This window comes from Pseudopodoces humilis, chromosome 2, assembly GCF_049639895.1.
Source record: "Pseudopodoces humilis isolate 2021_Gansu_Grassland_sample_001 chromosome 2, ASM4963989v1, whole genome shotgun sequence".
NCBI classification, from domain to species: Eukaryota; Metazoa; Chordata; class Aves; order Passeriformes; family Paridae; genus Pseudopodoces; species Pseudopodoces humilis.
In genome coordinates, this window is record NC_142201.1 from 73,242,666 (window position 1) to 73,526,280 (window position 283,615).

Sequence of the window (283,615 nt, forward strand, 5' to 3'; positions counted from 1 at the left end):
AATCCCCAAATATAATCACATTACAGACCAATTATTCTGCTTGCTGAGTCACTTTGTCAGTTTGACAGTATGCCTAGCAGAAAATTTCAATTCCTTTCAATTCTTTGATTAAAGAAATGAATTAATTCAGAGTTTTATTTTGTTTGGAGATATGGAAGTCTGACTCTCCCACTGGTTCATAGTCACCATTTGAAGCTGGAGAGTTCTCTTTTGTGTAAAAGTAGTGAGTAGTCATCGTTCTGGGCAAAATCTTTGTTTTTACCATGCTGTGGTGCAGATCCCTGTGTTTGAAGACCTACTCCCTGCTTTTTGCTTATATTGGCCAGAGGTTGACTGTATTCCACTCTAGCAGCCATGAATGGCCAGTGAGACAGGTATTCATGAAGAGAGAGTTGATCTGTACACAGGATGTCTTCCTGATGGATTATCATTTAAAACAAATGTACAAAGAATATAAAGATATGTAGAGAGAGTTTGGAGCTGGGAAAGAATCCTTTTGACTTGAACAAGGAGGTCTTGAAGTTGGAAGTTGGCAAATATTCATAGTGCTTGACATTAAGATTATTTAGTTGGCTTAGAAAAGTTGGGTATCTGCAGCCTGCAGTGAAGACTGAGAGCTGTTAACAAAATCATGCTATCATGGGATTCTGTTTGATTTATCTTTCTACTCATTATAATGGGAAAGGAATAGTATTAGTATTGGCATTTAAAAACTGTTTCTCAAATACCACAAACAGGTTATGATTTAGAATTTACAAATGTAGTATTGCTACCAGCATGCTGCAGACCAAACCAGCTGTTGTGCTGGCTGTTGCCCAGTCACATAATTAGGCCATAAGGCATTAACAAAAACCCCACCCAGCTCATACTTGTCATTCCCATTCTGCTAATGAGGAATGACCTATAGGAAGATTAGAGCTGGGGCAACGTTCCACTTAACAGTGTGCAGTCCCTGTTGTAGATGGGCTGCACAGGGCAATGTTTGATGGGAGGGATGATGATCCACTCAAAATTAGGGAAAGGAAAATTATTAGAGAGCTATGTAAGGGCATAACAGGAATGTGTAGGGATAAAATCAGAAGGACTAAAATATGAAGTGGATCTAGTGACTTTTAGGCTCATGAAAGACAAGGAGAGAAGTTTAACACCTACACTAAGAGGAAGGCAACGATACCATGGCATCATTGCTGAGTTAGGAAGACTCTCAAATAACTGATGGTGCAAAAGAGGTATGAAGTAATTTTGGCTCTTAACTTTATAAAAAAGAATAATTTTGACCAAACTATAAACACAAATAAGTTTTCAAAGGGGAAAATAGTTGTCAGCAGTAAGGAAAGAAGAGGCGGAACAAAACATTCAGTAACTTAAACGCATGTTAGTGTCTAAAAAATCAGCAAGAAACTCTTTGGATATTTGGGGGAGCTGTGAAAATACCACTAATAAATATTTACAGATACATTCAAATATGTTATGTGTAAAATCGCCTAGACCTATATCTCATAGCTTTGTTCCTGGTCTGAAGGACTTTCTTGGGGGAGCAAAAAAAAGGAGCAAGCAAACTTTCAAGGAGAACATATTTTTTTATGTTTTCTTCATGAGACTCTTCACACTTCCTTAAAAAGTTACCTTTCCATCTAAGCAAAGCTTTCAGTATTTCTACTTTGAGTTTTCTGTTATTATGCAGTCTAAATAAAATTCATCTTTGAAAAATTTCTTTCAGATAGAGCCCTACTGCCAAGAAAGAGAGTATAATTTTCACTTTTCTCTTGGGAACTTGTGCAGCAGAAAGGTTGTTTTGAAGTGCTCTTTGTGCTGGGTAATTTTGCACCCTCCAGTGGCCGTGAAGCTTCTTTTTTAGTCCCAAATTCCCTGAAGTAGATAGAACACATTGCTGCAGGAAGCAAAATGTTCAGATTCTGAAAGCCGTCTGTGTGCTTTCTTCCTATAATCAAATAATCCACAGCTGTTTCCAGAAGGATATATTTCAATGACTCTGTGCTTTTATGAAAATTTTCTTCTTTCCACTGTACTCTACCACTGCTGGGGAAAAGAAGGTAAATCTCATGTGTGGCATTCTGTTTATGTTTAATAACTGCCACAGGCAGGCAGGAGTCCTGCAGCATCTTCTTGTCACCTTTGACAAGTTTTGTAGTATCACAGAAAAATGGCCCTTGGGAATTAAAAATAATGAGCTGTGATTCCATGTCTGCATCTCTTCCTTCTGTTGGGACAAGCCTGCTTGAGAGCAAAAAGTGCTGACACCATTTGTGTATTCTTTCCGAGGCAGTCATCAGCAAGAGGTGGTGATGTTCTGAGTACCTCTGTGGTCGCCTGTGTTTGTTCCCAGCTAAATCACACACCTGCTTGATACTTTGTCCATGTGTGGAAAGAAATATCTTTCAAATGTCCATCAGTATCCTCTAGAAGAGAAGCTGATATGTGACTGTGAAACTGTCACAGGCAAGACTCCTTATCTCTCTTGAATTCAGTTTTTATATTGAACAATTTACCTTTTGTCCTCTGAGAAGCCACCAAAAGCAGTGTTACCCATGCTAGCAGGTAATCCTCAGCCTTTAATTCTTCTGTAATGCCTCAGAATTTGCTTGGAATTTACAGCTGCAGTTTCCCTAAGAAATGTTTCAAAAAGTGTAGGTTTTTTGCTACTCAGTGGTGAGATGCAGGGAGTAGAATACATCTCAGCTTAAGTTTGGGAGAGGTGTTGATTTACCACCAGTATAGGGAAGATGCCTAAACTCCTGTTACAGTCAGGATAGTGAGCAGAGTTGAGAGAGTGATTCAGTCTCCTCAGTGTGGGTGGTGTTCTTGGGATGAGTCAGTGAGTCCGAGCCGTGTCCTGTCCTGCCTGGCTCTCCATGGGCTACAAGGGGAACTTGGATGCCTGCCTTGCACAGAGACACCTACATTGGAGAAACTCAGATTCAAGAAGAGTGGATTGTAGCCTGTATTTTTATGTAGAAAATGACTGTCACTATTTTTTACTGCTATAGGAGTTATATCCTTTACAGTGTAATTTGTAGCAGCCATCAGAACACTGCTGAATTTTTTTGGCTCTAAGATATTATTGCGTCTTATTAAAGGTGGGAAAGTTTAATATGTTCCACAAATTGAATGTTAGATGTTTGGTGATATATTTTAATGTTTTAAGGAGAGATGGGGAATGCAGGGAGAACTGAGTGTTCCTCTTTCTAGAGCTACAGGATCTTAACTGAGGCCAGCCCCCAAAAAATGAGGGTAAGTTTTCATATAAACAAGTAGTTTTATTTCAGAAGTCAAAGGAATTGGGCAGTGTCTCAGAGGACTTGCAGAAGAAAAATGTTTTTCTAAAAACAGACTAAAGAATACCCAGGGACCTGCACTCTTCTAACCCATATCTTGGAACTGGGAAAAAGGCAAGTAAACATCTAATGGTTGATGTCTATGGGTAAAAAAAAAAAGAAACAAAAAGGATTTTGGAAATTCCTCAAGACTGTTTTTTGTTTGAATAGCCTACAGAGAAAGCAGTAGATACGATACATTTGGAATTTTTATGATTCTGTAACTCATGTGTGACACTTCCATAATCAACCTACGAGGATAGTGAAACCCTGGAAATGTTGATACGTTCCACTATTCAATTCACAACTTCAATCTCGTATAGCATTGCAATCCAGATGATCAGTATGATGCTGTTAAATGTCATGTGGTTGTTAGGTTTAGGAAGTATGGTTTTTATAGCTTTAGCACAATCCTGAAAATGTGAAGAACAGCAAGGAGATTATTTTGGCAGAATGGTAATTATTTTGAGTTTGTATTCAAATCCACAGTTAGGATGAAGGACCTCTTAGAAACATTTTGCTCAAGATGAGATGAAGTATTGTAGCAACAGGGATGCTTCTAAAGTATAGTTTTGCTGCCTTTCACACAAAAACAAGCTGTTAAAATAGAAGAGGTGATAGAAAATAATGAAGGATATAGATTGGACAGAAGCAGTTAGATGCCTCTTCTCCTTGTCTCCCTTGCCCTTAATGAAAGGCATGAAAAGAACATGATTTTTTTTCCTTTCCCCTATTAGGTCAAATTTAAACATGTCAGTTGTGTTCTGCTGGGTTCCAGTTCTCAAGTTTTTCTTGCACAAATGGTGGTACGTATTCCTCCAGGTCACATCAGCAGCCTCTCCCTCTGACTGGAGAAGCCCCTGCATTTAATTTTTGCTGACTTTTATAAACCACTTTATTTAATGACTTCAGGTGTTTGATATATATATTTTTTTTCTTTATTTTTTTTTCTTTCCCTGGTACAGGCCCTTGAACAGGTGAGATCTCCTGCTTCACACCATTGTGGGTAATATGGCACTTTCAGTCAAGTCATCAGAAATACCAGGGGCACGATAGCTATGGTCTCAATGCCCATCCTGAGCACAGCAAAGAAGAGCAGTTGCTGGTGTGGAGCTCTGGACTCTTGTGCTGACAGTGAACATTTCAAATAGGATATGTGTCTTTGGAGGATCTGGTGTTCCTTGTGGCTCATGTTTCTGGATGTATTGCAAGAGTATCAGGAAATAGAAAATTTAGTAAAAGTAATATACAGCTGTAAAGGTCAAGAGTTTGATGAGGGATTCATGACAGCTTACATTTGCAAAAAGGTCTCTCTTTTACTTAAACTATTGCTTGAGGGGCTGAGAAGAGTCCCTGACTCCAGACTAAACAGCCCACAATATGGCATCTGTCTTCCAAAGCTCCCCAAGCAAAGAGTAGCACAAATATTTCCCTAAGCTTGAGAAGATTATACGGTTGTTTTGAGAATCTTGACTGCCACTGCAATTGCAATTACAGAGAAGAGGTTTTTGATATCCTTGTGTTTTATTTTTGTTTTTTAATAACTTTATTCTGGTGGAATGGCTCAAGACTTTGGAAATGATGTGCAGTGGTATTTCTGACTCTGCTCATTCCTGGTAATATTGATTTCAGACCTCTAACTCAGTTTTCTGTTCGCATGATGAGTTTATTGTCTAATTTCTTTTTAGCTATTTCTTTGCTAAAGCAAAAGTATTTGAAGAACAGAGAAAGTAATACATTATTTTATTACTACTTGGGTCTCCAAGAAGATGAGACAAGAAATGTTGTGATTATACAGAACAAGAGCAGTTTCTGTCCCAAATATATCATAATTTATGGGAAAGGAAAGATTCTCAGTCTTTTATTTAGAGATGGGAAACTGAGGTACAAAAATATATTTTTTCCTGTTACGCTACAGCTGTGATTTTGGATACTTGTATTCAAGATGATTGTTGTGTATTTTCAAATCTTTCAGACTTGATCTTGAGACATGTTGACATGTACATAACAACTTTTAAGTACCTGTATCAAAAGCTTAATACCTAGAAATTATATTCCCTCCTTTGGTGAGACAGAGACAATTGGAACTCAAGCCAACACAAACCAGTTAATACAAAAAAACTTTACTTGCTGATAAATGGACCAGTAAAAATGCAACTCAGGCACAGCCTTGAAGGCATCAGCCTCAGCTTTGTCACTGATAGAGAGGGAAAACATGATTATTGCAAGTGTGTTCAGAATTTGAGGGGGATTTCGGGTCTGTGTGAAGATTATTATAGAACTTCAGAAGAGGTTTGTGCGATTATGTAAAATTTATAATGGGAAGTTTAGGGGAAGGGAAGGGATCAGGGTAAATGGGTAAGAAGCATGAAGCATTGAGAAAGAGGGATAGAAATGGCTCAGTGTACTGAACCCTGTGCCTGCCCAGCATTCCTGTCCTATCTTTGTATTAAATCCTTTCCCCAAACCATTCTTTCTTCATAATCTTCCTGTGCTGTTTGTGGGAGCTGTGACGTCCAAGTGTCAGCATCTGGAGAAGGACTGAGGAGATCCAGCTGTCAGCAGCACCTGTGTATGAGGCACCTAAATGCCAGTAACTGGAAAAATCTCTGTCCTGCTTCCTACAACTGCTAACAATGAAAGAAAAAAAAGTTGGGTAAAGGTCGTGTCTTATTTCCACGGGTTACGGAAAACATGCTTTCCTAAAACTCCTACAGCACCAAATGTAATGACTCATTGCCTCTGTTTATTCCTTAATTACAAAGTTCCTGTGTGGGGGTCTCAATTTTACAACAACACATCTCACTGGCATGACTTTCATAATGATTCTGCTCCATGGCATGTTTGAGCTCAAGCATGGAATTAGGCTGAAGGAAAAATGTTTCCAGTGGGGTTTCCGGTGATGGATGCCTCCACCATCCCCAGCTCCAGCACCTACTGACTCAGAGCTGAAGAGAAAATGACTAGAAAATTCAGAGGAAATTGCTGTGCCTGCCAAGAAAGTAAAGCAAGAAAACGGTAAGATTTAAGGGAGAAATCAGTGATTTATGTGGTGGTACAGGCAGAGCCACATAAAGAAAAGGACCACTTCCAGGTACATATGCCATCATCATGCACTTCCCACAGTGTTGCTGAACCCAGACTTAAAAATGATGCTGTTTTACTCTGTAATTTGAAAGCCAGAAGGAATTGTAGTTATCCAGTTGACTGATGTCCAGCTTTTATCTGAAATTTGCTAATAAAATAACCTTGTTTTCCTGACTGCCTCTATCTGCTAATGCCTGCTCCTACCTGTGGCAGAGCCTTGATTAATGGCGCTGGTGGTGATATTTCTTCTGTGCTAGGAGCTCCTGCCAGTGTGAAGAAAAGCTAATTCCAAAAGAGACAAGGCACAAAAGGGGAAGCTACTCTAGGCGTGCTGGCAAAATTCATCAGAGGGGACGAAGGAGGAACTCTCATGGCCCTGAAAATATGCTGGGTGAGGTTGCTGAGGGTACTTGGAGAAAGTACAAAAATGGTTTCCTAAAATAACAAGGAAAACAAAACTTTGGAATAGCAATTTAGAGAAGAAGCTGGGAGCAAATACTTTCTCTCTTATTTTCACCCCAATCAACATGAAGATGAGGAGAGACAAGAGTTTTCAAGAAGTCTGAGTCATCTCTTCTAATGTGGGGGAGAAATATTCCACAAAGTCCTCTCTCCTCTTCAGGATGTGCTTCTGGGAATCAATCTGCCTAACTGAGGTGGCTTTAGGCCTTGCAGAGAAAATTGGAATTGCATTAAGTCTACTTGCTGCCTTAGTACATTCAGAAAGAAATGTGTTTGGGGTAGTTGCTGAGCTTGCAAGCACCCACTTTTGATGATTTTGCTTTCAAAGGTGGCATGTATTACTACTGAATAATTAAAGTTTATCCTAATTAATCTAGACCTACAGATCACAGTGTCTCTGAAATACGTTTTCTCCATTAATTAGTGATTTTAACAGTGTGGTTAGGTACAACAAAGTCTGCCTTTCCCTGGCAGGGGATTTGCTCTAGCTTCTTTTAATGTGATTTTCTGAAAGAAAAGCAATTCTGATTTTCTTTTAAATAACCTTCATTTGGCCAATCATTCTTTGTGAAACTGTACTAAAAAAAGTTTTTTTTAGATGCTTAAGTTGAGGATACAGAAAGAAATGACTGGAACACGTTCAACCCGAGGAGCTGGAGATGACTTTTCCACCAGTCTTTTGACCAAACTGGTATGGGTTGCCCGACACAGGGACTGCAGCTCAGCAGTAAAGATTTCCTGGCAAGTCCAAGGACAGTACTGGTTCTTGACTTGCTTTTTCTGTGCTGTTCAGGACAACATCACCTAAGAAGGACTTGTGCTAATTTATTAATTACGTTTTTCTATTGAGGAACCTCAGCACAATTTGACGCCAACAAAATTTATTCCTCCTGTGCAGAGGAATGACTCAGGTTTTTGTAGCTGTTTGGCCTGACTAAAAGTGTATTACTCACTTTGTATGAAAATTAAAGCTGGAGACATATGGCTCTGCAGCCAATTTTGTGGTCTTTGTCTCTCTCTACCATTATAAATCTTGTATTTTCTGAGGGATTTCCAACTCACTTATTGAAATTTGCATCAACTTAGTGTTCAACCTTCAAGATGTCACCTAATTTTCTTAGAAAAATTATCCAGGAGTATAAAAAGATGCAGATTCCTTAGTCAAAGGCAAGTTCTCCTGACACACAACATTTCTTCCTCCTGGTATTATGAGTTTGCATGAAAAACCTTGGGGAAGGAAGCAAACCCTTTGTTGCAGGATCTAGATGTCCTCTTACAGTAGACACCCTATGTACATTACAAGATTAAACTTGGCCTAGGCAGCTTAAAGCCCAAAGAAAATGAGGCCCAAAGTGATGAAAGAAGTTGGGGAAAACTGACATTTATGGATAACAGGACAAATGCTCCCTGCCCAAATATAGATTTCAAGTTGGACAGGGTGCTGGGCCATCTTGTCTACACCATGATTTTGCCAAGAAAGGTTGAACCAGGTGATCCTCAAGGTCCCTTTCCAACCTGGTAGCCTGTGATTTTATGATTTTTCAGCCCAAGAAAATGACACTAACATTGGAATGTTTTTATGTTCTTTCTCCCCACTGCAGCTACTGGGATGTGGTATCTGAAACTGCTACAGTGAGCAGAAAGAAAGATCTGTAATAAAGGCATCAGTTTAGGTTTAAAATGGGTTCTGTACCTAAGCAGAAGACACAAGATGACACTAAGTACTTTTTAGGCCTATTACCTTATTACAGATGACAGAGGTGCATTTAGATAAAGCTGTATAAGTAGACAAGCAATATTTAGAGAAGAAGGGCAATTGGGTGCTTAGACAATAGTTGTTTTTTGACAGGCCATTGTGATGAAATGGCAAAAAATACCTGCATAATGAGACTTTGGTAGATGTAGTACAACTGCAACCATGACACAGATATTAGCAAGATGATGAAATTATTGCACCTCCTTGGTGTCTTGTTCTTGTAAAACCAGATGTGAGACTTGAAAGAGCCATGAGAACAGCAAATGGTGCTGTCTGCTTTCTTCATATAATAATTTTTCTGGGTTTTTTTTTAATATTGTTGAAAATAATTCCAGAGAGAAGAAGAATGAGAAGTGATTTTTTTTCCTACTATTAAGATGCTCCCCCCATAGTATCACCACTTCAGGCTGGTACTGGGAAGCTTTTGAAAGATATCCTTATCCCTTCAAACTCTAAGAAGAAACCTCACCTGAAAAATCAGCTACATAAACAACATAGCTTAGGCAAAAAAACTCCAACATCCTTTGCCAAAATGTTCTGGGTAAAGTGCATTGCTGGAATGGCTGTGAGAGGTCCAGGTGGCTGTAAAGGGCAGCAGTGCTGGAGCTGGTCCCCATGCACACCAGTGAGGGCACAGCCTCCCTGGGAATGTGCACTTCCCACTTCTTCACCTTCAGACCTTGGCAGGGGATCAGCCTCCTCATGGAAATCCAAGGGAACCTCTGTAGGTGTTGGCAAAGTGGCGTGGGTGGTGTGGTGTCCCCACTCCTCCTTCCTAGGCACAGCAGCCTTGGAAAGCCATGCAAGCAGGCTGGCGGTTCCTACGTCAGCTGCTGAATCCTGCACAAGGAAGAGGGTTGCTCTCCATGGAAAAATGTCTCTGCAAACACTGTGGTGAGGCTGAGCAGAAGAAGGAAATCTCCAATACAGCTATAAGTGTTAGAAATTGTGTATCTGAAGTCATGGCTGAAGCTGAATGTTATTTTTAAAAGAAAATCAAATAGAAGATATAAAATATCAAGGGATAGGAAAAAAAAAGGGGGGAATATTCATACCAAAAGAATGATGGCTGACACTGGTTTGCATCCATGGAGATTACAGCCCTTCTTTTACTAATTGACTTTCCAGAGGTAAAGAGTTACATCAATTCATCCTGAAATGACACTTGCCAAAAAGCAAAGTGTCCATTATAATCTCATTTAATAAACTGTTAGGCCACCTAAATATGCTTACTATCTGAATTATCCGCTGGAAATGTGCTTTAGCAATTCATTAACCTTCCTTCTAATAATGTGGGTAGAGGCAGCACTCTGCTATGGCCCTCAGGAACCACAGCACAAGAAATGTTGTTCTTTTGCTCAAAGTACATGTTTGTTACTGAAAAGGGGCACGGAAAGGTCAGAGGGATGTAGCTGTTTGTACCCTTCCTTGGATTTACTGGAATTGCTACTTGTTCAGAATTAGCCATTATTTCAGTACAGATTTTATTACAGGTCAAAGACACACTTGTGGAAGCAAACCCAAATCTCCTACTAAAATAAAAAATAAGAGATAAAATCAGCTACAGTATTTCAACTTCAAGAAAAATATAAATAAGTACTTCATTAAAGACGTTCTTTAAGAACATAAGAAAGGAAATAAGCTGGCTTGGAAGAGTTCTGAACTTTGGGGACATTTGCTCAATGTGGAGCCAAGCTCAAACTTTACAGTTTTTCTGAAGGGAATGTGGTGGTCTCAGAGGAGGAGAATGTGATAAGCAACAGAGATCTTCTAGGCTGCAACATTTCACAGTGCAGTTTAGAGTGGAGTCCAACCCTTGCTGCTTTTAGGGAGGAAACAAACTTCCCAGGAGACTTTAGGGGCTGACTTGTGTTACAGAGGTAGTTTGTTTGAAATGCTCAGTGCCTAGAAGTGAGCTCCTGATGTCTGACATGAACATTTTTCAAAGCTTTGGACTGTGCAATTGCCCAGGTTTAGTATTCATTATTTCTGCTGTGTCATGTGACAGTGATGTCCAAAGGCTGCTGATGCACCAGCATGTGAAGAGGATGCCTGCTAATGTGTACGCTTCAGTTGTGGCAAAGATTAGAGCGTGGACCTTCCTTCTGCTCCCTGGTTGAACAAATGCTACATTGGTCCATTACTGTGGTTTTTATGTATGAAGACTGCCACCAGAGCAGACAGCAAAAGTGAGACTGAGCCTCTCCAACAGAACAGGTGCTATCAGCTGTCTGCTTAAGGACAATGTGCCAGTGTCATCACAGGCATGCTCCTGTTGAGTGCATCTCTAAGCTGTGGAGAGACCCTCATGGTTTGTATTCCACTCACTGGAGGGTAAATTACATCACTGAATTGCCTTTACTACCTGCTCCCTGACCAAAGATTTTAGCTTGAAGATATCCCCTGATGTGCTTCTTTACTGTAGTGAAACTCAATTAGCACTTCTCTGGCTGAATCTGTCCATATTGGACAAGTAACTAGGACTTTCTGAGGAAGAAAGCTGTTATTTTGGGTAGAACAAGATCCCTCTCCATAACCAATAAAATGCATACAAGGTGAGCTCTGAGTGTTGTTTTATTGCTAGTCCCCACCCCCAGATGCTCAGACCCATCCATATGTGAATAACTGGTGTTACTTCATTTACAGCTGTTGCTGCACATCACCTGTGTCTTTTGTGGAAGTGTGGCTGTGAATATCTTTACAGACAATTTTGAGCACCCTGCATGTTCTGCCCAGTGCATGGGGGAAAAGTGAATGCTGCTGGCTATTTTTCACCACAGATGACTAAAGACAGAACAAGTACATAGTGAGGGATGTAAGATTAAACATCTCAACCAGCTCTTGCTGGTGCATCAGGGTGAGTAATTGCACAAGAAACAAGATGATTATTGAAGAGCCCGAGATTTCCATCTGGTATTCCATTCAGGTTTTCCTGAGAGAAGAGTGGTCACGTGCTGTGTGAGTGCACAGGCAGTGAGTGCTTGACATGAGCCTTGCCACTTTGTGGTGGACTGTGACAAACCCCGATGTCCACTGCTGTAGAATAGTGACATACACAATAGGAAAATCTGATATTAGTCAAATAATTAATTTGAAGGAGTAATGGACAGGGATATCTCTTCCAGCATTTCACTGTTAGATATCCTCTGCCTGGAAACTGGGATATTTATTATTCAAGAGGATCTGCCATGGCGTTTGGATCCTATCCAATCAATGTTTTCTTTATGATGGGGAGGGCTAAGACCTGAGTGGGAAGACCATGAAATGACTTTTAAGACTAGTTTTCTTGCAGGAATCTCCCTGTTGACAGAAACTCTTTCATGTTTAATGCCATGTAAAGTGCTGTGTATAGCAACTTGCTAAAGTGAATTAATAATAAGTAATATGAAAGTGATATAACGCAAAGATAACATAAAAGCCCTTGAGACATTCATGACGAGAATCCCATCTTTTTGTCTCAGTGTATTTAAAAATGCCCTAGGGGAATCTTTTTTCCAGAAGAAAAGCTGAGTTATGCATTTTCTTATTATATCTAAATGTAGAGAGAGATTACTGTAACAAAAATTGAGCTGCCTCCAGAGTGCCTTTATCACTTTAAACTGGAAATCATCCATGAGGATATGTGACCTTGTTGCCAGATCATGTGTTTCTCTTTTGATTTTACAGCTGGTACTCTCCTGAGATAATAGGTGGCTCTGTGGGGCTTACTGGTATAGATATGGAATAAGAAAAGCATGTGGGAACCAACTAAACTGGAATTAAAAATGTAACTGCTTGAATTTTCACACCTGTTTTCAAAAACTTGGCAGAAAGGGTTAAATATGCTCATAAAGGTACCTTTTGTAAGGCTTTTCCTGGCTGCATGCCAAGTGGCAAGCAGTCTCTTTGGGCGCACAAGGGTACACGATGGCACAGTTAATGCTTCAGAAACCTCTGGAACATCTGGGATCCCAGCATGGATTAGGCAAACAGCATTGTCTGTGAGCTCAGATGTGCACACAGAAAGACTCAACTCACCTGTGACACTAAGGACCATTCAGTCTTCCTAAGCAAGACTCACTCAGCAGAGAGAATACTGTGGCAAACATATTTCAACTACATGATTATGGGAAAAGTCTATAAACTTTACAGAGCTGAGGATATTCTCCTTCCCTCCTATGTCTTTCTCAGATTTCTACCTCCTCTTTGCACTCCTGGGACCGAGGAAAGGATTTGTTGAAATCTTTGCCGTTCTCTCTGGAACTCTACTCATCCTTGCTGTTTGTTCCTTTCCCCCTTGAGTTCTTCTGCACATGTACATCATAATGCTCTCCAACCAGCCTGTTCCTGCATAATGTCCTGTGAGATCTGGGTTTGTGGCTAACCCCTGCCCCATACTTGTTATGGCCGCAGTCCTCACACTCAAGGGATTGCCTACAGCCCCAGGAAGTGGCACAAAATATGAATTCCAGAGAAGAGCTGAGCAGGAGGTTTGGATGCTGAAGGAGATGGTGGTGGTTTCAGGAAAAATACCTATGCAGTGGTACATTTCTGACTGCAATACATGTGAATTACTGCAGTCTTTGAAACAAAAATCCTCAGGGTGCCTCATGGAGCACCTGGAAATGTTGAGATGCTGTGCTGAGAAGGCTGGGAGGAGAGGCATGGCGCTGGGACCACAAACTGCGTGGCATATTTGAACTTATTTGTGGATGGATGGATGGATGGATGTCTGATAGTGATTCCTCCCCATCCTGAGCATTTTAATGGAAATAGGATGAAGCTCCTCTCCTCTGAAAGCACGGTTTCTGCCAGGGCAGATGATCCCTCTTCTACTTCACTGTTCAGCCCTTTTAGTCCCACCTCCTGCCTTACCAACAGGTGTGGGAATCCTCTGTGCTCCCTCATGGGGATTTTGTAGGTTATAAATTTATTACAAAGCTTAATCATCATAAATACAAAGACCCCTCTTATTAAGTGCTGTAGCCATGGGATCTGGCTACTCTTGACAAAATAAGACATTAAAAAAAATGTACACTTCTCTTTGTGCAAGGACAGATTCAAGGTTTAATGCTGTGCAGCTGTGTAGATACTGGCATGGGTGGGAAGTCAGGCTTACTCACAGCAGAATACTCTCATGTCATTGAGAGCTGTGTCATCCCACTTTCCCTGTGGTTTCTCCACCTTTGGAGCCCACAGATGGCCCCAGAGGTGCAGTTGCTGCTCCATGGGCCAAAGTGTCCCCCTGAAAGTCCCCAGCCCTCCAGCTGTTTCCCATTGGAGCAGGCAAATCTCACACTATTTACTGCTGTGTTGTCACGCAGGTACTGCCACCTTTCTGCACGCAGCGAGAATGAAACCAGCCTGTTGCTGGAGCAGAGCTGGGCCTTGGTCCAGTTCCCCCACCTGCCAGAGGAAAAAACAACTTACCTAGGCTCGTCCAGCCTCTGCTGTACTGCAATCAACACCACAACTTGCCCAGGGTCCTGGCAGTCCTGGGGCAAGGGACATAAAAGGGGATGGCAGGTTTCTTCTGTTTCACTATTCTTCCCCATCATCCTCTGGATGCCCAGCCACCACCAGCTCCAGTCTGCCCTGTTCCTGCAGGGAATTCCTGCCCCCATTGGCAATTTCAGCTGCTTGCTAGGTCCCTGTTACCTAATGTACTTTCCAAAGTAAGCATTTGAGGAAAAGGAGAAAGTATAGCTTTAAGATCTGTAATTTCTGATCTTTCCTTCATTTTCCAAAGCACTTTTCCTTTCCCTGGGACCAGATCTTTACCCTGAAACCTTCGCACCTTGTGGCCAAGAGGAACTTTCCCACCTCCTCAAGTGGGGTGTGGAGAAACCATTGCACTGGTTTCCCTTCAGGCTCCCCAGCAGCTGCTGCCCTGAAGGAAGATGAGAAAGTGAAGGCTGCTCACCACCCCATGGAGGACTTGATGACTGTGCTGTCTATGCAGAGCAGGCGTCATCACCAAACAGCCAAAATCCCTGGAAGGGCTGGACCTTAGAAGAGGCAAAGTAAAAGGGAGAGGTCACCCATTTAAAAGATGTGATGAGGCAAGGCATGGTGATGAGGGATGGTAGGTGGCTTTGGGGACAGAGCAAGAATGTTAGTATGGCTGAACAGGGCTGTGAGACAGCTCCATGACGTTTCTCAGGAAACCTATTTTGCTGTTTCCCACCTCTGTTTTTCTCCAAGCGGTGGAGCAGGCGCTCTGGAAACAGGAATGCTTGGTGGCTGCTGTCCCAGGCCATTCCCACCCTCGGACCATGTGCTGATGCCCAGAGCTGGGGTTAGGGCAGCTGGGACTTGTTCCTGGGAACAGGCTCTGCTCTACCAACCCCAGGAATTTTTCTTACCCCCGAGACCCCTCTGCTAAGAAATGACTCACTGGCAAGGAGCCTGGGAGATTCTCTGTGCTAGAAATTTCTTGCTGAGAAGCCTGCATGATGCAGATACAATACAACCTGCTGTGGTGGGGCAGAGTGCTGCGGCCAGCCCTGCTACGATCAGAACAAAATAACATTGGTTTGTTCCCCACCCTGAAGAAGAAGCCAAAGCTTACCTTCAGTTCAAAGCCCTTTGCGCAGCCCCTGGGGCAGAACTGCTCGTGGTCCCAGGAGCCGCAGGGGCCTCCATTTGGCACGGCGAGGATGCCAACAAGGCCGCGGCCCGGTGCCCCGGGGGCGGCAGCAGCCCAGCAGGCAGAGGAAGGCCGGGGTGGGCAGCTGCATGGCAGGGAACCCGCCCGGTGCCTCGCCGCATGCTGGCACAGGGGAATTTATTGGCTGGGAGAGTGGGTGGGAGTCCGGGGAGTGTGGGCAGAGCTCCTGGGGAGCGCCCATTGTTGCGATGTGCTGCTGCTGCTGCTCCGGTGTGCACTGGGCTCTGGAAACCTGAGGATGCAGAGCAAGGAAAGAGGGGAAGAGCTGGGGACATTCCTCGAGGAGATGGTCGTTTGGAGGAGGGTCCTGGCAATGCTGCAACGAGGATGTGGAAGAGAGAGGGAGGTGGGAGGAGAAGTGATGGACTGGAAGGGGAAGAAGCCTCTCAGGGGCTGAGGCAAAACTTGACATGGAGCAGTCTCGCGTTCTTTCACCCTGTGGAAGTTCTCACTTGTTTCTTCCTTGCTTTCCTTTTCTCCTCACCATCTCACTGAGGCTGAGGAAAATGCCTGCACTGGAAGCTGTTGCATTTTGCTCTGGGACATGCATCAAGTGTGGGTGACAAAGCAAAAACTCGCAAAATGCTCCAGCTGCCACCCACCTTGTGTGGCCCTTGCTGAACTCACTTCAGTTTATTGGCATCTTGTACCAGGGATGGGGGAGTGGGAGCAAAACTTCATGTGGTTGCATAATCCCATGGAGCTGTGAGGCTCCCAGCTGCCCAGGTGTGTCTTTAGGAGGTGTGAGCATCCAGAGAGGGTGGGAGTGTCTAGCAGCAGCAGACCCTGCTTCTGCTGTGGTGCCTTTCTCAGATGGGACTCTCTGTTTCATACCTTGTTCCTCCAATGGGTCTAGCCAGAGAAGAAACCTCTGCTGACAGCAATATTCAAGGGTATCCTGTGAGTAATTTCAGAGTAGGATGAAGTGCTTCCTTTCCATTGAAGAGTCAGTGGTGATGTCACCAGGGAGAATTGCCCCATGAGGTCTATACTACCAATATATCAGCATATATTAGCAGTATAATATTTATGTGTATGCATCTCTATCTATGTATATATATCAGTATATACCAGCACTATAAGCACAGCCAAAATACGGAGAAAAAATTATTCCAGGCTTCAATTACTGAAGAATGGAATGGCCTGCTTCTGTAAGAGCCACTTAGAGCAGGAAGGGGGAAATGTTGCTTTCAGCTGAAACCCTCTGATGTTACCCCTTGGTAACAGAATTGTAAAGGTCCTCAGGTACTCACAGCACCCAACAGGAGCCAATGAAGACAAAGATGTCTTTCTGTATCTCATAGGCAGCACCAACACATCAGAAAGAAAACAACACAAATGAAGGGCTGTGTGATCAGGGTTCTGCTCAGAGAATGGATAGCTCATAGATATTTTATCACTGCTGGTGGCATAGAAATTTCAAAGCTTGAGGTATTGACTGGATTTCTTCATAAGAGTGGCTGCAACCACAAGCAAGAGCAGTGGGCTGTTACCAGGTTCTGTGTCCAGTGAAGAGCTGTGAATAAGTGATATTAACCATGCTAGCTGCATGAGAAGGCTTTCTGGATACGTGGAGAGTTAGGGGTGAGCAGTGTCAGAGATACCTACAACTGTACAGGAATCTTAAAGAAAGCAGTGAAGATGAACTAGGTGGAGGAAGAAACCCCAAGATAACTGATGTCAAAAAAATAGAGATGTTTCACAGTTTGTAGTTGTATTCACAGAGCTGAATCTTTCTTTGAGTCCCTCTCACTGATAGGGCCTGTTTTCTCTGTCTTCTGTCACACATCTTCTCTTTCCTCTCTGTCTAACAGTCTGAGCTCCAGTCCCAACAGTCCTGCCACTGCAGCTGGCAGAAGGGATATCCTGGTTGCAAAAACACCCAGCTAAGCTGATTTTTTATTGTTCCTTTTTATCTGTGTGGGGAGGAGGTGGCAGAGACAGTGACACTGGGTCGGTGATTCTAGGATATTGCAGCAGGAAGCAATGAAAACTATTCCCACAAGTAATTAACTGCCAGTGGGAGAAAGCGAACACTGGACACACTTCTATAACTTCACCGTGGGGAGCAAGAAAACAAACAAGAAACTAATCTCAGCTTTATATTTCCCTCTCCTGTCTCTCATTAATTTTTAACTCTTCCAGAGTGATGAATCTTCATGGGTCAAAGAACTTCCCCTCCCCTCCTCTCTCACCCCTTTCCTTACAGAAAACTTTCCCAGCTCTAGACGTAAGGAATGGACTGAAATGAAAATAATGGGATCAGTATCAGCAGCTGAATTTGTGCTGCTGGAGTGTGGGGCCAATGAGTATTTTTGGGTAGACCTGCTGATGCACTGAACTTCCCTGAGCATCCAGCGATGTCTCTAACATCCCTGCTAATTAACGTTTTATCATATGGGGAAGCTCTTGCTCTTCTTTTTCAGTTAACCTGCAGGTTTCTGAAAGGCAGGAAAAGTACCAGCTTCCAAGCCTAGGATGGGTGGATTTTTAATTACGTAACTTTGGAAAGCTGGAGTTTGAACTCAGTGAGTCTGGCAACTTCTCTGCTGGTAAGCTATGGCAGTTAGTGCTGGGGTCTTATGTGACATGTCCTTTCTTCTTTTAATCAAGGTATTGGAAGGCAGGATAGCATCAGACTCAGCAACTGAAGACATGATGACCAGTGCAGAGCAAAGATCAGTTCTGTAATTTTGCAAACATATAAACCAAAAGGAAATATCTTTTTTTTTTTTTGGACAACTTAAGTCCTCCACCCTATGACAAAAAAAAAAGAACAGAGTTACAAAAAAGACAAAACATTTGAGCACAGTGCAGGTGCTCAAAATAATCAGAAATCAGCAGAACAGCAAAAGGTAATCACACAGCCAAAACATCAAGATTAAAGAATGAAGTGCTCAGTAGCTGTATTGGCAATGCATGTACACATTTACATTGTAGATAAGTGCAGTTAGGTGAATCCCCCTTTCCCTCTTTCCCTAGGGCAGAAGGTATTTTGTCATTTACTGCCCATTTATAAGATGGTAGGGCTTTCCAGGAGCTGTGTTCTCAGCTGACCTTCTCTAGCAACATATTTTATGCTCAGATGGTGGTGAGAAACAGCCACTTGAAATTGTGTGTGGGCTGAAAACATTCTTAGAATGGCCTTTGTAATGTCATTGGAGATAAAACCAGTTAAATTGTTCCCACATCTATAAACTAAAGATAGTTCTTTGATAAAAGACCTAGTATCAAGAATTCTTTGGTGCTGCCAAGGGCCTCAGTCAGCCTTTGAAATGTTGTACTCCTGTCTCTGTCATGTCAGTTTAAAAACAGATGCAGTGGCTCAAAAGGTCTCTGCTCCCCTGTGGTCCTCCGTGGGCTGCAGGGGCACAGCTGCTTCACCATGGGATGCACCACAGGCTGCAGCTGGAATCTCAGCTCCCTCCTCTGCACTAACCTCAGTGTCAGCGGGGCTGTTTCTCTCACATATTCTTACTCTTCTCTCCAGCTGCTGTGCAGGATTTTTACCCTTTCTTACATATGTTTTAGAGAGGTGCCACCAACATCACTGATGGGCTCAGCTTTTGTGAATATGTCCTGGGGCCAGCACTGGCACTGTATGACATAGGTGCGGCTGCTGGCATTTTCTCACAGAAGCCATCCCTGCAGTTTCCCAGCAAAGACTTTGCCACAGTACATAGATGTACACAGCACAGACTGGCATACGCCACTATAGTATCTAAGCTACTCACATCACCTTTGGAGAAAATTTTTTAAAAAATTAAAAAAAAAATTTAAATTTACCTCGTGTTTGCTCCTGTTTAACTTTCCAGTAACTTTAAATGGCACATCCATCACTGCTATGATCTTAGATCTTCAAGTTTGGAGGCATCGACCACCTGAGTACTTATCAATCTTATTCATTGCTATTCAGTCTGTGACTTTTTTAATCTCTCTTCTCAAGTACTTTTGATTTCTACCTAATCTTTCTTAAGAACCCTAACCCCCAAGAAGGCTGCAGCCATTTGAAAGCAAAGTTTCTTCCACTATGAACACAGAGAAAATAAATAATATAAAAAATGGCCATATCTGCTGTGATCTTTTATAATATCAGCTGGCCCTACAGATTTTCTGACAGGGTCCTGAATCTTTGTGACAAAGCATTAATGGCATTTATACCCTTTGCCATTTTTTCCTCAAAGTGCTTTTTGTCTACCGTGTTTCCACATGCAATCTGCCACCAGATATGTTATTTCTGTTTTTTCCATCTGGCCTCAATATTAGTCCTCACTGTCTCCTGCAGCCTCCTTTACCTTATGGTATAACATTGAAACTTTTCTATCACCTTTCCCAAGTAAAAGTTAATTACTTTTTCCTGGACCTGTACTTCCGGCACCACAACCTTCAGGCTGCTCCTGCTGCCAGTCAGCCTACAAGCCCACGGGTTTCCTTTGAAAACTGCCTTGGGTGGGAAGAATGGAGAAGGACCCTGTGCAGGGTCTGTATGTGTGGTTTTCCAGGGAGCAAGAGGAATAGAGAGCCAGGAGCTACTGTGAGCACTCCTGAGGACTGACAAGGGAGACTTACAGCATTGTCTCAGCCCTGAGGTACAGAGAGACACGGGCATCCTGCAGCTCTGATGGTGCCCCAGAGCCAGCCTGGAGAGGTTACCAGGAGAGTTTTTCTGCCGATCTGAAGAGAGGATGGGGGGTGAGGGTGGGGGTGGGGGGGTGGTGTGCAAAAGTGAATTAAAATTAACTGAGAATTTATTTAAGAATTTGCATATGAAATCTGCCAAGAAATTCCTTCCTGGTGGTGAGCCCTGAGAACTTTATTACTGGCAAAGTTTTGTTGGTATTTCATTCCAAGCAAAGCCATAGCCATAGCTATCCTGGCATGATGTACTACTCTTGCTCACTTGGAAGAGTGAAAATAAACCAATTTGACAAAAGATTTTTTTGTGGGGAAAACAATCTTCAAAACTTCACTGGATATGACCTTCAGAATCTTTCTCTTTCTTTTAAGTTGTCCATCCTTTGAGCAGGGCACTCAGCTTTTGTAGAAAAGCCATGTCTGCTGAGATGTAGTCTGGGACTGAACTGGTGTAAAACTAGATGTATGGCAGTGTTACTGCCATAACTGTGACAGTGAAATTCTTCTCTGGACTTGTCTTCTGAGTTAATTCTGAACACATTTCTTGCCTGATTTATGCTCTTCCTCCCAGTTTACACAGTCACTTCTCTACTTTAATCAATTTCCAGACATTATCTCATCCCTTCTATTTCCTAAACCACACAGATTTATCCTTTTGAGCTCTTCCTTTGCACTTCCTTCTGGTATTTTCTGTGTTGTCTGGGAACTTTGGACATTTGAATAGTTAAATCCCCATTACTCTTCTATTCAAAGTTTCAAAATTCTTCTTTAATAACATGCCTCCAGGCTAAAACCTGAGTTTTAGATATTCTTGTAGCTGTTATACTCCAAAGGCCCATTTGCTGATTGCAAACAGAGGGGAAGAAAAAATACCCAGAACACTTCATAAGAAAAATACCTCAATCACAAATGAATTCTCCTTGTGAGACAGGTGGTTGAATGTACAAGGGGAGAAGGTAAATCATGGAAAAGGAGAGAGGTTCTTTGCTGTCATTGCAAATCCCTTGGTACAGCCAAGGAGAAAAAATCCCTTTGTTAGCCCAGGAGCCTCCATGGGCACAGCAGGGACAGGGCTGTGCTGCTGAGCTCCATTTTCCTGAGCACCCAGAACAGAGCCAGCAGAAGGCGGCTGCAGAGGGCTTGCATGTCAACAGTTCATCTTGAGCCTACGGAAAGAGCAGTCACTGGGTAACTCCTGGCTTTGGAAATGAGAGAATTTATACTTCAGCAACATAGGGTGATACAGCCTCTGTCATCACGGCTGCCATCTGCTCCTGTGTCATCTGAGAGCAGCTGTCGGGGTGGGGAGAGCCACTGCGCAGTGCAGCAGCGACACAGGAAAACTGGCCGTGATTGCTGAGGACCTGGGAGAGTTGGGCAACTCTTTTGAGTTGGTAGGAGAAACAGACAGACTGGTTGTAAATTACATCTGCAGCTGGCCAAGCAAAGGTGCAGCCAGAGAGTTTTTCTCTTTTTATGGTCCTGTTTATGGTCCCATGGCTTTTGCCTTTTGACCCCTGCCTTCAGCAGTGTCCTGCTTTGGCAGTTTCCCCAGGCTCGTTGATAATCTTTGCCCCAGCCACTGCATGCACCATCCTGTTCCATCTTTCAGCACCTCTCTGGGACACGCTGACACACAGGAGGTGGTCTGGAATTGGTGGCTGTGTGACACACCTGCAGTGTAGGGACACACGTTGGTGACTTGCTACTGGCTCTGATGGCTAAATGAAGCGGGTGACATGCATTATGTGTTACTTTTTTTCTCCTCAGATGGGAAATGAGTAATAATCTGAGTTTAGCTTTGTTTCCACATATCTCTTGCCTGACCAAATCAAATTTCCACAGAAAAGCTTCATGAAAATGAACAGGGTGGCCTCTGGGAAGAAATTCACTAGCAGGGAAATGCCAGACCAGGTCATTATTAATGGTGGTCTGTGGAATAAATAACAAGCTTATTAACTTTGCAGGCCACAGAAAGCTGGAATAGGCTGCAAGTACTTTGTAAGACACATCTTGAGCTTGACAAATGGTCTTGTCAAATTGGAGAAAGAGTTTGAGAAAAATAGGATGTGATTCCATTCCAGGGACAAGGGGGAGCTCCCAGCTTCTGCAGAAATAAGCAGCTGCATGAAGAAAAATACCTGCATTGACATCACTCTGCAGAGAAGGGTCTGGGAGTCAGAAAAGATCAAAGGCAATGCGTGAGTCAGCGGTGTCAGGTCATCTCCATGCTGAGAAATATGAACCAAATTACAGCCCATGAGACAAATGGAGTGAGTTTTCTTCTCAGCAAGTGTGAGCCCCCAGCGGGGTTGCTCTGCCCAACTGAGGGCACTGAACTTCCAGCAGGTATGGCCCGGTTGGATAGTCCAACAGAAAGCAACAGAAATGGTCAGTGGTCTGGAAAACCTGATCTGTGCATAACGAGCATGAGAGCTGGGACCATGTAACTGAGCTGTGGGAGGACAGGAGAGAAGGATTCTTGGGAATAGCAGTTTAGTCAGGGGGTCTGCAGCCTGTGCTGCCATGGGAGGATGTGGAAAGGACAACACAGGGAGCTCAGGGGAGAAAGTCTACCTCAGGTTTTTCTGTCTTCTTCCTCCCTGGGCTCCCTCCATGCCATGTAGAGCCAGGCTGGGTGGCAACTGTAAGGGGCCAAGGGGGAAGGCTGGTGGCTGTACAGGAACTCCTGCTCAAGGGGGAGATGTAAGAAGTAGGCTGGGTAGGTAGGCATTGCCCCAAGGACGCAGGAACCATGTCACAGTAGCAGTGAAGTCACCTGGGGTCTGCAGGGAGAGTAACAAGTCCCCATTGCAAACAGCTCACAGCTGCCACGGGAGAGGCACAGGGTAAGAGTCCAGAATACCCCTGTAAAGTGGAAGAGAATGGATTCTGTCTGTCTGAGACAAAGAATAATGGATGAGTACTGAAACAGGCTGAGATTGGCCAAGAAGTATCCTTAATAACAACAATTAAGCCTAGGGAGGTTGCAACATTGTCACTGGAGGACTTTTGGGAAAGTTTGAGCAGAAATGCATCAATGGTGGCTAGTGTGCAGTGATTGCTTTGGAGTAGGGATGCACCAGAAAACCTCCTGAACATGTTTCCAGACCTGTTTGCTCTAACCAAACGACTAATTCTGCAAGCCAAGAGCCCATCCTGACCTCCAGCTGCTGAGCTGTGGCAGGGTCCCCAGGAGCTGCTCTTCTCTGGAGACTCTCTGGTCACGTAGCTTCTGCTGGGGCTGATGGACACCCAAGTGGGGGCAGCCTGTGGGGAGCAGTGCAGCTCTCATGGCTCAGTGTGCACCATGGGGACTCAGCAGCCGCAGCTCTCGGCTGAGCTATTGGCTGCTGGAGGGGAGAGTCAATGGACAGGGCTGGGAGGGGGATGCCAGTTCTCCCCCTCAGCCTTGCAGGATCATGTCACACTTGCCTGTAGACTTGCTGGGAACAGCTTTCCCTGGGGCCTTGCTCAGCTGCTTGCCTTGGCCCCTGCACCACTGTGCTGCCAGGCACCCAAGCCTCGGTCGGTGCCTCAGAGAGGGAAGTGTGAAATGTCAAGTGACAGGACTCTATGGGAGCTTCACACCAGTAGGTGGGTGAAGGCTGCTGCCAAAAACATCATTACAAAATGTTCATTTTCTCTGTATTTTCAGGATAAAATTGGGAAAACATCAAGAATACTACGAAAAGCAGTTGAGCAGCTGGGATCTGTTACACAAACTGTTAAAGGAGAATGTAAGTAACCAGGGCCACATATACATTGCAGAATATGCTGTGTTTATTAGATTAAGTGTATGAAAATATTTATTAAATCACATATTATTGCATGTGTTATGTTTTACTGTGAATGTAAGTCCATCCTGAATTTCCCATCCCCTCTGCAACTGGCCAGCAGACTGGAAGTCCTAAATAATCTTCAACCTTTATTAATACAAGCTGGACTAGAGTTGCAGATAAGAAACTGTGGGACATCAAATTCCTGCTGCCTGGGGAGTCCTTTTCCTGACCAGCAATGTGAGCCTAGCAAAGGGTCAATATCCCCCAAGCAACACTGCAAAAAACAAAGAAAGAAATAAATCCTGCCTAGAACTGTCATGAAAGGAATATTATGGAGCCAATTTTCTGAGATACTTGGCACTTTCCTCTGGCTACAGCATTGTTCATGGAGCTGAGTGAGCCTAAGTGAGCCTGCCTGAGCACTGGCACAGATCTGGCTTGGGTTGTGGTTAGGAAACACCCTCTCAGACTGGCACCAGCTCTTTTTCAATGAAGGGGTGGGGAGGTGAAAGGACACTTGTGGGTCAAGCAGGGAAAAGGAGAGTAGAAACAGTGGTTTACTTGAGTAAACTCTCTCTCTTGAAAAACCCCAAACCTAAAAACCCAATCCCATTTAAGCTCCTCTGCTATTGCCAGGCATGGACTACATATTTAAGTGAATGATTTAGGCAGCAGGACTTCCACTGTGGACTTCGGAATATGTTCAGTTTTGCAACAGTTTTGTGGGACCAGAGAACTTCTCCAGTCCGAGTCCACCCGATGCAGCAGCAGTGAAAATCTGATGTGGTGGAGCAGGGACAGCAGATCTCCAGTGCACCAGTAGCAGCCAGCAATGGCAGCAGCTGAGACTCAACAACACTGCTCTCCTCTGCAGAGGTGGAGTGTATTCCACTCCAGACTTGTTGGGGTCTTGGAGCTGAACTTTCCTATGCTGCTAAGGAGATTTGAGCCATCCCTGAATTGTTTTGTCAAGGCATGTTCATTTTCTGACATATCTAAGAAGTAGTTTTCACTGGCTAGCATTTGGGTTCTGTGTTACCTCCAGGCAGCAGTCAAGTGGACATGCCATGGTTGCTGTGAGTTCAACACCAATCCACAAAGTTGACTGTTTTCTGAGTATGTTTTCCTCACCAAGGCGTTAAAGCTGAAGTCCTGGATCTTGTCTTCTGCCTTGCCCTTGTCTCCCCTCTCATTGGCTAGTTGTGCCCAGGCTAGAACAGTGTTCATTTCTTGCAGCAGCACAGAGAACATAACAGGTCCCAGCATCACGGGAGGAAGGAGCCCAGGCTTGATTTGCATTAATTTATGCACTAAGGCTTCCCTTTGTCTGAGGTACTTTTAGCTAATAGATCCCTCACTGGCCTGAGCCAAGGTCTAATTACATGATAAAATTGTGCAGATGTGGCCACAGAAGAGACTCATGCTGTTAGCAGAGTCTTTTTCCACAGAGACTTGCCCCACTTTGGAAAGAAAATTGTGGTGGTATTTTTTAAATTTTTTTTTTGTTTGTATTTCAATTTTTGTAACTGCATTTCACGTAAGGACACAGTTAAAATAAAAAAGACATCAGCCTCACCGGAGAAGCTACTGTGGCCAAGCTGGTTGAACCGTAATTCCAAGAAACTCATGGGCTTTGCCCTTCTATACCTGGCTGTGGGTGAAGAAGGGACAAAATGACCAAAGCTTTGGGGAAATTCCCCAAAGCAAGTGTTACTCAAGTGAAGTGTGCAGACACCATTTGTAGTGTTCAAAGCCTTTCAAAGACCAAGTGCCATCCTAATTGGAGGAATAGGTGAAGATGAGGAAAGCAGAGGCTGATCTCTAGGGCATTTGTATGGGAGGTTAACAGGGATGGTTTCATGGATTGCCCTATTTTTGTGAAAGATTTTCTTGAGAAATGTCCACAAATTTTCAAGAAAGGGAAGAAATCCATGTTCCAGCTGCATAAAATTACTGAAAAACTGGGCATTCTGAGAGAAATCTAGATATGAGATATTTTTGGCATGTAGCCTCAGAACTTTGAACTGCTGCAGTCACTGCAGGTGGTGGTACAGTAGAAAATCATGTTCTGGGATCAAGGAGGGTGTTCAGAGGGAGTTAATGACATGTGGGTACCTGGCATAAAACACTACTGGCAGCGAAGAAGGCTTTTTACCTGTAGTACAAATCCAGTGCCTCCACTAAAGTGATAGTGGAGATTTCCCCAGCTTCCCTCTGCTTACTCCACTGCCTGGCAGCCCTAACAGGGAGCCCTGCAGGGCTTCAGGCAGTTCTGAAGAGAGGGGTGGAACCTGGGGTAACCCCAAGTGAACGGAGGGTAAGTACTTGGTGAACAAAACCTTCTGCCAAGGAATGCTTCTGTGGTTGTGAAACCTGGAGTGTTGCACACAGGCAGCTCTTAGAGGCAAGGCAAGCACAGTTTCCCTGCAAGCAGTGTATAGCTGCACTTTCCTTCCCTGGAGGAAATGAGAAGTCACAGAGTTTTATCTGAGTGCAAAAGAAAAGGGACCATAGCATAGAAAATGAGAGAGGGAGATTTTTCATCAAGGCACTCACTTTTTTCCCCCTAAAATAAGAAACCAATCAAGAACCCCAGAGAGAAGCTGAAGGACCAGGTGTGTTTGCTCAGGCAGGGTGACACAGTAGAAGCTGGGGACACCCAGACCTGCTTGGACACCTGCTTGTTTGGGTGCAGCCCACACAGACCTGAAGTAGTGAAGGGAACCACTGAGAAAGGGCTTTGACATCCAGGCAATGCCATAAAAAGAATAAAAGGAAGCTGTTTGCTTTCTTGTTTCACTCTGCTGTTCCTGAGGTCCTTTCTCAAGGTGGCAGAGACCACCCTGCAAGAAGTCTGGAATTCCCTCAGCCCTTGTGCTCAACATGATGGTCTCTCTCCCCTGTTGAGTATGTTATGAGGGATGAACACTGGGGGAAGAGATGGACACAGCAGGGCCAGGGTTTCAAGGACATGCCAAAAACAGCATGACTGGCAAGTGTACAGGGAGCAGTGAGATAAGGAAGCAGAGCCCAGCACAGTCATGATGAGTCTTCCAAAAGAAGATCTCGTGGCTGTCTGAAAACCTGCCTGTGGCAGCAAAGAGAAAGAGTTAGGTGGGCTTCCTGTAGGAGAGAGACCTGCTTGTGGGCAAGGCCCTGTACAGATCAGCTGCAGTGGCAGGCCTTGCTGGGGACCAAACAATATCAAACTTGCTGAAGAATTTAAGCTTTCCTTAATACAAATATATATATTTACCAACATGTATAAAGATGATCTGCCATTGCATGTGCCTATCTTTGTGAGAATTCTCAGGGCAGGTGATTTTCATTGATACCACCACAGAAATTTCAAGTCTCTTCAGAGACTGTCAGCTCCCATGAGTGTGGGGCTTACCTCTGCTCTGAGGTGACTCTGGAGAGGAAGGGATCAGGAAGCCTGTGCTCGTGGGCTCAGCTAGGAGGAGAGTGATACAAACCAGCATGGGTTCAGTGCACGTTATAGTGGGTAGGGATGAGGGTAAGTGGCTTCTGAAAAAAAATAAATCGATTATATCTATATAAATCATATGAGTCTTTCAGAAGCTGTATAGGATTCAGAGGAAACTGTACAGGGGAGGAATAACAGCAGCCCTGACCATTGGTTCCTTTCCAATGATTTCCAGTGGGTTGTAGCTTTGCCACATTGGAAAGGCTTGTGGTGAAACATCCTGTGCTGTTTACATGTCTGTTCAATTTGGGTTCAGGCCTTTCTTAGAAGGAGACTTTTGCAGTGTTGTAAAACACCAAAATTTCAGCAACAGGTGTTTCTTTGAACAATGTGAAGTCTGACAATGTATCCGTCATATGAATTCACTCTCCACATTACTTTGTCATCAATAATTGGCATGAACATTAAATGAAACAAAAATAATCTTCACCTATGCAGATTGCCTCCTTCCTTCCTTCCTTCCTCCCTCCCTCCCTCCCTCCCCTTCCTTCCCTTCTTTCTTCTTCCATCACTCAACCATCAGTAGAGCTTAATCTGGCTTTTTGTCTTGATATTCTTGAGCCTTAGTTTCAAAGGGGTGGAACAGCCCTGTGGCTGTGGTTAAGGATAGATTTCCTCAGAAGTTTTCCCAGTGAATTTTCACAATAAGTTGCTAAAGTTTTCATATGTGAGGTGATCTTTAGTTGAAGATTTGCAATGGGTGTAAATTGGCATTTGGTCTCTGGCTGTCAGTAAATCTGCACTGCAGGAGGGTCCGCCTCTCCATTTTTTGCAGGGTTTTTTGTTAATTAGAGATTTGAATCAATAGTAAAAAATATTGAAAGTCTGATACGACTGTAAAAACACATATCAAGCCATGTGCCATGGGAGACAATTCTAGGTCTAAAATTACTCTATATTTGTATTTATTTTATTGCACAGTAGAATAGAGAGTTTGCTTATTAAATTTATAGATGTCATCAGCCTGGGAGATAAAGACACTAGAGGATTGGGGATAGAATTCAAAATAAGCACTGGTGCAAAGTGTTGCAATAACATGAAAATAGCCCCTTTCAGAGACTTGAGGGAGAGTGACTGGTGAGGCAGGAATTCTGCAGGAAGAGAGGTGCAAGTACTATCCTTACTAAAATGCTGGGTATTTTAACTAAAGTAACAGTTAGGAAATGTCCACCATTAAACTATCATGCTGCAGTGACAAGATCTCTGTTCAAATGCTGTTCAAAACATATTTGATCAACAGAGCACAATGCAGAAGAGATCAGCAAAAACGATGAGAGCTCTATAAAATAGTGTGTGCAGGATTAGACCTTCAGAAAGAGTCAGCTATCAGTACCAAATGAGACAATGCCTCTGTTTCTGTTCTTGCCCAGTGCTGTCCTGTATCTAGGGCAGAAATGGACTGAGTTTTCTGCACTGGCTTTATCTGCAGGTTCCAGGTGCTTTCTTCACAGCTTCCCTCCACCTCTTTCCAGCACACCTGGACTGCAGCCGGACTTTGTTCCTGGCTGCCATTGTACAATCCTGCCTGAGCAGATATTCCTAATTTTTTCAGCTACTATTTTCTGGTCCTTATTTGTGAATCTCCTTTCCTGCTAATTCTGGACCCTGACACAGCTATGAGAAAAAAAAGTGAACATCTCAGTGCAAGAGATGTAAAAAACCATGAGACATAAGAAAAGCAATTTCTTTGATATTAACCATGGTCTCTGCTTTCTTTCTGCTCAGCAGGTTTCTTAAGGATATTTGATTTGCTTGCTGGCCCTTGTATGCAAGTGGAAATCACAATGAGATTTCTATGACAAGTGGACCTTTTATGTGTTTTCTGTTCTTGTGTGGGCAGGTAGTTCTGAAATTAATTTAATAGAAAGAAAAAGAAAACAATAATAATAAAAAAGTAGTTTTGGCATGCTGGGTCCCAGACAGGAATTGGAAACTGAAAGAAATAAAGAGATTCCACATCAGGGCACTTAGGCTTCACAAGAATGTGTTGAAATGTTATTAATAATTCTAAACAAAAATTGAAATGAGCAAATAAAGAATAAGGCAATAGAAAGAAGACATACAGATTCATAGAAGAAGGAAATTAGTTCTATCAATTATACAGAAATAAAAATGTGAGAAACTGTAAAGATTGTAATTTCTGTGTTAAAAACAATAACGTATGCTCAGCCTCGTAGGTAAGATAACTGTCTAAATTTTCAAGGTGAAGTTTTATATGAAAGCTGGGTGTTGTGGGCAAGTGGGAAATCACCTGAAAATAACTTTACAACAAGGGGAGCACCACCTCTACATGTAGGTCATTTTTATATCCCATCTCTCATGCAATATTATCTCTTCTTACATCTGAGAAATGGCTATACTTACGTTATTTGCTTTAAAGCTTCTCTCTCTGCTCATGTATTTAGTAAATCCCAGCTCTTGTCTCTTTTTTGAGGTTTCTCACTTATATTTTTTCCTGCCATTCAATTTTCTATTAATCTGAGTCAATTCAGCAAATGAAAAAATGAGGACCAGATAGCACATAATTTGATTACTCATTTTCTCTTAAACATGTGCCCATATTACTGAAAACTAATTCTCATTCAGCACTACCGTTTTTAGCCTGAAAAATCCTGAACAGAGTCTGAGGTTATAAGACTAGTTCAGATGGGATCATGCCTCCCTGTAGTCAGCAGTGATGAATAGATGGTTTTAGGGAGAGGTTCATGTGAAGGTACCTGCTCCTCTCTATTGTCATCACGTTGTCTCTCTCAGCAGCTATGAAGGGAGCCCACTCCAATTATTTCAGATGGAGACATCTGCACTGTAGGTGTCTGTGTTCATTCAGAACCTCTCTCTTCTTCCTAAATAATGCAACCCTTTGCTTATTCATATTTTCATAGAATAGAATAGATTCTTTATTGCCTTTTCATGTTTTTTTTGGCACTAGGTGTGGTTTGTGGGCTTGCTAATGCACCATTTCCATGAGACAGTGTGTCTTCTGCAGGGTGCAGTGAGCTGAGTAGTGCCTTATCTACATCCCAAGCTGCAGCTGAGGAAGGTTTGGCAGAGTCAGGCTGTGTGATTTACAGTGGATTTGTACCTAGTTGTAATGGTCAGGTTTGGCATTGGAGCTGCTGAGGAACTTGGCTACTGAGAGCTGATGGGTGGCAACCAGTGCCTTGGTAACAGTGTGGGAGGAGTGTCAAATGGCCTAGAGCACGCAGAAGCGCACAGTCATTCAGTCATAACCATCACCCTATATTTATTGACTTCTCTTTTAGGGAATGCTGTTTACTTCCCCTCCAATCTGCAGTTCCTGGGCACTTGCTGCCTTCAACCGTTCCTACAGCTCACTCAGAAGAGTCCAACATCTCAAATGATCTCCATCCTTTGGGCAGCAGAAGGTTTACATGAATATGAGAAACTGAGAATATGAGAAAGACAACACAATGGTGCCAAACAGTGTTTGTTTTGCTAAGTGTGCAGTATTTTCAGCTGTAAAAATCAGAAATGAATGAATTTTCAAGAACAGCTAATACATATTTTTTACAACAACACAGATAATACATATTTTTTACAATAACATTATAAAATAAGCACATTTTGTATGGTGTATGTTTTTGTATGTCATAGATATTTTTTTCCATGTTCCCTATAGATTTTAAATATATCACATCACAATAATAATTTTATAAATATACTGATTAATATAATATTAATCTGTTTATGAAAAAATAGAAGTTTTTATAGAAAGCTGAAAAATAGTGGCAAAAATTTTATGCTCCTCTGCCTGCAAAAATAATTGTATTAAACTGGATGAATAATGAAAGGATGAAATACCATCATCCAATACCATGAAATATCATCATCATTTTACTTTAGTCATGTTTCATTAATCAAATCCATCATTTTCCCAATTTTCTTTAAAACTGTTCTGACATTTTCAAGGATATTAAAATACAGGACAGGGAGCAAGAAAGCAGGGTGGGTGTGTCAGTAAGAGGTCTGGATCTTACCATCGTAGATTTTTTGGTTTTGGTAGTCTGTATAAGCTGATCTTTGGAAACTTGTTGAGGCATCCAAGCAAAACTGGCACTGTTACGTGGTAGCAAAATCAGTGTCCACTCTGCAGGTATTAAGTTATTAAGTTAAGCTATCTAAGAAATGTACTTTGAAATCAAGTCCGAGGCATCTCCCATTTGGCAGCCCAGGTTACCAGCTGTTTGGTTATAAATGGGAAAATGACACTTCCCAGGCCCTGGACTAACAGTTCTCTAATAGTTTGCCTCTTGAATTTTCTTAATTCCTTGAATTTTCTCCTGGACCTGTGAAGCATCCACAGGAGTAATTTCTCATGGCCAAATCCCTGAAGGTGGCCTCACCTCCTGCCTCATCCCACCCCCTGCACACTGTGGGCTCACTGTGCCCTAGGATCCTCCTCTGGGGATGGGAAAAGGCAGGAATCTTATGATTTGAGCAGAGTCTGAGGGGGAAGATGGGTCCTGCCAGGCTGTGGACCTGCATCACTGCTGCTAGAGGTGATCAAGGGTGATGGTTTTGGGCCAGCAAAGTAGAAATGAATGGGGGAATCCTGCCCCTTTTGTAGCCTGAACCAGGTCCCAGCCATTTCTTTCTGACTCCTGCTGCTTTCCATCCACTTGCTGCCAAGGGCAGGTCTGATTGTCCTTGGCTATCACTCTGTGACCCTCCCTGAACAAACACACCTGCTTTGCCAGATGTGATTATACAGTCTTTGTGAAAGAAAACACATCTCCTCTGGATTTTGACATCCCTTTGGAGAAGTAAAACAAAAGGTCTGGTTTAAAAAGGAAAACAGGTTGTGCTTTCATCATGTGCTGTGCTCTTTTAGCATCGTTTCACTAAAAGGATCATCCAACTTCCCATCATCTTAATTTGCATATATTGCCACCTGTACAGACCACTGACAAGCATAAGGGGAATGCAGAGACAAGGGTGGGAAAAACAACATCACCTTTTAGTGGAACAGGGACAGATGGATTAGAACAGGAATTGGAAGAGAAACCTAGAAGAGGTAAATGCTGTCTTCCGTTCGTCCAAGAGTTGGCACCTCATCCCGCTTTAACACCCTGAGGATCAAGATACTTCTCTAAATTGTATTCTCTCTTCTTTGCCTATTGAAATTAGAGAAAGCTTCTGCCAGATGCTGCAAGACCAACCAAGGGCCCCCTGAAGCATTGGTTAACTCTATGTTAAGAGAATCTCAGCTGCAGGGTTTCAAATTCACTTCTCTCTCATGACATCCTCAAAGACTGTCCCCTCAGGCTCAGTATCACCTTTCTAGAAACCCTGCCTTTCAACTTGTTCCCAGTGGCACTTAACCCTCATAATCACTGTGGGCATCCCAGCATATCTGGGATGATGATGATTATTATTAACCAAGCTTTGGTTAAGCTTGCTGCAAAAGCAAAGCATATAATTTTTTATTGAGATTAAAAAAAAACTGTTGAAAAGAAGGATATTAAAACCATGAATCACCTAATTTTTTAAGATTACCAGGAATCTTATTCAACAGAAGGTATTGGGAGACACAGGTCTTGAGTTTACTTATCCTTTGTTCCAGACCAGGTCCCTTATGTTTCTTCATCTAGTTTGACCTTCCTTGCCAAATAGCAATAGGTAAAATGGTTATGGCAGCTGCTCTCAAAAGGCAAACTTTCCCATGGCCAAATATCTGCGTGACCAGAAGCAGAAATCGATATTAAGCTTCCACCATGAGCATGGCAAGAAGCATGTAGGTGTTCCCATAGCCCTTCAGTGATGGTGGATATACCTATGGCCACAGTATCTGCTGTGTGCCAGCTGCTTAATTCCCAGAGGATCTCTTCATGGGCACAGTGAGCAGGTCAGCAAGTGCTGTGTCACTGCCTGGGTGGAAACTATTGTTCCAATGGTGTTTGCCAATGGAATGGTAGGGAAAGGCAAGCAGCCTTGGAAGAGTATAAATTCCCCAGTCCATACACCAGCTCTTCTGCAGCAGATGCAGAGCACGAGAGATGAGGTTCCTTGTGCCAGCTACACTCATCCTGCTCCTCCTGTGCCCCCCAGGCACAGGGGTGCGTGAATACACCTCTGTCCTCACTGTGCCCAATGGAGGCCACTGGGGCAAGTGGGGCAGCCGGCAGTTTTGCCATCATGGCTATGCCAATGGATTTGCTCTGAAGGTAAAATTCTCTCCATTCCCTACTGTCTCCTGTCCCTAAGGATTTCCTGCAATTTTCCTCCTCTTGAGTATGATATTCTGTACATAAAACTATGAGTCTTCTGGCAAATGTTGCCACTGTAGCTACACCAGAAAAGTCTGCATGTGGCTGATGTTGCTGGGAGAAGTCATATGGGTGCAAAAAACTGGATTCGGGGAGAGAGGCATCCATCACCAGTGTCTCTCTTGAGACTCTGAGACTCTGCCTTACCTGTTGGATCAGAAATAGGTAGAAAACACAAATAACATGTTACAAGGGTTAGGTGGTTTCCCAGTGACAGCTGTCTTTTCTGATGTGTTTCCCAAGATATTTTCTCTTTCCTGTTACAGAAAGGAGGTGGGACTCTACGACAGGCATCTAAAGGACTTTTCCCGGGTCCTTTGCCCCTTGCCTTCACCTCTGTCTCTGTGTGACTTCCATTGCAGGTGGAGCCCGACCAGTTTGGAAGAGATGACACTGCTCTGAATGGCATTCGCCTACATTGTCAGGATGACTCCATAACCATTGAGTCCATGGTGGGGGAGTAAGTGACACTGTGGTTTCTCTCCTGTTTGTCCTGCACCAGCTCGCAAAACACACATGGGTGTCACCATTTGCAGGGGTCTCTTCTCTCTGACCTGCTGTATACTTAGTGCTGTAGTACAGTGAATTAAAACAAGTGGTTAGGGGTTGCTTTTCATTAATTTTGAGGGTTATTACACCCTGATACCTCACTCTACCACTTTTTCCTTGCCCTTGGATTTTCTGCAGAGCACTGTGAACACCTGAAGTGTGGTCCCAGGGTTACAATCTTTCTTTGGAAGGGTTTCTAACCATACATGTTGAAACTGGTGGGTCCAAACCCTGGCCATGCTGCAGGGAACAGCTCTGGCTGCTCTCCTGGCTGCCTGGAGTATACCTGTCACACATCAGAGATGCCTCACAAAACATGCTCAGGCTGCCCTCGGATTTCCACCAGAACAATAACTATCCAATCTCTTACTTCTGGTGGCTTTCTGATGAGAAAAGTACATATTTGGAAGGCAAGGAAAAACAAAAGGATAAAGTAAGGGGCTCCAGACTGCAGCAGCATGCTGTGTCAAAGAAGTGTTAAGCTTCAGAGTAGCATGACAAAGAGAAGGAGCATTTCCCAGCAGCTCACAGAGCCCAGACATTTTTTCCATTTACTTTTTGTCTAAGGTGGGGTTCCTGGACCAGCTTTCAAGTTTGCCCTGGAGGCTACCTGATCTCCTTTTCACTGAGAACGGAGAAGTCCCAAAGAGCAGGTGATGACACAGCAGCCAACAACATCCAGTTCAGATGCTCAGATGAAGCTGTGCTAGTAGGTGATGGACTATCATGGGGCAGCTTTGGCCCATGGACCAACAGCTGCAAGATATGTGGTCTCCAGACCAAGGTAGAGCCTCCACAGGGACTTCAGGATGACACAGCACTCAACAATGTGAAGTTCTTCTGCTGCAAATGAGCACTTGCTCCACCTTCATCACTGCCTGCACATCCCATATCCCACAGCAAGTGAAGTATCAGTAAAGCTTTGCTCTAGCTTTATCCTGGGATATGCCTGTGACGTTTTGACTGCTTGCATCTTGCTGTTCTGGCCAATGCCTTAGAGGATGATGTCCTTTACAGCTATTGCTACATTAGCATAGCCAAATCATTGCATCATGTACTGCCGATATGCTGCTGTGAAAATGCTCAGTCTCTAGCAATTGCTCAGAGCTGGCAGATTTCTCAGCTTTCTTCTTCTCTAACTGGCAAGTTTCTTTGAGGTTTGGTCTGCTCATTTTTTCCCTTATTTGAAATAATACTTGATCTGTTGATATGACAAACAGGGAAGAATGGGTATTTGAGTCTATTTGAAGTTTCTGACCAAAGCCAAAGTGAGTAATGAGACTCAAATGGGGTGAAACAGAAGTTTGGGTGGGCTCATAAGAAGCATCAAAGGTTTGCTGTCATTGCCCACTCCTAGCTTGAATTGCCTCAAGATTTGTACATGCTTTTTTCAAGCAATCTGTTCATTCCTGCCTGAGTTCCTGCCTTAGGAAAGGTGGCTAGAAAGTGTGTTTACACTGTGCATTCATCTGTGCAGCCCTGAACCACCTGGGTGGGTTGTAGCTCCCCAGGCCTCCCTTGCTGCTGCTTTGCAGTGTGCTCTGCTGGCTCACCTGGCTGCTAGTGCAAAACATTTTAATGGGACTTGAATTTTGTTTGTTGCCTCTGGGCCTCATGCTTTAAATAGAGTGGGGGAGAATCCAAACTAAAAATAAACGCTATGTCATTCATCCATTTTTTATGCTAGTTTGCTGGGTAAGATGGAAGTTATTACCTTGTCCTGATATGCTAGATGTAAAGAATGTACTCTCAGTTCAGGGAAAAATAATGTTTGGAGATCATTATCACACTCAACCAAGCCACCAAGCCTCTCTGGCAAGAGTCTGAGAAGACTTTCTGCCTCTCTGAGCATCTTTTAGGAAGTGTAGCTGTTGCTATTCCCTCTAAGTAATGTATTATGCATCTTTGTGTGCTTGAAAAAAGGTGGGGGCATAATCTTGGCATTCTCCAGGTGACTGCTGTGGTTGGGTTGTGAGGATGTTGTGTCCAGGACCACAGCCACGTGGAGCTGCACAGAGCTGGTGGTGGAGGTTCCTTCTGCCAGCTCACATCCTCTCCTTAGCACATACATAGTAGACATCATCACTCTGGCTCTTCAGGCATACAATTTTTTCCTACTGTCGTTTACCTCAAAAAGTACTTGAATAATAACTCTATTTTCTTCCACTGAAGCACTTCAGCAAAGCTTCCCCATTGCAAGAATCTCAGAAAAATTCCTGCATTTGAATGATTTTATATATATATAAAAAAATTAATATGAAATGTTCCAGTCAGACCTTCTGCTGTAAATTTTCATAGTTCTGATTTGTTTAATCTCAGAATTTGACTTATTTTTTAACATTTGGTGTTTCTAAATGATCCTTTAATTGCTTTCCGTCCTCCTCTTGATTGCAGATATTTTAAGTGTGCAAATGCTTTATTGAAGAAATGCTTATTTTGTAAAACTAGCCCAGTCATCATTTGGAATACTGATTATTAGCTTCAAGGAACCATTTTGTAGCTTCCATCTCAATTTGGGAGTTTCTGAAAAAATCCTTATTTATCATGTATTCAGCTCTCTGTAAACATATAAATCCCTCAGCTCTTGCAATTAGAAAAAAAATAAAAAGCAAAACAAACTCCTCCCCCTCAAATAGACCCAAAAAAACCCAAACAACCGTGCAGAATTGCAACCTTTTTTTTAATAAGGTGAACCAAACTAAACCAAAGCTAAATTCTGATGCTATCTCAGTTGACTAGAGTTAGCAGTATCCACACTGAATCTTAACTTCCAAAATGACTGTTTTCAAGCCCCACAAGAGAACATATTTTAGTTTGCATCTAGTGGCTTGGCTTTCATTTTCCTGTGAAACAGGAATAATTTCAGCTTGCAAACTGACATCCAGTATAATTAGTGAGGCAATATTTGAGGACATAAAAGTAAAAATAGCTGCACTGATCTAAGAGAAACAGGCTTAATTGGATGAAAGCGAGCGGGAATCATGGTGTCATGATTATCTGCATCATCTTCCAAAGCCTGGGGAATCCCCTTGCTGAGGCAGAGGCTGCTCCACACACTTCACAGAAGTCTTAGAGGGCCAACTACCAGTCACCTTCCACCAGAGCATGTTGGACAAGTGAAAACCATCAAGTATTAATACTATAACACTGTGTGATCAGTGTGACCAGCAAACCTTGCAACAGGACATTTCAAGGGCTTTAGTTTTAGCATGTGAGTAAGTTGTGGCTTTTTGAAAGATACACTAATGACCTAAGTTGTGTGTGCAGGCAATTATTTGTAGGGAAAAAGTTCAGGTAGTTCATCATCTCCATATAGAGAAGGTTTCTAAGAAAGTTAATTTTTGGAATGACCAATGCCACTGAACTGAAGTGCTTGAAAGAAGGAATGGCAATTCTTTTGAGTCACTTGTTCAAGAAGCAGTACCTGGATTCTTATACATGTGTATGCACATATAAACTTAAACGGTGGAAAACTTGAGCTTCATATTGTGCATTCCTTTTCCGGAGAGTAATTCAGGCTGAAAGACTCTGAACATCTGCTCTTTCTTTGCAAATGAATGATTCAGTTGAATTTTGAGGCTTTACTGTGGGAAGAATTATTCACAGTGCCAGCAAAACTGACCTTCTATGCTTTCCTGTTGTGCCAGGTGTAACACAGCTTCAGAATAGAGTGTGAATAGGCACTCCAAATGAGAGCTGTTCCAAGAAATGTTTGGAAAACAGAATACCATCTCCTCCTCACATACTTTCTCACGTACTTATCAGCGACTTAAAAATAGAATGGTTGTTTTTTTTATCATCTGAATATTGATGGACCAGCTGGGTCTCCTTTGATGGTCTACTTGCAAAACATGGGTCATCCATAAAGTAGAAAGTAGGTCTCAGGAATTTACTTCATTCAGAGTGGAGGAATCACTCTTACAAGAGAAATGAAGGTATCTAAGTGTGCTGGAGCTGGTGTGGCTCAAAACGTGCTTAGCTGGAATCTGTGAGTAGCTACATCTGCATGACTTAAAAAAGTGTCTTTGTGTCTCTGGTGCATCCACGCATCAGGAATGTGTTGCCAAAGAGCTAACACACAGTTCCTGTGGAATGTTGGTGGGACTAGTGGCAACACCAAGGACCATGCAAGAATTATCCCTGAATCTACTGATAATATGGCAATTTTGGATCTGCATAAGCTTGAGCTGGCTTAGGGAAGGCAAGGAGGAGTTTTCCACTGATCCATGCATACAAGGCACAGTTCCCACAGATGCATACATGGCACAGACTGGCAGAAGCAGCAGGCCTGGAGCTTTCCCAAAGTGATTTTTAAAAGCCAATTCTACTGACTAAGACTGAATCAGACCAATACTAGACCTCCTGTTAGCAGTGCCCTAGTGAGCCAAGCTTTGAGTCTGCCTCTGAGAAAGATGACCATGGAAATCCTAGCCTTTATGGCCATATTGTTCCTGTTGCACAAGGAAAATAGATATTCCATCCATCAAAAGTGCTCTGAAGCTTAAGCTGTTAGTTTTTGTGAGATGCAGAGGAAACACCTGAAAATGCTTTAGCTACATATTGCTGATAATACTATATGTGATGAGTGCACCAGGCAGCTCATGCTCAACCTGTCATAGTTAGCAAGTTTTCCAAGCCCATAAAACCAACCCTAACTAACTAGTGTGATTGCCAATGAAGAAACAACTTAAAACATCTGGTTTTAAATTTTCTGAGTATCATTACTTGGAAATGTTGTTACAGAATGTGAGGAGCAGAGAACATTAACCTATGGGTCATGAAAAAAAACCCCATCAGGACTCTGGAGAGGTGATTCATGAAGGATTGAATTCTGGCTTCCATGGTCCCCCACAACACTGAGCCTGTGGGCATACCTTTGTTCCACAGGACTAAATATCTATGGTATTGTGCTTGAACACTTACTTTTTTCTGAGGAGTTGTTGCCTGGTTTGTATCTGCCTGCTCTGTCTTCATCCCTGCAGAGAGGGAGCCTACCCAAGGCAGTCCAGGCTCCAGCAAGTAATGTTAGAAGCTGTTGTCCTGGCAGGAAGAAGGAGTAGCTGGCTCAGTGAAAGCTGGGGGAAATGAATGAGCTGTCTGCAATGCATAAACACAATTAGCAGCAAGGCAGCAACACCAGATATATAGAAAACATATTGCTCTTGAACAAATAATGTAGAAGAATCTTTCTTAGAGACTTTTGCATTTGGTGCATTTCCTGAGCTTTCCATGTTCTACTGGCACAAAACTTGGTAGACATCAGTCACCTCATAACCCTTTACAACACAGACTGACTCCACGCTGCTTGCTGAAGTTTGGTGGCTTTGTCAACAGGCCACCTAACTGGGTGACATTTGGCTCCACTAGCAGCTGGGCCTCTCCAACAGAGAGGCTTTTTTAAAATCTCCAATGGAGATCTCTTTTTGATCACTCAAAACCAGTTCAACAGTAGCAATGGGGTAGTGGTAGTTTGGTGACTTTCTTAATGAACATAAACCAGCAAAATGGACACCAGTGACCTCTTTAGTGCTGTGAAGAGAATTAAAAAAGTGACAGTGCTACAAGAACATGTGCAGGAGTTTATTAACTTGGTTTGTGAAAAAGAACGTTTTCAGAGGGAACAGGATAGTAGAAGTCAGGTTACTGTGTGAGTCATTTCAGGATCAGCCTCTGAATAGGCCTTAGGCCCTTTGTGTTTCTGCTTTCTCAGGGAAGCATTCTGCAGCTGACTGTGAATGACTTTGAAGTCCATGGACAAAACTACATAACTGGCTTTGTTAAAATACAAAGTATTTTACCTAAAAATAAAAGTATCCTTACCCTAAAGGAGTCTCTTCATCCATTCAAAAAATAATTTAACCAATTTCAGTTTTGCAAGTAGTAGAAATAGATTAAAAAATCAATTCCCCAATCTGATGTTGTGTCTAGAACGGCCTTCAATCCTTGTGCCAGCGAATTTTTTTATGTCACAGTGAACTTTTTATGGTGAGATAACCAGAAGTAATTTAGAAAGCAACTTTCTGTCTCAGCTTTTTCCGCTTATCAAATAAGACCACCTTTAGTAATTCTAGTTTGTTGCTAGAGAATCCACAACATGACTAGAAGTGCTGTCAATTGAAAACTTGAAATAGATTCTAAAAGTTGATTTGAACATGTTCTTTTCTGAGGAGAAAAGACAAAAATAAATTCTGTCTCCTGCTAGCTACAGTGTTTGTACTTCACTGTGACAGCAACTTCTGTGTGCTTGCTGAAGAGCAGTGTCAAGGGGACAAAGCTAATTTAAAGGAGACTTTTATCTCAGGAAAAGTAGTACCTAAATGAAGAAAATACCACTTCTATGCCTAGGTTTTTTTTCAAACAAGTATCTGGGAACACAGCAGTGTTTCATGGAAAAAACAACTGGGTTTCTCATCTGGGTAAGGCTGGAGGTAGTGAAGTTGCACATCTCTGAAGCAGAGGATAAGTAATAAAGACATAAACTTAGGAACCATTACTCTATAAACAACCTGATGAAAAATTTCCTTTCAAGTCCAACCAAATGACTGCAACTTTCCATGTGAGATTATAACACCCGTGCTACGGTGCTAAGTAGTTATCCAGCTGTACCTGCTGAGTCTCACTCCGATCAGAGGTGTAAGAAATCCACTGGTGTCCTCCTGGACTCTAAAACCCAGCTGGAAGTTTATCAATGAGTAATCTCAGAGGTGGCTCACCTTGAATGAGATACAGTGTCACACACCTGCTTGTTAAGGAGGCTTTTATATAAGTGTTATGGTTTCCATAGAAACATAACTAAACCTTTCCTCCAATATAATCCCCAAAAGCTTTCACAGACCTGGAAAATACACAGTGAACAGTCAAACAATTTTTTATGCTGACAAAAAGAATGCCACAGTTGTCACGCAGTGAAGTTTCTCACATGGAGCCAAATAAGTTTAAATCCCACACAGCAGAATTGCCGTGCAGCATTCAGATGTTTTATGGAATCCCAAATCCTGCAATTTCAGTTTTAAAAAGATCTACAGAAACCTTACAGAACTGTGTGAGCCATAGGTGGGAAAGACCTTAATTGTGTCCCCAAAGCACACTGGTGAGTGCAAAACCCACGAGAACAGAAATAATAATTATGCTGATGATCTCTTCCCCATGCCGACATTGCTTTCAGTTGTGCATTTTCAAGTGTTCTTCATGACAAGTTTTAAATGATCTCTTTAATAGCTGGGACTACCAGCACATAACAGGGATTCTCTGGACAGAGAGATATCCCCCCCACAGTCTCTTTCCTCTTATGCAGTTTCACCCCACTTCTCTTAGCAGTTTAGGACCCCATTCACTTTCCTAGGTCATGGCTGAAGACTTCCTTTAGCTTGGAGAAAAGGAGGCTCAGGAGGGACCTTATTGCTCTCTGAAAGGAGATTGTAGCCAAGTAGGGATCAGTCATTTCTCCCAGGCAGCCAGGGACAGGACAAGAGGAAAACGTCCTCAGGTTGTGCCAGGGGGTGTTCAGGTTGAACATCGGGAAGAACTTTTTCCAAAGGGTGGTCAGACACTGGAACAGGCCACCCAGGCAGGTGGTGGAGTCACCAACCCTGGAAGTGTTCAGGAAATGACTGGACATGGCACTGAATTTGAGGTCTTTCTCAATTGTAATGATTCTGCAAATTCACTAGGAGGATGACTTCTTTCAGATCTCTGTTTAACCCTGCCTATTCTTTTAGTGTCTTCAAGAGTGTGAGCAGAGCAAGTTGAAATAAAATCCAAAGAAAACTATAATGATTCATCTAATTAACACTGTATAAAGTTCTTTCTTTTTTTGAAGTTTAAATATACAGTTATAAAGCAATTCATTTAAGCAACTGAACATAAGTTTAATGCAGGTGCATGAATAGTTTTGTCACTTTCAACACTTAAAATTAAACAGAAGCAGGTGTTGGGCTGAATTTGCTCGCTAGAATTATTTACTATGAATGACAGATATATGAACTGCAGTGCCCCCAGGTGGAGCTTACCTGAGTCAATATGGACACCTGTAATTTATATTCCATCAGTGACAATGTCCTTGTCTTCTGCTTCTGGTATGGAAACAGGTGTGATGTTTAGCAATAAACCTAACCGTGTTTGTTCTCTGTTTAGAGGGTAAAATGCAGTTCTTTCAGCTTGGAGTTAGATTATTCATTCCAGGAAGAGAAAGAAAAACCTTCCAAGGATCTGATTCAGGGCTGCTGGCTGTGGGTGACCAATGGATATTAATGGCAACTGATGGCTGGGTCACAGTCCCCAGACACTGGGGGCTCTCTGTGCAGTCCCTTGTGCAAAGCAGATGGCCTTGTCCACAGCCAGGAGCCGGGTGGGTATCGAGAGCCAGACACAGAACTCCAGACTCTGCATAATCCCCACTTCATGTTGGAACATGGAACAGTTGTCAGCTCTCATTACATCCCTGAGTGTGAATTCAGTGTCTTCCCAGCTGGGCTGAAGCAGGACTGGCTGGTAGAGACCTGAGGAACTGCAGCTGCTCTGGGGACTCTCTGCTTCCATAGGGCAAAATTCCTCTCCAGTTCACTGGATGTCCTGCATGCTTTCCTTGGGGCAGAGCGGACAGGGAGGGAGAAGGGCTGTCCCTTTCATGCTTCTGGCATGGTGAGAGAAGGAGGGGGAGAAAGCTTCATCCTAGGGGTGACAAGCAGCTCATGAGGACTCTGCATAAGGGGAGTGAGCGGGGCTTGAGAGGGGACACAAACTGTCTTGAAGGTAAAACAGACTGAGAACAGCTGGGAGATGAGCTATTGTTTCATGTCACCATGCTTACCTCCAAGAATAAAAGTTAGCTCCTGAAACTTTGGGTTTTTTAAAAAATCAATTAATTTAAACTGTAGTTCAAGATAGCTTAATGTCAGAAAGCCCCAGGCAGGTTGGCAGTTGATACAGATTTGCTCTGGCAAGGCCAGGGTATCCTAGGAGGTGGCTGGGAACTCTACAGGGATGATCTACACATCTCTGCCAGGGTTATGTTCCAGTCAAACTGTTGAACCTCCAGGTGAAGGGACTGATGGAGGAGTTGAACCCACTACACAGCATCAGGTAGGGTGAAGGGAAACTGTCCCATGAGGCAAGACCCCAAGGCCGGTGTTGCATGGAAGGAAGGATGGCAAAGAACAATCCCTGAACAAGCAGAGGATGGGGACTCCTGTGCTGGGACCAACTGGATTCTTCTGAGTTATTGCAGCAGGAGAAAGGCTGCTTCACCACTTGTGCAGGACCTCAGTAGGTGAGACCAGAGGTTTTGGGGTAGGAGTCTAAGCTGGTTGAGCCTGATCTGTACTCTGGAGCCTCTGAAGTGGTGTTTGTCACTTCCAATGAGCTTCCTGCAGCTCTGGTTCTGCTCCTTTGCACTTTCCTAAGAAGCTAATCTGGGTGCATATTCCTGACCTGCAGGTATCAGAAGGTAGCTGTGGGTAGCACCGTTAGATGTGTAATGTGTGCTCGCTCCACTGTGAGAAACCATCCTGTTCTCAAACAGCCTAGAGTCAATCAACACAGGAAAAACATGGATAGGCAATGGTGGGTAATGAGACGTCTTTGATGATGTCCAAAAAATCAGTGGAAAAGTTATGGTATAAAAGCCAGGAAAACCAGGAATGAATAAGCAATTATAGTTTAAACTCCTCTTCCCAAAGAACTCCTCTTCCCTGTGGTCTTTTTGCACAGTTATTTATAGTATGCAGTCTGCATTATAATTGTCCTTTGAGGGACTAAGCTTCACGAGATGAATAAAGAGCAGTAAAACAATGATGTAATTTAATTAGAGTGTATTTCATATAACAACATGACAAGTGTCCTGTTTCCATTTGCCCTGGAAGCTGTGTCCTTGATTTCAGCACTGATAGTGATGCTCAGGAGCAGCATCAAACTGGTGGTGATATGGAGAGCCAGGCTCTCTGCTGTACTGGGATGGATGAACTGTCCAGGAATGGCACTGCCTGACAGCATCACCTCTGGATGCAGGCAAATGCAGACCACAGCCATGGACTTTGATGTCTTTGTGGTATGTCTGGTGAAAAGTGGGTCTCTGAGACATGTTCTTATGAATCTTTCTCCCAATTTCTGCTAGAGACCATTAAATAAGAGGAGCCACTGTCATGTAAGATACATACCCCAATTAAACAAGGAACAGAGAGCTCAGCACAAAGAATGCACTTCTCTAGCATTACTGCAAGTGCATGGCACCTCCTGGGATTGTAAGAGAAAGGAAAAAACGTCACAAAACTCCACAAGCAGAAGTTAAATCCTTGCTAAAGACCAGAGGCATTCAGACCAAGGTGCAAATGCTAATGTCTCCCTTTCAAGTTTTAGAGCTACCTATGAAGAAAAAGCTATTAATCAAGTAGGCTGCAAGTCAGATCTCATCCTTCAGCTGATCCAAATCTCCAAAGATGGAAGACACTTAATTTTGTCTGAGGTGAGGCCATGCCACCAGCTCTCCCAAGACATAGGACTACAGAGACATTCCAATCTGGTGAGGAGTCCTAGTCAGATACTTCAGATGTGAAAAGAGTGGAGCAACTAAGGAAAATCTTGATCCACCTTAGAAGGGAAGTTCACTGTCCCTATGACAAAACAAACCATGGCCTGCAGCACTTGTCAGCTTCCTAGATACACTGGGGCACACCTAACATATCAAGAATTTCCAGAGTGCTAAGAATGTATACTTTCCTTTTTTGTAGCAACATCAACCACAAGTAAGTCCAATTTCTGCTTACATTAAAGGACAAAAGCCCCTAGGAATCTTGGGGAAGAACTGTTTAGAGACACATAACAGCAGCTTAGATGACTATTTACTGTGATGTTGCTGTCTGAAGTGAATATTGCTTTTATGACCAAATTTTGATTTGGCACCAAGTGCCAAAATTGCTAAATGCTTGGGAGCCGAGAACCAGTTTGGGTTAGAGCTTGATTTGGGGATGCTTTAAAGCCTGATTACCTTTTCTGGACTCCTACGGAGGAGAAGTAGAGCTCTTTCCATGAGCTCTTTCTGTCAGTCACCATGAGCGTACCAAGTGCTTTCCTAGAGCATTTTTCTTTTGTGGACCCCAAGAATCACCTCCAGGTGATCTTTAAAAGAAGCACTGGTTGGTGTATTCCCAGCCCTTTTAAGCACTCACAGAAAAGGAATAATTTACCCATCACTGGAGTTTGAGATATGCCATCCAATATGAGATATGCTCACTCACCCTGCACCATCCTTACTCTGTCTCTCAGAGCCCTGAATCATGCAGTGATGGCTGTGTGCCATCACAGGCAGCAGTCCAGCCATTAGTCACTGTGTGGAGCGCTGAGGCCATAAGATTCATCCGAACTCACCAAGGTACAGCAAAAGCCTAATGTTTCCAAAGGCAGAAGTCTCCTTCTGCATGCAGTTGCAGGGAAGGAGGTGAATGCGTTTCTGGGAAGGGCAAGAAGCCTTCTGAAAGCCTGCCTTACCTGCAGGAGCATCTCTGTGACGTCTTGGCTCTGCCAGGTTGTTGCCTTCAGCCCCACGAAATGGCACTTTGAGGAGATGAGCACTGGATCCCCAATGGCAACAGCTGTCCCCTTGTGAACTGATTCATTTGTCAGCAGCAGCTCTGCTCAAACACTGACTGTCTAAATGGACAGAGGAAAAACAGCAAACATCTAGATTACCAGCCCAGAGGTGGATTCCTCTCTGTTGTGCTTCCAGCTGGGACTGGAGGATGAGGAAAGAGGATGTACAAACATGGTGTGCAAACAATGTTCTCCAAAATCCCTGACCTGTCTTGAAGTGGTTTGCTTTGTTTTAGCTGATAGCATGGGTCATGTGCAATCACAGACACTGACCGTGTACAAGGTGCATGACCCCTGTAAGTGCGTGATCCTGCTGGGCTCACCAGTTGGACAATAGTTAGGGAAGTGCTGCAGCAGTTTCACCTCAGCATTTTATATTATAGTATATACTAGCACACTATATGTATGTTCAGCAGGTGATTCCGATCAGGGATGGCGTGCTGCAGATTGCTATCGCTGTCTATCAATACAGAGCTCTTCTGCAGAGGGATGCTGGTGTGAAATAGGCCTGTAAGATGGGGCTGGAGTAAAAAGGTTGAATGAATTCAAATTGTATGGAAATGCATGATTTGGATGTGATGGGGCCTGACCTGATCCTGCCTGTCCAGGCAAGGACTATGCTCTAAGCCCAGCTCTGCAAAACGCACTGTCACTTACCTGTCCTTGTACACTGGGTGCTCTTTCCGTGCTTCACTTCTCACCCTTCTCCCTTTAATGAGGATCCATCTTCTCTTTTGGCCATTCCAGCCAAAAATGATAGCAAGGGAGGTCTGCATTAACACTTAGTATCTGCTGTTGGTCTCCAGCGAGTGTACAACCATGTCCCAGCCCCTCTCCTGCTCCTCCAGACAGCTCTGGCTGCTGAACCACACTGGCGCTCTGAGAGCCAGAGAGGCGGCTCCTCTCCTGTCCTACTGCAGGGCTGCTGCTCTGCACCTTTGCTCTTCACATTTTCTGTCATCTGCTCTGCCAGACTTCCCTGCACACCAAGGCCAGGAGGAAAATCCCTGCCACAGATCAGATATCAAGGCCTGGTGCCCACATCAGTGATGAAGATGTGGAGCAACCAAAACCTTTGGTAATACTCTGTCTGTGTTTCACAGCCCTATTCCTCAGTTTCTGGTGTTTTACCAGAAATTATCCCGTCCAGATATTGTAATAGTATGTAGGAATATGTGTCTTTTAACAACTCAAACTTTATTTTAGTAAACAACTATGATCATCTTGTTTTAAGTTAAATATTTGGCTCAAAGAACTTAACTGCACAAATACAGCAAAATCCTACAAGAAAGCAGGAAATGAACTTTCTACAAGGGCAAGTAGTGAGAAGACAATGAGCAATGGATTTAAAGTGAAAGAGGGTAGGTTTAGATTAGATGTTAGGAAGAAATTCTTCACTGTGAGGGTGGTAGTCATCTGAGCCAGGATCTTCTGCTGTCCTTTTAGTCTCTGAAGGTGCTTTTTGGGAAGGGCATGCTGCAGCCTAAAGCCTGGGCTTTATAAAGGATGAAAAAAGGCTGCTGAAAACACAGAAAGCACAAAAAGAAGAGGTAATATGTGGAGGAAATGCTGAAATGTGAGAGCTTCAAAGGTTTTGGGATGTTCAGACTGCTAGAAATAAAACTGAAACATTGTTTGATTATGACCTGGAAAACCTTGATAGGAAGAAAATATCAGTTAGTGAATGGCTCACTAAGCTCAGGGCAGAAGAAGGTATGATGAGTTATAGTAGGTGGATGCTCAAGGTGGAAAATTTGGGTAGGAAAAAAATAAGGTGCTGGTATAAACTTGACATGAATAGCTGTTAGAGCAGGCAGACAGGGAAAGAGCAGGGTCTCCACCTCTGGAGAACTCCCAACATCAGCAGGATACTTCTCTGGAAGACTCTGGCTGAACACAGATTGCCAGGCTTCAGGAGGAGAACAAGAATATCCAGTAGTAGCTGTGACATCTCTGGTGAGGTGAGGGAACCCACTGTTCCCAAAAGGACTTAAGCTCTCTGGATCAGTGAGCAAAAGGAGTGGGATCTCATTTCATCTTGCTGCAGTCATCAGTAGTTGTGGCAGAAGTCCCCAGTTTAGACACATGCATCAAGCAGAGGCACATGCAAAAAGGCTGGCTGGGTGTACTGCCTGTCTCTGCTCTGAGTTCAACACCTATGGGAGCTACAGAAATGCCAAATCTACTTACTAAATTAAATTATTACACTAAGGTGTCAGCAGATAGACTGGTCAGTTTTCCAGAAGGATGATTTGCTGCCAGAGGTGCCATTTCCCTTTAAATCAACCATTATGTGCAAGTAAGGCTTTTACAACAAATACCAAGGAGTGGTTTGAGTGGAAGATGCAGAAAATAGGGCAGCCTAATCAGAGACAGGCTGAAATCAATCTCCTGCTGTCCCTGACCCAGAGACTCTCTGTGCTGGGATCTCTGCTGCATAAAGACAAGGCATGTCCTTGCCTGTGCATTGAAAGGAAAGTCATCAGGGATTTACAGGAATGACACAGGAGAATCTGAGACCTTACATCTGCATTCTCAGATTCACCCCAGCATTAACCTGTACCCTAGTAAAATGAACTAGTTTCAGCTTTATGCCACAGGTTCCCCTGCAATACCAAATCCACATAAGGGGTTAAATTAACTGCGCAAAAACCACACATCTGTGCATTCAGACATTGATTTGGTGCTTGCCTTATGTTTCACACTAACAATAGAAATGCAATAATTGTAGTATAAGAAGAAAAAGTAAAATTTGCAGGACCATGATGAACAAACCCTTTTGAAGTGGTCAGACTTTCTCTCAAGAAAGGCTGTTTTGTTTGTTTTTTAAAGAAAGTAATTCAAAAAAGCAGCCAGCCAGTCCAGAAAATAAACTGCCATTGTTATGCTGAACTGGTCTATTAGGATGAATACCAAGAGGCACTCTGCTCTTCGTTTACATTTTGAAGGAATGGTTTCACATGCTAATGTCCTCTTTCCATCAGTGTCCTACAAATGGGATCATAACAGCATCTTGCAGTCTTGCCTGGATGCTTGCAATTGTGCAAGAATCTCAGGAGAAATCCACGCTGAGTCCTCACCCTTGCCTCCTGAGAAATGGACAGCTTTTTAAAATTGACCCCAAACCACCTCTGAGCACAGCAACCCCTGGAAGATGCATTATTTGTGTTCAATAATATTATTTTTGGTAGGGTTCATGTCAATTTGAAATAACATTTTAAAAAGGCACAACAGTTCCTTCCACAATTACAGCTACACCAGCTTAATTTACAAACTCCCCTAAATCTGTTGACACATGGTAATAGTGGTATTTAATCTTTGTTCTAATATCAGATTTATACTTGTTTGGTACATTCAGTGCCTTTCATTGCCAATTTCATCCCGAATGCCCTTCATTTTTCAAAGATGGGTAAAGGAAAAATTTCTCTAAGACTTGAGTGACTGGAAATGTACCATGGTGCAGGTTTTTATTCTCCTGGGAGAGTAAAATACTTGTGTCAGAAGCTGTGGGGAAGGGAAGGGAAGGGAAGGGAAGGGAAGGGAAGGGAAGGGAAGGGAAGGGAAGGGAAGGGAAGGGAAGGGAAGGGAAGGGAAGGGAAGGGAAGGGAAGGGAAGGGAAGGGAAGGGAAGGGAAGGGAAGGGAAGGGAAGGGAAGGGAAGGGAAGGGAAGGGAAGGGAAGGGAAGGGAAGGGAAGGGAAGGGAAGGGAAGGGAAGGGAAGGGAAGGGAAGGGAAGGGAAGGGAAGGGAAGGGAAGGGAAGGGAAGGGAAGGGAAGGGAAGGGAAGGGAAGGGAAGGGAAGGGAAGGTGACACTTAATTGACAACTGCTCAGAAACTTTGACTGGTCATAAATTGCTGAGTCTCAACTACACAAAAACACAGACTCCTTGTCCCCTGTGATCCAGAACAGTTAGTCATTCTTAGACACCCTTGAGAATGTGGGCCTGAAATTCTGATTTGAGAAACAAAAAACTGAAAATGTACTCTCTTTTGCATTACAGTTTGCCCATGGAGGAGCCAACAGACACAGTTTTGAGAGCAACAGAATGCAGACAGATTTCTTGGTACTAAGTGAGAGTCGTAAGTCAGCTACTTCTGCTCTTGATGCTGCAGTTATTCAATGCATTCTTCAAACTATCAGTTTTCCCAAAACAGATCATATTACAATCTCTCAAATTCAATCCCCAAATACACTAATTTGAAAAAAACCCTAACAACCATCACCACATAGCATTGCTTTCCCTCTTGCAAGCAACAATCCTTTTATCAAGAGGAGTAATAAGGTGAAGTATATGTGGCCCTTCTAACCAGGATGAAATTCTTAGTTAGCCCAGAGCACCCACAGAGCTCTGCTGGGGCCATGGGTGATGCTGGGTGGTGGATTCAGACTGCTGATCCTGATGTTCAGGTGCATTTGGCTCCCGAGGATGCAGAAAGTGCCAGGATCAATAGGAAGTCAGGAGCAGGGATGGGTGATTGGATGTGCAGCACAGCCCTGGGGTACTTCTTGCCCCCTGGACCCACTCCAGGACAAACCTGGCCCTGGTGCAGTGCTGAGGGAAGCCTGGGTGCAGCCATGTATTTGCATGGGTCTGGCACCCACTGGCAGCTGCAGAAGTCAGAGGTCTCCAGCCTTGGGCTGAAACAGGGTTAGTGAAACCTTGCTGAGAGTAGTAGGAACAATAAAGAAAAAAAAATCATACATCTAAGAAATTAAATACATGGTCTGAAATATTTTGAATATAATTAAATTTCACATGGAGTTTTCCCTCACATCAATCAAGCCAGCTATTAAATGTTTTTTACGTGAACCCTAGGAAGATTTGATACTATAAAACATTAAACCCAGGTATTATAATTTCCCCCATGGCCAGTATGAACATTGTATTAATCATGCAGCACCCACTGCAAGCTATTTCCACCATACTGCTTTTGTCCAGTCCCCATAACTATTACCATCCACCTACTACATAAATTTCCTGTAATGGATTGTAAGAAGTCCTCTCTGCAGCACGCTGACTGAGTGATCAGAAGAATTGGATTTTTGCCTTCCTTTTTAACATCTTCATGCATTGTCTTTAGTGACTCATATGCTTCAGTTTATTCCAGGTGTGCTTTAGGGAAAAATGAAAATATCCCACCTCCAGCATAGGCTCAGCCTCTTAAGAGAAAATGCAAGTTTTTTTTAGTACGTTAAACAAGATTTTCTGTTGCAGAAGATCCAGTTAGAGCCATTAATGTTCTCTGTATCCTCTGGGCAGGAAGTCTCTTCTCAGGCTATTAATTGCTCGCTATTTTTTTCCTATGGAAAAACAGTAAACAAAAAACCAAAGTATCCTCATTGGTAATGCTGTTCATATTACAGATTAAACTGCCAGAGGAAATATATAGTTTGACATATGAAAATTTTTCTATGAATCCATATGTAAACATATAGATTTTCATTCCTGTCAGCACAGCCGTTTGCAGATCTGCATTAAACAATGAATTTCAATGGCAGTGCTGTAAAAGCGTCACTCAGCAGCTCTGCTGCTTCTGGGCCTGATGGTAATAGATTGTCTAAGAAATCTGGACACGTCCATTTTGCCAAGGGATCGTGTGTTGCTGGAGGTAATGCACATCAGATGAGATGTCACACTCTCAGAAGAAGTGCAGAGGCGTTAAGACAAGCCAAATTCTCGGCTGTTTATATTCTTCTTTACCAATCAGGGTATCAGGATGCAGACTGAATTTATAAATACTAGAACAGGATTTGTTGCATGACAGAAGCTCTTGGAGAGAGAGATATAGGTTAGACTTTTTTCCTTATTATATCTCAAAGAAAAGTGATTACCTGTGTTCACAGCTTAAATTAAATAAATATGTTTGGCTGTGGAATGATAGATTTCAGAAGAGTGTTTCAGGCAGCACATGCTGAGGGTTGTCAGGGGGGAAGCAGAGAACAGCAGCCGGCTGTTTTGTGCTGCACAGGTTTCCAAATGCCTCAGAGCAGCCCTGAGAAATATTGCAAGTGTTTTAGAACAACTGTCTCCAATGATCACTAGTTCTTGGCTCCCATTTGAAAGCCGGTTTTGGGTCACTGGTAACTTTCCTGAAGACAGAGGAAAAAACCTCTGTTGGGAATTAAATGAGAGCCAGAGATGTGGCTGTAATTTCATTGCAGCTGTGGAGGCACTAGTGGAGCAGGGAGGGAGGATTGTGGTGGGATGTTATGTTGGGTTTAGCTGGAGACAGCAAGAGTAGTAGCAAGAAGACAGAGTCTAATGGCATGTCCTTAGCTTTTTGCCTTTCAATCTTTTTGCCTGTCATGGTTTGACTAATCCTTTAAATGTATTTTGCGTTCATTTCTCAAATAACCAGCAGACATATGGTGTTAATGAGAACTAGAGAGGGTTTGTTTTTTTAATGAGCAAGAGCAGCTGGTAAGCAGAACATAAAATTAAAAATGGAGGGAAAAAAAAAGCTCAAGGGGCTAGGTAAGGTTATTAATCACAGTGGAATTCCTCAGCTCTCTCCTCTGATTAGGAGCATCAGGTGGAGTGGGACACCGGTGACCTTGAGACAAGTATGTGACAGCCTTTTGCACTAGGTGAAAATAAGCGACACTGATACATTCAGCTGTGTCACAGCTCTCCATGGCAGCAGAGATGCTCTGCCCTGTCCCCTTGCAGGCAGCCTGGCTGAGAGACAGGTGAGGGACAGGTGAGCATGGACCAACAGTGATGCATCTGAAAGGGAAATAATTAGGAAGTGGAAAAAATTGCTCCAGTACATCCAGGGGTAAATTTGTCATTTCTGAGTGGTGCTGCATTGCTGGGAGGATTTGTGGCAGATGCTCACAGCTTTCTTTAAATGAAACCCACTTCATTTTCTGCTATTTAAACATGTCATCCTAAGCAATACAGAGCAATAAGGGAGCTTTCCCAGAGTGCACCTCTGTCTGACTGAGAGGCTCAAAGTAACACAAAAGCAGCAAAGCTGCCCAGCAGCCCAAGGTTTGTGCTGCACTACACTGCTGTTTTTTAAAATCAAGCCTATTTCATTTAATGACTTGAGGCAGACAGAGCCCAGCTCACAGCTACAGTGCTGACTTACATTCACCAGGAAACACATGCTTTTCAAGACTGCTGAATTAATCTGGCCTTTCCACTCAACAGAACTTCTCTGGGTTTTCTTGAAGCCTGTTCCTGCCAGAAGCCTCCTGCTCACATGGTTACTGCTGGCCTGCAGTCAGGCTGCCTCCTACCCCCTGCTAGACAACACCTGAGTCACAGGCATTATCCATCCCGTGATGTGGGGAGCCCCAGGCACTCACCTACCCTGAGCCCCTCCAACTGCACTGGTTCCATGGCTGAGGTTGTCCCTGTCTATCAGACCATGTTTCTTTTCCAGAGAAATGTGTGTTTTTTGTAGGTATGTCTGATTCTTAAAGTCAAGTTGTCCTCTGGTCCTTGCACATGCCTGGCCATGAAAGACAGAAATTATCTGGTCTAGTTCTAGATGTCTGTATGTGAGGCAGTCTGTTCCTGCAAGCCAGGGACAAAGAAAGAAGGTGGGATTTGTCTCTCCTAATAGAGACATGGCAGTTTGGACAGGTTAGTAACTTCAGAGATCTAGGCAAAGGCCTAGCTGTGGCCACGTCAAGGACAAAGGATAGTCCTATCCCTCCTTATGCTTACTGGAGTACACTTTGATCCCAGTAACTGAGGGACAGAAATACAGTTGTGGTCCCAATTCCTTGCTCGTCTCAGCAGGCTAAGGACATTTATGGACACCAGTGTTGCTTTCAGTGTAGGTCCTTTTGGTTCTGACAATGGTGGGGAGGGACAGCCATGGCCCTTTAGCCTTTCTTTATTTGAAAATATCCAGCTTGTGTCCCCGAGACACACTTTATGATGTGCAGAAAAAGGTGTTGCTGCAGTGTGCATTCTTGATCTGGACTGCAGCACTGGTGTGGATGTACCTTAAGAGCATTTAGCAGTCTGCAGTATGAACATTACCCATTGAGGGCTTCTGTGGCATTATTGATCACATAATTATTATGCTGAGGGATGGTGATGATGATGATTTACAAAATACGAAAGAAGCCTCTTTTCTGAAAAGAATCTTTGACAATTTATTAATACCTCAAATTTTGCCCAGAATATGGTCTTAATTTCCAGAATCAAATGCATGCTGCAGTGAAGTGACCACTCTGAGCAGGAGTCTGTGCCATGCCTCTTCCTCCTTGAGCAGCGTAGTCACCTTTTACTCCTCTAAGGTGTACCGAAGGTTGCTTTTACTTTTAAATGAGCAAAATTTAAGGTAGCAGACCAGCCATTGTAACAAAGGATTATGACTTCTTTACAAGGGGAAATCATAAGGATCTGGCTATAAGTGAGAAAGTTCTTGTTTGAACATGTAATTTGTACAAGTAGCAGAGAGAATCCTCAGCTGAATGACACTAAGTGGCTTTTTCTATTTAGTAAAAATTAAAAAAAAAAATCTGTCTAGATCAGTTGGATGAGTAATGGGAGAACTCAAACCCTTTAGGGGCATTTTTTCTGTCTTGCAGGATTGGATTCCTTTTGCATCTAGGATAAGAAGAATTGAAAAGGCAACAGTGGGAGATGATTGCTAGCAGCAGAGTGAATGAGTGCAGATGTATTAGGTTTTGTCTCCTACATGGTAACAACCTTTCTAGGAACAAAGGGGTGCTGTGTGCCATGGGATTTGATGGAAAAGATGGGTGTGAAACTTAGAGACATAGTTGAACATGCTGGGTTCACAGACAGGGGAAATCATTCCAAATCCATTTGCTTCTTATGTCAACCTGTAAAGCCTGTGGTGGACATAAGCATCAGGTATGCTGAGGCAGCCCAGCTCTGTGCCTGGAAAATGCTCTCCTCCTGTATGCTCAGTCCCAGCAATCTCTTCAGGAAAAGACTCCACGTGGCTCGCTCTCACCAGAACTGACAAGTGCTATTTGAGATGTTTGTGCTGTGAGATTCCCAGAAGCCCATTGTGGGGGATGCACATTTTCAAGATCTGGCTAAGGCAGCTCTCTCTTATTCACTCCCCCATGATAATTATGGTGATATTTTTTGCTACATAATGTGCTGAGAGGGAAGGGTCCCGTGGTGTGCCTGAATGTTGCACAGTGTAAAGCAACACAGTGCTCCCTCCTGCCTCTCCCAGACCCCCCCCAGTCTCTCAGAAGGGAGAAAAAGGCTCACGTAAGAGGGATGTTTATTCCGATGTTATTCAAATGAGCAATGAACAAATAAAATGGTATTTAGGCATTGCCTTTGCTTCTCAATACATTTCTTCAGGCAAAATTACCCACAGTGGTACTTAAACCTCCTTGGGGGTCTGTAGCTCTTGACAGTGTTTTCTTTCCTGCCTGCTACAATTTGAGGGGGAAAAATATTCTTTATTTTACTAGCACAGCCCACAAACTCGCTGAGGCTCAGATGTGAAACTCTTGTCTTAGAAAGAGCGAGGACGAAAAAGAAATCTGAAAATAGGGAAAAATGTCAAGGGAAACATTTGCAAGTATACAAAGTTCTTCCTTCTGATTTAAATATTTCTGTAACTTATGAAATTCAATGTTTGTAAGAATAAAAACTCTTTGTATGGAACAGTTGCTGGATAACATGTTTGTGCAGAACAGAAATATTTCAGGGTGAAAAAAATCAATACTCAGAGGGGACTGAATGGCTCAAACTATGGGTAAACATATGGAGGCTGCTATGATGAGTGTAGCACTTTGAAATTCACCCTGGTCAGTAGAAATGGAAACTAATTTCCAGCTAGCACCTTTTCTGAGGTCATTTGTTAGAACTTGTCAAATTGATATGACCTCTCTTTCCAATCTCCAGAGGGTAAACACTTCTATTTCCTATTTACAGGGTGTTTATCAACAGGGTAAAAAGCAGTATTAGCCATTTGACTGGAAGAAAAAAAACCCTAGCCAGAGAAATAGGTGCAGTTCCTGCAATTCAGGGCAAGAGCCTGTTGTAGGAAATTTGCACAGCCATGGATCATGCATTGGAGAACAGTTTTGACTGTAGTCAAACTTCCATGAGCTTTTGCACATGGTTTGGTTGACTTTGTGTGAAAGTCAAATCAGTAAATGAGAGGTGTCACAAAGTACACTCAGGAGAGGGATTTCCTATTTGACTTTTGAATCCATTTTGCTGTGAGGGACACAGGAAAGGCATTGAGCCTCACCACCTGAGCCAAGGACAGATTCATCAAGGGCAGGTGGCTGATTTGATTGATTGCAGGATAGAAAGGCAGGAGAATAATACTGACAAAAGTTTTAAGGAAATTAAATTATTCCAGGAGAGCTTTGCTTTTATTGATTAAGACCCGAAGGGGTGCTGAGCATAGACTTATCTCAGTTACATTAATTTCTGCAGCACAGTGGATTGGTTGAACTCTTCAAAGAAAAATATCACTACTAAAATCCAGAGCAGATTAAATGACAACTGCAATCTAGCAGCCATGATAATTTCAGCATATGTTGGAACCAGGAAATTTTAGCTAACTGTATCTGGGAACTATCTGAGTTGGTGAGGATGTCTGTCTTTGCCTGTGGAGAAAAGCTCCTTTCTATCCTGCTGCAGCATGATTAATATACGCCCCAAATAGTATCTTGCTCTCAGAAGATCAGTTCAAAAGTGTTGGCTGGGAACAAGTCCTGCAGGTCAGCTGTGCTCTTACTCATGCAAGTCAGAAGTGGCAGAGCAGGCAGAATTACAGCTGTGACTCATCTGGTGACATCCTTGAAGAAAGCCTGTTGTGAGAGGGCTTGGCACCTGTCAGGCTGGACACTGGCAGCTGCAGGACCACTGTGAGCTAGAAGTGTGAAACATCCCTCTCTGAGTTCACAGAGTCACAGAATCATAGAACATGCTGAGCTGGACAGGACCCATCTGGATTCCCTGAGCCAAACTTCTGGCCCTGCACAGGACCACCCATCTCACACCATGTGCCTGAGCACACTGTCCAAATGCTCCTTGAACTCTGCAAGGCTGGTGCTGTGACCACTTCCCTAGGGAACCTGTTCCAGTGCCCAAACACCCTCTGTGTGAAGAACCTTCTCCTAATACCCAACCTAAACCTCCCCTGACACAGCTTCAGGCCATTCCATCAGGTCACTGGTCATGAAAGTGAAGAAATCTGTACCTGCCCTCCTCTTCCCCTCACAAGGAAGCTGCAGACTGCAATGAGGTCTCCCCTCAGTCTCCTCCAGGCTGAACAGAAAAACTGACCTCAGCAGCTCCTCATAAGGCTTCCCCTCGAGGCCCTTCAAGACTTTGGTTGCCCTCCTTTGGACACTCTCCAATAGTTTGTCTTTTTTATACTGTGGCTCCCAGAACTGGCCCCAGCACTGAGGTGAGGCCGTCCCAGCTCAGAGCAGAGCAGGACAATCCCCTCCCTTGCCCGGCTGTGATGCTGTGCCTGATGCCCCCCAGGACAGGGTTGGCCCTCCTGGCTGCCCAGTTCCAGTGAGAAAATGTCCATGTGGCTGCATTCACAGGCAGTGTGTAAGGTCAGTGGCACGTCCCATCTTGACATCGGTGACCAAATTTTCAGTTGTTGTGAGACACATGTAATGCAGAGCACAGAAACCTGTTAGACTGTGCAAGACTTCACTAGAGTGGCTTCCTTCTCCTGTGGAGACTCAAGCTGGTAGTTTCAGATCCAGCAAGAGATTTCTACATGTTGGATCACTTGGATTCACTACAAATTGACAGGTATAAATGTATCAAACTCTCTTTGCATGCCCACTTGGGAGAATACCATAACTTGAATGTTCAAGGATCTATAAAGATTGAGACATAGTGGTTGCTATTCCTCTTTTTCCACTGAGAAGGTGCTTTTGATTCCACAGTGCTCTCATTGCCTTGAGCCTGATCCAACTGAGAGTATGGGCAGCCTGTATTGTAGCTGCTACTTGAGCCTTACCATAAGTCATTCTCATTTACTTGGTGACCTTACTTTCAGCTGTTTTTACCTGCAACGTGTGAGAAGTGGCCCGTACCTCTTCCCTGCCTGAGATGAAGCCCTGTGTGTGTGCTGAAGGGCAGTGGGCTGTGCTCCCCTAGATACTCCCAGCTGGCTGACAGCTTTCCATCCTCCCTCTGTGCTTCTGGTGATGCCTCAAGTTTTAGCTTTCATATTTTCCAGATTTTGTACTGCCTTAGTGTGTGACTCTGAACTTCATACAGAGTGTTAGCAAGTTCTCTTCACAGGGTAGACTTCTCAGTTCTCTTCTCAGTTCTCTTCACAGTTTGTTAGACTAAACAATCGTTTTCCAGCCCGAGAACCAAGGACATCATTGTAGCTTCAAGCCCAAAAAGTATAAATAACTGTGAATTGAGGAGAGCAATCTGAGAAGATGGGACTTCATAACCTGAAGCTGTAATTGGGCAAATAACCCCAATATGTAAATGGAACAAAACCTATAAAAGTGTGAAAACTTGGGACTGATTGTCCATCTTGCATTCATCTTGGGTCCACCTTGGGTGTAGCCGTGGCTGGGCTCTTGTGCTGCCCAAGGTGTATCCCTTGAAGGCCTTTTAATAAATACTTCCTGTATTTAACTCTGTCCAGCCTCTGTTCCAGGCATCACTGGTAGAAGGTGACACTGCAGACACCACAGCAAAGTCCCCTGGCAAGGCACAGCCTGCACAGGATGAGACTAATATCAGCTCATTGTGTTAGCTTCTCTCCTGAGCAAGGAGGAAAAAATACCTTCTTTCTTTGCAAACTGACTGTATGTGCTCTTTGTCTGTATTACCTGCATTAATCTAGTACAGTGTGGGATGAAAATGTGCCCCTGAGACTAAGCATGTATGTAACTTTAACTACCAGCTGCCAGCATGAATGCAAAGTTGTCTCTTCAAACTACGCATAAAACCCTGTGGATAGTGACATTAAGTAGCTCTCTTTTATGCAATGCAGGCATTACATTTTTTTTAGTGTGTTGACATGTCATTATATTTCTCAACAAGGCAAATTAGAGCAATGATATGAAGTTTTGTCTTGAGAGCCTGAGGATCTTTTATGGTTCTGGGAGCCTGCATTAAGACAGACTGTAAAATGGGGTGTAAATATTATTGCGATGAGTTATTTCTTCCTGCTTGCTAAGAAGCAGCAGAACTGCTGGTAGAAGCCAGCATATCCCATATGGATTAGTTCTATTATATTTTAACAACTGTTGCATGTACTAATTGCTTTTAGTTCATAGGGACCAAAGATAACGTTATGAATACTCAAAGGAGAACTTATATTTTGTACGACAGCCATGTCTAACCATCTCCTTAGCTGGCTCCTTTGTCCTGCTCTTGCTGTGAAGATACCCAGGTAGGATCTTCCTTTTCTGTTCATTTTTTCTGTCACCAGTTTTGATGTCACTGTGAAGATGTGCAGTAGTCTTGAAACACTTGTTCCAGGGTCTAGCTGCATGACAACTTGTCCCAGAGGTGCCTACAAGGATGGATTGTCCATGTCCTTCTGATTAGGGGCAGATGGGGTGTGTGGTGCCAGAGTCACTGTGGTACAACCTTCGGCCTGCACAGCCTTTTCTTCTCCTCAACCCCAAAAGCTATGGGCATCATTTTGTCTGTGACAGCACAGCCTTTATCAAGAAAGAGGACTGGGACTGGGGAGCAGTGCAGCCACCATGCCATGTTACCTGTTTTGGGCACCGCTTCTCCCTGCTAGCACCTGTTGTCAGCCCATCTACTCTGACTAGCCAAAAGGTATCAAAAGGTACCAAAAGGTATCACTTACTGTGACACTCCCCACAGAAAGCACATTTCCACATGAAAGCTGACCAAGAAAATGTAGAAATTAATATTCCATAAGACCCCCTCATTCCCTGTGTAGAAAGCTGCTTGGTCTCCCTTTTCTTGTTTCAAAGAGGTATAATTAAATATGAGAATAAACAGGGCTGGATCTCCTGAGATCCCCTCCTGCAAATTCACTGTGCCATGGACATTTGTAGTTTAAACTTGCATACAGCTGGGTGCTGGCATTTTCCTGGGCTGCACGCCATCTCCTTGTCAGGGGAAGGGCTGGGTGAGCACAACTGCACCCTGATTTTCCAATGGAGAAAGCCTGACCACAGCAGCAGGGCACAGTGCTGTGTGCTCTTAGCTCAGGAGGAAACTGGAGATAATCTCCTTTTAACAACATATATGCTTAGCAGGAGCTGCTGTTCAGTAAGTGCTACTGATATATCACCCAACCTTCTGCAAACCACAGGACTCACCATTCTGCTTTGCACCCAGCAGCTTGTGTTTGATCAAGTAGGACTTGTATTTTGCCACACATAGTGTTCAAAAAAGCCATATAGCCTTCATGTGACACTACAAAGGGGGAGACAACGTACCATTTTCCATGGTCATGTGTTCTGTTGGTTAACCATCTTTGTTCTTATAACTGCATGCCTTATTTCTAATTTAAATACATCTGACTTCAGTTTCTAGCTGCTGCAACCATTTTTTTTCTCTGCAAGATGAAGAAGGAATGTGGCACTGAACATCTCTGCAGTCAGGTCAGCCTCCAGCCTCCTCTTTGATACAGCAACCACAATGAGTGCTTTAAGCCTTGTGAGGTATTTTCCATAGTCCTCAAATAATTTTAATTTAATATTTTAAAATTCCCCATTTTTTTTGGTCAGATCTTTCAGTTAAGCAAATTATTCCAGCAACAATTTCTGTAAACGGCAATCATCTGATCTGCCAGCTGCTGCCTGCTTCTTTGAGCTGCTCCTGCCATCCCCACTGAGACCTCACAGCTCTCAAGCTTGTCCATTTTGACCCCTTGTCCCTGGTGTTTCAAAAACCATGGACACTGTATCTCTTGCTCTAGATACAGAGCTTGATGTTTGACTGCTCCCAACACTTCATTTTGAATTTCAGTTGCTGTAGTTTAAGTTAAAGCCGGATAAACCTCTGAAGAACCAGACCTTGAAATATGGGTTTCTCTCTGTGTTTTCTACTTTCATTAGTAGGCTACAAAGGCTCTTCTTTGTTAATTTGCTTTCTGATTCTTCAAATGTACCCTCATAAATGGGAGGACAGAGCCATCAAGAGGAGTGAAAAGTGATTTTGTGGGAGCCCGGGTGCTATCCCGGGGGTTTGGGTATTCCCTTGACAAGAAGATGATCAGTCCCAATTCATATGGCTTGAGGAGGACTGAAATTTGTGTCTCCCCCTCCCTAGGCAATTGCTCTGATCATCAGCCTCTTTCTACCACCTTCAGCATAAAAACAAGGAATGAGGTGGTGTTGTGTACCCAGCAGATAGGTAACAACTTGGGAGCAGAAGTCTGTTTCAGGAGATGCATCTCAGGCTCCCTTAGCTACAATGGTAGAAAGGCAATAAACTTAAGTTTGTTCCAGACCAGACCTTAACATTTGAATCTCAGGAGGCTAGTGCAGGTTTGTAATCCTCAGCTAGGTGGCCAGAGGTGCTATTTAAGCCCTTTCATACAGCTGGGATCAAGATTCCCTGTTTATCACACCCCAAAGAATATTGTATTGAAGGACCTGAGATGTCTAGACAGTGAGTGCCAATTATTCTTTCTTAAAGAAAATTTCCTTTTTAAATGGAGAACATTTCATCAACAATATTAAATTCAATCCTCCCAAATAGTAAGTATTTTAATACAACTATTAGTGATAGTAAATCCCTAATTAATAGTAAATAAACTTGCAAACCCAACACTAAATTCTTCTCTTGCGGGCATCATTGTCTCTCTGGGGAGAAGATAGTTCAGTGCTGCAAATGTACAAAATTTGGGACATAGTTATTTGACCTTGGGCTTGAAATGCCTTCTTTGATCTTTTTGTTGAGGGGCAGGCAACTGCTCCAAATGGGAAAATGGAAGGACATGTGATTGAATAAATAATGGCCAACAGCACACAGAATTCTAGCATTCATGCATTAAAGTATAGTACTGTGCACAGTGGCATGTCTCACAGACACCTTTGGATAGAATGCTAAGCCAGCTCACAGCAAACCCTGAAAGATGAACCATTTGTGTTGTGTGCCTTTTGCTAAAAATAGCTTGGTTTTATAATTTCATTGTGGAATGTAACAGAGCTCTGAAGCTTAGTAGGCTGAACTGTATTACAGGAAAAAAGGAAACAAAGAGAATGCAGACTAGATTCCTAGGTCACAGGATGTAAATACAGCAGGTATCAGCTGTGGGTGCAAAGTTTTTGCATTAAGAGAAGTTCAATAGGAAGGTCTTTCCTTTGGGTGCTGGGCAACTTTTGATTGCCTCCCCCTTATAGTTCTGTGATATTTTTTTAATCTAGGCAGTTAATGTCAAGACACAAAACACTGGTTCCCTGTCTCTCTTTCAGAAACATTTTCTAGTGTTGTACACATCTCTGACTCAGGCAAGATCTTCTCAATGAAAAGCTAAAATGAGTCCGCATTGAATTAATTAGTTCAAAGCACCCTGTAATGTTTATCTACAGCTGTGAATGGGCACTGGGGCTGGTTACCAAACCTGTGTGAGAACGTGTCTGTTGTAAATGGGATTGCTTATAGGGATTTGACTGACTTGAAGGAAAATCTGTTTCGTTTCTGCAAGTTTTATGCTATTTTCCTCTTTGTAAGATGTTCTTGAGCATTGCCTTTACTTTCCAAGCTGTACAACTGGACATTTAATGATCTGTAGAACATAATGCATGAAAAAAAAAAACCAGACATTGACACAGGACATTTATAAGAATACTTTTAAAGAAAATCATAAAAGAAAATTCTATGTTGTGTTTCACATGTCTTGTAATTCTGGAATATCCATCTCACCATTTATGGTCTGTCTGGCTCTTCACTCCTGCTAACTTCCTAAGTGCACCCAGGGACAGAGATAAATAAAAGTCAATATTATTCCAAGTAAAGAGATATTTGCCTGAAGCATTGCTTTTCTTTCTCCAAAATTTAGTTGGAGAAAGAAAAGTTAGCATTTAGTTAAAAATTCTCATTAAAACCAAAGACAAAATTTCTGTTATCACTTGTCATCCAGGAGAGAAATTCTTCATCTCCTACTGTAAGTCAGAAGAGTATATAAAGGCTATTGAATGCATATTGCTATTTCTGTCAAGTTAGTGGGACCAGAAGGACCTTTGATCTGGCCTAGAGTGGAAGTTCTTGTATTTTTATTTAATCTAAAGTTGCACTGAAATTGAGCAGATCGAGAATTGTGGGTGCTTTTACTGTATTTCTGAAGACAGAGAAATGTAGGTCCCAGCTGTTAGGTCTTTATAACGCTCCATGAAATACAAGAAATTTTTGTAGCATGGTTTAAAACAACATATGTGCATATGCCTGTTGTACATTATATGAAAGTAAGAAAATCTATTCTTGAAGATTACTTGCTTTTTTTGTATGCATAAATCACTATTCACTCTTCTCCTTCCCCTTGTGTCATGCAGAGCATGTTTGGCTTCACATGACCTACACAGTCCATCACACAATCCAAAAATCCATTGGCACACACCACAGATGATCAGCTGGCTAAAAGTGACTCAGAAGTAATGGATTCTATGGATTGCTTCACAAAACTTCTAAGATAAGGCCCAGATTCATTAGGACATTTGATTTTAAAATTTAATTTTACATTTAATTTAACATTTAATCTTTGATGATGAAAAAACGTTGTTCCTGGGGAAAGCTTCCTCAGCTGCTGCATTTGGGTTACAGCAGGCTGGATCCATATTCCCTTTAGTTATTCCTTATTTGAATGGACTGTGGTTTGTTTGGTCCTTTTGGCTTCTCTGCCCAGAACAGCGTCTTTGCCTCTCTCCTTCTCACGAGATGAAGGTTTGCAGCCCAGCAGCCCCAGACCACCTGCACTGAAGCTGTGTATTCAGATTGCCAAACATTTAAACACATTTTTTCCCAAGAAATTCTACAACTTAGTCTCCAGGGACAGATGCATAAAAGCAAACTGTGCCCAAGCTTTGTAGACTCTTTCAAAAAACCAGTCTTGCTTTTAACTCAGTGTTGCACAGATAGTGGCTCAGCTATAGAACACCTGCGCACAATTCAGTGCCTCACTGTCTTCCTCCTTCATGAGCCCTCTGGGGAATACAGTGCACTTCTTCAGATGGCTTCTTCCTCAACAGGTCTCCTGCAGCCCATCTCCTCCCTCCTTAGCTGTTTCCACAATGGAAATAGCCTAATTTCTGCAAAAGTGGATCCCTCAGCTCTTCTCTCCTGCTCTCCTTCTCAGTTACCATTTGTTGGATGTCTCTCATCAAGTGACTTGTTCCCTACCAGAACAGCCAGTTAGTGACTAGCTAGTGAAAATCCAACTTTTAGCAAATTAAATCTGAACCAAGACTCTATTCTCCCCCCACACCCCCAATAATGTAAGGTCTCTTAAATGGTCAGTCTCCAAAGGTCATTTGCTATTCTCTGCTGGTCATAGCCAGGTGCAAGCACTACTCCTGCCATCTTTTGGGGATTTTCTTCTCTGTGAGGCACCCCATTGAGAACACATAGCATCCCCTGAAAATACTACCATGTAAAATGCCAAGAATTCAGAAAACTCCTTGGTTTTGGTAACTTAAATAGTCTGTGTATAAAGCCCAGTGTGTTTTAAGCAGCTAGCTCAAATCACTGCAGTGGTTGAAGTGTTCCTTTCTTTAAAGTTTGTCTTTTTGAGGAGAAATGACAGCAGTTTTAAATTTTTAATCTTTGTGACAATTTTCAGTGAAATAAGTGTGACTATATTTCTGACTTTTCCTAAATCTACCTTCAATCCTCCTTTAGTTAACATATGTCAAAAACAGCTGGGGCTGTGTTTGGTAAAACATTTGTTTTTCTTTATTTACCTGTAACAAGACTGATTGCTGTAACATCCTTGATTTGCACATGACTGCTAACTTTCACTCTGCAAAAGGCAATATCTGGACAAATGATGCCCTTGTACCTTCCTGTTGGCAAGTTTGGTCACCAAATACCTGCTCGTTTTGTATATGCCAGGTAAATTTGCTGTACATATATAGCAAATTTGACTTTCCTTCAAAATCCCTTCAAAATACAAATTCCTTTTACTACACAGGCATATTTTTCTCATGCTTCAGTGCCATCCATTAACAAGCTGCTAAATAATAAATAAATTAATAATCAATTTAGAAAAAACACACAGAAAAGTAAGCAGCATAAGAAGGGGTGATGTTCCCCAGCAAGCTCAGCTTTTTCATACTGCACAGGGTTTCTTGCCTTTTTTTCCCAAGTCAACTGCCAGAACTATTTCAGACAGATGCCCCAGTAACTTCTGATGTTCCCTATAGATCTCTCCTTGACAGAGAGATTATAAAAGCAGTATTCTCAAAGAAATGGGAAACCTTTTATTCGGCAAAAGCTCAGATCTTGATCTTCTCAAGAAATATACTCTAAGTCTCTACTCCAGATATCGCGAAAAGACCAAGAAGGTGCCAGATAAATTTTCTGTACTACCTAATTTTATTTCTATATCTGTACATTAATAAATCCTCCTTTGTTATTATCTGCACAATGTAAAAAGTGAATGGAAGTGGTATGAGCTATGTTCTGTTCTTGTCAGATGTAGATCTGAGAAAAATGTGAGAGAGGTCATGGTCACCCAATAGAAGATGAACAAGAGGCTTGGATTCCCTTGGATATATGCCAGTGGGTATGGGCTGATGCTCTTTGGACAACTCACTTGTGTAAACAACTTTCTTCTTGCAGCAAGTGATTTGAGGCTGTTGACACCCCCAAAGTTGTCAGGATCACAACTACATATCTCTAGTGAGGGGTGGTTCCTTGCGTGGCACTGTAACCAACGCTGTGTGGAAGCATTGGTTCATAGTGCCACCTACAGAATCAACACTTCCACTTGATGATGATGAATTGGATTGCCTCTCTCTCCTTTCTCTGTTAAGACTTACAATTTCTTTTAACGTTATGGAGGAATTGTGAAACAGAAGCCTCAAACTTTAAGTGTTAAATTACCAAAGATTTTCAAGTGAGAAGTTACACAATGCAATAGGATATTTTTAACCATATCCCTTTAATCAATCTAGGCTGTGATGAGGATATTCCTAACCTGGAAAGCAGAATAAAATTGAACTCAATTTCAAGTGAAAAGAAGAAAGATCTGGAGCAAGAAAAAGATAACCCCTGAGAGAGATGTGTGGACATTGAATGACACAGGAAAACATGTAACTTATTAGGCCTGAAAATGTGGAATCTAGTTTTCATATTGAAGGATATTTTTGTTTTTAAAAATAGGAAATTGATTAATACACCTGTTTCCAAAAATGAAAATGCATCTTTTGTGATTTGAATCCTATGTGTGGGATAGGATTATGAGTAGCAATATGTGTAAAGAGATGATATGTGCACTTGGAGAGCTGCATTCTAGAGCTACAGTCTAAGGCATAGTAATGACAAAAGCTTCAGACACCAGGCTAGACCTTGAAGGAGTGAGACCTGTCATTAGTGTTGTAGTTGATAGCCTGAAATGTATCTTTTCCCATCTTTTAGTTGTGATTCCCCCCCAGCTTCTCTTTCTCCTGTTTACCTGGCGTCAAGTTACCATGGTTACTGAAGTTTCTCTCCTCAGCCCCACGGCGAGAGGCCGGGTAGAGTAAAGAGAGGACCCCGCTGGCATTTCCAGCTGCTTGAAGTTTCTTTAGCCCAGGAAAGCACGGGGTTGGGAGAAGAGAACTCTTCTTTCCTACACGGAAGTTTGTAACTTTTTCCTGTCCCCAAATGCCTCTAAACTATGGAAGCTGAGAGGGCATGCTTACCTTGCCTTCCCTTTCTTTCCCCCCTGTGTTGCCAGGAAACCAGGCCCCCCCTCTCTCCCCTCTGCCCCTCTGTATAGAATACTCCCACACCTTTGTGGGCATTTGAAGAAGTTAGTGTCTGTTATTTTTTATCTTGGCGTGTGTAACCTTGATTTGTAGAAAGTTTGCAAGATGTACTAACTGAGAAAAATAATTGGTTCTCTCTCTGATGTTCCCTCCCTCCGAGAAACCCTGTTAAAAGAGACCCCCCCAGACCCCAAATCCTTTGTCTCTCATCCTTTGGATTCCCCTTCACAGAAATAAACTGTGGAATGCAAACCAGAGAGAGAGTCCCCCCCTGATTTCTTTACTCGCTCTATAGACTTGGATTCTTGAAGAAAATCAGTGAACCCCACAAACATATGCTGGCTCGAAACTCGAGTGAAGAGAAACCTCATCACTGAGCTAGCCGGGCCACACTCGAGAAGAACGGGTCAGATGGCGCGCAACGTGGGGCTAGCCTGTCCCTCAACAAAGGGGACAGAAGAACCACGGAAGGTGAGATTCTGACCACCGCTGGGACGACATCTACCCCAGAGGCGTCTCTTCGCTGTTCTAAGTGGAAGACGTGTTGGGGAGAAAAGCAAGAACCCCTGTGCACCGAGGGGCTGCTTTTTGAGAGCGAGACAACGGCAGGAGCAATTCAGAAGACTGAATTCCCCAAAGGTTGGGAAGTGGTGAAGAGGGAGTGGGTGAGAGAAGAGTCCCCATCCCAGGTACGACTTCTGGATGCAGAGCAGTTTGGAGCCGTTGGTGAAATAGCTGCGACGGACAGGTGAGATCACAGAGATGGGTGCAAGACTGTCTGTAGCACAAAGGGGGATTTTTTAATCAAGTGATTGGCATTTTGCAAATTGGAGAGAAACCGTTTTCTAAGAAAAAAGTGAAAAAATTAGTGAATTGGGTTTTTTTTAAATTTTCCTCAAGTGTCTCCTGCAGATGTAACTTCTGTTTCCTTTTGGAACAGAGTGGGGACAAAATTGACTGAATCTGTGAATGCTGGAGATAGTTCAGCAGAGAAAGTAATCCATTTGTTTGTTTTGGTTAGACTAACCCTTATTGAAAAAGAAAAAAAAAGGTTATCCAATCCTAACCCTGATAACCCTGTTTCTTTACCTCAACCCTGTTACCCTAAGCTGGGGGAGTCCTCTCAGCACCCCTGTTCCAGGAGCTCTGGCCAAGCTGTTGGAAACCTTTCCCTAAAACCCATCCCAGCTCCCTCTCCTACCCCTCTTTACCCTCAATATCCCTCTCCTCTTGTTCCTGGTGGTCTTTTGGGTACACAAAATGGAGGAGACCACATGGTGAGCCTCCCCCCAAGTGTTACACAAAGGGCCCAGGAACTTCAAAATGGTGGCGAGCACATGGTCAACCCCCAGGTTGCTTCTTCTTCCCACAATCCCTTTGTTGCCCCTCCCCCCCTCAACCCTTTCCTCCCTCAAGACCTCCCCCCCCCCGGTCCTCCAGACCCTCCCCCCTCTGCCCCCGCCCCACCCGTCAGGGGTGTCTCCCTCCCAAGCACCCCGCCCCTGACCCCTCCTTCCCCCCCTGCAACCCCGCCTGCCCTCTCTCTGCTGCTGGCTCCCAGTCACTCCCTCCAGCTCACACAGTGTGAATGGAGGGGGTGAAGGGACAAACCAGGAACAGAGGCCTGCCTTCTTTGCAGCACCTGTAACTTATGGGAGGGGGGGAACATTACCAGAAAGGAAGGAATGTCATTTCGGTTGAAAATGGAATTATGCAAAGCAGCAAAAGAGTTTGGAAAGGAAAGCCAATTTTTTAAAAGTCTTTTAAAGGCAACCCTCTCCTCCAACCAATTGGTCCCCCATGATTTGAAGGATTTGTTTTCCTGCCTTCTATCCCCAGGAGAATATTTGCTCTGGGAAGGGGCTTGGAAAAGATTGTTGAAAACCCCTTTTGGGAGAATTACTGAGCAGTGATTTTGAAGCTTTAGATGAAACGGGTAAAATAATTACCATGAATCATTTATGTGGTGAAGGTGATTGGAGCGAACCTATTGACCAAGCCCAAAATTTTGCCAAAAAGGAGTTAGAGAGAAAATAAAGAAAGCTGCAGAGAAAGCATTTTTCAATATTCCTCTTTCTGAATCTGTTGTTCCCTATGCTCAAGTTAAACAATGTTCTGATGAAAGATTTGTAGATTTTGTGAATAGATTAAAGGTACAGATTGAAAGACAAGTGCAGAATACCACCCTGCACTCTGACTTGCTGTTAGAAATGGCTCGAGTGAATGCGAATGAAGCCTGTAAAGCACTGATTCGGGTGCTGCCGAAGGATCCACCACCGACCTTGACAACTTTGATCGAGATGTGTACGGATGTAATCAGCACTTCAATGCCAAGGACTGAGGATTCCCAGAGAACCCCAGGAAGGATTGCAGCCACAACTGTACCTACTCTGCCATCACCAGCAAAGCCGAAGGGAGCGTTCACCTGTCATCGGTGTGGACAGCCAGGACATTTTGCAAAGTTTTGCCAAGTGCCATATCCTAACAAGCAAGGGCAAAGAAACCTGGAAAAGGGAGGGGGTCCTCAGAACCAAAAAAACTAGATACGCAGCGCGAGTCTATTCCGCGCAGAGACACAAGTAGAATAGAAGTCGCAGGGGGAGGGAAAATTGAATGTGATAACACTCCTTAAATGTGACGTTTCTCACAGGTCCCTGACTTCTGCCACCGAAATAACACCAATGGTTGTGAGGTTTGGAAGCCAAAATTACCTCTCAAATTGTTTACTGTGAAAGATCAATTTTTTAGGTCTCTCGCCACTGGACGGTTGTTTCCGTTGACCCACTGAGGGAAAAACTGACCCCCGACTTGAATTGTAAGTTTCCTTGTTATTGGGGACACAAAAAACACACCCCCAGAGATTGAAATTTCTCCTGTCACTCTTTCAGCTGACTTGGATGCACTCATCCTTTTGGCACGGTGCATCAACCCCACCATTCTAACCTGGCACAAGGGCAGGTAATTGCTCAAGCTATTCCCATTCCATCAGGGATCCCAGTAGATGATGTAGCACCTCAGATCTACTGGGCTCAAGCAGTGGGAGAAAACAAACCCATCATCTCATGCCATTTGAAAAAAGGTAGTGAAGGCATGGTTATGACAGGCATGATAGTCACAGGAGCAGATGTGACTGTCATCCCTGAAGGGAGATGGCCACCACAATGGGAACTGCAACCGATGGTTAGCCACATCCAAGGTATAGGGGGAGCCCAATTGGCCAAGATATCAAAGGAACCCATTCAGATTAGAGGACCTGATGGGCAAATAGCATCTATTCGCCCCATTGTCACTGATTTCCAAGTTCCCCTGTGGGGGAAGAGATGTCGTCATGTCCCAATGGGGAGTCCGCATTGAAATTCCGAAACACACCTCGGGATTTTTGATTGCGGCCACTGAGAAGCGCCAGACCCAAAAACTAGAATGGACCACAGATTCCCCAATTTGGATACCCCAGTGGCCGCTGAGTAAAGAGAAATTAAAGGCGCTAAACGAGTTAGTACATGAGCAATTAGCCCAAGGCAATATTGAACCTACTTTTAGCCCTTGGAACTCCCCTGTGTTTGTCATTAAAAAGCCAGGGAAAGACAAGTGGAGATTAGTTCATGATCTGCGAGAAATTAACAAAGTCATTGTAGACATGGGACCTCTTCAACCAGGGATGCCGTCTCCTGCCATGCTTCCTCAAGATTGGGAATTGGCTGTGATTGACATCAAAGATTGCTTTTTCAAAATTCCTCTAGACCCTATCGATGCCCCCAGGTTTGCTTTTTTCTGTTGCCTTCCCTCAACAGAGAAGCCCCAATGAGAAGGTTTCATTGGAAATCCCTCCCCCAAGGGATGAAAAATTCACCTGTGATTTGCCAATGGTATGTTGCTGCCCTTGTTATCCCCCTGTGCGAGCTGAGGTGGGGGGAAGCCATTATCCTGCATTATATGGATGATGTGCTAGTGTGTGCCCCCCAGGAAAAATTGCTCCGGTCCACACTGGACCGGGTGACCGAAGTTTTAACAACTGCAGGACTCACCCTTCAGGAAGAAAAAGTACAAAAGATGCCTCCTTGGAAATACCTAGGTCTGGAAATCACTGCAAAAAACAATTGTTCCTCAAAAATTAGCTTTTAACAGCAATCCCAAAACCTTAGCCGACTTGCACTCTCTGTGTGGAACATTGAATTGGGTTAGGCCTTGGCTAGGCATTGCCACTGATGACCTAGCCCCTCTTTTCAATTTATTGAAAGGGGGAGATGAGCTGAGTGCTCCAAGGACTCTGACTCCAGAAGCCAGGGATGCTTTAGAGAAGGTAAGCAGCATGATGGAGAAAGAGACAGGCACATAGATGCCATCCAGAGCTGCCTTTCAAATTTATTGTAATGGGGAAATTGCCACACCTTCAGGGTTGATTTTTCAGTGGGACAAGGACCAGAAAGACCATTTGATAATCATTGAGTGGGTCTTTCTCAGTCATCATCGGTCCAAAAATATTACAAGGCCACAGGAATGATGGCCCAGCTGGTTGGAAAAGCCAGGCTGAGAATGAGAGAACTTGCTGGCTGTGATTTTTCATGTATACATTTGCCCCTAAGCCTCTCTGAGGAAGAAACCTCCTCAGTGAAGATGACCAGGGAAATGTTTGAGCACCTCTTGAGGAATCAAGAGACCCTGCAAATTGCTCTGGAGAATTTTACTGGGCAGATTTCAGTTCATGCCCCTGCACACAAATTGTTTAATTCAAAATTTAATTTGGTACCAAAAGATAAGAGGAGTCAGAAGCCCCTTGAAGCTTTGACTGTTTTTACTGATGCTTCTGGAGCATCCCGAAGGTCAGTAATGACCTGGAAGGATCCTCAGACGCAGCAGTGGGAAACAGATGTATGATTATGTAGAAGGATCCCCTCAAATTGCTGAGTTAGCAGCAGTGGTTAGAGCATTTTGAGAGGTTTTCAGAACCATTCAATTTGGTCACTGATTCAGCTTATGTAGCAGGAGTAGTTTCCAGAGCAGAAAATGCAGTCCTCAAGGAGATCTCAAACAGAACTTTGTTTGAATTACTCTCAAAATTAATTTATGCAGTTTCCCATCGAGAACATCCCTATTTTGTTATGCATACCCGGTCGCACATGGAATTACCTGGTTTCATAGCAGAAGGGAATGACAGAGCTGATTCCCTGGCTGCTGCCCCTGTTGGACTGGCCAGACTCCTGACCTGTTTCAACAGGCAAAATTAAGCCATGAAATGTTTCATCAGAATGTACCAGGTTTGATTCGACAGTTTAATCTGAAACGAGATCAAGCCAAAGCCATTGTGGCCACATGTCCCCACTGTCAGTGCACAGCTCTGCCATCCCTGGGTGCTGGAGTCAATCCAAGGGGACTGAAAAACTGGGAAATATGGGAAAACGATGTAAAAAACATCCCTGAATTTGGACAGGTAAAATATGGTCATGTATCCATTGATACCTTCTCGGAGCAATTTTTGCCTCAGCCCATGCAGGAGAAAAAGGTGTGCATGCCACAAAGCACCTGTTGCAAGCTTTTTCTGTACTAGGAATCCCTAAAGAAATTAAAACAGATAATGGACCAGCATATATTTCCAAAGTGTTTAAGGAATTTTTGCAGGAATGGGGAGTGAGACACAAGACAGGAATCCCCCACTCTCCAACAGGTCAAGCAATAGTAGAGAGAGCACACCAGTCACTCAAAAGAGTTTTGAAAAATCAATGGAAAAACAAAGTAAAGTTAACACCACAGGAAAGATTATGCAAAGCCCTGTTCACTCTCAGTTTTTTAAACTGTTCTATGGAAGATCAAAACCCCCCAGTGGTTAAGCATTTCTCCCCTCATGGCAAACACAAGCTCAAGGAACATCCACCAGTGCTGATGAGAGACCCTGAGAGTGGAAAAATTGAAGGTCCTTACAAATTAGTGACATGGGGAAGAGGATACGCTTGTGTATCAACACCCCTGGGTTTGCGGTGGGTCCCACAGAGGTGGGTAAAACCATACATTGAAAAACATCCCACAAGACCCCCCGATATTTCAGTAGCAGAAGTTCAAAAAACAAACAGGTATTTGGGTGGAGAAGGAAATCCAGATTCTCCATTCTACCCTGACTTTCCACTGTTGAATCTGTTTATTGATGAATTTAGCTAATGGTTTTTGTTCTGTATTTTAAGAAGAAACCATCCTCAGTATGACAGTTTTGTAGACATTTTTTCAGGATGGGGATTTTCGGGATAGCTGTCTTCTGTTTTCTGGACTGTTTTAGGGTTTTTTGCAATTGTTGTTGTTGTTTTGATTATGTTTTCTGTTTTGCAACGTTGGTGTGTTACCACCACCACCAAGTTAATTTCTCCTGCACCTCAGATAAATGCTGTGGAATTCCCAAATCCCAATACACCCCAAACCCCTTCCCCTTGGTTTGAAGAAGTAAAACCAAGTTCCCTTCCTTCTTTTGGAAAAAATTAGGGGGAGATGTTGTAGTTGATAGCCTGAAATGTATCTTTTCCCATCTTTTAGTTGTGATTCCCCCCCAGCTTCTCTTTCTCCTGTTTACCTGGCGTCAAGTTACCATGGTTACTGAAGTTTCTCTCCTCAGCCCCCACGGCGAGAGGCCGGGTAGAGTAAAGAGAGGACCCCGCTGGCATTTCCAGCTGCTTGAAGTTTCTTTAGCCCAGGGAAAGCACGGGGTTGGGAGAAGAGAACTCTTCTTTCCTACACGGAAGTTTGTAACTTTTTCCTGTCCCAGAATGCCTCTAAACTATGGAAGCTGAGAGGGCATGCTTACCTTGCCTTCCCTTTCTTTCCCCCCTGTGTTGCCAGGAAACCAGGCCCCCCCTCTCTCCCCTCTGCCCCTCTGTATAGAATACTCCCACACCTTTGTGGGCATTTGAAGAAGTTAGTGTCTGTTATTTTTTATCTTGGCGTGTGTAACCTTGATTTGTAGAAAGTTTGCAAGATGTACTAACTGAGAAAAATAATTGGTTCTCTCTCTGATGTTCCCTCCCTCCGAGAAACCCTGTTAAAAGAGACCCCCCAGACCCCAAATCCTTTGTCTCTCATCCTTTGGATTCCCCTTCACAGAAATAAACTGTGGAATGCAAACCAGAGAGAGAGTCCCCCCCTGATTTCTTTACTCGCTCTATAGACTTGGATTCTTGAAGAAAATCAGTGAACCCCACAAACATATGCTGGCTCGAAACTCGAGTGAAGAGAAACCTCATCACTGAGCTAGCCGGGCCACACTCGAGAAGATCGAGTCAATTAGCACATAAGACATGAAACTGTTGTAAAGAGAGCTATCCAAATGATATATTGGTATGAAGAAACCTCCTGGAATGGCTTCCTTTCTATAAGGTTAATACATATATATATATAAATTAAGACAAATAAACTGGACAGTATGACGAAATTTGGATTCTAGACCTGTCTGGATTCCTCTTGTGTTAATTTATGCTTGCAAAATTGAAGGTCATTGTGAGAAATATAAAGATTTATCAACTGAGTTTGAGACATCACAAACAGGACATTATTTTTGTATCAAGTGAGAAAGAGATGTGTCTGTTTGCCAAGATAGGACGATGCATGTTAGAGAATGATCTCAGTTTCAGACCTGTTCTCACAATGACTGCAGTGACAACTTACAGGAATTGCACAGCATCAAACACACTGTATGTACAATGAGGCAACACTGATTGCTTCTTGTTCCAGGTCAGGCCAGGTGCTGGAAAAGAGGTAAGCTCTGGTTAATCTTTATTTGCTCTCCCCTGGTGCACACCACATCTTGGAGTTAGTCCTCTTGTGTTGGAGTCCTGGGTACCTGTCCCAAGAACATCTGCCTGCCTCTGGTGTTGACTGCGCCTAAAGAGGAATAATTGAAAACAACAATATTTGAAGTCCTGGCATACAAGAGTTTGAGTGTTCCTGTTATACCAAGAGTTAGAGCTGGAAAATTTTTTAAAAGTGATTATGGAAGCTCTAGCAGTGAATTAATCAGTGTATGATTCCTTCCCCCATTGAGAGTAGTACTTGAGTGGGAAATTATTTAAAACAGGTGGAATAGAGTAGGTGTTATCAGTCTGACTGTCATTCTGTTCAGTTTGAGGAATCTTACTGGTCCCTAAGGAAAGAGAAATCACATTCCTTGACTCATGCTGTGCTGGTAAGGGATGATATGTTCAAATTACTGGGAACATGTGTTGTATTCAATAGATAGCAGAGAGAAGAAAGAGCTCCCTTAATTAGCATCCAACTTTCTGAAGTACATATTGGTACAAACTGGATTGAAAATTTATGAAATAGGAAAGAAAGAACAAATAACTGAGAGAGAACTTTTTCAGCCCCTCTGTGAGTAGCTGCAAGCTGCATTTCTACTGGATTATCAATGCTTGCCTTTTTTTTGCATGATCTTTGAAATAATAAAGGCCAAGATAAGTTCCTTGTGGTTGAACTACTTGATTTAATGTATGACAAGGTGTAAAATAAAAATACAGAAGGAAAAACTGAATTTAAAATACCCTTTTATTGCTATAGAGCAGATGGAAGTTGTATATCTTTTCTCATGTTTGCCCTTTAGCTTTTGATGCTCTTTAAATTTATGGTGAAGTGCCTAGTGAAAATGATAAATGGGACATAGATACTGGAAAATGGAAGTGTTGCTTCCCAGCCTGAATAATATGAGCAGCCATTCAGTCACTGGAATTTTTTTTTCATGCCTCTTTCAGAGATACTATCTTACCACGAGATATGTGCCCTTACTAGCAAACCAGAAGCTCAGTTGTAGAAATTACTTTCTATTGCTTCCCTGCAGATGTGTACTTCTCTGTAAGAAAGCACTGCAGCCTAATTGGAACAAAAGCTTGGAGCATGAAAGTGAGGATGGCCTTATTGCTAAATAGTCAGATCATTAATATGGAGAAGAGTCATAAACTATACTTTTTTTGAACTAAGTTGTGTTTGTACAATTTACCCAGTAATTGGGTACTTTTTACCCAGTATCTGGATAAATGTGTGATAATGCAATATAAACTGAGAGCTCCATGGTGCAAAGACCAGCATTCACATTCTCCCATTCCTAGATTAAGTCTCATGATGCTTTGGAGTCATGGAAATAAAATTTAGAAATTCAACTCAGTCATGTATCTTTTAAAAATGGAGTGCCCTAACATGACAAGGATAACCATAGCTTTGAGTGAGGAAGTCTGGGATCAAGTCTCCTTTCTGTTTGAGCAAGAACACAGTTGCAGTGAAGGTCAACCACATCTTTAAGACATGTCAGGACTGGGGGTGGATTTTTCTCATCTGTCTTGTTGAAACTCTTCCAATTTAAGTCAGAACTTAAATACTCGGGCCAGAGAACAAATGAGAATATACAACCCATTAAACTTCATACATAGGGCACTCAGATGAGGGAAAGGGAATGATAACTTCTATTCACCCCCTTTTTGGGGGATATGTTTATATACAAGACAAAACATCCCATAACATCTGTGGCCGAACATTCCATAATGTCTGTCTCCAGAAAGCTGATTCTCAGTGCAGCTGTTTCTCACAACTTATGAAGGAAGAGATCTGGTACTAATCTCAGACAGTAAAGAAGTTAGATCAGTTATGTGGCATTCAGATGATTATATCCCAAATTTCCTGTGTATTTTAGATACTAAAGGCCTCGAAATACGAGGGTGTTTGGGAAAGAAAAGGGATTATTAAAAGTTTTAGGTTTGGGGTTTTTTTTTTTCCTTCCTTAGCATTGAATCTCAACAAGTGCTCAGTTACTTCCACACTCCTGGACACATGAAATTTTTCATTTTAAAATGCCATCTACAAAATATGGATATTTCCAAAATATTTTCCTTCTCCTGGAGGAAAAGAGGGCATGGAGAGTGAGGGAAATGTGAAGAAATTCCACCATACCCACACCACACATCAGTTTGAATATAATTCATGGAATCATAGAATGATTTAGGTTGGAAGGGACTTTAAAGATCATCTAGGTCCGACTCCTCTTTCATGGGCGAGGACACTTGACCAGGTTGATCAGAGCCCCATCCAATATGACCTTGAGCATTCCCAGGGATAGGGCATTCACAAGTTTTCTGAGCAACTTGTTCCAGTGCCTCACCACCCTTAGTAGTGTAAAGATAGTAAAGATTTTTTTCCTAAAAATAAACATTGGTAAAACCAAAAAGCACAGTTTTGGTAAGTAACCTAGTAATAGCCTCTCCTTCTTTCTTCCCTTTCCCCAAAGTTAAGAATTCCACAAACTTATAGATAATGTTAGAAGACTATTGTCAGGAATGCCAAGCTAGACTTAAAAACAATGGCATGACTTGCAATTAGTGATTAATGGGCTCCTTTTATTGACCTTCAGTTTTTCTTTTGTGAGTTTCTTTAAAAGGAACTTCTCTTTGCTGAAAATGAGTTGACCAATGGCTCCTCAGATTCTATAAGAGAAACCCTAACACTTAAGCTAATGGAGAATTTTCATTATTTCTCTCAAAATACCACGGTGATGAACACTGGGGAAATAACTGTTAATCATTTATCAGCTTCAGCAGCAATATCATTTATTTTTATCAGGCATTTAACCATATGAGGAGAAGAACAGCAAAGGACAAATTTTACCAGACTGCTTAGTCTTTCACATAGTTTCTTACACAGTCTTGGTTTTTCACCGGTCTGACAGAGGGGAGTTTGCCTTGGCTTGGAATCACTGGTGGTGGCTGTGTCTGCATGCACGGTGGGTTATCAGTGAACAATGCCAATGCTGGAGTAAGGATAGTGCCTGGGAAATGTGAATCTTACAGACAGGAGGGTGGCAATGTCTCTTCTTTCCAAGGGTAGGCAGGAGGAGACCAGCTAGATGGCTAGAGATCATAAGGAATGAATTGTTTCAACACAATTGCCCTAAGGAGAGGACTGAATGTCTTTTAAAGAAAAGGGCGAAACAAGGCAATTTGCATATCAGAGGAATCCAGTAATGAAGACTGATCTTCATGTGTTAACTTAGTAAACGTGAGAAAGGTGAGTGTGGGGTTGTCCAATGGGAAGCAAAAATCTTAGAGAAATGACCAATTGTGTCCCATAACAGTTACCTCCATGACAATTTGGAGGGCTGACATGCCTATAGCTTTCCCCAGATCCCTGCCTGTATCCTTTCTCCCACTGCATGCACAGTCTTCTTCCTTGTTCTTGAGAATAACCAAGGCCTCCCCAAACTTACTACACCTACAAATACCCCTGAACTGGTGATATTTTCAGGATATTTTTCACTGTGGAGACACCAGAAACATTCATTAATTAGAAGTTTCTTGTGTGACTTGATTTTCATCAACCTTTGATCAAACCTTCATGGAGAAGTTTGAGTTAGAGGTGTGCTGAGGAGAATCACAGGCTCTATCCAGCCCACATAATTGGTAGGATCAGGGATTTCTGCAGCAGTAATTCACTGAAGTAGTTCAGAAGGCAGTATGCTCAAACTCTTTCCTAAGGTATTTTTTGGCTTCTTGGAGCATCAAACTGAAACATTTCTTGAAAGTGACCATTTTGTACAGAAGTCATTATTTGATACAGGCATGGTAGCAATTCTTTTTTTGTAGCAGCTCTTACTGTTGTTTCACAAGGATGGTATTCTGTTCATGTTCCCTTGAGGGCCTTCAGAGCTCTAAGCAATTGTGTGGGATATTTCTGCGTTGGATGCTGAATCACAGAATCACAGAATTAGCTAGGTTGGGAAAGACCTTTGAGATTATCAAGTCTGACCTATGACTTAATACTACCTTGTCAAGTAAACCATGGCACTGAGTACTACATCCAGACTTTTTTTAAACATCTCCAGGGATGGTGACTCCACCACCTACCTGGGCAGCCCATTCCAATGCCCCATCACTTTTTCTGTGAGATTTTTTTTCCTAATGTTCAGCCTAAAATTCCCCTGGTGCAGCTTAAGACTGTGTCCTCTCATCCTTTTGCTGGCTGCCTGGGAGAAGAGACCAACCCCCACCTGGCTGCACCCTCCTTTCAGGCAGTTGTAGAGGGTGATGAGGTCTCTCCTGAGCCTTCTTTTCTCCAGGCTAAACACCCCCAGCTCCATCAGCCATTTTTCACAGGGCTTGTGTTCCAGAACCTTCACTAGCCTTGTTGTCCTTCTCTGGATGCATTCAAGCATCTCAATGTTCTTCCTAAACTGGGGGCCCAGATCTGGACACACTACTCAAGGTGTGGTCTCACCACTGCTGAGTTGAAGGGAAGAATCACTTCCCTGGTCCTGCTGGCCACACCATTGCTGATCCAGGCCAGGATGCAATTTGCCTGCTTGGCCACGTGAGCACACAGTGGATCATGTCCAGTCAGCTGTAAAACAGAACCCCCAGGTCCCTTTCTGCCTGATCCTTGTCCAGCCACTCCGTCCCCAACCTGTGGTGCTGCAAGGGGTTGTTGCGACCAAAGCGTAAGGCCCAGTGCAATACCACTCACTTTTTCTGTGCAGCAGCAGCACTGTGACATATTCAGAAAAAAATACTGCTCTAAGGAGAGCTAAGAAGTCATCTTCTCCAGCCTCCTGCCCCAGTGAGTGTGTCTTGCTGTGCCTAAAACCTTGCCTGGCTTCCGGACTTTCAGCCTACTCTCAAAAATCTTCCCTGGTGGAGACCCTAGTATCTCCCTAGACAGCCTGTTTTGGTGTTTAAATACAGCTAGACATTTCTTGCCTTGCTGCAGCCATGGGGTCTACCCACACAGGTATGGTGGAACACAACATGGTGGTGGCACCCAGCCCTGGGTCTCCAGCCACTGCTCCCTGACCAGCCAGGGCTTGGTGATGCAAGAGTCTTTTGAAACTACACTTGAAAGAGTCCTAATCTTCCTCTCTGAACAAATGAGTAGGCCAAGTGAGTTGCTCAGCTGCCATGAGTTCTGTCACCTCATTCTAGCATGGATGACTCAGGAAGGAGTATAGCAAAAGTTAAAAATATTAGAACATATTTTTACCCTAATTTAGGCATGAGCACACTGTGATTTCCAGCCTGCAAGCAGCCACTCACATTGGGTCAAGGCACACTATTATTAATTGTGGTCCTTCCTTTCTGGGTTTGCATGGGAATGACCTGCAGGTTTTGTGGCAGATGCCCTGCCCTTTGTGGGCTGAGTCCACCTTGTTGTGCATCTGACTAACACAAGGCTGAATGGTGACTGCAAGGCATTATCTTTTTCCTTTCCCCAGCTGCTTTTTCTCCTTAAACTTGATCCTTACAGCAAACCATTCCCTCATCCCAAATTATCACTAAATCTGTTTAAAAGCAGGCAACAAAAATCACCTTTTAAACTATTCTATTAGTCAAAATATGATTAATTAGGGTTGAGTTCTTTTATTTCTGAATAGTTTAAATACTTATAAATTAAAATTTAAATAATTATAGCCTTCTCCGGATATTTTAAAGGAAGAGATATCAAGTTGAATTTTCAATGCCTCATTTAGCATGCCGCAGAAAAGGAAAAAAAGAATATTAAAATATTTTGTATCAGAGGTCTAGAACTGAAAAGAGAGACCTAGCATTCTGATTACTAATTAAGTTCACATTTAACACAAATAAAACATGCAGGTCTGTAAGAAAGTTTGACAAAATAAAAAAAGCCTACAAAGATCTGAACCTTTTTGTGCTATAATTATATTGGTATTTCTATATTATTATAGTCATTATCTTGCCAGTACCCAAGACAAAAAGCCACTATTAAATCCTCTGAAGTGGATAGTGGCTGCATATGTATGTCTGTATGTGTGTAAAAGTGTGAAGAGTTGTAAAAATATTGAATGGGGTGCTGAAAATAGTCCAAATTTATGTAACCGCTTAACTGCAGCTTGAGTTTCACTTTGTGTCTGTGAGAAATCCAACACAGACTGACTTGAGAAGCAGCTTGCTCAAGTCATGCATGGCTACCTACCCTTGAGGCTGCTGGAATTCCACTAAACCATGTGCCAAGAGCAGCCAGGTGAATTACTGGCTGCAAACCCAGAGCCTGATCTAGATATTGAATCCTACAGTTCTTTAAGGATGCTGGTTTGGCTCACAGCCCTTCACTCACTGACTGTGAGCAAGGTGTCTCCTGAGAGTTTCTTCAGCATAGCTCTTAGCTGCAGGAAATCAACAACAGAGCATGAGGCTGGCAGAGCAAAGTCTGGTAGTGCTCACTGTCCCTTGCTTGCAAAATGTGTGCAGGCACAGACAGGTGAAGCCTGTGGACTGCAGCCCAGTCACACCAGCCAACCCCACTGGTTCCAGCAGGGGTGTTCCAAGGTTGCTTTGCTTAGCTGAGGTGAGAAAGGAGTCCAGTATATCTTATGTGTTCCTCTTCAACAGTCTCCATCATTCTTGTTATGCTGATTTTTACTAGTGTAGAAATGTTTAATTTACTGAAGAAGATGGAAATAGTGAGGCATGCAACCATTTTTAAGAATGGAGTAAGAGTTATTCATAACAAATGCACTTGGATTTTTCTAGAAAAGCCATTTTTCTATTCACATTAAGATGCATTAAATTTCTTATGGAGAACATCATCATAAATTGCAATGACATGAATTAGGGATGAGGGCTTTTTTAAAACTGTAAAGTTGAATAGGATTGATCAATTATTTGAATGGAATTTAAATATTAATTTGAAAATGGTATATGTAGTCTATTTTCAGGTACCACTATGCATTCAAAGTGTGAAAAAACATAGGACAATCAAGAGGTAAAGCAGCAGCTTGGGAAGACAACTTTTTATGATATTAGCATTATGTTTTCAGAATGAGGTTGCATGCAAACCTCTCCAGCTTTAATTGGAGAATTAGTGCATTTTGGTCAAGCCAGATCTTATTTGCAGAAGATTCTCCACAGTAGCAGGCCTCCTTTACTGAAGTTGCAGGAGGGACTCCCCTTTTCAAACCCTCTCTGACCGTCTCTGATAAAGAAGTTAGTCAAGCTGTGCTGGTTATTTTGCACATCAGGAGAGCAGGGAAGGCCTATAGTGAGGAGGGGATCAGAGTTACTGATTGTCTAATATTGGCCATGGGGCTCAGGTGTCTTTTTCACACTCAGTTGGAAGTACTGCATGCAGAGGACATCTGCTTTTACCTGGCATTCTCTTTCTCAAAAGCATGACACCAGCCTAATGCATGGGTTTGAGCTGCATGGTGTCTCCCTCATTATTGATGTTTCCCTCAGTATTAGTACATTTGCCTTTCTTAGCTCATTGTCAGTATAGGTTGCTGATTTCTGTTGGTCACTGTTTGGATTTTTTTCAGTAGTTTTTGTGACAAAACCCAGATACTGGTGAAAGCTGCTGTGCAAAATGCAGCCAAGCACAAAGGGGCAAAAACCTGCATCCTCTCCTCAGTGGCAGGGAGCTTCATCGTGGTTCACTGTGCTGCTGCTGAGCTCACAGCTCTCTGCTGGTTTTTTAACTGCTGCAGGCAAAAGCCAGATCAATCTGTTTTAGGTGTTTGTTTCATTGCTGTTATTCTGCGCTGTCAGTCACAAAGGCAAGGGACACTCACCCAGAGACAAACAGATGATGGCAATTTTTGTTGTGCCAGATGGGGGTGCGCGATTCAACACTGAGAGGAACTGCCAAGCAGAAAGGCCATCATACATCACAGTATCCACATTTTCCATATGATTAGGGTCTGTCAGGTCTCTTCCAGGCACAAATATCCTCAAGCATGGTATCGTTTTAATTTTGGAGCACTTTTCTGCCCAAGGAGTTACCATTTTACACCTGAGTACTCCTTGGAGATTAAAACATGTTATCTGCCTGACTCAGGCATGGAGGAAAACCCCACAGGATTTTGGCACATGAGAACTGTACCTCCTTGTCTTCCAGGAAATCTCAGCTGATTAGGACAAATGAAAATTCTGCCATTGTTGCAGGAATTTATGAAGTAAAAAATTGACCTCTGTCTTTAAAATACTGACGAACATTGGCAGAATATTTTTTACTCCATAATCCTACAGTGTAAAAGTCAATCTGACTTCTTCTGACCCAGACAGAACGGCCTTGATTGTTCTCCATGCTGTCATTGTACAAGAGCAGTCTCACTCTTATAGAGAGTTTGCCTGCAGCTGACACTTAGGGGAAGGGTGAGATATCTGTGCCCTAGGGGTTGGAGTCAATGGGCTGCCATCATCTGAATCCTGTAAACGACAGATCCCTTTGGTATGGCTCACCACTAAAGATGTGACCTCCCTGGTATGGGCCAGTTCTCAAGTTCACCCACCATTATGACTTTCCCATGGCTCTGTGCCCGAGTCTTACTCCAGCAGCTCTACAGCACAGGAAGATGACAGTGGATATGACACAACCATGCAGCACATCTGGCCCTAAAATATATTTGAGTTGTAGGTAGGGTTTTTGTCAAATAGGAAATACCTCCAAATCTGTTAAGATCTCAAATCTTATCCTCTCTCAATATCAATCACAAAATTTCTGTGTGTGTTTGTAGTGCTTATATTAAACTCATCATGCGTGGAGGATCTGGTAGTTATATTTGTAATGTTATTTAATAGTTTTGGAGGCATTTTACTAACTTTTTCAGATTCTAATTTAGCATGTTACTGCAGAAAACATAATTTTGTATTACCTAATAAACATACTTATTAAAATCTATTTGGTGAAGGGTACCAAAATCCAGTCTGTGATGTGCAATAAAAGTTTACAGAGGAACTTACGCTGTCTTTATGAAAGATGTAAAGATGAAGTGAAACATCTTGTCTTTGCATTGTGGCTGGGGAGTAGGATCATCTTATACAATTACAGCTATCTCTGGTATGAGTGTAAATCACCCTAGGTTCCTTTTGGAGTCAATTGAGAGAAATAGGTATTTTCAAGAAGTGATTCACTTGACCTATTTGTAGCCATCTATTTTAGCATGAAATGATCATCCCCCCACCCCCCCCAAGTGCCTATTTCTTTGTATTGACTGTAAAGAGCATTGAAAGCACTAGCTGAAGGGCAAAACACTGCAGGTTTTTACTTTTGGCCAAATGAATTAGTGGATCTTTAGATTTTATCTTTACTTATTCTTGGCTCAGTCCCTAATGTTATAGTAATGGTTAGTTTTGGGACAATATAATCACGCCAAGGACTGCTCTTTTTCTGCTCATTTTATCTCTGCCTTTCCTGTCTTCATTTTCTGTTTCCCCTTTCTCTCTGTTGCCTTTCTATGTACCTCCCTTTTCCCTGCAGCAGTTTCAGGTCCTTTCTTTTTTCCTGAAATTGTGTTCAATGAAATAATTAATATGATTCCTTAAAATCTTATTAAGACTTTTAAGGCAGTAGCCAGTAGGAGTAATGGGAAGTGAGAGAGTTCCTAACTCTCAGAACTCCTGTGCTGGTCAGATTTCAAGGTTATCTGGTTATCTTCCCCGTAAGAGGGATGAAAATATGCATCATAAAATAAAAGCATGAGCCATTCAGAACCTGGACATTGCAGAACCAGAATATTACACCAAACACACTGCATTCAGAAGAATGTATTCCAGGGAAGAGCTGCTCAGTGTGTTTGTTCCATAATGTCAGTTCCTGAGGACCATATTTCACTCATGTTTTTACAGCTGCTATACTTTGGGTACATTTCTTCCTATCCCCTTTGTTGAGCTGTCAGGGGTAGGTGTGGTGGCTGGAAGGTGATGGATGCTGGGGCTGGCAGTGGTGGGCTTGCATCCCAGGAGCCCAATGAAAGCAGGGACAGCTCTACCTGTCCCACCATGTCGTTGCTCCAAACTGTATTCCCAGCCCTGGGCTGTAATGCCGATGTGAGTAGTGGTGCCCCCTTGATATTTTTGGAGTGGGATCTCCTTTCTCCACTAACTCTACCCACTTCTTCAAGATGGAAGATGACTATTTCTGCCTCTGATTTCTTTTTCTTGCAAGCATAGTGGCTTGTTGCTTTTCTCATTTCCAACAAAATTATGCAAAACCTAGCATAAAGAGATTTATCACCATCTTTACAAAATTCTGTTTCTTTCATGCCTATGGTTCAGTTGTTCCCAGTAGTACCTAATTTTCTTCCTGTTAGTCATCTTTGTTTTATTACCTGGAAAAAAAGCACTCAAACTTCATAAATTTCAGTCCTCTAAAATAATGAAACTGTATTATTTGTGTTGTCTTCAATGTAGAGTCGTGTGCACGCATTATGCATGTTGCTCTCTCATCAACAGTAAAAGAACCCAAAGTATTTCAGAAGAAGAAATTAAGAATACAAATATTGGAGCCCTTTATAACTTCTCCTTTAAGTCAAAGAGAATTAAGGAAGAGCTGAAAAATTGAAGTTAAGAGTGAATCCATTTCTGCAACAGAATTTGCAAGCAAAATTAATTTTATGTTGCTAAATTTTGTAGTGTGGAATTATTGTCACTCAGCTTCTTGTTAGGCTTGTAGAAGATAATGGTCTGTCTGCAGGAAATAGAGATTTCCTTGGAGTGGCTTCTTGTTTCATGGAAAGCCAGAACTGGTATCTTTGAATAAAATTCAAAAAGGAAAAGAGAAGTTGACTCAAGATTGACAAGTTTAAATTGGCAGAACCTTCCCTTTGATAAAGTATATATGAGTACTTTACCTATCCGTTTCTAATTTGTCCCTTGCAAAATCAAATCTGCCTCTCTGCCTGTCTCTCACACTTACATTTCTCTTCTACCGGAGATGAGACTTCGCTCAGTACAGACACTCCTCAGAAGACCTTTCACACTATTTAAAATTCAATTACCCTGAAAATCCTTCTCTTCTCAGCTATGTCTCAAGTGTTCAGGTTATGATGAAATTGCTCTGCTTGATTGTAACAGGTACATTTACCTTACTAATAGAAGAAGAGCTTTTGCTTGTGTTTTATATATCTGTACACTTATACAAGTCTGCTTGAACCAAAATGTTAGTTTTAATATTTAATTAGCTGTATTTTTTTTTATATAAGTAACAGTGCACAGTAACAGGACAGGAGAAGATGGGAAGCAGGAAGAGAACAAATAATTTTGGAACATAAAATATTTAAGGATTACTGACAGCTGTGGACAAGGAGGAAGCTAACACAGACAGTAGCACAGTGTTTCTGTTACTTATTCCTGGACTTCCTCCGAAAAGTTGTTTATTTAGGAACTTATTGGTTGTACTAATTTTCAGATTCTTGATTTTAATACCAGTGGGAATAAATTCAGTGTTTCTTTTTCATGTCTCTAAATTTTTTTAATGTGACTTCACATTTTTCTCTTTCATTTTCACATCTTGTCTGCATTAAGTCATTTTAATGCTTTTGTGGTAAGTAGAAATTAATTTTTGCTATATGATGAACTGAATGGGGATAACACTCTAATGCCATGCACTTCTTAGTTTTCACCTGCAAGGAGTTCAAGATGCTTCTTAAAATCCAGGGAAGTGTTTGGCGTTTGAGGTAGTATGGTTGTTTTAATGTTTACCTGCTTCTTTCTGCTGCAACATATTTGCTTTGTGTTGCCTTTTTGTCCAACCAACAAATTAATTGCGCTTTAATGTTTTTGACACGTTGTTCATGTTGAGTCCTGTTGTCAGGGGATAGAAAATATCACACTTGAAGACAAGACATGTACATGAGGGAAAAACCATGCCATCAATTTAAGATTCTAAAGCAGGAGTATGTTTTACTTTATGGTAAAAACAGTACAAGATACTTTGCAGAAACTTTGTATTGTGCACAGATTAGTACTAAAAATAGTTTCAACCAAATGTATTAGCACTTTCATCTCTCTGGAATTAAATTCTCATTGCTTTGCAAAAGCATCTGCTGTTTAGCTTTAGTTGAATCTTCCCCAAAGTGTGTGATTCCCTCACAGTAACCTACCTTTTTTGGAACTTTTTTTGCATAAAAATATGTCGGTATGAAAGGGAATTTGTGAATCCATTAAGTGTCTTCCATAGAGAAAAGGATTGGTCTTTCTTTCCTATATTTTCCACCTTTTGTTTATTCATCTCCTCCCACTCCCTCTCAACAGAACATTTTAGAAAAGTTCCAACTCAGATTCTGAAGCTGAAATTACACAATTACACATATAGATGTATATATTTGTTTCTAGTTATGTCACCATTACAAAATACATTTATTTAATAACTCTTAGTTCAGAGCTTCCCTATTAGTATTCACACCAATCTCTGCATAGAAACATTCCCCTGGGAACCAACTGTCTGTTTTGCAAAGAGCACAAGAAACTGTGGAATAGGAAATCGTGTTTTCCTGATGCTAAGTAACATCAGCAAGAGCGACAGTGCTGAGTAGCAGAAGCACTCATATTTGACAGTCGTGTTCCTTCACCAAAACAAAGTGACAGGAACTAATTTGACAGGAAAATAATTTACCTTTATATTTGCCTCTAGTCCTGTTTTAAGGAGCCAAGTGAAAGTGAAGAATGAGGTTAAACAATTAATTAAGTTTTCAAGGACTAATGGTACAAGAGAAGAATTGAAGGAATAGAAAAGTGGATTCTGATCGGGTGCTAAAACTTAAGTCCATATAATAAATAAACCAAATTTTGCAATGCTTTCAAATATTTCTCTAGAGCATTAGCAATGTTTTAACCCAAGTATCCACAAGCACCAGCAAGTTAGATAGCTGAACATCTGGAAAGGGTTCTGTACACTATTAAGTACATAAAACCACCGTGCACTACTAGGCAGAGACAGACTGAAGCTCATGCTGAAGATTCATGTGATGAAAGAGGCTGGGACAGTCATTGTAAGCAGCCACGTACATTACATTTTACTGCTCGAAGAAGTTGCTTTCACAACAAGATCATTTGCTGCCTCTTGGAGAAATAGAATAGATTTTATTACAGTAGATTGCATCTGGATGCTCAACAGGATCTTTCATTTGGACAGCATTTTGGCTGACTCTGTTTGTGAATAATATCCTGTGGGTAGATATGTTAGATAATTTTTCATTTGCTCAGGCACTATCTTAATGATTTCTTATAATCTACATCTACAGGTATAAGCATGTTCTTTCCCTCTCCTGTTGCTGAAACTACATAAAACTTCTTTATTTCTTTTTGGCCTTCACGGAAACAAATCTTTACAATAATCAAAAGAATTCAAAGAAGCTTCCAAGAGAAACTCTTCCCAGTCCTTGCATGATACAAAGTTTCACTTTTCAACAAGTCTGGGTAAAATATAGTGGGATTTCCTGTCATTAAGGTAAAATAGAAAAAGGTAATCTAATCAGACAAGATGTCAGTGTGAATTAATTTTAGACCAGTTGGTAAGGTGGTACTGCCACATTGGTGGCAGTAATTTACATTCTGGAACTTTTAAATTGGAAAATACCTGGTGGAAAGTGTCAGTTTGTAAAGTAACAAAAGTGTGCAGTGTTTGTGGAAAGGACCAGCTTGCTCAGACAAAACAAAAGAAGCTGCAGCACGACACTCTGTGCCATGTACACTGGCTTGGCCTCCTTTGGTAGAGCCCACTGTCCTGCTGCCAGCCAGGTCCTGGTGAGCTACTACAGAAAGCCATCCTTACACAAGCTCTACTGTAGGCTCGCCACCTCCCAGATGCTGTGCACCACTGCTTGCCTAGAAAACTGCTCCAACAGATCAGGTTCAAACCTAGCCAAACCTGGTCAGTACTTTGTAATTACCCTGATCTTCCAGGACTTGTCTGTTAACTCCTTGCTTTTGCTTCCAGAGCTGCTATGTGCTTTCCTGGTGCTTCTGGGAACCACAGGGCTGCCTAGAGTGTGCCATGGGAGAGACCACCGAGGGGAATTTCTAGAAGCAAGCCAGAGGACTGGGAGAGTCCTGAGGGACACCCTGCCTCATGGGCATCAACTCTGTCTCTCCTCTGGAAAAAAGGCAGTCCTAGCAGATAGCTCAGGAAATTTGAGAGTCCTGGTTTAGTTCAGCCTCTGTCTGGAGTATAAGAAGCTCTTAAAGCTCTTTCCATTTTGCATCCTCACGTTGTACAACGAGTGGAAGGAGTTTCTTCAGAAGTCTGGAAAACATGTCTATTTGAACTCCTACTATGATACAGAAGGTGCTTGAAAGCAAATTGGTTTAATTTCATAGGTAGGTATGTACCATTGTATTTTCTTTGGATTAGACTTGCTGATGACATTGATATCCTTATAAAAAACTGCTTATAGCAGGAAGTATGTCTGGGATAAATACGTTTCCAAAAGTGGAAACAAACTGGCTCTCTGTAGGGAGCTGTTGTATAAACAGTGCCTTGGCAAAGCTGTGAAGACTGCTGGGGTGAGGTAGCTCTAGACCATAAAAGATGCTCATCAGCATCTTCCTGTTTAAGTGTTTTAAATGAATTTGGATGGGGTTTATAGGTGACTCTGAGGCAGAACTTATGCTGCCCCTGCTACCTGGTGTCCTCAGGGTAAAATACTCAGGACACAGAAGAAATGCTGATCAAGAAAAGGTTCAGTCACCTCACTCAGTGCTAAATCTCCCTCTTTGTGCAAGTGGAATGAAAATAGGAGATTTTGAGTGCCGTGCTACAGTTTTTATTTTGCAGTTTATAATTTTTTAGGTCTGAATGTTTAGCCAGCTGAGTGTTCTTTCTAGACAATTAAAATTGTATGCCATCACTTTTCCCTTAGATTTGCAATCTCATTTTGACCTACTCATCTGAGTCAAAGCACTGTTATTTGGGCATTCTTATTTTTCTCACTCCATCAGTGATTTTCTTCACCTTTTTTAATTTTTTTTTTTTTTGGTGTATGAAATATTAATGATGTTAATATACCTTAGCTCTTTCCACTGCCCTGACATCAAGTTTTCATCCTATTTGGCAAGTCAGTAAAGTGAAATCCCCGAATTTACAAATGGATCTGATGTTGTCCATTCATGTTTCCAGCCAATTGATCCTGAATAAAGTTGTCATGAAGTTAGATTAGGCAACAAGGAACTCCTGATTCTGCTATTGATCTGCTAGGTGGTGTGAATCTTGTGGTATATCACCAGTGCTTTGTTTACTTTTCTCGTCCACGAGAAAGAAGTCCTAATACTGTGCTGAGGGTCGCAGATGAAAGATATTTTATGAGCATTAAGACACAGATTCTTCTGCTTTCATTACACAATATCTCATCTTGCAGTGTAAAACAGATTCATTACTGCTTCAGTAATATGCTGGACTCAAACATAACCTGATGACTAGAACAACAACTTAGACGGATGTGAATTTGCTGCACCTTGCACATAAACTGTATTTCTGAGTAGCTGAAATATAGAATTGATTTGTTTTTTAGGCCAGCTGTAATTCAACAGATCATTAATAACGAATGGCAGAATGCCCCAGCCATCCTTCCAGGCACTACTCCAGACGGAAGTCATTGGATAAAGAACAGGAAGGTTTGGCAGAAGGCGAAAAAAGAATAAATTCGCTACACATCATTCATTTTGCCTGACTGCAATAAAGTAATTTTAACACAATGTTGTCACAGGATAACGGTCTCCTGCTGCTTTAGAAATGCTTTGCAGAACAGATGTTTACTTTCTCTGTGGGGAGACATTGATCCCGTGACAACAATCTTTTCTATTAAAGCAAAATTAAGTACTTATAGGTTCAGCAGTACTATAAAAAAGATTATTATAAAAAGCCATATAATGTAATAGGTGAAATGATATGAACTATATATGTGATATATGTGATATGTGCAACTAATGCCTAAGAGGGATTAGTTCAAATACTTTCTTTTAGCAGCTTTGCAAGCAGCATTTTCTCAGCAAAGGCAGATAGGACAACACAATGCACTATGATGAAGTTGTTTTTGTTATTTTAATCTTCCAAGGCTGTGTGAGCTGCAGAAAAACAGCATTTGTGAATAAAAATAATATCAAAACTCCAGCATATAATGTCTGATGAGAAATGCATAGTTAACAGCAAATAAATAAAAATCATGAATAATTATCAATAAACACACTGTAAATAATAGAAATTAAAGACCATGTATTTTCTGCCAGGACTGAACTCAGTTTTGTGAATTTTGCTCATCAGCACTAAGACAAAAATATGAAAATAGATAAAAATGAGGAAACATTTGTGATTTTCATAATATTTTCCTTAGAATCATGGAGACGGAATCATTTAGGTTGGAAAAGTCCTCTAAGATCATCAAGTCCAACATTTGACTGATCATAATCTTGTCAACTAAACCATAGTGCTAATGCATCACCTCCCTGGGTTTGTCCAATACGATGCTTAACCAATCTTTCTGTGAATAAAAATTCTTCCTGATGTCCAGCCTGGATCTCTCCTGGCACAGCTTTAGGCTTGGTTTTCTTGTCCTGTCACTTGTTGCCTGGCAGAAGAGGCCGACCCCCACCCTCCTTTCAGGCAGTTCCAGAGAGTGATGAGGTCCCTCCTGAGGCTCCTTTTCTCCAGGCTAAACACCCCCAGCTCCCTCAGCTGCTCCTCACAGCACTTGTGCCCCAGAGCCTTCCCCAGCTCCGCTGCCCTTCTCTGGACACGCTCCAGCCCCTCAATGTCTTTCTTGCACTGAGGGGCCCAGAACTGAGCACAGCATTTGAGGTGTGGCCTCAGCAGTGCCGAGTCCAGGGGGACGGTCACTGCCCTGCTCCTGCTGGCCACACCACTGCTGATCCAGGCCAGGATGCCATCGGCCTTCTTGGCCTCCTGGGCACACCCTGGATCATGTTCAGCTGCTGTCTAATAAGAAGCGTAATTATGCATTAGAAATTGTAAAATAATTAAAAGTACTCTATTTTTTATCTGAAATGTCTGCAATATATGTGGGACACATACATTTCTCTCTGTTGTAGTAAGAGAAAAGTTGCATTGGCATTCTTTTAGTGAACCTTATTCATTTTACAGACGTTCTGCTACTCATCCAATAATGTGCCAACTACAAGCTGGGGCTGATGAAACATGTATAAAAGAAGATTTGTTCTCTTATGTACTGTAAATGTCTAAGTCTATGGGCTCTGAAAGGCATTTGACTGTCAGATGAAGCAACCCCTGTGGTATTTAGCTTTTGCCAAGATTGTGTCTGGATCAAGAGAAATAAAATGAGAATAATTAACTGGGGACTGAATTACTTGTTTGCTCACCAGACTCACCTCCAGAATCTGCATCATCTTGGATCTTCTGCTGTCCATTTCTATTTAGCTCGAGACAACTTATGATGGTGTTTGGTAGTTGTCCAGCTGGTTCCTCTGTTCAGTTCTGTGCACTTCATATCATGAATCCCAAACAGTTGCAGTATGCAGACTACTGATATCTTTAGTAACTGTACTGGGCAAGTATGAGGCTTACTTTCACAAACTTTAAAGGTTGTATCTAATCAGACTAGCCAACACTATATCCAGGTTTACTCTGCTTCATCTGAAGGAAAGAATACTTGAAGAACCTAATGGCATTTTTTGCTGAGTTGTAAACTTCAGTATCTAGATGTTGAAGGAAAATGTCTTTTCACACTATGAATGTGTGACATTTTCACACAAAATGTCTTTTCACAATTCAAGTACATTTGGTTATGATGTCCTGACCTCAGGAATAGTCACTGAGGCAGAGAATTTTCCTTTCCACTTCAGGATCACTGTATTATAGACATAAAAGGAATATGGCCATGAAGAGCATGAGGAAAGTAATTTTTAAAGCTGCAAGGGTAACTCAGAAGCACTGTCAAATGCTCCCAAGAAGTTGCATTGGGAAATACTACTTCAAGAAAAAGAGGAAACTGAAGACTTAGAAGGTGTCATTTTTGTCATGTTGAAACCCCTTTCCTTAGTGCTGAATAAAATGCAAAATGCCTCCAAGAAAGTTGCTTATCCTACAGCTGAAGTGCTGCACATGGAACCAGTTGACACTTTGGTATTTTAGCAGTTTAGAACTTATAAATATGTATTTACATTTTTCTGTGCTAAACTATGTGGCTCTTACCCAGTTTGTCACTGTCACTGCATCAGCCAGGAAACCAGTGGTAGTTTGCTTCACTGAGGACTGCATGAAATGGTCTATGAGAAGGAAGTAAATTTAATGGAAACTGGAGCATGTAAAGAATGTTTACATCTTAACACAGAGTACCCTGTGCTAGGGATGATGTTTAGCACCACAGGGCACCTTCCAGACCCCTTAGTTCCTGAGTCCCCTCAATGGTGGGAGCTTGGCCTGTGGGCCAGCATGGGCTTGTGCAGCAGGTCTTGTGGAATCTGTGAAAATTAGGATTTCTTTGGAGGGAAGAAGAAAAAAGCAGAGTGACTGTTTCACCTCCCTATTCTCAGATACTTGATAAGTACTGTTAATCACTCGACAAGGAAACACACAGGAGGACAACAGATGTGAAGGTTCATGTGTGAACTACCTGCATGTGAAGTCATGCCTTATTCATGTCTGTGCATCACCAGGACTGCAAAAAGAAAGTCTGTGCATCCCAAGTGGAATACTTCCTATGGCAACAGAAGGTAGTATGGAACACTCTGGTTTTACTACACATCCTTTCGAGCCACAACCTTCAATCATCAGACTCCATATCTATTTATATTTAAAAAAAAAAGACACTACACGAGTCAAGGGAAACAAGGATGACACACTGAAAGCAATGTCCTGGCAAAGGTTGTTGTGCCCCAGTTAAAAGCAGCATGCTCAGCCATAGACCTGTGCCCCCTCTGAGAGCAGACACTGGCTTGTGCTGCCTGGGGCCATGCTCAAATGCTCCTTCATACCTGTAAATCCCTAGTTTCTTCAGTGAGTCCTTGTTTAGGCTGCATTCAGACATTTAAAAGGATAAGGCTGTAAAACATGTCATAATACAGTGAAGAGGTAGAGAAAAAACTATCTAAAAATCATTGCCTTTTACAATAAGTTTTGTTTGAACAAAGGGAAAGTAATGACAAGCTGTCTTCAATGATGGTAGGACGAACCACTTCAGCTGAGATCACATTTCGTTGGAGCATTTTTGCTGAGGAGAAATACATGGGGTTATCACGATTGAAACTATAAAGGCGTCTTTAAACTGTCATGGGTAGGGAAAGTTGGGAAGGAGACACCTTGTGTATCATCCGGGATCGAAGCTCCTCTGCTCTGGGTCCTCTAGCCCAGTCCTTCCTCCCCTTGCCAGGGCTGTAGCATGGGAATGAATTTAGTTTCTTTGCTGTTTAGGACATGAACTACAGTGTTAACGTGAGCAGTGTTTGCACAAAACCGACAAGTTTTGCTTCTGAAACCTGATGGCCGGCATTCTGTCTCCCCAGTTCTTTAAATTAATTTATTTCTTAAGCTTCAGCTTCCCTAATGTAATTCCAAAAGTTCGCTGGCGGGGAGGGCTGGCAGGAAGCGCGTACCGGCTTCCCCGGCCTCCGGAGCTGCCAGGGAGCTGTCCAGCACCGCGGCGGGACTGGCGGCGGCGGCGCCGGGGCGGCAGCCACGGGAGGGCCCCGGGATCGTCCCCAGTCCCCGCGCTGGCACCGCCGCTCCCCGCGGAGCCGTGCGGGGCTACCGGGCCACCTCTGCTTCCCCTTACCCCAGCTCCAAAGCGCCGGGCTCAGAGCGGAGCGCCCTTGCCGCCCACCCGGCAGCGGCGGGAGCGCGGGCTGCGCGCCGGCCCTGCCCTGGGCCCGCCCCGCTGGGCGCTGAGGGCATCTCCTCGGAGCGGGGCGTGCGGCCGGCGGGGCCGCGGCGAGCGGGGCCGGGCGCGACAGGCGGCGAGTGGGGCGGGGGAGGCGGGAGGAGGAGGAGGAGGAGGGGGAAAGGGCTCCAAACAACACGTGATCCCCGCGGAGCAGCGAGGGAGCCGGGGGAGGGGAGAGCGGGGCGGGCGGCCGAGGCAGAGGAGGGCAGCAGGCACAGCGGCTGCCGCCCCCCCCGCTTTAAAGGCTCCTGGCGCGGCGAGGCGGGGCACCCGCGCTGCCGGGCCGGAGCGGAGAGCCGCGGAGCGGGGCAGCGCCGCGGCCTGCGCCGGCCCCGGCTCGGCGGCTCTGCCGCTGCCCCCGCCCGCCCAGGGGCACCCGCGGCCATGCGAGGCGGCCGCCCCCGCGCCCGCCCAGCTCGGCGCTGCCCGCCGCGGCTGCCCGCCGCCCCGCGCTGAGCCCGCCGCCGCCCCGCGCCCGGCCCGCGGCACCATGTCCCGCCGCAAGATCTCGTCAGAGTCCTTCAGCTCGCTGGGCTCGGACTGCCCGGAGACGAGCCCTGAGGAGGAGGGCGAGTGTCCCCTGTCCCGCCTCTGCTGGAACGGCAGCCGCAGCCCCCCCGGCCCCGCCGACACCCCCTTCGTCGCCGCCGCCGCCGCCGCGGCCAGCGACGGGGCGCGCCGCGCTCCGCGCCGCCGGCGGGTCAACCTGGACTCGCTGGGCGAGAGCATCCGCCGCCTGACGGCCCCCGCGGTGAGTGCCCCGCGCCCGGCCCCCGCCCCCGCGGCTGCTCCGGGGCGTCGGGTCCCTGTCAGGAAAGAGGCGGCCGTGCCGGCGCCCCGCTCCCGGGTGGTCCCGCGGGGTCGCTGGAGCCCGCTGCCTCTCCGTGCCCGCTCCGGCTGCCGGCTGCCAGCTCCGCAAACCTGCGGGAGTACGGCTCCCGGCAGCCCGGTGCTGGAAATCGGATCGGGAGTCAGGCTTAGGCGCAGCTGCCACTTTGACTGGGTTTATCATTTGTGCCGAGTCTCTTTCTGAATGAAAACAAAGTCATAAAGTGCTTATGACTGGCACTAGCAACGGTTTTTGGTGGGTTTTTTTCCAATATATAAAAAGTTACGTCTGTATGATGCATGGCGTGCACTTTGTTCCTGAATAGTGGGGGAATACGAACTTCTTACATTTGTAGGGCTTCTCTGTACTGAATAGGGTAAAACAAAGTTCTGGCTGTGCGTTTGGAAATATTTCAGCAACAGATTTCCCTGTGCCTCATGGATGTGCAGACATTCCTGACAGATCAGTTTCTTTAAAGTAGACTTTGAAATCCACGACTTAATGATTGGATAGCTGCACCTGTACTTGAGAGTCAGACCTATTGTCTGTGTACTGTTAACATCAGGAGTGAATTCAGGGAGAGCCCGCAACATATGCTGGTATAATTTTGTAAGACTGACATCAGTGTCAGGAGTTCTCGTAGAATAGCATAAAAAGGAAGGTTTTTCTCCAGCCTTTTTGTTACGATTGTGCTATACTCCTGTACATATATCTGTGGTCATTGCTAAAATTTCCTGCTAAAGTTCCAGCTGCAACTGAATGTTTGCTAGGTCTGTGAGATAGTTTAATATGTTTAAGCATGAACCATTAAGGGCAACAAGTAGTTTTGATCTGCAGGACCACTGTATCTGCTATTGAGGCATCAGATAGCTTTTTTTTATATTATTAGGCAGCTCGGCAAAATTCCGTATGAGTTGTATCACCATCAACTCTCAGTTTGCATTGGTTTTAATACAGTCTTTTCTCTTTGGAGTTTAAGTGCTGGACAGGAGTAGACAAGCTGTTTAATGGGAGTTTTAGTGCATGAAATAGTTATCCAGTTGCAGTTAAGACTTTTCTCGTTGATTTTTTCCCTCTCCACTGGGAATCTGGTCTTATAATGCTGATATTAATAGATGATATTTCAGGTGACCTGTCTTGTTTTAGTATATTAAAAAAAAAGAGATGCTATTTAATTTGATAGTAATGCAATGGTATAATTAGAGCATATGTTACCCCAAATATTTGAAGTATTCAGAAGTAGTTCAGTGCAGTATTTTGAGGTAACCTTAGTATTTGTGTTTTCTAAGCTTTGACTGTTACCTCCAGTATTACATTGCTATAAAAGACAATTACAGTTTTACAGAAAAGTTGTTGAATTTGTTTCTGAAATAAAGACATTCCTTTAATTAAGAACTGAATAAAACTGTGATGAATCCAAGTCCTCTTTCTTCCCTTCTCGCAGAGAAATTTTGTTTAAGAATGCAAAAATTTCACCTTACTTGGTTTTCATGTCCCAAACAACAGCTTTCATGGTTTCTGTGGGAGGTAATTATGGCAACTCTTGTTGCCAAAAAATAGACTATTTAAAAATTTTAATGTGATACACATTACTTAAATTTTACCTTTTTTATCTTGGCATTGTAGCTACAGCTTCATTCCCATCTTACACATTTTGGCATAATGTCATTAAGTCGAAAAAGTCTTGTTGTCCTAGTCTTGGTTTAAGAAAAGGACCAGGTCCCCTGCCTTTTCATTTTTCACTCAGAGAAACCACTATTGAGATGCTTTTTTATTCTGGTGCTTTCTTACTGAGTTCTGTGATACTGAATATATGCCTTCATGCAACAAGTCAAGTTGCCATATGTCTAACACTTTGGATCTGATTATTTTTTCACATCTTCTGATATAAATCAGGAATAACTTTAATTAGGAGTAAAAAAAACCACACTTTGCCTATAAAATTGATTCAATAGGATTCATTTACGTTGTTTGTTAAATTAGAAGGCAACTCTGAAGGGAGCACTGACAGATGTTCTTTCTAAACAAAAAGCTCTAATACTTTTTTATAAATAGATCTTCATTCCATATCTCATAATACTCTCTGTTCTGGGGTCTCTGTTAAGTGTATAAACATATTTATGTACTTACAGATGTATATACTATATATCTAGCCTACAAGGTTTATTGTTGTCTCTTCAAACATGAATGCAGCAGTTATTTTTCCTCATCCCAACTTTCAAAGTTGAAATATGCTACAGGTTCCTGATGTTTATACTTAGCTATATTTTTTTGTGCTTTCCTTCAGCAATGACTAGGATTGAAGTGCTCGATAAACTATTGTTTTGTGTTTTCACTGAAGAAATATTATGTGTGTGTATTTAATACTATTGTACCATGCAGAGAGTTCTCAGTGGTAACAGGAGCCACTGAGAGCTGGTCTGAGCATGTGGAGAGCTTTGAACAGAGCAGGAAGGAGTGGGAATCCAAGGTGAAAAAGAGCTTTAGGTTACCAAGAGGGCTGACCATAGAGCAGAGCAGCAAGAAGGCTGTGCAAACAGGCTGCTTCTTAGGAGTGATAGTCCAAAAATGTATATGAAATGTATCTCCTGTGCAATTCATTCATGAGATAGTACAGCTGTACTGTCAATTGTACGAGATTCTATAGAATGAAATGCAGTAATGAACTATTTGAGATGTATTACGCTAAAATATTGCTAAAATAAATGACTGCATTTTTTTATCACTTATAATCTTCATCTCTGTTTTAGCTGAGTATGACTTTGCACAAACGTTACTTTTTTGTGGAACTGTGGGAAAATATCAAAAAGTGAACCTTGCTGTGTTGCAGCATTGAATCCACCCCGTTCTTGCTCCCGGACAACAGCTTCTGGCACTTTCCAGCAGGCACAATATTCCACTTTTTCTTTTATATTGATTATTGGAGATTTTTTTTCCCTACTGTAGTTATACTAGAGGATGTAGGGATCTGATCCTCAATCAGCACATCATTTTATGTTCCTGTGGGTTGGTAAATGTTTCCCAACACGCCTGGATGGATGAAGGATTGCTAGTGTTCATCTGGAAAGTGCTCACTGCAAACCCTCTCTTTTTTGAGCGTGAGAACTAGAAAGATGGTAGGGCTCAACTCCCACCAAAACAGCTTTGTAGTTTGGGGAAAAGTGTGTGGTGATGAGACCTGCATGCACATCCCGCTGTTGGCATTGGTGAGTAGGCTGGGGAAGCAGGGTGTATGGGGCAGGGAGGCTGAGCAGCAGCAATGCAAGGAGACGAGCTCTTCTGTCACAGCTGCTCTCAGCAAACTAACTGTGCCTGTCCTGAACAAGTTGCTGCCCTGCTGCCTCCCCCAGTACCAGTTTGCCGCGTAGCCAAGTGCCCTGACATCAGGAAGGTGGAGGCACAGCCTGGCACCGTGGGGTCGGGGAGCTGTGCTCAGTACCTGGGTGTGAAGATGATGGTTGGTGGGACCACACTTAGCTGCCCAGTGCAATACACCCCAGGCTGTGCACACAGCTCTTGTGGCTCCATCGGCTCACGAGATCCTGGCAAGAGTGCTCCCTGCATATTGCCCTGTGACTGTCTCTGCCCTCTCACAGCCTTTGATCACTGTGATGTTCCCACAAGGCTGAGTAATTGTGAAGACAGCTCCTATCCATTCTAACATGCTCCTAAATCACATTCCTGAGAGAACACAGATGTCCCTCTGTCCTCCTTCATCTGAACCGCTGTCGAATGGTCTTTGGTTATGCACTCTGATCAGAGAAATCTGGAGCCAGATCCAGCTGCTCTCAAAACAAACAGTTGCCCTTGTCACCAGGCTGGGTTCAGTTTATTTGAGATAAATAATAAAATGTTGGGAACTTAATAGGGACATTGATTTATGACCTTGTTTTTAAAATATAACTCTGTAATTATATGCGCATCACAAGCAAATTTAATGGTACATTCTCCTTTTGATTCCAGCTTCGTTATTGTGTTCCATTTTAAAGGATGAATTTTACACCCACAAAGACATAAATTTTGATTAATTATGAGTAAAGAACATGATACTATATTCTATTCATTATCAAAATAATATTTTCTGCCCTTAAGAGCTCTGCTATAGGGGAATGGTATCCTGGAATGAGTTGACGTAGCTTTATTCTTTAAAAGTGCAGTTTAGTATGTTACTGAATGCTAGTTCCTTGCAGCAATTTTCACATTTGCTCCAGTTCTGTCTTGACTTGTATCCAATACAAGGCTGAAAATAGAATCAAAATCAGAAAAACATAATTTGTCACTGATTTGAAAAGTCAAATACTCTGCTCCTATCTAAGAGGCATAGGCTATCCCTAAAGGAGTTGAGAGTGACTGGGCATGGATTAAGAGGAGTCTGTGTACCCCTAAACCCTGCACTGATCTTTCTGAAACACAGATTACAGTGTAAGAAGCATTAAACTGACTAACACTTCCATTTGATTTTATTTTCTGAAAAGTCAATGTAACGCATCACTTATAAAACTGTTAAGTGAAAATCACTTCTGTTACACTTTCCTGTTCATTTAGAATTATTTCTGCTATTCTTTAAAGCCCTAGTTTAAAACACATTGAAGTAAGAACACTTTTTTCTCTGTTATTTAGGAAGCTGCTACTGGCTGCCGCCAAATAGTTTGAATTTAAGAACTGTCTTTTTGAATACAGCCCTTTTGCTGCCAGTGGAAGAAAAGTGAATATAAAGGCAGTCATTTCTGTTTGTGTGTAGGCTTATGACTTATGTCACAGAACTACTGTAACTTCAAATTGCTTAATTGCAAGTGAATCCTCCAGTGAGCGGGGGTGGGGTTTTGGCAGAGAAGTTACAGTGTAGCAGCTTATATCAAACGTGGCTCCATCATAAACCACCACTTAGTGTCCGTGAATACTACTCATTTTACTGGCTTTCTACTTCTACTCCCTTAACAAGTTGCTGCCCCTAGCAGGAGAGGTAGGAAATTGATTTTTGCATAAGATTTTGGAAAAAATTTGCACAAGTATTCTGAGCTCCTAATGACTTACATTAACACATTACATATAGCTAAGCTCTGCTGTTGTAGAAATGACTTCTGCCTGTCTTTCTGAATGAAATAAGGTGATGTCAAATGATACCCGTATCAGTGCTGTGATGAGGTTATTCACTTAGTAGCCCAGGCTGGATCAGCTTTTTATTTGAGTAACATCCTTCTCAAGAATGTGGGTGTGAGGCATAAAAATGGTGGAGAGGCACGTTCTGTGAGAAACTTCTAATTTCTAATTTCAGCAGACAGACAGAACGATTTATTTTTTTTTTGGAAAGTATAATAAAAACAGACTTTTGGCTAGTATCTTTCAACTTAACACAGACAAGTCAGTTTTATAGAAGGTCATGCAAGCAGTCTGTAGTCAATCAATCTGTTATTTCATAGCCTGAAATAGAGCTGTGATGTCTTAAACAGGAACATTCAGGAAAGTGTCATCAATACGAACATCACAGTGGGTTTTAGTTGTTTGTCTTGTTCAGTAGTTTAACATCTGATGCAAAGAAAATTCAGCTTCAGGAAATGAAATACTAAAAAAATAATCTGCACCCAAGGGCCTGCAGCATTGTATTGACCTTGATAAAATTTTATTGAGTGTGAGTTTAAGTATTTGACATCTAATGCTTAGACCAGTCTTAGTAATACTGGCTTTCTTAATGTTTGTGCAGTTTCAGGCTGAATCTTAACTTCCCTGCAGTGCTTGGAGAAAATGTGTCTCGGAAACACTCATACGTTGCAGACAGGTTTGCTGCCTGGAAGCAGGGAGCATATCCCTGCTGGGGAATAGGCTTGCCCACGGGCAGATCTGACAGAGCAGAGCGTGGCAGCACTAGTGGTTATCCCCCAAAATTGATCTAAATTGCTTTGCACTTCTCTGCCTCTCCCTTGACCAGAATGGGCAGGTGCAAATAGAGAAAGACATAAGGGAGATGAGAATGTCATGATCATTAATATATGCCCCTATGAAAGCAATGAGCCTTCATGGCTGCATCAAAATGAGCGTGAATGTCCTTCATTTGAAACCATTTGAGCAGAGCCAGTCACCACCTCCCAGCAGTTGGTTGTACTCTGATAAAATGCATAATGTTAATACAGAGGAAAGCCTTCTCTTGCCTTCTTCCTCTTGTGCTAATGTTAAAGGCTGCTATGAAGTGCTTTGAGCAAAAGAAATTATTTGTCTTGTATCCAGATTCTTTCTACATGTGTCTGTTTGCCACCTTTCAAACTAAGTTTCAGAATGAAGATGAAAACCATCTGTGGTTTGTCCATAGGTTTCAAAGGGATAAATACCTATGCAGAGCTGCATATGAAATTAAGTCCAGTTACACTGGGGAAATTGGTTCTTCTTCTATCTCAGCAGGAAAAAATCCTTGAAAAGGACCGACATATAAAGCTTTTCATTTCCTATCAGTCTGCTGGAGTAGCACTGATGATTTTATGTAGTAGATATCGGTTGCATTAAAAGATGAACAGGTAGCATTAGCAATAGATCATCTATTATATTCGTACTTACTGAACACATTCTCTCTGCAGCACAGAACAGTTCTTCTGTCCATTCCAGACCAGGCTGAAATTCAGAGATTAACAAAGTGATCACAGCTGGTGTTATAAGGGATAGCACCCTGAGATATTTATCCTTCACTGTCAAGGAGTTAGGCTACATGATCTAATAGGCAATTTCCATCCATAATGTCTGTGATTCTTCTAGCTGAAAGGCAGCTGGGGATGCAGAACTTACAATTTCTAATCATTATTTAGCTTTGCTTTATTTCTTCACAGTGTTTGAATTGTAAATATGTTTGCATGAAGTAGTATTGAATAAAATTATTAATCTCAATTTTATTTATTAACTTAAGGCAATTCTCTGATGTACACAAGTATTTCTCTGTGAAGAGGACCCCAGTTTGTATGAACGGAGGAGCAGAATGGTCTCAGGTTTATTTGCTAGTCGCACTGAGCTTGGCTGGTGCACCCTTGCACGGTCCCGTCTGGATCATCGCGAGCTGTTGCAGGCAGCTTGTTTTGCCTCCAGCTGTCAGTCACCCTGCCCTGGATCGCCAGACAGTCCAGTCCTGGGGATTATGCATCTTCCTTTCCTGATACCAAATCTGCTGCTAGTCATGGAGGTCTGCAAGCAGGGGCTGCTTTTATCTAAAGTACAAACATCTGGAATTGGGAAGCTGGTCTTCATGAAGAAAATATATTTTTAGCTCAAATAGAAGCAGTTAAAAAATGAGCGCACCTTAAAGTGTTCAGAATCTAGAGAGAAAATCTATAATTTTTTCCTGATCATATTATCAAAAGCACTGTTAAACTCCTAAAGGTTATTTATTTTTTAAAATTTCAGATGATTGCTTATGTGATTGTTTCTCCGTTTCTCATTTCTGTCTGTTCCCTATCATTCCATTCTTCAGCTATTGGGAATGGGACAGGGAGGGATGCTGGCTGTGCAGGACCTGCTAGGGTCCTTCCTCCTTTCTGCATCATCAGAACATTGCTGAATGCCAAAGGAGCCTTCCTTTTCTTTTTCTTTTTCTTTCTGCTTTTCCCTAGCTGCAATTTCAGTGCTTATCTCTCCACTCCTGGCGCTTGGGAGTGTTGATAAATGTTTGTCTTCAGCTGGAGCCTTGATTCTTTGTTTACAACCTCTTTAATTCAATATTTTGCTTACCAGAAGGACAGGGAGGGAACAGTTTTTCACTGCTTACATGATCATGGGGTAAATATTAAAAATACCCAGACTGAAAATGGCTGTTTTTCCATTTATCTTCTTTTGGATGGGCCAGATGCACACCTGCTCGTGGGTGCCTAGAGATCTGCAATCACCTAAGCACAAAGACTTGACTAAAATTGGTTTTGAAATATGAAAAAGGAAATGATTTTCATTAACGAATGATCACCAGCAGTGAATTTGGCAATTAAAATCATATACATCTGCTGACTTTGTGATTGAACACTTGAAATTTGAAGCATTTAAAACTTTCAGTGTCACAGTGCTGATTTGGCTGAAATCCACAGGCTCTCCTGCATGCAGGGGTACGGATTCCTCTGGGAAGGACTTTGCAACTCCCCAGGGTACAACAGTGTGAGGGAGCCCCCTGACCTGATGGACATACTTGAAGAAATTCTGATAGAAGCCAAGTGGCTTCTAGCAGAGCCTTTTATACTTTTCAGTGCTTCACCTTCCATGTTTAAAATTTTAAGCACTCAAGTTTTTAACATGAATGCTGAAACCCTTCTGAATCTCAGCTAGAAGCCACTTAGTTTTTCTGAGGGTAAATCTTTGAAACTTTGTTAGGGTTAAGGAGGAACTGTCTGTGTACCTGGCTGCTCTCTTGGAAGTGTTCTTTACAGCCTCTTTCTTCCCTGGTACCATCCAGGTATCTTAGGATGCAAAAGGAATGGCATGGAGATTTTGAAACTGCATTTATGTAAATTTAGACTGAGTCATCTAGGATACTGTGTGCAGCTCTGTCACCTCAGTGTAGGGTTTGTCTGTCCTTACTTAAACATTTTAAGATCTCGAAGTCTATAGCAATCATTCAATGTCTCTTCTAGACAAAAGAAACAAATGGGTATTTATAAAGACTGAGTCCTCAGGCACGTATTAGATACCAACTAGAGGATGAAATGAATCACTGTGGGTGCCTGCAGTTGGGCAGATGAGCCCTACTGTTTATTTCCAAAGGTGTTGCAATCAAATGAAAGACATTTCCAACAGCAAATAGCTAGAGAATAGGCTAAAATCTCTGTCCTCTGAGAAAATTGGAAAGTTTGTTTTTGATTGCCTTAGGAAAAACATTTTTAAGAAGGGATGCAGTTAAAGTAGAAGTTGTTTCCCTTTTGCCTTGAAAACCAAGGCAATGAAGCTGCAAGAAGAGAAAACTGAACTCAGAAAAAGAAAAAACCCCACAGTTTAAACTAGAATCCTTTTTCAAAAGAAATTGTCAGAGTTTAAAATCCAGTAATATTTCAAGTTCATTTAGACATATATCTTCATTAAGATTTTCTCCAGTTAGTCATAAAAGGAGTTTTGAGGAAACTATTACTCCTCTATCTTCAGGACTTGAACCAGTTCTGCCTGGAGAGCAGGATGAGATCTGGCAGGAAGGGCGCATTTCTCTAGAAGTGCATCTTGTAAGCAGTGGTGGCTGGCAGAGCAATAGTGGCTGTGATGGCAGGGCTGCCACTGGTGGGATTGCTGCCTGGTGCTGCCAAAAGCTGGGCACTCTGGTCAGAGAGCAGTGAGGTGCCAGGGGGAAGAGCTGTCGTAGATAGTCAGGCTGTACACTTCAGGGAGGATGGACAGAACTTTCCAAAGGCCCTGCAGAGCTAAGGACCTGAGCTCCATGTTGAAAGGAAGGAAGAGAAAAATAGAGATAAGCTTTGAGAGTCAAGGATGGAAACTTTCAAGATGGAGAAGGCTGGAGGTTGGTTACTGCTGACATAACCTGACATAACTAAAGCCCCTATTCCACCTGTGATTCATCAGGTACAGAGAAGGTAAAATGCCCTGTGAAGAGGTGGGAGAGATGACCTCCCTCCCTTTGGATGGGGCAGCAGATCCAGCTTAGCCTCAACCCTCAGAAGCTACCAGAAGAGGAGGCAGGTATCAGAAGCTCTCTCCTGAGGAGACAGAAGCCCTCATGTGCCAGCCTGCCGTGCTGTCGCAGGAGGCTTGCTGCTTGCCAAGGGCTTGCACATAAGCGTTGAAAAGAGGCTGCCAAAGCTTAATTATCTCTTGGACTATGACCACTGCTGCTCATCCATGTGGGCACCAGTGATGGAGCCAGGGGAGACCTTGAGCATGTCAGGAGTGACTACACAGCTCTGAGTGCAAGGGTGAAGGGCGCGAGTGCCCAGCTGGGGTCTCCTCAATGCTGCTGCTGGAGGGGGGACGGCTCTGGTTGGTGCTGGTACACCTGATATGTGGTCTGTGGCTGCGTTGGTGGTGTTGCTGGCAGGGCTGTGATCTCCATGCACATGGGGTATGCTCTGAGGGGCAAGGACTGCTGAGCAAGAATCTGACAAAGTGAGCTGAGGTCATCTCTGATTGGCTGTACAGCCTTGTGAAGGGGCCTTTAAATGATGTTTACTGGCAAAGGGGGTTCATTCTCTGAAGAAAAGAGCAGAAAGATGCAGTCTACAGCTAAACTTGAGCAGGGTGTGTAGGGAAGATGGAGCCGGGCTTTCTATGTGGATACAGCGTGGAAGAAGGATGAGAAGCAAAAAAGCTGAAAGTTGGGAGTTTAAGATCAGAATTATGAAAAGAAATGAGATGTCATGAGGGTGTTCAGGTGCTAGCACAGGTTTCCCAGGGAGGTTGTGGCATTGTCATCCTTGGAGACACTCAGAACTTGTCTGAAGAATGACCTGAGCAACCAGTTATAACTCAAATTACTTTGAGTAGGATGCTGGTCTAAAAGACCTCCAGAGGTCCTCTCAAACCTGTATGACTCATTGATTCAGTCATTTTTTTACAAATTTCTGACAATATTCTGACACATTAGGGTTAGCCATGGCCTGATGTCTGAATTCGGAGTTATTTTAGTCCTCTATTCTCTGGTATGCAAGAGATCAGTCTGAGTATCTCCAGTGTTCCCGTATACCTTATGTATCATCATTCCATATGGACCTTGGATGTGATCTGGTATGGCAATGCTTGGAATTATTTACAGTTAGGAGTAACAATAATTTGTTTTACTTTGATTTTTCCTTAGGCACATGAACTGATGTGACTGTTCCTCTTGTGATGCATACAAATATTAATCAATCTTCAAAACCAAAAGGAGTAATTGACATTTAATTGTTTAGGTAATAGTCACTGGCTTACATATACATTAAATCTTTTAATTTTAAGTAGCCATGAAGCTTTACAATCTTTTCAGTAAATAAATGGCACTGAGCACAAATGGCATTACAGTGGAGGAGGTGTGTGGTTAAAGGCTGTCTTTTACCTCCTTGAGTGGTAGAATTTTGCTTCTGGGAGAGGTCATATGTGCCATGCTGCTAGGAGAAGCATTTAGCTATTTTGCCTCCATCCAGTCTTGGTACTGGATTCAGAAAAGAGGTGGAAATGTTTTCCTGCTCATTCTCTGTCTCATGGGCAACGCGTTATCTGTAGTGGGAGAAGCAGTGCACCAAACTGCCCTTGTAGGCAGCTGTAAACAGGTGTCATATCTCTTCTCACTGTTTTGTTTAGACATGGCCCTGGTTACAGAATGACATCTGCAGCAAAATGACATTCACCAGTGATGAAATGTAGCAAACTGAGAAGGTGAGCATAGTGGCTTTTTAACGACGCACAGCAACATGCCATAATAATTCTTGTCAGAGATGAAGAAAGACTTTGTGACTTGTTGGATCAGTTTTCATTCTGGCTCTGAGCAAATTGTATTGAGCCCTGTTTATGACCTGTGTTTTAATACTAAATCCTACTTTAATCTGTATTTTATTTCTAAGATTTTATAGGAGTTGCCAGGGAAGAGCGGTGTGAGTTCATGGGGCTGTTTAGAATTATCTGACAACATCTAGGCAACTGATTTAGCTTTCAGGAGAGAAAGTTAACATGGGATATTTTTTTTTTTTCCATTCAGCACTGCAGGAGAAGGGATGATTTCCAATGAAATAAGTTCAGGACTAGGAGTGCTTGTATTGTCAAATCTTGGGGTGGTCAAAATGGTTTTTCCCTGATTAAGGAGTGCAGTATGTGTGCTGGGCATGAGAAGGACAAAGACAGTCTGTGGATGATTGCTCAGGTATTCTAAGCTGAAAAACTTCTTGAAAAGACAAAAAGCTGTTTTTCTTCCTCTGCTGTGATACCAAGCATTGCTGCATTCCATATGCTTGCTGTAAAAGCACTTTGGTACAACCAGAATGGAGATTTAATTTAGCAATCAAACATTTCTATTATTCCCTATTTCATGTCAGAGGAGTTGCCTGTGGAGTACTGATGTTCTGTGTGTAGGGAGTGGGGCTGAGGGAAATGCTGTATGGAGATGGGAAATGGCAGCTCTCACTTCTTGGCTTAAAGCTATTCTGCTTTGCTTTGTTCTGGTGTGAGAAAATACATCTCTTCTGTATGTAAAGAGTGGGTTTTTCTGCCTGCTGAGCACAGGAAGGCTTCTGAGTTTCTGTGAGAACATGCCTTTAAATATATTTGTAGCCATTAGGCCTAAAGACTTCAAGACCTGCTGTATCACTGAGAGGATGTTTTTTTGATATGTGATGGTTTCACTCATATGGTGCTTCCATTGTGTTTTACAAGAGAACATGCAATGTTTAAAGCCTTTTGGCACATGTAACTTAGCTCCTGCAGAGAAGTAAAGTGATTACCTGATACAGAGTGAACAAGAAAAACCTCTTTCAAGGTTTGCATCTATGTTGAGCTTATTTTTTGTTCATAGGCTCATAGAATCATTTGGGTTGGAAGGGACCTTTAAAGGTCCTCTAGTCCAGTTTCTCTGGAATGAGCAGGGGCATCTTCAGCTAAATCAGATTGCCCAGAGAGAGCCTCATTCAACTTGACCTTGAATATTTCCAGGAATGGGTTACCTGCCACTTCTCAGGACAACCTGTTCCAGTGTTTCATCACCCTTGCTATAAAAAAATCTTCTTCCTTAAATCTAGTCTAATTCTATCATCTTCTAGTTTTAAACCATTGCCCTTGTCCTACTGCAACAGGGCCTGCTAAAAAGTTTGGGCTATACTTATGCTTTTGTTGAGTCCATGCATTTAAATTTCAATTTTTTGCAATTTTATTTAATTAATTTAATTTTTTAATTCAAAAGTGTAGACGCTTTCTTCTAGTTTGGTATTAGAAAATAATTTTTTTGCAGTCGTACAAAACTAGTGTAGCCTGGTATACAGTTTTTTCTTCCTGCTGTCATCAGGACAGATGACTCCTGCAAACTCATGAGCAAGAGCTTGAGCAAGGTAGAAAGCTCAGCTCTTGAACTGCTGAATCTGTAGGCTGGTAAGCAAAATTTGAGACTTTCAAAGGTGACTGTGGTTTTAGAATGAAAATCTTCCAATTAAGGGGTATTTTGACTATTACTTTCTAAAACATTTAGATGTCTATTACAAAAGGCAGGAAAAGACCAAACATTTCTAAAATTTCAACGTATGTTGTTGTGAGTCTGATCAAAATGTCTGTGTGTGCTTTTGATACAGAAGAAAAGCTTATAAATCTCATTTGTGATCTCTGTCTGACTTCTGGCACCAGGTCAAAATAGACAGGTGAAGAACCTCAGATTTGATGCAAACTAGTAATTTTGGAAGAATAACATTTTGCCATAAGTGACTTGGAAAATTCAGTAGAGAAAATTACATGGATATCACATGTCCTTTATTTGGCCAAACATCTCTCATTAATTCATTCGAAATAATAATAGCCTCAGCAGCAATAATAGTAAGAAAATAAACATTTATATACATAAGTATTTTGGTGAACACCATAGTAGAGGTAATAATGCAAATAAAGAAAATTATGCATATGTGTAGTTTGGTGAACACCTATTAAAGTGAAATAGCATAGAAATGCTTGAAGCATGTAATGATTTTCTTTTGATGAACTTGATTTTCCTAGTAATCTGAAAGATGACTGAAGAGTTATAGCTTGTCAGGAAAATAAGGCAAAATAAATTGCATCTTTGTAATATTCTTTATTAGAAAATGCTGTAGGGAGCATATAGAGTTTAAAAACTCAATGCCTTTTCCTGGTGATACTTTCATCACAAAATAATGGCATTTTCTTGCAGACTATTTCAAATTAATTATTTTAAATGAGTGAGATAGTTGGTGGGTGATAGTTTTTGAGAGCTTTTTTTGAGAGTGAAGTGGCTTCTTTGTTATGTGCAACTAGCCTTACGAGCAATATTAATTATGCCACATTGTAAAATTCTTCCTATTTTAATAGTAAAGTAAGATACAAGGAATGAATAATAATATTTCATATCTATTGTTGCGATGGGCATATGGCTGGTGGAAGATAAAGAGGAGTAAAACTGGAGAAAAATAGTGCGTTAAAAGATCTGTTAATTGAACTGCGCTGCAATTCCCTAATCTCACAATTTTTAAAATTATTCTTCCATAGCCTCAGACCATTCGGCAGACTCTTCAAAAGACCCTGCAGTATTTTGAGCATCAAGTTATTGGGTAAGTGTTAATGTGAGGTAGCGAAAGGTGCATGGTAATGTTTTGCTCTGTGCTTTCCAATTCACAGCCTTACATGATAAGCTTTTTAATTTAGTTTTTAATTTTTTCTCTCAAATTCTTAGAGATACTTTGGAATAGCAATACCTAATCTGGATGTAAATGGTAAACTGCTGTTCAGTCCTGCTTCTGTACAATCCCATCAGATGACGACTGTTTAATGAACTGTAATGTTTCTTTTAAAAAGCTAATCTTTTTCAGTCATAGACTATCAGGTTGGAAAGGGACCTCAAAGTTCATCTAGTCCAACCTTTCTTTAGACAAGATGGCTCAGCACTCTCTCCAGCTGGATCTTTTAATTGCCCATCATTGGGAGATCTTAATCCTTTGCCACCACTTCTGAAAGACATTTGTTGACTTTGCATTTGATTTGTATAAGGAGTAGTTAAAACTTTTTTTTTTTTTTAGTAGTTACAGAGATGCAGAGAAGAATTTTCACAATATATCAAACAGATGCTCCTATACAGACTGCTCTGGCAATGAAGAAACTGAAGATGTCTCAGGAATTCTCCAGTGTACAGCTAATGTACTAGGTATGTGTTTTTTCAAGGCAATTTGTTTTCTTTAGTTGGAAGGAGAGTTTACTGGCCATCCTAATGCCAACAATGAAACCAGAAATTCTTGCTCCAACGACAGAAATTTAGGACATAGGCAGCAACATACCAGTGCACTGTTACTACATTTGTTTCCTTTTCTACATACATTTTGAAACTTTAAGAAAATCCAGACTTATTGTCAGCGAAGACAGTGAATGTGTATTGTGCAATACCCAGTGACCTGAGAAATTCCAAAGGCTTCTGGCAAATGGACTTGCTTCTGTGAAGGCCTTGGAATTATCTCTAATGTTTTTATAGGGGTTCTGCAGAACAGCAGACAGTTCTATCATCGGTGGGCCTGGTGAATAGAGGGCCTGAGAAACAGGGTGGACCTGAGACATGAAACATTCTGGAAACTTAAATTTTATTCAGCAAGAAGCACAACACTGAAATCTGACTGTGTACAATAATAGGAGATAAGTTTTAACTTTACATGTCAGGGGAATATGGTGAGGTGATAGTCTGATCACATTCTGGTCTTTACCATTGTATCTTGCTGACTTAAAATACTTTTGGAGGCTATGAATTGAGTATCTGTCTTTTCTACTGCAAACCGTTAAACAGACTTGGTGTGCTCTGTGAAACAACAAACATGATCTAGTTTAGAGATGACTGTGTTTCACTGACGTTCAAAATGCTTTTTTTCTTCTGCTATCCAGTGCCTTATTCTGTAAAATGCTAGGTGCTGCCAGGATGTTCTGCATGCCTCTAACAGCTGCTAGAAAGAGGTGGCATTTTGTATTTTGCATGTGTGGTTGTGGAGAGATTTTAGAACAAATTAAATTCTAAATGTGTCCAGTGTTAGTTACCTTTTTCTTAAAATTTTAAAATATTTGCATGCTAGCTGTCTAAAACAAATGCTGTGAGTGATAAGACAGGACTTAGGCAAAGCAGAGACTTTTCATGTTATCAGGTGCATATTAATATTATAAAAAGCCAGAGTAGACATTCAGTACTTGCTTCATCATGACACAAAGTGTGTGTTCTAAGAAACGGTTATGAATAATTTTTCACCTTCATAGTGCTTTTAAAGCAATATGCTAGTTCTAGTACCTCAGCATGGCTGAGTAACGTGCAACCTGTTTCTTCAGTGGTATCCTCACAATGCATGTTTATTAGGGGAAGACTGGACTTTTGGGACCAAAGTATAGGGATAACATCTAAGCATTACTGTCTTGGGGAACTATTAAAGTCGGCTTTGTTGAAAGTTAGGTTGCAGACACTTTTTCTTGGACAAGTTCACCTCTTAAAGAATGAGTTCTTAGCTAAAAAAACCCCTTCAGTATGAGCAAAACACTGAGATAATTTAAAAGCAATCCTTCTCCCTATCTGGGATAAGAACATAAGAGAATCAGCAGTAAACCCAGTTTCTTTTTTTTGATTGTAGCTCCTTTCACAACAGGTAAATAATTAATGGAGGCTGTGTAATTAATTCTCACATAGGCAGTTATTTTTCTTGTTGAATAAGGACTGGTAAGAGCCACCTCTGGGAAAGAGGGATATAACCACTGGGGTGTGTACCTAGAGAAACTGGCATTGCTGAGGCAGGAGTCAAGCACGAATCTGACTGTGATGAAGGCTAGAGAAACTGTTGAACCAAATCTGGCTCTTAGTTTATTTGTATGAGTAGTAAGAGGCACTTGCTGTCTAGGGCTGGAGGAAAATGTTTCCTTAAAGATCCTTGAAAGCATCTTCCTGCTCTCTGACGTTAGATACTGCCAAAACGATTCACCTCTTCCAGTCTTCTAACCACCTCTAAAATAGTCATTTGGCATTCCTTATTCATCAGAAGAGTGCAAATGCTGAGATCATTGGTAAGCTTTGAAGACTGTGAGCAGATGCTTCACACTGTGGTCCTGGTTCACTTCACTGCTCACAGGGAAGTGCTGACTGCAAGCTGTTCACTCAGCTCAATGCATGTGATTTATCATGTATGAATACTGCAATTTTCCTGTTGTCAAGTCAGCACTAAAGTGTGTCACCATCTTCCTGCAGCACAAGGACTTGATTCTCCTTGGCTCCTTGCTGAGTTGCTCTGCTGCAAGTCTAGATAGCGATAGAAGTCTCCCTGCTTTAAAACACTGTAATTAAAGGAACCCATGTCTATTATGTTCAATATGCTCCGTAATGTCCATTATGCTGTAAACTGTGTGTGGTACCAGATCAGTCACACAGTTTTCCTTTGCAGTGACAGCTTCTGAGGCAGGAGGATTTAATTTAACTTTCAAACCTCTCAAAAATAGTCCAGACAGCTTTGTGATGGACTCTGCTTTCATTAATTGGTGCATGCATCCTTTTACACTGTCCTTCACAAACATATAGAAACAAAAAATCCTTTAGGTTGAAAAAGATCTTTAAGATTATCAAGTCCAATTGTTCATGCAGCACTGCTAAGTCCACCAGTAAACTCTGTTCAGAGGAGATTGACAGTGTTGGTTTGAACTTATTTTAGAAATAATGATAAGAGAAAGATGTCCAGGATGAAGTATGTTATGTGGATTACTACATTTCTTTCTTAGGTGACTATAAACTCATACTGAGATATGCTAGAGAGAAAAGTTGTATCGGAAGAGATTTCTTATTTGACCTTTGGCAAGTTTTTATCCTTTCTCTGCCTCAATTTCCCATCTGTACAATGGAGATAACAGGATTTTTTAAAACCCTTTAAACCATATGTCAATGCTATTCAGATTTCAACCTTCTAGAAGTAAAGGCATTTTCATACCCTTTGTACATTCAGCATTTTGAGAAATGGCAGTAAATCTCGTTTGGGATTGCTTTTGTCCTCATGATTTAAAATAATTTGATCTCAAGTAAGATCAGAGTGTGCATTTTTACTTCAATGCTGCCAGAATAAAGCAGAAGACGTTCATGTAGCTGCAAATTAAAACTTTAGCAACAGGAAATTACAGATGAAAACTTTTTTCTTGTTCTATAACTACTATTGTAAGGAATTTATTCCGGGACATGAAGCCTTTATGACCTATCTCCTGTTTATTTTTCTGGCAGATATTCAAAGAAGGTCTGTGCTACTGAGCTTTACAAAACAGTAGAGAAATGCCCAATTTTCCTTTTTGAACCCCACCCAGTACTTCCAATATATCACATGATATTTCTCACATCCCAAATGCACGTAGCAGATAAAAATTGTACACCCTTCACCTCATCTCCTCCAACCACTCTATTCAGACACTGCAAACAATAGCCTTTGAAAACATGAACTATTTTGCACTCTTCAGTCCTTCACAGGGAAGAAAAAGAAAGGAATCTTCACTAAGGCAGTTCCCTTCTAAATGGCATTGGTATTTCCTTTGGATCCTCTTTGCATCTTGCTGAGGAGCTTTATAATCTGTCCTCACTTTGATAGTAAGACTAATGAAAATAACCTGAATTTGTAAAGTCACATAAAAAGAGCTGTTGTGCAAAATCTGCAAAGCAGCAGAAGCTATTCATACCCAGTTTCTAACAATACGGAAGGAATGTCGTCTTTGAAGCTCATTTTTGAATTTTAGACTGCAATATCTAAATTGTATGTACTGCAGCACTGTGTTAGATACACTAGATAAATAACACTTGGTCACACAGTCCAAAGTTGAAAATGAATGTTGTCAGGTGTATCAGATCATTGTTTCAGTAGGAAGGCCTAGAGAAGTAATTTTACCTATCTGACTTGCCATTGCTTAAGATGCAGAAGAAAATTCTCCATTTTTTTTTAATTCAAGCAAATAATACTAGAATTACCTCATTTTCCTTAAAAAGTGCACAGCACATATCACTGGCTAAGTCACCTCTGCATGTGGACTCAAATGTATTGCAAGAATTTTTCCTATTAGGCATTTGTAACTTATGGGATAATAATGCGTTTCTTTTGATTTTGTTTCAGAGAGTGGTGTGAGGAATTTGCTTGTCTGTCTGTCTATCTGGGCATCTTCTGTTTGGAGTATGATATGGTGCAATGGCAATTCCCTAGGGATTCCCTAATATCCTGGTGATAAGTTGTATGGAATCCCAGCCCAGAGCCCTGTTCTATCAGGGAGATAAATCATGTTTCTGGATTCAGCCTCCCCAAGACACCGAGGAGGAGGTGGAATCCATTGTCAGTGTGAGGTTTTAGAGAGTTCTTGCTCTGGGTGACATTTGTTTGTCACTACCAAAGAGAACATGTGCTGCAGGCTGCTTTATATAGGGCAAATCACTTCATGCCTAAATATATCTTGCAGGGCTGATTCTTCATTTAGTACAAAGGGCATAATTCTGTAAAATCATTTGTTCTCTGTACATTTGTCAAAGTTAAAGAGCTATGTTTCCTTTATGAAACTAAGAAAATCTTAGCTCTTATAAGAGGCAATGGTGTAGAAGCTGTGTCAGGGCAGGTTTAGGCTGGATGTTAGGAAAAGGTTATTTACCCAGAGGGTAGCCGAGAGCTTCACTGTGGTGATGGCAGTTCAATTTGTATTGCTCCACAGCTGAGCACTTGGGAAGTGGTTACATCACCAAACCTGACATAATTCAAGAAGTGCTTGATATGATTCCTGTGGATGTCTTGTACAGGGTCAAGGGTTGGATTTTCATGATCCTTGTGGGTCCCTTCCAACTCAGAATATTCTATATTTCTACAATACTGTGTTCTTAAAGAGGAATAAATCTGGGATCATTCTGGTAGCTATTAAATAACTGCTGAGAAATACTATATTTGAAGAGGCAGGAAATAATTGAAAAGGAGGTGTCAGGACAGATCTTAGCCTGCTGTGCAATTAGACGAGGTGTAGTGTTTGGAAAAGGTAAACAAAGGTTTGGTACACTGACTTCTTGGGACATGTCTGAAGACTGTAAATGCTTAGATTTTGAAAGTATCTAAATTTCTGTCACTTCTTTGCACTAAGAACTACAGATAGTCATTAGGATGCAACTAATTTAGGATACACAGCCTGATTTATAATTAAAGTTGTTGGTTTACAAATGGTGTAAAAGGAAATGTTACACAGCCCAGAGGACTGGCAATACTAATGGATCTAATAATACTTTATCCTGGGGGGTCTAAGCTATACACACAGGGCTCCTATTATTTAGCAGATGTTACAGTGCACTGGCAGCACAAAAGTAATCTAAACAAAAAGCACGTAATTCATGTGATTTCAAAACTGAGATGAGTACATCTCAATTAGAAAAGGACAAACGTTTATACCAAATGGCCTTAGACATCCCACTCTTCTCAAATCAGAGCTATTTATTGTTAGAAAGCAGATGAGCTACCAGCAGATAATGAGTGGTTTGAAATTATGATGTACAATAGCATCTTGTAGAAGTCTATTTATAAAGAACATATTCTGGCCATGATTCATTGACTAAATGTAGGTGTTTGTCATTATCTGAGGTGCTGTGAGGTATCCTGTGGCCTCTGTCAGACCTTCAGAAATATGTAGGTCTCCCTTAGGTCCCTCATCTTGGCAGACAGAGTAACTATCTGTTGGTTCTTTTGTAGATGTTGTGGATGTCTTATGAAGACTCCAGGAGCATTAGACTTCTATATTTAGTCAGATGAGTCGAGCCCTTTATATATGTGAGGAGTTATGAGAGATGATTTTGCATTTCATGGGAAGAGTTTTTAGATTCCATTGCAATTTTATTCATTTCAGGAAATGCATTTCTACTCCCTATGTTAATTCAAAGACATATATATTTATGTAAATGAAAAAAAGCGAATGAAAAAAATCCTTATTACCGTTTAATCTCTCAAGTTAACATGAAACAAACCTGATCTGCCTAATTTTTAGGAACTACCAATCTAATATAAAAATGCTATCTGGATTCCCTAGATGATACAAATTCACTGTCATAATGAAGTGAAAGTAGGAATTTATACAGTAATTACATACTGGTACTCACTTATAAGCCCAATGATTCATCTAATGTACCTTCAGCATTAGTGTATTCACAAGAAAACCTTTTTTTATTCAGAGACTAAACGTTGCTTTTCCTACCATCTGAAATCATTCTTTGGAATTCTGAACTGCCACCTGTCTTTCTGTCCACTGGTCTGTTTAAGGAAAAATGTTACTGATGCCAAAAATTTGATAATCCAAAAACATTTAAGAGATACTTGCTATAACTGAAGGTGGCAAATTCTGCTTCTGTTCACAGTATGAGTTCTGGAATTGCATATTTAATTGTTCCAATCCCTTAAGGTTTGGTATTTACAGATTCTGAGTGGTATCTCAGAAAAAAAACAACATGTTTTTCAATGCCAAATGAGTCAGATGCTGGCCACTCTGCAGCCATTGTCTTCATTATTTACTTTTAGGAAAAACTGGATGGCTTATAACTGCTTCTGCATGCTGTACCAATTAATGGATTACATTGGTTTTTTATCGCATCACATCAAATCTTTTTATCACATCAGATTTTTTTATCTTCTGATTATTTCTCAAGAGCCTATGATTTGCGATTTTCTTTACGGGAACAGATTCTTACCTAATTTCTCCACTTCGTAAGGTACAAAATACTTAAAAATATTGTATTAATTCCCTGACATTTTGTAGTGTGTTTTCAGTTGACATTAACTGCTGAAAAGAAAGTGAAGACCTTTAGCTAGCATGTTATTACAGGATGAAGTCATCTATTTCTGCTCCAGTTCAGTGAAATGCTTAATTTGTACTTTGAACCTGTGCTTAAAGACTTTGGTAATTTTGGATCGTGCTAGCAAATACAGGATCCCTTCTCTTAATGTCTTTGAGACACATTTTCAAAGAATAATAATTTTTCACAGATCCAAAAGTGCTTTTTAGTGGAGGTCTATAGCAATATTTTCATTTTGTGGTTGCTTTGCCTCAAATTTCAATGTGCATATTTAGTTCCTCTCCAATATGGACTAGAATAAAAGTGACATTGTAAGGAAAAGCAACAAAAAGAAACTACTATGAAAAAAACATTGAAGTTAAGATGTGATTTGTTTTCCCTACATAGATTAAGTCGTAGGAACACAGTAGATCCCTCTCCAGAAGGAAAACAAATTGAGAGTAATGAATTTTTAGAGCTTCATTTACTATATTAGTAGAAGGTTTGTAAAAAAAGCAGATGTTCAAAATAACAAGTTACTTCAGTTGGGGAGCAGCAGAGAGTGTTGGGATGATTTTTGGTTTCTTTTGTATTATTACCACTTAGTGGAATGTCCCGGTGAACCAAGGAAGAAGTTTTCCTCTGTATTAATTGCAAGGCAGGGCTCATTAGGAAGCCGTGTTGGGGCCATACATGAGGTGATAAGGGAGTGCAGTGGCCTCTGCGTTTGGAAATGCTGAGCCCTCATACAGGTCTCAAATATTATTTCTTTTTCTTGGAATCTGAATGAAAATTTTGCTTAGAGTTCCACAGTGAAAAAGGAAGAATGGAAATGCTGCCTTTTCAGAATGGAATAGCAGATTGTCAGTTTCGATGAACAGAAGTTGACTCATGTTTTCAATGCCATATTCAATTTGAATTATTCCATTGCAAAATCAAACAGAAAAACAATTGTACAATTATTCAACAATTGAACATGAGATGAGTTTGAAAAGAGTGGACTTTTTATGTAGATGCATAATCTGAAGATTATAAAAAGATTATTTTGATTTTGTCTATTCTCAGCATAAAAGAAAAAACAGGAAGTACCATATATTGAAACTGGAAATCATAATGAATGTAATTTTTAAAGATAACAACTAGCCCATGGAAGTCTCCTAATGTAATAAAATATGCCCCATAGAGAGTTCTGGAATTCTTTTCTTTTAGCATGAAGATTTTTTACCTGTAATAAAACTATCTCCCAGTCTGGTATCATCCTGAATTTATCTGGGATAGAGTTAATTTCTCCTCAGTAGCTGGTACACTGCTGTGTTTTGGATTGAGTATGAGAATAATGTTGATAACGCACTGATGTTTTGGTTGTTGCTAAGTAGTGTTAATCCTAAGCCAAGGACTTTTTTTGTGTCCCTCACTCTGTCAATGAGGAGGGGCACAAGAAAGCTGGGAAGGAGCCCAGCTGAGACCCAGATAAGCCAGTGGGACATTCCACAGCATTAGAATTTCATGCCCAGTATATAAACTGGGGGAGTGACCTGGACCAGGACAGGGACTGTCAGTGGTGGTGAGCAATTGCATTGGGCATCACTTGTCTTAGCGTGTGGGGTTTTTTTTCTTTGTCTCTTATCATCATTATTACTATTTACTATTATTATTATTACTATTATTATATTTTCCTTTTGTTTAAATTATTAAACTGTTCTAATCTCAACCTACAAGTTTTACTTTTGATTCTTCTCCCCATTTTGCCATGGTAGAGGGCTGAGCAAGTGACTGTATGGTGTTTACTTGCCAGCTCAGCTTAAACCACAACAGCTATGTGTAGGAATATGGGCAGGGAGAAAATCCACAGAAGATATGAAAAAGATTAGGATAATTTATGTAGTAGCAAGTGAAAAGGTTATACTGAAGTACATACAGAATTAGTTCTAGGTGAGCATCTGTTCATCATTTGTTTCAATAAGAGAGGCAGGAATAATTCAGTAAAAATACATATAGAATATTTTGTGCAATTTTGCACAAAGACATCACTGAAGCCAATAGCTTTGCAAAGAAATACAGAAAAATTTAGTCTGTGTTTGTGTAATGGGAAATTATTAAATAAATATTTTTAATTTAAAGATAGACATCATGCATCATAGAAAAATTAATGTCTTGTTGGTAAGGCTAAGGAAGAAACTTCCTTGATAGGAACATTATGATTTTTGGTTTTGAAGGTTGCTTGACTGATTTTAATTTTCTTAGTATATCACAATGTCTGTTATTGTAGAGAAAATTCATGACTAACACAGACCAGCAGTTTGGTTGTTTGGTCACATCCATTTTTCTATTAGAGTTGATCTGATTTTCTGCTGGTAGTCTATGTAACTCAATTCAAAGCTCAAATGTTTTTAAAAGCAGTGGCACGTCCTCGAGCCAGGTCATTTACCTGAATTTCATGGTATAATTCATGTTGCTTGCGGTCAGTTTGTTGCATCCAGAGTGAGTGGCCAGTTCTCCAGCGTGGACAACAAGACCAGTCTAAGACAATCAGCAAAACCTCAGGCCAGATACTGAGAGAGTTCCCAGTAATGATAATGAGGTGAGGCTCACATACATAGCAGCAGGGTCCTGAAGTGATCACTTCTGCAAACCTCATTTGCAGGCAGTGGTGCCAGGGCAGCTGCTTCTCTGTATCTGTATAATTCACTTGAAAGGCAGTTTACCTGTGCCGTCTTTTGGGTGGCTTTGTGGGATGTATCTGTATGAATATCCCATGGGTTTCTGACGCTGTCCTGTTCTTTTCTGCAATCTTACAGCCTCGGGTGCCCCTGCTAGACTGCTTACTTTTACACACAGACTTCTGAAGGTTGCTCACACTTCACTATACAGGACAATGAGATTTAAAAAATGAATATCTTTGTTGTGCATATCTCGTTTGTGCATACATATGAATATGACGATTTCTTAGCTCTTTGATATTAATATCCAGTTATGACATTATTGGTATGGGTTAGAATTTAATTCTTTTTGGATTATAGTGAGTATTTTTTGGTAAGATACTACAATACCATGTTACGCAGATGTAATGGTAATGAGTCAGGAATTGGCACACAGTCTTCTGAGTCAGGATATTGTGGCATTGTGTACCAGAGGTACTTTCTTTTGGCTTAGCCGCAGAGCTGACCATCTGTGGTCATAAAAGATCCTGGGAATATTTTTGTAATAACCTAGTTTAGTGACCAAATTTCTTTATGAGTAATGGCATTTGAATGAACTTTCCCAAATTATTGCTATTACTTCTTTTATAAAATATGCTTTGTCATATTTATATATATAATTTATGCATTTTAATTTGCTATGAATCATATGTCATTGCAGACTGTAAAGCTGGGGAACACTTAAATCCCTTGTGAATACTGATTGTGTTAACTATGCCTGTATACATAGGCAGTTCAGATACTGCCTTGAGATAATTAAAGGTTATTGTCTGCAAACAACATGACTTCTGTCCCCTGTTATATCTCGGGTACAAAATTCACTAACCAGTCTGTTCTTCCCAAATGAAAAGCTTAGAAGCAGTCTAAACAGTGAGAGATTCAGTGATCTGCTGGGATATTACCAATATTATAAAGCATGCTGAATACACATTAAAAAAAAGGGCCTGTTGTGTCCTCAGGAAAGAAATAACTGACCTTCATTTCTGGTCAAATTCAAGATAAATTTCAAGGTATTTGACTAGTCGACTGACATGTAATTCTATGTGATTTCAATCGTATATTCAGTTAATTCAATGTAGTGAAGAAACTATGCTGTTAATTCCTGTATTAATTTCTTTTGAAAACTCTGGATATTTATAAGTCACATAGAGCTGACTAATACTTATTTTTATTCTGTTACATCTTAAAACAATACAAACATCTGATTAATTTTATAACTTTTCTATGATATGAGGATTATATCATAGTAGAGTTGAAACTTAATAGAGTGTATCTTCCTTAAAATAAGACGGAGGAACATGCTTGGTAACCATCTCAAAATTATTTTTTTGTAGGTTATCCTTAAAACTGTAAATAACAAACTGAAACAGGATTTGATAAAAATTTCCAGTACTAGTATTTTTTTCATCCTTTCAGCAATGCTAGCCTTATCACCTCTGTCAGTCAAAACCTTTTGAATTTTTTTGATAGAAACTTGAAGTGACATTGTGAGATATTGCAGAGCTGTCCCATCTACTAGCTGTGTAGAGGCAGCTAGTAGATGGTCAGTAGATGAGCTGCTTTTAAGAGGCAGGGTTTTATTAAAGATGGGTGACTGTAGGTAAAAGCTTGTAATAAAAAGGTTTTGCTCTCCTTTGCAAGCAACAAAAAATAAGTAATTGTTTCTTTGTATCTTGTAGCAGTGTCCAATGACTATAATGAGAAAAGTATTTTGGCTAAAAGACCCCTTCAATGCTCACAATCCCCATTTGCCAGCTATTAAAAGTGTAATCTGACTGCAGGGCTTTACATTGTGGATGGGAAGCCAAACAACTGACTTAGAGTCCCGTCTTACTCTTTAAGCAGCTGGGCAGAGCTGGGTGCTTTACAGAGGGAATGAACAGAGGGGCTGTTAGAGTGGAAGCATCATTTGTAGCCAGGTCAGCAGAGGAAGGGATGCAGCCATGCCAAGGTGCATTTACACAGTGTCCTGGATGTGACATGCAAAGGTCTGGGAAATTGTAATGGAGACTGGCTGCAGTGGGGAAAAGGAAACAGGCCCGCTAATAACTGGCTGGGACAGGTAAGAGAATATTGGGAAATCAAGCTGAAAGAATGAGGACTTAAAAAAATAGCTTCTAGGGTTGTTCCCAACCACCACAGAGATCTCTGGATAGGTATCTAGTGAAAAAACTGTTCTCACTAATTTGGAAAAATACTGGGCAAATAGAGGAAAAAGGGAAAATGTGACACAGTAACAATACTATGTTGTTGATATCAGTGTCTCATTGTCCTATAGGTCTGAAGTTTGAGGAAATGCAAGAAAAGTTTGGGGAGGAATTCTTCAATATCTGCTTTGACGAGAATGAAAGAGTTCTTCGAGCTGTAGGTGGAACCCTTCAAGACTTCTTCAATGGCTTTGATGCTTTGCTGGAGCATATTAGAACTTCATTTGGAAGACAGGCCACCCTGGAATCTCCTTCTTTCCTATGCAAAGAACTCCCTGAAGGCAATCTCATGCTTCATTATTTTCACCCACACCAGATTGTGGGATTTGCAATGACAGGAATGATAAAAGCAGCAGCAAAGAAGATTTACCGCTTGGAAGTAGAAGTAGAACAGGTCACAAATGATAAGTTGTGTTCAGAGGGGACAAACCCAGGTAACTGCAGTTGTTTGACTTTCCTTATCAAAGAACATGAAAATGCAAATACCACAAAAGCACTTCCACCAGGAACTTCCCAGTCCCCCTTAGACCTGAGGATTAGTATCAGCACCTTCTGCAGAGCTTTCCCCTTTCACCTGATGTTTGATCCAAACATGCTGGTTCTCCAGCTTGGAGAAGGTCTTAGGAAGCAGCTCAGATGTGACACTCATAAAACCCTGAAATTCCAAGACTGCTTTGACATAGTCTCTCCTAAAATCAGTGCCACATTTGAACGAGTTCTCCTGAGGTTATCTACACCCTTTGTCATTCGGACCAAACTTGAGGATTCTGATTCTGAAAGTAAAGATAAGGTAAGAATATTAATTTGGAAGTGGGTGTGCTTATATGTGTGTCATGGGAGAAGATTTTTTGCTCAGAGAAAAGCAGCTCAAGTCCTGTGTACTCTGGAAAGCCCACTCATGCCTTGCAAACAGGGGCTAAGTGATATTCCCCAGCCAAGTGAATATTTTCCTAGATTATTTATAAGCTTTGCTTGTGAAGTTGTAGCAAATTGTGACATTTCCATTCAGAAAATTTTGCATGGTGGTGTTGAATAGTATAGCTTGAATAGAAGGGTAAGCAATTTTACAAAATACCTGTACCTAATCCTTAATTTCACACCAGCTATATTATGATAAGAATAGTTTTTAAGCCATTTTCTAGGGACTAGCTTGAAGTATTTATTCTGAAAGATTCTCACTGCAGGTTTTTCATTGCTGCCTTACTACATCTTATTTCCCTGTTTTGGAATGCTGCTTTCCTATGGGTTTCGTCTTACCTCTCACCCTGCACTCAAGAAAACCAGAGCTTTAAGTGGTACCAAGTACCACTTAGGCCAGTTTTATTGTGTTCCAGTCATTAAAATAGGCACTTGTCCTCCTACACTGTCTCTTTCCCCAGTGTTTTAGGAGAGACCTATCTTAACCAGTGAGCCCTAGGTTGAGTTCAGTGCATTCAGCTGAGTAAGCTGAGAACATGTCTTCCATGTGGAGTTCTCCAGTGGTTGGATGGAATTTGTCTCAATGCCTATCCTTGAATTACAGAAAAGTTTTTTGGTGTGAGGTAGGGTTCCAGGATTTATGCACCGAAGTATTTGTACTTAATGCTAACATTAAAACTTGCTTAAAGGCTTGAAAGTCTTGGTGCCTGGGAAATAATGCTGCCCTAAATGGAACTGGATGATCTTTAAGGTCCCTTCCAGCCCACTCAATTCTATGGTTTTATGATTCTAAGATGATTCAAAATATAGTTACTTCTTACAGCAGCAATATTTCCAGCTCCTTTTTGGCACTATACTTTAGCATCAAAAAGTGTATGTCTAGTGCATTTTCCTCTGGAAATGAGAAACAAACTGTTGCTTTTCATTTTGTATTAGTTGATGTAATTCAACCTTCCTAAAACCAAAAGAGAGTTTAAGAATCTGTCCTCAGTGCCATCCTGGCCTTTTATTGCAAGAAGGAAACGAGGTGTGAAAGGTGTGGAGGTGTTGGGTCTGAGCTACCTTATGACACACTTGTTTCTCCTTTGAAAGAGTCTGGTTTCATGATGTTTAATGCAGAACACACCTATCCCTCTCAGAAACCTTCCCTTCCCCAGGGCAGAGTCGGAGCCCTTTGAGTGTCTTCTGCTCTTCATGAATCTGCTGCAAATCACTCTGAAGAGGAAGGAGATTTAGGTGGGGGAAGGAGGCTTTCAAAACCTTTTTCCCTATTTAAGTTAAACACACAAATTTTTCATATGCTTGTGGCTTACTCTGAGGAAAGTGGCATGAGTAGGGCTTGCTGGAGGCAGGATTTTAGATTAGGCAGTACTAGCACCAGAGAAGCAGGTGGAAGGGGATGACAGGAAAGGAAATCCTTTGCCTGCCAGCATTTAGGAGAAAAAGTTTATCTTGAAGAGTAAGATGAGGCAAAAGGGTGATGGTGAGGTGCAGGGGAGCTGTTGTGCTGCAGGCATGGGAATTAATTTTAGAGTATCAGTTTATCTGAAGAGGTATTTTCTTCAGTCTCACCCATTTGATAAGCATTTAATTTTTTTTGCACGTGAACAGTTAAAAATAAGCTCAGCATATGATGTGTTTTGCTAGATATTCCCCCCTTTTTTTTAATTACACAGATTCATAGGCTGTGGTTGACTTGCTTACATAGATTTTGAGAGGAGGGACATAGCAATACAGTTTATGTCATGCTCAAGTCCTTTATGGATAAAAAAAGTAGACTGAGCCTTGGGAACTGCATGCTGCATTATTTTCCCATAGCTCATGTCACTCATTTAGCTCATGTTGGAATTCTTTTCAATTTGCCAACTTGTTTGGAAGTTGAATGTTAGGCAGGTAGATCAGTGGCTGTAAGCATGACTCTGCTTAAAAGTTGACAATAACTGATAGACATTTCCCTATTTCTCTGCCACATACCTCTATTCAGTTCATAATCACATCCCACTTAGAGATATTTATCTTTTCTAAAAAAAATAAATCTGACTCTGCAATAACTGACAATTTTCAGGCTTGGTTATCTTAAATGGCAGCTGTAGGAATGTGACCTAGACAACTCTGCTGCAGTGTTGAAGCTGTTCAGGTGTCTTATTGCATTAAAAAAAATAAAAAGATTCAAAGGCTTTGCAGTGAGCAGTGGATGTTCCAGCCTCTCTTCAGAAAATGTTTATTTTCATTTAAATGCATAAAACATATTTTTTTTAGACTGGCAGTGAGAAAGACAGAATAAGAAAATAGTTTTCATTTAATCCCGACACCAGCTCTGTGTTCAGATGAAAGTAAGTCATAAATAATGATTGTTCCTTAACTAAATGCCTAGAAGCAAAATCAAAAAAAACACCTGTCCTGGATTTCAGGGTATTTAATGCTTGTCTGGTTTATTTAAAGGCTCATTTATGTGTTTCAATTTACTGGTATTTGAATCATTGGAATAAATAACACTGTCCTAAATTTCTGATATAAGGCTTGTGAGGTCTGGGTGATAGGTAGCACTTCCTGCAGAGCTGTATATGCATCTTTGCAGAAGCACACCCTCATGCATTAATATCTCAGCAAAGTTTTGTTAGATTGGTGTGTTACCAGCTGTTCCTTGGAGCCCAGAGCGTTTACAGTATCCCATTTGTTCTAGGGACCACAAAAAAAAAAAAAATTAAAAAAAAAAAAAAATCTCTACCTGAAGACCATGGACACCTAGTTTTAAATGTGATTTCCAACATCATGTTTCTTGTTTTCCCATGCAGATAAATGCTTGTTATTGGGTTTTTTCTTATGGCATGGTACTACCCACATGTTGAAGGGCCCTGTTGCTCTACTTCTTATACAAACATTTTGTTGTTTTTCACATTTCACTCTAATTTTTTTTTTTTGTGTGTGTGTGTTTAACCAGAGACCTTCACTAGCATCCAGCCAGATTTTCCAAATTTTGGATATTGTCCCAAAATAACAAGGTCACGATGTTTGCTGTTTAACCTCTCTAAGGAAACTCATTCTATACCTCTCTATGGGAGAAATTATTTATTGCAGTAATAAAAAATCAATTTATTATGACAATTAACCATTTGGGATTGATACCTTATGGCTTCACACATGGTTAATACAACTGTACTTCACAGAAGTTCCGTGAACGTTAGTGGAGTCACATATGGGATAAGAAATTAAATTCAGAGGGCTGAGTCTGAACTGGTGTGATGGAGTGTTCTGAAGTCCATGTCAAGCCCATCCACTGAGGTGAAGGTGCTGGCATGTGGGGGAGCTGATAACCCAGCAGTGCTTGTAGGGCAGTTTGGTGTCCCCCCACCATTTCCTGACCAGACAGAGGCTGGAAGCTCCTGACAGGTACATCCTGAGTGCAGTCATTTGCAGACTGTACTAATGAGCAAGGCCATCTGTGCCATGATATAAATACTCGTCTCCTTGACAGTACAGTGAGGTGGCTGGAGATGCTTCAATTTTTAGCTGAATGGGAACACAAGGAATGACTCTCCTGCTTTCACTCTTCTGGCACGTTCTCCTCACGTGCCCCCCGTGAACCATCAGTGCTGGGCAGATTGAGAGGAGATGGGGCTGCCCTCCCAGGGACTCACTGTCCCTGAGACCTCCATCCAGAGCCTGCCCTCTTGGTGCACACATTGACAGGATGGGCCCTGCCAGCACCTTTGGTGACACCGGTTTGTGGACCTGCATTTCCGAAACTGGGTTTCAGGTTCCCTGCCATATGCTGTGCAGCTGTATTTTCCTTGTTTTGGTGCTCTTCAGCTCAGACTAACAGCCCTTTTGCACATTTGAAATAAATCAGTTTTTGTAAGGATACTCACTGGCTTTTGACTTAGGCCTCTGAGCACTTTAGAAATTGTCTAAGAATAAAGCTGGCAATTAAAACTACATCACTGGATGTGTCCAGACTTTTTTTTTTTTTTAATGGAATGTATTTGCCTTGAATATTTTATTAAAATCATAACTTCCCAGTTATCAGTTCAGCAAAATGTGTTCTGGCAAGAAAATAACTTTAATTTATATGTGTGAGTTAGTTTTCTTTTCAGTAATTTTAGACATAAAATACTTTTATTAATGAAAAAAATTACCTTACAAATTATAATACAACATTTAAAATACAAAACACTGGGTTTGACAAAAATGACCTGCTGAATTTTTTATACTGGAAGAAATTCCAAATGCCACATATAATTCAGATTTATGAATGGCTTGAAGCTGTGTCAGGGAAGGTTCAGGCTGGATATTAGGAAAAGGTTCTTCATCCACAGAGTGGTTGTGCACTGGAACAAGCTCCCCAGGAAAGTGCTCGCAGCACTTGTCTGACAGAGTTCAAGAAGCATTTGGACAATGCTCTCAGGCACATGGTGTGATTCTTGGGACCATCCTGGGCAGGGCCAGGAGTTGGGCTTCGTTTATTCTTTTGGATGCCTTCCAACTCAGCATGTTCAGTGATTCAATGATGAAAAGTCCATCCAGACCAACATGCTGACTCTCACAGAGTCATAGACAATCCTTTATGAAACAGGTAAAATGAAGTTTAACGCCTGTCGTGTTGTCTGTGAAACACTCTCCTTGCTTTTAGCTCTCACGGGATGAAAGCATGTCCTCTTGCAGTGGTATCCAGGATGTGGCACAGGATAGCCCCCTCAGGACCGAGCCTCCATACTTTTCTCTAGCAACTTTTGAACCAGGGGAAGTTCATACTGTCAGCTTCTGTGGCATCCTGTGGACACAAGGTCTATTGTTTATTAGAAACTGAATGTTTCTGAATGAACTGAATGTGAATGTGAGACCCCTCTGGAAACTTCCAGCCGGGTGTGGACTTGGATTATGGAGTAAAACAGCTGGCAAAGAAGCCTGCTTGCCCCTTGCTTCAGCAAAGCACTTTCCCAGTGTGTTTTCCCAAGTGTGTTTGTTGATCATTGGAAACTAAAAAAGCAATGCTTTTTAAGTGCTGGAAGTATGCTGTCCCCCTTTTTATACTGAGTCAATTTTTTGTCTCCTTCTGTATTTTTAGTCTGGACCAGATGAATGAAACAAAGAGTCCTGACAGTAGCAGATTAATTTAAAACACACTGGACACAATCTTGTGTTTTGCTTTTGCTCTGTAACTGTTTTTCCTCCTCTCCTAATAAAATTAAAATGAAATGGCCTGAAAGTCATTCTGGCATAAGGAACATCTGTCACTTATGATCTAGGAATTCTGATTTTTTCCTGGAGCTGATTTATTCACAGTCAGTCAGCTTTTGACACTAAGCTCCCATTGCTTTGCAGGCTCATGGAGCTCATGGAATCAAATTTGTGTCTTCTGTTTCTGCTGATGCTAATATCCCACCCATTTGCTTGTTGAAATGTGTATGGACTTTGATGGTTTTTCAAGATGAATTGGATTGGCTGGCTTCACTGCTTCTAGATTGTGGTGGGTTATGAGAAACAATAGATGACATGACATTCTTATCTCATGAACAGTTGTGAGTTGGAGAACTTTAATGGTGTTGTGAAACTGGCCCAGAATTGTTAGTATTTCTACTTGCGGACAGGCCAATGAAAATGCCATTTTGAAAGTGTTTTCAGTGATAGGACCGAAAAGGTGTAGCAATCTAAAGTTAAAATACTTCTTTCTCATTCACATTAGCTGAAAAACAAAGAAGCTGTTTGGAAATGGTTTTAAGTGAAGTGGCTATTAAAATAATATGACTCCATGGTAAACTCTTCCCGTTTTATAATTTGTATAATGTTTTGATAAGGAAGCTGTTTGGACATGAAAATGTCCATACTTCTCTATTTGCTGCAAAACTTTTGAATGGGTTTCTAAACTACACTATGTCATAACTGGAACAAAATGCATTTCATTAATTTTTATATTACAAGATGGGAAGACTTAGACACAACTCAGTTTGATTTTCCGGAATGCATTTTTTCTTACCTTTGTTCCACTGACTAAAGTTGGTTATTCACAATGAATTTTCATGCTTTTCCTAATTTGCTTATCTGAGTTCTTAAATGAGTGTGCTTTTCATGGCATCTAACCTGAAGGGGTGTGATGTTAGTAAAAAAGCCCTTTTCATTGGCATGGTTGAATTAAAGCAGACACATTCAGTCACTCTGCCTTACTCTTTCCTGTCCTGGCACCTCCAGTTTGACAATGCATGAAGTCAGGCTAAGATTTTATTGATGTGTCTCTTTGCAGAGCCTGAATGGACTTAGAAGGAAAGGGAACAGCTGGAGTATTTCCCTGTGGATTGAGTGGGCTTTGTGCAGGAGCTCTCTCAAGTGCATGGGTGGGAAGGCAGAGCCTGTGAGAACACCTGGGTGTGCCTCTGAACATAAACACTGGGTTACATTGCTCTGAGGGGCAAGTGCTGGCACTACTTGTGTTGTCAGCTTTCAGCTGTAAGGCCAGTTCTACCGAGCAATTGCCAAACCTCCTGCTAACCCTGCTCCTGGAACATGCCCCGTGCCTGAAGGCAAGCCTGAGTTATCCCAGGTCACTTGAAGAACTGTCCTGCATGGCCAAAGAGCCCACACAAAAGAGAAAGCTTAATACTTTCTCCCTTCACCTTAAATTTTGTCTTCAAACCTCAGTTTGGGACCATGGAATTGCCTTCCTATTTGGTTTTGAGTGTAGCTTAGTAGTTTTGGATCAGTTTTTGACTGCTTACCTTGTTTCCTCCAATCATGTCTCATAAATATCTAGTCTTTTGAATTTAAATTGTATTTGACAGCATGGTTTTACTCTAAATACTAATTTATTCATGCTCACTGGGCATGCATCTTGTCGTGAATTTTTCATGCTTTATTTCCACAGAAGCAAAGCTCTGAAGTTTTGACACTCTCTATGAATCAAAAACTTTGTTGCTGTTTTGCTGGGTCATGGACCCAGATGGAATAAACAGTTAACAGAAAATTACTTTGCCTGAGACTTATACCTGCATTTGAGCTGTTTATATTCTGGGAATTATTCACAGATAATAATTCTGGGAATTATTCTGGGAATATAAACAGGGAATGTAGCTGAATCAGACACTGTAGATTTAGTAGGTCATAAAACTCTAATCAAGGAGAATACTGCTATGAAGTAACACCTGGTTTTGCATTAGGAATAATTATCAGTAGTATGAAAGAGTGAGATAATAGTGATTTGCTAAAGTCAAGACTCCAAAGCAGGTGCTGATTTTCTTATACCTAGCCAGGTGCAGTGTTTCTGCTATCTCTGGGCGGTATTGGAGAGAAGTTTGACTAGGTAACGTTTTGCTGTCTTTTACTCTTGCCAAGGATGTGTGATACGCACCCTGCTCTACTCCAGGGTCTTCCAAGAGACTGACAGTGTCAGTAACAGCAAATCACCTATAGTCAGGCAGGTGGCCCATGCCAGTAGTGCTGATCATTGTTTCAGCATGTGCTGTGCAATGGTGAAATGCTTGAGGAGGCCAGAGTAGTCCCTCAGAAAGAATGAGCCTTTCCTTTGCAATTCTTCACAATGTTGATGACAGAGTCACAGTTCAGGTGGACAGCCCAGCCAGGCAGACCCAGTGGTTGGGTAACTAGATTTGCTACTCTGGGAATATTCCTTTGCCACTTGAGGGTTTTTAGGGCATGCTAAGGAAGAAGTTACCTCAGTAAGCGGTGTATTAGATGCAGAAGTTACATAAACCATAAAGGTACTGCTTAGAGGAAACACAGGGATGAGCCTGGGTTCTTCTGCCTGTGCTAAGAAAGCACAAATTAAAAAAAAAATTAAATATTTATAATGTACTGTTAGGATTCCCTAAATTTTGTAGGTGGTTTCATTCTTCATTTTTTTGAATGTGCCTTTTATAAGCATATAAATTTACATTCTGTCCAGCCAGAATATCTAAGATACATTTCTTTTAAAAGAGCATATAGTACCCCACTCATATTTTCATGATTAAAGAGAGTGAAAGGACTTAACCCATAAAATAATATTTATATTATTTGTTCCTGTCACTAACCTTTGGCTTTTATAAGTGAGGACTTAGACTGAGTATCTGAGAAAAGAATTAAATGTTCTTTTTCCACAGATACAGGACAGGCATGCAAGATATTCCTAACACATAATTTTCCTCTTAGAAAAGAAAATAAATTTTCCTCTTTGCAGATTGCAAGCAAATAATAAACATTTGGTACTTCAACCTCAGAAAGATGTGAACATTTTAAAATTTGATCCTAGATGAAGACATATTGAAATATTATTTTCAATGTTTTGATCAATGTAGTTTCTGTCTGCCTTGTGAATTTTATATATTTTAGGGTTTACTCTTTTTCTTTCTTTCTAAGAACAGAAATTGATCTCCTTGGTTACACTGACCAGCAGCTTTTTTTCTGTAATGATTCTCATTCTGCTGTGGGCTCACTGGAAGAGCAGCATTTATGCAATCATAACAGGAATAAAAACATATTTCATTTTTATTTTCAAATTACCTTTCTTTTTTTTGACACTTTAGAGATTTAATCCTTTTGTCCTTTCTTAGCAGGGGCTGTTATGAAGTTACTGTGTGATCCTCATAAAAACCATTTCAGCTATTACTTTCCGTGTCTCCCTGACAGCATCTTCATAGGAATATTCCAGTGGAGTGTCTTTAGTGGATTGTTGTCAACACTGGAGTTGGTAGGATCTGATCATGTCATGTCTCAGTACTTCAGTCTTGTACTTCCCTCCTCAAATATTGAACTGGTAGCTTTAAAAATGTCTGTTCTGATGAAATACAGGTCAAAAGGATCCTGGTTGACACAGTACAGATAATATATTGGAGTGTTTTAAAAAAAGGTGGCTTACATTGACAGGTTGCAAAGTTGCTCCTTCTGCAAATTCATAAAATAAAAGCTTAGAGCATAAAAATATTTGGCCTGTGATGTGTCAGGAAAAGTTTGAAGAATGACCCCAAATTTACAAACAGTCTTAATAAATTAATTTCTTAAGCAGGTGTTTTAATGAGCAAAGATACTCAAACTGAGATAACTCTGAAGTCCTCGTTCATGGCTGTTGTGGGGCAGCTACGCCTATCCCCAAACAGCAGTGAGGTCATGCCCAATGGCTAGAGGAGCAAAGTAAAACGGAGCAGACTTCTTTTCTGTTTTGTGTGTGATGGGGGTAGGCCCTCACCTCACAGCACCTTGGCACATGGTGCTGCTTTGGCTCTGTTTGAGCAGGGAAGTTCAATGGTTGTGAGACATGGACTGCAGGATGGGCATGAGGTGTGGATCAGGGGATGCAGTTATGTTCCCTTCTTCCACTGATGCTAAGGGTCTTTGCAGCTTAAATTCTCCTTTTGATCCTACCCCCCTAGAAAGAGTGTTGTATTATTTCAATTGTCAAGTAGCTTCTCCTTATCAAGACGACCTTGCTTAGAAAGGGATGATATTAAAACTGATCTCATACAATACAGCACAGGCTGATTTCTTGTATTGGTGTAACACTTTCCAGTGAATGCTAAATTAACTATATTTTAAATGTTTAGCTTAAAAGAATTGTTACAATTTTCTTGATAAAGCTGTTGATATTTTCTGCTTGGTTACCTTGAAGACACCCTGCAGAGGGAATGTTTGAATGGATTAACAGAGCCTAGGGATTGTTTTGGTTTTGATTGCTGTGCCTCAGAGTCCTTTGCCGTGCAGACTTTTGGATGACTCCCGTCTGAAAGTACATTCTGCCTCCATGGACATTGCACCTGGTAGAAGTCAGGCAAAAGTAATGAAAAGCTCCTGTATTCTCAGAGTTCTCTTTCTGCCAGTAAAGAAGAACTACCAAGAAAAGAACAGATGAGGCTATGTTAATTCCAGCTCCACTGAGACCCAAGGAGAAAAATACCAGGGATTGGCAGGTATTGAAGGAGGTAGTTCATATTGAAAGAACTTTGATTTTTCAGCTTCACTGAATTGTATTTAGTTTTTCATTTTAAATGAAAAATTACTATAAAAATACTGTCTACAGCAGTAATGTGAGTGTTGTGTAGACATGCAGTGTTGTTTAATTTTCATGTGAAAGAAGCATGGAACATATCATTAAAACAACATCAAATTTTCTCACTCATCTCAGAGGACTGCTGATTCAGTATATTTCCTCTTTGCTCAGGAAGGCTTCAAATTCAGTTATTAGATAACTTCTGTTCTGTGTCTTGAACATTCAGTTTCTGGCATTTATTCCTGGGAATAGGAGCATAAAATAACAGAATATTTTCTGTCAGCCAAAACTGCAGAAACATCTGAGAGGTTTCCTAGCTCCTAGCAGCATCAGAGGGTCCTGAAAGACTTTTGGAACCATTTTGGGTGATGGGGAACTCCGCAGAGAATTCCGAGGACATGGGAATAACACTAACAAATATATAAACAGTATTTAAAAATAACTGACTTATTGCTCCAATTCTGTTTTTTTCCCATGGTGTCATATAATTGTATTGGGGCTCACTGAATGTGTTGGACACACCAGGGTGCCAGTACTGGACTAGCAGGACTTGAAAAACCATTGTAGCAGCCCACTGTTTGCACTGTCCAGAAATGACACATTTTTTTAGGAGACTGTTGCCAATTCATTATTTGAGTATTGGTGTAGTCAGGCATGCAGGTGTGTAAAAACAAGGAATATAAAAATGACAGTATAAAACCAAAGAGAAGTACCAGTGGCTTTGTTCAGGACCTCCTGACCCCTAACTGATAAATGAAATCAAATTACAATTCTGAACTAAGTGTATTGTGCTGCTACTGTGGGACCAAAACCTGGTACCTTTGCTCAGGGTGAGTAAGATGTTAGGTCTTGGTTTGCCTTACTAGTTATCATCAGCCCAGTTTCAACAGTATTACTTTGGAAGGAAGTCTTTATTTTGAGTAAGGAGAAGAAAATAAAGTCTCATTTGACACTGAGAGTGCTGGGGATGTTCAGCCTGGAGCAGGGAAGGCTCCAGGAAGACCTTATATCCGCCAACCTAGAGGGGGTTACAGAAGAGCTGGAGAGGGACTTTTTATAAGGGCATGTAGACATAGGAGAAGGGGGAATGGCTTTAAAATTAAAATGAATAGGTTGGAATAGATGTTCATTCCTGTGGGGCACAGGGAAGCTGTGGATGCTCCATCCCTAGAAGTCTTCGGGACTGGGTTTAGTGTGGCTCCGAGCAAACTGGTCTGGTGAAGGTCTCCCTGCCCATAGAAGGCTAGGTGGAATTAGATAATCTTTAGGGCCCCTTCCACCCCAAAACTTTCAATGATGATGATGATGATGATGATGATGGTGATGATGATGATGATGAAGTGCAGAAAATACATTTGATAACTACTCCTACAAATGCCTTGAGTGTGAAACTTTTGGTAACAGAAGTGGTCCATATGGCATGTTCTGGGAATTAGAGTTTTATTTCTAAATATGAGTTGTTGAACTCATCAATACTGTATTGCTGATTTTTTTTAGTTTAAAATACATGCAATGTATCATAAATAATCCTTTTCTTTTCTTTTTTAGGAAAAAAAGCCTTTTTGTTTAAAAAAAAGAATTTACCATTCACTTAAAATGTTGTATAAGCTTCATATTTTTGAATGTGTTAATTTGATTGACATTTAAGAGTTCATTCTATAGCCACTGTAAAAGTTGAGATTGTAGCATTAATTATGGGAAATGTCCAAAAATCTCCAATTAATAATTAGAAGTGACTAACATTTTGTTTTGCACCTATGCATGCCAAACTACAGCTCTACAAAATTATGAGGTGAAAGAACTGATTGATCACCCACCCAAATGTTTATTTCTGGATTTGTTTAAAGCTACAAATGGCTTTTCTAGGCTAAGCTCAAGGCTTCTTTCATTAAGAGACATTACAGTGAAGTTGTCAAATGCTGCTCTGGGTGATTACTAGGTAAGGATATAAGTTACATGTGAAGTCAAGTAGAATTTGACCAAGGAATATCTAAGAAAATAGGGCAGATCCAGGATACTGTTTTAAGATCCTTTAATTGAAATATTTTTTATAATGAATTTCAATATACCTTAAATCAAGTGTTATTTTGCAAATTCACAATATACAAGGAATTAACATGCAATCTGCTAAGGGAAGCAACACCTGAGTGAGGTATTTGAGATGATGAAATGAAAAGCTTCATGTGTTGGCTTTTTTGTGGCACAGATAAAAATGTTCTCTAAGAAATACTCTATCAGCAAAGCTCTTGGCCTTGAATCTTCTCTCAAAGAAGGTGCATCTGTGGGAATAGTCTTGCTGGGTAAAACTTTGAAGGTCGTGTTAGCCCATTGCACCAGCACATTGAACTCGCCACTGGCAGGGCTGGCCAGGAGCGTGGCGAGGACACAAAGAACTCTAAAATACACTGTGTAGCATTTTTCTGGAATTTGTGACCTCTATTCACCTCTACACTGTTGCCTTGTGGCCAGTGAATGAGGAGCCAAGTCATGGCTGGTAGTGTGACGCGATTCCTGAGCCATGCTGCTGCCAGGGGTTGTTGGCTGAGCAGTGCTGCAGCTTTCCCCAACAGCAGGTCAACAGCCTAATCAGTATCACCAGGAAAGCAACTTCATGAGGGTCCTTGGGCATGGAAGTTGTCCAGATTTCTCCCAGAGTGTGAGGGGCTGGTTAAGAGCTATTGATCTTACAGAAGTGTGTCTGTCCCCAGACTGATTCCATTGAGGAAGGGTTGTTGTAGATCTGGGTGAGCTCTAGTTTCTCAACTGGAAGCCCCATTTCAGTCCTCAGCCTTCTTCCATATCTCAACTGAGTGAGGACCACTGCTGCATGCCTGAGTCCTGCAGAAGCACTGTTGGTTTTTGAAATTGTTACAGACATCCTTTTGTTCCATTCAGCACATCCCAGTCTTGCTGCAGGTGAGCATCACTGAGTCAGATCAGTCAAATTCTGTATTAGCAGAATCTCTCTAACTTTCTCTCAAAAGAATGAGCTGTGATGAAGAATAAATGTGTTTTAAAATTTTGTTGCAAATTAACTGTATCAATGAGTAGTTAAATGAGATGACTGTATGCAAAGCAAAGAGCACCTCTGTCTTCTTCTCTGACCCTTTCAATCATTTTCATACTCTCCACTTTGCATGACCGGCTCTCTAAACCAGAACCCTGGCTCTCCACTTGCTGTGAAGACCGGATGTTTTTGAAGAAGTATTCTGGGACATGTACCTCTCCACTGGACTAGCTTCTAATCCCTTTGTAATTCCCTTCAGTTTATTTGTGTTTTGTGAGCAGTTTGGAGCAGAGGGGATCCTCATCCCCTCTCTTTGGGCAAAGCTTACAAGTGTGCAATATGCTTCTCCTTGAACAGAGTACTTCTGGGGCTCTTCAGAGTTTGCAGGTCCTTGCCTGGTGAGAAGCTTCAATGCTTTAGCTGCGATAGCCCTGGAATTTGAAAATACGCCAGTTGGTTATCCAAATCAATGGAAACACCACTGCAAATTTATATGCCCTTGAATAGTCTTCACAGAAGCCGATACTCAAGAGTCTTCTTTAAGCATGTGCAAGAGTATTTTCCTATGGAGGGTCCTTTCCTGAAAGGAGACTTTTTTGTAACACTTTTCCCAGCTATGCAATATTCATGTTTATGACAGAAATAGCTAGTTGCCAGATCAGAGATGGCCTTAAGCTTTCCTCTGTTAATTGCTTTATCCGATGGATTATGCATCCAGTGTTTGTGGTTGCTGTTCAAGCAGAGCTTTTGCACATGACTGGGGCAGAGGGATTACATGTGAAGGAAAAACAGATTCCATTTTCTAACAGGCTGAAGAGTTATTAACATTTTTAGAGTATCTGCATGTGTTTCTGAATTGTATCTGCTGAAGTGAAAATTGTACAGATGATCAGTGTTTGATTATGTGTTGTGAAATTAGAAAAAAAGGGATAGTTTTTGATCGCTGCATAGATTAAAAAGCATGAGGCTTACTCCTTTGAAAGAAGTGATATGTGAATCACAAAAAAGATGCCTTGGGTGTTTAAGCTTAACAGATCTTTTCCTGTGTAATTCTTCAAGCATTTGTATTTGTATATAGTAATTCCTAAAGGCTGCCTGGTGCTTTTCCACTTGAGTTAGAGAAATTAACAGAAATTAGGCATTCTGCTGAACAGGACTGATATCCTGCAGAAGACTGTGAAGGCCATGAGTAAACCCATCTTACCCTTAGCAGAATTAAGATGGAGAAGTTAATTTAATTTGTAGGTTTATTCCCTTTTACAAAATATATCAGTAGAAGGGTATTTGTCAATCTGCTACTGCAGATCTGTGAGAAGAACCTAATAATATATATAACTCTCTGTTCTTGTTCATGAAAGTGATCTAGATTTAAAATAACCTCTCCCAGAGGAGTGGGAGTGGAAGGTTTGTTTTAAACTGGGGTCAGAAACATCCTGAGAAGTTTACCTGAGTGCCCTAGTTACTGGGACCCATTTACTGTTAATAAGTTTGTTACAGATATATTTTTTCAAAATGTGGGAATTTGGAAAAAGCTAAAAAGCTGTAGGAAACAAATGAGTTCTTACACAGGCAAACAACAAGCTGAGACAGCCAGAGAGAATATTGTACTGCACTTGCACAGGAGCTTGGTGCACAAATGCTTAAAAGTGCTGATCTTAGTTTGAAGAAGTATCCTGTCTCCGCTAAATTCAACAGGATTTGTGCAAATTACTATAAAAGAAGCAGGCAGGATTTTAGCTGAGGTGAAAACAGACAAAAATCTATTCCTTCAAGTATACTTTTGTGGGAATTACAGACTACTGTGCTGTACAACTAAAATCAAATTGTAATTCAGAAAGTCTGATTTTCTGTTATCTTGCATTTTCTTTAAGAGAGAACAAACAGTTCTATGGCAGCCTTTCTTACCTGCTTGGCAGTGGAGTCTGAAAAGAAGAGGTGAAGAAATACCTTTTTACTTATGCAATTTAATGCAGCTGACAATCCATCAATGTACTTACTTTTAAGAGTACCAGTTTGCTTGATTTCTTTTTTTTTTTTTTATTTCTCATTGCAGAGCTTTCATTCTCTCTTTAAAGATTTCTGCTAAGTAACTAGGAGCACATGAGTAAAACCAGCATGTGTTTTGGCTATACCACTGTTGGTATTTAAAGATACAGAATTTTCTTACTTCTGGATTTGTAACAATACGGTATTTTAAAATTACATCTTAATTGGTTTGAAATATGGCATGTATCCATGTTTGCATTAGAGAATCGTAGTATGTGTAGTCCTTGTTTGTACCATGGACTTTAGTTGATCACAATTGTACATTTTAACACAGTGCACCTTCTGTAGACACTGTGGCAGTAGATGGAAAAACAGTAGTGAGTCCATATATATATATATATATATGTATCATTATTTACATATGCTTGAATCAGGAAAAAAACAGAGAAATTAAAAGTAAACAGATTTTAGGAGTTCACATTGCAACAGTGTGTAGTATACCTGTGTCCCATCAGGCATCTGCAAAAGTTTTCTTTTGAAGGGTTTGCCTACCAGTGTCAAATGAAACAATTCCTTCCTCCATCTTACCAAATAAAACCTTATTTATTTCCCATTTGTGTAGGACATGGAAAGCAATTTGACATCCACTGCATTAAAAGTCTTCTTAGATGAAAGTAATATTATTTGCCTTTCAGTAATTTAGATTTTTGTTCAGGACAGTAGGTGTTGGAGGAAGCACCCATAAGGGATAGAATTGCCCTTGAATTGCCCTTATTACTTACTTGGCATCACTGGTTTGTGATGCTACTGTTACTGGCTGGGAAATTCCCCTAGTGCTTTTACTACATAGCCTTTAATTAGAGCTTTGAGATTTCATTCTCTCTTATTTTTGGGAATACAGATCTCTTGAATCATATATAGTCCACTTTGTATGTGATTTTCTTGTAAAATTGAGTGTTCAAAGTCTGTACAGAATTCTGTGTAAATCAGTAAGAGTCTGTATATATTAGACACTGCACAGGACTAAATAGAGTGGAGCTATTACAACTCTGTCTTCAAATCTGAACCAAGATATGAACAAATATGGTTTGTATGAAAAGAAAGTTCTGAATCCTTTTTATACATCTGGCAGTCCTGCCATCTTCTACTCCTGGGCTGGAGGGAGAAAAGCCCTCCAAAAAAAGAAAAGCTTTTAGGCTCACTCATGAAGCTCAGCACCCAAGCTCCCTGTTCTGTAAGGCAGCAGGTATGATAAGTTGTTTAAATGGGAAATATTTTTCTTTTCCATTCCTTATGTCCATAAAGGGGCTGGTCTGCCGCAAACCACCTCATTGTACTATGTAACTTAGAAGTTTCACTGTCCCTTTAACTAAAAGAAGTCATCAATACTGGAAGTAGGAAGGGAGAAAAGAACAGAGAAAAATATTTTAAAAGGTCTAAATTTTTCTGATAAAACTTGATGACTAGAGTGTAGTTATAACATTTGACATTTTCTGTGTATTTTTTCAGTTATGATGTGACTGTCTAAATATTATTTGTTTCTTAATGAACTCTTTCATGGGGGAGATAAGCTATAGTAATAAATATGATACTGGGATTTGAGAAAGTTGATGTGTTTGGCCATTTAAAATATGCAATAAGAACAAAATGTTTTCTTTGTTTTGGTATGAAGCTGTTGGCTAAATACAACATCACATGGTAAGCCATGCTATGTGTTGATACAAGGCCAACCAGCAGTCCTAATGTCATTTTCACAGTCCAAACCATTTATAGTTTGTTCTCAGATCCAGTCAACAAAGACCTTAAGCTGAATCCATCTGCACAGGCAGCAGAAAGCTCTTCCAATTAAAAGCCCTTAAGAATATCTAAGAAAATGATACCATATTATACCCAGTAAGTTTTGTTTTTGTTTTTGTTTTTGCTTTTAATAGGTAAGATTTAATGGCACATGAGTATCATAAAAAAAGGTGTAAGAAAATTTAAGAATGCTAAGAAGCACAAATGTAAAGCAGTAACAAATAGAGAAGTGCTTCAGTCTAAAGAAGATGTGGCAATACAGGACACATTCTGGACAGTCAGGGTAGCAGTTGCAGCTTTTCAGTCTTTAGAGCTGAATGTGTCAGGAGAAAAGGCAATAGATAACTCAATAAAATCATTATAATGTTGAGTTGACTATCTTTTGAAACCAAAGCAAAAATGGCCTCTGTATTTTGGAGGTTTGTATGCAAGAGCAAGCCTTTAGAACCAGAAAGGGCATCTGCAACTCTGGTCAGCACAGCAGCGAGCGTGCCATGCCCTGTTCTTGCTTGGCTGTGAGGCACTGAATACATGGAGTGGCACATGTGTGTGTCTTTTTTTTTGTCCCTTTTACAATTTAGCTCATAATCCTCTGTCTAGATATACTGCTTTTTAGATTTACCACTTCTGCAGTATAAAAACTATTACCATAAACCATGTTTAGATTGGATCTTGGAATTTTCTTAGAATGTCATATCTTTTGATGGGGATGGAGGAGACAAGGAAACAGAAATACCTTTTTGTTTAGGGGTTAAGGTGGTTTAAATTTCAGTTTACACTGAGGATGCAAAGGGTCTGGGTGAATTCTAACTCCTTCTAGGGTTTATGGAAATGGACCTGCTGGAATGTAGCCCCCATGTACTCCTCCTCAGGTAGGTCTGTGCTGTTTTCACAGTGAAGTTGAGTCTTAGAGGCACACACAAAAATTCTGCTTTACAGCTATGAGCAGGATAAGTATGCAGTGCTGCAACCAAAATCTGTCCTTTAATTCTTTGTTCAGTTTGAATTGCTTTAACAAAATAAAGAGTATTTATGAATGATAATTAATGACTGTGTGAAGCACGATCCATTTCAGACAGAGTACAAAGGAAGAAATAGAATTTAAGATAAAAGTTTGACCTTTATATTTGACAGAGAAAAAACCCTCATGCTTAATAAGGACTTTGTACTGTTTGAAGCAGGATCGTCGTTTTTCTCTGTTATATAGCACAACAAAGTACCAGTCTAATTAATTAATTTTCTAGGCACACTAAAATGTAAAAAAATAAACTTAACTGATAAAACCACATCTCTGCCAGAATCAGGGAATGTAGAATTTGGACTTTATCCTTCTTTACAGCAACATAACAAATTTAATAAATAATAGGCACACCACAAAATTTGTAAATAATAGGCAAACAAGCAGTTTCTAGGCTTCTGTGTCAGGAAGCAGTGTTCCTGGGTGCTCAGTGAGGTGGCTCTCTCTGGGGAGGACCACAAGGGTGGTGCTGCTCTGCTGAGCACACCTATTCTGATTTCATTTCACCACACATGCACCTGCATTTCAATCTGTTTTTATAAGACTAGTTATGACTCCCTCATGCCCTCATCTAAAGGGCTATAGAGCCTTGAAAACATTTTAAGAAGTCTCTGTTTTCCTCCTCATCCCTTCACATTTTTAGAGTACTAACTTGATTTCAATAGTATCAGTTAATGTAGTAAGTGTTTTCTCTCCCTTCTAGGATGCAAAACACAAAGAAATCTTTCTGTGGAAATCGTTATGACTTGTATTTAATGTTTGGTCATGTCACTATATTTTTCTTTTTCAGAAAAAAAAAAAGAAATCAAACCAGGTGTTTTAAAAGTTCATAATAAATAATACTTCCTTTTCAAATCTAGAGTTTTGGTTTAGAGTCACCCTGTAGCAAATTAGAGACTGATGGAACATCACATTAGACATTAGCTACGTTTCAGATCAGCTCTGTCTAGTAAAATTGGCATTGTTCCCATTTGTAATTAACAAGGACATAATTTGGAAAGAATAAATTAATTGCTTACAGCTATTAGGTGAGCAAATAAACTATCTAAAGGATTGTAGCTATGTTCAGCTCATTTCTTCCTTGTTTTAGCTATATTCACCTATTTTGATACCTCTGTCTAGTCTTCCTAAAACACAAATCTGTAATTTATTCCTTTTTCAATATTCTAGGTATTTTCATTTTCCATTTCATCCTCTGTAAGAATTATTTTTTGGTTTTTTTCAGTTCTTCTGACTTTACTAAACAAAATTTTTATTGTGATGACTGTTTTTCATTATAATCCCAGTAACTGCATATTTTTAGGACCCTAAAGACTCCAAATTTCCCATGATCGCAGCTAAATTTTTCATAAATTAACAAGTGCAATTTTAAATTGTTCAGATTTTATTTTTTCACCAGTTCTCTTACTTGCAAAAATGTCCCAGTACATTACTCCCCTGATGGTTGGAGTCATTCTCTTCCTGTGTAAATGTGTTCTATCTTGTGTGTGTTTATTGTTGTGCAGTGTTGAAGGTACTCCCAAGGCACAGTCATCTAGGTCCTGATGGCTTCTTAAAAGGTGCACAATTATAGATGACCATGCCCTAGGCAGAGGAAGATTTCATTAATGTAAAAGACTCAGGTAACATATGAGACCAGTGGGAATGGTCATGTTCTTTCTCCCCTGCAGCTTAATCCTAGCTTAGTTTATAATGTTCTTCTACCCCAACACAATAAGCCTGTTGAAAGCTCAGAGGTTTGAGGTGGCATGTATGGAAAGCTGATGCTCACTGCATGAGTTTGCATTTCTCGGTCTTTTATTTTAAGTGTGTGACAATTATGTTGGTTCTCTGGCTGCTGTGTTTTTCGAAAGCCACATTCCATATATAGGGCTTTTATTAATAAGAATTAGCTTAAACATTTTGCCCTGCCATTTTACCTTTATGACATTTAGGGTGGCTCAGAACCAAAAATATTTGATTTGATGTGCTGTGAATGTGTGCTGAAAATCCCACATTGGATTTGTGTCACAATTATCGACAAAATTTAAGGATTGGAGTAGACCTATTTTCAAATAATAATGAAAACAAATCTTTGTGAATAAAACTAGCTCCATATTTGAAAAACAAGTTCCTGATTCTACTCATTTCAGAGCAATTACTCTGGTTTGCATAAAATGTATGTAATGCTAAGATCAAACTTTTAACAGATCCTAATTCTGTCTCAGGAAATACTGCTGACTGAAAGTCACATAACTTTTGTTTTGGTGTTTCCAAGGAAACACAGCTTGTTTCCACTAACATGTGTGTAAGATATGTATTTTTTCTCATTGTATAGTTCTCTGAATTGCTTTAAAATTCCTTTCTGTGATTACTGCTTATTTCACTCTGCATCTGCAGTGTCTTTGCATTGAATTGAACCAGGCTTCTATTCTAATCTTGATTTACTCAGGTGCCACACAGATTCAGCTGTCTTCCAGCCACAGTACATTGAAACTGATTTTACATTTTGGGTTTTTATTACTGGTTGGTTGGTTTTTTTCCCCATCACTAAATGCTTCTATCACTCAAGCTCTTTTGCTCCTACACACTTCTGCAAAACGGTTCCTATGGTGACACGGCTAAATACCTCTCTGTGTGTCTTGCATTGCCCTATGTCATTCTTGCCTTCAGCAGAAGAGGTGGAATCATGACATCCCATCCACACTACTTTTATAACAAAGCTAAATTAGCCTTTTTGGTTTTTTTTTTCCTACGGTGCATTTTCAGTAACATTTTTTATTCATAGAGGTTCTTAATTAAATAGCAGTTATGCGTGAACTTTCAGTTCTTGTTCACTCTCTGTGGCTTTGCCCATATTTCTTCACCTCTGTAGAACTTACTTTCATAATTGCTCTCTGCCTGCAACACCTGACATCTCTAATGCAAAGGGCACCCTCCGGAAGATGGCCATGCTCTTGACTTTTAAAGTGCTTCAAAGGCTTTATTACAATATGAGTAAGTGGTTTCATATTTGTGAGTGTTGCACTCATGCATATTTATGTTATTTTAGAGGCCACAGTGAAAAGGTACATGGTTCAGCTACAAGATGTTAAGAATCAGCTTCATGAGAATGTTTCCATAAGGGCATAAGACACTGGTATTGTTTATAGGGTGTGCACTATGCCAGCCTAACACCTGAACACTCTGGGAAATGTAAAGTAGCTTGGACAGCTTTTGCTGAGTGTGATACCTTAGAATTATTGTGAAGTAAAGCATGCCCTGAAGTAAAGGTTGTAGTAGAGTACAGCTGCTTTCTTCATGGTGTATTTTTACTGTAGCCATTCCTATACCTGATTTGGTTTCAAATCTAATGTTTCTGTGACTTTGTATGCATTTTATGAATATCCCTTCAACAACAGGCCAGTTTTGTCTACCTACAGCTTGTTAAGTACAAATATGCCATAGCCCTGGGAATTATTGCAGGGTGTTTTAGTTTCTTGCATGGAGAAGTTCACCTTTGCTGTATTTACCCCAATTTGAGATTTTAAATTTTCTTTCATTTCTTATTTTTGAAGAAAAATATTCTGGAAAGATCTTCTTTATTTATGCAGTCAATGGAAGTCTGATTTTTTTTTCTTATTTTTTCCATGATTCAGAAGTGGGCAGAGGGAAAATCTCCAGAAATACTGGAGAGTTTTCAAAATTCTGAAAGATTGTCATTGATTTGGCATTTTCAGCAGGATCTTTGCTGTAAACAAAGTCTATTAACCTAACTTCTTTGCAAATTGAAGTTAAAGGTTTGAAAGTCATATAGGTCCTTACTACATCTTCAGTAATATGCTTAACAGTTCTTTATACTGTAGTATAAAGATAATATAAATTGTACTGCTAGTAAGTCTTGCTGGTTTTTGCTTCTAAAGATTGTCAATAAATTGCTCAGGTCTGAGTGCTTTTTTTTTGTGATATGGTAGAAATTTGAAAGCTAGAACTTTGCATTGTTAACTACCAAAAATATGAATAGTATTTCTGTATTGTAAGAAAACTAGCTCAGCTAGTTTTTCAAAAGCTTTGGTTACTTGCTGTTGACCAAATACAAGGTAACTGTGCTCTCAAAATGAGAAATATGCCCGAAAATAGATTATTGGGAAAAGGTAGATCTTACCTATCTATGCATCCAGCTCTCTTTCTGTCTCTCAATCTATATCAATATATCTGTCTTATGTATTTTTGTCTTATTCTGATAAAACAGATTCTGTTTTAATTTTACCTTTACTTTTATTTATTTTTTGTTTGTTTGTTTTATTCTAGAAGGGTGGGTAATTGTAGTATATGTTAAGCCATCTCTTCACACTCAGTTCCTGTGTTTTCACCCAGCAGTACACAGAGTATCTGGGGTCTGGAATTATCTGTCCAGACAATAGCAACACAGGCCATGTATCTGAGGAAATGTGCTACCAGCTGTCTGATAAACACATTTTTAAAGGATCTCTGCATCTGTTAATTTGGATGAGTTGACAGAATGGCATAACCACATGCCTGGTACAGATGGTAAATTTCAAATTTGTGCTTTTATGCACACAAGTACTGGAAATCACCAATTTAAGGGCTGTTATTTCCTACTATATTAGGATGGATTTGCTTTAACCATGAGGACTTTTCTGTTTGTTTGGTGGTTTGGTTTTTTAATGGCCCAAACCATTTTGATGCAAATTCTCCAATGTCATGACAACCTGAGGGAGATACTGGAAATGGAAAATTTCAGCCTGAATGGTTCAAATATGACAAATTTATGAGCAATGGAAGATTAGATCTGTTAATAAGAAACGTTTGTCACCTTTAGTAGTAAAACATGCTTCTAATATTGCTTATGATGCAGACAGAGCAGCTTTTAGTCACTGCTTTTAGTCACATTAACTTTCTCAGCATGTGAAGGGTAATGCATTTGAAATGATTAGCTGGTTTTAGCTTATGACATTCAACAGTTCATTACAGGTGTAATTAATAAAATAGACGATGGCCTTTGCCATCTGCTTAAGTTAGGTTTACAAGAAAAACACTTTCCCCACAATGTAAGGACACAGGTCATTATGTGTTGGCAGCTTGATTACCTGTGAACATTTATACTTAAAATTCTTCATTCAACTTCCTACCCCCACCCCTCTACCTGCCAAAAGAACCCCCAGCAGCAACAAAACATCCTAGATATGTGTCTGTCATGTACATGTAATGTATTCACTGAGATGCCTTAATTCTCTGAAGATACTCAGTGAGCCCCGTACCTGAGCCAGTGGTGGCTCTGTCAGTGCTTCTGAGCTCTGTGTCTGTCTGGGATAGGAAGCATGGGTTAGAAGATGATCCTGAAGAGAAAAGAAAGCGAATAAACACAGGCCAAAGGTGACTCCATCTCATGTTCTTTTCCTGTGGGATTGTGGATTTTAGGAAGTACCCGAGACCCAGAGGCAGTAATTCTGTTGTCTGATGCTAAGTAATGTTATGGGGTGCCTAATCTGAGATGGATCCTTTGGGCCCCTTTGAATTATGCAGCTATCACACAGGTCTCTGTAGTCATGAGATCTAGATTCCTGGCAGTCCTGAACCACTCTGAGGTTCCTGGGATTCCTCCCCTTCCGATGAGGTTAACACCAAAGTCTTAAATCTCTTCTACCAGGAAGATGTTCTACCAGGCTTTTGTATTTCCAGCTTGCATTACCATTTTTCAGGAGAATATAATGGTCTGAAGAACAGCAAGACGTGTATTTCTGAATCATTTGTCTGTACCATATGACTGGCTGATTTAATCCAGGATGTTGTCTTTCTCAGTGACTGGCAGAATATAACTGGAGGCAGTTAAAAGGAGAAATGCACACTAACTTATTTGGTGGGGAATTTTTTCTAGCTTTCTGTCTAGTGTGAGGTGTGAAGGCAGTCTTTTATGGATTAACTCGGGATGTTTTATTATCCATATAAAGGACTAAATGTTTTCTAGCAATTACAAAATTCTTTGCTTGGATGAAGCTTTCCAATAGTTGAACAAGTTATTTTTCAATGTTAATTAAAAAGAATATTCTCTATCCTGCTTTTAACTCTCTTTCTTCTTTCATTGAATGTTGCCTTTCTCATTCATTATGACAGGATCATTAAACTTAAAAGCTCAGTACCTTTAATGTCTATATTACAGATCCCCTCTAGCCTTTCTGGCTGCTGACTTTATAGTTGTTAACTCTAATGTTTTGCCATCCCAGTGTTGCTATGGGGCTTTTTTGATGTTTTTTCTTTAGATAGTTGAGGAAAAACCAAATGCAATTCCTTTAAATATCATCCTCTTAACGTACCTCCTCTGAAAAACTGGTCACTCTGTGTTCTCCATTCTTTCCCTTACTCTGCTTCTGAAATGACAGAATACCATCCTATCCAACAGATGTATTTCCTTTCTATCTTTTTATGAAAAACTTTCTAAAAAGAAGCTAAGTGTTGTACATGATATTATCTTTTGCTGAGTGTTCCTTTCCATTCCATAAGATTCCATTCTTTGGAATGAAATACTTTGGAAAAATCACATTTTAATATGTGTATCAAGGTGTGAAATAGTTCTATTTCAGTAATTTCATAACTAATGAACTGGTTAGGACTGAATGAATGTTCTTCTTGCCTACAGTTCACATGGTCAAGCACGAAGCTTTTTAGCTGACTGAGCTGCTAGGAAAAAAGGAAGAAAACAATGCAATGTCCTCTTGAACTCAGCTGAACATTGGTGTCTTAAGAGCTCACAGATGCCCTTACTCAGAACCTTCTCAGACTGGTGGCTGTGGCTATGTGGTGATTACACCCATTTTTTTCCAGTACCAGCTCTTCTGACATCTTTCTCAAACTATTCCTCTTTAAGCAGAGCTTCTTAGCATCCTAAGTATGAAGAAAATTATCTTACCTCCATGAAAATGTCCTTAGTCTCCTTAGCGAAGAGTTTTATGTGTTTTACACCATTTATTGGTGTGGTAGACCTGTGAATTCATTGCTCCTTCCACAAATAGAAGTGTGAGAGGATAAAGAAACTGACCTTAGTGATTTGGAAAGCTGCCTACCATCTGGACCTACCTTGCTGTTAGTGGGATGGTGGCAAGAATCCTTATCATTTCTAAGCTTGCTTGGGTCTCCTGTAGGGCTGCAGCAGGTGGAACTGTCATGCAGCATGTGCTCAAAAAAACCTCAATGCTTCAAAAATGGCAGTTCATACCTTTAGGAAAATTAACTGTGTGATAGGATTGTCTCCCACAGGGAATGGGGCAAAATCAAGTGGCAGATCTGTTATGACCTCTGAAGCAAACTAATGAAAGGGATAGAAAAGTGTACACAAAATGCCATGAGCATTTTATATTCCCTCTGTTTTAGTGAAGTGCATGGTGACACTGTCTTGGTTTAGGTCATAACACTTCATAACCATGCAAGAAAAGCATGAGTGAGACTGATGACAGATTATAACTTCCGTTCTGTAAGTAATTTTTTTAAAAGTTAGATTATGATTGCTGAAAAACATACCTGTATGTGGGCTGGAAAAATACTCTGCTGTGTATCAACTTAATGCCTTGCTAAAGGGCTGACATATTAAATATTGAATACCAGTATTGTAATGGGTTTTATTGTAATTCAGGAATTGCAGAGCTAGCTGGCTTTGAGGACATAATACCAACTCAGTTTATTATTTGCAGCCACCTGACATAGTGTGACAAATTGATACTTGAGGTAAGACAAAGCCTTAAGTACAATGGCAATGCAAACAGTAGCTGTTTAGAATAAAGACCAAACTGATACTTAATATGACTCCAGAACGCTTTGGATGGTTCTGAAAATCCTGTATGTAGTCTTACGTTGTAAAACAAATAGAAATCCATGATCACGGAAGTGTAATTTTTCTGAAGCAGTTATGTATTTGTGGTAGATAAGCAGCACCTGCTAGTGGCAGCTGCCAGTGTGGTTATTTGAGAAACAGAAATGGCTCGGGGCCTGTCCCTCTGCTATGGCAGATCTCAGCTTCATGGGCATTTAAACCTGGGTAAAGTGACATTCAGTCTGTCAGGAGTGTGCTGCATGCATTTACTCTTTGCAAGACGACTGCTTGAGTTTCTAGGCAAGGCGGGATTGGGGTCATGGCAATTTCATGGCTGGTTTCCGAGTTTAGCTTTAGATACATATGTAGCAAGCTGGCATACATTTGAACTGGCATAATGCAAGAGGCCTAAACTGCATGTCTGAAAGGGCATACATGTTAGACATGCATGTTAGACAGATTAGCCTACATGAAATTAGCTCTCAAAATTATTCAAGAATTTTACTTTACAATTGGATTAGAATTAGACAGTCACGAGAGCTGACTGTATCTACCCTAGCAAGCATTGTTGAGCGCTAGGAACAGACCTGAAGGGCAAAACAGCAACTGTTGAGTACTCAGCACTAGACAATTTTTGTATTTCTGTGGGTTTGGCTGTAGATGGGCTCTCATCTGGTCCTGTGGGCTGTCTGCCCTTTGGAATGTGGAGTTCAGAAGGGAAACCCCTAGAGAGCAGTCTGCTCTCTAAGCCTGCTCTGCCAGGCTGTGCTTCAGAAGTGAGATCTCCATCCAAATTAAAACACTGTAATAGATAAGTAGCATCTGAATTGACAATTTTACTAAAACAATTAAGTGTTTCAATCATAATTATTTTGCTATGACCTATATAAACTATTCATTCTTTCCTGTGCAGCCTCCAAGGTGAATTTGAAAGTTGCAGCTAGTTCAAACGAACCTTGATCTTTAAAGAAGACCTTTGAGCAGATAGTTTTGAATCATGAAAACAACTTGTTGGAGTATCTGCAAATAGGAAAAAATCTTAAATCTCAGATTTACTACTGTTCTATTAATTTTCTAGACTGTCTGTCTGCTAAACATACAGACTTTTCAGCTATCTCCTTCGGGCACACAGATCTCCCCACGTAATGCACAGGAAAACTGATACCCAGAGCTCAGTTTTCTACTCTGAATTAATTTGGTGTGACTGAGATGCTTTACAGCACATGAGAAAGTCTTGTAGGGCTGGTGGAAGTGTGGGAGACCTGTGCTCTTTTGGAGCAGCAGTAGGAAGCCAAGACCAATACCACAGAATACGTCAAATGCTGTTAATGCAAATGTGTCAGCCAGTAAATTCAGTTCCCACACTTTATACTTTGTTGCGCCATGCTTATTATATGTTGAAATTCTTTTTTGTGTATAACCCCCAAATTCATACAATTAGCAATGCTGCAGTGATGCTCCACTGTGAAATGATAAGAAACATGATTGTATCATAAAATAACACCCCGTGATGATGATGGTTCACCATGCATTTGAATGAGTAGTTAGCAGGGATTTGTTGTATTCATGATTATGGAAGTGTCCTTTTTCTTTCACTATTAATGGACAGTGGCTGATTTTCTTCTGTGTTGTTTTGGTTTCTTTGTGATTTGGTTTGTTTTTTTTTTTAAGGAAAATTCTTATCCATTAGTTTGTTTCACATTTACAAAGTTGTAAGTTTACAAAGTCTTACTTCTGCACAGCAGCACAGTTCCAGTGCAAGATTCTGAATCTCATCTACGTCTTTCGTTGCCTTTTATTTTTTTTTCTGGTTTTCAGCAGTTTACTGTTTTAAGAAAGTAATCATTCCATTATAAAGCTATGTTTTTTATAAGAACATTACTATTCCTTTAAAATTAGACTATGTATGTTCCCTTTCTAAGACATTTCTTTCATAATTCAACCAATGGACTTAATGATCTTGGAGGTCTAGTCCAAACTTAATGATTCTATGATTCTGTGATAAGATATTGAGCTTTTTAGAAATTTTTAAAACATGCTGGATCTTTAAATGTGTTTTCTAAGAGTAAAACATCCATTCGTTAGCTTCAATTGGCTTTCCCTCAGTCTAGTATTGATTTTAGTCAAGTACCCATCAGTAAACCAGTTAGATTTAAGGATTTGAGTGAATTCTTGAAGGTTGGAATATGCTTAAAAGGGTTCTCTGAAAAAAAGAATAATTGCCACAAATATACCAAATTTCAAGGCCACAAATAATGCTATTTCTTCTCAAAAGATAGATTTGATACAGAAAGGAGGTGTATTGACTCTTTCCTCAACTGGACAGATCTGAACACATTTAAATTATTTCCTGAAGAAAAGATAATACAATTTTTGTTATGAGTAGCAAATGATAAGTTTAAATTCCTAGTCAATCTTAGTTATTAATGACAGAATCAAATACTGCTGCATGTTTGGAAACTGTCCGCCTGGCATGTTTCATTTTCTGTGAAGAGCAACTGGAATGAGACACTTATTTGCAACATACTTCACTCTCAGAGCAAATCCTAATGATGGTGACATTTTAAAAAAATATATTTTTGCAATAATGCCATTACAAAGCCATTTAGGCTTGATATGAGTAGCAGAAGTTATTGTTTTATGTAGAAATATCAGATTTCTTCTGGAGGAGAAAACTGGAATACATTTGTTAAATGTACCATAAAAGCACAGTTACCCAAGGTTTTTGATTTTCCTTTTTAGGAGTCCTGTTTGATGAATTGTCCTGATTAGCTCTGAGGAAATTAATTTTAAAATTAGGTGGGACTCAAAGGGAGAAAAATAGTGACATGCTAGGGAGTAATTTACAGACTGAATCATATGAAGAATTAGATGCATCAGCTAGGAAGAGGCGCATTCATTTAGTTTGTTTTATTTACCTCACAGCCAGGATCATGACAACTGCTTCATTAGTGAGTTCAGAAACAGAGTATCATTGCCTAACCCATGCAGTGGCCCAAATCTCCCTCTGTTGCCTTGTACCCCATGCCCATGGAAGCTTTTGTCAGCTCTCAGTGGAGCAGTGCCAGTGAGTCTCTCGTGGGAGTGGGCTGGCAGCACATGCCAGGAGATAGCAAAGTGGGCTCTGCCAGCCCTGACATGCTCTCAGCTGCTGGAGAGGACTAAAATCACAGGCCTGATCTGGAAGGAGAATCAAGCAGGAGCCTGGCTGCTGCAGACCCTGCTGGGGTACCTCTGGGCATGGATGAAGGCTCCTACAGCTTGCTTAGGGCCAGCAGGGAAATGCTTGGGGTACCCACGTGTCCCAGACTGCTGTGTAAGGCCTTGCACTCTTTAGCAATTGTGCAGAAAGGCTGTTGCAGTGCTGTTTGATTGTCTAAATCCCTTTTTCTGGAGCTGGCTCTTGGTTCCTTCTGGTTAGCCAGCTGTAATAATTGAGATAATAGAGATAATGAGTTTGTGTAGCTCACTTCTCAAGCTGCACTTTCTGAAGAAAGGAGGGAAGATGTATGTTGATGAAAAACAGCCTCCTGGTTCAGTTCTTTAAATCAGTAACAACAACATAACTAAAGCAGTTTACAATAAAATCAGAATGTTCATTTTAATGTAGGTCCCTTCATGCACTCTGGTCTGCAAATGGCAGGCTCCTGGAAGATATTCTCCATGTTCTCATGCATTTTAGCTCCTTAATTTGGCTATTCAGTTTGAACTACAAGTGCCAGTCTCTGGATTTTCAAACCTCTTGACTAATGGCTTCACCATTGTCCTATGGCAAAAAGACATGCTAGAGGGTATGCCAAATTAACTTAATTTCTTTAATTTAAGAGGCACACACATGCTGCTGGGTGACAGCTAGTGTGAAATTGGACATGGTTGGCTAACAGTAATTATATAATTTCTTATTTTTGCTTTATTATATCTACTAAGTATGAATTTACCTGCAGGGTTCAACCAAGAGGAAAAATATCAATAATATTGGTATCCAACAGAAAAGTTTTTTTTTTTCTTCTTTTAGCAGTTCTTTTTCTTCATTAGTCATTTTTTTAAGAGACTTAGTTTAAATAAATATAACTAGTTCTCTTCTATGGCTTGAGATTGTATTTTATAATTACCCTTTGAACATTTATAATCTTTTAATAGCTGTTTTTTTTCCTTGACAACATGACAATAATTGCTAGATTAGAAAAAAGAGCAGTTTGATCAGGCTTGAATGCTGGTGTGATCCTATTTCTATTGAAGTCAGGGAGACTTCTGTAAGAAGAGGGTTGCAATTTGCTTCATGATTGTTTCTTTTCTCCTGCCAAATCCTCTTTCACTCATCCAAGACAGCAAAGAATTCTGCTTTCAGTCACAGAGCTGTAAATCTGGTCTAACTGCATTGACTCAATGGGCTTATTTTTGTAGAGATCAGTGTGAGTGAGAGAAGGATTTATCTCAGTTGGATTCATGCTTCTTGTTAGTCAGACAATGTACTATATAATTGGTGCTATCAATAAGACTTTCCCAGTATTGATTTCTTTTTTAGTATGGAAACAGATGGAATATATCATAGGGTCTAACTGATACGAGATGTACAGCATCTTGCAAAAAAAGAGAGTTTTTATTTGGCTGGGGCTTTTAATCTTTTATCCTGAGATTTAAAAATAGCAACAAAGTGGCATGTATCACTATCCATTGCTCATTGTTTGTTGTTTCACTGTCCTAGAAGTTGCTGACAGAATTGTAACTGTGTGAAGGGTTGGATCCTAAAGTAGGAAGTGCACAAGGGTGCTGCTTAGTATTTATAGCACCCACAAGGTGCTCTGGATAGAATATCAGAAAATGCATAATTTGAATATTAGTCAATTTACAGTTAATGAAAGAGAAGACTATGAAGATAACAAAATTAGACAAAATTCACATGCTTGTAGCTTTATTGAGAATGGGATTTTAGCTTGGAAACATTACAGTTGAGATAAAAAAGTGTTCTCTAATATAGCTATAAGAAAACAGGGAAGGAGAGGGTCTTTTCCAGACAGATGAGAGAGCCTTAATACAAAATCTTAGAAGGAGCCTTATATTGTTTTACTTTGTGTAAAAACAGTTTTGAGTGGTTGCTTTGATAATCTGGGAGCTCTCAGGCAATCTCAGTTATTACATTTTAGAGCCAAGACTTCTTTGGCATGACTTTTTATGTGGCCTTTGATATATTTATTTTTGCTGCAGTTTTTCCAAACCAGCAGGGACCATGCTTAGACTGTGCTTAGAAATCTGGAATGTGTTCAAATGATAAAAGAGGGATAAAGATAATTTTGTTCTTACAAGTTCTGATGTACAAAATAGCTACAGGGGTCATTGATTTTTTACCTCCTTTATATTTTGGCAGATTTATTTATATGTATATATATTTTAACTGTCTGTTTTCTACCTGTGTACATTACAAGAATTCATACAACATAAATTAGTATGTATGTCCTGTCTGATATGTTGTTTGTGAGGCAAGAGCCATTACACCATGTCATTTAGAGATTATAACATATTCAGGAAGTTTAAATTACTCATCTTTACAAAAGGAATGCAAAATTAAATTCTGATTCGAGCATGCCATTTCAAACCACCTTGGTTCTCATTAGGGTTCTGATAATCTAATGTTAGATTCATTACCATCTAAAATTATTGCAATCTGCTGCCTTTTGTTTTGATTCAATGTCCATAATTGTTCCACGTGATGTCAGTAATTACTGAGGCTGCTTTAGGAAGATACGCAAAGACATGGCAAGAAAAGATGATCAAGCCAAGTTTAGATTTGTTATGTGGTTGTACATGTGCGTCAGAAGCTACATTTTAGTAGTGTATCTGTTTACACTTGATGTTGCATAGGTTCCAGAAAAGGAGGAATTGTGCTGCAAGATAAGGAAAACAAATTAAATATAGTCTTGAATCATTCAAGATTGAAAGGAATTACTCCTAGCTGTATGAGGATGGAACTTCTTTTGTATTGAATAGTTTTTTACTTTGATTTCTTTTAAAGACAATACATGCTCTTTCCTTTGTAAAATACACTTCTCTTACCCACAAAACAGAATAAAACAAACACTCATACCTGCTGAAAATGAATGTTACTGACCCTAAATTGCATTGCGGTTTGTAGAATTTGAAACAATATCTACTCTCAATATATTTGCTGTAGTAATCTGCTCTTCTGAGTTTTTCTTTTTTATAAATCAGTAAGTCTGTCTTTGCTCCCCTTATGAGTGGGTGGAGGAAGTATGATGTGAACTTCATTTCTACTGTTTGCTTTCATATACCTTTTTATGAACATTTAACTAGTTCAGTGGGATACTACAAAGAATACAAGCATGAAGTGGACATCCCGAGGAGTTTTCTGTAATAATGTAACATTACATCACAATCGGATCCATCATAAAAAAAGTTAAAGCTTTGAGGCAGCCTGAATCCACTAAAGGGACACAACGCTGTGGGTAATGTTGTATCTCAGTTGTGTTTGGCAATGTTAAAAAAAAAAAAGTGGGTATGAGAACTGAGACCTGCAGGTATGATGGTGGGTGCTGAATGTGAAGTATTTGAAATATATTTTTCATCCCATAATTTTATTTCTCTTAAAAATTCCAATACTGGTTGGCAGAAGCAGATGATTTTGAGAATTTTGATGGTTTCCTCACTTTGATTGTTTGTGGTTTGTTGTTTGTTTTTTTTTTCCTAGTACATATAGCCACCTTTCTTTCAGAAGTTTTTATTCTTTTAGAGACAGATGAGACTTATTTAGAGTAAATCAAAACAGAATCTCTGGCTAGACATACAATACATTAAACAGATCTTGTGTGTTTTAGTTTCTGATCCATCCAGTTAAAGGACTTTTTAAGTTCTGTGGTGGAATTAGAAAGAAGTAGCAGAAACCTGTAAAGTGTCAGTTCTCAAATATATGTATATTTATTGGACTAAATCTTAAGAACGACTAAGGAAAATCAAATTGAAACCTATGAAAAAAAGCTGTTTGCTTTGGCTTTTGCATGAAGAAATGAAAAAGCATCAAGTTTGGTGCCAGTAAACTGTCAATTTGTGGAAACAGCTGTAAATCAAGTAATGCTTTATTATATTGTTGCACATTTGGAATAAGCTGGATTACTGCAGTGGGAATTATTTTGCATTTATACTACTGAAAATGAGAACATGATGTTTCCTGAAATCATTAGCCAAAGTTTAGAACAAAAGCCAGAATTTACTAAGGAGAAGAAATAAAGAAGAGGGGAAAAAATTAATGTTAAAATCAAGTGTTAAGAGAAATTCCTTTATACTCCTACTTAGTGCTTAGTCTTATTTTGTTATGTTTAAGTGCTACCATTTATTTTGGATGATATGGAAGAAGGAGAGCAAGAATTAAAGCAGGCTAGAGACGAGTATGATGTCTGAACTGTGTTAGTAAAGCAAGCTCCCTTTCCAAATTAATGATGTTTTATCCAGATGATACAAATAGCAGGTTCTTGTTGATAACCATAAAGTATGATGAGAGAGAAGATCCTTGGGAGTTGGCCTCAGATCACCTGGAAAATTCTGTAACCAAAGAGAGGAAACCAGATTCTCTGCAGGCATTAAAACATTTTACTCCCACTATAGAACAAAGATTAATGACAGTCATCCCATCAAAGAGTTTTCCATCTGTTTTTATAAGAAGGAGAAGTGAATTAGTGGCTAAGTAAAAAACAGATTACAGAAAACCAAAAATTAGCTGGGTTGAAACAAAGCCTAGAACTTCTCACAGCAAATATGCTTAAATGAGAGAGAAGTTCTGCTTTTCCTGATTCTGAGCTCCTAGGGAGACTTTGTTATTGTCCCATGTGGGGGTATTTAGCTTTCCATCCAGGTCAGTTTGGAATCATGATCTCTTCCTCCTCACCTCAAGCAGCAATTTCTTAGACTTAAGATAGCTCTTGGGGAAAAAAAGCTCCGCAATGCAACAGCAAAACCAAGCAAACACCCAAAAGCGCCTGAAACACCCCAATAAAAGCAAACACGTCTCCTGAGCACAAAGTAGTACATCAGCAGCCCTGGTGATTCAGTCTGGACTGTCTGCTGTTGGTCAACAGCAGGCAGAGGGCAGGAGAATAGAGGCACCATAGATTAGACTAACACAGCGAATCTAGTGCTGTAATTGTAGTGTTATCACAGTGCCAGTAAAAAGTACATTATTAACCTCCTTTTGGAAAGAACACATTCTCTTCCAAGGTTGATGTATGAATAAACACAGGTAAATCATTACTTCTGTGTAAGGAATTGAGCCTGGCTAATCAGTAAATGTGTGAAGCTGATAGTGTTTGCCAAATACAGGCTGTTCATGGAATTGGTTATTTAATGAGAGTAATAGCACAGCAGCATCAGCGTGAGAAAACACAGCAGGTAGTGTTTGCTGGTCTAACTAAGAAAAATATGGTCTGATATTACCTGGGGAGATGTACAGAAGTCAAAATGAAGACAAAGAGGGGAAAATCACTTTGGCATTATGTAGCCTAAGCAAAGGAATCAGTCTTTGTTAGCAGAATTCCAGCCAGGTTTGATAAAGAATATTCAGTGGAAAGGTATGCTCAGAATTCATCTGAAATGGATTTTTAGACAGCTGCTGGGTTGCATCAGGACAGAGATTTTTCTGTTCTTCTTGTCCCAAATATCACTAAAAGAAATACAATTAAAATATTTTTAACCTGAACCTAACTTCAATCTGATAGTATTGATATATCTGAAAATAAAATTATCTTAATCTCTTTATATTGAGATATTCCTTCAAGTTATGCAACCTTACTACCTTTTTTGATTTCAATAAAACCACAACTTTTATATTTTATCACTTTATTTTGTGGGATTGAAGAGTTTTGAATTTGAGTTCACATGGATATATATTTTGCTTTAACTTTTGGCTTAAGTAATGTATATCTGTGAAATATGTCTTTTTCCTTGAATTATCATTTTCTAACATAAAAAGATATTTTGCTAGGGTATTTTTGACCAGCTACTGTCAGTGTCTTCTGTAGCTATTAAGAATGCATCTCCCAATCTTACCTGAGGGAGGGACTATTTTTGGGGGTGACTAAAGAGCTTGCTAAAGTCAGCATTGTTGGAACTGCATGGCTACAACAGCTTTGAATACGAAACTGTCACCAGCTATGAAAAACAGTAATGTTTAAAATACATTTTTCATATATATTTCCAGTTTGAAGTCTCGCTCCAGAAGAAATAATTTGCAGGTTGTTTCACTGCTTAATTTCACTGTTAGGGTTTTTTTGGGAAGATTTATTCTGTTACAAACAAAATTATTTGGAACAATCTTGCTTCTCCAAAATTTTTCATATCTTGTGTGAACTGATTTTAATACAAAATCAGAAATTTTAAGTTCTATAATGAGAATGTCTTGATATAACAGATTACATGTTAAGGCACTGTGAGACAACAATATTATTTTAATTTCTTCTTGTGTGAATCCAAGACAGTTTTCCTGATGTTGTTGATTTTTCACACATGAAACTCTGATATTTGGTTGATCTTTGCAGAATTTAGGCATCTGGTGATTTGAAGTGGGCAAGACAGCATATGGAAGCTGATCTCTGGAAAGCTTTTAAAGAAGAATCTTTGATTTAATTTTTCTCCTGACTTCAGTCATTAGCTGCTTTTCTGAAACATGAGCATTAAGATGTTGTGAACCTTTGCAATCAGCAGAAAATGTATTTTATATATATAGTCATCCATATTCAAATAGTATATAATTTCAAAGCATAGGAAAAAGCTGCAGTGGAGATTTCTACATAGTTAAATTGGTTGTTTATCCGTTTATTCCACTGTGTCACGATTTTTACTCTGGGGTCTTAAAAGCAATGGAAATGCCTTGGTAATCTGTGGTCATTTAATGTACTTCAGGTGGGTTATTGTGTATGAAATACAGTGGTGTTTTCAATTGACTGAAGGGCCATCAACCGAAGCAGAAAGGAAAGAAAGAAGTTTCATTCTTCCATCTTTTCACAAGTCACTAATACATCATAATGACTTATGATAAACAATAGCTTATTTTCTTGCCTGTTGAGTAAAGGGTGTTATTTCCTTTCACAAACGTGTGGGAAGAAATTGGGGAAAATGGCTGGTTAAACTGTTTAGCAATGTCTGACAAATCACAAATGTAATCAGAGAGTTGTTTGTTTTGCCAGACTTTCCATTAATTTCCACTGATGCAGCATATACTTTAATGTATTGGTAGATATGACCTAGAATGTTTTGTGCGCTGCAATAAAAGGTGAATGTATTTTGATCATTCGAGAAAGGAAGGATATTCCACTTATTTGTGACCCTGTTTCCTAGAGTGTGCTGCTCTCAAAAACAGCCTCCCCATTAATTCCAAATGACTGCAGAGAAGGTCCTTTCATTGCTATAGCTCAAGAGCATCCCTTCTGGAGAGCCATGTGTTTTGAAAGCATTTGGAAAATTTGTTTAAACAAAAGATCTCATACTATCTTGTGAGAAAATTTGTGTCTTAACACAGAAATAAGCAATAATCAGTCTGCTTTTCTGTGTCATTTCTTCTTACCTGAAGCTGGGTAATCATCATCATTTTCTCTCATTTCCTCGACAGATGTAAGAATAGTTTCTTATTTTTAAGAAATCAACTGATCTGTGAATAATGCCATTGATTTAAATCAAAAGACTGTTGCAGTTGCAGTGCTGAATTTTACTGTCTTTTGAAAAAAAATATTATTACTATTATTATTATTGAATATTGTGTGAGAATAGAATATTTGAGAGAATTAGTTTAACTTATTTTAACTTTATAAATAAATCATATGATTGCACTTGAGAAGTCTGATATTCTGTGTTCTCAGTACATCAACCAGTGTTTTATTTCATAGAATCATCAGCTTGATAATGCAATAACATTTAATATTGCTTTAGTTTTTCTCTGTAGTCTTAATACTTTATTTAAATATTATAAAAAATAATGCAATTACAAACGTTAAGCATTCTGGAGGACACCAAGTCTAGCCAAATATTGCAAGTTGTATTTGAAAACTAGGCAAAGATTCTTTGATTTTGTGTTTGTGTTGAGTGCTACAGAACATAAACTGCTAATATTCAGAGAGTAGAGGATTTCCAGTGTAAATGTGTAGGAAAAATCTACATATTATAGGATATTACAGCACTCTAACAATATCTGGTATCATTGCAAAATAATTTTAAGGTAACACACAGCTGCGTGTTACTGGGCCTCACAGTGGTTTTTACTGCTTGTTGAATCCAAGTAGATCCTGACTTGTGCTGAAGGAAGAGACCATTTATGAGAGCCTTTGTGTGTAAATGAAGTACATGAGTCAATGACAGGCCACGTAAACCCAAATAAATGAAAATTCAGGGCAGCTACTGAAAACACATGTATTACAGATGTTCAGTAAAACTTAGCACTAAGTTTTAGCTGAAAAGGGGCAGATTTACAGGTAAAACCTGAAGAAAATAAGGAAAACTAATTTCCACAATGAGAATGTTTTCTTTTTGGCTCTTCTCATGGGACCATTTTCATGGGAAGCTTTAGGCAGGGCTCCCCTCCGCAGCTGCACAGGGGAGAGAAAGCCATGGGTCAAGATAAGGACGGGGAGAGATCACTCACCAATTACTGCTGTGTCCAAAACAGACTTGACTTGGGGAAATTAGTTTAATTTATAACTAATCAAGCCAGAGTAGGATAATGATAACTAAATCTTATAACCTTCCCTGCTGCTTCTTCCTGGGCTTAACCACTCTTGAATTCCCTGCCTCTTCCCCTCCTTCTGACTTTTCCAAAAGGAGTAAATATCTGAAGTGTGAAATTTTGAAAGGCGTCTAGATCTGAAAACCAACTTTTGAAATACAGATTTTAGTCTTAAAGGCTAAAATTTAATTCAAAAGAAATGTAGGAGTCGAAGTACTGAAAATGGGGAGGCTCATCAAATGCTCTGCTCTTGAGGGAATTCTCATCTACAGATTAGCTGCAGGTCAGTATTTGCATTGGTTATGAATTGGTTGGAGCTGGTCCTGTGGATGTGCGTACAGACAGCTTTCCATTAGCTCCACTCAGCCTCTCAGCCTGTCCTGGGTAAGCTGGCCATGTTCTAAAAGCAAGGTGGCTGTGTTAGCGTCTTGCTGTGCCTGAGCAATGTTTTCTGCTCCTCGGCAGGGTGCTTTCGGCTGAGGCGGAGCACTGCTGGGGCAGCCCTGTGATTTTGGGGGCTGGCTGGCTTGTGATCTGCCTACCCAGAGACAGTCCTGAGAAGCTGTGCAAGGCTCCCCTGAGGTATCCAAGGGCAGGAATCTGCAAGCTGAGGGAGGAGCTTCATGTGGCAGCCATTCTCAATATTTTTATACTGATCACTTCTGTTGTCCTTCTGCGCTGTAAAGTCCAGGTCTCCCATTTCCATCCACACTCACACTTGCCCCATCCCACCACGCTCCCTCCAGGCTGTGGTGGCCCCCAAAGGTGGCAGCAATGGGGAGCAGCTAAGACCCTGGGAACATCTTATTTCTTGTCAGCCTGTGTCATTGAAATAACTTGCTTAACTGCTTTCTTCAGTTTGTGCTAGAAAAGTCAAGGCAGTAGAGACTGACCATGTTTTGGTCTTTATTACCACATCAAGGAGAAAGCAGTTAGGTGCAGTGAAGAAAATGGAAAGTAAACAGATACTTTAATGTGCACAGAAATGTGAATATTCACTTTGTCTGACTTCTCCCTCTCAGACTATGTTCTATTTATAGTTATGTTAAAGGCATTTTAATGTTTTCATTTGCTTTTCATTTCTCCATGGGTTGTAAAATAAGTATTTTGTGGAAAACGGCACCTTTAACCTGAGACTACTAAACCAGGCCGGTGAATTCTTCCCAAATTCATTAACGCAGCATGTAAGAGACTCCACATGAAGACTGTCTTTTAGTGGTACCTCTCAAATATGATACTTAGAGCAGGTTATGAATGAAAGGTCTCCTAATGATGTGGTGGATTATGTTGAACACACTAAAAGAAATTCAACCTTTTTAAGAAATATAGAGAAAATATAATTTTAAAGGCCTGGTGCAGTTCTCACTAAAATCAGCTTGATATATTAACAATGGCTGCAGTGAGAGGTAGAATGGGTCTTTCTTATTATATCTAACTTAAGAATGATTGGACTGGGAAAAGAAGAAATTTCTTCTTCTCATGTTCTGAAAATTTATACTGCACCAAGAGACCAGAATTGATTAATCCCAATATCAAATTCTAATGATAGAGTCTTTTATAAAAGCTGAAAACTACTTGATATATGGGGTAATAAAAATCAAAGCACAGTAAAAATACAAACACAGGACTCCAATTCTCATCAGTTTCCTTGGTGTGGTGTTGGCAGGAATTTCAAGTCAATTTATATACTTAAGATGAATTAGGGAAAGAGTCAGATTCTCTGAGTCCTGAAGGTGAAAAATTCTGCAAGCTTAGCTAGTGTATGGGCTAAGAGATCTTTTAATCACAGGAATTTTAAGATACCTAGGTTGGTGGTGAAATGTCATATCTCCTAATGGTTGCTATATATATCTGTTCTCACGGATCAAAGGGGAAAACTTCTTCTGCTGCTCCTTGCCTACTGTTTTCATGAATAAACATATGCACTTATTTAACCATCTCACTGCTATTTGCTAAAATAAATAAATAAATAAAAAAATATTCCACAAAGAAACAAGTGAGCCTGAACCTGAGAAAGAAAAGTACTTAGCAAGAAATATCACATAAGTAAGAGTACTTCCTGCTAGTAGGTCAGGCAGCTGGGACAGATCACATTCAAAGGAGAAGCTCTTGTTAGGGGGTGAACACTACTAGTGGAAGGATTAGGTGAAAGACTGGTTCATGTATCTGCACAAATCTTGGGCTGAAGACAGTAGGAACTAATCCAAAAAGTAACAACACTGTGGAAAATGGCAATGTGTTCTCTCCCTTCAGTGTACTGACACATTCCTCCATAATCTTGCTTGGTTGACACTGACAGAAATAAATAAAAAAATCTGTCTTTACTGACACATAATATCTGTCAGTTATAAAGGTTTTCCCAGCCACGAGATAATTAGAGATTTGATTATATAAATATATAGCATTTATTTTTAACTACATGTTTAACAAACATTAATTGGAAATATAATCTCTTTCATTTGTCTTTCATCGAGAGAATATTAAATATGGGAAATTTGCCTTATACTTTGATTGATCTGTTGTAATTAAACTGTGGTGGGATAGTAAGTACAAAAATGAATTTTACTTTGGTTGAAATGTGAAATTAATGCAAGTGTACGGCTTAGAGCATGTTTATTGCTATCACCACTTTCACAGTTCACAGATCTTGAGCATATTACCCAGAGTGGCTGTGGATGCTCCATCCCTGGAATTCTCCAAGTCCAGGCTGGATGGGGCCTGAATAAGACAGTCTAGAGGAAGATGTCCTGTCTGCAGTGGTGGGGGGTTGGAACTTGAGGATCTTTACTGCCCCTTCCAGCCTAAGCCATTCTATGATTCTGTGATTCTAAACAAATGAGAATGTCTCTGAAAATTGTTTCCACTCCTCTGCTCCTGACCAAAGCAGACTTTTTAAAAAGATATTTCTCATTTGTAACTCTGTGTTGTTGGAGTAAGATGAGTAGCTGAATATCTGCACAGGGTGTCCTGGCTTTTAATAAAGTAGCGGAGACATGTATTGTTGATATGTAAAACTCTGGTGTGCTAATCAAGGTGTGTACAACCTGAAAGCAATCTTAGGGGATGAAATGGATTTTTCAGTAAAATGAAAACCATAAAATCATAGAATATCTTGAGTTGAAAGGGACCCATAAGGTTCATCAAGTCCTACTCCCTGCTTCTCACAGGACTACTTAAAACTAAACCATATGACCAAAACCATTGTCCAGATGCTCATTGATAGGCAGGTGTTTTAGGTAAAATGTTTTCTGGATGCTGTCAGGGTACTGCTGGGTCCACTGAGTGCCAGAGCTTTGGGAGTCTGCAGGGTGGATGGGCAGCACCTAGCAGCCAGGACCTGTCCCAGGCACTCAGACTGAGAATGTGGGCACTACACACACCAGCACTGACACCTCCCTGGGGTTGGGGATGGGGAGAGACTGATATTGGGCTGTTCCTTGGGCCCTTGCATGGGCTGTGGCCAGGCAGGGCAGGGCTGTGAGAGCATCGCTGAGGCAGCACTGACAGCCCCCATGTGGTCCAGGGCCCTGGGAAGGGCTGGGGGTGTCCTGGGAGACTGGACAGGAACTATCAGGCCAGTGGTGCCTTTGGGACTCACACAGGTCATGTTTAAGTGTATGAAGATATTTATTAATGGAAAAAAAATCAATCTGTTCTCGGTATGTTGATTTTCAAAGGGATTTTGAAATTCTCTTGGAAACACTGGTGCATTTCTTCTTGTTTTAGCATCTTTCTGGTGTTGCCTATGCTATGTTCTGCTGGCCTGCTGTGTTGAGTTCACCCACTCCTCTTCTTGAGAGCATCTGTAAGGGAAGCTGACCAAGGAGCACATAGGGTTGAATTCTGACTCTTTTCTGTCTTGTGAAGATAGATGTTCCTTTGAAGGAATCCTTTTCCCATTGCTCTTATTCCACAGGGCTAGATTTTTCTTGGACTTATCCAAGTAGCAGTCAGGAGTAACCTCTAAAAAGCAATTTCTGTGTCTTGAAACAAGAAAAGATAAACTGTAAATCGTCGTGACCTTTTTCAGGTGGAATCCACTGTTGCCGTTTGTTTATCTAGTTGGTTTGGCAGACTAATGTGTTAGAGTTGTTTCCTTTACCTCTTCCCCTTTGCCCCTTTCACATGTCCTTACAGGTGGCTCCATGCTTTTGATATGTCATGCATACTATGCTTCTTGTGGAACAGATCCTATCTAACCGTAATTTGTTTGCTTTTAATCTGCCACACTTACTCTTTTGGTACCAAGAAATTATTTTAGAGGTCCAAGCTTACAGCTGAAAGATATTAATGTTTTTCTCATTATCACTTTCTCTTTTACATTATAGAAAATGAATGTATTCCCACCAAAATTTTGGATTTCCTAAAGGTACAATATTTTTGCTGCCAATCTGTGTTTGTGAGGTATCTATGACATACAGAAAATGTTACATTTGGTCACTTTGGTCTGAAGACTGTTGCATGTTATGAAACACTCCAGGGTTTGCTACAGATATTGAGAAATATTTTAACAGTCACTTTGCTGCTGCATGGAATAATATTCTTTTGACAATGCAGTGGGCTGGAAATACAAACCTGTAAGCAAATGCTGAGAGTTACAATTTCATAAATACCCAAGCACATCCTAAGTTGTGCTGAGCAAACCTTGTCTAGTTTATTCAATTGTGTGAGGCATCGATGGAAAAGTTACTTTTCATTTCTGCGGAGATGAAATGTATTTATCTTAGCTTTTTTTTTTTTCAACGAAACGCAGGTATAAGGGAAGATGGTAGTTTGTTATTTTTATCTACAGATAAAACAGCAAGTCAGGGTTGCATTAGAATACCATTTTTTCTTATTTTCATGAATCTTTCTCCACAGCTAGTTCTGCTGGCTGTGGCTCTGACCCCACTCTATAAGCAGAGCAGGAGTATTGGAGAGGTTTTAACAGCTGTTCCTTTTTCTGTCTTAAGGGTCAGAGTCACGCTCTGCCTATCTGGTGGCCAGCCAGCCACAGAGTAGCAGTAATTTTATGGGCATACCAAGTCTTTATTTTATTGAATTGATCTTTGGAGCATTTAAAATAGAAATCTTCTAGACCAATAGAGAACTCATATTTCACTTAATGTACTTAACATATTTGCATTTAGGTGTCTTTCAATGCACAGCAGTACATGCATTCCTATGAATTAGTTAATTATGACAGGAGGTAGACTTAACTGACCAGTACAGGCATGTATGTCCAAGCCTTGTCCTCCCTTTAGCACAGAGAACTGTAAGTATTTCTAGACATAGGGCATGACTCATTTGACCATGACTTAGATGTCTCACATAGATCACACAACTTTTATTCCAGAAGCACCTGTTTCTCTTGTTGCCTGTAGAAGGAGTTGTAAACTGACTGAAGCAATGAATTCCACACTGACACTACATTAATTATCCCAGAAATAACTTGTGTAGCTTTTGTTTGAATGCAAAATGGTACCCTACTATCCTTCTCCTTCCTGTTTCCACATAGATTTCTTTTAAGTCACTGGTTCATTCCTCTGCTTTCCAGACAGACTGATCACCTTGGACAGGTCTCACAAATCTCCACTAATGCATAATCCAACTCCTCACCATAATCCAACTCCTCACCAATGATGTTTCCATTCTCACTCTCCCTATGAATACAAGAATATCCCATACTAAACTAATTTTTTCCAATTTGAGGCTTTTACTTTTTGTTCATTTCATAGACTGAGTTGGAAAGGGACCTCTGGAGGTCATCTGGTTCAACCTTCTGCTCAAGCAGTCGCTTAGAGTTGGTTTCCCAGGACCACATCTCTGTGACTTTTGAGTATCTCCAAGGATGGAAACTCCACAATCTCTGTAGGCAACTTGTAGCAGAGTTTGGTGACTCTATATAGAAAAAGCATTCTCTGATGTTCAGAGGGAGCCTCCTTTGATTTGTGTCTATGGCCCTGGTCCTTTCTCTGGGCACCACTGGATAGAGTCTTGCTCTGTCATTCCTGATCCCTTCAGGTGCTTATGTACATGGATAAGATCATCCTGAGCCTTTTCATCTCCAGGTTAAACAGTCCCAGTTCTCTCAGCCTTTCTTCAATAGGGAAGATGTCCCAGGTTCCTGTCATCTTTGTTGACCTCTGCTGGGTACTCTCCAGCTGTGTCTCCTGTAGTGTGGATCCCAGAACAGGACATAGTTCTCCAGGTGTGGCCTCACCAGTTCTGAGCAGAGGGGAAGGATCACTTCGTTCCACCAGCTGCAACACTCCTCCTAACGGTGCCCAGAGTATTCTAGCCTTTGATGCAAGCACTCATTGCTGGATGATGTTCAATTTGATGTCCACCACGATCACCACTTTTCTGCAAAGCTTTTGCCACTGGATTTGGAAAGAGTTTGATCTCTTTGCATTGGCACTAAGTATTTTTGAAGAGTTTCATATGCCTACGCTTAGATTTTTCTTCTTTGGGGTGAACCATCAAATGTTTTAAATTTTTTTTTGTAGGTCATATTTTTTAGACCTTTCATTGCCTTCATTGCTTTTCAGCAGACTCTCCAGTCAATCCACCTCTTTGTTATACTTAAAAAGGAACAGATTTGCCCTTCTGGAGTCTGAAAATCGGTGGTCACAGCATAAGGATTACTTTTTGTGTTTTGCCTGCTGAATTTTAGTTTACATAGTCCTATATAGTGTTTTCTCTCTTAATGACAGCATCACATGTTAGCTTACATTCTTTTGTTCCACTCTGCAGTCTGGGCCATCCTCTTAGGAACAGCCTCCGTGTACTTTTTGCATTTGATTATTTCTGTCTAAACATATTTATTGCCCTTGTTTTGAATTCCAGCTTTAGCCCATTTTTCCAATTTAAGAGATTTTTTAAAATTCCAGTGTTGTCTGTTATACTTTCAGCCCTTCTAGATGTGTCATGGAAACAGCAAGAAAGACATTACATTTCTTTCTGCAAGTGTACTGTTGCCTTATCCAGTGTTCACAAAATCCCCCAAGCCGCTGACTGCTCAAATATTACGAAGTACCTTGCTGTAAATGCTCCTGAGACACTGTCATGTATCCTATAGGACATTCAGAGAAGTGCAGTTATTTTAAAACTTAGGTTAGCACCTGGACCTCCTTCTGCAAGTCCCCCTATACTGCTTCTGCCTTGAAGTGATGATGGTGATGGTGTTCAGGTTCAAGCTGATTTTGCCCCACTTTTTCCATCCTCTAATTAACTATGAGCCAGGTAGGGAAGCAGCTTTGTTTTCTCTTACTGAGTTTGTTTATTGTATGAAATCAAACATGCATGTGCAACTGTGTATGAAAGTGTGGCCTAGCACTGTAAGTTTCTAACCTAATCCATATAAAGAAAAACTTAAAAAAATAGTATAATCAGTTTTGGAGGGTTTATGCACTGATCAAAATCAAAGGGGCAGCTCTGCTGAAATTTGTGGATTGTAGAGGCTGCAGAAAAGGTCTAGCCAATTAGAAAGAAAATCCTTTTTAACCCCCCCAATTATTTCTCAAGGATACCGTCCTGTATTTCCTTAATCTTTTTCAGGAGACATGTACACCTTCTCTCGGTCACTATTCCAAAACATACATCTTTATCCGGAGTAGTTATTCTCCCTCAGTGGAAACAATAAAGCTTCTCTCTGTGCTTTTCCTTAAAGATTAGGCAGTGAATTTGGCATTTGATTCATAAGCTTTTTGGTCCTAGGGTGGCTTGCATTTAGAGTATGCAGAGGGTGTGCAGAGGGTTGGATATCTGTACCTTATGAAGTAGCTGGTGGTGCACTGCTCTGTAGGACACACGCCATGTTCTCGGAAAGCAGCTTTAGAATACGTTAATATTTCTCAGCTGGGTCTTTGGGGAGAGAGGCTGAAAGAGTTCCTTAGAATCAGGAACCATTTGCTCCCTTTCTTTGCAGTAGATTCACAGTGGAAGTAAAATTCAGTGATAGGTTTTTTGTTTTTCATCCTGGAGCTACTAGGCTGCACTGTCATTTCACAGCAACAGAAGACTGTAAAATATGATATATGATTGCTCTTTTCAAAATGTTCTCTTATACCACTGTAAATCAGGAGAATGTCTTCTGAAAGTGGTAGAATTATTCCCATTTTATTCAGTGAGAATATAATTAAAGAGACAGGAAGGCAATGAAATGTAACAGTAATGAAATACAACTGATGACAGAAATGTTTCAGTCTTTCCCTGCTTACAAAAAAGATGGATGATGCCATCCTGATTGCCTGTAGGCTTATGGTCCAGGTGTAAAGCTGTCCAGCTTTGGGGAGGTGCCCAGATGTGTGACTTACTATGGCAAACTTCAGGCAAACCTGATATCCTATAACATCAGCTATATTTTAAGATACAAAGAAGAATATAAGAAGGAAGAGAAATCAAAGAAAAGGATGGGGGTCATGCTGGATCACAGTTGCAAACTGAAGTCTGCTAGAAAGTGTCTGAATCATGTCTGAAACTTCTTTGGAAAGGGAAAGAGCTTTGCAAAAACTAAGAAGAATGATGCAGTCTAAACTCTTCTCTGTTGTTGTTTACAAGACCTGAGTGTTTCTCCCCAGGAAAGGTGGGGCAGTTTTTTGTCTGCTGTCCTGTTCCTTGTTTGGCACCTTGAAGAGACTGGCAGGCCATTTTCTAAAATATCCATCAGTCATTAAGAGAGAGCAGGATGACAGAATCACTAATGTAGCATGAAAGAAGTGATAGGAAACATCAACAATTCCTGTTAAGTAGAACAAGTGTTAATAATATTCAGGGGATAAAGCTGAAATATCACTGAACCTTTGACAGTTTTAGGAAGCTAATCAGTTGTGTGGGGGGAATATCTTTGCAAAAGTTTCTAAAAATGCTCTGGAAGCACTCAATCTTGCTGAAGCAGGGGGTCAGCTCACTTGGTTATTATTAGTTAGGCATTTTACACCATTATCTGTCTTTTATTGCTTTTCACACTCAAGTCTCAAAGTGTGTTACAGGGTGGTCAGTAGCATTGTTCCTGCAGCGCTGAAAGGCGAATAAAAAGTCAGGGTTGATAATTTGCCTGGGGCTACCCAGAAGCAGAGCAGAGGACTCAGAGTGCCTGTTTAGTACATTATTTACTCAGGTTTCCTGAGAAAAGTGCACCCAGGGAAGGTTGGCACAATATATTAACACAGAAAGAGATCACATCAAAGAGTTTTAACACCTCAAATTGACAGAGGCGAAGTGGGAACACAGGGGGATGCATAAATTTTCTTCTAGTCTCACAGCAGATTAACAAGAGAAGCACAACTCCAAGCCAGGTGCCTTGCCTTGCTGATAAGCGGCTCAACCCCAGGCTGGGCCGGCTCAGCCAGGGTCTGTGGTCACACTCTCTCCTCCTGAGCTGAAAACACCCTCTTTTCACCTGGAGATGGACGAGGCAAGTGATAATATGAAATACTTTTATTTTGCACAAGAGTGAAATTCTACAAACAGAAAACTCTCCGGCACAGGGGAACAAAATAGGAAGAGAATTCAGAAATGCTGTACCATGTATTTAATATTTGGCAACTTGTACTTCGGAGTTAAAACAATTTTTCATGTGCCCTTTTGAAAACATGAGGCTGCATGCATGAAGAAAACATCCTATTTCCCAGGGAGCCATGTTTCAAAAGCAGAAAAAGAACACTTATCCATGGAGCACTAAATCAGCTTATGTAGGTAGCTGACTAACTTTCTCACAGAGATGATTGTCCCAGAGTGAAGCTGAGGAACCAAGGCTTAGGTATGTAAATATTAAAAGGTGTGCAGGAACATAAATTAGAAAATTTGACAATTTTAATGACTTGCATTTATTTTCACTTGCTGACTTCCCTGGCTGACATCAGAAGCTGCATGTTAGGCTGCTACCAGAGAAGGCAGAGGGCAATAGGGACAGGATAGACTCAATTCCCATGTTTCCACAGTCTGCAATGGCAGCATATTACCTGATGTAAAAAAAAAACAACTAATAATTGTAGGAGCTTCCTACAATCTCCCCTAGACATGGAACTACCATGTAAGATTACCTGTTACCTCAGCAGGAACTTCCAGGCCAATGGACACTTAAATCACATCATTATTACACACACCTGGATTCCCTGATGGAGGTTTTTCTATTTTGCTTGGTAGGATTATGGATGGAGGGAGGATTAAATGATAAGTGAATCATGTGACAGCAAGCAAATGCCTACATGAGGAAAGAAATGGTGACTGGAGGAGGCCTTTTCATTTCAAGAGATTGTGTGCAATAGAAAACAGATATATAAGGCATTATGGTGCCTAACACTGCTTAGATGCACCAGGTTTGTGTGTTTTGCCTGTATTGACTATGGGATCCTCAAGGTCTGTGGGCATTTTAGATCACGTGGCACACTATTGCCCTGGTGTTTGTGCAGTCCTGGAATGGAAACATTAATGGGGTTGTTTTTCATAACAGAGGCTATGGCATGCATTTACAAAGAGATACAGTTTGTCTGATTTCATTTAGTTTTCAATGTCCATTTCAGTCTGGTAGTTTTGTGCTCAACTGCCATCATGGAGCAAGAGGTAACAATCCATGGCCTCAGTGATACCAAGCCTTGGACAGCACTCAAAACATCTAGCCATTTAACAGGCAAATGCAAAAGCTATAAACCAGTGTGATGACCCACCTGATGCTCCTTCCCAATGTACCTTCTGCTATTCCACGAACACAAATTGGATGAATCTCTGTTACCAAGAAATCTGCACATTCTGAGTGTCAGTGCTCAGCTCTGCTGCATGTATGAGAAGGAAAACAGTAAACAGGAGGACTAGCACAATATTTCCATGCCATTTGTTATTTTATAGAGCTGTTTTTCACATTTATTTTTATTTGCTTCTTCTATAAAATGGCCACAATTGACTTGTATTAGATATTTTACTGAAAAAGAACAGAAAGCACTTAATTTCACTAACCTGCTTTCTGACAGTTGCAATTTCTTTTTACTTTTTTTACTTTTTTATAATTTATAGCTAAGTAACAGAGAATGAACAACTCTGAAATTTGCTTTTAAGGCCAGGTACATTCCAGGAGCATTATTTAGATGGCACTCTGAGTATACATATTATTGCTTTCTTATTTAATTGGGTACAAATAAAATCCAACATCTGATTTGGGAATACTTTTGTGTCAGCTTAGGTTGTTTTCTGACTCAATTTGGTGAGCAGACTGTGAGTCTCATTACTTGAGTAGGTGACTGCAAGAGGCTTCTGTATAAAAGGCTACAGTTAATTGTTTTAGCTGAAAAGACAGAAAATAGAATGAGGATCCGCATCTATTAGCTGATTTTTCCCCTTGTCTAAACAATTTTTTTTTTATTTTACAGGTGATGGAAATTAAAGGACAAATGATTCATGTGCCAGAATCAAACTCGATATTATTTCTGGGTTCCCCCTGTGTGGACAAGCTGGATGAGCTGATGGGCCGAGGCCTCCATCTTTCGGACATACCTATCCATGATGCTACTCGTGATGTCATATTGGTTGGGGAGCAAGCAAAGGCGCAGGATGGCTTGAAAAAACGAATGGATAAGCTGAAGGCAACACTAGAATGTACACACCAAGCCCTGGAAGAGGAGAAAAAGAAGACCGTAGATCTCCTTATTTCTATTTTCCCTGAAGAGGTGGCTCAGCAGCTGTGGCAGGGGCAGCAGGTTCAGGCCAGGAAGTTTGATGATGTCACCATGCTCTTCTCGGACATCGTTGGCTTCACTGCCATCTGTGCTCAGTGCACGCCCATGCAGGTCATCAGCATGCTCAACGAGCTCTACACGCGCTTCGACCACCAGTGTGGATTCCTTGACATCTACAAGGTAACAGCTCAAGTCCTAACCTAGCAAAAGTTAACTGAAATGAAGGCAGAAAAAATCCCAGTAGCTTTCTTCCTAAATTGCAGACCTTCCTTAGAAAAATATGTAGGTAATATTTTTGTTTTACATGCAAAAAACCCTAAATCTGAAATATGATAGTTGAAACTCAGATGCTTCAATATGAAACTGTCATCATGGTACTCCAGTGGGAATATAGGCCTCATATCCCCATTTTCCTATAGAAATATCTCTTTGCAGAGCATCTCCTGTATTATAGCCTGGTTTCCTTTAGATGACACGTCAGCCACAGCATCCTAACGATGAAGAAGTGCACAGTGATGAATCCTAACCCAAGCTGCAGCTCCTGAGAGGCACTCACTTTCAACTTGAATGGTTTAGGGTTTAGGCATTTATCTTTCCCTTGAAAAAACTAAAATTTTCCATAAGGAGCAAGCATTCACTAAAGAAAGTTATTAAAAGAAACTTCCACTGAAACACAGGAAGAGGACAGCAGATGTCTGTGCATAGTAAATGTAATGTTAGGGACATGGTGCTGGTGTGCCATGCTCCAAAGGAAATATCACACATGTTGGTCCCATTAGAGAACTCATCTTCACTTCTCTTAAATGGATTTGGTGTCTAGTATGTATTTGAAAGAAAAAACAGGGGAGGTAGAATTTAATAAATGCTCTGAAGATATTAGCAGTGTAATTATCCTCTGCAACCTACAGTCTGCTTTGTATATGGAATGCCTTTAATTTTGTGATAGAAGAAATAGACCAAGTTTCTTTTTATATGTTAATGCACAGGAGAAAAGAGATGTGGTTGTAAAATTATATATTGACTTTATTATGTGCCTGAGGTTTGCAAACAGTTTTCAAACTATTTCATATAGTATTTGTTGATAAGCTGTAGAGAAAAAGGTCTTACAAATGTCCTGCTCCTTTCATTTCTAGCCTTTAATGCACTTTAAAAGGAATTGAAAAATAATCACTACCCACCTAAATAATAATAATGGCTGAAAAGTTACAGCATGTACTACAGATAGAACTGAAAATGGTGTAGCTAAAGGTTGGTAGGGCAGTTTACCAAAGTAAACAAGCACACTGTAAAGAAGTTTAGGCTCCTGGTTTAGGGGTTTATTTCACTAATGACCAGAAGGCTATTCTGGGACATGAATGCAGTGAAGGTACCAGCCCTCATGTGAAAATTGTTATGGTGATGCTGTTAGAAAAGATGGTGAGTGTGATCTCAGTTTGTGTTAGTCTAATGTTGCTGCACTGGATTATGACCCAGCTTCAAGAACAGGACTTGAGGAACTTCTAACCCAGAGTCAGGAGGGATGCCTAGTCACCCTGCTTCATATGCTGTGTGTTCACATGGGTGCACTCACTGTGCTCCCAGGTGATTAATTTCAGCTGTTTTGAAGCATTCAGAATATCCTTTGTTGAAAATTATGGTTGCATGGGAATAGGATATAAAATGTGCTTTTTATCGATATAGATACAGAATATACTCTATGATCTGACTGTAAAGAAGGTTGGTTGAGTCCTGTGAGAACACTAATAAGGAATATTTATGCATAGGTCATAAATATTATATCATTTAGACCATGGCTTTCTGCCTTTCACCTAGCTTTGGTCTACTGGGGCTAGAAAGATGTTACTTCATGAAGATACTGTCCTGACCAATGATATAAGGTCACAGCTGTTGAGGTAGGCAAGATGAGATTTATGCATTCATAAAAAGAAATAAGCACTTCCGTGTTGAAACTCCCATGTAATTCTGTGAGCCAAGGTATGAATAAAAACCTGTTTTTCTATGGAAGAACGGCTTACAGCTCAACACACTCTCTCTGATGTTGCTGCCCTATTATAGGCAGTTCCCTCTCAGATCCTTTCATCCTGGACTTTCCTTATCCTCTATCTCCCCCCATCCCTCCACCCACCCTACCTACTTGTCCCTTGATTCCCACCACCACTCACTCATGAGCAAGGCAGTGTGCATTTTGGCTGTTTTGGAGCTGTATGTACCTTTTTTTCCCCCATCCAAATGTTTTTAAATAATTTTTTTTTTTGACCAGAAGTCCAAAAAAATTTCTGAGGGGTTAAGTGAAACTGGCTCAGTTTAGCACTACAGAAAGAAAAAACTCAGGCAATGAACTCTTTTTTGTTTCACTAGAGAATCAGGCTTAAAATAAAATAGCAATCCTTTTGAAAGAAAACATTTGCATTTTAAAATGAAAATAGCTTGTGTGTTTATATCTTTTTCATTTGTTTCAGGTGATATTCTGGGAGCAAATTTTATTGCTAGGAATGATCACCACCACCACAATTATGATTTTAGAAGTTATTGTCAGGTAGTGAATTTTAGATACTTAATCACCACTATTTGTATCCAGCTTGCCTCAAAGATATACTTGTGTAACTAGGCTACAGAAATTTATTTATTTATATGACCTAAATACATCAATTTTTAAATTTGCTTGTTTTTAAGCAGCATGGCAAGAATACTTTGCAAAGGTTATTTGGTGGGCGCATCTGAATACCAAATTCACCGTTTTGTAAACAGAAAGTTAAGTAAAATGCAATAAATAAATTCCATGTTGTAAATTATTTACCCGGGTTTACTGTTACAGCATTTGTATGCAGAAACTCACTGCTTCTAATCTGGCAGTGAATGTAATATTTTCATTTGTCTCCCGCTATTCATCCAGGCATGTTTATGGAGAAATATAGCACAGAAAGAACAAAGATCCTCACATTTAACTAGTCAGACATAGAGGGCAAGCATAATGAACTCTTGGATACAGACTGAAAATGCTTGGAGAGAGCTGAAGGGTGATGAGTTAGACTTTGAAATTTCTTGGAAATCAAAGTATGTAGCTATAACTGATGAGGTAGGGAAGGCTTATCCAATGGATGGAGGCATAGGTAAGAATGACACAGACAGATGATGGGCCCAGAAAATTAATTTCACAGCAGCATTTTGAATGGATAGCAACGATGAGAGATCACATTTGTCCAGGCTGGGGGAGAACAATGCTGTAATTGAGATGCACGATGCTATGAGTCTGGGTGACAGTTTTAGTAATCTAGAAGAATCTCTGTTTTAGAGAGTGAAACCTGGGAAAGAATCTGCTGACATATAGCCTTGGTGAAAAGATTAGGAGGGACATGTTCATGATAATGACAGAAGAACAAGGAGGTGAAGGAACTGAGACCTGGTGATGCATTTGGAAACTGGTGCTGTTGGCTATCAGCGCTAATTATATTTGGCTTGGAGTTGAGGAGTGGGAGAAAAAGTCAAGCAGGGAGTTCAGTTCAGATCATTGTAGCTGTAGATGCTTGGCAAGCTGGTGTTTGAGGACATGCAAGTAGAAGCATGGACTCCAGGAGCAGAAGTCATGGGAGAGATATCTCAGTAAATTTTGAAAGCTGTGGCTTTGGGTAAAATACGTACTTGTTGACCTGACTGTTTTGACCTGTTTTTCTCTGCATCTGAATTCCTGTTTATCAGCCAAGTATTGGGAAACAATGCTTCAGTTAAGCTATCTCTTTATCAAATAAGCTATTTAGATATGCTGCAGCCATGTCTTCTGGCATTTAAAACTTAACCCTGCTGTCTGAAATCTTCCCCACTTAAGATTCCCACAGCTTCTGTTTCTCCTTCATGTAATATGTATTTGACATTGGCTCATTTAAAATACTTGTTTCCTGTTGAGTCCTTCTGCCTTTGTAGGCCTGCTTTCTCAGCTCTTTTCCCCTCAGTTTCCCTTGTGAAACATTTCCCTTTTGCACCCTTTAACTACTGTGGAAAGGCAGCATTTATTGTGCATGTTTTTTTGGCTATATATATTGGCTGGGTAATGTCAAGCCAAATAGAGCAGAACCAGGCCTGATCCTGTAGGTGTTAGTTTCTTTATCCTTTCTCTAAACAGGGCAGAATTTGTCCTTGAAGACATTACAAATTTTCCCTGACACTATACTTCACTTTCTGTAAAGTGCTAAGTCCCACTTTCCTTGTCTAAGCAGAGAGTCCTAAATGTTTTTTGAAAATGAACTGTGGTCAGCTGTCAGAATTACTTTGCTATCCATCTTCATTGTAAAAATTTTAATTGAAAGTTTATTGAGTATTTGTATAAGACAGTATAATTACATACATTCATTTTACAGTCAGAATCCACAGCTTTGTTATGTGAATTCATGCTTTCTTTTTTGTTTCATTTTTTGGTTAAACTAGCACTTGTTCTGACTGGTACCACACACAGCTTCCTTGAGCTTTTATTCCTGGCAACATGATACACTTAGTATGTTAGATCTTTATTTTCTGATTTTATATGCCTAGCACTATATACAGCTTTAATGTTTACTCATTGTAAAGACTCAAGACTAAAAAATTATGGGAAGTCTGGACTGTCCTGTAATCATTCAAGACTGATACCAGTTTTGAAAAATGTTGTTTATATTTAGGTTGTGACATAATGCTTTTAGGAACGTAATTTTAAACTCCCATTTTCTAAGAATATCACTTTACATTTCTGTACTGGTAGTTAAAGTTGCAGAAATCTGTATTCATTTTACAGAAAATACCAGTGCATTCTCAGTGCCATGACTATTTCCTCTTGAGAACTAATACATCTCGTACTCAAATACATGTTCTCAACCTTACTATCAGTGCTATAATGACTAAAGAATACTTCATTAAGCAGGGTCATGAACTTCAGACTATTCTGAAGTTTTCCAGGCTTTATGTTCCATGAGTTAAAAAACATAGTTTCCAAGTTTTAATGTATAATCTATGGCCACTATTTCTGCCATCTTTCCATCCAGTTTTAACTTCTTAAATTCTGTGCAAATACTTGGCCATTTTGAGAAGTTTTGAAATTCTAAACTTCAGCTTAGGCATTTGCAAAATGCAAGAAATACAATTAACGTGTAAAATTATAGTGATACTCTTTCATGGGCAACACGATACACAGAAAATATTTCAAGATACCTTTGTTTTACAATTGAATGGTTCTGAGGGTTACCAGTGCATTAGGTGTTGCTTCTTCCTGAAAGCTTAAAGTCAGTGGGTTTTGAATGTGTAAGAGATGAAAAAGGGCAATAGAAAAAATTTCCATTGCCCAGAAGCTTGCTCTCTCTGCAGTGCCACCCAGCCTGGTAGTGCTGCCTTCAGCACACTGCTCTGTTTGGGTCCCACCACAAAGGGCTCCTGAACCTTCCTTCTCCTGTCTTTGGGCTGGCTTTCTCCTCCTTGAAGTCTCTGCCTGTACTTGGACTTGCTGGCACACTGGCATGTCTCACTCTAATATGAAATTAGAGCAAAATCAAGACATCTGTCTCTTTGGGGAACTCAGAAGCGTTCTTGGGTTAAGGAAAAAAAAAAAAAAGGAAAAAAAAGGAAACATAAAATGTTCCATGGATTTTCCCTGCAGATCTGCTGCAGCACCACCCAAGAAGTCAAGAATATTTTAAGACAGACTTCCCATTACTTTAAGCATGTATTTTTCTCCAGCCTTGTGGACGATTTACACTTTTTCTCTTCAGGGAGATCTGCAAATGAAGCAAACAGACACTCAGGCTCCAGAAGAGTTATTCTCTGCTTTTTATACATACAGCTCTGCACAAAGCACTAAAACATCTGAACATCTGTACATGTTCTCCTGCAATACATCACCCAAGAATCCTTTAAAGAGCCTAGGAATGTCTTTCTGTATATAACTACTTTTCTGCTTCTTCAGGAATACCATACTTGTATATAATTCCTTTTTTATTTACTTTTTTTTGTCTCTCTCACTTTTCTCTCATGCGGAATGCACACATTTGTTTGTAAGTTCCCTGGTCCATTTCTCTCAAATTGCATGGGGGCCTTAGAGTCTATGTCCAGCTTACAGGTCCTGGGAGCACTTGCCAAGTCCTCAGTTTGTACATGAAGCCTGGCTATAAGCTAACCTTCAACTTGAACAGGACGAAGAAGGGTGTCCTCCCTGCTCTGAACTGAGGAGCAAGCCCCCATACTGTGGCCAGACAGGAACCATGGCTAGGGGCATTCCCTCTTGCAGCACACAGGTCTCCCTGATGTTATCTTCTCTGTTTTATTCTGTCCAGTTTTTCCACATTCTAAATTTTAGTACCTCTGAGGGACAGGAGAAAACTAATTTCACTTTCCATCTGCTTTCACTCTTCATTTTTAAGCAGTCTGGCTGGACTTTCATGTACCGAGATGCAACATTTCCATTCATGCAAATAGCATTCATAACTGTATATAACTTTAATTTATTTTTTATTAATAATTATTATATTTATTAATAATTATTAATTATAATATGAAAATATCATTAATAATAATTAATAATAAAATTATTAATAACATAACTTTAATTTATTAAATTATTTAAGTGAACATGGAGGATACTTAAGCTAATACAAACTAGATAATATATGAATTTCAGGACATATAAATTAAAGCTTGAATAACCTTGAGAAAGATCTTCTGGTTCACTAGGAGTTTAAATACTGGGGATACCTATAGCAAATTAAGACCACGCTTACATTAGGAGAAGGACAGTCACATTAAACTTCAATGTGTGTCTTAGGTCATACCTGATTATTTTAATATTTTCTTTGTTAAACAGTTCTGCACTTTGATATTGCAGGAAGGCAGAATACCAGCCAGGAAGCTTTCTGTTCATCAAAGATAACGGGTCTGATTTTTGCAATTTCATATTTGTCTACAGAAGAGAGAAATAATTTATACACTATGAATTTTGTATTTCATGGCTGTTGTGTGCAAACATGATGCTGATGTCATGTAGACTGCAAGTCTTCTGGCATGATTTTTCACTACTGAAAGAAACCCCTCTTTTAAGATACTAGGTAGTAATTCTACATGGCAAGTACTATTTGTCTTTTTTCTTCTGTAAAGTAAGTAAGACTCTGAATTTCAGTGTAGATGAAAGAGTTCCTCCATATATTGCATACTGAAATATCTGTGCTTAAGACTCCTAAGTAGGTGCTGTAGAAAGAGTTCAAACACAGCTCTTCCTGCAAAATGCTGCTGAACTTACCAGTATGTAGCATCATTAAATTCACTAAAAATAGGATGCCCTCAGGCCTGGTAAGAGCAATTGCTTCTTAATTAGGCTCCTGGGAAAGGAGCTTGGCTTTATAGGAAGTCACTTTTAAAAAGAGAGCTTTACAAGAAGAACAGAGTTCTGAACTTCATAGGTGGATGCCTGTAATCCCTCCCTTCTCACATGGGAGGAGCTTTCGTAAAGTATTTCCCAAAGCAGAATGTCATGTCATAAAGGTGTTGCAAAGTTACCTTGAAACCTGGGCACAAGATTGCACTGCCTAGGAGTTGGTTTTGAAAACATTAGAGACAGAATCTAAGAGAGTGAAACACTAAGTAGAAACTGAAGGACATTCTTTGAAAACAAGTGTGTTCTCAGATTGTATCCTGAAAACTTTATAATCCTTTCCAAAGCAGAAAGAGTTTTATAAGATACCAGAAATCTATTTGAAATTTTGGAAATCTATAAATAGTGCTTTACTGCTGACTAATATTGTTAAGCTTCAATAGTGTTGCAAAATTCAACTCTTTGAAAGCTTTCCTGACAAATCTTTGCAGTAGAAAAAGCTTAGAGAAAACTTCGAAATGTAAATGGAATTAGGCCTTAATTTGTATTCACAACACAGCAAAAAAACCAAAAAAGTTTTGTTTAGTTTGAAAAAGGACAGTATTCACTCTTTGCAATATAGACAGAAATGTGGATCTAGACCTACCTCAGGATCAAGAGTACCTAGGCCAGAGGGTTTTCTGAACTGCACTTACACCACCTCAACAGAAAGAGCACATACACTTAATGTCTCAGGGAAATAACTTTATCTGGTTTCCCTCTGGCATGTTTATTTGTTATTTCTTTCCTTAGAGTCTGTGTTTTAGATTAAATTACTTGTTCAAATCTTTGTACCATAAGCTGCCCAAAATACTTCACATCTGCTCTCCCTCTGCTTAGTAATTGTTAACATCCCCTGACCTGCATGCCAGAATATGCATGGCAAGATCCAGGACTTTCTGAGCTAGACAGGATCTTCTTGTGCTGACAAATGGTATCGTAGCAGTAGCAGTCAGCACACTCACACAGTCCTTTTCCTGCCTTGGGCTACTTTGTGGGAGCAGGAACAGGCCCACTGTGGTGCACTTGCAAAGGCACAGAGCTCCCCTAGAGTCTTCTCAGAGTCTCACAAACTAATCCTGTGGCCCACATAAACCTGTTTTTGAGGCAATGCCCAGAAAAGTGTGCTGATGACAACATGGGAGGAGTCTTGCATATCAAAGATGGTCTGGGCATGGCTGCAGGCAGTTAAGCAAAGATACACACATTTGCATCCTGCTGTACTAAATGGGAAAAAAAAGATGTTTACAGAATTCAGGATGGAACACGTCATGCCTTTAAAATTCATTTTTCTCTTCAGTTACTATGGAAAGAGTATAGATGAGTAGATTGAATTGAAGCTTCATTTTTGTGTGACTTGATGCTTGATAAAGTGAGTTCTGTCATGAATGAGAATGTTGTAAGATTATTACTGATCTGCAGAGATACTGTGAGAATGATTTGAGTAGAAAGAAATATGGGAGATGTCATCAGCTTGAGGTAGAATATGGATATCAAATAAATTGTTCCCATGATGAGCAATCCTGAGATTGCTGACTTAAAACTAAAATGGAGAGAATCTCAATTTTCTTCAGTTTTTGTCCCATACCAGTTAAAAACTGTCCTGTTTGCTGCTGGACTAGAAGTCATGGACAGGAATGGAATAATGAAGCCCAGAATGCTAAGTCTGAAGCACCATGTTGCCATATACCACAGCCTTTTCCTTATTCTCCTGCTGTACAACTTAGGGCAGAAAACAGATGAAAGAAAAGCCCTTTGGGAGATACTAATAACTTCAAAGGTTTCCCTTACAGTTATACTTGCAAGAATTTCATCTTAAGGCTGAATTTCACTGTATTCCTTTAGAGGGGGGACATTTCAACTTTCATAAAAGAAACACATAGTTTTGAGGTACTGTGTAGTTAGTTCAGTCTTGCAGATGGAATGAAATATGGATAAACAGGATAATGAATATTTTGTGAAAGCATGGGTCTTTACTGTAGTTCCTGATAATTTCCAGTGCCATGTCCATTCACATCCTGAAATTTGGTCTCATGCTGGGATGAAACTTACAAAACCATCTCCTTTGATATTTATATGCTACCATGGAAACACAGCCTGGGTGTTAGCAGGAAGATGTGCTCCAGTAAGTCTAGGCTGAGGAGTACCTATAAAACTTACTTTGACTTTGCTCCTTAAGAAACGAAATCTAGGTACTCAAATCAAATATAATATACTAGAAGGCATTGATTTTGTTGTTGAGGTCATCATAAGAATCACTTAAGGTTCATACCTCCAATAAATGCTGTTCTGGATTAATCTTGAAGACTGGAAAGGAAACTGATCTATGGAGTGTAGAAAGTTTTTCCACTGGTTTATCTGACATTCCAGAGATCAGCTTTCCTAAAGGACTATTTCATTTCACATAACTTGCCATGTCCTTCTTTTAAAATTGATCTGCCTCTGTGACCTTCCAGGTTCAATCTTCCCTTCTGCCTCTTCACATAGTCTTGCTAATTCTCTCTTTTCTACAGTTCTGAGATAGAGGTGAAAATATGCTACTTTTAGCAGAGAGTTAATAATTTAGACTTATCCTTACAGTCAACAGAAGAAAGGTTGATTTTATAGGGTAAATAAAAGTGTATTTTTTAAGTGTGAGATTATTTTTTTTCTGAAGGAGGTTCTTAGCACAGATCAGATGACTGCCAGAGTTCCTGTTCAATTCATTGATTATGAAGATAATTGAGAATGAAGAACTCATATTCAAATTACTATATTAGACATATTTCTGGTTAGGTGAACTAAATCTCACCGGTGTAGATTACAGCTGCTACATTTTAGCAGCTTGAAGTCTAAGATGCAGCTGCAGCTGAAATACTGCTGCTTGCCTTCTAATGTCACCTACTTTTCATGTGTTTTATAGTTATTTAATAATGTTATAGTTTGATATATTTTAAAATTTTAGATTTTTTTTTTTTACATACTGTATTTTGAAAAGTGCTAACAGCTCAGTATACATTTTGTGCACCAAGAATGCTGTGTCTGTATTTTGGTTGGAGAAGGTAAACATGCATAGGCAATAGGCAAAAGGAGAGGCAGGTTAAGATGGAGAATAATGCTCTTCAGTGCAGGTAAAAGAAATGATCCACAGACAAACTAGAAAAGTTAGTTTTCTCAGAGAGAATAGTTAAGTGATGAACAGAAGAGCATTAAACTGCAATTAGCTAAACCATTACCCCTTTCCCTGCTCATTATTTCTGTTTTCTTCACTCTCAAGCTCTTTAAGAGGACACTGATATAATTGCAACTGTTGTTTGTTATTATTTCAGTTTTATAAAACAAAGTTTTATAGAGTATCTCCCAGCAGTAGGATAGTTTCAGGCTATTGGCAGATTACTCATATGTGATAAGAACCAATTTAGTAATGATCTTCTCTTCAGCTAAATATAGCATATACACTTTGTCTGTAAACAGGGCGTGTAGCATAGAGAAATTGTTTAATATTCCAAGTCTCCTTGCCAACTTAAAATTACAGTGATTATGAACACATACTTAAGCAGAAATAAATATTTCTGGTGATTAAAATAGCAGAAAGGGGGGAGGCTACAAGCAGGATTTTATGCATGTGGAAACTCAATTCAGTTGGAAGAAACATCTGTTACTCTAAAAAAAGAAGGGTAAGAAATCAAGATGTGGCTGAAGAGTATCTACGGCAGGTTATTACAGCTAAACTTTATGTGTATGATACACTTACATAGATTACCCATATGTTTTAGTGGAAAACAGACAAAAAAATTTGAGCAGTATAATATATTTTTCCTCAAACATGACCCTCTCCTCAAGGAAGAGAAGCCTTGAACAAACACTTGATACACAATTCTTACATATTTGCTTTCCAAAGTAATCCTATATTCTGGTCGCTTGTGTGTAGCAGGAGTATTCTTTAATTCTTTATACTGAACTGGAAGGCAGTCTCACTTTTTATTTCAAATTTATTTGGAAAAAAAACACCTTTGAAGAGGCTGTATGGGACAGTGACATAAATAATTTCAGGTTAGATGGTTACTAAATACTAAAACCCTTCTGAGTGAGATGATAAATATGTATGCAGCCCCGTGAGTATTTTGGAGATGAAAAAATAGTACACAAGTACCCTTCAGAGAAAGGTGAAGGATCTACAAAAGACTTGCTGTTAAAGGTAAGTTTTCTTCCTGAAAAAAGCAACTTTTGAATTTTCAGACATATTTTTGGTATGTATTTAATTTTGATTATAAACAAAGAATCCTTATTGATATGAGTATAATTTAACCCATTAAAAACAAACTGCTCAGATTTATTTATGTCTCTTACATGGAAAAAATAGTCGTGAGTACTCCATTGTAATAGTTCAAATTATACATTAAGTTTTCACAGGAAACCTGCTGAGAGAGACCAAACTAAAACTAGTGCCAATTCTCCCTCCAGCTACTTTCAATGTATTTAATATTTCTGATTGCTGTAGGAATTTCAGATTAGAATTACCAAAGAGTGACCCCTGCAATTATATTTTTTATGTTTATTTCCAAGCTGTGCTTTGAAAAAGGTTTTAAGTAGGACTCATTAGATTGTTTGAATTCCTGAGTATTTTAGATGAAAATTCTTTAGCCTGCCATTTCAGGTTTCACTTTCAAAATGCTTCCTCTGCCCCATGTATATTACTCTATGAAATGAAGCGTGACACTTCAGTTCCTTTGTTACTTCTAGAAGTTCAGAAACTTAACTACTGCTGCATATTCATGAATTTGGGATGAAGGATGCAAACCAGGGATGTTACTTCAGTGTATCACACTTTCTCTTAAATCTGTCACTGAAACAACACCCTGACTTTATATCTGCAGAACATAATTTGGCTAAAACTTCCAGTTTCTCAGTTTAATAACAAAAGACAACACAAGGTTTAGCTACTGGTAGTTGGAAGAGTTGGAACAGACCTGTTGGAGCTGCACAGGGATCTATTAGGGATTTATTATTCTCTGTTCTCTGGACACTTTAGAATTGGAGAAATTACATTCTGACTTCTGTGCTGCCAAATTGATCTGCAAATCGTATTCCATCTCAAATGGTTATGGTTATGAATTAAGGATAAGTGACTGTAAGACAACAGACTATAGGGTTCCCCTTCTGTAAAAATGACTGTTCACATCTAAAGCAGACATACCGTATATACCGAGGACTAACAGAGGCTGGGTATATTGAATATGACTTCTCAAAAGCAGAAGATATTTGCTTCCTATTGCAAGTGTCATGCATTATCACTCTTCAGTATTCAGCAGTGTTGAAATAACTTACTAGAAAGTTTGCCTGAACTGTAGAGTACACACAACCACTTCAACTAATTATTAACTTTGATATGGGATTTGTTGATGGCCTGACTGGAAACCATGTGGACAGTTCCAGTGACTTGAGAGTTACAGAAGGATTTAGAGGAGGCTTTTGTGTAGCACTGTAAGTAGCTGCAGTATTTCCTGGATTCTTCATTTGTTAGTTAAGAATAAAAATTCTTTTATGCAGTTTTTAGAGATTGGTCTAATTTTGAAATCCAAGTTCAGCTTGTGTTCTATGGTGCTGTGTATTAATTCCCAATTAATGAAAACTCCAGTGAAGCTGAGTGTGGTAAGCGTAAATCAGTAAAAAGGGATGAAAAGCTGGTAACAGTAGGCCAAGAAATCAGTGAGTAGCTAGAACTATTAGGAGCAGTAGGAAACTATAATTTAATTAGAAAAAGCAAAAACACTAAGTCTTATTGATGGTAAACTGTCAGTCATATGCAAAAATGGCTTTAATATTCCCAACAGAATATATTTAACTTTTTTAAAGAATCAGGGTAAGGCATTCCAGTCTTACAAGATTGAAAGCAAAATATCTTTTCCTGCGTATGTATCTAGAAAGGATATAAAAATTGAATATACTACTACTAATGTATCTTAAAAGTCACATTACAAAGTCAAAAGTTCAGAATCTAGTTTATCACATGGTAGAGATTTCCTCTGGAGTTTCATTGCTGTATATCATTATCTTGAAGAGTATCAAATAGATCTGAGTGCAGAAATTTTTAGAGACTTTGAGTAGTGCCTGCCTTTTCTTTTAATCCTATTGACATTGAATATTTATGGAGTAGGTTGCTCTCCGGTATGCACAGTTTCAGGATCTACCCAGAGGATACTTTGGACCTAGCTGTAAGCAGTGCTTTGTATTTCTAGTCCAATTGCTACTCCTCAGCTGAGACAAGAGAAATTCCCTTCTTCCTTGTGTGTACCTGACTCACTCAGGGGCCCAGCCTGAAATTCTGAAGTGTGATGTATCACTCTTGTTGCAGTCTCTATTTTAACGTCCTCATATACCCTTGTGAAGTTCAGCAAGGCCAAGTGAAGGTTCTGCATCTGGGTCAGGGCAATCCCCAGTATTAATACAGACCAGTGGATGGATAGATTGAGAACATCCTTCTGAAGAAGGACTTGTGAATATTGGTAAATGAAAAATAAGGCATGAGCCAGCAATGTGTACTTGCAGCCCAGACAGCCGACCATACTCTGGGATGCATCAAAATAAATGGAGCTGGCAGGTCAAGGCAGGTGATTCCTGCTCTGCTCTGGTGAGACCCCACCTGCAGTGCTGCATCCAGCTCTGGTTTGTCCTAAGTACAAAAATGGATGTCTTAAAGTGAGTCCAGAAAAGGGCCACAAAAATGACCAGAGGGCTGGAGCAGCTCTCCTTTGAAGACAGGCTGAGGGAATTGGGTTGTTCCACCTGGAAAAGAGAAGATCTTGTTGTGATCTTTGATGTATAAATGGTGTTTATAAGAAACATGGAGAGAGAGACATTTTGCCAAGGCCTATTGTTACAGGACAACAGTCATTGGTTATGAACCAAAAGTGACTGTATTTGATATAACGAAGAAATTCTTCACAATGAGGGTGTTGAGACACTGAAACAAGTTGCCCAGAGAAGCTGTGGATGCCCCATCTCTGGAAGTGCTGAAGCCAAGGCTGGATGGGACTTCGGGGCTTTGTGCAGCCCGGTCTAGTGGAAGGTGTCTCTGTCCATGGCAGGAGAGCTGAAAGTAGATAATCTTGAAATGTCCCAATCAAAATCATTCTGTGATTTTATGACTACATCCAAGTGGACCAAATGAAAATGCTATGAACAATCTGAATTACAAGAACTCCTGGAACTTTTGGAAGATTTGTCAAATCTGATTTTGAAGAAGGATGGAACGAAGGTTAAAGTTTGGTGGAGGTACTCATAATGAAAATTTCAGCTTAAATGCTTAACTGGGGAAAATCCTAGAAGTGACTGAAAACAGGGTTACAGAGTGGTAATTCATTGGACAGGCCTGCCAGTACTCATCACATCTAGCTTAAACTACTAAGTCAGTCTAAGCAGTCATAGTTCTTCCTCTGGTTCTCCAGAATTCCTGTCAGGTGAACTCCATAGGGACAAGCACTTTAAGGAGAAATAGCATTATTATAATTTTTATTTTTATATAAAGATTATTTCGAGGCAGCTTCAGTCCCATTTTTCTGGTAGTACAGTGCATTCAGTGTGTGGAATTTAGCTATGGAAATTTACAGCTATGGAAATTTCCAAGAGGGAAGAAGCTAACAAAATAAGTAGTTTTGTCTGAACGCTGCAGGAAGAGTATATGATCCCAGATCTATGCAACCAAGTTTAGTGGAAGAGGAATCCTGAAATTAGGTCATCTAACAAGGAACAGAATTTGTATTTAATTTTTGTATTTGACATCACAGACTCAGCCCTTTCTGTTTGAGTCTATTCCTACCGATGTTTATTCATGATTTTGAAGAATGACAATGGATTTCTGCTAATGCTGCCTTCCAATTTAGAGCATTTTTAAACATCTATTTCGTCCAGACTGACTTTTTAACTTCTGATACTTCTTCTCACTGTGCTTGTTTATTTTTTTTCTCACATTTTTCTCTACATTTTTCACCAGCCATTGCAATATTCTTGCCCATCCATTTGTCTTTGGAAAAACAAACTCCTAAACTGCAGGGCATTGGTAGTGTCTGCTTCTTGTGGACAGACATCCTGAGATATGGTAAACAGGCAGGCAGCAGTATTGATTTCTCCTACATGTTTTTTTCTATATACAAGTGCTATTAGGAGCTTTCAAAGGTGTTGAAGGAGCTCTAATGGCTGTCTCAGCTCATGAGAAACCTTCAGCTTCTTACCTGTGTTTACAGTCTCCTGCACAGTCAGCCAGAAACGTTAAGGTGGCAAACTTCACAGTGGGCTTGCAGCAGATTACGTTTGGTGGTGGGAAGTATTTTCCCATACTTGTGTTCTAGGATCGTGCTTAGGATCACGTAAATTACATTTACGTGTAATGCTTACTTTTTCAGGTATTATTTGTATTGAGATGCTATTTCCAATTTATCAAGACTGGAAATTAATCTGAGAAGATCCATGCCTACTGCTTAGTAGATCCTCTGCAGAGAGAAGAATCAGCTATATTTATTCTCTGAATAACTCCTTTCTTAGTGCTTGCTTTCTTCTCACTGTAGTCTTTGCTGAAGCATTCCTGTAGTGTTGTGTGCAGGGTGAAAGCCAGATTAGTTATGTCATAAAACCTAAACTAATCCTTGAGGTCTGTTTGGGCTCGTGTTAATGGATTTTGTGTGAGAATGTTACAGATGTGTGAGCAAACAGGCTGCAAAACACAGTGCTGTAAATAAAGCCGCAGACCTCGAGGGCTGCAGTGTTTCTCAGGCTGCCTTTACCCAGAGCCAGAGGGCTTCTGCAATTCATTTTGCTCCCAATTCCTCCTGGGGGCCAGCTCTTTTTAAAGAAAATCAAGAAAAGAGCAGTAAGGCCTGCCTGAAGATACCAGAGGGATCAGTCTGCTGAACTTCATGCCTGCAGGTAGGGAATCCAGAGTAAGATAGCCTGCATGATAGAGAGAGACATCAATTCTTATTTGAAAATAAGGGACAAAGGTGCAGTCAAGTCTGTACCAATAGCATCTGTTAGTAAATTATACCAGGAGGAGCTGCCCACTAATGAGAAGTTAGATAGTCCTCACTGTTTTTTATGGTGATGTTTTTCTTTTTCTAATTCTGTTCCTGATACAATTTTCTAGCATATCATATACTAATTACAAATTACAATTATGCAGCACTATTCTTACCCAACATTAAACTCAGCCAGGATAGTATGAAATGAAGTGATTTCTCATTTTGGAAAATGGAATTTTCTGTGTTACTGCTGTGGGAGAATGTTGTCATATCTCAGCTAATGCCATACACTGTTCTAGACAATCTTCTTTGGTTGTAATGCTGATAAGCCACTATGCTGTTGCATGTCAGGTTTTGACTGCACCTGTTTGCAGACTCAAGTAATTATGCTCTTTTGTCTAATTGCTTATTTATGGATGTTTTGCTGACATGTTTTAAGCAATGCTATTTGATTGCTACCCTAATGGCAGGGTTCCCCTCTCACTATCATACCGTAACACTCGGCTTGTCTGATTGCTGCAGGTGGAAACAATAGGTGATGCGTACTGTGTTGCAGCAGGGCTCCATAAGAAAAGCCTTAGTCATGCCAAAGCCATTGCCCTGATGTCACTGAAGATGATGGAGCTTTCAGAAGAGGTTCTCACTCCAGATGGAAGCCCTATTAAGGTAACCCCTTTGTTCTTTATTCTCAGCTAGTCAGTGATACACGGAGTTGATTAATTTAGTTGTGTTTTGTCGGTAGATATCAGTTTATTGCTAGAGAATTTACACTTGCATCACTATGTCTGCAGCTCTAATGGGCCACGTGCCTCTTTCCCAAATCGGTGTGAAGAAGAATCTGTAGACTGCCTGCTCTTTGTCACTGTTAATGTGCTTCCTTCCCATGCTATGCCATTTCTGTCCCCTACTTTGGTACAGGAGGTAGCAGGAGGAGGGAAACCAGATGTCCCTTTGTGACGTTTTCAAGTTCCTCTGCTGTTCTCCTGCTTTTGGTCCTATGTCCCCCCGAAAACTCAATTTTCTGAGCTTGCTGACATAGTTTTCTAAAGACTTTCACAGGACAGGAACTGTAAACATAGATATGTGCACATTCTTTCTGATACACGTCTTGTGATGGACATCTCTCACGGCCAGTGTGGTTGGGAAGGTGTTATCCTGACTATCCAATCCCTGGCCATGGTCAGAAACCTATAAATTCTGAGAGAGGAAATAAAGCTCTCTCTTCCTTTCACCACACTGTGAGTTGTGTTTGTGTGACCTATTTCGTCTCCAGCAGCAACCGCCCTACACCAACATATTCAAAAGAGTACCATTCTGAAAAGTATGTTGGGCTATGGATCTTGAAGAAAGTTCTTTTTAAAATTTCATGTGAACATTCACTGAACACAAAAGAAGCATTAAAAGACTGAAGATACCAGAAGACATTACATTTTCAGTTTTGATGTAAAACTATTTCAAACAGATGTTAATTTAATCCTACTAAAATATATATATTTTTGATTGATTTTATTTGTTTTTCCAATAACTGTAGCAAATTAATATGTGCTAACTATGCTGGTATGTGCTGGAAGAGCTGTCTTCCAGCAACTTCTCATATTTGCACTTTCTTTTGAGTCATTGCTGCACCTATAGGGAAATTTTTAAGGCGTATGTTTTACTCTGAGACTCACTTTTTGTGATTGTTTTCATTACCGCTCATTATTTTTCAGAAAATTCCTCTTATTTTCACTGTCTGCATCATAAAACCTGTAAAAGGAAGACTATAAAGACATTGCTGATGACATGTGTAGAATAAAATACTGTGAATAAACAAATATTTTCAAAAAGTGCTAATAAACCTCCTTTAGAATTCAAAAGAAAAATATCGGTTTGTCGTACTTAAACTGAAAATAGAGGTACTGAGATGCTCACCATCATTTCTTAATTGCTCTGTCTTCAGTTTTAGGTATAATAGATTTCAGAGCAGGAGAGATGGTGTCATTGTAGAATGTTGTTACCTTTGTACCTAACCTGGAAGTTGTGCTTAAAAATAAACCTTATCTTTCATAGAGGAATATTCTGATTTGTTTTAAAGTTTATAAAGATTAGGATTCCTCTCACATGGATACATTTACTCTGTAAACTATTGCAATAAGGACTTTTGGGGAAGTCTACTTTAGTTTGTCCTAGTTTAGATGTCTACTCTAGGATGAGATGAATCACACCCTAAAAATGTGTGCTTTTTCAGTTGTCTGTAAGGGAAATCTATGTACTTAACCTAAATGTGGATGTCTGTGCTGTGAGCTTTTACACTCCGTCACATGAGTCCTCCTACAAACAGCAAAGAATGCACAGTTTTTCCTAGTGGCTATGTCAATGATTATCACTGTTAAATACATGCTCATTATTCCTAAATGCAGTTGGCATGACTTTTGCCTTCCAGACAATGTTAAATTGGTTAGAGTGATCCCTATTTTTGTTAGTTGGCAGTTTTTCACTTAAAAAGAACATAAAGGGGCCCATTGTGCCACAGATTCCCATTAGTAAATGTTCCATGTGCATAAAAATGTCTTAAAGCAGCATCAGAGGAAGTTCAGATTGGATATAAGGAAGATGTGGTCAAGCACTCGAACGAGGAAAGTGGTCATGGCCCCAAGCTTGTACCTGTTTAAGTATTTGGACAGTGCTTTTAAATATATGGCTTAACTTTAGGTTGCCCTGTGTGAAGGTTTATGGAATATATGTATTTTCTAAATTACTTTGATGGATATATTTTGTTGTCATCTCAAGGCTGAATTCACCAGAATGTAAGGATTTACTTTTTGTAGTTCTTGAAATGATCATCCCTGTGATAGCAGTGGATATCTAATTAAGTGACTTTTAAAGTCTCAAAATGTTAGCATGAAAAATGATTAAATTAAGAAAATACCATATCACACAAACAAGAATTTAGGATAAGATTTTCCCCTATTAAGTGCATTAGCAGATGTTCAAATGAGGCTTGTTATCTGGGTACACAGTTATGATATCAAGGCATTCATTGTAGTGATCACAAAAATAACTTGTTTGTACAACCATGTAGACTTTATGAAAAATCTGCCCCTCAGATCAATGCTAGTGTGGGCAGTGAGCAGTGATGGACCTCAGGATGGTGGCCAGGTGTATGAAGCAGGTGTGGTTTGTATCCAGATGATGCTCCCTGCTCTGAGGCAGAGCCCACAGCACTCTGGTGAGAGCACCGCGGTGTGCAGCTGACACTGCCAGCAGAGCCAGAGGCAGCACAAATGCACGAGCATGATGGAGACTCTGTGCCAGCACTCCTTATACCTGTGTGAACAGCCTGTGACTTGAAGGGTAATGAGAAACTGTTACTTTGCAGAAAGAGAGAGCGAGCTGTATTACAGCAGTACGCACAAATCCTATCATCAGTGTTGTAACACAGCCTGCCCTCTTAGAAGGAAATATTTGTAACAGAAAACGGGCTGATCATTCCCCTGTGAGTGATGGAGAAGGCTTCAGGTCCCTGTGTGATTTTTTTAAACTCAGTTCTACCAGAGGCAAAATCCCATTATTTTAGAATGAGCTAAGGCCTAAGTACAAAAGAGGGACTTTTGCTGCAGACATTGCAGGTAGAATTTGATGTACCTTTTTATCCTTTCAGCATAGCATTTTACTTCGGAAGCACTCTTTCGATTTATATTCTATACAGCTAATTATATGTAGTGCTTTGTGACTTTAGTCGGAAAATATTGATTTAAAATTGCCTTCTACATTTAAGTGAGTGCTATTTGAGTTTAGGATGTGCTTTGTATTTTACTACATTTTTTTAGATAAAGTGGAATTACATTAATTTTAATAGCTAGAGATAATACTGTAAGAAGAATTCTCCAGGGCATTGACCTTCAGAGAAAGGTTGCTATGCAGATACGGAATTCCTGGAGAATATTATTACTTGGATAACTTTTTATCATGCATCAGATCTTACGTAATTAATCAATGTATGGTGTATATCCCAAAGAAAAAGACCTTCTTTTCCTTTTTTTTTTTTTTTCCCTTCAAAAGGGCTACTGTGACAGAACATACCTAGTTTCCACTAATGAAATTTCCTGAGAGAAAATTATCTGCTTATTTTTGTGGTGTACGAAGGTTTAATAGGGTCAGGAGGAGATAAGAACTGGGAACTCACAGAGGAAAAGTAAACGATTTACATGAAGCTGCTGAAGTTAACTACAATTATTTAGATTAATTGTATGCAGGTGTTCTTGTCTCAAACATAAAGGTTGAGCCCTTCCACAGCGATTCAAAACATGTTGCAAAATGTTTTGCTACAGCAGAAAAACGTCATGTATATTTGAAATTAAGTTACCATAAGATGAGAATTAGGCCTGTAAATACTGTAATCCCGAACTGAAGCAAATACATACCCTCTCCTTACTTTTTGCTCACTTTCTAATGACTAGTTTGTGAAATACTCTAAACAGAGTAGTGCAGAAAATTTCTAGTCGTGACTGGTTTCAATATGATTAATTTCTTCCCAGGTGAGGAAGATGGGACCTTGCATTAGGACAGCGCATAATCTGGTACTCGGCTCAGTTGTTTCCTTGTTATCAAGCTAGAGTACTTGACACACTTGGAGCTTCTAACCTTCAGATGTGCATTGCCAAAGCTATTTTATTATTGGATTTGTAGGCTGCACTCAAACAGTGTAGTCATTAACATAATCTAATTTCAAACACTGACAGTGCGAACAGGTATGGCTAAACTTGTTACTGTAGCTCCCTCTTAAATTAAGAGAGTAAATTTAGTCTGTATTCATCTGACATGCTTGCAGTGTCTACTTTATAATGAAATATATGAATTACTATTTGTCAGCAGTGAACAGGGAATGACCTCTCAGGATGGATGATCCCGCTGGAATGAGCTGAACTGAAGCAGAGGTTCACAACTTTGGTCAGTCACAGCCTTTCCATTTGAATTTTAGATGTGATCCAGACTTTCTATACTTTAACTTTCCATATATAGGTGACAAATAAAGCTTTATGGGTAGAACCATTAATTTAGCATGTCTAAGATGTATGACCTTACTGCCATTCAACTGCATTAGTTTTGGTTTATCTTGTCTGTTTAAATACCTGTGATCATGATGACTGAAACAATGAAAGTCTGAGTTTGATAAACCTGTAATCTCTTGCCAAGTGGTAGATTTTAACTGTCATGAACTCTGACTTGTGTAAGGGTACAGAAGAGTCAAAAGGGGTCTGTGGATTGTAGTGGCTTATGGCCACAGTGAGTGACACACTTTTCTAAAGAACATGGAAACGGGCAAAGAATTTTAACGTTAAAATAGCATAGCATCTTCTGCTGTTTCATTAAGTATTCCCCTTTGTATTTCAGTGATACGCCACTCGGGTCCAGGACCCAAGTAGGAAGTACCAACATTTGTTTGTATAAATGGGATTTTTATTTTCCAAGTGAAGGGGCTGTTCCCAAAAACAATGAGAGAGAGTAGCAAGTGTTGTCTGTGTAATCCTTTTCAGTGTTTCTTGCCTTGCTTATTATTCAGGCTGTGGTGTGCTGGTTTTATAACAATTTAATGGTTCTATCCAAATGTGCATCTTGACGTAAGCAGCAAAAGGTTGTCTGGTTTGTTTTAAGTTGTGAAGGGCTGACTGCTGATGCAGGCATTCTCATCAGCCCTGTGTGGAAAGCTGCTGCGTTACTGCAATGCTCCTTGCTCCATCTGTGGTCTCCTAGCAACTTCGCCTTGTACCTAATGTCTACATCAGACTCTAGAAGGTATATAATATCTTATTTCGGCCTGCAGAACTTGGAATTAGAAATATCCTTGCGTTGAAAGAAAAAATCAGGAACAGTTGCACAAAAGAAACCTTTGCATTAAGAGACTTTCGAGAACTTGTAGTTTCACAGGTTTACCAGCATTAGAGCATCACGACAGCTTTGGGGAACATTCAGATCTTCATGTTAGGGAAGCTTGGTACTTTTTCTTGAGAGCCTGCCTGGGAGATGGTAAGGCAAAGTCAGCCCTGGTGATGATTCCCTGGACGTGGGATAGTTCATGATTGCACTTCCTGAGTTTGGCCCAGTGCCTTTGGAAATGCAAAACAAGAGGAGCTGATTGAAGCACATTTCCCAAGGAGTGTGGGAAACTGCAATAATAGTTTTGTTATACTGCTCTAAGGGAAAATTCACTTTCCTCAGCCCTCCTGTCATTTCCACTCAACTTCTTCCTTTTGTGTAATTCTAATAATGACAATTAAAAGTCCAAAACCACATCCATTATTTGCAGCTTCTTTTCTTTTGAAGGGACTTTATCAAATATGGTTGTGTGTTATACCCACTGTAGGACCAGTGTTACTGTGTGTGTTGCAGTAACAAGGCAAAGTGGGGTTTATATGGCTAGTGGGTGCACAGCAGCAGCTTTGTGTAAGAATCTGGTCTGAAAAATTAGATTGGTGTTTAGTCTGCTGAAGAGGGAAGTTTCCCGAATGGTTGGCCATTCTTTCGGATGGTACACATTTCAGTTCTTAGGTAAAGTCTGCAGTAGATGCCAAAGGTAGATTTTGAAAGCAACAGGGACTTGATTGTGCACAACATAAGGGTCGCATGCCCAGGCAGAGGTGGGATTGGCAACTCTGTGTAAGCCCAACTTGAGTTAACTTGAAAGCTATGAAGATATTTTTTTTTTTAATGACTGCTGGGAGCGTGAGACTTAAAAGACAAGCAAGGAGCTAATTAATAATGTGAGGATCAGCTGAGAAGAGATTTTGTCATTAAACCTGGCCATTCTCCTCTCATGGCATGTGTTCTCTGACATTCTGTCTCTGGCAAGTAGGAAGTGCAAGTGCTATTTCCATCTATTCTTGTCCCTGTGGCAGAGATGAAGCATACTTGTGGAAGCCAGGGTAGTTACCCAGGGCACCTTTTGAACTTTCCCACTGTTCATGAGTTCACAGTGGTTACTACATGTTCACAGCTCCTTGAGTCATAGTATGTAGATCTAGCTGTGAATAATGCCTCTGTAATTCAGTCCTTAAGGGAGACTAAGCCTTGCTGTGATGGCTGCACCTAGCTTGTAACATTGTCCTGGTGGCTCAGATCAAGCAGATACTTTGATCTCCTCCTCTAGGTGCTGTAAGTACATGCACAGGGAAAACCAGCAAGGATTTCAAGGTTTAGATCCCTGCAGGATAGGCAGCTGTGTTGTGGGGTTAACTTTAAGGTCATGGTGTGACATCTCTCACGGTTCAGCAGTCATTCCAGACACAAACGCCTCCAACTAATACTCCAGATGTCTGGCTAGTAGTAGAACTGGTTGGGAATTTTCCATACAAAACACTTTCTGGCTGAGAATACTTTATGATAAAAAACAAATTATCGGGCATATCAACCAGATTTTGTTAAATCATGGATCAAAAGTCACTTCAGAGTACTAAATGCCAGTAGTTACTGGGACAGTGCCCCTGGTAAAAAACCCCAGAACTTTAAAGAGAGTAAAGCATTGAACTTGTGTTTTTTATGAGGAAAAAGACCTCTGCATTCTCATTTCTCTAGGATGGAAGGAACTGTATCCCTGTGATACCGTTTTGCCCCTGGGCTTGGCTTGGGACATTTTTTGCAGCTGCCAGAACTTTACCTTCTGGCTTTGACTGTTACAGTCAGTGGAGGACTGCCATGCTGAAGCTGAAATTTTCTGTTGTTGTAATTTTACATCAACTCTTTATTGAGACAAAAGTAAGCAATAATAACAATAGGAACACAACCTACCAGGTGAATAAATAATTAAATCTGTGGTGTATACAGCATTTCAAAAGGTTGATATTGTTGCATCTTTATGAAGGGAAGAATAGACAAAAATCTAAAGTTATAATTGCAGAATGTGTAATGATGTTATATGTTTATATATAATAGAAACATAAAATTTGAAATAATTCATGAATATTTAAAGAATTGGGTTAAGGAATCCAGTGTAGCTGACGGCTGAAATTTTATTTCTTCTAAGTCCTTAATGTTTGTTCTCTTCTTCCATTGGTATTTTTCCCATCATATAAAAATTAAAGTCAGGTTTCCACTATACTACAAGAGTATTTTTTCTTATCTCCCGAGATGGAGAAGAGGTGAAAAACATTACATGAAAATTGAAAAAAGTAGTGATAGGAGAACACACTAACCTGCAAGGACTCACAGAAGATAAGCAGTAATACAGTGAGAAACATCACAGACTATGCATAAAAATAGTGCTTGGTTGGCTTTTATGCAGCAAGCATGACCGGAAAATGCTAGGCTTGAATTGCTACCTCACTGGGTTAATAGGCACGGGTGATCCCAGAGGCTTCAGAGGGAGATGCAGAGATGAAAATGCCATGCCCTTTGAAGCTGTAGAAGTGGTTGCTGCCTCAGTGTCTGTGTTTTCAACTGCTGAGATGTTGTCAGGCAGCTGCTGCCCTGTGCTGCCTTGCTACAGCATCTGCCTTTCACTTCAGTGACCGAGCTTTCAACACCTGATTTGTGGTTTGCCTGCATGAAAATAAGGAAACCTGTTCTGTCCAGGGCTGGAGATATTTATTTACTGTTGTAATCTCAGTTATGTACATTGTCTTTTCTAACCTGGACAATATGTTGCTTTGGAGCTACCATTAAGTAGTCATAATAATATGATACCCAGTTTCTGTCTCTCTTCCAAGGGTCCCAACAATTCAGGCACCTAATCCAAATGGTTTACTTTATCTGGAGTCACAGTATACCATAAAGTGTATGTTATGGCAATGAATAGGGCAAATCTACTTCATCCTTTGGTCTGACCCTCCCCCAGAAGAAGGAGATTATACCTGCAGCAGCCTTACAGTGTGCAAAAGTAACACATACTCCTGGATAATGGAGCTTGGGCATCTGTGGGCTAGGTGACAGTGCTAACAAAGCTCCTTTTTTCATCCAGATGCACCTGGAGAAAAAGATTCAAAAAAGAGCGTTGTCCCATCTACCCCTTCTCCCCTCTCCCTTGTCTGCTACTCCATGAGTAGTTTTGGATAAGGTGCATCTGGAAATACAAAAACAAAAAAAAATAGAGCTGATCTGCCTGCAGTGTTTTATACTGTATAACTTCCACTACACATTTGAAGGGCATTGTTCCCCGCTCCATGACCTATTAGGTCTCTTGTCCCTTTAATGTAATTTTTCTGGGAGGATTATGCTCACTGGTAGAAAGATGAAAAGCTTTTTCACGTTGCAAGGAGGAGCACCTTGATTCTCCTTCTCTTTCCTGACCCTGAATTACAAGCAAAGGCTTGTACTGAGTCCCAGAGGAGCTGCCTGTGGGTTGTCTCATGGAGATCAGTGTCTTTCTCAGCCCCACTGGATAATCTTGTAGAAATGTTAACCTTTATGCAGATCTGGCTCAATACTCTGGCATCCACAGTTACAGCATTTTTAGGAGCAGCTGCCAGCATCTGCTCTGCAAGTTTAAGAGGAAGAAAGTGCATTTGTTAATGGCAGTTCATGACTTGGCTTCCCCCATTCTCTCCAACATGCACAGTTCAGAGAAGAAAAGTCAAAGCCTGCAGTTTAAAGCACCAGTTAAAAACCCCCATGACATAACTGTTGTCATTATTCTGAGCTAAACAGTGAGTCATTACACTGTGCTATATTTGAGTGAACAGTTCAGATGGGGGGTGGGTGCTGGAGGATTATACTTGGCCTTCTGTTTGAAGCTGACAAGTTCAGCAACATTGTTCAACAGTTTCAGAATAGTTTAGTTCCCTAAGGAAGAATGCATTTCCTGTCATAAATAAATCCATAAACTAAATGTTCCATGGTATTTCAGCTTCCTTTCATATGAGACATAGAGTATTTTGGAAGAAATGCCAATACTTCCGAGGGATTTGCAACAGCCTTTTCTGTTTAAATACCTCCTTTAAATCTAAACTAGGGTAAAAGTAAGTCAATGCAAATAATCCTCTTCAGAGACTTTATATTGAATAATTTGAACTTTTTTTTAGCAAAACAGTCTCCATATTTATATTGGATTTTGGTTTTGCTTTAGTATTTTAAAAAGAGGGGACAGGCAAAAATACTAGTTTTTAATGGAGGAGTAGGAAAAACAAGGCCCAAATAATCTGAGGATGTTAAGTCCTACTGTGTGACCTATTTGATTGTATCAATAAAAAGAAAGGGGAAAGTGGTATAATGAAAAGCTGATTAGAATGTACAAAGATTTCTCCACCTGGCAGAACTTGGAGGGGTCGAAGTGATCATTATCCTGAAGGAAGACGATTTTTGTCTAGTTTTGGAACTTCATTCCAGGAAAGGAATCAACTCTGAGAAGGAAGATGGGAAGAAATGTATTTCTGAGATCTCATTTTACCCTCCTGCAAAATCTCCATGCCATAAAGCAAAAGCCCTGGATAATCTCTTGCTGAGATACAGTTTTCCTAGATAAAAAAGATAATTCTTGAAATTTACTAAATATTCTAATATTGGTTAAAGCTTTCACCATTATTTTAATATCCAAAATGACAAAAAATGATTAGAGCATAATTATAGAAAATCACAAAATCATAGAATAACCTTTAAGGTTGGAAAGGATTTCAGAACATCAGCTGGTCTTTTGTGCCCAGATGACATTATTGAGCACCCTGTCCGATGACAGCTTGAATACCTCCACCGATCGGGACTTCACCACATCCCTAGGGATGTTGTTCCAGTAATTGATTGTTCTCACTGTAAAAAATCTCTTTCTTAGGCTGAGATGAAACCTCTCCTGGTGCAAGTTGTACCTATCACCACTTGTCATGTCCATGTGTCCTCTGAGACCTTCTGTCTTGTTTGTATCTGCCCTTTAAGTATTGGAATACTGTAATGAGTTTCCTCCCTTAGGTGTCTTCCACAGGGAGAAAAGGCCCAGCTCCTTCAGGCTTCCCTCAAAGGGCAGATTGTCCAGCCTCATGATCATCTTTGTGCTTTTCCTTTGGACACTCCGGTTTGTCTGTGTCTTTCCTGAGCAGTGCATCCAGCACCGGGCATGGTGCTCTGACAGAGGCTGAGCAGAGTGGGTTGATGACATCTCCATCTCTGCCACGATGCCCCTGCAGGTGCAGCCTGGGGATCCAGTGTGCCTTTGTTGCTGCAGTGGTGCACTGCTGACCCTGCCAGCTTGTCCACCACAACCCTTTCAGCAAGGCTGCTTCCTTCCCAGCCACACAGATCCAGACTTTACTGAGCTCTCTAGTTATTCTGGCCCAGGTACTGTGATGATAGGTTTACATTGTTAAAATTTCATAAAATTTAATTTCATTAAAAAGTTCACCTGGGAGACATAACATGTTCTTTACAACACCATGTATTTTCACTTTTCACTAGAAGTAGTGACACCTCTTACAAAAAATTTAATGGAATGTGAGTAATTGAATCTCTATGTGCTTTCCTGAAAATTTGTCTTTTTATCATCTCTCTGTAGAAAATCTGTTTTTCTTTCTGTGACAACTTACTTTGTAGTAGGTCCATTTGTGCTGCATTTTAAAAAATTGATGAAAAGAATTAGTAAAAACCTTAACCAGAAGAAAAATAATTCTAAAAATAGGCAGATTTTTTTGACTGCCATACAGTTCTTCGAAAAGGGACTAACTGCTGTTGTTACTGCTTTACTATTGTCATTTCTTCATTGTGGTGCCCACTGTGTAGCCACAAACAACACTTTGCAGAATTAGAGCTGTTGTTTCCTTTGGGAGCATCAATATGATTTACTTAAAAGAAGCAGACTGTTAAAAAAACCTTAACTTTAAGAAGTCTTGTCTTTTTCTTGATTATGACAACAAATATGTAATATGAAATGATGCATTATTTCCCTGTTATTCCAGTAAGCTTTTCTGTGGTTTGATGTTTTGGTTTATTTTAATAAATGCTCTTGTCTCAAGGTGTTGTGGTAGTAAGAAAATAATTGAGCTTTCTGGTCTGAAAATCAGGCATCAGGGTGGCATTTCAAGTAAGACAATGAAAACCACTACACACTCAAACCTTTTAAGTAGGTAGTATACTCAAAAAATTGTATTTATAGTCCATGGTTATAGGACTTTGATCTTTTATTTATTTGTTATTTCACTTTGCATCTGTGTTTGCTTTTTTATCTTTCCCAGTTTACAGACCTGGTTGTATAGGCCATCTTGATTACTGCATCTTCCTTATAATGTTTTGAAAAATGTGATCATCTCACAGCACACTAGTTGCTTGAACTCTTAGAGAACAGCTTCATTATTTAGATGTCTTTTTGACCAAAATTACTATTTATTTAATCAAATACAGTCCAGTGTTTATAGATAATTTTAAACCTATGGTTTAAAACCTAGTTCAAACCTAGTTTAGCTTCCTACACATTTGTACATGTAAGTGGTTTGGGAGATGAACGGAAGTCCTTTTACTTGAGTAGAGAATCTTTTACATTTAGCTACCTTTGTTCAGACTTGGATTTTCTGAGGAGAAACTGACATTTCTGACCATCAGTTCATAAATACTGAAAGGGATATGAATATAGAAAGACTGAACAGTTTCTTCTCTATGTTACGAGTCTATTTGTCTTCAAGAATTTGCTCATAGTGGTTATTCTTAGCTTATATTCACCAATACAACATGAAAATTAGTGACCCTTCTCCTGTATAAACTCTGAAATATTAATTAATTTAATTTCAATACATGCTAATTTTAGCATGGACAAGGTATTTTTGTAGGATGAAGAGAGTTTCATTATTTCTAACTCCAAAATATCAGCCTCCTTTCACTGTGAATAATGACTTTTTCAAAGGTAAAAATTAAAGATGACATGGAGTTCAAACTTAGAGGGCTTATATCTGTATGTGTTTATCACAAGACTTCACATCTCTTAGAAAGCTATTTGATGTTCAGATTTACAGTCTCACTTTTCTTAAACCTCAGTGAGAACAAAGCATGATTGCATCCTGTTTGGCACTCCCTGGGACCTTTTTTCTATTATAACTAGGAAAAAAATCTTCAAAGGCTTCAGTGAGTCCTTCATTTAACCCCATTTGTCTCCAGGGTACCATCCATTGCATGCTGAGCTCTCTGTTATGTCTGCTTCCAAGGCCACAGTACTGGACTAGATGGTCTTTTCGTCTGATTCACTACAGTTGTTCTTACATTTTTTATCTAATTTATTGCCTGTTCCTAGTCACAGATCTCTGCAACTAAATGTCATCTCCTTTTTCTGAAGGAATGACTTTAATAACTAGGATAGCTCAGATAACAAAAGCAACAAAAATTCTGTCTGCAGCGACTGAGATCATGGTATCTATTTCAGTGTGGTTTTTACAGAATTTTTATAGAATAGAATCATAGAATTATTGAATTGTTTAGGTTGGGAAAGATCTTTAAGATCATCAAGTCCAACCTTTGTCCCAGCACTGCCAAGTCCACCACAAGACCATGTCTTCATGGTTTGTTTATACATTGCCATTTCCTCCTCAACAGACTCATAGGAAGCTTATGAAATTGCTTCTCATAAAAATATTGAGGACACTATAACATCCTTCTGCTGTTCTCAGAGCTTTCATTACTTTTGAGCATTTGCCAAAGAATTTTTAGCCTTTTTGTTTTTCATGAGCTCTTCCTTGATGTTTGCCATTTGTTGAATTGTGTGTTTTGGTTACCTAAATTATGTGATGTTCTTGCTCTCTGGACAGAAGAAAAGCTTTTGAGGCATGAGAATGAATGGCAAATAGCTAAATAATAAAGCCTACTCTTGTTCACACACGAAAGCTATTGTTTACAGGAGATGAGATTAATTTTGCTAAGATTTGTTCCCTTGTGAACACATTGAATAAGTTTTCTGGTCTGACTGTTGATGACTAAAAAGAAATGAACAGCCATTCAGAGTCAGTGTGATCGTTTGCAAATGTACCTTTTGCAGAATGGAGGAAGGCTGTTTCCATAGTAGAGCTCTGTCTCCAGCTGCGTCTTCACAAACTTAGGGAGCCATGCTCTACAAACTGCAATCTGTAAGACAGTTCAGAGTTTCCAGTCTGGTTTTCAATGAGGCTAGGCATTGCACCCTGGAGAGGGGTAGTGTAGGGTTCCCCTTCCCTTCACTTAGAAGTGTGGGGTGGGAGTATTTCATGCTTGTTGCAGGTTTTAACAGTTCTGCAAGAAGAGCCACCTGAAGTTTCTTTTTCCATTTGTTTTTCGTGAAATTTCTTGCTCATATTAAACCAAGCTTTACTGTAAAATGCATGACTTTTTATGGGTTTTTTTTAATAGATTAGGATTTCTGGTGAGACTAAAAGTTATTAAGAGCAGCCAGTGTTTAAAGGGAGTGAGGAAAACCAAGGTTAGCCTCTATGACTTACATTAGAAGAATGTGAATGTCACACACTCCTTATGAGGGAGTACCATTAAGCCCCAAACAGGATAATGGCTGTTCTTTAGCCTGTCATTGTTTTGTCACTTCAGGTTTTTTTTCTCAGAAAAGATGTTTAAAAACCACAATGTGTATGAAACTGAATGTTTTTCTTGCTAACCCTAACAGCAAGAATCATCTTTGCACAGCCCACATAAAACTAATATTAAAATGAAATCTAAGCTTTAAACAGTGTTTTGCAAGAAGAATCAAAGAAGTTTTTTTTGAGAAATTGGAAAGTGGGAAATAAATGCATGTTTTAGAATGCCTTGTATGCTTAGTGGGCATGTGAACCCCAAAAAATCGCATTGTAAATGCCTCTGTTGGAGCTGACCAAACTGTACCACATAAGTGCTTTTAGTTTGGTCTTCTGAAGACCAGAAAGCAATATGGAACCCTGTTGGCTTTCTGAAAGTTCTTCCTCTCTCCTCCACAGAAATTGAAAAGGAGCAAAAGGCCAATAGGAAAAACAACTCCAAACAGCAAATCTGCATGCATATGAACTGAATAGCAGGTTTACAGGCTGTAGGAAGCACTGAAATATGTGGAAATTTCTGAGAGGTCTGTAATGCCAGTTTTTCTGTTGCTTCCTTTCCAAGAACACCAGCAAAGACCAAATATTAACTGTAACTGAGGCTTCCTCAGTAGGATGTGTGTCTATGCGTATGTGAATATGGGGTGGTCATCTATATAAAGCATTCACTTGAATTCACTTTGTTTGCAAACATTGCTAAGCCCATCTCCTGGTGTGCCTTAGACTCTCATGACAATGTTATAAATAATCCAGATGCAACTTCTTCCTGAGCATATTGACAATTTAGTTGGACAAGATTCCAAAGTGACAGTGTGACTTGTGTTCTCTCATTAGTTTGGATAAACAGAAGTTGATACCTTTATAATCCAGTACTACTAGAGGAATTACAGTTTTCCCATGGATACTGTGACACATCTGGAATTCTTACTGGTGCATGAAAAACAGTTGTGCATCCTTTTCTGTTGCTGCCATGTTTCACTATGTGCTTAGCATACCAGCACTTAATTGTCAGTGGTCCCTTTGCTCCACACTCCTCCTCTCCCCTTCCTTTCATCTTGTCTTGAATTTTGCTTTTAAGTCACTTTCTATAAGCAAGATTCTCTTTTGCTCCATGTGGTCCTGCTCAGACATATTGGTTATGGCCTTTAGGATTCAGTAGCTACAGCATTTAAGATCACTGTGGCTTAGTATCGATAAACATGTATTGTCCTTGCCATGAATGCCTTGAGGAAGGTCTGTGTTTTGTCTTGTGTCACAGTCTTAACTAACACAGATCCCTCTTCCCAAGTGCTGTTCTCCTTAAACCCAGGCATCCTAAGCATCTCACAGCATACTGTCTACTCACCAGCTTGCATTGCCCTCTGCTGTCCTGCACTGCCTTTGACCCAAATCCTTTTCCAGGCATCTTCTGAGTCAGTGAGAGTTCACTAACAAGGTTTGAACACTGCTCTGTGTGCAATCCAGATCTGCTGCAGCATGCTGTCAGCTGTGGGTGTCAGCACAGGGCTAGCTGGGTGGAAAAGCAGTGAGATAAATCATGTGCTTTGATGCTACCTTCTGTTTTAAACTCTCTAAGACTGCACCGAGGTGACATCAGGAGCACCACTTGTGACCTCCATAGAAATGGCACATTTTCAAAACTGTTACTTCTACAAATCATTTTTGGGGAAGGTTTCCAGATATCTCCAGGCCAAGCAGAAGTGATTCCATTCTTACGAAAAATATTTAAAAATTCATTGTTTGCTAATTGTGTAATGAAGTACTTAATTTAAATAAAGTTGAGGATATATAGAGGGGAAGAAAAGGGACTCTTACAGTGGAGTTAGAGGTCAGGTTTAGTTTATTGTCACCTTATATTTACAGCCAGGAGGGCAGACCAAGGAAAGAGGAGCTGCAGTCACATAAGCTGCCATCAAGTAGTGCCTGGAGGTTACAAAAAAACCTCCCTTCAATCCTTTGAACATTTGAGAAATCCTTTGAAAAATCTGCTGCAAAGAAAGATGACCAGAAATACACTGGAACTAAGGGACAGGCAAACATCAGAGTTACCTACTCAGGTTTGTTCCAGTTAGTTTGAGCAGCCATAACAATCTGGTGAGGGCATCACAGGACATGGAACTCAGCAGAAGGTGATATATTTTTGCCTCAGAAGACTCAGAGCTGGTTGGAAGCAAGGAAGGCTGGAAAGGCATTGCTCTTCATTTGTCATGTTCTGACAATGTTTCATGGGTGTTGAACACTGCCATGGTTTGTGTCAGGACAGTCCTCCTTGGACTGACCCAGCAGCAGTGCTGTGTTTCTGTGGCTATATTGGGTCAGATCTGAACAAGCTTATCTTAACACAGCTTGGAGTCTGCTTGCCTCACTGAAATGTATAGTGCAGGTAATAGCTTTAAAGGTATTTCAAATTTAAAAATAGCCTTTCTCAGTGTGGTAGAAATTAAGAGATACAAGGAACTTGTGTTTGCTTGGCAACATTTCCTTGTGATTAAGATGAAGGTGTACTTCCTTGTTAGCAGGTTTTTCACACATAAGCATAATTAGTAAAAATAAGTGCATGGCTGTTGAGATACACTGTTCTGTGATTTAGAAAGACATAAATAAAATGCACACCTTAAAGGAGAAGGTCTGCTTTTGTTTCCTCAAATTTCAATATTGAGTTCAGCTGCATGAATTTGGATGGTTTCTGATTTGAAGAAAGCTTCTGTTTATTTTTATATAAAATAATTAACTTATTTCAAAGAAAAGCAAAAGAGTTTTCATTACTCTTCCCACAATTCTATGATAGGGAATGGTGTCTGTGGAACATTGTAGTCTGAACATTATTCATCTTTCCCATGGGGATTACTAGAAGTAAATTAGGATTCTCTGAATTTGCTTGCAAACCAAGATCAATTTCTAAGTAACACTAAATGAAGAAAAATTGTGCTGATTTATCAGACACAGACCACTGTAGTAGCTGCTTTATAATGAGCTCTGAGACACACCATAATGCAGTCTTTTGTTGCAAGTATCTTTTGTACATACACTGCCTACCTTTTATGAAGTAATTGGAATTTAACGTGCTACAGCTTTGAAGTGTATGAAGCCAAACCTTAAAGTGGGAAGCTTCTAGGATTAAAACACTTTTTCAATGAGAAATCTTAAATATGTTTTGACTAATTTCATTCAAGGATCATCTACAGCATTTTTATGTAAGTGAATCTTAATTTCATGAGCCTTATCACTCTAATTAAAGATGTCTTTGTTTTCATTTTACATTTCAGTGCTGAACATTTCTAATAGAACCATAAATTATTTACTTTGTAATGTATTTATTGTTATAGAATGTCAGTCACTGATGAGAATTTTAGGAACTAAATTTTTTAATTCATGATCACAGGTTTGAAAAGCCTTACTATCAAAGGTAGCTAGTTTTGCTGTTGCCCCTGTTATTCTTGACACAATAACTGTGCCAGCTCTTCAAATAGGTCAGTGCAACAGAAAAGGATTGGTGGATCAATGGAATTTATGCTGAGGGCCTTGCCTCTATACTTACATCTATACTTACTGTGTTTTGAGATTTTTACTTGGCATGATTTTCTTCCTCATGCTAAATGCCTCTACCATATTAAATGCCTCCACAGATCTGAAAGATCAAATGTTGATTTACATCCTGATATGCCCGTAAGAGTTCATTTTAACTTTGATGTACATCTTGAGAAGAGCTACTGCTTTAATTTCCTCTGACAGGTTTCTAGTTCATGCAGAGCAAAACATTTTGTAAACTGAAGCAATGTAAAGTAAATAGGGGCAGTTGGGGCAGGTGCTTCAAAACCATGAGGAATGTAGCTATGTTGTACTTTGGAGGTTGCTGCCCTTTAGTGAGGTGATTCTTTGTGTCATTCTCATGGAGGCTGAATGTACAACAGCCAAAGTATTTCCTGTGAGAGAGTTTGGTTTGGTAGTTATCCACAGGAAGCTTAGCTGTGATCATCTGTGATGAGAAACAAACCAATGCCAAAATAACATGACTAGGTATGATTACAGCGTATTAACAGAACTGGCAGTCCACCATGAAAGGATGACTGTCTAAAAACTTATGTTTTCTGTCAAGCTTGCACTGTTTTGCTGTTCCTGGTGTGTACTTGATACTGCAAAGTATGTTGTTGACATTCATCATTGAGCATCGTGTGATTATTACAAAAAGGAAGTTAAGTATCTGAGTTTATAGCATAAGTAAAATTGATTCAACACAGCTGCTGTCTTCCTTTTTTTAGTTTTAGCAATTTCTAAAGACAGTGTGAACCAAGGTACATTTAATTTCTCTTTGAACTGAAATTCAAAATTCTGTTTCTTTAAGTGGTTTCAGAACATTAAAAAATATTTCTCCCACCCCATCTGTTCTTAAGGATGACAGGAGAACAGACTTCGCAGCAGTCATTTGCAACCCTCAAATGTAACACCACTTTTTAATTAGTTGTCCTTCAATGCAGTATGATGTTAGAGTTAGAAAAGACACACATATGTTAATGCATCCTGTCCATCTTCCTGTCAACATTCTCACAACATGTTTTCCAGTGTTTCAGTGTTTCAGTAGTGCCATAATGAAATGGTGTAACTTAGCACGTTTACCTCAGGAGCCTGTCACTGTCACTGCAGTACAGTCTATTTAGGCCTAGAGGAGCTGGATACTCACCTATGTCTTCACGTAAATTATATTATTTCTAGTTGTGTCCCCATATGTCCCTCTTCGATGTTAACATCTTGCACATACCTGTAGATGATTATAACGCTTCCCCTATTGAGTAATAATTAGCCAAGCTGCAAGTATTTACAGATTTTTAGTTTCTCTCTGATCAAATCCTTTCTGAAGAGATTCTTGATCTTTTCAGAAAGCACACCTGTTGACAGTACCTAGGTTTTAACTTAATAGGCTTGGTGAAGTTGACTAGAATTCTGTAGGGAGGAACTGTAGGTGTCAAATGATGTTCATAACCCCAGATTATTTCTTTCATGTGGCAAGACTGCAAGCTATCTCAAGTTCATTTTGGTCTTCACTCAGAATTTCCCAGCTTTCTCTTTTGAATTGTGTATTTTCAATTAATTCAAAAATATTCATTTAATTAATTCAAAAATTAAAAATATTTTTAATGTTTCTAGATGCATTCAGTTTGCGGGATCTGTTGACTTGGATTACATGTTGTTTATTGCAGATCATTAACAAATACAATAAATAAAAATAAGTTATGCTGAATATTATTTATTACACACAACTTTGAGAGAGATTTCATCTACTTTATTTCATTTATCCACAAATTTCAACTCAAGTTAAATACAGATAAAATTTATCAAATTGTCATGATTTAATCTTCCCACTCATCTTCCTCTCAGAGACACACTGATAAAGAACAAGGCACCAGAAAATAAAGGGGTTCTTTTCATGAAAACACATCTTGCATGCATTTGGGAGGAATGGAGTAAGGAATGGGACTAAGAGCTAAAGGACTTGACAGCAAAGGTTGCACCAGGAGAGATTCTTCACCCACTTCTTGGTTGAAGAATTTGACTGGAAAAGTTTCAAATAAAGCATAATCAGATAGGAGCAACAGCAGGAAAGAAGCAAGCAATGAGAATGATGGATAAACAAAATCTAGGGCTGGGGATCTGTGCCCTTCAGTAGCCAAATATACCCAGTTAGTGTCATTGGCTGGAGAGCAGTGACAAACAAGGAAGTTGTAGATATGCCATACTGTCATCTTCTACTGCCTCCCAAACTAGACTAGTTTTTCATTTTCAAAAGAACATGCAAGGATAATTGAGATTTAAAGTCTCTGGCCTTCTTTTCTGGTCTTACACAAATAATAACATAAGTATGCTTAAATTTTTGTCTGTATGTTTGTGGATTATAAAAATAAGAATTAGTAAAAAAAATTAGATAAAAGTTGGTGAAGATGGGCAGAGATGATCTTGGTTTAGCATATTAATGTTTGAATTTTTGCAGTTGCAAAGTGCATAAACTACATAAAAGGAATTATAATATATGCACTAGAATTGCTATTTTTTACAGAATTTACAAGCCAGAAACAACTGTATGTATTGCCATGCTTTGTTTTCTGTGTCTCTGAGAGAGGGATAAGTGTAAGACACAGAGGGAGAGATCATTGAGTGAAATAAAGGAAAGTCATTAGACTGAACATTGAAATCTTTCCTTCCTGTTAGTGATTCACTTTCATCTGAGAGTAGTTAGTCTCTGTTTGGATTTCGTCATATTCTTGACATAATCAGGCCTTCATTTGCTAATTTCTTGAAAATAAGATCAGAATCTTTCTAGCCATGAAAGCACTAGAACATTGAAATTTATCCTGAATTGTCCTCTTAAAATTGTAGTGCAGTTAACAATTTTCTCTGACGCAATTTAAACAATAGGTGAAATAGTATATTTCTTCTATTCATGGTACATCTGATGTTCAGTAACAATCAGATATTGCTTGTAGATTTCCACCTTATTCATTTCCTTAATAATTTTATTTACAAATTTCTTTTTTTTAACCTAGATTTTCAGTGAAGGTACAGAGCTGTACAGAATACTCTGACTTCTGATCCTGTCTTTTGTTAAGATTTGTTTTATGGTGTGAAGAAAATTTGATTGACTTGCTGAAGTGATGTCTATACAGGAATCAGGAGACTCACTAAGTGCTTAGATAATTTCCTAAAATCCTTGGTTCAGTGCAAACCAGCTGCCTTTCTCTTTGTGCTAATTCCCTTTGTTGTATGAAGTAGTTATTCATAACTGTCTGGATTTGCCTGTCTGAAAGACTTCAGAAAAATCATTTTATGTGAATGTGTATTTTGAACTCACTGAGGAGAAAATTCACTTTCCCTGCAAAGATCTGCAGCTTTGTGATGGTGAAGTACAAAGGCCAATAAGGAGTATTAACAAACCCCTTCCCAATTATAGCCAAGGTGAAGTCTTTTAGTCTCTTGTTTATAGGATCCATACAGTCACAAAGCCTCATTTCCCTTTGTATGCAATTGCCACTGCCAGCTGTGGAGACTTGCTCCAGGCATAAGAGTTGGGTAAATTTTGCAGAAATCATTGTCATCATCTTACATTGTCTTGCGTTCAGTCCATAGAAATTGCGGTTCTTAAAATCAAACTGGTGAGCAAGCAGCATTCATTATCATTTTAGAGTGAGGTGCTTAAGGATTATCTAATACAGTGAGCTGTTCAAACATTGGAAACTATAAGGTGTAAAGTGTCTGTATGTCCCAGCTGTCATATGGAAACTTCCTTTACTTTGCAGGCTAATTTGTCCTTTATTTAAGCATGAGAAAGAGTTATGTTGCACGTTTAGTATCAAAGTCTCTATGATGGTAGCAATGCCTTAAGTTTCTTCACAAGGAAACAAACTATTTTTTAGGTGTTACAGCCTGCAATTCTATTCATTCTTTATACACAGCTTGGGGTTTTCTTAGCTTTCTATTATTCATGTGGTCATTCCTTGGTTTACTGTTTCAAAAGAAGACATACATTGACTTGTTTCAGATATTTGTCTATATTACAGTCACAGAATCACACAGAATCATTTATGTTGGAAAAGACCTCTTGAATTGTTGAGTCCAACCAAGCTTTGGCTGATCACCACCTTGTCAACTAGACCATAGGACTAAGTGCCACACCCAGTCATTTCTTGAACAATTAAATTGTCTATATTGTTTGTTAGACTGAGAAGTGCTGAAGGAAGTAGTCTCTCCACTTTTCCTGACTTAAGAACAGATACATTTTCAAAACCTGACCCACTTTTTTGTGGTTTTTTTGTCATGTCTACAGTGTCCATATGGAGCAGGGAGTTTAATAATTTTTTGCCTTGATTATGTCTGTCTTGGTGCTGACTGCAAGAAGTTGGAGCATCCAGTAGAAACTACACACTTAAAATGTATCTCCTCTTCATGCAAAAAGTATTAACATACTTGTGGTGGTAGAGGTTTAAATGACAGTAGCAAAAATTTAGGTTTCATTAATAGTGGAGACTCTGATACATCACTGTTGTAGAGGATAGATAAGGCTGCTTCTAGTAGTAAAACTGTAAGATTATTATAGATCACTGGTTCTATTTTAAAGCTACTATGATCCTTGTTGATTGGTTCCAAGCTCTTGCCAAAGCAGATCAATCTGACTTTCATCTATGTATAAGGATATGTACTGTAGTCAAAAGATGAAGCATGACTGCCATTGAAAGATCATTTCATCTTACAGTTTCAAAGATTGCAGGCTGGATTCAAAGACCATTACATTAAAACAGCTGAATAAATTTCTGCAGTTCTACAAAAAGAGTGATCTTCTGATGGGGTTCTATCCATCAACACCAGTATTTTTTTATGATTTATGCACAAGAGTGTAGCTTATTTTAAGGAAAGGTAAAAGTGTGTCAACTTTGCCAGGCTGAGAGTTGGATTCATCTCACCTTTCTTTAGCTGTTTATGAGGTGTCCAGGTTAAACTTACCATTAAATGTCCCTCTCTGTTCCACCAGGAGAGTTAGACAGCTTCAGGAGAGAGTGATTCAGCTTCTCCTGTGTGCCAGTTTTAGAATGTGAAGAATTACAGCCCTCAGCCCTGAGGTTATTTATTTCCTGTGTTTAACAGGAGTCTAGAAATCTAACTTAAATGAGCTGGATAACTTCTAGGTGGTGGCAATTAGGTGACATTTGCCTTAAATTACGAAATTAGCAAAGGTGTTGAAGATTGATTCTTGAGGTTAAAACGTTTAGGTCAAACTTTTTTTTTTTCCCCCCCTCTCTCTGTACAGTATTTCATTCCCTTAAATATTTTGAGCATGTGTCATTTATCCTTGTTAAAGTATCACCCAATCCATTCAGTATATGTCATATGATGGCACTGTGAGACAAAGATGTCCTCCTACACTAGGGATCAAAGAGAACTTTCTGATGAATTTTTTTCTTTTTTGGGTGTCAGTGGAGGGGAGGCTGGGAAAAATCCTCCACTGCTATGTGGGCTTGTGTGAGTGATTAGCTCTTTTTTAAGTTCCTGAACACACAGGTTCACATAGTAATTAAATTCCTACAGTGGAAATTACTATTTAAAGAAAACAATAAATGGTGTTTTTGATTAAATGTCCCATCAGCAATGAAATGCAGTGTTTTACTGGTGAGTGAGAAGCAGCTCATGAGGAAGCACATTAATGTTTCTTCTTTGGAACCTTAGGGGAAGGATATAGGTTTTATTTTTCTGTTTAGCAGCTCTAAAAATTCTCATTTACATCATTTAACACCCACTTCTCCACCCACAACCCTCTCCAGTAAATAATTTCAGGTCAGAAGCTTCCTTACAGGTGACCCAAATCCTCTTCTAACCTAGTCACTGAGCAGTGCCATAGTGAATTCACATGATTGCATTTGGCTCAAAAATAACTTGCCCCAGTGTAAACTTTCCTTTGATGCTAGAACTAATGAGCTCCCCAAACTAGTCTGAGTCTTTGTTTTTGTTTTTACTTCATCCAACTCTACCTCATACTGGTGATGGAGACTCACAGGTGTGTGATTTTTCAACACAGGTTATGAAATACAGAGTTGTGAAATAAAAGAAACTGCGAAGAACCTCTGGAGGTTAACTAATCCATCCACTATCCAAAGCAGGGCTAGCTTAAATCATAGTGGCAGAATTTCAAGGGAACAAGAAAAATAATTTCATCCTTCAAGTGTGGGGCTTCTTTATGTAGAAATGCTTCATAGCTCCTTTTTCCACATTCAGTAGAAAATGACAATATGCCAAGATCATAGCCCAGGGATGTGCATATGCAGAGTGCATCCCATTGTATATAACTTAATTGCATCTCTTTGGCACAAACCACATGATTGCTTTACCCAATAACTATTTTAAATGTATTTATTGATCCCAGGGAATTCACTCTTTGTCAGTTTATTACTGTATTTTTCATTGGCCTCGTATAATTTGCTGTATAATTTGCTTCAGATAGGTTGAATAATTCTTTGAGTAAAAAATCTAGGAAATTCTGATTAGAAAAGAAGTTATTTCTCCAAATGATGTTCAAATAAGGGTGGAAATATATCCTGTAGTTTGGTTCTATGGAACACCTTGTGAAATTCAAATGATCTAAATTTTCCTCTGAGCAGGTCTGTTCCTTGGCAACAATTCTGTAGTGAGCTGTACTGTCATATGTCCCTTTCCAGAAAGGCACTATTTATAAGTCTATCTAAGAATACAGATAACCCACACACTAAAGCATATGTCAGGACATAGCTGTCGGTCCCATCAACTTGCAGTCCTCTGAAGGAGCAGAAAGGCACACTGACTCACCAGTGTGTGGCCCTGATTTTAGCCCTCTGAGCTCTGGAGAGTCTATTTTTCATTAAGATGTTTTACAAGTAAATGTGCCTGTGTAAGGTATATGTTGAGATTTAGAGATAGCACTGTTGTAGAAGCTGCTAGAAAATATTAGAGCAGAAAACACCTTGCAGTATTTGGCAGATTCTGTTTGAAAGAATCTGGCTGTGTGTCATGAACTAATAGCTAAGACACCCTGCAAGAGGTGACATTTTCCTTTCTGAAGGACACTGCAAGGACTGAAGGGAGAAGGTCCATACTGAAGCACAGACTATCAATCAATATGTTAGGCCAGAAAGTAAGGTGTGCTTTTGTCTAAGAAATGTTGCTGTACAGATACCAAGGTACATTATTGAAGCTGGTAGCAAAAGTCCTGATCCAGTAGAATTCTTCCTATTGTATATGATTGCTTTTTTGGCTTGGGCCATCTGTGTGCCTGGAACTATTTTCATGCAACTACTGCCTTGTGCCAGCCCTGAGCTCCGCTCAGCTCAGCACAAAGATTTGAGCAGCTGTCAGTCAGTCACATTATTGAGGCTTGAAAAGCTCGAGGTTGGCTGAATGGTGGATCACTTCTGCCCGTGTTTGCTTTCCAAACTGTGTCACCTACTTCCCAGCCTGCCCTCTGTCCTTCATCTGTGTCTGTGTAAGGCAGACAGTTCTGAGAAAATGGATTTTGTGTCCTTCTGGATACAGTTAACCTGTGAGGCAATCTGAGACTTCTCTTTCTAGCACAGGAGTGTGTTTTTCAGAGTGTGAGAACTGCTTATTAAGGTCTTCTTTCCGTGTGTGTGGTGGGAAGAAAGAATGCATGCTGAAATGTTCTCGTAATTCATATTTGGGGAGGAACTGTGAACATCAAACACCTTTTCTCTACAAAAATAATTTCTTTTGGCTCAGGAAATCCCTGACCTAAAAATTGCTGGTTGCAGAGAGAGAACTTTGGAAATGAGCATGTTTTTTTGCCCTGTGCTTACCAGAAAATAGGTTACATGGTTACCTTTAGTGTAAGTTGGAAAGTCTGATTGCATGTTTTAGTATCAACTACTCTTTACTGGAAGACAAAAAGAAAGGTACCCACAGAATCTTCTTCTTCCTACTTTGCCTTTCAATTTATTTCAATAATTCCTTTATTAATTAGACCACAGAAAAATGGTTCAAGCTGTAATGATTCCTGAAAGGAAAATCTTCTTATGTACATGGTGATATGCAAAAATATTTGCAGTCCTTTTCTTTTCAACTCAGAAGTCATTCTTCACAGTCATACCCTTATGCAGTTCTCTATGCTGTTGCCTATGAGTCTCTTTTCTTCTAAATAAAGCATGAATTACGCTTTTAAAGTAGATTCGTAAGCCCATAACCAAGACTGCAAATATTTTTGCACAGCTCGATGTACATAAGAAGCTTGAGGAATAATTTAATACCCAGTTAATTTTCCTTTCAGGGTTTATTACAGCTTGAACCATTTTTCTGTGGTCTAATTAATAAAGGAATTATTTTTAAATCTGCTAATGCAATGTCTCAGTTTTGACTGAAAGAGGAAATAAGGTTAATGTATTCTATTGGTTATCAACATGAAAACATATATTGATCAAAAAAATTTAGATTAGAGGATTTTAATTAAATTAAAATTAAAAATTTTATATTAGAGGATGTTTTAAAAAACATTCTTGAGTAGACAAGTGCTACTTCTCAGACTGTCTTTCCACTTGTGTTTTAATTTTTGCCTTGAAAATTATGTGGAGATATAAGGAAAGAGGAAGGACAATACATTTTTCAACAAGGTTTCAAAAGAGAAAAAACTCAAGAGCTTTGACCATAATGAAAATTATTGGATTTTTTTTTTTATTGTGGTAGTACTGATTGACAGAAAAAGCTATTAAGAAACAAATTAGCAGTGATGAAATTTACTTCAGGCATGCCACTGCATTTGTTTAGTATTATTAAAATATTCTTTGCATCTTCCCCATAAGTCAGTTGTATATGGGTTGTGAATTTTAGTGTTGCATTTACTCTCATCTCAGTTGGAATAGACTTTATTTTGATGTAAGAGTGCAGTTTTCAGTATGGTGCCTAAGAAGGCATTCAGTCTATTGCAAGTAATTGAAATTGCACGGCAGATAAAAAAGAAACAAAACTAAACAAAGTGAAAACCCCAGCTTCTTCTAGAAGAGGAAAAAGGAAAATCATGCTTTGGAAATGAGGAGGTGTAAAGAAGTAACATACAATTTTTCTAAGATTTGGGACACCAGAAAAATTCAGTAACAGATGTTCAGTTCAGAAAAAGAACCAATATTTTTGTGTTGTTCATCCTTGTTCCTGTTTGTTTTTGACTTTCCTCTTGCAGTCTAGTCTGGACTGTCAGTTCTGATTGATACCACTTCTGGCACACTTCCCCATTAGATGATGACCAGTGCTCCTCATCTTTCCTTATGAATCTTCTTTATCACTATTAAACAAAATCACTATCCTTCCTGTCACTCAGGTATTAGACATTTCTGTTCTTTGAGCCTTATCCAGTAAGAAATATCGAAATACTGCTACTTTCGCTATACAAGTTTTGGAAGCTTCTTTTGCTTTGCACATAGCCATGTCTTTTCTATCACATTACATTGATCAATGCAGGCTGCTTTTCTTTTACACCTCTGACTCATCAGCTTTTCTCCAGTTCACTGTTACCACAGCTCTTGCAAAGATCAGACTTGTTAATCTCTTTTTTCTCATTTTGCATTGTGCTCAGTTGAATTTGTCCCTCTATCTGAAAGATCTCTCACAGGTGTCTCAGTATTTTTCCCACCAGTTCATTTTGCCATTCTGCCTTCCAGTGTCATGCTTTAGAAATGTCTTTGTCTTTTGTTGGTCTCTTCACTGTTCCTTTCCTGTTGGAGGAATGGTATTAACTGGTTGTTTTTTTCACAGCCGTCTTCTCTTTGTGACAGTTTCCAAAGACCCATCTTTCCATTTGTGTGCATAATGCCTCTGAACTTTCGGGTTCAGCTACATACTTCCCTTTTATCTTTAGCCGAATAATTAAGGACATACAAAGGAGCAGTTGGTACAGGTGAAGAGCATGCATTTTCTTAAAAATGCTCCATTTAAGACAGTTAATAAATGTATAATTTGTACTACACATATATTAAAAGGGGTATACAGAGTTATGATAGACCAAAAAAAAAAAACTCTAGTGTTGCCACCCAATTTTCACTTTCTATTCTGTTGTTAATATTTAATGGTGACTGTTCTGAGAAAGCACTGATAAGGTGTACATGTACAATATAGCTTGGGAACTATAACTATATTTGTGTAACTGTTGTTATTATTGTTCTAAGTTATGTGGTCTAGGCAGATTTTCTTTATTGTAAAGATAATGTGAAAGGTTGATGTGCCCCAATAAGTGCCTTCTTATTAATATTCTGATCACACATTTTTTTCCTTTGTAAAAATGAGCCTTAAGCTGTTAACACAACAGTTTTCAACTCGATGAGGAAAAGACCAGAACAACATACCTACAAATGAAGTTAAATATTGAAAAGACACTTTTAAGTAAAGGCCTATTTCTCTAAAAAAGTACTATAGGAACAATGTAGTGGTTATTCTCAGTATAATAAGGCACACAAAGGAATACTTCAAGGCAAGAGCATCAGTGTTTGCAGGCGCTTTTCTTGTAGAGAACTATGTCATAAAGCAGATGAGGATTGTAAGGCATTCTTCATGTCATTTGTCTCTAAGGTTTATTGAGAAAGCCTGCATCAACTTTCTTCCACCCAATGAAAACTTCAGGTTTTGACACTCTATGTCGTTTAACCTGTGTTTGTGAGAATATGTCTGCCTTTATAATTGTAGGAGCACATGTTTTTTAAAAAGCTCTTAAGATAGTACAGAAGAACCCTCACATCTGTCACTGAAGCACTGAGTGATAAAAAAAATGTGGCCATGTAAAAGGAAGCAATGAAAAGGAAAGAATGAAAGTAACAAAACAACCAACAAAAACTTCAGCTTTCACTGCATATATTGCAAAAGCAAGTTTTATTTTCTTAGTATCTTTTTTGCTGTCATGTTTTCCATCCTCTCTAATGTATACTCTTATCTCTGTGTTTTTAGAGGAAAACAAAGCTAATAATTTTCTTACAGTTTCAATCTGGCCTTTACATGTGTACTCCAGTGTACTGTGGAAGAGGTCACAGCACACAGTTAATCTGTGGTTTTTAAATAAATGTGCAGAGTAGCAATGGAACAAATAGGTTTCATTAGCTCTGTTCCTAAAATTGTATTCAAAATCACTATTCACCTCCCATCTCACAAAAACAAGACATTGTAAATAGGTTGTTTGGTATTTACTGAAAGCTGATGGCAGGCTTGCTGTTTTGTGAGCAAGACTTCCTGCTCAGTCTTTGACTGAGGGCAGGTACTGACCTCACCTATATGGAGAAGGGCTGTTTACCCAATTCATGACTGCATGACTTTTTTCACTGGCAATAGACAGTAGAGTTTAAATGTATGTTGTAGCTAAAGCATTGCTGTTGCTCCAGAAGATGACCAAAAATAACCCAAATGTTATGAGTTAGCACAGATGTTAGCAGGCAAACCGAGTTCATGGATGCTTCCCAGCCCTATGGAAGAGAGTATTTGAAAAATTTCAGTGGCTGCCTTCCAAACCATAGCAAAGGTTTGAAAGTTCTATTAAAGTGAGTGATACTTATTCACAGATTAAAAAAAAAAACCAAAAAACAAAACAAACAAAAAAAAAACTAACAAAAAAACCAAACAAACAAAAAAAACCCCAGTCAAATAAACCAAACAACCTAGTCTGTAATTAACAGCATTTTTGTGAAGATTGAGGGTTTTAGGCTGCCTGTGAGAATGTTTTAATTAGTATCACATTGAATGCAGAGCATGTCCTTAGGTTATGCAGGACCTTACTGTATAGTAGATATAACTGTAAACTTATTGTCTGTGATATATAAGAGGGGAACAAAAGAGTGCATGGTGGAAGTCTTGGGCATGTGGGAAGAACCATAATCAGTGAAATAATGTGGGGTCTCACATGTTTGTAGAACTTCATAGACGCCAAACAATGTTATCAAATACCGGCATTTTCTTTGGATAAAAAAGGGGTAACAATGATTTTTTATTTGTATTTGAGTCCATATGTATTTTGTAATTTAACAAAATAGAAATATATAATAATAAGCACAGTGGAATAACTGTGAATTAAGTCAAAGGACCATATTGAGTACAGTTGTTAGGTAAGTCACTCATTCATACCCCATCAGAACCTCTTAGTACCTGCTATTTATTTCCTTCACCTTACATTTTGCAGCAGTCCAGTTGCTATGAGCAAGAGTATATCAGAAGATATAAATACCTTCTTTTTAATTTTTTACTGTTAAAAAGTTAACAAGAGAAAAAGACTTGCCTATTTGTAAAAACTATTTTCTTAGCAGACACAATTGTTAGCTAAAATGTATGCAGAATAAATCTCTGATTACTCACTCTGAAAGAAACTTGGATGGTGACTGAGCTTTACAGGTCTATGCCAATGCCATATCTCAGACAGTTACAGGGGATGATTGCTGAAAGTCACATAGGTTTTTCAGTTTTCTGGGGATTTATTCCTCCTTATTATGAAGGGGATACAATTACCTTTAAAATCATTGGTGCCTCAGTCTTCAGCATTCTCAGCACTGCAGTATCTCTCTGTCTGACAAAGGGAGAAAGACCTTAGACCTTGAAGAGTTTGGAAGAAAAATACGAAGGAGATAAAAGTAACTTATACATTCACTCCACTTAACTACTCTTCCTGACAGTTAGATAAAAATTGGGTATTACTTTAAAGCCAGTGTTAGAAGTGGTGGCAAAAATAATCTCTGTAATGTATTTATTTGTGAATTTAGATGGCTGATATTGCAGTAACTCTGGATGATCCCATCCTATTCTGTTCATGATTTCTGTTTTGACTATCACAGTCTCCAGCAAATGTGCACAGAAGAAAATAGTTTTAGTGAAAAGATAATAATGTTTTTGTTCTTCTTTCTTTTAACTGCATCTGATTTAAGTTAGAGGAATAGAAGAGCCTGTTTTCTTCCACTTCACTCTTTCTTCTTTGGTTTATTCTTTATTAGAAAGGGCTGCTTTTAAACGAGGGCTAATGACATTACCATGGGTGGTGCGAGAGAGGCAGGCTGACATGGGTCTCGTGTTTTTTTTCCAGATGAGGATAGGCATTCACTCAGGTTCGGTGCTGGCCGGCGTCGTTGGTGTGAGAATGCCACGCTACTGTCTCTTTGGGAACAACGTCACCCTTGCGAGCAAGTTCGAGTCAGGAAGTCACCCGCGCCGCATCAACGTCAGTCCCACCACGTACCAGTAAGTGCTCTTAACCCTTTCCCCTTGTTTCTATTTTAGCCTGTTTTCAATTCCATCTTATGACATGCTCTGTCCTCAACACGTGAAGTGCAACAGAAAGTTGGTAGGGCTTCAGGACAGCTGGAAAGAGGTATTGCTTGGGGGATGTCTGTCTTTCGTTTGCAGGTTTGTATCAGAACGAGCAAAGAAGTCAGGCATTGGAGGCAAGGCGAAAAGAACAGAAAAGCCAGCCATTCCTGCCTAAACAAATATGTAACAGAAGAAGTGGGAGATATCTCACAATGCGGCGTAGTTTTATGCACTGTTACAGCTTTTGACTGAGGATTTGGGTTCTGCCTGCTAAATACAATTCCTGAAAGAAAACATACTCCCATTCTCTCAGAAGGAAGTCTAATTTTTCTGGTAAGGCCAAGCTTACAGAGAGATTTAATGCTTTCTTGAAGACAGAATTGCTTATTTAGCTCTGTAAAGACACACTTGATAGAAGCATTCTCATAACATAGGAAAAAAGATTGAAAATGGCAAAGCATTATCACTAGAGCTTTGAAGAAATTATGCAAATGGAGAGAAGGCTTGATTGAATCTGGTTATGAGGAACAACTCCTAAGTAAAAAAGGTGTTCCTTATTGTTCAAATTTGACAGTTTGACTATTAGAATTTCTACTGCTTAGATTACAGCTGATGCACTCACTTTTTTTCTAGCAATATATCTCAATCTTCCAGTGTTCTAAATCTGAAGTAATTTTCTGAAGGTTTTGAGACTGTGTGGCAAATCTGTACACAGTTTCTCAAACAATATTGCTTTTTTTTTTTTCCTATTCAGAACTGTGAATCTCAGTTATTTTCCCCCATAGCTATCTATGTAAATAAAAATTTTAAATGGGATTTCTTTATCCAAGTATTGAAGTGTCTGCTATGCTAAAATATGAATCAGTCAGAAATTAGAAGTAATTAAACTAGTGCATAAAGTGACATTCTTCTGGAAAGCCTGGTCACTTGAGATCATATTTTGAGAATGAAGCGAGTGTAACAAATTGAACAAGAGATAGAATAACTGAATAAGCTTTGTATCATGAAGTGAACAGAAATAGATTCATACAGTTGTCTGGTAACATGGAAGAGAAAGACAATCTTATTATTCTCCAAATCTATTGAAATCTAATCTATTATTGTTTGCAGAAAACATTTTAATTTAAATAAAAATAAATTCAATAAATATATAGGAAATTTCTGTTTGGAATTTGGTATCATTTAAAATTTGTTTTGGGACCTTCCATACACAGCATTCTACAGGCTTAGCTGTTGGTAATCCACTGTGAGATAGGAGGAACCCTCTAAAACCTTGTTTGAATAGTCACCATAATTTTGCTTGCTGTTTGTACTCCAGTTACAAAAATTACACAGTAGCAGGGTCTTTGGTGTGTGGTTTATGGTCTGGCAAAAGGTGACCAAGGCCCTGTGGAGCTGGACTTTTCTTGAACAGGATCAGTTCTTATAAAGTGCTGTTCTCCAAACTCAGATATTCTTCAAGCTATTCTGAAAGCGCAGTCCCTACTTTTTCAGAAGAGAGATCTTAGCGCTTCACAAATGTGCAGTGCAAAAATTTCAGGGGAGTGATTTCACTTGGGGCTTTGGTGTTGCTTCCTCATGTTTGTGTTCCTGAGAGCAGAAACTGGTGAGCTAGGCAGCTTTATGGAAATACAGCTAGAACTCTCTAGTATCTTTGGGACCTGTGGTGCACAAAACTCCCTTCATGCTGGGGCCAGAGTCACTTTCCGTGTGCCAGAGCACAGTGCTAGTTGTGTTGAATTTGGTTCTGAGTGATACGGTGCCTCCTCTATGAGACACAAATTTGTGGTCATCCTTGAACAACCTGATCTAGCTGAAGAGGTTTCTGTTCATTGCATGTGGGTTGGACTAGAAGGGCTTTAAAGGTCACCTCCAGCCCCATTGATTCTGTGGTTCTGTGACTGTATTTTCTTTTCATCACAATGCTGATAAAAAGACTGAGGGCCTGTGTATGGAGCTTTTTAGCAATCTGTGGGTTTGTGCTGCCCTTTTTCTGACTCCTAGTGCATTGTGGCACAGAGAAGATGGCTTCTCTTTACCTGTGTCTCCTCTCTGCCTGGCTGCCACTGGGCATGTTGTACCATGGCAGGTCAAATGTGAGTCACCTTGGAGAGCATTCTTACTAAGTCCTGTGTACCAAAACGTCAGAGTCAGGTCTTCTCACCCTACATATCTTTCAGTTTGTATCAAAAACAAGTCTACAGGTGGTTTTGCTTCCCTTTAATCCTAGAACTCCAGTATGAATAGGACCATTTTTTTCAAGACAGCTGAACTTTCACCTTATATGACCTTCATGTCCTGTACTTACCTTGCAGAAAGTTATTAGTGTAGACTGTTGCTTCAAAAAGGGATGAAGGTGGAAAAAGCGACTGATTATGTAGTAATGCTGTAACACAAAATTACAAAACAATACACAACAAAATGCAGAATTATTGGTATTTTTTATCTGTATTATTGTACTCAGTAAACAATCTGCTGTTAACGTGCTGAACAAATTCAGTGCTTGATTCAGAGACCTTGCAGTGAAAGTAACAGGCTAGACACATGGTTTTAGGTAAAATAAGTAGAAATGGCAAGAAAATACATGTTTGAATAAGATGCAGTTATCATTCAGGATGAGTGGATAAAAGCAGTGAGGATCAGGCTAGGAAAAATTTTATATTACAGGCTTGGGAAATGATGTTAAAAGGTAAAATGAATGTGCATGGGGCAACTTGAAAAGTTGATTTCAGACCATGCCTTCTGGCATAGTTGAAAGCTTGAAAACTAACAGGGAAGAAGTCAAGAAATGACACTGTTGACACAGTGGCCAGAAGAGACTGGAATTACAGAGTACTCAAAGGGGCAGAATTATTCAGAGTTTCTGAAGGGGATTTTTGACATTTAACACATTTACCTGGTGGCGTCCGAATCAAAAAGTAGTGATCTGACACATCCATATGTAACTATTCTTAAATATAATTTGTATGAGTATGTATTTATTGTGTATAAATAAAGTGATTCATCAAAACTGAAATGTATTTGACTTTATATTCTATTCAGTGCTTCTATTTGATCACCCTGTGCTGCTGTGCACTTTGTTAATACTGCTGTTAATATTTCTCTTATCTCAATGTTTTCCAAAGTAGATAATTTTGCAGTCAGTATGAAAACAACAGAATTTTCGATTATATGAGACTACTGGCATTTATCATCACAAGTTTGTGTCTACAATGGCCCCTGATGGAAGTTGTGATACAAGTTTTATAAAGCATGCAGGTACTGGAAACGTGTCCAATACTTAATAGCTTTCATTTTACAGTAAAGATTATGCATCATAAAGTGTCATCAGCATTCAAATAATAATCACACTTAAGAATATTTATTATTGGTTACAGACACTTCCCTTCAAGCCTGTAATCTGCCTAAGTAAGAATCAGAGTCTAAAATGATAAGTACAAGGTGTGATGTTTGTTGCTTAGCAGCAGGAGTGAGCCTGGGGCAGCCTCACAGACCTCCTGAATTTTTTTCTTAAATGAAGGAATGGAAAAGAAAAATAAAATAATAGGATAATTCTCATATACTATCTCTTTTTGTTAGAAAGCAAGAACATTCCCACTAAGGAAGGGACAGAACAAGAATTTTAAAAGCTTTGAAAGATTTCAGGTTAGGAAGAGAAGGTGTCAAAGTTAATCAACTGCAAATCAGTGTTCAAGGAATTCTTCCTACCCTGAAACATGAACAAAGAGGACAAGCTGAGTGCAGAACTAATTCCAGGCAATTTATAGGAATGCTTGAGTACCCTGACCCTCACAATTCAAGCTCTGAACTGTAAATTGTATATCCAACTATTTGAGTGAAACCCAGAATTCTTAACCTGTGAAAAACCTACTATAAAAATATCCTTTCAATAGTGCCCTGAAGGGAAATTCACAGAAGTGATTCAGAAAATACAGCTAAGATAAATGCTTTGGGATATTTTCAGACTAGTTTTTATATGAATATTCCTGAACTGCGGAGGTTGTGTAACTTCAGCTTAAGCCTTCTAAATATGGGACAATCTGGGAACATTTTTTATACAGTTTAAGCTGCAACATAATTTCCTGACAGTGAAGGATAAGATTGTGCTCTCAGGGTAGATTGTTGTCTCAGGCTTTCACAACTGGAAGTCTGACTTGTTCACAAAGGAGTGCCCTGAGAATGGTCCACGAGGTGAGGCAGCCAACCAGAACTGGGTGCCACCACCCAGGAAATGTTCCAGGGCAGAAGGTTTTACACTGAATCTTCTCCTGAGAAGAAGGAGAAGGAAGAGAGGAAGTGCAAAAAATGGATTGTATGGGATAGAGTGGCTTGGTCAGCACCTGGTGTCCAGCCAAGGTCAGCCCACCACAGCGTGGCTCAGTGCACATCCCTAAGGATGTGCACTATTCATTCACCTGCTTAGCACAAGGACCTTTTGGGGCTCTTTGTACCCATAGAAAAGGAATTCAATAAACTTAGAAATGGCCATGACCATCAACTGCTATTGATACCTTTTTAACATCACAAGTGGCCTAAAAGTAAGAGTCAAGATTTTGCAGAAAAATGTCATCACTGATATGCACTGGGAATATGCAGATGACTTGTTTCTTTAGTATATACACAAAGATGTAAGAAATCAGAGTCAATTTCTGAATTATGATCTCATTCTCAGACTGGGAAGCCAAGTGACAGGACCAACATACTATTTAAGGAATTTGAAGAACCTGTTCTTTAGGAGAAAGCTAACAAGAGGTCATTTCCATCATGATGAAAATCTTTTTAATAATAGTATTCTATAAGCCAGATTTTTTTTTTTTTTTTAATTTTTGTTTTCCCCTTAGAAATGTAAAGTAATTTGGACAGAATGTAAGCATAAGTAACTTCTATTAACACTTACTTGGTAACAAAGGTTTCCTGCCATGTTTGCTTGAGAGCTGAAGTGTTATCCCAATGAAGGTCATCTGGACAATTTTTGAGGGTTAGAGGCTGATTCAAGCATGCATCGAATACAGGCATGTGGAGTCTATCACAAGCCACAGCAGTAGAGGAGTCTTCAAGAGACTAATTGTCTCAGTCCTGGAACATTTAATTGCAACCAAGTTACAATTCACAAAACAAGGGAAAATAAGATAGGTAATTAATATCTTGCACTTTTTTAAAATTAGGAAATAGTATAAAATATCAACTAATCTTAGTGCCAGCCCTGAAATTAATAAAATAATATAGATATATTTTGCAGTTTTGGATTTGTGTAACTGTCACTAAAATTGCATGATGTTAGACTCTGATGAGGAAACCACTGATTTTTAGGAAGTCTGGTTGCTCCATAGTGAATAGTCAGTGTGGGGAAGAGTGGCTACAGTGAAAGCTTACAGATTTAGCTTGGAAAGAGCTCTAAGATCTCAGCTGCTACATGCAGAAATCTCATTTGGGAAGCTGTGAAGAGTTATTTCAGTATATTAAATCTGTAGTTTGGACATACAAAATATTTACTGCAAACACTGAAGAGATGAAAAGAGAGAAGCTTCTCTGTAGAGTCCTCCACAAACATTCATGCAATTTAGAAAAGATTGCAGTATTTTGATCATAAAGTTGACAGTCTGGACCTTCGAAGCACATGCTAAATAAAGTTCTCCACGGAAGTTCAAAGGCAGAAACTTTGTTGGATTTATAACCCAGCGATTGTTTAAAAGCTGGAAGGAAAATGCCTTTATATGTCAATGAACTCACACAGACTGTCTCATACAAAACTCCTGAAAAATACTCAGCAAAGGAAGTGCCATTGCTTATACTGATAGTCCTGCAAAATTTTCCTGGCAATGGGGTTCATTCATTCATCTGCTTTCCAGAAATCAGCTTTACAGACATTAAATAATCTACCTATTACAAAATTCTGTGGAAACTTAAAAAGTTCTTCCCAATTATGTTTTTGAGCTTCAAACTGATTGAGAGAAAGAATAAATATCATTGGAGGGAAAAGAGGATGAATGCTTTTGTATATCCAACTGTGCTCAGAATTTACCATTGTCTCAAAACTGCTCTTTTCAATGCTGCAAGAGATTGAATACCACTAACTTAATTTATTTTATTTATTGGAAACAAAAGGAAAATGTAGAGTTACTTCCTTTATTTTGCAAGTCCAGATAGTTCTAGGGAAGATACTTGATAAAGATGCCCTAAATTTTCAGAGATTTCTCCGCCATGGCTAAGATGGCAAATGGCAGAAGGCAGCAGAGTCGGGTCTGTGGTGTTGTAGCAGCTGAGCAGGCATGCCAGGAGACGGCTTCATGGATCCCTTTTTGACCCAACCAAATAGTCTAGATTAAACCCATGGGTACTGTTGATGAATAGTGTCAGATCTGATTTCGCTGTTGTAGTTGGATTTGCTGTATTTGAGCCCAATACTGAGTGTGAGAGGGGCACAAACTGACCTCCCTGCTTTTATCTGTGAGAGCTCCCAGGCACTGTCACCTTCATACCTGCCTTCCAGTGGGAAACCTGCTGGTAGCCATCACTCTGAAATGTTAATTTCTGCCCAACTGACCAAACTAAAGTGTTTTAATTAACCCAAATGATATGTTCTGGATAACTATCATTATGAATTTGTTTCTCTTTCTGGTACATTACTTTCTGAATGCTGACACTGATTTTGAGAGAATGTTTTTTTTGAGCCATCCCTTCAGCTGATCTCAGTTAACAGAGCTCCTTGAAGTTAATGAAGATAAGTTCATATATATCAGCTGAGGATCCTGATTTCTTTATATGTTACATAATAGTGTAAACTCACTTTTCACTTGGTTGCACATAGGATCCACCTCTTCCAAAGAGGCATTTCTGGAATATGTTTTCCAATGTTTTATATCCTTCTGTTTTGTTTTTCTCCAGGCTTTTGAAAAAGGAAGAAAATTTTATTTTTATCCCTCGTTCCCGTGAAGAGCTTCCAGAAAACTTTCCAAAGGAAATTCCTGGGATCTGTTACTTCCTGGAGGTCAGAAGTGGTCAGAAGCCACCAAAACCTTCCATCACATCTGCCAGAGTGAGAAAGGTGTCTTACAACATCGGCACCATGTTCCTCCGGGAGACTAGCCTATGAGGCCTGCTGCAGATCAAAGACTCGTCAAAAAAGCACAAGCCCAGAACTGGGTCATGACAGGGGAGCTGGAGGTTCTTTGTGTCTCACTGCCTTCTTCTGAACAGGCAGTAAAAAGTTCCATGTAATGTCAGGCAATAATCATTTTAAAAGGTGGGTAACTGCTGTCAGTAAGCAAAGTGGAGATAAGGAAAAAATATTAAACAATGTACTTCCACTTCCAGAGGAATTTCTTTCACAAACTTAAGTCTGGCCCCTCTATGGCAAACAAAACAACAAAACAAAACCCCAACTCTCAAATTAGAGGTTGGTCTTGTTTTGTGCAGAAAGGATGATGGTTCTCTGTAGATTTGCACCAGCTAAGCAGAATTGAGAGTCAGTTCTGATTATGCATTCCTATATTTAATGTGTTCTTCAGTAAGGTAATGATGTTTTTTAACTTTATGAACAAGCATTTCATACATATACTGTAGAGCTATTGTAACCTTCCTGGCAGGAGGAATTATGACTCAGTACAAATATTGTAGGAATTTTACCTATTTTTATACATATTTCACTTTCTGGATAATTACATTCCACATACTGTAAGCTGAGTGAACTTAGATAGCTTTTCAGAAGAAGTTACTGTATATTTCATACATTCTACCTATCAAACCTTATTGTTACACAAGTGGGAAGAACGCATTTCTTGACTTTTTGGCAACAAAAAAAATCAATATTTACAGAATAAAAACCCCACTTTGGTAAATCACTTTATCCAGTTTTTATGCTAAAGCTTTAGATGAGAACTGTCTTCTTATATTAAAATAATGTTCAGTATTTGTCCTACAGTGTTGTATGTCCAGTCCTTCCAGGACAATGTAAACAAAGTGCAGAAGATCAATGTGTGGACAAAGAGAAAAGTTCTTTTCAATGGGTCTTCTTTTCCCTCTAAATTATCAGCCAAACTGATTTTCAGTAGAAGCCATGAACTTCTCTAAAAAGTTCATCTATTGAAAACTTATTCTGAGGAATTCCAGCAGACACTGGAAGCTATCTGGATGCTGGTTTTCCACATTTTTTAATAGGACTTGTGCTTGTAATCCAGATTGATTGTTGAAAATCCATTCTGTTAATAATGATTGCTCATTTTGAAATTTCCTCTATTGTTTGATTGGCTGAAGGTTCCCTGTTTTTCTAGTTAAGATCAAAAAAACACCAAAAAGGGAAAGAGAAAGGAAAAAAAAGGAAAAAAAAAAAAAAAGGAAAAAAAGGCCAATTCTTTGCTGTTGAAAATTAATATTATTTTTAATAGTATTATTGTCTTCAGTTAATCCAGTTCAAGCAAGGTGTGTATCTGGCACATTTTCAGGTTTATTTCTCAGGTTTTCTTTTTGAAAAGTAGTAGTGGTCAGTTTTCCTGTGCAGGTGTGCTGCCTTTGGATCATACTGGGGTCATGATGTTCTGAGCTTGCAGATTGTTAGTTAAAATTCGTGCCGTGATTTCAAGGCGGCTTAGCTGTTTGTGGGCCTTTAATTACTTCAATCAAAGATAAGACTCAGCAGCAGCTAGGAGGCATGAGAAACTCAGCATTTCTCTAATCCAGAACAGAAATGAGTTTGCTTATGGATTTAGTAGTCATAAAATGAGGCATCTCTTGAAAATAAGTAAGTAACTTTCACCACATTTCGAGATTATCCAGCTGGATCTTTCTGTGAAAGGCATGACAGTTGTCTGTTTCTCCCCATTGATCAGTAGCCCCTGTGAGTCAGCATGGTGCTGCTACCCCATGATGAATACGTTTCAGGCTTCTGGATGAGAAAGGACTGTCTTTGAACCTTTACAGACTTCAGCATTCAGAGGACATCTGAAATTACTCTGCAGGGGTGGGTTTTTCCTTGCCTGAGGAAGGAATGGGAATTAGCATGGGAATTAGCCCAGAAACCTATTTTAGAGCAAATTCCCTCACTTTCTAGTGGGATACTGATATTAAAGATTTCTTCCATTGGTATTAGTGCATTCTTGGGATTAGAGGAGTTATTTTTTTTATCTTCCTTGATAAACAGCGTATGGAAGCTTGAGGTTGTGGAATTTCCATCCAAACTACAGATCTGAGCATTTCCTGCACAGGATGACAAGTTTTAGCCAATAGCCATTAGTTTGCACATAGACAGGATGTAGAATGCATTTTTTTTACCCTGGGAACACCAGTGAGATGTGTAAGAATCATAAATGGATCAAAGTTCATGTTTCACCACTGGAAGAGGAATGCCATTTCCCAGCTAATAAATCCATGGTTCTTATGTCATTAGTTCCCTAGAGTGAATTTTTTTCAAATAGCCATTAGTAGATTTAGATTTCAGTCTGACTTCTCTGGCACGTCGTCACTGTTCAGTAGGTGCTGGTGTCAGTCCCAGCCTATCTGGCCAACCTCTTTTTCTCTTCTCACCACCCACCTATGTGAAGAGTACAAATGTAGAGGTTTAAACCAAAAGCTTGCAGTTCAATAACTTTTCTCCTACAGTTGACAGTAAGAAATGTCTAGGTTAACCTAGACATTCTACACCTGATCTTGATCAATGGAAACATTTTTAATGAATGATGGATAGATGCTAGTTTTACTCGCAAATTGGAGAAGCAATCAAAACCAGTTTGTATCACCATCCTCATCCTCTTAGAGACTTTTTGTTGTATAAGGAAATTTAAAATCAGAGAGATCTGTGTGAGAACTGAAAATTGGTATTTGTATCACCATGAATATATTGATAGTGTTTGCAAATAACCCATCTAGCTCCCCGAATTAGAGTACACTGACTGTATAAAAGTATACAGTCTTTGTTTTTCATAAGCTTATGTAAAGGTAACATATCTAGAACTGCAGCACAGATGCTAAGTATTGTCTTACTTGTGTTATGATGAGGGAAATTAATGAAAACAATGTGGGCTCTCTGGGGACATTTTTCAATGTCAATGTGAGGAATGTAAAACATTCTCAGCGCTTTCTAAATAAGTAGTTGCATCTGCTGCCTTTCATATTAGGTTGCAGACTTATTTTGTTGGACACCTTTACAAAGTTAAATGAAACTTACTATCGAGATTGATGTTGTCATGTCAATTATGTGGTAGGTTGTCAGACTCAACATTTTTCCAACAGCACTTACTTTTGGTGATAGGGAAAAGGTTCTCATTTTCCTGGCATTGTCTTCAGAAATAGAAAGGTTCTCAGAATTTTCTATCTTGAGATGATGAGGTGGGGAGGTTAGAGTTGCTGAAATGGTTACAGAAATCATATACTCTAGCTGGAACTTTCTTTCAACTTTTTACTCCCTATAAAACAGATGATCTTTGGTTCCTCTGGGTAAGAATTTACATTCTTGTGTTTCTTCATGTAGCTGCAAGTAGCCACGTCTGCTGTCTTGAGTTTCTGTGCAGAACAAATCCAACCTCTTTGAAGAGAGAGGGAGATCTATTTTGTATTGCATGTACAAGGCAGAGGGAAGGTGATGTGAGGACCCTCCCTAGCTGTTCATTAATCTCTTTGTGGCCAGTTTCTTGTACAAAAATCAGGAGGCCAAAGTAAAGAGAGTCCACAGTCATTTCCCCAGAACAGTTTTTACAGATCTTGTGTCAGATTTTTCCATCTGCTTGAAGCTTCCCATCACACAGGCTTTTCTGTGATGCAATTCATAGAGATCATGAACTTGGGGCAAAAAGGAAATAGTGATAAAGTGGTAGGGTGGCAGATAAATTTTGTTCTGCATCCTTCTGGTAAAATTTGCCATTCAAAGACAAAAGCCTCTGCACGGGAGAATTGCTACTAAGCCAGGACTGTCAAAGTGTGGTTTTCATGTAGGATCCCAAAGGATATTTCATTTTTAATTCCAGAAAGCCAATAGTCATTAGCTGTGATTGTGGTTTTGGCTTCTCTGCTCATTCCCACATACAGTTTCAGATCTGAATCTGTTTTGAAGCCTGGAAACATGCCTCTGCAAACAGAAAACCAGAGCTCTTAAAACCTTGAAATTCTTGTATGGGAATTGCCTGTTTTGAAGAAATCCTTGTGATTGAGTCATTAGCAGTCCATGGCAGTTCATGTGTGTTCACATGCCATTTCACAGTGCTATCTCCTCTTGTGCTTACAGTGCTCCCTACCAAGCCCAACAACAGGATTGGGCATATTTAACATCCATCTTCCATTTTTTCCTGTATAAAGCAAGCAGTGAAAAACCATGACATGCTGCATTGCTGCATTTAAAAGTATCAGCCCTGCACTAAGATGTAAACTGTGATAACCAATTTCATATTGTATATTTCTTGCTCTGAATAGATCCTTCTCTCAGGCAATTTAAAAATGAATGGAAAAAAAAATAGCGCCCAAAACTGCTGTGTGGAATTGTAAATGAGTCTGAGACCTGCATTGGTTGTTGGGGCAGGTTAAATTGCTGGACAGCTTTCTGATTCTTTAGCTGCCACAGGCTGTCACATGTACATGCTTCATGCAGACGGTCCTGTCAAGGAGTCTATAATCCAGAAGCAGCACTGTAAACTTAGGGCGTCTTCTGAGTTTTCCTCTTCTAGTCTCAGGCCACTGCCTCACTTCTGCTGAGTGCTCAGAGCTTGCTGAGGAGAGCTAGTTCCCTGTCCTAATGCAGTCTCAGAGCTTCTGGCTTCCTTTCTGGATTCTGGTGGTCTTTTGCAAAATTGTGCATGTGTAGTATTGGAAATAGGAACATGCTTAAATTAGCAACAAAACAAGAAGCTTAAAAAAGCTTGTCAAACTCAGAGGCAGTTGGTTCCTTACCCTCAAGGTAATACATTATTCATAATGCTGTAGGATTGAGGGTGCCAGTGACAGGAGAGGCTATGGATGAATTGAAGATGCTGAGTGTGCAGCAGCCTCAACCAGTAGGAGTAGTTGATTGGCTTTTGCTTCTGTTAATAATTCCATCGTCTTGCATGCTATGTCCTGCTCTTGGTCAGGGTTCTGCTCTCCAAAAGACCTCCACTTTCCTTCCCTTAGCACACTGTATGTGACATAGTGAATAATTCCTGTTGTTGTTCTAATTAGCATATACTGTTGACATGGCTGCTTATATCTAAAGAATAACTGGGGTTAAAGGGCTGATCTTACTCTTCTTGCAAGGCAAAACTGCTGCAGTGACACAGCAGGCACTCACATCCTTAGAGAGGGAAAAGACCACAGTGCAAGTTATCACTGGTGGATTTGGGTAAAGTCTGCATTAACAGTCCATGGGATGTTTTTAGCTTCCTTCCACAAGCACCAAATTTATCTGTGCAGATAGGAGTTACTCCTTAACAACATTATTAATTTACAATGCTTGAGCAGACATACAACAAAAATCTGTGAAATATTTAATCTCATACACGATTGATCTATTGTGGCTTGGCTGTTAATCATGCTTGAAAGCAAGAGAAACAGTGAAACTGAGGAATGCAGCAATTCAGTCATAGGCAATGGATTGTTCACCTCTGCAGATGCTAACTTGCTCCTGTGGCTTAGAAAGGTTGACCTCCAGTTATCTGTGGTCCAGGTTGGCGTCACTGTGTCACTGTAGCAACAAGATGGCCTCTGAAAACAGCGCGAGGCATCTCAGTCTGCTTCCCTCTGGGCTGGGGTTCACATTAGAGAGCCCAGTGTAACATGTGATGCAAAGTGGCAACTTTGCTGGCAGCCTTAGCAAAAGGATCAGTGGAGGCAGATGTTAAAACAGCTGTTTGCTCCAGGGATTTTAGTTTCCAAAGGCAGAGAGAGGCTGAACGTGTTTTAATTTGGACAAAAAGAGAAGGGAGGATTTCAGAGAAACAAGTGTCTTGCCTGGCTAGCAAGGAGGCAGTGGAATTAACATGATTCAAGAGGGATATGCTGATTACCTTGGCTGCAGCAGCGCCTTCAGCTGTCTGGCCCTCTTTGGCATTCCAACAATCTAGTTTCTTTTGAAAACTGGAGGACAGGTAAGCACTTCAGGCACTTGTCTCCTTTGCTTTAGAAAGAGTATGAGGCTGCCTAGATATTTGAGTGTGCTTAACTTTCTCAGTGACCACAGATGGCAAACTTAGACTAGACATCTGTTTTTTAAGATGGCCAAGATAAGTGAGACTGATCCCATTGAATTACATTCTTTTCAGCCCAAGTGCCAAGTCTCAAATCTTCTGTTGTGCTGCTTTTCAGCATCCTGCACTGGCCAAAATAAATTGAATCAAACTAAGTGTCAGAGGGATAGATAAGCATGCTCCAGGATAAATAGTTACCACTGTAGCCATGGTGACTGTCTCAAACATGGGCTACTGTGGTTCTGCAAATCCCTAATGTCTGAACCCTTTGCATATGATACATGATATGCACTGCCAGTCACAACTCTCAGATGCCATTAGGGGTGTGATTTAGAAAAGGTTTTGAGCTTTGAGCCCCTAGCTCAGTTATGCAAAACCTGTGTGCCACGTTCACCTGAGCTGTATGCCAGAATGCCTGCATAAACCTTTTCCTGCAGTCAAGATGGTAATAACATATATAGATTCTAAAGAACAGAGAGATAGTTGCCAGGTTATCATTAACACACATTTTTTATGCTTTTGTGAATTTGTAGGCCCAAAATTAACTTTCCATTATCAGAAGGTCTCACGTTGAGCTACTTGTTTTCTAGGTAATTATTCCTTAGCAATACTCTCTAATGACTACTCTTGAAGCAATAAATAAAGCCATGCTAATACCTTCTGTGTAGGCTCCTGTACACCACCTTCCAACTTAACAAACCACTTTTCAGTGGGACATTAAATGGCAGAATAACACCCTTGTTATTCCTTGTTTGTCCTTCCATCCTCTTCCTCAGAGAAGAAGAGCATGTAACTTTTGAGGTGGTGTTTTCTGTTAGTTTTCTAAAAGTATATGTTGCTTCTTAAATAAGGAAGAGCAAAATCAGAGAATCAGAGGTATAGAACAGAATTAGAAAAGAGTTTGGGATGTAAACAGTATTTTAAAAGACTGACCACTGAGTAAGACTAGTTTCACATCCTAGAAACACAGGAAGAAATACGGGTAATAGATCTAAGATATACCCAGGAATGATAAATAGGAATAATAAACCAGGCAGGTATATACAGTGGATGACTTCTGTTTTATACACAATAGTAAAAAGATGCTCAAACTGATTAATACCCACAGAGGGGAAATACTGTTTAATCCATTTTGGCATTTGTTTATTACCAGTACATCCCTAAGGTATTGTTTTTTTCCTTCCCTAATGAGATTGGAACATACTGTTAAATCAGTACCAGAGTTTCTGAACTTATTTCTTAAGAGCGAGTTTAGGATTAAGTAACCATAAAGAGATTTTTTTAGATGTGAGCCACTGCATGGGAGAACAGATCATGTGGGAAAGAAAAAGGAGGTACTGACAGGTATATTTATTTTAGAAGTTTCTATGGCACTTCAGGTTGATTAAAATAATTCTGAAACTGCACACTGAAAGCATGGCTTCCCAGTTTAGATTATTTGCATTTCCTAAGAAGAAGTAGGTAAAATTTTTCAAGTCACATTAAGGGGCATACTTCTCAATCTCATTTTCTCTGCTTAACCACAGCCTCTCTCTGAAAGTTGAATCTTGCTTTGCTGAATGATTCTGAGGTTCTAAGTGCCTAAATAAGTTTTGGAAATATGGGTTCTCTAAGTCCCATGTGCTTATCAGTGTTTAAGTGTGTAAACATTCCTCTCTGGAAACTTCTTGTAGGTCCTGCAAGTGTATAAATAAGAAGCATCTGAAGAAAGTGAAGTCTGTGTGTAGGAGAGGGCAGCTGGATGTAGTGCTGATGTTAGCTTTCATCTATTTGGATGATGCAGAGATTATTCATACAAAGTGCAAGAAGGTATTGCACATAGTGTCATGAACTCTGAGGGTGTAAGGTTGAATTTTAGAGTCCATAATCCTTAAAGTTTTTGTGGAATTGCATGAGATATGCATGATTCTTGAGTTTTTTATTATAAGTGTTGAATCTCCACTTACAGAGAAAAATTGTGGGGGGCAAAAAAAATCTACTAAGTCTAAATGCAAAAGAGTGTCCTGATTTTTTGTATTATTTGGCTTTTCTGGAAGTAGGAATAAGAATTCTTCCATGAGTTTCAATACTGAATGCAACACTTGTGAAGTAACTTTGCAAACTAGAAATTTGGAGGTGGTAATAAGAATGTCTTCTAAAAAGTATATAGGGATAAATGTTAACACTTTTTTAAAAAATGGAGACTGCTTTGCACTGTAAGTAAATATTGTTTAGAAATACCTAAACAGAAAAAAAGCTTGGAATACTGTTGTATCATAATAAAAAGGTTATTATTATTATCTCATTATCTATGAGATAATCTGCAGTTCACACCCTTCCTTCAGAAACAGTCCTATATATGGAGTTCTCAAGTGCACACTCAACCAAGAGTTGTGTGTAGTAAATTTCCAAGGAGGTACTGTTTTACCCAGCAGCTTCTGCAGAAATGCCATGCAGATCATGTTGGGTAAGGCTGAAATTTAACTCGGTCGTTTAGAGCTTAGTAAGAGATACAGAGCATCCCAAACCCAAGCTTAAAAGTGCTTACTGACAGGACAGCATTGTGCCTTTTACTGAGGTCTAAACAAACCCCATTCTAGACAAAACTGCCATCCATAAACATCCCATTAATACATGACATTTATACTGCCTTGCTGGAAAATTAGGACTTCACTAAGTTGCAGCCATTAATGTCTTTGATGCTAGAATATTCCTTATTATTCTTACTTCTCACTGTGCCCAGGTTGCAGTGGGGTTCTCTAGACAACCAAGGGTATGGGGAGTTGCTGTAAATATGAGAGAAATTCAGTTGATCTGCATTTAGGTATCTAAAACTTATGTCTGGTCTGAGCTAGTCAGGTCAGGTCCCTCTACAGTCAGTGCAGACATCCTGGCATTTCAAAGAATGAGCTGTCCTGGAGAAAGTCTTAGGGATGAGATAAACCACTGCCTTAAACAGGCTCTTCTCTTTCATTCCCAGTGGCCACTGTGTGGAGGTGGAGGGCTAGTTCAGATTAGCTGCCGTGCTGTAGGTGAGGTGAATTCCACTGCAGTTAAGAATGAGAGGATGGAAAGAATAGAACATCAAATACATACGGAGACAAAACAGGACTGGGACAAGGGCCAGCCTTTAGCCAGTGATTCAAAGACATGTGACAGTAAAATTATTAATAATTAAGATTTTAGAAGTCTGGCTAGGGGGTTTATTCTAGTTAGAAGAACATTCCTTTCAATTTAAAGCTATGAACCTGTGATTGTTGCTAGCTCCCCACTTCAGCTCTAAGATAGCACTAGTGTATTGTCTGATGTATTCACCAAGAGCCATCTCTCCAAACCATCATGTTATTTACTGCACTGTTCCTTCTTGGAATAGCTTCTTCATCCATCCATCCATCCATCCATCCATCCATCCATCCATCCATCCATCCATCCATCCATCCATCCCAGAAATGTATATTTTGTTTTTTAACATTGAAATGATAAATTTTCTTCACCAATTTTCTTTTTTTTTTTTTTTTTTTTTAAATTAGCTTGAAACAGTATGTAAGTCAGTGTCTGTAACCACGTGGGAAAGAAAGGGGAGCAGAGGGTGAGGTGCTGTCTGGATGTTCTCTCACTGTGGTCATAGTTACTAAAGCTTCCGTCTGACTTGTCCTGAATCATACTTGTGTTGTTATGCGCTTGGAGTACCCAGATTCTCCTACAGTAATTGTGTCAGGCTCTGAACTCGAGAGGAGTGGGAAGAGCCAGGGCTGCCACTCTGCTACATTGCTCCCATACATCCCTCTTCTGTTTGCAGTCACTGTTATGATCCTTAGACATCTGTGGTGATTTTCACCGCAGTCATGGTCCGTGGGAAAGCTCCTCTTGAGAAGAATCAACATGTGTGCAGTCCTCCACACTGTGAACTGTTACTCTCCAGAGAAAAGGATTAGAAATAGTATTGTCCTCAAGAGCTGAGAAAACTTGCACATTTTCCATGTACAGTAAACAGTTTCTATAATTACCAGCAAAACAAAACAGAGAGGCAATGAGCAGGTCCAGCCCATCTCATACACACTGCTGTGATAATGAAATCCAAACCCTGTGGAATTGCAGGCACATTATTCTCACTTGCTTTAAAGGTCAGCTAAGAAGCTGATTTCTCAAATGGGCTCATAGCTCTGAGACAACGTAACACTAGTCATTTCTTCCAATAAATTGCAGTTGTCAGAGAAACTGGATTAGTAACTCATGGAGCTAAAAATAGACACCATGGGCTTGCCAGAGGAGGGTGAATTCACTAACAGAGGTGAGGGTACATTAAAATATCATAACATCTGGAAAAAAAAACAAAAAAAAATGCTCAGCTGAAAGAAAGCTAGCCATAAAATTACATTGAAAACAGTTGCAATCACAAAGAAGAAGTATAACAAAGTTTACTCTTAATTCTGTTTTATTCACCTTCTAAATCCACCTTGCAGTTTTTGTTTTATCTGCCTAATCAGTTTGGCCACAGTCCCTTCAAAGTTCAGTACCTTAAGTTATGCAGTGAAAGTCATGTTAAAGCCATTGTTTGAACACTGAAAGTTTTTGGCTTGACATTTCCATCTTCTTCGCAAGAGGGAGGAGGAGATAATTTATTGCTAAATTTATTCAACTGATAAATAAAAACTTAACTCCCAAAACCCAAATCTAATAACAAAGCTACAGTGAAAGAAAATTTCCAAGCCTCAGCATATCTTTACTAAAAAGTGGATAATTATTTTCCATTGCCTCAAATATATGCATTTTAAAGAATTCTCTTCTGCATCATGATTTTACAGGTTCATATTGCTTCTTGCTTGGATATAAAAAAGTAAACAAAATAAACCATTTTACTCTTAATTCTTCTTCAATTACTTATTTTCTGCAGCAGGGCAATTCCACCCTGAAGGAGCAGCAATCCACTGCAAATAGGGAACCTCAGTCTGTTTGATCAAGGTGAAAAATTCTTCAAGGTACAAGCTGGGTCTCAGCTGAAGACAGGGCTGACAGTAGTTGCATGCAGTTTCTACTATAACTTAAGTAATTATTTTTACTTTCGTATTCACAAGCTGACATATGCATAGCTCAGGAATAACCTTCACCACTTTCTTTAGAAATTCTTACTGTGGTATGTGTCTTTTCTGCACTCCTGTTACAAAATCTCCGCATTTCAGACCTGAGGCACTGAGAAGTATAGGGTACAAATAATAATTTATGTCAGCGAAGCAAATCACTGTGAAAAATATTTGTGAAGTATGCTCATTGTCTTTAGGGTATCTTATAAACTAGAGTTCATTTTGCAAATTTTTGTTCTTGCAGTAGTCCTCATTGTAAAAGAGGTCAAGAGTAAGCTTGATTTTGGGATTTAATTAGTATCAATGCAGTTTAGCTGGAATTCAGTGTGGAGATTATTACCAGGGTGTTAAGGTTCAGTGGTGGAACAGAAATGTCAGGACAAGCAGCACCAGCAGTTCTCTGCATCGCACGTCCTACGCATTATATACACATACCATGGCATACTTTGTATTTTATAGAACATGATATGACTGCTTAAATTTGTAGAAATATAGTTAGGGATAAATAACACAAAATATGTGGACATTGTCTAATAGCTATCTTGAGGTATTATGGATATATTGTCACGTACCCTTGGGTTTATTCTAAACTCATGAACTTTCAGCATTCTTCCTTACTTCAGTAAGAAAAGCATGTCAGTCTTCGTCCCTTCAGTTTTTAAACTTCAGTTTCTTTAAAGACCAGAGATTAATGACACAAGTATTTTCCAGCAAAGTATTTTAAGAGAACAGTAACTGTTTTGTTTGGGTTTTTAAATTTTTTTTCCTGAATATGGTGGGCTCCACTGCTAGGACTGACTAGATTCCTTCTTGCTATGAATTTAATCTTTCCCAGGTCGCTAAAATTCTGCTAAAGTTCTTCTTTGCAGGATCCCATAGTGTTTTGAAGAGGCTATGTGTATTCTGTTTGTGCAGTTCACAGGTGCAGCACAAATATTAAGGTGTTCTCAGATCACCATCCTGGAGATGTCCAGCCAATTATTTCACAGCCACAAATAATGCCCTTACTGTCTTTGTCACTTTGCTCTGCCTCTATGGCCAACCTTAGAGAAGGAACTGAATCCTACTAAAAATAATCTACTGGTTTATATTTATGTATTTCAATGGGATTAATTTGTAATAAGGAGAAACTTTTGCAAAAGAAGCTCATATTATTGGCATGAAATCCAAACCCTGGGCCTACCAAGTCATGGTTCAGTCTCTTCCCAAAGCCTTTGAGAACAAACTGAACTTTTCATGCAATATCTTGCCTAGAAGTAGTGATAAAAAATTTCCAGTTGTCTGTGACTGTGATTCTGAGTCTCCCTTCTAATTCCGAGTCATGAAATTCAAGAAAGTGTGAATGGAAAGTAATTTCTAATACTTGTTCAAACAATTTTTCCAGGAACCAACTGAAATCGGTGACTTAACTGGTGATTCCTTCAGGCTCATCTTCATTTCCTCTGAAAGTAATGCTAGAGGACAATTAACTTTGATGCCTTAGAGTTGTATCAATTTTTCCCTTTAATTTCAGTGTTACCAAAGTAAAGTCTGAGGGCTAATTCCTATCTAAGGTGGTCACAAACATCTGTAGTAACAGAGCCAGACAGATGTGAAGGTAACTTGGATTATTGTAGGAAGATGGACTTTCACCTGAGTTCATGATGCTCAGTCCTGGGAGTGGGAATTTTAGGAAGAGTTATGAGCCACCCATTGCTGGTGTGTTTACTGAGAGCAGACCAAAGGGGCAGAACTGTTCAGTAAGTGCAGTTTTAATTTCAGCTTTATGAATGCTGAGAATTGCTGCTTGTCTTGTTTCAAACTTCTCTGTTCTGGATGCTGGATAAAAATATTTGGTCCTCCTAAAATGTGAAGATTGACCACCTCAAAGCCTGCACTCCTGTGGAAATGGACAAATATCCATCCTCTGGGTGCATCTGCTTTTTATGTAGTTCTGTAATACTCTTTTAGTGTTGTCTTAAAAAGCTTATCTGAAGAGACTTGTACAAGCATTCTGCACTAATAAGATTACAACCTTGCACTATCAACAATGGTTGCATAGCATTAAAATAATCTTGGATGCCATTAAAGAATACTAGAGCTCTGTTGGGGTTTAGAGCACTGAGATGTTTGTGAACCTGAACCTGTTTGTATAAAATTTCTTGCAGACAAAGAATAATCTAATTAATGACAGAATTTCCATTTTAGTGATACACAGAGGAGGTAAGGTAGTAACCCTAGAGATTTCTGTCAACTTAATGATTAAGAGATTTATTTTAGTACTCTGTAAATCTGAACATTATTTTAAAATATCAGCCTGTGATCTATTGGGAAGGATGGGGTGGGTTAGAGTTCTGCTGTCAGATGGCATGAACAGAAAAGCTCAGAAAACATATAAGCCAGTAAGCCAGGCTCTTCCCACACTGAAATAAAAGGATTAATTGCAAAATTGCATCTGATTACTTGTCCTGTAACTAGCTGTTCAGTAAAGGAATCCACCTGCCAACAGAAGCAGAGTCCATGCAAACTATCACATGCTGCATTTCAGATTTTTATTGGGATTTGTTTGGAAGACTTAGTGGTCTGGAAGTTCCAGTGAGTACCTCTGGTTGAAAGTTGCTATTTCAGTTATGATTGCTTCCCCAAACCAACTGAATTTATTACTAACCAAAGACTTACCTACTTGAAAAAAAAACAAACAAACAAAAAAAAAAAAAACAGTAAAGTTTGGTTCTGTCATTTGTGTCTTTTGACTGTGAGCAGTTGAAGTGCATGATGTATTTACTAACCAGGCTTGTGCTGTGGCATTGAACAAGTTATTCAAGGCTGCAGCACCAGTATAACACATTCATAATTCCGTATTAATCCCTTCATGGGAACATGAGTCTATGTAAAAACTTGATGTGCCATATGTGTAGGCCATGGGAAAATTGTGTGTGCAGTGAACTATATACGGTCTTAAAAGCTTTAACATTTGTACTGCTCTTCCTATAACAGAATGTATGTCTTGATAGCTGTTGATCCTATGAGCTTCTGGAAAAAAAAATGTAATCTAAAGTTTATTCTTCTTGTCTTAAAATTACTACTTTTTGTCTAAGTGTTTATGCAGACCTGCATACAGCAAAGGGTCTTTCTCCATATGTTGCTGGGAAATGGAAAAGCAGATGCTATTTGTAAATCTTAAAGGCTTTGAGAGATCAGTGAATGCCTTTCTTGAATCTCCTCCTGATAAGCCAATTCTATTTACTAGCAAATGCAAACAGTGCCAATAGCCAGGGCCTTCTTTAGAGGAAACAAAACAGCCTTGTTCTGTTCCACTTCTATTGATACTTCTTAATTTAATCTTTTTGCCTCCTTTTGAGTAGGCTTTGGTGATACAATTCTTCCAAAGTGTAACTGAGGACAGTTTGCCTTTTTTACCCTTCTTTTTACAAAGCCTCTGAAGGCCTCAAACAAGAAGAAAAAACTTTACAAAACTCATGCAGGTATGTTATTAACAGGTAGCTGAAGGATAAAACAGCCTTCTCAGAAAACTCCAGGCTATCTTTTAACAGCGTGCCTGCACTGTGTTGTGACTTGACATATTGCTTTCATGGTGTGACCTGCTATAAATGGTGTTTGTTACAATTAGGTCTTTTTAGTTTGTCCTAAAAGATTTTACTTGTTTGTCATCATATTAGAAACATAATGTACACTCTATAAGAAAAGCAATATACAATATACTATACATCTTCTATTTCAATGCCTCTAGTTTTAGGCTAGTATTCATATAAATGTTTATAATCAAAATACAGGTTTTCTTGTTCTTCACAGGACCAAGCAAAGTTTTGCCTTGTCTAAATACTAACAGTAACATTTCTATTCAACAAATACTCTTTTCTCATGCTTCTGGTTTACTTGTGGTGGGCTCCATCCTACTGATTCCCCATTAATGCATTTGAAAGGGAAAAGGGATGAGCTATTTCAGTGCATGACCTTTGCACAGTACCTGATTCATAAAGATAAACAGATCCAAAATTTCATTAGTGACTAGTGACCAGCAAAAGAACAAAAATCCTTTGATGTTCGGCTGAGGAAATTCTGAAGTTCTTGCATTCCTAACACAGTTTTGCAGTTTCTTGAGTCATTATCATGGATATATTTGATGAAGCCTTTGCCATAGATGCTGGCATCTTCATAGAAGTTGTTCCAATTTCTGCTTCCAGTTATAAGTGGGAGTGTACTGTAGTGGAAAAATTATTTGGATTAAAAAAAAATAAAAATTCAAGTTTCCTTCAGGACAGTTCTCACTTTATTTGACCTCATCCTCTGGTAAGTAGCTCACTTTAGTTCTTGTCATACTAGTAGTACAATATCCATAAAAAGTGTTTCTCCAGAGAAACTTCACTCAAAAATATTTTGATCCTGATTGTGACTGGGATGCCTCTATTTCAGAGCTAAGTCACTGAAGAGGTGAACAAAGAAGACAGAATATTAGGACAAATCAAAAAATTTTTGTGTATATGGTTAAAAAGGTGATAGGATGGGGAAGTTATTGAATTGGTTTTTTTCTCATTAAAATTTGCAGATTACATAACAACTGCTCATAAAATATTTTTTTTTTCCTTTACTGTCTTTCTTTTGAAGCCAAAAGATCACCAAGGCAAAAAAAAAGGTACCTGATGACTTTGTACAAATTACATAGCAAACACAATCCAGACACCAAATCCATCCAGACTTTAGCAGTCCCCAAGTTAGCTAATTGACTGGAAGTCATTGACAGAGCTTGTTCTTCTGAACATTGTAATAAGACAGTGTGAAATGCACTGTGTTGGCTGCTCAAGATACCACCCAGCTGTATTTATTATTCTTCTCCCATTGCTTGAAATGGAAAAAAAAATAGCTTAGGTCTGTGTCTGCATTACTCAAGTTCTCATATGTGCAGACTGCATCTGGTAGTGTGTTGTAGACTTGCTTTCTCATGACAGAGAAGATGGTTTATCTCTTTTGTAGTACTCTTTTTTTTTTTTTTTCCCTGTCTGGAATTTTTTGATATCTCTTCAACCATGTCAGTAGCTTTTGGGGCTGCTCAATGCCTGGAAATCCTGGATAAAAGGCCACACTAAACATTCGCAGAACAATCCTGCATCTCAGGTGAGAAGTTTTGTAAGGATGTTTTAGGTTCATTTCTAGGGGCAGACCAACTTTTTGAGTTCAGCAGGCTCACCTTACACTGTAGAGCTGATGTGTAAAGGCACAACACATGTTGACACAATTCTCAGAGCAGACACATAGTCAATGCAGTTCAGAGTGGCAAATCCTGAGAAAAACAGAATTTGCAGCAATTGGAATTTCTGATGTTGGCAGGAGTACATGATTTGTAGCACCTACTGTCTTTTGTGTCATGGAAACTATCTAGAAATATAGGAAAATAAGAAGGAAAGAAAAAAGAAACCAATTAGGACAATTGTGAGGCAGAGCTCATTTATCAAATTTCACGTTCCAGAGGTAGATCTAAAACCATTCAAATACAGAAGTCAATGCTGATCAGCCATCACACAAGAGTTCCATCTCAATTTCCATATGTAAATTTTATACTGAGCAGCTATAATACTGCCACGGGGCAGGAGGTGTTTGACTTTCTAATAACCACTGTTTAAAGATTGGTGGCTGAAGTGGTCAATACCCAAATACCCTGCTGGGTCATGGCGAGTAGGGCTCAGTTTCCAGCAAGGTTCTGTGGTAGGAACTTTGAATGTTGTTGTGAACCAGGACTGAGCAGAGGAGGTCCTAAGTCTTCACAAAGCACATGTCCAGGACCAGTTTTTACACACATCCTGCACACATGCCTACGTATTTTATGAATCAGGTCTGTGATCAGTGTTTCGAACAGCTCGTTTGCTGCAGTTTCATGGGGTTATTCTCTCTTCAGTTTGCAATGTAAATAATACTGTACATCTGCTATTTTATGATACAAATGCCATGTGAGTTGCTTCTTCTTAAAATGATATATAGCTCCGTTATGATTTATTTGCGATGCCATCTTACAGTATTGGTTTAATATACAATGTATCTCAATGGCATGAGTGAAAATGCTTATATTTTGCAATGTCAAATATTTTATTTTTGTTTTTTAAAATGAATACATTTCATTCTATGCAGTTCCATAAATGTTTCTTAAGTGGTTCATTATGTCTGAAAGTATTGCTTCCTCAGTAGTACAAGCATAAGAACTAATATTCCTGATCAAAATCATCAGATATATCATCTAGCAATTTCAGATTATAAATGTATGTACAAATATGTAAGCATTTATAGTTAATCAGAACATCTACTGTATCTTCCTTGCTTTTCATGTAATGATACATTTTAATCATTTTGTATTTTTTATTTGTAATTATTTGTGACTCATATGCAGTGTAAATAATATGTTTCATTATTCAAGTTTTCTAGGTATTCAAGACTACAAAGAAGTTTGTATATGAAAAGAAATTGATAGTAGATTGGAATGACATAAAATAAAGTGGTGATGACTATGTCCTATTTATACTGTTCATTTCCAAGTTGTCTGTTAAAGAAAAAACATTTCATTTGCCCTTTAATGTCCAACCAGTTATTTGAAGTATATTTACATCAATAAATCATGCAAAAGTCTGTTAAAATTCATGAGGCGTTATTGAAAATTTCTTTATTTTCTGTTTATGGCTTAACTATGGAGAGAAGGATTTAAATATGCTAAAATCCAATTCACTGGAAGCAGTCCAATAAGTCAGTGAAGGTATTGTGGAAAAAACTTTTTTTCTCAAACCTCACATTTTAGCTCGAATCCAAATTTATTTTTTAACAATAAACCAGTAAAATATATTATAACAAAATACTAGATGCTTGAATACATTTTGTGTGTATCCCTTGATATTTAATCTGGTTTTCATGAGCATTGCCATGCTAAAACCTTTGCTCTTGTCTGAACTTCTGGCATTTTGAGGAAGAGCTTCTCAAGAAACCTAACAGATTGTTGGAAAGAAAATGTCTGGTGTGGGTGATACTACAACAGCTGATTTCTTTTTGGTGATTGTTCAGTTCTTGGTTCTGTAGAACAACAGAACAGAAGTAGATTTCCTTCCTGGAGAACAGAGTGAGAGAACAGGTGACATTGCAGGAAAATCCCAGCACTAGCTCCTTGCCACCAGTGCAGGAACCAGGGAAGCTGGCATGCTCTGGTGTCATCAGCTTGAGAAATGCTGCTCGTGTTGCCCACTTTTTCATTCCTTAATCTTTTATATATCCCCAACTGAGAAAATGACTCAATCTGCTCTGCTATTTTTTTACTCTGTTATTTTTTCATGAGACCATTAACTAGAATTGGTTGCAGTATTTTTCTGCAGAATGTGTTACTGGGAGAAAATGGAATTTCTATCAACTCTATATGTTGTCAGGGGGTTGATTCTGACATTTTTGTTCTAAATGTGCTTAGCTTTTATGCGGCTAAAGCTAAAGCTAAGGAAGGTCTAACCTGTCCTGAAATTCAAGGGATTTTTCCTGGCTTTAAGCCTGGTGAACATTTTCTAGGTAGAGGACTGATAAATTTCCTATCCTTGTCTTGAAAATTACTCCAGAAAATTATTCTTAAATTTTTAGATGGGAATTTTAATAACTCCAGTATGTAAGAGTCAGTTCTTGTCCTCAATAAATTTGAGAATACTGTGTGTTAGCCAGGAAATTATGATAAAGACAGTTATCAGACTTACTAGTTGTGAAAGTTACTCTTCTATGAATAGAACACTACATTTTGAGATCTCACTTTCTCCAGTGAAGTTCCTTTATGTGACAGTATGAATGCAAGGAAAGTAAGAAGTACTTTCAGCTTAACACCCATGTACATTAAAGGTAATTCCAGGACAGAAGTATATAATAGGAATAAAAATTTGTGCAGACAAGAACAACAATTATGAAAGCTATTGCATGTATTCCGGAAGTTACATGGGAAAAAATTCCTTAGGTTTGAAAAGACATGACTATGATAAAAATCTCTGAATACTATGTTGAAAAGGGATAGAAAACGATTGTTCTGTGTTTCTTATAATGGCAGAATTAGCGGGCTTTTAATGAGGTTACAGACAGCAGATTAAAAACAAGTAATGCAAGAGAAAGTACTTTTTCTTAGAGTGTATAATCAAGTTGTGGCTCTCAGTTCCAACAGAACATTTAAAAGACTGAAATAGAAGCAATTAGAAAAGCTGATGGAGGGTAGATTCATCAACTGATTTCAAACATGTTGAACTGCATGCTATTGTTAGCTCAGAAAGCCACTAATCCTTTGTTGCAGGAATCTGGGAGAGTGTCCCAGCCAGAGGTCTTGTAATACTTTTTTATCCCCTCTTTGCATGCCATTCCCTATGGATATCATTCCAGAAAAGCTGCTGGGTAGATAGAGCTTTAGAGAAAAAGACTGGATTTGTATTTTGGTATGGGAGACACTGGAAGAAGAGAGTCCAGGATGATCTGCAGGCTTGGGGAAGAACAGAGGGAAGAGAATTTGAAATTCATACCAACATCTGGAGGTAGTGTAATGCACTGGAAATTTGCTGCTAATATACAGTCTGGACATCAAAGCTGGTCTGGGGGGAAAGAGGTGGTCTTCATAGGGACACAAATCAGAAAATATTTTTGCTGAAATTACTCAGCACAAACAAGTTTCCTGTGATCTTTCACAGCACTTTCCCTATGCCTAGGAAGAAACTCCAAAAGTATGGACCAAGGCAATAAAAAAAGACCAGAAATGGGCCAAGATCAGTTTTACAAGAAAGACTTGGAGAGCTGTCATCATCTTGATGGGAAAAACACTTTGTGTGTTGACTCTATCTGAGTACTTGGGGCTTAGACCTTGCAGGTTGAAATCTGAGACATTTTAGTAACAGCTTTAACTGGAAAGGACTGTTTAAGTTTACTCACATGTAATATTCCTCCTTAATTTCAGAGGCAGAGAAAATTGATAAATATACCAAATAAGCTATTCTTGTAGGTCTGCACACCTGGTATGTATGAGCAGATCACATACTTCAATTCTGTTTACTGGCCTCCTAAGATGTGGGCATGTGTGAGATTCACAGGCTAAGTAGAACAGAAACTGAAGTTGAGGACCACTTTGATTCAGTATTTTCATTGAAGACCTTAGCACAGAGGAGAAGAAATTACATTTGTTGATGGCATGAAACAGGGAGTTGTTACCAACACAACAAGAGCCATGAAGAAGGGAAGAATAGAGCAGCCTGCAGACCAGATGAAATAGAGGTATGATGAAAGGATAAGTGTTGTCTGTCAGGATTAATTGCAGGTATTCCTGTAATAACTGGAAACTCATAGTTTAGAAGTGACAGTAGAAGAAAAAGAGATGGAAGGATACTGTTTATGTTTATACCCACTAATCATGTGAAAAAGAGACAGAACTGTTTCTGATAGATGCAGGGAGATATCAGTGGCATTGCATAAGTTACTTATGAGATCACATCTGGAATACTGTGCGTTACTCTGATTATTCAAATTCAGGATATTTTTTTGTGACTGACAGCAACATAAAGCCTAAGGGAAGTATAATTATTTAATTAGCCTGTTTCTTTTCAAGTAAACCATGCATCTTTTAAAGGGCATACACATAAAGTGTGCCTGATATAAATGCATGTCTTTAGATAGAGAATATAGCTCAAAAATGTCCAAAATACTCACATTTCTTCCTGTTCAGTAGGCTAAGGAAGTACAAAGTGATACAGCTTAATAAAGTAGCCAAGAGATAGAGGAGGCTGAGTTACCATCTGATGTATGGTCCAGGTTGTGATCTTCTTTAAAACCGTTTTTATGTGGGACTAGAATGAACTCATGAAGTGTCTTCATTGCCTGAGCTCCTGACTTTTCTTAAAAATGTGAGGAAAGGAAGTTAAATAGCAATTTTTCCACCAGGCATCTTGGTTCAGCTTCCTAAACACAGACCTCTCCTGTGCTTGAAATGCCCTAGTTCGCCTTGCTTGCCCTCTAGCTTCTGTGTGCCTGAAGAGCTTTGGAAGGTCCTGGGCCATATTCACCAATGCCACATTGACCTCTTAAATGTAGACAATGTATTCAGATAGCTGAATTAATTACATGGTGCTGAGTTTATAATTGATTTCCCAGATAAAAAATCACACTGCTTGAAGGAAAAACTAGCTAACCAGATGAAGATCACAGGTCATTCATCTATGAATGTGATTATTTTTACTAGAGTACGTTCACAAATGATGAAACAAAGATTTGCATATGGGCCAGAAACTTATTAAAAGAAGTTTGAATAATATTCCTAACATGGTAATGTAATGATCTGAATACTTTAACAAGCAAGTGAAATGGAACTGTAATATGATTTATTTAATTTTTCCCTTAAGGTAACTTTTTAAGTCTATGGAAATAGCCATACAAATAGAAATTATTGTATAATTTGCACTTTTCCTCCCATAGTTATTTCTGCAAATAGTCATTCTGTGGTCTGGCTTCTATGTCTTGTATAATATGCCTTATTGTAATTGCTTTCAGAAAATTCAATATAATCCTATAGTGCACAAATCCAGCTAGACTACTTGTCCTGTGGTGGCAGTGAAAGAACAAATACTGCTTTTATTTTGGTTGTCTGTCTGGAGCTGACAGCTTATTATGCTGCACATGAAAGTGGTGCTCAGCTATGGGAAGCTGAGTGCAGTGCTCTTCACCCAAAGGGACTCCTGATTGTGTAACTGGCAATCTACAACTCCCTGCCACAAAGTGCCACGGCTGGCAGGATGTGGCTGCTCAGCTCAGAGTTTATAAACCTCAGAAGGTCTCTCGGCAGTGAGAGGGGCCTGGTGGTGAGTCAGGTAAGAGGGAGACCTGTGGTCACACAGCTGAGTCATTACAGGGCAGCTCATACAGCTTGTTACTGATATTAATCCCTTGTTCCAACACACCTATGAAAACTTCCCAGTTTTAGGACCGAATGTTATACATTTCTTTCTTTCTTTAATCTTTCCTTTCAGGTACCTGCCTGGGGAAATGCTGTCCTGGATAATGAAATATGACAAAATGCTTAGCTCCACTTTTCACCTGCCTTTGTGTCCCAGATGCATATACAGCTTCTGACCCTTCCAGTTCTTTCAGGTCTGAAGACACCAGACTGTTAGAGAAGTTATTTTGATTTTTCATTTGCATTAATAAGCACTTTTGTTATCAGAATTCCAGTAAGACATCTTGTGCTAGATATCCAAGGACTTAATAGATGCTTCTTCCAAATAGACTCAGAATTTCTCCAGCTCTCTCACCAACACACAGAAGCATTAAAAAATGTTCAATGCATTGAGAAAATACTCTTCCTCACAAGAGGAAGCAGAGGGGCAGGCACTGATTTCTTCTCTCTCTTGACCAGCAATAGGACCCAAGGGAATGGCCTGAAGTTGTGTCAGGAGAGGTTCAGGTTGGTTGTTGGGGAAAGGTTCTTCACCCAGAGGTTGTTTGGGCACTGGAACAGGCTCCACAGGGAAGTGGTCACTGCACCAGCCTGACAGAGTTCAAGGAGTGTTTGGACAACACTCTCAAGCACATGGTGTGATTCCTGGGAATGGTCCTGTGAAGGGCTTAGAGATCCTTGTGGATATTCTATGATTTTATAGTTCTCCAACAACAAAAATGTGGCCAAATGTGGCAGGAGTGTCTAGTCTGGAGTGAGAGCCATATCTTCCTATCATCTGTCTGCTGGAAATACAACACAGCCAAGAGGAAACTGATCGGGAGGTTCCTGGAGTGTGTGTAAGAGAACTTCCTGACATGCAGGAAATCAGAATTAACTTAGAACCTAGAACTGAGCCAAAATTGAAATGAGTACAAAAATATCTGAAATAGCAGTCTAGGAAAAAAATGGAAGGTAGAAGGAGATGTAGTATAAGTTGGGTAGGACCTGTTAAGGGCAAGAGAAGAAAAAAAGATGATGCTGTCACCAGTAGAAAACTTCAGAAATCTATTACAAGGTGATGCTGAGCTTCTGTTTAAATCATGAAATAATAACTTTTCAGACCATTATATTCTATAAATGTGCTGCTGAAAACCCATTAATAACAGTAATAACAGTAAAAAAAGTAAAAACAATTTCATGATAAGCATGAGTTTAAAATTAGTTTGAACATTGAAGAGTGTAGTTTGTAAGGAGAAAAGAATTATTTCTTAATGTCTGCTCTGGCATCTAAAGGAGGAAGGCAATTTTTTTATTGCAATAAAGAGAAGATTATTGGTAGAAAAAGAAGGCATATTCTTCACTTTAGGCTCAGATTTATTATGTATTAGAATCAAGCAAAATTCTTCTCTGCCTCAGAAAAAGCTATGAATTTCTCAGATATTCTGGAAAATCAAGGCCTAATCAATTTTAATTGTGTATAGCAGATTATTACATCCAGGAAGTGTAATACAGATTACTACTTGACTGAGTATTTGCCGTGTGCTGCAGGTCAAAAGGAGCTTGTGTAAATGTCAGTGGAATAACTGATCTGTGACACTGGAAGTGTGTGGTAAATCAATACTGTCTTAATTACATTTCCTTGAGGCAATTATATAGTAGTCAGAGAAGGATGGCACATTTAGTTTTAGCATAATTTACAAAAGCTTGACTAGTAACTCAGTAAATTCATTGTCTACAAATCATTAAAAAAACCCCAAAACTACTGGAGGTTTTCCCATAGTGCTCCCGTACTTAGGACATTCCTGGTGGAGACTGTGTCATGGGTTCAGACCCACAGGTCACTGGGCTGAAGTGCTGCTGTGGTGCCATGTTGCCTTTTCTAGTGCAGGTGATGCCAAGGCTAGTCTGGCTTTGCAGCTCCTGCCAGCACTGCTCTACGTCTCCATCCCCGAGCACAACTTCCTTGCAGAACAATGCCTGCAAGAGAGAATGCCTGTTGAATCTTAAAAATAACCATTGGCCAACAGGAGCAATGCAGAAGGAGCAGAGGCAGCCCAGTGACTCACCTGCTCTTAGGCAGCTCACTGCCAGGTACAAAAGCAGTCATTTGAAATAAACACTCAGATAAAGCCAGACTTCTTCTTCCTGAAAGCCACTTCTCACTCCACTGTCCTTCCTCTTTAAGGAATGGACATTTATTTATGCTATGGCATATTTTTGATTAAAGAACTGTGTCTCAGAGGCCATTGCAAAATACAGTGGTAGATTTCTCTACTACTGATGCATGAATAGTGCAAGATATTCTTTACAACCTCAGTTGTTAAAGAGTGCAGGCAGCTCAGCTCAGTGCTCAGCTCAGTGCCCAGCTCACTGCCCCATGAGAACTTCTCTTCCTGACTCATAGCACTAACCTTGCTTATTTTCTTCCCCTATGTAAATAATTAATTCCATGAAAATGCATTTCTCCTTTAATCTGTGTGCTGCACTTTCCAGTGTCACTCTGTACCGTTAGGAACTTAATTCCTTAATTAGGCTACAATGTAGTCAATTTTGAAAAATGTGGGATCTCACTCAGGGATGAATAGATGAGTGAAATGACTCACTTTATGCATGCTTGTGAATTCCTACTCCCTCCCCACAGGCCTCAGTAGATGGTGTGGTGTAAATGAAGAAATGGACCTAGAAGAAAATGGTCTTAGAAAAAGAAAAGTGGTAGGAAGGAAATATTTATGTACAGGCTAATAAAAAAAAAAAAAAGTTCTGAGAAAAAGAGGAGAGATGGCTCCAATTAACCAAAGTTAAAGTACACAGAACAGTTCAGAACTATTTTAATATCATCTGCTGCAGAGGTTAAGAAAGCAAGCATGTGAAAAGAACAAGTACAGACAGAAAGTGAGGGAAAGCCTGTTTTGCAGAAAGACTCTTCCAGAGTCTCATCAGACTGAGGAAAAATAATGGGGAGGATGACATAAAGACAGGAAATGCTGTCCTCCTGGTGAAACGTGCTTTTATCTTTTGTACAGGTTCGGGTTTTTTTAATGCAGCTTCATTTGCCATTTCAAAAAGAAAACTGCTGTTCATAATTTAGCTCTTCTGTATGTGGTGCTGATTTGGTTGAGCTGAATTTTCTTCAAATTTCTTTGTAGCAACTTCCATAGAATATATACATTACTTTTTCTTAAATATTTGCTTCCTGATTATTTTCTGAACATGACTCACAACTGCATTTTTTTTCCAGTTTTGCACATTTGCTATGAAGAATATTTGCCATAGATAATTCACTTTCACTGTGGTGAAAATACAAAGATTCATTTCTTGGCATACCCAGGAACCGAGAAGAAATATGGGGAATTACTTGGGTGGAATGAATAAAGAAGAACTAGAGAATAAGATTCAAAGAGATATGGCTTCAACCAGTGAAAAATACAGTTGTAATATGCCAAGAGCCCTCAAGGATAATAGAGCATTGAGGAACAAACCACACCTGTATGTGAAGAGAAAACAAAGGGAACAGAATTCCCATCACAGCTGGCTGCTTTCAAAATGGCATTGCAAGTTGGGAAGTGCCAAGGAGGAAAGTGGTTTAAAGGCTTTGCATGTGATCTGCAGAATTTAGTGCAGCATTTCATCAAGTCTTGCCCAAAGTTTCCATATGATTTCCATAGTGGCAAATTAGCAAAATAAGGTCCAGAATACAAATTGACTTGCTAGCATATAGCAAGAGGTGTCAGCAGTTTCAGTGCCTTGGGAACAGACTCGCTTTTCCCTCTATCTTTGCCTGTAGACCAGCAGGGAATTTGTCTGCAGTGGAACCATATCTGGGCTCTTTGCAATTCCTTCCCCTGAGTGTTCATTGCTTGCTCATTGCCAGGAGGTGGAGAAGCAGCCCTGGCTGGGTGGGTGGCTGCAGCAGCAGGTGATTTGAACACAGCCCAAAGACAGCATGTGCTTTGACATCCTTTTTGGTTCTTGCCCAAGGGAATCCACATCACTGAGTCTGGTCTTCATTTTATATAAAAATCCTTATCTAATAGTTTATCATCAACACTTTATTTCTCTCTCAGTAGAAAAAGCCTTACACAAAAAAACACAGGTTTCATTGAAAGCCACTAGCATGGGCCTCTGCAGGTTCAAGTTCATTTCTCTAGTAGGCACATGAATAAACACAATAATCCAGTCCTGCAGTTCTGCTGGATATTTTCTGCATCAACTTAATTGTGAGATAACACTGGATCTTTGAAAAAATACCAAAACAACAAAACAAACACAAAAAATGCAGCAAGTCTGTGGTCTCAAGACAGGGTACAGAACTCAGGTCTGTCAGCTGTTAAATCTGGAACATTTAATTGTCTTTCCCTGTGGGACCAGAGTAAACTCAGGCACAGCAGAAACCCTGGAAGGGAAATGATATTTCAAGCTTTTTATTGCAAAGAACTAAAATAATAAATAGTGGATATTAAAACCATGTACCAGGCACTGTTACATTAGCAGGTTTAATAACTTTCAGCAGATATTACCTTGTTTTAGTTCGTAAAATGACCACAACTACATAAGCGGTGTGGGTGACTACTGTGTTGGTGAGATACAGCTATTTCTGGGCACATTTGCTGTCACCATGGGCTCACAGATAATAAACATAATTACCTCCACTCTACCAGCCAGTGCTTCTGCTCACATAAATTATTTGCAGCGCTGTGACCCAGCCCCATGTGGTGTGCTCTGCTGCTGCTGTACGTCACGATCCCATTTTCAGCAGGGTATTAGCTGCACTGTATCAAGGACGTGGGGCTGTTGAGAACAGCCCCTAGAAGATTTTGGCCATTCATTTAATTCCAGAGAGGGAAAGATTAATTTATTACCAGAGCTTCAAGAGTGTCCTTGGGTTTTCATCTTGAGAATGCTGGGCAATCTTTTTCCCTATACCATGTTGGAAAAAGCATGCTTATAGAATCTGATTTGCACTTCTAGATTTACACATATATCAGATTTGCACTTCCACCCCCTCTCCTGGGACATTCTAGACAGCTTTGCAAGATTGATAGACAGAAAAGTATCACAAAGGCTGCATTTTTCTGTCCAAAGCTGCTTAGGTATTTAACACCTTTCGGCAATAACCCTGAATCTGGGGGAGTAAAAACAGTTCTTTGGGATGGCACAAGCCCTTGGAGAACCAGCACTGCCTCAAACATACTCAGCTGGAAGCTGTCTTGCACACAATGCATAATATCAACAAGCTGTTAGACAAATGTCAGGTTAGCTAATCTCTGGAAGCATGACTGCTTTTGCGGTGTGCTTTTTCCCTGCTTCCTAGTGTAACTTTCCTTCTTCAGATCCTTTGTCACCTAGGACCAACAGCAACACCATTTTCCAGAGCTGAGAGGCACAGATGCACCCTGTATTCAGTCTGGAGCAATGCCTTGTTCTAGCAGCATAATCCTTATTTCTGATAAGATAGGTAACAGCATGTATCTTTCTCTCTCTGTGGTATTAAGTCTTCAGAGAGATTGCAGGGCTGTCTTGATCAATCTCTGTTAGTGATCTGTCTCCTTTCAATCTCCAGTCTGACAATTATCTATGTCCTACCAGCATCACCGAGTGCCCCCCCAGGACTTGCTTGCCAGTGGCATGAAACAAAGGGAGAGCTTGTCTTCCTGTATCTTTTGGCTGCCTACCTGAAGAACTTCTTGGTAGGATTTGATCAGGAAGGTTTGGATGTAACCCATGCTATGCCTGACTGTGCACCACCTCTGTAGAGTGTACAGACCTGGCTAGAGGAGACATACTTGCCCTCGGAGGACTGACTTCTGAGAAGAGCCATTTGCTTGAAACTGCCTTGTGCTCATCACAGAACTTGCTCACAGAGCGTGCTTCTGTAGCAAGCTACAGACTTCGTAGTCTTCCTCGTAGCTGTCTTGGGGTTTTATACACTTGATTTTTGCTTTGAGTCTTTTTGTTAAAGATCACACTATATTTGGAGCACAAGGCTTTTCAGCTGGCTGCAAAAAGTAAAATCTCCACTGGCATAAGCAGCCTAGGCACCTTCAGTTCAGCCTGTGAAATGGCTGTCTGCATGCTTCTCAGAGTGGTCTGCCTTTATTGTTTAAATTGATAAGCAAAATCCTAGCTCTCCAGAAATTTTGCAGGTGTGAAATTATGCATGAACTACAGAACAAAAGAAACCAGACAAATAAAATTGAAGGGGGAAGAAGCAGTACATTACTATGCAGGGAAATAAATGGCATTTTATATTGTCATTAAAACAGTGAAATATTTATTTGATTTTCTTTTGCATCAGCAATTTAGTAGGCTCTGTCTGACAAAAGACTCAGATACGAATCTCAATCCTTATTCTGAAGTTCTGGCTATCAAATATATCTACCGTGGCAAGAGTTATGGGATTTAACTTGTAAGCCTGATTTGAAAAATGAAAGTGGATCTTGCACGGTGGTTGGGTGACAGCAGGGATTTGCCTGTGTGCACATCCAGTGCGCTTAGTCACTTGTTCCCTGGGGACTCCAGGAGCTCCCCAGCGTCCATGAGGCACAGGACTGGTTTGGCTCAGTGCTCTAGTGTGTGACAAAGTGCTCAGCTGAACTACTGGCTTCACTGTGAGGCATTTGGCCAGTTCTGACAGCTGCTCTCCAGGGAAGTTTGAAGAGCCCTGCAGACTCCCCTGGACAGACCAATGGACAGGCAGTGCTGCAGTCCCAAAGATGTCCTGAGGCCATTCCTGCAGCAGAACTGACCACAAACAGGACACCTGTATGATCAGTAGAAACTGCTTCTGCAGATGCAGGAATGGTCACATAGGAAAGTTCTTTGTCCCTGCTGGAGACAGGAAAAGCTTTTTGCACAAATTTTGAAGGAAATCAGTGTCAGTGGACCTTGCTTGTGTGGGTGCTGTGTAGGAGCATGGCCCATCTGGATATGAAGGAAATCCCCCTGAGTACAGTTTGGAGGGTGCTGCTGCAATGATCCTCACAGAGTCCCATCACCAGACACAGCAATAGCTGTATCTCACCAGGCAGCAAGTGGTCATCTCTCTGAGACATTCAATTTCCCTTCTGAGTATTATCCTATGTAGAGATCTCAATAAATCACTGTATCTAAAAAACATTCTTCTCTGTCATTGTCTGAACCACTATGGCAGAAACCTTATCTTCACATTTAGAAAACTAATAAAAAAGTTATAAATAAATATAACTGGTATATCTCAGAAATACAGTAATAACCTTAAAATAACTTATTTTAAAAGCCTCAGTAAGCAATAGTGGATACTTTACTTCCTTACAGGTTCTTAAGAAATGGTGAAGAGTGTTACAGGACAGACAGCTCCTTATTAAATCTAACTATTAATGAGACTTCTTTATAATTTCTTCTCACATTAAATGTCATAGTATCTTCTCATAAAGTTGGGTTAAAATTCATAAGCTCAGCTCTCAGAAAACTGCTACTACTTTAAAATTTATCACCCCTCCAGCTGAAGAAAGGGAGTTTGACCATAATGGATAAAATGAGTTTGTATGAAAATGGTACCACAGATTTTAGCAGTTGTGCCATGGACATAAATTGGCTCAGTTTAGTTCTGTGTTTGCAATAAAGGTTGGCATACCACACCAGTGTCCTAGAATCTCACCAGCTGGAACAATGCTAAGGGATTTAAAAATACACAATCATACAGGTTTTAATTTGGAAGAAGAAGAGAGAATTGGCAGAGAATCAATGTGAATATTTTCTTGTCTGATACATTTGCATAATTTTAATGTATGGACAACCTCATAGATATGAAGAAGCTTTACAGCCTTTTTCTGTGAAAAACAGCTCACAATAGCCCACAGTGTTGTGCTGTCATTGCCTGTGCTGAGAGGGAAAACTGGAGACACCTCTCTGTGTTAGTCTAGGTTATCCACAACTGCTGTGGAGCTTGTTAGGAATTTCAATGAACTTTAATATCTTCAGGAAAAGACATTCGAAGTTCCTTTAAGTTTTTCTTTAAAGTTAGGAGTTTAGTGTCATCTCTCTTCCCTTTCTCCTGCAGCTTCTTGTGGCTTGGTGATAAATACAAGGCTGGTTATCAAGTCAGCCTTTCATTTACAGAGTCATCATTGCATTTCAGCTGCCTCAGAAGCCTTCTCAATCAAAAAGAAAATTCCTAGAATATCATGTTAAGACAAAATACTATTTAGCCAAACAGCGTACACTACTTCCCCCCAGCTCCCTGATCTAAGCTGATAACCTCAAACACTGTGGCTGATCAGTGTCTTGTGTGATTTTTGCCTGCATGGGTTGAATCCATAGCCTGAGGAAAAGAATTACAGAAAGGCAGAGCTTTCCTATCTTGGCTAGGTAAAAAAATATGTGATTTTTCTCAAATAGTCCAAGGCAAATGGTTGGATCCCAATCAGGTTGGAGTCAGCTTTCAGCAAACTAGTCTAGTAGAAGGTGTCCCTGCTCATAGCAGCATGGAACTAGATGATGTTCAAGGTCCCTTCCAACACAAACCATTCTGTAAGTCTATGATGCTATGAAATCACCAGTCTGTGAGCGAGCCTGAATCAATGGTGCTGACTTTTGGCAACAGTAATTTAAAAGACCTCAGTGATGGATACTGGTTTTTCTTCTTCTAGCACATTTTGGTGAGTTGTAGTCATATTTCAGGAGATGAGAGAAGATATGCATTACTAGAATTTGGGATCTGGGTATTTGGCTTGCCCTTTTGGGCGTGCACACAGGTTTTCTGTGTATAGCTGCCTGCCCAGGTGTTTTGATACAGCACTCCACTAGTGGCCAAATCATCCAGTGCTTGATGCATCACCCAGGGAGAGCCTGTGTGTGCCACAGGTGCAGTAGCAGTGGGGAGTGTGAGAGCTGTGCAAGGGACTAGTGACAGTGCCCTTCACCTACCCCCTTTTTCTGTTTGGGTGACAGGCCAAATCCATCACTCTACTTCCCACAAAGCACCATGATGCAGCTTGTCTTGTCCTTTCTCTCATTCCATGACCTGTACAATGTGGTTATTAAAAATCATTTCCACATACAAGCAGCAGGGACAGCCCTTTCAGTCTGTTCCACCTGCAGGGGATGGTGTAGATACAGTTTGATGTTACAGCCTGGTGTGGGAAGACAGCCTGTGTGCTTGTCCTCATCTCAGCAAAACATGCACAGGAACACAGGTTTGGAAAAGCCATCCACACAGGACACACTTATGGGCAGTCAATGACCAGATTAGCCAGCAAAGCCAGAGCTGGAAGTGCATCACAGGTTTCTGACAGCTGAAACTACAGAAGGGGATATATGAGTTTTCCTATCCCTGGTTTTTGGCTTGACAGTCATCCTTGCTGCTGTGAAATCTGTGTGGGTTTTAAAACATTGTGGTTCTAAAGATATTTGCTATCTAACATATTCCTCAGCTTTACAGAGATGCCTATTGTTGGACAAATAAAATAAAGAAACCTCAGGGGTCAGCAGAGCAGGACTGTGCCAGAATTTGCTGTAAATACAGAAGCATGGGGTTTAGCTACAGTAATGGCTAACCATTTCTCTACAAGTGGGGATTGATTTTGTTAATTCAGGGTCTTTCCTATTTTCTATTGAGTGAATGTAGATGGAGAGCTGTCTGTTTGCTAATTAGGATGAACTGATGCCTCTCAAGGTTTAAGATTCCCTACCTGAGAGGTCCTGCTTTATGCAAAGTGGAGAGACCTCTCAATCGCAACAGATCCTCAGTAAGGGACAGATAACATGCTAATACTAATGAAATCTGGGTAGTTATTTCCTTTAGATAGTGAACTCTCATCAAGTTTGCTGATATCACCAAACTGGGGGGACAAGACAATTTGTATGAGGACAGCCTAGACAAACAGGACAAGGGAAATGCCATGAAATGCATCAAAGCTGAATGCCAGCCCTGCTCCCCAGCAGGAAGAGTCTGCTGAAGTAACGCAAGACATGAGCCAGTTACAAGCCACAGAAACATTGAATGGTCAAGGGACTTCTGAAGGGCATCTGGTCCACCCCACCGTGGACAAGCAGGGCCACCTAGAGCCAGCTGCCCATGACCATATCCACATGGCCTTTGAGTATCTCCAAGGCATGTGACCCTGACACATAATGTTGAGATCCCCCTGAGTCTGTTTTTCAGGCTGAATATTCCTGAATCTCTCAGACTTTCCCCATGTTTCAGATGCTCTACTTCCTTAATCATCTTAGAGCCTCTTCATTGGACTCTCTCCAGTACATTAGTGCCTCCCTTGTACTAAAAAGTTCTACAGATACAGCCTCACCACTGCTGAATAAAAGGGGAAGGATCATTCTCCAGCCTGTTGAGGTCCCTCTCAAAGCACAACCCCCTGGCTTAGCAAATTCTCCCACCTTTGTGTCACCAGAAGCTTGCTGGTGGTACATTTTGCTCCATCAATAGTGAAGTTATTGAATCATCTTGTGATTCTGTGGACTTTTAAGAACTACATCTGACCACTGCATTCCTGCTGTCTCCAAGGAACACTTTCCACATTCCTTCACTTACATACCTGTACTTTTATATTGCCTTTACCACAGTCCAGGATGTCACTGCTGTACCCATTTGGGTACTTTGAATTATAATTGTTTGAAGAATCCTTGCTAAATTAAAGAGTGGTTAAGGGTGGGCTGAAATCTGTCTTTTATCTCAATACAGAGAAGGACTCTGCTGTAATTTTTTTTTCCCCCCACTGTGAGGATATACATACAAGTTTGTAGAGCTTGATGTTCATACAAATACATTTACCTGTGGGAGGGGAATGACTCATCTCTGGATTTTGAAAACGAGAGTGATGACTGAATTGTTTTTTGGAGACAGGCTTTTACACCATCTGCAGTGCTGTCATGTTGCTGTGAACAGACACAAAATGCAATCGGAACAATGCTGTAAAATAGACTGATGTGAGAAATTCCATTTGCCATACTGTGAGAATCTTACTAATAGCAGTGGGAAATGCAGTTTATATGAAACATAAAGAAGTCTGGTACTGAGAGTCTTCTACCTGTTCCTAGAAGTTAGGCACTGGGTTTAGGTCTGAAAACTTTGGCTTTATCTTCTTTCTGATATTTTTTCTGGCATTATTTCATGTAACCATTCAAATTTCATTCAACCTTGCAGAATCCTTGACCTCAATTGCACCTCTATCAATGCATTTGCTCCACACTCATAATTATTTCCTGCAGGGAATGGATTTTATCAGTTTTCATTCTGCCAGCTTTCAGGTTTCCTAACATATCTCCATATTCTTGCATCACAAGGCAGAGGAAACAGAAATTCTCCATCTACCTTTTCTACCACATTCTTTTATTTAGTATAGTCATTTCTCATCTCCTCTTATTAATCTCCTTTCTAAAGGAAACAATTACACTATTTTCAATCTCCCCTTAAGTGTTTTTTCTGTTTTAATAATTATGCCTTTCTCTCAAGCCCTCTATAATTCTATCCAATTTTTCTCAAGAAATGGTGGCTGGGGTTGTATAACTAGCAACTTAATTGCATTTGTTTATTCTCCTCAGCCCATTTTTGTGTGCATTTTGACACATCACTTGCTTTTTTTCTGTCACTGTGAGGTATTAAGTAGGTGTTCCAGTGATTTACCTGTAATGATATACACCTTTCTTTCCTCAAGTGGCAGAACAAACAGATTTCTAATTCAGCTGTTGAAGAACGAGTAGTTTAGAGGGATTTTTCGTACTTACCAACTTCGCATTTTACATGCCTATATAGTATGTCCTGCTTTCTAAAATTATTTGTTCTATTGTCATGTTCTGAATAGAATAAATAACTTTATCAGGTTTCATATTTTGTGGACAGATTTTGTGGGCAGAATTCTGCCCATTCTTTTTTATAATTTTTGTTCTGTCATTATGCTTTTTTCTTGTGCATAGTGAAACTTGAATTTTTGGTTTTCTTGTGTTGGGGATGTCATGTTTCTGCTTAAGCAGACCTACCAATTTCATCCATTTCCTATTTTCCACTGTGATACAACTTACAGATGGAGAAAGGAATAAAGGAAAAGGAGTTAAATGGATTTCCAGCTCAACCTCCTGTATTTTCAGATTATCATGTGGAAAACATTAATTTAAGAGTTGTCTATAAAAACATCTGCTCTCCATTCCATCTCCCATCCCACCACACAGAAAACCAGAAAAGACCATATTTAAGTTTGTAAAGCTTTTCAAAATTTGAAATTTCACCAATATTGTAAATAAAAATCGTGAGAAACATACAATCATCATATGAAGAGTAGCCCTATTCAAAAGGTCTTGAATTTAGTGCAGAAAATTTCTCAAGAATCATGTTCAACCATTTATGACTTGATCATCCACGGTACAGCATAAGCTCATCAATATGACCTTAAGAGAAGGGGAACAGTTATGAGGGTTTTGTGTAGTACTATGTGTATTTTAAGAACATAAATCTCCAGTTGTATATACTTAAGAAAATAATCATGGAAAGGCTTTGAAATTAACCCTTGGAGGTTAAGTGTGGAGCACATATCCACCTGCCATATCATCCCATGGAGGATGCCATGCTGGAGCAGGCTCCTGGCAGGACCTGTGGCCTCATGGAGAGAGGGAGTCCAGGCTGAAGCAGGTTTGCTGGCAGGACTAATAACCTGTTTTTAAATGGTAATAAATTAATTTCCTCAAATTGAGTCTGTTTTGTCTGTAACAGTAACCAGTAAGGGAATTTCCTCTGTATAGTCTCTAATCATAAGCTTTTTTCATCTATTTTCTCTTCCTGTCCTGATGAGGAAGGGAAGAATCTGAGTGGGGCCAAAATTAGTCAAGGCCACCACAGAGCCCTCTCTGTAACCTCAATCAAACACATACTTGCCAAGAGAAAATATTTTTCACACTAGACATGGTCAGTAATTATATTCAAATGCAAAATCATCATGCATTGACTCTTCCACAGCTAAAGGCATAATCTTCCCTCTATTGTACTTTGCATCTTCATGCCTATGCCTGGTGTTAGATAGCACAGGTCTTTCCACAGAGATATTCTGAAATGTTTCTATCATGGATACACTGCAGGAGGGAAAAGGGCTTTGTCTTTTGACACCACTGGTGTGCCATGTGCAGCTGTGCAGCCATTTCTATTTTGAAGGTGAATCTGTACCAGAAATTGCCAACCCAAATGGCAGAAGCAGGAGGACTGGATGATTGGGCCCATTAGTCAGCCTGAAAGAAACCTAACTTTCAAGGCTCCTGGATGTGACTCTTTTAATACAAAAATCAAAGAGGGAAGAAATTTTCTTTAGTTGTTCAGGCAGATTAAATGCCACTGAAACTGGCTGCTCCTAGTCTACTCAGTTTAGGATTTTTAACACCTTCTATAAGTACCCTTTGGAAGCAGCTATTTGTTTGTCTGTATATTTGAGTTTTTGGTTTGGTTTAGTGTTTTTGTATGTTCGTTTGGGATTTTTGTTTGGTGTGTTTTGTTCGGGTTTGCTGTTTTGTTTTTTTTTTTCTCACCATGGTCAAACTGTTTGGAAGCTCCAGACACTGAACAGGTGAGAATGCTGATCAAGGAATACAGCAAAGTGTCTTTACTTTGCCCTCATTTATGTAGATAAGCTGACCAAGCTGAGAGCATACTTTCAGTAACAAATATTAAAACTGGAGCATGGAGTCTTGATTCTCCTATTAGAAGCTTCTGAAAGGCTTTTTTGCCTTAAAATGATATGAAACAGCAACTTGGGATCCAAATATTTGGAAGTGCTGACTTCCCCTATAGCAATTTTTACTCATATCAGTTTCTTCAAAGCCTCTTGAAAGCAGCCTGACAGAATTGATTTAGTACCAAGAGAACCTGACCTTAGGTTAGACCAGCAACAAAGGAGTAAAGCAGAGGAACAGATACACGAATTGCCCTGCAATGGCTGTACTGAAAAAAACCTGATGTGTAGATTTTATTGGGTTGTCTCTGGAAAATAACATTATTTTTTCTCTTTTGCGTGCATTGCATAAATTAGATTCCAGCTACAGAGCCGTGAGAAGCAAAATCCTGTTTAATATAATATTCAATCTGAGAGGAGCAAGCCTCCTGCCATATTGTATAGCAAGAAGGAGACTAGTGGAATGTAAAATAACAACAGGGATGAAATCTGGAGATACTGAGAAGTTTCCCACATGTGAAGGGAATATGTGAAGAATATACCTTGTTATCCACTCTAAGTATACTTATCCTCTGGAGGGACTTTAAACCCATTCATTTTCCACTCAACACCCCACATTTTGTAGAGATTGATTTTGTTGCACAGCGACATCCCTCACAGTCTCTTTTCTCACTCTCAGGCATAATTTATCATTCTGTGCTAGAGACCAAGAGCCACTCTCATCACACTGAAAGTATCTGGGAGTATTAAAAGCAGAGATGACTTTAGACAACAAAGCATGCAGAAGCTCTGCACCTTTTTCCTATTTGGAGGAGAAATCTGGGTTTCGATCTGTACACACCAGGTTTCCAACATGCCTCCACACATGGCCATCTGTTGGGTGGCGCTGTGCCTGTTCTTGACAGCGCAGTAGAAGGTCCAAGGAGGAGCAGGCACCAGCCAGAGTGGAGCTGACAGGGATGGATGGCCTTCACAGCAGAGGCGTGGCCCTCACAACAAGCTGTGTCGAACTCTGAAAGGTGCTACCTCTGTGATCCCTCAAGACTCCTTTCCTTGGGTCGGGGCAGAGGCAGGCAGAAGTTACTGGAGGCACCAGTGGGCACCTCCCTCCAATGCCTTCCAATGATGCCTTCTGAACTAGCGTCTCTCTGGTGCCCCACTATGCCCTGTTTTCTCTTGTAAACAGCAGAGAATCAGTGAAAACCTCTTTTGCAGGTAATAAGGGAGTTGCAGCCCACTTTGCTCTAATTCTTTGTTCTTCAGGTACTTCTGAGTTCCTCCTAAGACTCCCTACCAAACAAGCAACCTATGGAAATGATTGCAGAATGGATGGGAAGGTACTATTTTTTACATATGGAAAGGCAACCAAAGAGTTGGGAAAAAAAATCCCTAAAAATAGGAAAGAGAAACTAACGAGCCATGTTTTTGGAATCTTTTGAGTTGGCTACCAGACAGAGCTGCTTTCTCTGTACCTCACCCACTGGAGCCATGAGCTGCACACTTGTGAGGCTGCTTGGCTGAGGGTTTGCTGGGAGGGAAATGCCAGCTGACCAGATGCTGAGGTTCCACCCCAGAATAATGTGGGTGGATTGTTTTGAAAATGGAAAACTCTGTGTTGTGGAAAGGACATTGGGAGCAAGAGGCCCACCTACACCAGCTGAGAAATCAATTTTTCTTTAATAATTAAGCATTTTTAATTAATTTACCTAATCTTTCTCTGAAAGTGTTACCTCATCCTAAGTTGGGTATTGACATTGACCTTACTTAGACTGGATAAAGAGGCTATGAAGATAAAATAAATAAAGTATGCAAATGGCTCAGTAACATGAAGGTCAGGAACCTTATCCATTTAAATTTGGATCTTGATGGTTTCTCAGTGATTACTCCAGTGGTTTGAAACTTATGGATCTGCTGAACTGGGAGGCCTTTTTCCCTTTGTTCCCAAGTATATTCTTGTTCTGTCTTACTTGAAAATAATGTGAAAACTTTTTCTTGATTTATGAGAGTTCTTCCACAGCTGGGAGAACACAGAAGACAGACATATGCAGTAAGACACAGTAAAATCCCCTTTCAATTGTGTTTTCATGATAACAGCTATGCTTGCAATTCAATTCTGCTTAATGGGGATTTTTCTGAAATATTTCCTCTGAATTTCAAAGCTGAGTATCTTTAGATCCAGAAGTATCAATTAGGAAGGGTAGATACTTCTGCAATTCTCTATGATTCTGATTTGCTGCATGAAACCAGGAAAGAAACCCCTTTCAGGGACTAATTTATTGGTATTAGCTCTTATGGAGTAAACCATAAAATACAATAGACAGATTTATTTCTGAGCAGAGATACTTCTGTCACAATACTGACTTTCAAACCTTAGGTATGCAAGCTGGACCTTGATATCAGTGTCTTCTTATTAAAACAAAAACCTCAAAGAAATGAATAGTTTGCTGGGTCACTACAGTTCTGTTGCAAGACTGGGTTTAAAATGTTTATTCAGGGTGTAAAGGTATGTCTTCTTGGGTTTTTTTTTTACTGACAGTGAAAACTTGCTTCCCAGGTGAGTGGCTGCCTCATCTACTTACCTATCCTGTATCTCAAAAAATACTAGAAATAATCTTCTGATTCTTCTTAGGGTGAGAATTGAACTGAAAAGAACAAAGTATTCTGGTTAGTGAAAACAACTTGACACAATGCAACTTAATATACCAAGAGGTCTTTTCCCTCAACATTTCCTCTGTCAGTGTTCAGCCTGACACAACCAGAGTCATGTCACAGCTGTGATGTACCATATGTCACCATCCTGTGGTATCCCATCATCGGATTTCATTCCCATGCCTGGTCACTTATCTCTCTGTGACAATGCCCTGATGAAGACCAGCAGGTCTTCTGGTGAAGCTGGGCCTGGCTCAAACATAGTTTGTGATGGGCCAGGGAAGAGACTGACACTCAGAGCCTTGTGTTTCTACACCAGTCATAAATACTTGTAGCTCGCCACACTCATATATTCTCCTTTTTTTACAAATTAATATTCTTGATTGCTCACACCTAGTTAACATCCAGTGCCTACTGGAGCGCTAACTCTTTCAGGGAAAAGAAAAAAAATCATGAGCTGCCATAATTAACAGTGCACTTATGAGTTTAGAATTGAAATTATGAAAGCCATTAAAAAAAATGAAATTATTTACTAATTGTTTCATCTAGAAAAATAATTACAGCAATTTATTGAAGGTTCTTTAAAGCATAGATTGCTTTTAAAAAGTCTTCCAATTGACTCAGAGGAACTTGAAAGAAATTCACTGCAGTCTTTGCATGACAATTAGGGAAGGAGGCACTACAGCAAGGTAAAAATGGACTGTTCTGAATTTCTTTAATAGCTCTTCTGAAGTGCTGAACTAGAACTGTGTGTGGTTTTTGTGTCTAACTTAAAAGTATGCTTTTCTTGAGCACTAATCAATGTGTCAGTCAGCCCTGTGGCTAATCAACAGAATGGTGCCAGGTACTAGAATCTTGTAGTATTGACAGCTTCATATCAGGTAGTCGATTGAGTTTGGTACAAAAATGGATGAAACTGGAGAATCAACACACCTTCCTCTCCCAAAATCACACAGAAGGATGATTTTGCCTTACCAGTACTGATAATAACTTTGGATCTAGAAAGGCCTTTATTTTTCACAGCTCATTTTCCCTTTCTGCTATTCCTTTCTCCAGAAGGCTACACTGTTAGTCATGGCCATAACGAATTTGAAGTGTGGTTTTGATTTATTTTTGAAATTCTTAAATAATTTATTTTTAACATAATACTGAGCATTCTGGATTTAAGGGTAAAATTTTGATAAATGTTCAGACATCTACAGATATGTGACACAATGCCAGACTATTTTAGAAAAGCAACTGAGGATTTTCCACTTCTGCCACATATGAGTTCTGCTCTCTCTCTAATTATAATGCAAAGACTCTCATTAACACCTTTAACCTGTGAGCCAGGCATTTAAGCTCCCATTAAATCAAGGGATCAAGTCAGCCAATGGAGTGTAGAGAGCTATTTACCTGTCCAAATGTAGGTGTTTGCTTTTAGAGGAGACAAATGGCTCTCCAGAGCCCATATCTGCACCAGCCAGATCCCCACTGGCTGCCATCAAAGGTTGAATTTCCAGCTGGTAGAGACACCTAAATTTAAGTGCCTAAATCTTCAGATACACTGTCTGAATCTGGTAACCTGCAGTGTGTCTGACATTTATTTACACAATGGTGACATAAATCACTCTAAAAATCACTTTTCCCTGCAGTATACATCATTTATTTCTGAGCAAAAGCTACGGAGATGGTTAATAGCATTGGAAAGTCCCAGGCAGAGAATGGTCATTATTGTGCTCAGAAATGTCTGTAAACTTTACAGAAGAGTCCCAGCTTCAAGCAGCTATCACTTATATAAACCAGAGATGTAAGTAGATCTATATATATGAAAAACCAAAGAATGAATAAAAGGGAAAAAAAAAAAAAGTGGGGAGAGCAAATCTTAAATATTTCTTTCACACTTGCACGTTTGTATTAATTCTTTGCACTTGCATTTATCTGAACAGACTGCTGTCTTGTTTCTTTTAAAAGCTGGCAAGATGTACATTTGTAGAAATATCCTGTTTCACATCTGTTCTTCCCCAGGAACTCTTCTTCCATAAGTGAATAAATTATGTCTTTACTTTCTCATTTCTTATTTTCATCCTTTCTGCCTTTCAATTGTAGAGCATTCAGTCACATTTTTTGCTTCCTTTCTAACCTAATTCTTACCAGTCTGTCCCTTGGTCTCTTTTTTCCCCATCTACTCCACAAGACTTTTCTCCAAAAAAAGCAGAATCATATCAGTTTGAATTTCAGCTTTGCTTATTGATTTAACTTTCTCTTTCAGAGCTATGATACATATAATTTAATTTTTTTTTTAAGAGAACAAGAAATTTCCATGGTGCTATCTGCACAAAGGCAAGTATTTTCAACTCTACATTGTAGCACTTCTTTTCTATTGGGTTGCAGTGTAATTGTTCCCCACTGGTACAGTGAAAAGTGAAAGTATAATCATCCTGCTGACATGTCTCTTTTGGCTTCTTATTAAGTAGTAATGTGAAATGTTGGTAATATGATGCAACATATCTATGATATTTAAGCATGCTTAAATACATGACAACAGAAAGAGAAAATGCAACCTTTTAAAAATCTGAAGAACAGTGTAAAGGATATAATTGCTCAAATGCCTGAAAAAGAACACTGTATCACACATCTGCAGAAATAACATTGTAAAATATGCTGTTTAACTTACCCTGAAACACCAGAACATTTTCCTATGCATTACACAAGTAAATTGAGAGATTTATGTATTTGTTTTTCAAAGAGCTCAATAAATCTGATCATACATCACTGGATTGCAAAAAGCCTAGGAAATTGTGGCTCCCTGCATTCAGTTTTTTGCTCAGCTGCATGTAACACAGGGAAAAATGTATCCCTGGGCCCTTCTCTAGCAAGAAGAATAGAGATGGAAGAGATTGACAGTGGGCATAAAGCTAGACAAGTCTAGTTTGTCTTAGGAAACTTGGATGCTGTGTCTCCATCCCAACGTGTACACAGTCAAGCAATGACAGCAGCAGTTCTGCCCTCATGAGCAGGGGTCTCTTGGAAAAACTCAAACACAAAAAAAGAAAGTATACAAGATTTGGAAGCAGGAAAAGGTGAACCAAAAGGGATATAGAGTCACTGTTCAAGAGTGCACAAGAGTTAGGAAAGCCCAAGCCCACCTGGAATTGAAACTCTAAGGGATGTGAAGATCAATGAGAAAAGGTTCTACAAGTACCTCAGTAGCAAAAGGAAGATGAGGGAAAATGTGATCCTGATGCTGAAAGGGGAAGAAGACCTGATGCCACAGGACATGGAAAATGCCAAGACACTCAACACCTTGTTTGCTTTGGCCTTTATTGGTAGTATTTGCCTTCAGGAATCCCAGACCCCTGAAATCAGTGGGGAAGTCTGAAGCAAAAAATTAAGGTGGGGAAGATTTAAACAAAATCTGACATATGTGAGTTATTGGGATCTGATGGGATTCACCCAAAAGTGCTGTGGGAGCTGGCTGATGCAAGGCTGCTCTCAATTACCCTTGAAAGATTGTAGCAGTCACAGGAGGGTTTTTGGGCAGAAAGAAAATGCCACTCTGACATTCATGAAAGGTAAGGAAGACTATCCTGGGAACTACAGACTAGCTAGCCTCACCTCCTGGGACATCCCTGGAAACTGTTTCCAGACTTATGAAAGGCACGAAGGTGATTGGGAGCAGTCAGCATGGAGACACAGGATAAACTGGGCCTTAGGAGCACCATCATCTCCTACAATGAACTGAGTAACTTAGTAGAAGAGGGGAAAAAGGTGGATGTTGCTTTGATGCTAGCAAGGCTTTTGCTCTTTACCGTACCATCCTCACAGACCAGCTGACTCTGGGATATGTATGGAGCAGATAGTTTTTGGCATTTAGGGAACAGAATTTTGTTTACATACTCATTACTGGATGTGTTTCCACTTAATGGTTCACAGGCTAGTAAAAGGTCTAAGACTTTTCTCTCTCACCTGATGAAAAGTAAAGGGCTCACACCTGGGTTATATGTGTCAACATCTGCCAAATTATATCAAGAAATATTTATGATCCCAGATCAGATTGCTTTCCTTGCATTTAGTTCCTTGCAGATGTGAGAATCTGGAGTAGTCTGGATTTGCCAGCTCTTTTGAAAACTGATTCACTTGAGAAAATGATTAGTTAGAGAGCTAAGAGTTAGAGTTTTCAGAGCCTAAATGTAGGCAGCCATCATTTTAGTCTGGGCCACAGATAAGGCTTCCACTTATGCTTAATTCTCTTTACTCCCTTTTCGTATTTTAAAGCATATGGCTGAAGTTATTTTGTGTCTTGGTAAATGTGTCATCCAAGCAACTCTGACACTTAAAATGTTAGTCAGATGGTAGTTTTCTATTTGACAAGTCAGGATATGACATTGTGAAGCTTTTGGTTTCTTAGATGCTGCTAAGTATATGCAAAATATTGTCATTTGATGGGAATTTCAATTTGCCATTGCCATGCATTGCATCAGAAAATATAAACAGATCGGTCACCTCGTGATAACTAGGATTAAAATAACAAATAGGGGAGTTATTCTAGTTTTATAGCTCTATAACTGAGGACAGAAACTGGTTATTAGGGCATTTGCTGTCCAATTGCATTCCAGTTCCTGACTGTATGAGGTACTGTGTGGATTAAGAGCTACTGAAACTCACTTCTCATAGATTATGTCATATCCATTCCCCACTTGCTCCCTCTGCAGCATCCCCAGGTACTCTGTGTTCCCTGAATTCCCATGATACTATTTAGATTATCTCATGCCCAATATCTCTCTTGCTTCCCCTACTCCCAAATCATTCCCTTGCTACCATGTTCCATGCATGTTTTCTGTTTTCAAGGTGAAAAAACCCCAGTTCCTCTAGATAGGCTGGAATTACGAATGCACTGACAGACCATATGGTACTCATGTCAGGTCATGTCAACTCTCAAAATAGATAAGCACTCAATTCTACTCTTCTTCTCAAAATTTTTAACCATTTGTTGATTTTCACAAGACTTATTAGCTCTCATGTGGTGCCTTTCCTAGGTTAACAGTAGTTGAAGTTAACCAACAGGTTTAGAGGTTACAAGTGGAATGGAAGAGGGTGTTATATTCCTATAGCACAATGGATCTCATAAATACAGCTTCCATCAGGAGATGGGATAAGCAAAGCATAACAAAGCAAAGAAGAAAACCAGAATAGCTGTGTATTTTAAATCCTAGCTATTAGAAATCATTATTTTCAAAACAGGCAAGTCCAGGTTTTTTGTAGGGTTTTGGTTTTTGTTCAGTTTTTTTTGTTTGTTTGTTTGTTTGGGTTTGTTGTTTGTTTGTTGTTGTTTTTTGAGTTGTTGGTTTGGTTTGGTTTTTTGCTTGGGTCTTTATTCTGCTTCATTTTTGACTTTGATTGGTACTATGGTACAAAACTTACCATTGGTAGGATTCATGTCTTGCATGTTTGAACTTATCTGTCTATGTCATTCCATAATAGGTGAAAAGGTGGATTTTGAAAGAAGATTAATTTTATTCAATCACAGGTCAAATGAATCTTAATCAATATTCACCTATCACAGACTAAAATTAACTAACAGGAGTCCCATCAAGTGAGACTAAAAACTGTTCAATCTTTTTTAATTTAAACATAAGAAAAAAAATCTTGTTTTACTCAGAGTTATCGGGCAGTGCAACAGGCTTTCCAGAGAGGTGTGGAGTCTCCATTCTCAGACACAAAATGCAACTGGACATAGCCCTGAGCAACCTGCTCTAAGTGACCTTAGTTTGAACAGGGTGACTAGATTGGATCATCTGCAGAAGCACCTCTCAATTTCCACCATTCTGTGATTCTCTGATGCTGATTTCTGGTGCTACAAAATGCATGCCCAAGAAAACAGATTATATTGACAGATGTGCCTGCACCTTGCAATGCTTCTTTCAAATTCATTATTTATTCTCCTGTCAGACTTACTGCTTAGGCAGTGAACCATCTGTATGATTTGTATGCATGAACTAATGTCTTGCAAAGTTGATCGTCTTGAAAAGATGATGTTCACTGAAGATTTTCTGAATGTTTTCACAAGTGTCAGGAGTGGAACACACAACATCCTTACAGGAGATGTTAAGCCAACATTTTAAACCTGAAGGACTCATTGTTTTCTTTCCCTTAGCTTATCCAAGTTCTCCTGTGGAGGTTCAGGGAGGAGGGGTATGACCAGTAAATGAAGACTGGGAATGCTTGCAAGGACTTGACCTGCATGGGTTCATTTGACTCAAGCTGCATCCAAGGGTGCTGGGAGAGCTAATAAAGTCCTTGCAAGTCTGCTCTCTATCATCCCTAAAAATCATACCATAGGGGAAGGGTCTCCAATGACCAGAGGAAAGTGTACATTGCGCTCTGATTGAGAATGGGCCAACAGATCACCCCCAGGAACTACAGGTTGTTCTGCCTTTCTTCAGTCTGTGGGAAAATCAGTGACACCTCCTGGAAGGCACTGCTGGGCATATGGAGCACAAGAAGATCCTGGGAAGGGTCAGCAGGGATTTCCCAAGGATAACCAGTCTGACTGTGAGGATGGCAAGACACTGGAATAGGTTGGCTAGAGCTGTGGATACTTCATCCCTGAAAATGTTCAAAACTAGTTTGGATAGAGCCCTGAGAAACCTGGTCTAGTGGAAGGTGCCCTTGCCCATGGCAGCAGGGATTGGAACTAAATGGTCTTGGAGGTCCTTTCCAACCCAAACCTTTCTAGGATTGTCACAATAAAATGATTCTGTGATCTGATAAGATGACAGGACAGCCTGCTCTGTCAGTGACAATAAAACTGAGGTTCTGATCATTTATTTGGACAAATGGCAACTGAAATAAAGAGGAGGCTGCTGAAGAGGTTGTTGTCCATTAAGAAACACTTGGAGCACATCTATGACCAACCAACTTGTCCTTAATTCAATTATATTTTTCCCCTAGATCTTTCTACAAAATCCATTACTCCATTTTCACTTTAATATTATTTTCAGTGGGACCTAATATGAAAGAAATTATTTTAAAATTAAAACCTCTGCAAAAGAATTCTTTCCCAGTGCAACTCTTTAATTTGCAATGGATGAATTTTTTCCCACTTCAAAAACTCTTTCATTATTCAGGTATTCATTTTATATCTGTACATATGTTCAATGCCATATTGACCAATATGAACAATTGGACCAATGGAAAAAAAAAACCCGTCTTAAGAATTAACAGCTGAAGTAGAGAACAATGGAATTATCTGAAATGCCAAATTAATAAAGGCTCACTGACCCACCCTGAAGTCACAATATGATTTTCTCATATTTAGTCCCATGGCTTACTAATATCATATTGCCATTACTACTAACAGGTCACAGGGTGTGTACTGATTTGGCAAGCTTTGCTTAAATTTTTTTGACCAGCCTGGAGTTTTGTTATCATTGAATCACAACTGCAATTTTTCTAAAAATCAGCCAGTCATGGCTAATTTATTTTATTCTTGCTTATCTGTACATGATGAAACTATAGTTTTATATAGATGGTAGAAGCAAGTAGACATTCCCCGTAGAATAAAATGTTTATGACTGTGGCTTAAAAACGTGGTGTGGAGAAATTCCAGTCTGTCAGATAGTAGAGACATAGAAAAATGGGTTTGAAGATTGCAAGCAAGAAATGATAAGGGCTGGGGTCCAGGCCTTACTCTACATGGTTCTAGTGCAATGTAATCTTTTACCAGTAATTACCTAAATAAATGCAGATGTAGATCAATGAAGTCAAAACTGTATTTAGGAATAATGAAGAGTGGAAAGAAGTGAGATTTCTTATATGCACCATATACAGTAATTTCACATGAAACATGGTATTGTAGACCAGTGAAGAAAAAGGAAGTGTCTACGTGAGCTAACAACCATGAAAATATAATCCCCACCTGGATCCTAGGGTGAGGAAAGAGAAACCATCATCACTCCTCCCAGTGAAGGACTCTGGATGCTGACACCATCTACCTGTGGTGAGTCAGAGGGGCCATGGCAGCATGACCACAGCACCAATGAAACTGGTGCTGTACATGGAAATACGTAATAACAACTGCAACTGTATTATTATTGTGACTGAGATTATTTTCTTGTATAATGATACTACTTTTTAAAAAGAAATTTCTGTAGTTGTCATTTTGTTGGAACTTGCAGCCCATCTCTTCACTAGTTTGTATTAAGATGGAGCAGCTCATGTAAACTCTTATTTGCAAAAACAGAAGACTAGATACAGTGGTCCCCAAAGTCTTATCTAGTTCTCCTTTGTTTAATTAAACAAATATAATGGTATGAAAAGAGTTTTTTAAGTGACAAAAGTTCATATCACTCAAAGTCTTTTGTGTAGAAAGTGAGCTTTAGTCAAACTCATTTGAATAAATTTCAGTATTGTGAGACAAACTGCAGGAAACATAAAGGTGGCCTTCCTTAGCTGTAATACCTGCATTTTGGTTGCCACTGTTTAATTATTGCTTTAGCCCTCTTTTAAACCATTACTATTCCAGGAAAAGAATATAACTCTAATAAGCTAACTAATGTGAGTTAGGAACTAACTTCAGTGCACTCCCTTTGGTCCAGACAAAACTTAGTCCACATCTCAGCATGGTTCCAAATATAGACAAATGAATGAATCCTTGGTATCTGCGCCAACAATCATTCCCTTCCCAATTATACAAACCCAAAGTAGCACTTTTTGGGGCTATAAAAGAAAGGATTCAGAATTGTCCTGTTTGCCTGACAGCCATGTAATAATGTGATGGAAGTAGGTGAATGATCTGGTGGTCAAATTTGGCATGGTTTTCCCAGACATACTCCATCAGAGTACTTAGTTCTGCCCACATTAATGCATCATGCAGAATTAAGGTTTCTCTTCTACTGTTTCTCAGAGAATATCTGGGTGCTTGGACAAAGTTCCTGTCCCCACAGCAACCGAACCACACCTTTGGATTTCACTGTAGGCAGTACAGAAATTATAACATGCTTGAGTCCCTGATTTTTCTTACAGCTGAGCACTTACAGTTCAGGCCATGCTGTCTGCTGTGGGTTGTCAGGAATAGCTTTCCTCTTCAGCAAAGATTTTTTGGCTTTGATTTCAGGAAAGGCGATCAGAAGCCTTGGGGGACACTTATGTATATACTAGCTCATTTCCATTTCTTTGTTTCTGTTGTCAGTTTTGCAGCAAAAATGACCTTGGGAAAACACTTGCATGCTTCCTTGCATGGAGTCAGCTTTGTACTTTCACACTGCAGAAATGAAAATAATTTGTGTATGAGAGTGGTGTAGAAGTAGGAATGAAAGCCACCATGTTTCTAATGAATGAAGATGCATCAGAACTACAACTTTTGTGAAATAATCAATTTCTTCTTGCATTTCCTTGATTCTACAGGCCAAACGGTGCCACCAAAAGAGGGGACTCACCAGTGTGAAGGAGCATGATTTCCTAGAGGGAAGCATGTGACATCTGCAAAAATGTGACATCTATAGATCATGACATCTGTACTCTGTGTTGTAACTGATCTGTGCAAATTTTCCCACCTTCTGTCCAACAATTATCTATTTCTTTCTGCCTGACCTTACCACCTTCCAGCAGCATAGACAGCAGGACTCACTGTGGTTTTTTCCCCTGGTATCCAGCACAGTAGCTTTTGTTTATCTAGTACAGCAGCGATTAAAATTCCTAGCTACCACCAAAAGTAGAAAGAGTAATCTATTATTTATAAAAGGTTGGAATCTTGAATAACAGTAGTATTTCATTTTGGCCAGCCACTGAACTAAACACTTTATGCCCTGACAAGTTACAATGTGGAGATACAGGCATTCAAGTGTGAGAAAAAAAGGCCCTGAATATTTGTTGGACCAGTACATAAACAACAAGTCTAAACCTGGTGGGTTTTTTTCACTGCTGTTTTAATATAGAGATATGTTTTTCATAGGACAAATTAATCACAAGAATTACTCTTCCCTCCTGGATCACAGTGTTATGAATGTGCCAGGCAGATCTGCTAAAGCACTAAATGACAATTTCCTTATGCTGATCAGTGTAACCAGGGCAGAGGGGTCAGCATGTGATGCCTAGGAGACAGCATGTGATATATAGAAGGTGGGCATTGCCGGACCTGTGCTTCTCTGAGGGTGCAGTGCAGCCTCAGGACTCTGCGCAGAGGCATTCCTCTAGCTCTGTATATTTCATTCTAGGTCAAATTTCCTTCTGTCTTTTATAGGTCATGATATTATTTTATACATTTGCTGATATCAAGGTCAGACTTCCAGAAGAAATGCTTTTTTAACAAGCAGCAAGCCTTTGGCTTCGCATTCTCTTTCCCTCCCATCTAAAAAGAAATCTGACTTTTCCAGTCCTTAGTTTTCTGGTGAATTCCAAAAAGCCTGCTTTCTTTTACCTAGCATAGGTGCTTCTGAAAGGATCCAGCTCTTCAGCTAGAACAAGTCTGTAGCTTATTAGAGGAGCCTGAGATAACTCAGATCATCTTTTTCCATTTCCCTGCACTTGTCCTGTAGGGAAACTGAAGATACTGTGGAAATTACCCTGTCATCTCCAGTTGCCAAATTCAGGCAGAAACTTGCAGAAGTGAACCTCTAAATCAATGAACACTTACTGTGTTTTGAAACAGAGAGCTCCTTGCTGGCCTGGAGAGACGCAAAAGGAAATAAAAAGATCTTCCAGGCTTCCAGGCTCACAAATATTTTTGGGTGAGCTGGAGATAAAAGCACAGGTCAAACAATAGGTATGTGTCTAATCCAAGGGTAGATCCTGGTGATTTACACCACAACTGAAACTTTTAAGTCACCCAGGAGCATTGATCATTTATATGCTGGTGGTAGACAAACCTTTTCTTCTCTCTCTCCTGTTCTTCTCTTGACACTGAGAAGTTTCTTGTATAGACATTTGGCAACTAAAGCTGTATTATAAATCTACACTGAGCCAAGATGATAGGAGGCAGATGGTTTCCATGGCAACTTCACAGCACATTTTAGAGCAATTTCTCCCCACTCTGGTACATTGCAGTATAACACTCATCACCCGCCAGCTGGAAAACTGTGTTTGTGGCCACTTGAACTGACTAGGTGTGATGAGAAATAAAAATAAAGGTCATCCAAACTGACTTCAGTCAACAATTTCATGCACAGAGATATCCCAGACATAACCCCAAAGCTCAGCACATCTCCAGGTTTCTGGTGTTCCCTGATGATGCAATTGCCAGACTAAGGAATGACAAGCCTCTCTGCCATGTCCTCAGTCACGTCTGCCATGGAAGAAGTTTCTGACCAGGATTTTGTGTCTGTTTATCTAGTTTCTGAAAGTCAAAAAGGAATTTAAAGGCAGCATAAGATTCACCCCCTTCAGTCCATATATCATGGTTAAAACATTAAAGTAAGCTTATCCAACAGCATTACAGGAAAGATGTCAAGTCAAGGGAGATGATCAAACCTTTATCTGAATCTTTACATGTAAAATGAAAGAATCATCTGGACTTTGAGCTGCTTTATTGAAGCCTGGCATTTTGAAAGTGCCTGTACAGTCTGGAGATAAAATTTGCTGTGTCTTTTTTTTTTGTTTGTTTGTAAGAAAAATTTGGAAGCATAATGACTACATGAGTTTAAATCGATGTGCCTGCAGGCATATTAGCAAACCCAACTTCTCAGACATGGATTAGTGCAACAGCATAAAATTACACTTGTCATGATTCTTGATAAAGTCAATAAATTCTGTATACGTAAAAGGCACAAGCTACCCGTGCCAATATAAATGAGATCAACAAAGAAATCTTTGCATGAAAATTTCCTGCACAGTGTTGCATTTGATATTGATAAAATGCCTTCCAGAGCCAAGAAATCCTTAGGAAAGACACTTGTAAAGGACTAACAACTTTCCTTCTTGAAAGTGTATAGCTAAACATAATCATAGACATCTATTTTAGTTAAAAATTTTAATTAACAAGAATTAACTATGTATAATATAATTTATGCAACAAATGTAATAAGAGTTAAGTAAGATTTATTCCTTCCATTTTTACTTGATTAAAAACTGTAAACCTGTGTAGCGTCAAGCTTTCCTATTTACATTGAAGAGAGAAATAGTCTGTATTATCTAGAATAGGGAATTAAGATCACAGATTAAGATCTGCTTTTTCTCTGTGTATAAAATAACCTTGTAATGAGCTCTCACTGTTGAAAAGAATATTCATGAATTCTGTAAAATATTAACTCAGACTTTTTTGTGCTTTTTCCTCAGGATTTCACTTTTTCTGTTAACCAGAATTGAACAGAATTGCATTGGAGAAAATAATCATGCAGTGCTGCCAGGTCTGGGGTACTGAGCTAAGCTAAATATGTGTTGTGAGGTGCTAAATATAGGATTATTTTTTTGCTTTCAAAGTAAAAACAAATATTGCTGGAAACCCTGGGTACCATGTGGCAAAAGCTGGGTTTCTATGTGACATATCCAAATGTACACACAAGCGAGTCTGAAATTTTAATTAATCCCTTCCACAGTACACTTGTTCCCACTCAGAAGATTCAGAGAACAAAAGGCAAAGCAGTGATGATTTGAATTTGACTCTTCAGTCTAATGTGACATCCAGAGCTCTCTGTTCTTTTCTTTATTCTATACAGTGAGGAACATACGTACAAATAGCTCTCACAGTCTCTGTTAGCTTGATGCTATTGACGGAGTGGGATAAAACATTAACTCTGAACAAACTCTTTAGAGGAAAACTGCCTATACCAGATGCTGCTGTTTTGATACATTTTGTAGAAAAAAAATATATTATTTTCTTCTGTAAAGGAAAATAATACACTGGAATGCAGAGAGCCAGTATGGGTTTTGTAGGGACACTAGAAAATTACTATTGAATAAAGAGAGGTCAGTGAGGTAAAGGAGCAATTTTATATGGAATACATTAAGCAGTGCAAAGTTCTTCCTTGAAAGAGAAGATGAAGAAGAGTTGGATGGGAGAAAAGTCTAATTTCATAGAGATTGCCTTTTTCTTTATTAATAATCAAGCGATTGGACATGCTTAATTCTCTGACTACATGTGGTAGTCTTTATTCAAGGATTTATACCTGATCTTCTCTAGGATAACAGCCCCCTGATGTTACTTGGCTCGATTCTTTTTCTTCAGTCCTGACATTTTGCTCCTCTAACATGCAATTTCTATCAAAACACATTTACACTCTTTTGGACTGATTTTACAGCAGTATAATTTACAGCACTTATGAATATTGACCTTACAGTTGACAATATAACAACCATTATTTTTGTTGCCAACAAAGCCTGAACAGGAATGTCCAGAGGAGAGGACGAACCTCTGCAAGGAAAAGATAATTCCCTGGGATAGGTCTGCAGCAGGTGGGTCCTGTCTGTGGAAGAGTCACACATCCCACGGCGATGGTTAGATCACATTGAGCTAAGAGATTGCACTGCACTATGAAAGCCTTCAAGGACTCCCTGGGGGTGCCATTTATTTAAGGGTGAGCTGCCTGTTCTCACTGACATCAGAGCAGCACCAATAACATTAGCAGTGTTTTAATCCCTTCAGTAGGCTGATGTGGAGCTGCTGCTGGTACTTAAAAACAAGCCAAATATCTACTGGCAAAATGTGGTTAATCGCTACTGACAACACATTCACTCTTGGGTACCCCATCAAGCTGACTGTAGTGAAATGTTAATATGCTGGTGTCAGTGGGAAATGTACACTTGTCCTCAAGAGGCTGTGTCTTTCTGACAGCGTGTCTAAAGGCTGTGTGTGTCCCACTGTGGTGGTGCATCCAGCCAGACAAACAGGGCAGCGTGTACGAGTGCACCTTTGGCCTGGTAGGGCATATCTAAGCCTCCCAGAGACGTGAATGATGGCTGTCATCAAAGCACACAGTCACAGAGAAATGGGAATTGCTCCATGCCCTCTCAGACTTAAGTTAGCCATTAGAGAACTGAGCTTCACAATGCCCAAGTGACAAAACTAGAATAAGTCTCTGGAAGCAATCTATTCCCCTTGGTTTTAAACTTTTTTTCCCCTCCCTTCCAAGAACAGCACTCCTTCAAGCTTTTTAAGATTCTGGAAATTGTCAGATGCCAAGCTGAGGCTAGAAAGTAGTGCAGCATAATGGCAACCATTTGGAGAAGCAAACAGATTTGAGGACCCAAAGTCTCCGCTTCCAAGGCAGCTTCACCTGGACTAACTGGATCTGGTCTGGTCCTGTGAGCTCAGGGCCCACTACCAGCCAGAGCACCACAGTGGGGTCTTCTTCTGGTTTAGCTTCATCTAGAAGAACCCATTTATGTTCTGTGAGGTCACCACACAAAGCTATTTGCTTCCAGACCACACTCTTGATGCAAACTACAATGCACTTAAAGTTAGATAGTATTTTGTAGTCCTGCTTGGGGTAACCTAGAAGTATACTAACTACCATTCTTTGGTAGCTAGTTTATTTCTTGTAAACTAACTTTGGATCACTTTGAAGCATTTCTGGTGAGACAGTTAAAGGAGAGTTGTATCTAATATCATCAGACACATATGCCAGCTGTGACTACCAGCTAGGAGATATTTAGACAATGGTGAGAAACAGTCATTCCTCTTTTGCCCTTCTTTTCCAGGGAAATAGTACTCACCATCAATAATCTGTGCAGATATCTAGTCAGAGTAATATTCTTCAAGAAAACAGAGTGTGTTTTCAATTTTATATTTTTTTAATTTTTCAATTTTTATAGCCAATGCAGACTTGAGACACAAATGAAATCTTCTGAATAAATTCAAAAGACATAATAAGTCAGATGCCAGAAAGCTGAATGTTAATAAACTGCCTGAGGTTTAAGTAAACACCAGAAAAATACTGCAACTCCCTATAGTGAGGAAGAATTAATAAAATGGTCATTCCCTGCAGGGAAGTATTTACTAGGTCAAATAAAATACTGCGTATTTCAGGAGGTTGGCAGGCTGTTCCTGATCCAGGGGCGATTGGATGCTCTCAAAAGGAACATTCCTTTTATTCTTGTGGTTATCAAGGTGCCATAACTACTGACAACTCCAGGGATATATCGGTTGTGCTTTTGAATGCTTGGGTCAAAAGAGGTGTCAGTTTGGTGGTGAGGAAGAAAGGGATCCAGTGACAGGCACAGAAAATATATAAAGAAGAATTTCCCCTCTTCTGCTTTATTGATCTTCTGGCTGTTGCAGTAGGTTGACCCAGGCTGGAGGATGCCAGGTACTGACCGCGCTGCTCTATCACTCACCTCCTCAGCTGGATGGTAAGGGAGAAAATAAGATGAAAAACTGCTTCATGGGTCAAGACAAAGGCAGTGTAATAAAGCAAATAAAGCAAAAATAAAAAGCAAAATAAATAAAAATAAAGCAAAATAAATAGTAAAGCAAAAGCAAAAGCTGTGTGCAGAAGGTGAGGAAAACAAGTTTATTCTCTCCTCCCCTCTCTACTCAGCATGTGATGTCCAGCAACTTCACTGGAAATGGGGCTTCAGTACATAGCAACATAGGGGTTGCTCCAGGGGACAAGTATCATAAATATGATCATTGGTAGAACACCTTTCTTGCCACCAATGCACAACACAGCACTATGGGGGGGGCTGCTTTGGTGAAAACATAGTCCATATCAGCCAGACCTAATACAACAGAATGTAGGTACAGCAAGATTGATCAGTGTTTGACTTTTATGAATTAGCAGTTGTCATCTTTCCAGTTTCCATCTACACTCAGGTTTCAACTGCAGTTCATGTAAAATTGCCTTTTCAAGTGGTCTCTTGTTCTCCATGGCCTTAAATATTCATAATAATTTAATAGATTCAGTTGACTTGACACAGGCCTTGCTGTGTAGTCCATTTTCATACAAGGGCTCATGATGCTGCTTCCACTGTAGCTGAGCCATTAGCTGTGGGAGAAATTAAATCTAACATATTTAATCCACTGCAATCATCTGATGTAGGCAATGCTATTTCTTTCACTTCCAGTCACAAGCCTGAAATACTCTCTGATCCTTTTGCTAGCTGGAGCTACTGCCAAAGTAATGGAAGTAATGAAAAAATGTGATAAGGTTTTCAATAAACTATATCTTATATATGGGGAATATAAGGCATGTCAGCAAGCATGGAATTGCAGAAAATAAGTCTTATTGAGCAAACTGTTTACCTACTTTTTGCTGTATTTTCCATTTTAGGCAGTAAAACCTGAGCAAATACAGCAAACTCACCGGAGTTTGTATTGACATAATGAAAAATTTTAAAAACGTTTATTATCATGAATCAGGTATTATATGTTCAGAAATATTAATGAGAAAGTGCCAAAAGATGGAAGTTCATGAAAAATTAAACTTTTTTAGTTGAATGGAGGTTTTTCTAGTGAAAGTGTGCAAGGCTAAGATAAAGTCTCGTGATAATAAGCATTTTTACCAGTAAAAATTAAGAAGTAAATATGCATTATGCATAAAATCTCAGATGGCACAAAGTGATGAGAAGAGCCCAGTCAGGGTGTGGACTATGGAAAGCAAAGGACCTGGAAGGGCTAACACACCATAATGGAAAAGCCTAGTACAATGGGATGGGTAAGGGTGGAGGGAAGCCCTTCATGCAGAACTGGTTAGAGATGGAATTTCCTGCTGGCATGAAATCTGCTGGAAGGAAAACACTATGGTACGTAAGCATTCCAGGAGGCTTCAGGCATGAGCTGACAGCAACTAGAAGCTGTTTCCAGACATATTGATAAAAAGTTTATTGGGAAGAGTCAGCATGGATGTTCAAGAGGAAAATCTTGCCTGACCAACATGTTACTGCCTATAATGAGACATCTGGCTTGTTGATGAAGGGAGAACAGGAAAAGTTGTTTATCTTGGCTTCAGCTTTTGACACTTATTTAACAACTTCATCAATGACCTAGTGAAGTACACCCTGGATTTGTGAACGGTGAGGTGGACTGAAAAACAGAACTGCCGGGTTCAAAGGGTTGTGATCCCTTTTCTGGTCAGTGGGAACTTCACAGGACTGCCACGACTTCTCAAATATGGATAATGGCTTATCCACTTAATCTGTCAGTTCCCTCAGTACCCATGGATACATCTCATCAGGTCCCATGGAGCCTTGCAGTTTCAGGTTCCTTAGGTGGTCTTGAACCTGATTTTCTCTTTTATGTGGCGTTGGCTATCTTTGCATATGATGTATGTCTCTGTGGCTAAGTACACCTAGCAGTGGATATACTGTGTCTAGTTATGGTGTTCATACTTGTCATGGTTTTAAACCAGTAACTAAAAAAATTACTTATTTCTTGCTGTGAGATATGGATTAGAACAAGAGCAAAACAGGCTTAAAACTTAAAAGGAATAAAGACAGTTTATTAACAAACTACAAGAATAAGAACACAGAATAAACTTCCAGAAAACCCTTTTATCTCTCACTACTTGACCATTTCTTTGTACACATGATAACATAGAGACAAAAAAAAATTAGAACTTTGGTGGTCAAAACCAGTCCCAATTCTTGCTAGAGTCTTTTCATCAGTCTTTGTAGAGAAACAGAAGTTTCCTTCTGCCAATCTATGGAGTTTCTCACAAGAAAACTATTTTTGTTATAGTTTTCTATTTCTCTAATGCCAGCTGCCCGGAAATCTGTCATCAGAGCTCACTCCTCCCATTTCACATCACTCTGAGGTGTGTATGGGCCATGAGTCTAGGGATGTCATTTTAAGGATGAGTTATTCAAAGGCAGAAGTCCTCTTCATCTGTCTCTGTGAGCCTTCCTGGAAAACAGTTTTCTCATTGCCCCCCAAGGCTTCAAAATCTCCACTCTACCCATTTCCAGCAACTCACAGTATCACAATTACTCTCTCTTTTTCTCAGAAGTCCACACTTTGAACACTTTATTCCTCCCAATACTCTAGTCATGAATTAAAGGAGTCTTTTTAAACTACTATTGTCCATCTCCATAGCTTTAACAGAAAGCTACTTCAGCTGTAAAGCACCTTCTTATTCTCTCTTTCCCATTTAAACTTAACTCTTTTCCTCACTGTTTTTGGTAGTTTTATGATGTCTTTTTCATGCTGATTGTCTCTCTCGTTCTCTGTCTTTCTGAGAAAAGGAGTAATCTGTACATTTTATCCAGGTAGTAAAAGAATTAAAAGCTTTAGAAAGCTGCAAGAGTTCATGGTGTCAGGTTTCAGTCCAGCAGCAGAGACTGAAAACCAAACCAGGCTGCCAGCTCTGCTTTCCTTTCCTCCCCCCACCCCTTCCCTCTCATCCTCTGTGGCCTTGTCCGGCCGAAGAAGGCGGGGTGGGGGAGGGGGAATGGAGGAGGCTACCACAGAGCCTTGTTACCTTCTCAGAAGCCAGAAACAAAAGAGGACAAGAGACCTCTGACTGTACATCTTAAGGGGGTGTTTACAAGTTGACTTAACTTTTTAATGGTCAAGCCTGCTGTCCATTGTAGAAATGACTGATAATTGGTCAGGAGGAAAAACTCCCATCAGCCACCAGCAGCTTCAACTTCCTTAACTCTCAAAGCTGTCTTAAAGGTAAAGCTACCCCATGACAATAGTTTAAAGTATATTTTAGGAGGCAGAATGAGTGTGGGGGACACTGATGCCCAGAAGGACGTGATGAGCTGTCTGTGACTGCATGTCTTTGTTATTCTGTGCTCCATCAGAGGACTCTACCTGCAGGAGATACGCCAGATGTCCTCAAAGTAAGAGTGGTATGTGGACGCTAGTCATATACAGATTTACAGAGCACACAGATGGCTTCAGTGCCTGGATGTCCCTGAGCTGTCAGTAGGAGGCATCCCAGCCAACTTCTGTCACCCTTCCTCCTTCCCATGAACCCAAGGAGATGTTGCAAAGTCAGGAACAGGCTGAGGGACAGCAAGCCTTGCCTGCTGATACAGCATTTTGCAAAAAGAGGTTCAGTGGAGATACTCCATAATTTCCAATTACCTTATTCCACAGTTTTCCCTAGAGCCCAAGCCTGCTTAGTTTATGCTACCAGAGCACTAAAATGATGTTTACATGAAATATCCTTTCCTCATGCCTGAAATTTTCATACAAAATCTTGGATGATGCCAGAGTTTAAAGAAACTGAGAAGCCACCCTCCCAGCTAAGAGCTCTAACAGACTCATATTCCTTTTGGTCAGGCAGATGGGACAGAAACACTCCTTTTTTGATAAGTAATAGCTGTGCCTTTTTGATGTGACTTCTGGAGGTCACTCAGCTGAAGTCTATCATCTCATTTCTCGTTCGGCTTTAAGACAAAGATTAAAAGCATTTTAATATTGGTTTGATATTTTTCCCCCTTTTAAGCCAAATGGATACCTGGTTGTTGCAACAAGCTAGATATAGTTTGGGGAAGTTCAGTGACAAAGGATAATGTGTCAGATGGTAAAAAGACATAGTCATTCCTCCCCCTTCCATTTTTCCAGACGTGACTTGTTTAAGGAGGAGGGAAAAATGTGGTGTAAGAACTGTTCCGTTGATTGTATACTGCACTGGAACATGGGAGAGCAGGGAGTCCTTAGGAAGTAAAAGTTTCTAACTGATTTTGAATTACGCTGCAGTTTGTAACAACTCTGTTAGAACACTTAAGAGAAAATACATGTACCTGAATTTGTATTC

The 283,615-nt window shown here is 39.9% G+C and overlaps 2 protein-coding genes and 1 pseudogene across 4 annotated transcripts; 2 read left to right on the forward strand and 1 right to left on the reverse strand.

Moving 5' to 3' along the window:
* Window positions 1–13,734: 13,734 nt before the first annotated feature.
* On the reverse strand, window positions 13,735–24,972 carry LOC148184880 (vitelline membrane outer layer protein 1-like; annotated as a pseudogene).
* Window positions 24,973–33,210: 8,238 nt separating this feature from the next.
* On the forward strand, window positions 33,211–34,882 carry VMO1 (vitelline membrane outer layer 1 homolog). The gene is made up of 3 exons (XM_005516750.1): window positions 33,211–33,378; window positions 33,843–33,940; window positions 34,597–34,882. The coding sequence occupies exons 1-3, from the start codon at window positions 33,211–33,213 to the stop codon at window positions 34,880–34,882; spliced, it is 552 nt and encodes a 183-aa protein (XP_005516807.1).
* Window positions 34,883–94,547: 59,665 nt separating this feature from the next.
* GUCY1A2 (guanylate cyclase 1 soluble subunit alpha 2) lies at window positions 94,548–243,407 on the forward strand. 3 transcript variants are annotated; one of them, XM_088069015.1, is made up of 8 exons: window positions 94,548–94,808; window positions 109,014–109,075; window positions 109,541–109,665; window positions 121,261–121,979; window positions 170,730–171,215; window positions 187,911–188,054; window positions 218,376–218,530; window positions 225,485–243,407. In XM_088069015.1, exons 1-8 carry the CDS (start codon window positions 94,548–94,550, stop codon window positions 225,690–225,692), a joined length of 2,160 nt encoding a protein of 719 aa, XP_087925141.1. In that variant the 3' UTR covers window positions 225,693–243,407. The 3 variants fall into 3 exon arrangements, with proteins under 3 accessions (XP_087925141.1, XP_005516286.1, XP_087925142.1); XM_005516229.3 differs by having other exon boundaries at window positions 109,544–109,665; XM_088069016.1 differs by lacking the exon at window positions 225,485–243,407 and having other exon boundaries at window positions 109,544–109,665; window positions 218,376–218,534.
* Window positions 243,408–283,615: the final 40,208 nt, after the last annotated feature.

Coding starts and splice junctions, on each gene's coding strand:
- VMO1 (XM_005516750.1), top strand. CDS start 33,211: ATGAGGTTCCTTGTGCCAGCTACACTCATCCTGCTCCTCCTGTGCCCC. Junction 33,379..33,842: donor CCAATGGATTTGCTCTGAAG/GTAAAATTCTCT, acceptor CTTCCATTGCAG/GTGGAGCCCGACCAGTTTGG. Junction 33,941..34,596: donor ATTGAGTCCATGGTGGGGGA/GTAAGTGACACT, acceptor TTTTTGTCTAAG/GTGGGGTTCCTGGACCAGCT.
- GUCY1A2 (XM_088069015.1), top strand. CDS start 94,548: ATGTCCCGCCGCAAGATCTCGTCAGAGTCCTTCAGCTCGCTGGGCTCG. Junction 171,216..187,910: donor GATTCCTTGACATCTACAAG/GTAACAGCTCAA, acceptor TGATTGCTGCAG/GTGGAAACAATAGGTGATGC. Junction 218,531..225,484: donor GTCAGTCCCACCACGTACCA/GTAAGTGCTCTT, acceptor GTTTTTCTCCAG/GCTTTTGAAAAAGGAAGAAA.